Raw genomic sequence first — 279,664 nt, 5'->3', positions numbered from 1 at the left:
GCAAGGAAAGTGTGACCCCATGCACTGGAAAAATAGCAGGCAACAAAAACTGCCTGTGAGAGCAACCAGATGTCATATTTATCAGAAAAAGAATTTAAGGGAGCTTTATAAACATGTTCACAGAACTGAAGAAAAGCATGATTAGTGAAGTAAAGGAAGAAATGATAAGTCATGTCAAATAGAGAATATCAATAGATGTTCAGCTCTTAGAGCAGAGATGTGAGTCAGAAATTATAAAAATGAACCAAATAGGAATTCTGGAGTTGAAAAATACCATAACTGAAATAACTTTATTAGGGGCTCAAAGGTAGACTTGAACTGGCAGAAAAAAGAATTAGCTAACTTGAAGATAGATAGAGATTATGCAAGCCGAAGAACAGAAAAATTGAGAGTCGCAGAGAAATGTGAGACGCCAGTCAGCACACCAACAGGTACATACTGAGAGTACCAGAAGGAGCGGAGAGTGAAAAAAGGAGCAGAAAATACATTCAAAGAAATAATGGCTAAAAACTTCCCGAATTTGTTGAAAAACTATAACCTACACATCCAGGAAGCTCAACAAATTCCAAATAAGATAAATGCAAAGAGATATACAAACAAACACGTTAGAGTAAAGACACTGAAAGTCAAAAGACAAGGAAGAAATCTTGAAAATAGCAAGAGAAAAACAACTCATTGCTTAAAAATGAATACCAAGAAGATTAATAGCTGACTCCTCAGCAAAAACAATAGAGGCCAGAAGACAATGAGATAATCAAACTGCCTAGAGAAAAAGCCTTTCAACCAAGAATCCTACATCCAGCAAAATCATCTTATGAAAATAATATTGGTGAAATATTTCCCCAAATAAACAAAGTGAGAGAATTTGTGCTAGCAGATCTGCCTTACAAGAAATACTAGAAGAAGTTCTTCAGGCTGAAGGCAAGTGACTCCAGACAGTAGTTCAAATCCACACAAAAAAACAAAAGAGCATTAGAGAGGGTATTTATATAATTAAAAAAGACAGTGTAAATGAGTATTTTTTTCTCCTGCCCTTAACTGATTAAGAAGCAATTTCATAAAATAATGTAATGGATTGTTGTGCCTATAATATATAGAAATTAATATGTGTGAAATACATTTGCCAATAACAGCAAAAAGGAGTTGCATAGGAGCAAAGCTATATTGAGATAAGGAGATGGTTACAGATGATAAATTAATAATTATAACAATGTATTGTTGGATGTGTAACATTAATTGATGTAATATATATATAAAACAAAATACCACAAAGAGGGGGAGAAGGGAATACAGCTATGTAGGAGTAACACTTCTATATAGCATTGGAACTAGCTAGTATAAATCTGAAGCTGCTTCTGATAAGTTAAGATGTACATGGTTGGGGCCGGCCTGGTGGCGCAGCGGTTAAGTTCACACATTCCGATTCTCAGCAGCCTGGGGTTCGCTGGTTCAAATCCCGGGTATGGACATGGCACTGCTTGGCACGCCATGCTGTGGTAGGCGTCCCACATATAAAGTAGAGGAAGATGGGCACAGATGTTAGCTCAGGGCCAGGCTTCCTCAGCAAAAAAGAGGAGGACTGGCAGTAGTTAGCTCAGGGCTAATCTTCCTGAAAAAAAAAAGATGTACATGGTAAGCCCTAGAGCAACCACTTTAAAGATTGGTGCCTGAGCTAACAACTGTTGCCAATCTTCTTTTTTTCTTCTTTTTGTTCTTTCTTTTTCTCCCCAAACCCTGCCCAGTACATAGTTGTATGTTTCAGTTGTGGGTCCTTCTAGTTGTGGCATGTGGGACACCACCTCAACGTGGCCCGATGAGTGGTGCCATGTGTGCACCCAGGATCCAAACAAGTGAAACCCCAGAGCAACCACTAAAACAATAACTCAATAGTGAAAGATCATTAAAGAAATTAAGATGCCACATTAGAAAATATTCACTTGAGTCTGGCCCAGTGGTGTAGTGGTTAAGTTCAGCACACTCTGCTTTGGCAGCCTGGTTCACAGGTTGGGATCCTAGGTGCAGACCTACACCACTTGTCAGCCATGCTGTGGCAGCGACCCACATACAAAATAGAGGAAGATCGACACAGATGTTAGCTCAGGGTGAATCTTCCTCAGCAAAAAGAAAAAGGAAATATTCACTGAATGCAAAAGAAAGCAGTAAAGGAGAAATAGAGGAACAGAAAAGACCTGAGAGATACAGAAAACAAAAGTAAATGGCAAATGCAAATCCAGCTATGTCAATAATAACACTAACTGAAAATGTATTAAATAATCCAATCTAAAGGAAAACTTAGACTGGGTTTAAAAAAAAAAATCTATGATCAAGTGCACATGGAACATTCTCCGGGATATACCATGTGCTAGGCCATAAAACAAAGCTCAATAAATTCAAAGGGATAGAAACAATATAAAGTATGTTCTCTGACCACAATGCAATGAAATTAGAAGTTGATAACAGGTAAAATTGGTAAAACTCACAAATATGCAGATGTTAAACAACATACAGGGGCTGGCCCCGTGGCCGAGTGGTTAAGTTCACGTGCTCTGCTGCAGGCGGCCCAGTGTTTTGTTGGTTCGAATCCTGGGCGCGGACATGGCACTGCTCATCAAACCACGCTAAGGCAGCATCCCACATGCCACAACTAGAAGGACCCACAATAAAGAATATACAACTATGTACAAGGGGGCTTTGGGGAGAAAAAGGAAAAAAATAAAATCTTTAAAAAAAAAAAAAAATACAGCTAAGTAACCAGTGGGTCAAAGAAGAAATCAAAAGGAAAATCTGAAAATACTTTGAGATGAGTGAAAATCATGCACAACATGTCAAGACTTGTGGAATGCAACTAAAGCGTTGCTTAGAGGGAAATTTTTAACTATAAATGCCTATATTAAGCAAAAGGAAAGACCTCAAATTGGTAACCTAACCTTCCACCTTAAGACACTGGAAAGCACTGGCCCAGTGGTGCAGTGCTTAAGTGTGCACATTCCAGTTTGGTGGCCTGGAGTTTGCTGGTTTGGATCCCAGGTATAGACATGGCACCACTTGTCAAGCCATGCTGTGGCAGGCAGCCCCCATGTAAAGTGGAGGAAGATGGGCACAGATGTTAGCTCAGCGCCGATCTTCTTCTTCTTCAAAAAAAAAGGACACTGGAAAAAGAAGAGAAAACTGAACCTAAAACAGCCAGAAGGAAGGAAATAATAAATAATAAAGTGGAAATTAATGAAACCTAGGAGAAAAACAAGAGAAGATCGATTAAACCAAAAGCTAATTGTTTGAAAAGGTGAGCAAAATTGCAAATCTTTGGGTATATTAACCAAGAAAAAAAGAAGACTCAGGGGCTGGCCTGTGGGATAGCAGTTGGGTTTGCGCACTCCATTTCAATGGCCCAGGGTTCACCAGTTCAGATCCCAGGTGCAGACCTAGGCACCACTTATCAAGCCATGCTGTGGTGGCCCCTCACATATAAGGTGGAGGAAGATGGGCCCAGATGTTAGCTCAGGGCCAATCTTCCTCAAAAAAAAAAATTAAAAAAAAAAAGAAGACTCAGATTACCATGATCAGAAATGAAAGAGGGAACATTACTACTAACCCTACAGAAATAAAAAGGATTATAAAGGAACACTATGAATAATTGTACACCAAAAAATTAGATAACCTAGGTGAAATGGACAAATCCTTAGAAAGATAGAGGCTATTGAAACTGACTCAAGAAGAAATAGATAATATGAGTAGACCTATAAAAAGTGAAGAGATTGAATTAGTAATAAAAAATATACCCACACACACAAAAAAAAAGCCCAGGCTGAGATAGCTTCACTTGTAAATTCTACCAAACATTTAAGGAAGCATTAAATCTAGTTCCTCACAAATTCTTTCAAAAACAGAAGAGAAGTGTATTTGTTTGCTAGGGCTGCCATAACAAAATACCACAGACTAGGCGGCTTAAACCACAGGAATTTATTTCTCACAGTTCTGGAGGCTGAAAGTCCAAAATCAAGGCATCAGTAGGTTTGGTTTCTTCTGAGGCCTGTCTCCTTGGCTTTCAGATAACAAGATTCTCGCTGTGTCTTTCCATGGCCTTTCCTCTGTATGCACACATCCTTGGTGTCTTTCTGTGTGTCCAAATGTTCTCATCTAATAAGGACACCAGTCAGATTGGTTTAGGGCCCACCTTAATAATCTCATTTTAATTTCATCACCTGTTTAGAGACCATATCTATGAATACAGTAACATTCTGGGGTACTGGGAATTAGGACTCCAACATATGAATTTGGGAAGGATCACGATTCAACCCATAACAAGGAGGGAACACTTCCCAACTCAGTTTATGAAGCCATTATTGCTGTGATACCAAAACCAGACAAAGATGTCACAGGCAAAGAAAACTACAGGCCAATATCTCATGAATGTGGATACAAAAGTCCTCAACAAAATACTAGCAAACAAATCCAACAACATATGAAAATAAGTACACACCATAACCAAGTGGGATTTATCTCAGGAGTGCAAGATTGGTTTAACATCTGAAAATCAATTAATGTAGTATATCAAATAATAGAATAAAAAATCTAATTCACATGGTCATTGCAATAGACAAAGAAAAAGCGTCTGACAAATTCCAGCACCTTTTCATGATAAAAACACTCAAGAAACTAGGAATAGAAGGAGATTCCCCAATGTTATAAAGGGCATCTGTGAAAAACCAACTAACTACATACTTAATGGTGAAAGACTGGATGCCTTCCCCTTAACTTCAGGAACAAGGCAGGGGTGTCTTCTGCTGTCCCTGCTTCTATTCAACATTGTACTGGAGGTTCTAGCCACAGCAAAGAAACAAAAGTTATCCAAACAAGAAAAGGAGAAGTAAAAGTATCTCTATTTACAGATGACATGAGCTTGTATATAGAATATCCCTTAAAAAATCTATGAAAAAACTATTAGAATAAGTCCAGCCAGGTTGCAGGATGTAAGGTCAACATATAAAAACCAATTTTATTTTTATACGCTTGCGATGAACAGTCCCAAAATGAAGTTAAGAAAATAATTCCACTTACAATAGCATCAAAAAGAATAAAACAGTTAGGAATAAATTTAACAAAAGAAGTATAAAGTAGCATAGTACTGGCACAAGGATAGGTATATAGATCAATGAAATAGATTGGTTTTTTTGAGGAAGATTAGCCCTGAGCTAACTACTGCCAGTCCTCCTCTTTTTGCTGAGGAAGCCTGGCCCTGAGCTAACATCCGTGCCCATCTTCCTCTACTTTTATATGTGGGATGCCTACCACAGCATGGTGTGCCAAGCGGTGCCATGTCTGCACCCAGGATCGGAACCGGGGAACCCCAGGCCACTGAGAAGCAGAACGTGCGCACTTAACTGCTGTGTCACTGGGCCGGCCCCTGAAATAGAATTAAGGGTCCAGAAATAAGCGAATACATATATGGTCAACTGATTTTCAACAAGGGTGCTAAGATTATCCAATGAGGAAAGAATAGTCTTTTCAACAAATGGAACAACTGGATTTCCACATGACAAAGAATGAAGTTGGACCACTACCTCACAAAATATACAAAAGTCAACTGGAAAATGATCAAAGGCCTAACTGTAAGAGTTAAAACTACAAAATTCTTGGAAGAAAACATAGGAGTAAACCTTAATGATCTTGGATTTGGCAAAGGATTCTTAGAAATGACCCAAAGCATATAGATAAACAAAAGAAAAAATAGGTAAATTTAACTTCCTCAAAATGAAAACCTTTGGTGCTTCAAAGGACACAGTCAAGAAAGCAAAAAGACAACCTACAGAATGGGAGAAAATATTTTCAAATCCTGTATCTGATAAGGGACTTGTATCCAGGATATACAAAGAGCTCTTACAACTCAATAATAAAGAGACAAATAAAACAATATTTAAATGGGCAAAGAATCTGAATAGACTTTTCTAATAAAATATTTTCAATACATATCTCACAATGGAAATAAAGCCTAAATATATGAAGAGTTCTTACTCTCAATAATAAAACAAGTGACCAATTTTAAATATGGGCAAAAAATTTGAACAGACACTTCACGAAATAGGATACACAATGGCCAATAAATACATGAAAAGGTACTCAATATCATTAATTATCAGGGAAATGTTAAATAAAAGACCACTAGAATGGCTAAAATCAAAAGGACTGACAATACAAAGTATCAGTGAGAAGATGGAACGACTGCGCCCCTAATATATTGCTAGAGAATGTAAAATGGTACAACAACTTGGAAAAGAGTTTGGCTATATGTTATAAGGTATACTTACCATATCACCCAACAAAAGCACTCCTAAGTACTTACTCAAGAGTGTAAAAGCATATAACCATACAAAGACTTGTGTAAATGTTCGTAGCAGCTTTACTCATAATAACCCAAAACTGGGAATAACTTAAATATCCATCAACAGGCAAGTAGATAAACCATTTGTGGTATATCCATACGATGGAATACTACTCAGCAGTAAAAAGGAGCAAACAACTGCTTCATGCAATAACATGGATAATTATACCTAATATACATGCTAAAGTATTTGGGGAAATACACTGATGTCTTTAAAATACATCAAAAAATAAGATGGTTTGACAGATGGACAAATGGATGTGTTAAAGCAAGTGTAGCAGAATCTAATGGTATAATCTAGGGGTAGGTATATTGGTATTCATTGTAAAATTCTTTCAGGGGCAGCCCCGTGGCTTAGTGGTTAAGTTTGGTATGCTCCCCTTTGGCAGCCCGGGTTTGGCTCCCAGGCACAGACCTACACCACTCATCGACAGCCATGCTGTGGCAGGAACCTACATACAAAATAAAGGAAGATTGGTGCAGATGTTAGCTCAGGGCAAATCTTCCTCAAGCAAAATAAATAAATAAACAAACAAATATCAAATCATTTAATCTTTACAGGAAACATTGTAAAAATTATTTCAGCTTTGCTTTATGATTGAACATTTCTATAACAAAAGGTTTAGGAAGAAAACGTGCTAACGGAAAGAATCCAGACACACAAAAAATCCATACTGCATGGTTTGTTTATGCAAAATTCTAGAACAGACAAAGCAAATCTATAGTGACAGGAAGGACATCCGTGGTTGCCTGAGAGGGGACGTGCTGTTGGTAAAGTGGCAGGAGGAAACTCTTGGGATGATGGAAATATCTGTTCATTGATTGGATGGTAGTTACAAGGGAGTATACATTTGTCAAAGTCACTGAACTATACACTTAAAATGAGTGTGTTATTTATGTAAATTGTACATTGATAAAGTTGATTTTAAAACAAACAGGCAAACAGAAGTGGGTTGGAAGCTCGGAGCTCCTAAGTGGGTCTAATGCATTCTGAGCATCTCAGTGGATGATATGGCTGAGCTAGTTCCCTGGGGAACCTCCATGGTCAGTATTTTCAAAGTTTCCCTTTTAAGCCGGTCAGATTTTGCAGAGATGACTCTTCCAATCTCCTGCCTGTAGAGGAAATGTCTGGCTGCCAGAGCTCCCATGGTGGAGTGGGAAAAGATTGATGAGGTTTCCTAACCCGATAGGCATACAAGGCATACCTCATCTTAATTGGACAGTCTTGACCTTCCGCTCTTGTTGAAACCCTTTCTTCCTTTGCTTTTAGGGCCCAGCTCTCTCCAGATTTACCTCCCACCTCTCTGATCATTCCTTCTCAGTCTCTTTATGGACCTCTTTCCTTTGTTTGCCCCTTAAATATTGGCTCTGTCCTTGGCCCTCTTCTTTTTGTCAACCAGGATTTGATTATCTCTTGTTTTAGTGATCTACGTCCCTCTACTATGTTTCTCTAGCCTCCCTGTCCATCTGATTTATCCCATGGGCTGTTGGAGTTCTGTCTATCTGTTGTCTGCCTCATGAAGCAGTAAAAGAATGTGTTAAGCACAGAGGGTGATGGAGAGAGATAGTCAAGGTCAGAGGAGAGAAAAGTCATCAGAGCCCAAAGGCCACCAGCTGGTTCAGCAATGTCCCAGGCCTGAAGGGAGATGCTGACACAGATGGAAGCCAAGCCAAGGTACAGATGTGGCATTTCTGTGTCAGGTACTGCTGCTGTTCCTTACTCGTGATGACCGGCTTCCCTGCTTTCGCTCCACAGCGAGGAGCCCTTCCCCAACACAGAGTAAATGCTCAGGCACTCTGGTTTTCCTTTCTTTATGATTGAACATTTTATACTAAGACATTGGGGAAGAAAACACGGTGCTAAGTGCAAGAAGTCAGACACCAAAGAGTGTACATACTGCTACAGCGCCTAACGCTGAAGCTAGGCACTTCCCCCATAGCTCAGGGCACAGACTCCAGGGAGAATCTATCATGCACCTGTCCCCTCCTGGGACCTGCAAAGATACTTTGACAAGGGGAGTCACCAATTGAAAGTAAGGGTGCAGTAAATGGTAGCTATTTTATCCTGGGCATACTAACATACTCTTTATAAACAGCAACTCATATAATTCTCTGGAAGGGACCATTATCCCCATTTTACTAATGGGAAAACTGAGGCTTAGAGAGGCAGAATAATTAAGTAACTAGAATTTAAAGTCATACAGTTTATAATTGGCAGAGCTTGGGCTCAAAAGCAGAGAGTCTAACTCTAGAGCCCGGGCTATAAGAGAGGCCCATTACCTGTTGTTAGCCAAAGAGGTGGCCATGTCAGGAATAGAGATGCCGCCTACTCCCACCCCATGTAGGCATACTGCTACCACTGATCTTTTTACTGTCTCCATGGTTTTGCCTTTTCTACAGTGTCACCTAGTTGGAATCATATAGTAGGTAGCCTTTTCAGATTGGATTATGTCACTTAGTAATATGCATTTAAGGTTCCTCCATGTCTTTTCACGACTTGACAGCTCATTTCTTTTGAACGCTGAAGAATATTCCATTGTCTGGATGTGCCACAGTTTATTTATTCATTCACCTACTGAAGGACATCTTGATCGGTTCCAAGTTTTGGCAATTATGAATAAAGCTTCTATAAATATCCATGTGCAGGTTTTTGTGTGGACGGAAGTTTTCAGTTCCTTCGGATAAATACCAGGGAGCATGATTGCTGGATCATAGAGTAAGAGTATGTTTAGTTTTAACCACCAAACTGTTTCCCAAAGTGGCTGTACCATTTTGCATCCCCACAGCAATGAATCAGAGTTCCTGTTGGTCCACATCCTCACCGGCATTTGGTGTTGTCAGTGATCCAGGTTTTGGCCATTCTAATAAGCGTGTAGTGGTATCTCATTGTTATTTTAATTTGCCTTTCCCTGATGACATAGATGTGGAGCATCTTTTCATATGTTTATTTGACATCTGTATGTCTTCTTTGGTGAGATGTCTTTTAAGGTCTTTGGCCCAGTTTTTAATTGGGTTGTTTGTTTTCTTGTTAAGTATTAAGAGCTCTTCTTATGTTTCGAATAGTGGTCCTTTATCAGACATGTCTTTTGCAAATATTTTCTCACAGTCTGTAACTTCTCTTCTCATTCTCTTGATATTGCCTTTCACAGAGCAGAAATTTTTAATTTTAATGAAGTCCAGTTTATCAGTTATTTCTTTCATTGATCATGCCTTTGGTGTTGTATCTAAAAAGTGATTGCCAAACCCAAGGTCACTTAGGTTTTCTCTGATGTTATCTTCTAAAAGTTTCATAGTTCTACATTTTACATTTAAGTCTGCACTTCATTTTGAGTCAATTTTCATGAAAAGTGTGAGGATCTAGATTCAATTTTTTGCATGTATATGTCCAGTTGTTCTAGCACCATCTGTTGAAGAGACTGTCTTTGCTCCATTGTATTATCTTTGCTCCTTTGTTAAAGATCAGTTGACTATATTTATGGGGATCTATTTCTGGGCTCTCTATTCTGTTCCATTGTCTATTTGTCTACCTTTTTGCCAGTATCACACCATCTGGATTACTGTAGCTTTATAGTAAGTCTTGAAGTCAGGTAGAATCAGTTCCCCAAATTCGTTCTTCTTCAATACTATGTTGGCTGTTCTCGGTCCTTTACCTCTCCATATGAACTTTAGAATCAGTTTGTCAATGTTCATAAAATAATTTCCTGGGATTTTGATTGGGATTACATTGAATCTCTAGATCAAGTTGGGATTGGTTTAGTTTTGGAGAGGATCTATAACTATTGGGGGGTAGGAGGAAGAAGAATTATTTTGGGGACAAAGGGATAATAAGTTAATAAAATCAGTTATAGACAAATGGGAAGATTTTACCATAGACTATGCTTTAGATAATATTGTATATTAATGTTAAATTTCTTGGATGTGATAGTCATATTATGATCATGTAGGAAAATGTCCTTGGGGCCATCCCAGTGGCTCAGCAGTTAAGTTTGCACATTCCGCTTCGGTGGCCAGGGGTTCACTGGTTCAGATCCCAGGTGTGGATCTTTGCACTGCTCATCAAGCCATGCTGTGGCAGGCATCCCACATATAAAGTAGAGGAAGATGGGCACAGATGTTAGCTCAGGGCCAGTCTTCCTCAGCAAAAAGATGAGGATTGGCAGCAGATGTTAGCTCAGGGCTAATCTTCCCCCCAAGAAAAGAAAAGAAAAGAAAATGTCCTTCTTCATAGGAGATAAATACTGAAGAATTTAGGGGTAAAGTATCATCATGCCTGCAAGTTACTTTCAAATGGTTTAGCAAAGTAAGTGTGTGTCTAAAGAGAGAGAGAAAACAAATGTGGCTAAATGTTATCAACTGGTGACTCTAGGCGAGGCATATCTGTATATTCTTTAAACTTTTCTGTTTTTCGGATTTGAAATGCTTGAAAATAAAAAGTTGGAAAAATATCAGTATGTGATTCTGATATTCTGCCAATTGTGTTCGAAATGCAGTGCAAGATTTTTCATATACATCATTCTGTTTTAAAATGTTACATCGAGTTTGGGGAGAATATAAACATTTCCTGTACAAATATTAGTCAACAAAAATCCACTGCATCAATGGAAAAATATATTCTCTGAAGTTTTTGTATTAAAAAGCAAGATGCAGGGGCTGGCCCCGTGGCCGAGTGGTTAAGTTTGTGCGCTCCGCTTTGGCGGCCCAGGGTTTCGCCCATTCAGATCCTGGGCATGGACATGGCACCACTCATTAGGCCATGCTGAGGTGGCATCCCACATGCCACAGCTAGAAGGACCCACATCTAAAATCTACAACTACATACTGGGGTATTGGGGAGAAAAAAAAAAGCAGAAAAAAATTTTAAAAAACTAGATGCATTCTACTAGGAAGACATGAAGCTGGGAGGTGCTTGGCAGGGTGTGACTGCATATATCTATTTCTTTCCTTGTTTATTTTTATCCTTCTTAACTGATCTTTAAGATGCAGGAACAAGGGACCATGACTCTTTTGTTTCTCATTGAACATCCAGGACTTAGCACAGTACCTGGCCTAGAGGGGGTCCCTGTATTGGTTGGGTGACACTCAGTGCTTTAACAAAGTAACCCCCAAATGGCAGTAGCTTAACACACTGTAAATTTAGTCATCACCTAGCTAATCAGTGCAGGTGTTTCTGGCAGGCAGCTTCCCTCCATGCAGTGATTTCAGGGTCTGAGACTCCTTTCATATTTTGGCTTCCCAGGGGACTTCAGGATGTGGAGAAACTCAGATGCAGTCCATGCAGCCACTGGTGGTTCTATTGACTTTGCAAGTTCTTCTTTGGCAAGATGTAGTAACAAGGCCTGAAGTGCCCTCCTGCTCAAAACAACTAAAAAACTATATTGACAAAATGTATGAAACAAGTTTTCAGACATTGGACATCAAAGACTGTAGGACAATGATCCCTGAGAGAGGTGAGCCCTGTGATTACCCTAGCTTGCTGCCTGGAAAGAGTTTCCAGGCATGGCACAGGGAGGGAGAACTCAGGCAGAGCCTGGTAATCTCCTTCAATTGAGGATACAGAGTCCAGGGTGGCCAAAGTGTCTGGAATTTTCAGGGCAAAGTACCAGAGGCAAGAGACCTGCACAGAGAGACTCTCTAGGGATCTGAGAGAGTCCCCTCAAGTTTTCAGCTGGATAATAGTCAGTGCATATGAGGAAGGAAACCATCCAAGTCTGTGGAAGAACTACCTGAAAGGAGCAGAGGAAACAATTCTCAAAGCTCACATAGGGAAAAGAATAGTTCATGTTCGCCCTAGACAGAGGGGGAAAATTAGCCCTAGACTAAAGGCAACCCTAGTTCCATATAACAAAGCTTAAGGGCAAGCCTCCAAAAGATCAAACTATTTGTAAATGATTTAACTGCATCTCAGAAGAAAGCTCAAAAATATATGTATGAGTACAAAAACATCCAGTATCCAACAAGGTAAAGTTCACAATGTCTGGCATTTAATTTTTAAAAATTACAAAAATGCAAAGAACCAGGAAAATACAATCTATAATGAGGGCAACCGTAAATCAGTAGAATCAGACCCAGAAATGCCACAGATAATAGAATTACAAGACAAGGATATTAAAACAGGTGCTATAACTATATTCCATATGTTCAAGAAGATAGAGGAAAGATTGAGCACATTAAGTTGAGATATGGAAGATATAAAAAGACCCACAATGAAATACCAGATGCAAACTACAATGAGATGAAAAATACATTGCATGAGGTTAGCATCAGATTAGATACTGAAGAAGAAAAGATTAGTGAATCTGAAGACAGCCATAAAAACTAAAATCAAGCGAAAAAAGACTGAAAGAAAAAAATAAACAGTATAGGGGAGGCTGTCATATAACTTCAAGCAGCCTAATGTATGTATAATTGGAGTCCCTGAAGAAGGGTGTAGGGGACAGAAAAATTACTTGAAGAAATAATGGCTGAAAACTCCAAATTAGATAAAAATTATAAACCCGTAGATCAAAGAAGCTCAGTGAACCCCAAGAACAAGAAACATGAATAAACCTACACCAAATAACATGATAAATTACTTAAAACCAGTGATATGCCTCTAGATATGACTGACCTGTCAGTCTGTCCCAGAACTTTCCCTTTGGACAGGAACTGACTGAGCTAAGGACACAGTATCCCTGGAACTTTGACAGCATATGAAGTTTAGTGTCTGCTCCATTCCAAACTCTTTAAATGAATCAGATCTGCCCTAAAACATGAGATCCAGCCTCAGGCAATATCAGCTCTCACTGGGTTTCATCCAGACAGCCTGCCATTTTCTGTCCAGATTGTCCCATTTATTTTCTTGGCCTGCTTGGCTCGGCAATCCCCTTGCATTTTAATATATGCTCATGTCGTTTTTACTTGCACAATCCATTTGAGCAGGATTTTCTGGCTTTGGCCTTCAGCACTCTCTCCAGACCTGATTTAGTAAATGTCCTCTGCCCCAGTGCTCAGGACCTATGCCAGATAGGCTGACCATGATTCCTACCAGTTTTCCTGTGAAAAATTTTCAGGAAGTTTTAAGAGAGTAGATTTTAAAAGTTCTCATCACAAGAAAAAAAAATTGTAACTGTGAGTTGATGGAGGTTAACTAAACTCATCCTCGTAATCATTTTGCAATGTATACATAATCATTACGTTGTACATCTAAAATGAATACAATGTTATATGTCAATTATATCTCAATTAAAAAACTTTTCCAGAAATAACTTTAAACTTTCTGACCATGTGGTCAAACTCTAGGCAATGTTTGGATCCAGCTGGGTGCTATGAAAGTTTCAAGTTTCAAGTTGAGAATTTCAGTTGCATTTGCTATATGAATCTGGAGCCTGAATTGAAATATGCCCTCACATCAGCTATGCCTTGTGAGAAATACCAGTGTTCTGCTTCCTCAGTCAAAACTGAGTAATAACTACTAGCACTGTTGGCATGGATACTAACTCTATAACAAGGCACTTGTGTATAAATAAAGTTGAATAAAGTATTTTTGGATATCTTTTGTATTACTGCAAAAGTTAATTTTTTGGAATTGCTTGCTTCTGCATTAAAAAATTAGCCTTCCACATACATTGTTTCCTGATCATATTGCTCTTTGTCAAAAACACTTGTACACACTTCTGCTGTATAAATGATGCTTAAATGTCTATGTAGAGTCATATGTGGCCTATGTGTACAACCCTAAAATAAACCAGAAGTGGTGGTGCAGCTTTAGGATCCCAAAGGAGGCTAAGACCAAATAAGTTCTGGAACACAACTTTATTTTTATTTTGGTGAACATCTGGGCCCACAGTGGGGTGACAGGGAAGGAGTGAGAAAATAAAGATGAAAACACCTGGTCTTAGTCTTAAGGGTTCACAATTTACAGGCAAGACAACAGTCAGGCAAAGCAGAATGAGATAAATCATTAATTAAGTATAAGCTTCATGCTGAGGGCTTGAAGAGGTGGGACACATTACATTTGCGGCAGGAATTAGGTTCTAGTAAGTCAGACATGCAGTGAGAAGGAATATGGGAAATCAGAGAAAATAGCTGGGGCTTCAACCAGTTGCTAGACGTTGAGTTTTTAAACTCTTGTGGGACTGAAGCTAAATCTATGTGGTTTGTGGCTTAGTGAACAGATGTGTCAGTATCTTCTGTGGCCTACAGACACTGTAGGAACCTGAGCACAGAAGAGAATGCTTCCTGTTAGTCTACATGACGAGGTCAGCTCCACTCTATCATTAACATACTCAGGCCACCTCACACGTAGCCCGGACTGTCACACAAACCCACTACATATCTCAGCAAAGGTTGCATGTGCAAGCCACTTCGTTATTTTAGATTTTGCCACTTTTTGGAATTACACTTGTATGATTCTCTTTATTACCCTTAGTGAGAATAATTAATTAACCTTAAATGATAATGGAAAGGGGAAAGAAATGATGTAATAGATGAAGCAAGTATGGTAAATGCTTATAAGTAGATAAAAAGGAGAGGAGATCAGTGCATGAATTGGGTGAAATTATGTAGTTTGATCAAGATGGAGATTTCTTTTTGTTTTTTTTTAAAGATTGGCACCTGAGCTAACAACTGTTGCTAATCTTCCTTTTTTTTTTTTTCCTGCTTTGTCTCCCCAAATCTCTCCAATACATAGTTGTATATTTTTAATTGTGGTTCCTTTTGGTTGTGGCATGTGGGACGCTGCCTCAGCGTGGCCTGATGAGCGGTGCCATGTCTGCGCCTAGGATCCGAACCAGCGAAGCCCTGGGCCAGTGAAAGTGGAGTGCGAACTTAACCACTCTGCCATGGCCAGTCCCAAGAGGGAGATTTCTGATTTAAAAGAGAAGGGTGATAAGCATGGGATAGAAAACTGACATATTATGAAATTCTTTCAAAATCTGGTGGTTGTGCTTGGGTTACTCTTTTATTTCTTTCCTTTTTTAAAGGGATTGATTTTAGGTGGTCAAGCAAAAGGGGGATTTATAACCCTCATAAAAATTGATTAAAAAATCCAAAAAAGTCGGGGGCCAGCCCCGTGGCCAAGTGGTTAAGTTTGCATGCTCCGCTTTGGTGGCTGGGTGTTTCACCGGTTCAGATCCTGGGCTCGGACATGGTACCGCTCATCAGGCCGTGCTGAGGCGGCATCCCACATGCCACAACTAGAAGGACCCACAACTAAAAATACACAACTATGTACTGGGGGACTTTGGGGAGAAAAAGGAAAAATAAAATCATTAAAAGAAAATCCAAAAAAGTAAGTAAAATTCTTTTAAACATTTTCAATTAAATTCAACAAATATTTATTGATGATTTCCTTTCCACAAAACATTGGAAGAAAAATAGTGCAATTGTGTATAAATAGTTTAAATGATAATTTACACTCATTATAAGAATTGTGATGAAGTCTTCATTAAAAAACAGAATTAATTAATAGACATTTTTCCAACAAAGACATACACATGGCCAACAGGTAGATGAAAAGATGCTCAACATCACTAATCATGAGGGAAATGCAAAATCAAAACCACAATGAGATGCTCACCTCACACACGTCAGAATGACTATGATCAAAAAAACAAGAAATAAGTATTGGTGAGGATATAGAGAAAAGAGCAACCTTGGGCACCATTGGTTGGAGGGGAAATTGATGCAACCACTATGGAAAACAGTATGGAGATTCCTCAAAAAGTTAAAAATAGAATTACCATATGATCCAACAATTCCACTTCTGGGTATTTATCAGAAGAAAACGAAAACATTAACTCAAAAACATATCTTCACCCCCATGTTTATTACAGCATTATATACAATAGCCAAGATATAGAAACAACCTAAGTGTCCATCGATGGATGAATGGATAAAGAAAACCTAGTATATATACACAATGGAATATTATTCAGCCATGAAAAGAATGAAATCTTGCCATTTGTGACAACAGGATAGCCCTGAGGGCATTATGCTAAGTGAAACAAGTCAGACAGAGAAAGACAAACACTGTGTGATCTCACCTACATGTGGAATCTAAAACAAACAAAAACCAAGCTCATAGATCCAGAGAACAGATTGGTGGTTGCCAGAGGTAGGGTAGGGGTGGGTGAAATGGATGAAGGAGGTCAAATGGTACAAACTTCCAGTTATAAGATAAATAAGTCATGGGGATGGAATGTCCAGCATGGGGACCATAGTTAATAATACTGTATTATATATACATACATGTTTTTAAAGATTTTATTTTTTCCTTTTTCTCCCCAAAGCCCCCCGGTACATAGTTGTGTATTCTTAGTTGTGGGTCCTTCTAGTTATGGCATGTGGGATGCTGCCTCAGCATGGCCTGATGAGTGGTGCCACGTCCGCGCCCAGGATTCAAAGCAGCGAAACCCTGGGTTGCCGAAGCGGAGTGCGTGATCTTAATCACTTGGCCACGGAGCTGGCCCCGTATTGTATATTGGAAATTGCTAAGAGAGTAGATCTTAAAATTTGTCATCACAAGAAAAAAAATTCTGTAACTGTGTGGTGACAGATGCCAGCTAACTAGACTGTGGTGATCATTTTGCAATACATACAAACAGTGAATCATTGTGTTGTACACCTGAAACTAATATAATGTTGTATGCCAATTAAAAAGTTTTTTAAAAACCAGAATTAAATCCAAATTAAACATTTGTTGATCATTTACCATGTGTAAGGCACTGTGTGGAGATAAAAGGATAAAATAAGGCAAGATTTTCAAGAATTTATAACCTGCTGGAGAAGAATAAAGCAAGTATAAAGATACCTGAGTTACAAGATAAGGCAAGATATGTTTTACTGGGAGGGTACAAAGTTCTGTGCAATTTATTGGAAAGATCCTTATCAAGAATCAGACCTCACTGTTCCAAACCACAATTTCAGATTTATGTTCTAGAAAAAAAATATTTAGTTGGCAAAGTATACTGCATGTGGACAAAATGTCTCTGTTGCCTGCCAGGCAGTGAGAAGTCCTGCTATTAGTCAGCATCAGGAAAAAACAATAGCTGTTCTGCGTCAGTATGTAAGTGCCAAGAGGAGAGAAATTTGTCTGTTTTGTTCATTGATGTGTCCTTAGTGCCATAACGATCCCTGGTATGTAGGAGGTACTCACTAAATATTTGAGTGAAAGAATAGAATTTGAGGAAAAGGAGCTGAGATGTTTGCCTCTTGTCTATTTGCCACTCCACGGAGCTGCTCCTTGACTTGGCCCTTGGAAGAGAGCTGGATAAGTGCGCCCCATTATTTATACGCAGGGGTTCTCTCCATTCCTTGTAATTTTTGACAAAACAAAATGACCAATGTGTTATAAAGGAGTCATGTTTATTGCATGTGATGGCCACAGAGTAATTGATTGCATTTAGCAAAGATTGGTCTTGACCTCTGATGGTTAGTATTTTTGTCACCAACTCATCAACAAGTAGGGGGAGGTTGTTTGGCATATGTCAGAAAGCTCAGGCCTAGCTCAGTCCTAATGTCCTTGCCATGGGGTTGGGGAAGTGCCTTCCAATCCTGGAATATGTGCCCAGGTCACCATCACAGGTCTTTTGTAAATAATCTGGTTTTTGATAGGCAATTGGAACCCATGAAGCCTCTTAGACAGTGTAGTCTCCCCAATCCTTCGTTCTCACTAACCTTTATGGGTTCATAAATAAGATGTTCATCTGTGACAAATCATCTCTGTTACCTCAGTTGTATTTTTAGATCTCTAATTACGAATTCATTCATTCGATGGATACTTCCTAAACATCTGTTACACAGGTACAGTCCCTGTCTTTAAGGAGGGCGTGGTTTAATGAGGGAGTTAGACAAGCAAATGAATAATTATGATGCAGTATGACAAATGTTATAATAGAAATATGTATAGGGTTTAAGGCTGTAAAAATTTTCTTTCATTTACTTATAAATGTAGAAATTGATATATTAGAGTTATAATTGCTGATAATGCCAGGTCAAATATAGGGAAGCATTTATAGGTCAAGAATTTAGGAATTAAAACCTGGAGTTTAATCCCTATATTGTTAAATATATGAATTGTGACATGTTTCCCTGTTAGGACTTATTTAGCATCTACAGAGATAGTTTTAGTTTTTAATTGTCTCACTAGAAAGTCTGGTCTGAATGTAAGATCTAATTTTAAACCTTTATATCTGTATTAAACTCTCATGCTCTTATGCTATTCTGCTATCACGTGGGATTCCCACGGCCAGGTCACACCTCTGCCCGTGAACCTGGTTCTTTCTCAGTAAGATGATCCCATCTGTGCTGACACAGGCACTCTTTATCTTTAGGATAGTTATTGCCATGGTTACTGTGAACCACAGAGTTGGCCTTTAGTACCATGTCCCTGAAAGGTTAGTATTTCCCATGGAAATTTTGTAGCAAGAGAAGAAATGGAATAAAGCGTATCATAGAAATAGCACAAGAAAAGTTATAATCACAAAATATTCACTTAATTGTGTAGTTCATTTAAATGAAAAATGCAAAGATTTAAAAAAAATCTGTTCTTCTACAACAAGGTAAAAAAGTCTGACCAATGTATTTAAAATAAGTAAATTTAGAAAGATGTTTGGTTAATTACCAAATCAGCAGGAAAATGTAAGTTAAATGCTGTTATTGTTTCCAAATTCAGTTTGGGAATTGAGTAATTAAAACTAGAGTAGGTGGGACATTTGCAGGAGGACTAAATGCTTCAGTTGTAATGAGCTTTAACTGATCATTTACAAATACGAAAATTGATAAAAATCTAAAAGCAAAACACTTCTTTTTAGCCATAATTTGCTTTGAAGAGCACTGTTTGGAACATTATCAAGAACTATTCCTTCAGTTTTAAAAAACAAAATGAAAATATGTGACTTTTCCAAATGGCACAAAACCTTGTGATTTATATCTTAAGTGTACATAATGTTCTTATTTCATAATGGAGTCCCAGAAACATGCCTTTAGCAATAACCAAAATTCTTTTTAGTTAGTTTCGTAATTTGCAGACACATTTCAAAAGTTACTTCATTTTTTGGCATGTGAGATTAAACAGAAAAATATACAAACCTTGAGACAAAGGATTCTGTCTTTTTTTTAATGGCTAAAGCCATGATTTAAATTGTGTATATGTATCAAAGGTAATTCAATCTAATACAATATATGGCATTTAAAATTTTAATCTTTGAGTTCTCATTTTGAAAAATTATTATATGTATAATACTTATATAATGTAATACTATATAAAGGAAAATATATAGTATATATTTTTATATATAACATAATATATAAAATTAAAAGAAAACTCCTTTTGCAGTAGATCCTTTCTGATAGAATCATTGGCAGGTAAATGAACTTCCATTGGTGCTCTAGTCTCTGAGTTTCTGAAGCTGATTTTCTGACCCCAAACAAAAGCAAATCCTCCCCTCAACACACACAGACTGATATTGAGGTAGACTAGGACTCAACCGGGGGATCCCACTCTCATTAGCATAGCTATTTAATTTGAATACCTTGCAACTCTGGAGATTCTGAGGACCCACAATGATTATATCAAATTTTGAAATTCATGTTGCAACTGAGTAAGAGGCCATCATGAAATAACCTTTAATTATTGTTGCTAAATTACCTGGGGTTTATATAATAAACTATAAATTTAAAAAACACTTAAAAAATCTGAAGAGTTCTTTGAATACTATTTTTTAATGATAGCTGAATATGGTGAGGAGAAATGACATTAAGTCCCAATCTTTATCTTAACATTTTATATGTAATATGTAAATATTATCAGCTATGTACATTAAAAATACACAAATATAGAAATTAAAAGTAATGGGGTGGGCCCCGTGGCTGAGTAGTTAAGTTCAAGTGCTCTGCATGGGCAGCCCAGGGTTTTGCTGGTTTGGATCCTGGGCACTGACATGGCACTGCTCATTGGGCCACGCTGAGGTGGCATGCCACATGCCACAACTAGAGGGACCCACACCTAAAAATATGCAACTATGTACCCAGGGGCTTTGGGGAGAAAAAGGAAAAATAAAATTTTTAAAAAGAAGAAAAGAAATTAAAGGTAAGACAAAGATTAAGCATATTTTTAAATATTTTGCTAATCATGGCTACATGCCATCATTAGTTAATACATCAGATCAATATACTCTTAGGGCAGGGTTCATGGTACTGACAATGGGTCCAAGTCCATATTTCAGTCTTCTTGATCTCTTTTTTTGGTTGAGTTTTTTCGTGATTATATATTGCATTTACTTGGTATTGTAAAGTAGACTCTTGGTTGGAGAGTTTGAAACTCTTGAACTCTTGGTAATAAGAGTTCATAGCTCTGTTATTTTCTTCATTTGCTTGTTCTTGCATTATCAGTATTACCTTCAGTCAGCAGTTTCTTTGTAAAAATAAAAGCCACTTATCTACTTCATGAAGGTTAGTTAAAACTAGCAGATAATACATTCCACTGAACCAAGCACATATAAAGTACAATCTGTAGCAATTTGCTGAAAAGTCCCTTTGTTCTTCCCTTTGGAGGGCAGAACTCCCACCATCCCCTCAGGATAACTTAATTATCGTAAATTCTGAGACCACTTAGTATCCACCAAGTGAGGGAAAACCCTATCTGTACATTAAACATTAGCAAAATTGAGTTTATTTATTTTTTTTTGCTGGGAAAGAGTCACCCTGAGCTAACATCTCCCCAAAGCCCTAGCACATAGTTGTATATTCTAGTTGTAAGTCCTTCTGGTTCTTCCATGTGAGCCACCACCACAGCATGGCAACTGACACCCCCAGGAAGCAAACCAGGGCCACTGAAGCAGAGAGCCCTGAACTTCTAACCACTAGGCAATCAGGGCTGGCTCTGAATTTATTTTTAATAAACATGAAAATAAATAAATACACATATATATAAGTTTAAATATTTTTCTCTTTCACTCCAATGGATGGTGTTGCACATTCCCTGAGTTGTGTGTATCTCATTTGGGGGACCATCATGTTAGAAAATGAGTCTATTCTCTGATAACCAAATTTTTAAGAAGAAAATGGCAAATATGATTGGTAGTAGGGAGGAGAAAGAGAAGAATGAAGGGTAAGACACAGTTTATTTCTATTAGAATACTTCTATTCAGCCCCTAATTAAGCAGCCTTTGCCAATGTCCTCTCTGAAGTTAAACCAATTTACATTAATATGCAGACTGACAGTGCATTTCCTTTAAAACCCAATGTGAAGCATCTTCCTTTCCACAGTATCATTAAGGTCTGCATTTGATTGAAGCAGCAAGTGGATGACTGTTGCGTACCGTTCTACACATCTGTAGGCTTCCATCATGCTGGTATCCTGCAACATCTTCTTTTCCTTTTTCACTTTTTTCAAATTTGTATGGATAAATTCCTGTTCTTTCCATGTTTTTGTCTTCTTATACATTTTCTTCGCCACTTTGTCCCCTGAAGTCCTCAGGATACTTTCAAAAAAAGTCTGAATCTGTTCTGTTAGGTGTATCAAAACTGAGTTCCCGTCAAAGTACAAGTATACAGTAAAATTGCTGTATTCATTATTTCCTTTTTCCGTGAAATATTACATGCCACATTTTAGATTTTTTTAAATCTCTACTGTTTACTTCAGGCATAATTACAAAGTAGCTCTGAGAAAAGATCCAAAAGGATAATTTTATGGTGTCTTATGGTACTTATCACATAAAACATGACAGGTACTGCAATATAGTGGTTAGAGTGGGCTGTGGAGTCAGACCTAGATTCAAAATCTAACTCTGGAACTTACTAGCTGTGCCATCTTAGGCTTTGTCACTTTACTATGGCCTTGCCTGACATACAAAATGGGGCTAATAATACTTTCACATATAATCCTCTACAGTGCTTATTACGAGGCTAGTACACATGTAATTAGCATTATTTCCAATGGTACTTTGGCCGTACAGTTTAAGAACGGATATCACATTTACTTGGTTCTAGTCCAAGTAATGGCAACAGCTAAGATGACAAGTGGTTTGTACGCATTGCAGCTCCTAAGGAATTCAGGCAAATTTTCAAATTAACAAAATGTAAGGAAAACTTCACTCCTTACTTCCAGCAAAAATTATGATGGATAAGAAAAACCAGCTCTAAGATGAGAGAGCAAAACTATTGTTCTTCTTTACTATAAATGTATTAAACAATTTCCAAATATTTTTGCATTTTTCAGATGTTATTTTTAGTCTAATTTCTTTGTGGTCTGAGAATATACTTTGGGTGATTTCAATCCTCTTATAATTTTCTGGCCCAGAATAACCTGTTGTGGTCAACGTTCCATGTGCACTTGAAAAGAATGAGTGCTCCACTGTCTTTGGGTAGAGTGGTCTAGAAACATTTTATCAAGCTCGTGGGATGTCACTGAAGTCTTCTACAGCCTTACTAATCTTCTGTCAATTACCGAGAGGGGAGTGTGGAAATCTCCAACTGTTATTGTGGATTTACCTATTTCTCCTTTAAGTTCTATTTGCTTTTGCGTCATATATTTTGAAGCTCTGTGTATGTACATTTAAGATTTTTATGTCTTCTTAATGAACTAACTCCTCTACTAGGAAATGTCTCTTTATGATATTTTTTATTCTAAATTTTATTTTGCCTGATATTAAATAGCCACTTCAATATTCTTTTCATCAGTGTTTGCACAGTATATCTTTTTCCATTCTTTTACTTTTACCCTATGTCTTTAAAGGGGTTTTCATGTAAACAGCTTATAGTTTGGTCTTGCTTTTTTTGCCCAAGCTGAAAACCTGTCTTTTAATTGGGATGTTTTAGTTTAAATATGGGACGATTTACATTTAATTATTGATATTAAGTTTCAATCTACTATTTTGCTATTTATCCTATTGCTTTGTTTCTCGTTAAACTCTTTTCTTAGCTTCTTTTCCATGTAGCCCTTCTTATGCGTTAGTTCTACCACATTCCACTTACCATCAGCTTAGTAGGAATTCCTCTGTCTCATCTATTTAGTCATTTCTCAAGTTTATATTACAAAGAAATTTACAAAGCAAAAAAATCACCCGAGTTTTATATTAGCTTTGTATTCAAGCAAAAATGTTAACCCTCTTCAACAAGCTGAGTTTTAAGTCTCAACTTTAGAGATTTAACTAATTAAAATTTAAAAATTCAATGATGTAGGGAGAATGTCTAGTTTCTTGTTAGAACAGAAGAAAAAATGTCAAACTTTTCACAACATGGGAACAATGAGGACTAAGGCTAGAGTAGAAAATCTCACACTTAAGAAAAATGAGCTTGAAATGTGGACATGTCATCCAGAACTAGGCAGCAAGTATTTTACAGTATAACCCAGGTCCCTCTAAGCCACCTGGAGAGGATGATAAAAGCAGCAAGGCCAACTCCCATTTAAAAACCTGTTAAAGTATACCCATGTTCACAGCATCATTAGTCATAATAGCTAAAATGTGGAAGCAACGTAAGTGTCCACTGATGGATGAATGGATACGCAAAATGTGGTATGCACATACAGTGGAATATCGTTCAGCCTTAAAAAGAAAGGAAATTCTGACACATGCTACACTATGGATGAACCTTGAGGGCATAATGCTAAGTGACATAAGTCACTTATAAGTCAGTCATAAAAGACAAATTCTGTATGATTCCACTTGCATGAGGTACTCATATCAGTCAAAATCACAGAGACAGAAAGTAGAATGGTGGTTGCCAGGGGCTGGGGAGGGGGTCAAGATGAGTTACTGTTTAAGGGGCACAGACTTTCAATTTAAAAAAATGAAGACTTATGGAGATGGATGGCAGTGATGGTTGCACAACATTCTGAATGTATTTAATACCACTGACTGTACACTTAAAAACAGTTAAGATGGTAAATTTTATCACAATTTTGGGGAAAAAAACCACGCTATTAGAACATATCCGTTTGTTTAAATATATGCTGGCTGTCTGCTATATGCAGAATGCACTGCTGCTGGTGCTCAACCCCAGATGTATTCCAAACCAACTCTGATATGGTTTGAGACACGTTTTTTTTTAAAGAATGACAAAAACAGACTAGCACATGTTTTCTTACTTTAATAAATCTTACTAGTGTCCTTTAAGGGACAAATAGACAAGTAGGCTACAGTGAAGAAATCTTATTTTTATAAGAGCGTTAAGAAGCCACTAATATACTTCCAGGTATTATCTTCAGTGATGCTTCTTATCTTTATTCTGGGAGTCCAGGTAATATTCAGCTCCTACAGCTACCACAAATGCAGCAAATCCCCATTTGAATCCTTTCAATAATGCACCAACAAAGGAAACATTGTTTGCAAAGCCACCCATGTATCTCCAAGCTTCATTGCTGAGGAAAAAAAGGGAAAAATTATGATCACATGACTTATATACATTCATTGAGTAAAATATATTTAATATTCATCTTTCTAATAGACTTAGATGCAACCTTATATAAGATAATCTAAGTGGACCACAATGGAAATCTTTGTGTGGCATAAGATAATTAGGTCAATATGCCCACATTTCACATATAAAATACAAGAAAAAATACTTGATGATTTCACATCTTAGTCATAGTACTCAGGATTTTATAGAAATCTCAAATACAGGACTCACTCTGGCCTATCACATACTACTCATTACAGCATCATGAAATGAGGAAGTTAGAGACTTGGGTATTAACCTTTGCTCTGCCACTTATATTAGATTCACAACCTTTCAGGCTGGGCCGGTTACTTAACCTGTCAGGGATACTTCCTCTTCTACTCAATGATGATTACTATCTATGTTAGAGAGTTATTACAAGGATTAAACAGGGTAATGTATGATACACTTTGGCCTAGAGAGTATGTAACACTTGATACTATTATTACTATTCAAGAGGCTTATGGCTTTTCCCTGTTCTAGCAGCCTAAACTTTAGAAGACTGATTTCCTGCTCTGGCAATCTTTCTTCTGAACATCCTGAACAGAAGTCCAAGAACTCTAGTGAAAAAAGGCGTCTCTCACAGGAAAGGATAAGTGAGCGGAAAAAATCACGTCACAAAACAAAAATCACTTAACTCTAAAAATCCGATTAACTAGAAAATATGAGAGCTAATCAAATCTAATTTAGAAATCAAAACCAGACAAAGACTTTAGAAGAAAACTAGAGTAATATCCCTCATGAACATAGATGCAAATATTCTTTTTATTTTTTAAAGATTTTATTTTTTTCCTTTTTCTCCCCAAAGCCCCCCGGTATATAGTTGTATATTCTTCGTTGTGGGTCCTTCTAGTTGTGGCATGTGGGACGCTGCCTCAGCGTGGTTTGATGAGCAGTGCCATGTCCGCGGCCAGGATTCGAACCAACGAAACACTGGGCCGCCTGCAGCGGAGTGTGCGAACTTAACCACTCGGCCACGGGGCCAGCCCCTAGATGCAAATATTCTTAACAAAATTTTTAGAAAATTGAACCCAGTAATATATGAAAAGGATAATATATCATGAAAAAGGGTTTACCTCAGGAACGTAAGATTAGTTTAACATTTGAAAATCAATAAAAGTAATTTGCCACATTAACACAATTAAAAAAAAACTATCTGAACATCTCAGATGCAGAAACAGCATTTAACAAAATTCAATATCCATTAATAACAATACCAAAAATAGTAACTCATAGTAACCTAGGAATAGAAGAGAAACTCAACTTGACGAAGGGCCATCTATGACCACCCTACAATTAACATTATACTTAGTGGCAAAAGACTGAATGCTTTCCCTCAATTAGGGACAAAGCAAGAATATCCACTTATACCACTTTTATTCAACATTATACCAGCAGTATTAGCCAGTGAAATAATACAAGAAAAAGAAAGAAAAAGTTTATAGATTGAAAAGGAAGAAGTAACTGTCTTTGTAGACAAAATGATCATCTATGAAGTAAATTCTAAGAAATCTGTTAAAAAAAAAATCTGCTAGAACTAAAAAGTGAATTTAGCAAGAAAACGGGACACAAATTCAATATACAAAAATCAATTGTATTTTTATATATTAGTAAGAAAGAACTGAAAATTAAACTTTAAAACTACTATTTACAATAACATAAAAAATATGGAGTAATTCAGAATAAATTTAACAAAGTATGTACAAGACCTCTACATAAAGCAATGAAACACTGCTGAGAAAATTAAAGAGGATCTAAATTACCCATCGACCGGAAGACTCAATACTGTTAAAACATCAATTATCCTCAACTGAGCTACAGATTCGAGGCAATCCCAACTAAAATCCAACCAGGCTTCTTGTAGAAACCGAAAAGCTCATTCTAAAATTTAAACATAAATGCAAGTAACCTAGAATAACTAAAACAGTTTAAAAAAAAATTAGATATCTTGGGGCTGGCCCCGTGGCCGAGTGGTTAAGTTTGTGCGCTCTGCTGCAGGTGGCCCAGTGTTTCGTTGGTTCGAATCCTGGGCACGGACATGGCACTGCTCATCAAACCACGCTGAGGCAGCGTCCCACATGCCACAACTAGAAGGACCCACAACGAAGAAGATACAACTATGTACTGGGGGCTTTGGGGAGAAAAAGAAAAAAATAAAATCTTAAAAAAAAAAAAAGTTGGATATCTTATACTACCTGATTTGAAGACAATGTAGTATTGGCATAAGTGTAGACATACTGATCAGGGTAACAGAGTAGAATTCAGAAATAGACCACACAAATATCATCAATTGATTTTTGACAAAGGTATCAAGGTAAATCAATGGAGGACAGATAGTCTGTTAATATAATAAATGGTACTGGAACAACTGGATGTCCATATGCAAAAACAGTAACCTTTATCCTTACTGCACATGACATAAAAATTACCTCAGCATGGATCATATGCCTAAATGTAAGAAAGAACACTATAAAAGCTTCTAGAGGGGCCGGCCCCGTGGCCGAGTGGTTAAGTTCGCTTCTATCTAAATTATTTAATTATTCTTACCGGCCCCATGGATCCCTTAACCCTCGCGCAGCGAGCTTCTCCTGGACAGTTTCTAATGGTGTCCCTTCTATCTTCCATTGTTTATAATCTGGAAGTTCCATTTTACTATGACCATGTTCATGTCCATGTCCATGGGCCATGTCTATAAGAAAAGACTAACATAAAGGAAAAATATGCAGATGGTAGATATCAAAATCCAAGTTTACTATCTCTGTTTTAAGACAAAACATTTAAAGTTCATGTTTTAAAAAGAGAGCCAATATGAATACTTGAAAATTCTGAGTTAAGAGATTTTATAAAATAGTGTCTTCTTGCATAACTAGTATATGTTCACAGTTAGGAAATACACATCTACAAAACATAAAAAGAAAAATAATCAGTAACCCTACCACTATGAGACAGCCATTTACTGCTTGATTCCTTTCTTCATTATCATAATAGCAAACGTTGATTGTCCCCATGTGCCAGGCGCACTATGATAAAACACTTTATGTGTATTAACTCCATTACTCCTAAAACAACTGTTTGAACTTAAATTACAATTATTATCCCCACTTTACAGATGAAAACAATGAGGCTCCAAGCAGGTAGGTAACTTTCTGAAGGTAACAAAAATAATAAATGGTACAGTTGGTTTTGAACCTTGCAGAATGGTTGCAGAGCCCTCGTTCCTAACTTCTAAGCAATAGTTTCCTTCTTTTTAGTCCTCTCATAAGGCATAAATATGCATAACAAAAATGTTGTACGAACTGTTTTCTTACCTGCTTTTTCCAGATGATTCTTTTAAAATGCAGTATTATTGTGTTTAAACACATCTGACCACATGAACTTTTTTGGTAAAGAGCCAGATAGTAAACATTTTAGGTTTTGTGGGCCAAGAGGTAAAATCAAGGATATTATGTAGGTACTTACGTAACAAGAGAGAAAACAAATTTCCACAAATATTTTCTTGATAAAATCCAAAATATAATAATAACCGAATACAATTTTTTGTAATACAGGTCTACTGCTGAAAAAAAATGGAAGTCCCTTTTTTGGGAATAACATTTTGCTTAACTGAGGCTCAAAGTTTAGTGCTCCTTAATATCAAATTGATTGCAAACATTCACCTGTAAAAACCATTCTTAGCTCATGAGGGATACAAAAACTGGCAATGGGCTGGATTTGGTTAGCAGGATGTAGTTTGCTTACTTCTGAACTAGCTCACCAGAGACCTTAGGAACCCTTTTTAATCGATGTTTGCTTCCTTAAATAAAATATGCCCTCAATGGGTACATAAAGATAGCAGTTTTACTAGTGTTATTTTTATAGATAATGTAAAATAAGCTTGAGCTCAGTCCCCAGTTAAATTGCTATGAATTTTGCATTAAGGGGGTATCAATTAACAATCCTATACTGTAGTTTGTATAAGGTTAGCAGTAGCAATTCTATAATCACTGCTCTCCAGAAATAAAACCATACCAAATAATTATTATTATGTCTGCATTTATAAATATGAACAGGTCCAATAATAAGATAGGATTTTTATACTGCATTTTAGAAGATAGTGATAATTATTAGAAAGTGTATACCAAAGACACATTGTGTGAAATGTTCATTTCATTAAACAATAGTTCTCAGAATAGGGGGGAAAAATTGTACAGAGTAATTCTGATAAATTAACCAGCACTTAATATTTATACTTATAGACATGTTAAGATATCACAAAACATTATGTTGATCATTTTCACATTTAAAAGAGAATGAAAACCAATACCCACCAAACGCAAGTTAAAACTACAACATTCACAACTTTGAAGGAAACATTTAATCCATTATTTCATTATTATTTGGTGGATTCAATAATATAAAGGAAATAAATTACGGCTCCAGATATCAGTCCGAGTTTTGAGACAATACACTATTAAAACAGACTTTTAGAATGTTTAATTAGAATGATAATGTCTTGTTTTCTTCAAACTATGTTTTCCAAAAAAGTTTTTAAAATGTTTCATTCCAAAAATGTTTAAAGATTGTACGACAAACTCTTGTTTTGACAAATGTCAGTTCCAGAATATTAAACCTGAGTATCAATAAACTTGGAAGAGAATACAAAACAGAGGTCAACATTTTCTGATAAAAGTTTGATTTGGAAAATAAAAACTGAAGTACTACCATGGTATGAAGGCTATCTCAAAGTTACAATATTACTATGCTCCAAACATTAAGTAATTTGGAAGACAAATCTCTAAAAGAAAACATGAAAGTATAGACTCATTTCTCTTAAACAAATTTCCTTTAATAAATTCAATGTGTTTTCTCTTGTACTTAATTAAAATATTTCACAAAGGGTCACTTTATAGGCATTTACTAAATATAATATCCCAATGACTTTCCAAAAAAGAACAAAAAGTTGAACTACACTACTTCTAGGGAAACTTTCATTTTTTTAAAAAAATTATTCCTACTGCAGAATAACCATAAATCAAACAATGATATCCCGATTACTTGAAGGAAGAGTTTGGAACTCTACTTAAGTCCAGACTTTGGTGCCATTTGGATCTGGCATCAAACCCTGAATGCACCATAACAGCTGTAAAATCCTGGGCAAATCATTTAATCTCTGTGAACTTCAGCTTCTTCATACGATACGAGGTTAAAATCTACCTTGCAAGATTTTGAGAACTGGGGAAAACACATTGCGATGTACCTTCCACTTTTATACCCAGGTGGTGAGAATGTGACTAGGCACGACCATTCTGAAAAACTGACACGACCTAGAAAAGTTGAACACTGGAATACCTTAGGGCCTAGCAATTCCAGACCTAGGTATATATACTCTGCATCTGCACTGTCCAATACAATAGCCACCAGCACCTGAAATGCGGCTTATGCAACTGAGGAAGTGACGATTTTTATTTAATTTTAATTAATCTAAATTTCAAAACAGATTCTCAAATGAGTTATTGGAAAGTTTTACAGTGTTTTTGAAACAATTTGGGCACATAAATCTACTTTTTCAACTGCAAATTTTATGAAATATAAACACAGATCAAGTGTTTATATTTATGAAAACTTAGATACAAACATACTCTGTAAAAGTAAAATACATCAATTTTGAAGACAGTATGAAGAAAATGTAAAGTATTTCATTAATAACTTTTAATACTGATTACATCTTGAAATGATATTTTGAGTACACTAATTTAGATGAAATATATTATTAATTTCATATTTCTTTTTTACCTTTTTAATATGGTACTAGAGAAGTTTAAATTACACATGGGGCTTGCATTATACTTCCATTGGACAGCACTGCTCTAGAGAAACTCTTGCATGTGTATAATCAGATATATTTCACAAGAATCTTTTTAGCCACATTGTTTATGCCAGCCCCAAACTGTAAACAATCCAAATGTTCAACACAGAATCGATTAATCATGAGAGTCACACTACGGAATATCACACAATGAAAAACTACATGCAAAAGTATGAATGAACCTCACAAATAAAATAACGAGCAAGGGGTGAGTCAGAAAAAAACACACACTTTGATCCCATTTACATAAACTGAAAAACCTAACAAGTCTGGGGCCGGCCAGGTGGTGCACCGGTTAAGTTCGCACGTTCCACTTCGGCGGCCCAGGGTTCGCCGGTTTGAATCCGGGTGCGGTCATGGCCTGGCCTGCCATGTTGTGGTAGGCATCCCATGTATAAAGTAGAGGAAGATGGGCACAGATGTTAGTTCAGAGCCAGTCTTCCTCAGCAAAAAAGAGGAGGATTGGCAGCAGTTAGCTCAGGGCCATTCTTCCTCAAAAAAGTCAAAAACCAAAAACTAACAAGTCATTTATTAGGAATGCACCACTGAAGGAAAAATTCAAGTGAAACAAGTGAACGCTTATCAAAAGTCATGATAGTGGCTACCTCTTGGAGGAGATGGAATCACAGAAACTCACACAGGAAGCCTCTAAGGCAGTGTTTTTCAATCTATTTTTAATTATTGTACCCCAAAGGAGCTTTTTTACACCTTTTTCCCCCCAATCATGTTCTCACCCTCACCCCCCACCGTGGAATTTTAATAGCACAGATATAGGTGTATCGGTTTATGTACTACAGAGCTTTGTAGGGCACAGACCATTGCATTATCTAGGATGTTTTTTCGCCCTCGCCAAGAACCAATTTTCACTGCCTTGAAAGGTGATCACCTCTGTTGAGAATACACGTTCTATTATTGACAATGCTTTATTCCCTAACCTGAGGGGTGGTTTCACAAGTGTTTGCTTAATTATAATTCTTTAAAATGTACTTACGTTTTATACACCCTTCTGTTATGTATACTTCACGATAAAAACTAAAATTAGATAAAATGACAAATCGTGCCAAGGACTCAGCAACGGGCGATTATTTCAGTGTCTGAGCTGTTCACAGAACAGCAAGGAAATTAGTTCAAGGAAGAAAGAACACGTAACCACGAAATTTCAAAAGCTACCTCCCCATGTTACAGCGAACCTCTAAGTTTCACTAAAGGGGGATAGCTCTAGTACAGAAGGGCTGGCATATTTTCTCTAAGAAGGAAATAAAAAGGGTACCGCCACTTACACTAGATGTAATTTTACGGTTTACCGAAAACTTTGACGTATATATCTCAACCTCCTCTAATTTTTAAAATTGTGAATAAGAACATTAGAAACTAAAAGACAAATGAACTGTTATCACTTAGTGTCCTTTCCAGTCCCTGCACCTACGTATATGCAATTTAAAAATAGTAACCGCTCTAAAAATGGATGTGATTTTGCATCCTGCTTTTTTCACTTTAACACTGTCATTAACATTCATACCGGAAAAATCTTACTTAAAACTATACATGCTTGTGAGACAGACATTACAATTGTCCCTATTTTACAACTTCCGATTTGAGGGCTGTTCTGCCTTCATTCGCTCCAAAGGTAAACCAAAACACGGGGCAGAGGGTGTTGCGGATGGCGGAGGAGGAAAAAAGCATCTGGCCTTCACCGCCACCGGGATTCTCACTGCATCCTTCTACAACCACCCCTCTCTGCCCCAGAACTTCAGAGTTCTCTCCCGCTAGTTCTTCGAGCTCCTTCCTTCATCCTTCTCCATTTAGTCTCTCCCTTTCTACAACCCCCCAGAATAGAGTCTAATTCTTATTCCCCAAGGTCTCCCATCAGTTTTCTGATTTACCTGACAGCAATCTGACCTCTCAGGACACTCAACATTCAACCCCGCAGCCGGAGCCAACCGGAAACGGAAGCTGTCATCTCGAGTTCCTTACGGAGGAAAGCAGAGAAGCCATTTAACGTTCCGGGACTGGGTCACAGATTCCTGGACCACGTGGAGATGACACGAAGGAGGCTGGAAGTCGGCATTTTTTCCGCACATTTGTGCATCCGTAGTCTGACTGAGGGAAGAGAAGTTGTGGCGGACAGAAGGACGGGGAAGCGGCGATGTGATCCTTGCTCGGACACCGGAATCTTTAGGCCCTGCACAGAGGGGCGGGTCGCCGACGGGCTGCAGCCAATAGGCGAGGCTGTTGTTGGAGCGTGGACTCACCCAATGGAAGGGCGGGTTGTTGCGCTGCAGTTGGCAGGCTGCTGCGGGAGGTGGTGGCGGTAAGAAGCCGGAGGCAGCGGGGTGACAGGTAGGCGGCGGTGCTGTCTTGGGGGGACGCGGAGTGCTAGGTCAGGAGGGACTGTCTTCTTTCCCTGCTGCAGGAGCTCTAGACGGGCTCTGACGAGGGTGGGCTGCGAAGGCGGTAGCCGGGGTGTCTGTGGTTCCGGAACCTCTCGTCGATCAGGTAGCAGCTTCGGAGGGTCGTGATGAGGAGGCAGCTGGGGCGGGTGGAGGCTGAGCCCTGGGGGCCTGGGGGCTGCGGTGGCGCCGGCGGAGAGAGGAGAGACCGGCGAGCAAGACGACCCCGTGAGGGCTGGAGGAATTCCTTGGACGGAGCCCCGAGAGAGAAAAGGACGCGCGGCATTGCAGGCACCTGAGAGAAATGCTGGGGCTTGCTCCTTAGGGCCTTTTCTTGGGGCGAGAAGGGGCAGCGGAGAGGAAAGATATCTACGGGCGGTAGGATCCTTGAAAGTCTCTATAGCTAGCCATTATGTAATCCTCTGCTGTTATTTACCCAAACAACTGGGTTGTCCCCCCTGGAAGAGGAGGTCTTGCAACCAATGGATGTGTCAGAATAGTTTCTTCGTTGTTTTGAGTGGTTTCCAGCCCGGCAGGCTCCGTAGGCGAAGGAGCGTGAAGGGTAGAGTAGTCACGAAGAGCTCATCCCAAATATGGACTTGGGTTGAGAGAGATGTTCGTTGGAGATGAGCGTGGCCGGGTTCACGTTTGTAGTTCATGAATTTATTTGTTTTGAGGGTCAAGGCTGATTACAAATACGTTTTTTTTCTTTTGATCTTCAGGAAAATGGAGAGCCTCAGAAATGTATAGTAGGAGGTAAGTGCAAGTTGGAAAATGACTAGAAAATTAGTTGATTCCCCCCTCCCCTCAGCTATTGTGGATGTTAGAAACTGTGGAAATAACGTGGTGGTCTGAATTGGGGGGAAAAAAGTAATCTTTTAAGTAATGTGCTCTGTAAGTCTGAGACAGTAGTTATGAGTTATTTCTTAGGTTTAAAAAGTATGCTCTTTGAATCTCTACGACTGAGGTAAAATGTATTTACAGACATAACTAATTGTAAATCAACATTTTTTTTCTGAATTTTTATAATTCATTGTTTGCACAGTGAAATGTAGAATTAAAATAGGAATTCTGTTCAGTATGTGTTATGGAAGGACAAACTACAGTAAAAACTTGATGTTATAGCCCACTAGAAAACAGTTAAAAGAAGCGTTATAAATTGCTGAAACGTAAGCTGATTGAAATGTTGTCTTTAGCTTAGAAGATAAGGACTAATGTAGTATTAGCAAGTGTATGATTTTCCTGAGCTTATTTTAATACTGCATGTCAGAAAAACTTTCTAAGATGTGATTTTTTTTCTATTAATGATCGTTTATATTAGTATATCCCAGAACCTAAATCACAAATTCTTTTTTTTCTCTAAATATTATTTGGTAAAGAGAGGTGGATCATTACTGTTTGTTGGTTCTGAAATGTTTAGAGTACTGAGACAGTAACGCTGCAGATAAAAATTTTGGTACTTGGTGTTGTTTTCTTTCTATCTTTGTGCAAGAATGATACTATCTCAGTCACAAAGAATACTTCTGCTTCTATTTTATGTGCAGTTCTATAGTGTGAGTACCTGTGAACAAATCTCTGCTTTTATGCAGGGTGGTGTGTGTGTATGTCTGTCTTTCTGTCTGTCTGCCTGTTTCTATGTGTGTCTTTATGTGTTTCTTCTTATTATGTAACCAGCCTGCCAGAGCTGTCTTAGAGAACTAATGGCTGATATTGAATGGCCAGTAGGTGTCATTGTAGAATGCAATGAAGTCAAACATTGAGTAGGAAATTACCGAGTGATTTAAGAAACAGTAGTTCAAATTAGAATATAGTCGTAATTGGCTGATTATTTATACATCATTAGAAACCCTCTTGTCTGATACGTTTAGGTATTGGAGCTATTTATAAGGAATTTGAAACAATGACTGTAAAGAAGTATAATTGCTCTAAAATGGACTTTTTAAGCTTGTTTTTTAAGATTCTTAAGCTATCTTGACATGCAATATGGGTTTAGGTTGGTTTCATTATTTTTAATACACAGTTTTGGCATCTTATAGTAGTTTATTAAGTTCTAGAATCATTAAGATTTTCAGCTTGGCTGAGCTTTATAATAGAAAAAACAGTGCTACATAACGAAAAACTAAAATGATAAAATATGGGCAGAAGGTCTCCAAACAAGTTATCAGGTGCACAAAATAATACTTTGTTATTGTTCTTTTAATGCAAGAACAGAGGAATTTTTGTCTTTCTTTTTCTGTGGCTTCTTAGTTTTTTTCATGTCCAAAATAGCTTCTTTTTACATTTTTATCTGAGACTACGTGCTTTTCTCAGGATGATGAACTGAACATTTGTCATTGTCTGAGATGTAGTTTAATGGATTCTGGAGGGAGCTGGCACAGAAAGCTCTGAAGGTGGCTCACAGCCACTTACCCGCAGAGCCTTCTCTGAGCTCTTGTCACTCTGTCGCTCTGTTCCTTTTGCCTGCTATTGATACACTGTTAAAAAATAGAGTTGGACCTAATTCAGAAATTCTCCATGAAAGTGGAGAGTTACATATGTATCAGAATAATCTAGGAGTTTTTTAAAAACGGAGGCACATACATATCCATTAGATCATCTCCACTTCCCTTCAGAATCTTTGTAGTGGGGGAATATGAAGGGAAGTAGATAGATTTTGAAGAAAAAAAAAATCCCCTAGATGATATAGTTCACCACTGGCTTCCACCTTAGAATCATTGATCTAATGAAAGGCTCTCATATTTGTGATATGAACCAGTAACAGTAGTTTTAGCCTGAGGGAAGGGGCTGCCAACTCCACCAATATTTTTATAGCTCAATAAATTTTCATCATTTAATGTCATAGCTGGGATAGATTTTTCTAGCCAGCAGCTGAAGTTGCCAGAAATAAAAATTGTGCTGAATGTTTTGATTTGGATTAGTTTTTTTCTTGGCACTTAACTGCTTTCCATAAACCAGGCTAATTTCTTTCATGATTCAGACCTGCTTTGCACAGATATTTACTCATATCTTGTTCTCTTAATGTCTCTGAAAGCTATCTAGTTCTAGAATTGGAAAATAAGAATTGAAGGTTTTCTTGATAAGAGGTCTTTTTGTGATACTGCTGTGATACGATGAAGATGTACATTTGTCTGTGTAAACATTCACTCAGTAATACATATTAAAACTTGGAATTGTGATTGTGTTGACTTTGACATGGGTCCTATTTAGAAATGCTTGGTTCATCTTTATGAAGTGTAAACTTTCTGTTTGGTTATCTGTCTGCTATGGAGACAAGTACCAGAAAAAGTAAAGGACTAGACTTTAATTTTGGAGAAAGGAGTAAAATCTCAATTATGTAATATATTAAGAGGTGTGACTTTGATTATTTATAAAAGTATAGTTATTTCTAGGTTTGAAATATAACTGCTAAAAGGTAGTCATATGGTAAGTGGCACCTTTGTTGAGTGGCAAAGCATGGGTTACAAAATAGTTAATTTTGTTTTATTGTAAAACACTGAACTCCAGAAAATGTTAGAATCAAATTTATCTATCACCTTTGTCATTATGGATCCTTGACTTTTTTTAAATTGAGGTATAATTGACATAATCCTTGACTCTTGATAGTGCTTGATTCTTAATTAATGTAGACTTCTGTTAGCTACTAAGATTTGTCAGTTTATCTCTTTGAATTCATTTTCCTGTATATTTTTTGAAAAATGGGTGGAGGGAGTTGGGTGCTGAATGAGAAGTGAAACTTATGCTTTTTACATATGCTTTTGTATTGAGGCTTACATTTTTTTCTCTTTGTCTAGACTTTATTTTTAGAGCAGTTCTAGATTCACAGCAAAATTGAGTGGAAGATACAGAGATTTATCATCTATCCCCCCCATGCATAGCCTCCCCCATATCAATATTTCCCACAGAGTCGTGTATTTGTTACTTTTGATGAACTTACGTTGACACATCTGTATCACCCAAACTCTATAGTTTACATTAGGGTTCAGTCTTGGTGTTGTATATCATATGGGTTTGGATAAACGTATAATGACATGTATCTATCAGTATAGTACATACAGAGTAGTATTGAGGCTTTTTAATCAGCATGTATTCCTTTTTTAGATCTTTCTTTTTAAATGAAAAAGGGAGTCAGAAGGGGAGAGTATACTCCTGTCCTTTCTACTTTATAAGATGATTGTAAAACTCGTGTAGTAGACATGAAGTGCTTGTAAGATGTAAAGTTAATATCAATTTGCAGTCTGTCACAGTACATACTGTTTATTGTTTATGGGAAAAAACTAGAGGAAATGAATGTTTCTGTTCTTCAGGATTGTGTTGTCAAATCTCTTCGCATTCCATACTCTGTCCCTCTGATCTTATTTATTCAGTTACGTCTAAATGTGATGATTCTCAAATCTATTTCTCTAATCCAGAAATTTTTCTTGATTTCTAGCTCTTATTCTAGAAATCTAATTGCCTGCTAGATGAGGATGACCTGCAGATCCCTCAAATACAATATGTCTAAAAGTGAATTCATATTTTCTTTTATCATGTATCTGATGTGCTGAAGCTGGAAGCTGGTGTTCTCTTTGACACTTTATTCATATACCCCTTGTCTGAGCAATGCTAGGTTGTGACTCTACCTTCTTTAATTTCATTTCTTCTGTCAGTTTCTACAACCACTAGAAATAGTATGAAGAGTTAGGACCTAGAGGCAGGCTATCTAGATTAGAATCCCAGCTCCACCATTTATAGCCTCAGTTTCTTTATCTTTAAAACAGAATTTTACAACCTAGCAATTGCATTCATGGGCATTTATTCCAGAGAAATTGAAACATATGTTCACACAAGAACCTGTACATGAATATTTACAGCAGCTTTATTCCTAATAGCCCAAGACTGGGAAGAACCCAAACGTTCTTCAATAGGTGAATAGTTAAACAAGCTGTGGGTGGTTAAGTTTGCACGTTCTGCTTCTTGGTGGCCTGGGGTTCACTGGTTCGGATCCTGGGTGCAGACATGGGACCGCATGGCATGCCATGCTGTGGTAGGCATCCCACATATAAAGCAGAGGAAGATGGGCACAGATGTTAGCTCAGGGCCAGCCTTCCTCAGAAAAAAGAGGAGGATTGGCAGTAGTTAGCTGAGGGCTAATCTTCCTCAAAAAAAAAAAAACCAAGCTGTGGCATATTTATACCATGGACTGCTATACAGCAATAAAAAGGAATGAGCTATTGATACATGCAACAACTTGGATGGCTCTCAGGTGAAAAAAAGCCACTCTTAAAAGGTTACATACTGTATGATTCCATGTGTATAACATTCTTGAAACAACAAAATTATAGAGATGAAGAGCATATTAGTGGTTGCCAGGTGTTAGGGATCAGGGAGAGGGTAGTGGGTGACTACAAGGGGGCAGTTCTATATCTTGATTGTGGTAGTAGTTACACAAATCTACGTATGTTATAAAATTGTAATAGAAGTACACACACACACAAGTGAGTGCTTGTAAAACTGGTGATATCTGCATAACCTCTGTGGACTATACCAGTGTCAATTTCCTGGTCTTGGTATTTTACTATAGTTAAGCAAGATGTTACCATTGGGGAAAACTGGGCAAAGGGTACTTAGGACCTCCTGGTACATAGTTTGGGAATTTCCTGTGAATCTATAAGTATTCCAAAATAAAAAAATTTTTAAAACAGTTCTTGTAAGGATTAAATAAGGTTATTATTACAGTACTTGGTGCATCATAAATATATAAATAATGTAATAGTAGCAGCAGCAGCAACAGCGGTGATGGTTTGGGCCTCTAACCTCTTACCAGGCCTCTCACCAGGACCATTCCAACAATCTTCTTATTAGTCACCTTGCCCTCCAGTCCATTCTACAGTGCAACCAAAGTGCCTATCACGTATTACCCACTTCACACAAAATCCTTTAATGGCTGCCCATTATATTTTAATAAATTAATTTCTTTTTTTTAATCACAGTGGAATGAAGCATTGGAGTCAGCGTGACTTCCAAGATACTGTAATAGGTGAATTAAAGATAAAAACAGAAAATCTAAAGTGATTTTTCTCACATTCGAGAAACTGTTATTTTAAAGTTTGTTTGTTTGGTATTGCTGCCTCAAACACTACCCCAAAACTTAATGACTTAGGACAAAAAGATTTATTATTTTTTATGGTTCTGTAGGTTGGCGGAGCAGTTCCTCTGTTGGTTTCACTTGACTCTCTTATGCAGCTGAATCTACCTGGAGAGTTGACTGAGTTGGAAGGTCCAGGATGTCCTCATCCACATGTTTGCAGTTGGTGCTGGCTGTCCGTTAAAATGCTTCAGTTATTCTCAGTGTGGCTTCTCATTCCCTAGTAAGCTAGTGTGGCGTCCTTGCATGGCATTCTCAGGATAGTGTTCTAAAAAGGTGAAAGTGGAAGCTGCAAGGCCTCCTTGAGGTTTAGGCTTTGGAACTTAGATATCTAATGACCCTTCCACCATATTCTGTTGGTCAGAACAACTCAGCAAGCTAGCCCAAATTCAAGGGAGTGGAGAAATAGAAAAGGACTTCTGTTTCAGTCAGATTGGGCTGCTAAAACAAAGGACCAGTGTCTGGGTTGTTTAAACAGCAAGCAGTTGTTTCTCACAGTTCTGGCGATTGGGAAGTCCAAGATCAAGGTGCCAGCAAACTCTGTGTCTGCTGAGGGCCCACTTCCTGCTTCAGAGACGGCTGTCTTCTCACTATAGCATCATATGGCAAAGGGGATGAGAGAGCTCTCTGGGGTCTCTTTTATAAGGGCACTAATTGCATTCATGAGAGCTCCACTCTCATGACCTAATTACTTCCCAGAGGCCCATCACATTAGGGGTTAGTATTTCAGTATATGATTTTTGGAGAGACACAAAAATTCAGTCTCTAATAGTAGTCCATAGAGAGATCAGATTATTTTTCGTTTTCTTAATGTAAGGATGAATAACAGTCCAAAAAAATGACACAGTCACTCTAAGAATTTGTGCAAAGCTTTGCTGAGACTTAAAAAGTAGAAATAAAAATACATGTACAAAAGACATTAAATGGCAAGCCAGGAAGGACAGGTTCAAAATCTTTATGAAGTAGAACAGTGTACATAATATGTGGGAGAAGCAGCCTTATCTGATTGTTGTGCTATAGCACTGTTTGCTGAAAACCTGAAGGAAGCAAGAAGGTTGAAAAAGTCACTGGTTTATTTATTTGAACAGATTTTAAACACCTGTTTTAACATCTTCCATTAAAATGTTCATTTTTCCTAACCTCTTATTTTCATATGGTCTTGCTGGACCATAGATTTGTTGCTGGCTTCTCTTTCCTACTTTATCAGTTAGGAATTGTGTTTGGCTGCTAGAAACAGAGATAAGAGATAACCATGGCTTAAACAAGACAGTAGTTCATTTTTTTGTCTTGTGAAAAAAAATTCAGAAATAGGCAGTCTAGCACTGATATGGCAACTCCGTAGAGTTGTCTTGTCTTGTCCTTGTCTTCTTCCTTTGCCATCCTTAGGATGTGGATTCCATTCTCAAGATCACAGAATGGTTCCTGGAAATCCAGCCATCACATCAATGTTCTAGACAGAAGGAAGGAAGAAGAAAGGCAGAGGACAAAAGGGGCACACCACTCATCTTTAAGACTCTTTTCTAGAATTCCCTACACATTTTTTCCTCTCATCTCATTGTCCAGAACTTAGTCATTCGGCCACACTTAGCTATAAGTAAGATTCAGAAATGGCTTTTAGCTAAACATAGACTAGTTCAGTGAGGGTGGAGGTAAGGATCTATATTGGATAGGCACTGGTAGTCTTTCACACACCTGTCTTCTGTGCTGACTGCCCACTTGTTGCTGTGAAGCACTTAATTCAGCAGACACGAATTAAGTGCTAACTATGTGCCAGGCCCTGTTAGGAAGTGGAAATACAAACACAACTGAGACATACTCCCTGCCCTAGAGAAGTGATGGTTTCATAATAGGACTAATAGGTGCCGGCCCTGTAGCCGAGTGATTAAGTTAGTGTGCTCCACTTCGGTGGCTCAGGGTTTTGCCGGTTCTGATCCTGGGCACGGACATGGCACTGCTCATCAGGCCATGCTGAGGCAGTGTCCCACATACCACAACCAGAGGCACTCAGAATTAGAATATACAACTATGTACTGGGGGGATTTGGGGAGAAGAAGAAAAAAAAAAGACATTGGCAACAGGTGTTAACTCAGGTGCCAATCTTTAAAAAAAAAAAAATAGGACTAATAAACCTGTACATAGGTTTCTGAGAACAGAAGGTATTAAGTGCTGTGGGCTGTTGGGACTAGTTATCACTTTGATTCTGCCAACCCCATCAATTTATAAGAGGCTTAAGATGGAGAGGGAGAGGTGACCCTTTTGGAAGAGCATTGTCAATGGAAAGAAGTCAGCTGTTCTCTGCTTCCTAAAGGTAAGGAGTGAGGGCTGTTTCCCTTCCCTAAAGCCAAGAGAAAGAGGTCCTAAAAGAATCACTCTCAATGTTTTGTGTACCTTTTAGAAGAGAGACTGTTGTTGGAAACAACATTCTTATCCAGGATGGGGCAGAAGCTCTTTAACCAGAGAAACGTGGCATGAAGTAGTGATGAGCATAAGTGATATTTTGATGTCTGCAACAACTGTAATTTGATATGAAAATACCTGTGATATCTCTCCGTGACCAAGTGACAGAAAATACTGTGGTTTTTTGTTTTGTTGTTTTGCCTACGTTCATAATCAAATGAAATTATAAATTTTAGTTAGAGATTAGTAAAAATAGTATAATTTTCTTCCCAACAAAGTTTATAAATTTTATCTACAAATCCCTGGGGGTCTGTGGACTCTACATTGAGAACTTGTGAGTGACGGGGATCCCTTGAATGAATACAGAGTAGTACACTAAGAAAAGGCTTTATAGATGAGGGGGCTGGTTGGTCTGAGTCTTGAAAGAAGAGTAGGGTGGCTGGGCTAGAGGGTAGAGGAGAGGCATTCCAGGGAGGAGAGTAGCTTAAGAAAATGCGTGGAGGTGTGAGACAGCCTGGCATATAATGGAATTGTAGATTAGTATTGATGAGGGGAAGTCTGTGTAGAGACCAGGGTATAATTATTATTCCTACTGACAGGGCCATTTTGTTCATGAGCATCCTGAGCAAGTACTGGTGACAGAGCCTGTCTAGCCAAACCGTAGATCTGTACCTCTGGTCATCTCTCTTTTTATGCTTGGTGAACGACTGGTACAACTGCTTGAAAATCTGCCTACTGGGAGGATTTCCCTTTTCTTCTCTCCTGGAGGGCCACTTCTATGTAGGGGTAATGCCAGCATATCATATGGAACCATGTGTAAACCTGGCCTGAATTTTTCTTTCTTCTTTCTTTGGTCGTAGGGAACTCTGCAAGGCCATAGATTAAAGGAGAGTTGACATTCAGTAGAAGTACATGCTGTAAGTGTCTGAGCCATTTGTTTTTAAGGCTTATTTGTGCTTTTAGGGCCTCCTTTAACCTCATCATATATATAACCACTGTAGTCAAGATTAGCTACTTATGTAGTGGTGATAACCAATCTTCAAATAATGGCTTAAAATTTAACAAAAAGATTTTTTTATTGTCCTGTAAAATCTGCTGCAAGTCTGAGTTACTCCAGGGCAACTGTTCTCCATATGGCGGGTCAGCACTGCATTTCTGTATTTACCTCTGCTTCTGTTAGCGTAGTGGCAAGAGAAGAACAGGCTGGAGAGTGCGTACTGGCAATTAAATACTTCTGCAGGAATCATTTCTGCTTATTGGTCACAGCAAGTCATGAGGTCACATCTGACTTAAAGAAGGCAGAGAAGTATAATCTTCTCGTGTGCCCTGAAGGAGAGGCAAAGCTGATGTCTGACACACCGTATCACTTCCACTTAATGAAAGAATGCTGCTAGCACCTTCATCTTTATGGCTTGGTGGGTCAGAACACCCAGTTCTTAAGAGTAGATTACGTCATATGTTCATTTTGGTGCCACATAGTCAGTCTCTACCAGAGCCCAGAGGCCAAGCAAGGAGCTCTTTCTCAGAACTAGAATCATCTGCAGAAGAGGGCATGGCTTTATTCTAGAGCAGTGCTTTTCAGTCAGGGGCAATTTCGCTCCCCAGGGATATTTGGCAATGTTTGAAGACATTATGTTTGTCACAATTTGGGGAAGTCCTCCTGGCATCTAGTGGGCAGAGGCCAGGGATTCTGCTAATCATCCTCCCATGCCCAGGACAGTCCCCTCACAATGTCAGGAGTGACCAGAATGCCAGTAATGCCGAGGCTGAGAAATCCTCCAGCTTGGGCTCTATGCTTCGTGGTCTGTGTGGTGATTCTCCTTTTAGGGCCTGCTGGTAGCTTTTTGCAGCTACTTTATCATCTACCACAGACACTTGGCACACCACTGAGTTCGCTGGACCTTAAGGCCCAAATGGCAGAGTATCTTCCACTACTGCACTGATGTGCTACACTGCCTACTCATGTCTTGGGCCCCATTTAAAACTGGCAGCTTTATGGGTTATTCAGGAAATGGGGAAGAGCAGCACTCTGAAATATGGTTTATGTTATTTCCAGAGTTTAAAGAGACCCATCAAGCACCATGTTTCTTTCTAAGTGGTGGTGGCAGGCTGAGCAATGGCAGTTTGTCCTTCATTTTGAGGAGAATGTCTTGGCATACTCCAGACTGCTAGACCCTCTAGAGACTTCATTAAGGTGGCAGGCTTCTAAGTTTTTGTGTGATTCCTCCACCCTCTGGCATGCATGTATCTTTCTAAGGTATCGTACTGACCAGGTAAAATAAGCACGATGTTCTCAGTATAACGAACGTGTGTAATACCCTGTGGGTTGGGGAGTTGTTCAAAGTTCTTGTAGTCTAGGTTGACAGAGATCTGGCTTCACCACTTACTAGCCAAGTGCCCTTGAGCAAATGACTTAACCTATTAGTCCCTGTTTGTTTCTTCATCTATAAAATGGGGATGATAATAGTACCTACCTTATTGTTGTAATATTGTATTGTATTGTATTGTAAATTGTATTGTATTGTTGTAAATATTGGATGACTTGCGTAAAATGCTTAAAAAGTGCCTGGTATTTAATAAATGCTGTACAAGTATTAGCTAATAAAATAATACCTATAATAATACAAAATCTTTAAGGAGAAAGAACATACAGGTGAGTATGTTTATAACCTCAGCATTGGAAAGATGTTCATTAAAAACCAAAAAGCACAATACTGTAAAGAAAAAAAGATTGACAGATTTGGCTAGCTATTTTTTTAATTTGTAAATCTAAATTTTAAAGATAAGCTCCTTTATGTACATTTAATTGTATTTAAAATTAGAAACAATACTTCAGAACTTTTCTAGTGCTATTAAAAAAGTAAAAATGGTCACAATAAGGGAAAAGGAAGAGATATTTAGGCACTTAGATTCCTGCCCCTGCTCCATGTCCCTCTGTCTAGTTTCCTGCTTTCTCTTTTTATTGGTTGCAGTTCTGCATTATAGTTAAAAATGATTAACTTGGGGCTGGCCCCGTGGCCGAGTGGTTAAGTTCACGTGCTGCGCTTTGGTGGCTCAGGATTTCGCTGGTTCAGATCCTGGGCATGGACATGGCACCGCTCGTCAGGCCACGTTGAGGCAGCATCCCACATGCCACAACTAGAAGGACCCACAACTAAAATATACAACTATGTGCTGGGGGGATTTGGGGAGAAAAATCAGGAAAAATAAAAAGATTGGCAACAGTTGTTAGCTCAGGTGGCAATCTTTAAAAAAAAAAATGATCAACTCAAATATTTTTTGCCTTCAGGAAGAGCTTTTCCTGAACTCTGTCATTAACGAGGTAAGGAAGAGAAATTTTTTAGAGGTTAAAATGCCACCAAACCGAGACGCTACTGCCTTCCTTGACTCTTTGAATACTAACTAGTTTAAACATTTATTTGGTACTTGAACGATAGATTCTAAAATTCAGCATGTTTTTCTGGAATATGTTGTATTTAAAGCATGCCCATTCTTTAGCATCCAGAATACATTCTCCAAATATTATTTCCCACTGAAAGGAACCAGGGTTCCTTGGAGAAATATTTGATCTTGGGTGTAGGGCAGGAAATGTACAAGAGGAACCTGGACTTCTTGTTCTAGTAGGCAGCTGGGAGGCTATCATCATTTACAAGGTTTATGTCAGACGAACTTAGGAGCTGTGTTGGGTGTGCCCCAGACCACCCCCAGATTTCATGATTTGTTGGAATGACTCATAAGTCATTATAGTCGCAGTTATAGTTTGTTATAATGAAGTGATACAAATCAGCAAAGCAAAAGGCATATGGGATGCAGTCTGAAGGAAACCGGGTATAAACTTGCAAAAGTCCTCTCCCAGGGAGTTGAACAGGATGCACGTAATCCCTCCAGTAAAGAGTTATGACAACATGTGTAAAATGTTGTCTATAGGGAAGATCACTTGAGCCTGGATGTCCAGGTTTTTACTGGGAGTGAGTCATGCAGGCCACAGTTGCTGAAGGTTTAGACCTCTAAAAGGAAAGCAGATGTTTACCGTAATCCCACTGTTTGCACAAACTAACTAGACAAACTGCTACATGTGATTCAAGGCCCCAAGCATACAAAACACTTTTACCAAAACATTTCAGGAGTTCAGTTCCCAGGAGCCACCTGTTAGGGGTTGAATTGTGTCCCCCCAAAAGTTATGTTGCAGTCCTAACCCCCAGTATTTCAGAATGTGATCTTACTTGGAAATAGGGTGATTGCAATTGTAATTAGTTAAGATGAAGTCATACTGGAGTCTTTACTCCATTATGGCTGGTGTTCTCATAAGAAGAGAAGAAGAGACACAGTAAGAAGATAGCCCTGTGACAACAGAGGCAGAGATTGGAGTGATGCATCTACAAGTCAAGGATTGTTGGCAACTCCAGACTAGAGAAGGCAAGGAAGGATTCTCCCCAGGTTTCAGAGAAAGTATGGCCCTGCTGACCTCTTGGTTTCAGAATTCTAGCCTCCACCTGAACTGTGAGATGATAAATTTCTGTTGTTTTAAGCCATGCACTTTGTGCTACTTTGTTATGGCAGTCCTGGGAAACTGATACACTAGCCAGTGGCCGGGAAAACAGGCCCTTGTTAGGAATCTGCAAGGTTTGAACACCCAGGCTTGCTGAGTTAACTCTTTCCTGCAAAGGAGCCAAGCATGAAAAAGCTACCGCTGGGCAAATGTAGGACTTTTTTTTTAAGATTTTATTTTTTCCTTTTTCTCCCCAAAGCCTCCGGGTACATAGTTGTATATTCTTAGTTGTGGGTCCTTGTAGTTGTGGCATGTGGGATGCCGCCTCAGCATGGCTTGAGTGGTGCCATGTCCACGCCCAGGAGTTGAACCGGTGAAACACTGGGCTGCCGCAGCGGAGCGCACAAACTTAACCACTTGGCCATGGGGCCGGCTGCAAAGATAGGACTATTTGAGTATTACTAAGAATAATAATTGTGGTGGGTTGAAATATATCAAGTGTGTTTAGCTCATGAGTTTATAATGATACTTAGAGCAAAACTAATCAGTTATCAGTAAAGAATGCTAGTTAACTAACTCATTTTGAAAACTTGTAAATAAAGGGGAAGAAACTATGCATTTATCCAGAAACTATACATTTATCGCCTTTTCCTATAAAAATGCTACTGCTGAGTAATCAAATACTAGATAAAGAGAAGTTTCTCTTTATAGAAGTATTACAACTAATTATATGAAGAAGGAATGATAGAGTTAGATAATGAGATTATAACCATTTTGTAATCCCTAAAGATCCGTCAGCATTGATACCAGCAGCTGCTAAGATCACAAAAAGTTACAAGACATGAGCCTTCTGACTGAAGAACACAACACCAATGGTCTTCCTCCCCTAAAATGAGCCTGATCTGGTCAAACCGCTGTGTCCAACCACAATTTTGCAAGAACTACTAGGGACACAGGAATATATTAAATCACCATTAGGATGCAATTAGCAAAATCCAATCCAGACACGGGGAAATGGTAAATAACTATTTCTTCAATAAGCAGAATTTGTTTCAGGCTGACGTAAGTAACTCTGTTTCTTCAGCGAATAAATTACAACAAAACAAACACACACATCTATAGATTAAAAGAGATTTAAGAGACATATCATCCAATCCTGATATGTAAACCTCATTTGGATCCTGATTCAGTGTTTTTAAAAGATGACACGAGGGGCTGGCCCCTGGCCAAGTGGTTAAGTTTGTGCACTCTGCTTCGGCGGCCCAGGGTTTTGCCAACTCGAATCCTGGGCGTGGACATAGCACCACTCGTCGGGCCACACTGAGGCAGCATCCCACATGCCACAACTAGAAGGACCCACAACTAGAAATGCAGAACTATGTACTGGGGGTGGTTTGGGGAGAAAAAGGAAAAAAATTAAATCTTTAAAAAAAATAAAAATAAAAGATGACACGATTATAAATTTGAACCTTGACTGGATATTTGAGTATATTAAGGAATTGTTAAATTTCTGTAAATGTGACGATATTGTGGTTATGTTGGAAAAAAGCTCCTTATCTTTTATCAATATGTACTAAAATATTTACAGTTAAAATGGTATCCAGAATTTGCTTCAAAATAATTGGGGGGGGAGGGACTGGGGGAGTATAGTGAAAAAGGATTGGCCGTGAATTCATAATTATTGAAGCTCAATGATGGGTGCATGAGGGTTCATTTTTACTGTATTCTCTGTTTATGCATACGCTTAAGATTTTATCTGACAATTAAAAAGGAACATATTCACAAGCTACTCTAGTTGTGTAATCAGTAGAAGAACATGTTCATAGAGAAAATTCCTATGTGATGACATTACACCAGACTATTTCTCAGAAGGATTTAATGTTTTATTCTTCCTCCTTGGGAATAAATTACTTGCTCTTTTCTGGGAGTGGAAAAGTAAGGGAACTGGGAAAGAGATGTGAGGTAAACAAAAAGATTAGTTACTTGTACTTTGCCTTGATTATTATGCTCTACCTAAATAACTGAGTCAATATAAAGTCATCAGCTTCAGTTTTCATATTCTTTCTCCACTATGTTCTCTGTACTTATGCTTCTCATTCTTGAGACTGGGTCTCATATCATGAACCTCAGAAAAAACATACCTCCTTCCATGAAATCTGAAATTGTTTCTTGGAACCATCCAATAAGATTTAATTGAAAAAAATCCTAAACCAGCCAGACATTCAAACTATACAGCACATACTTAAATGACTTTCAGCAGTTTGATCATTATGTGTCTAGGTGTGGATCTCTTTGAGTCTATCCATACTAGAGTTTTTTAGCTTCTTGGATGTGTAGATTGTTTATCATCAAATTTGGTAAGTTTTTGGCGATTATTTACTCAAATATTATTTCTGTCCCTTTCTCTCTTTCCTCTCCTTCTGGGAGCCCCATTATGTTTGTGTTGGTATGATTGATGGTATCCCACAAGGTCTTTGAGGCTCTGTTCATTTTTCTCCATTCTTTTTTGTTTTGTTCTTCAGACTGGATAATCTCAATTGGCCTATCTCACGTTCACTGATTCTTTCTTTTGCCAGCTCAAATCTGCTTTTTTCTGTGATCAGCCCCTCTTGACAATGTTCTCTCTCTCTTCCATGTGGCCCCTATCTGATCCATGGTAAACATTTGTGCAGTCTTCAATGATGCACACTGGAAATGCTCATTTCAACATATCAGTAAGCTCTTTTTACTCTGACATGGAGTAAGTGCTAGCCAGTCTCTTGCCCTTTAGATTTCTTTGATGTGAGGCACACCACTCTAATGTATCCTTCAAGCTGCTGGTGACATGTGTCAAGATCTCTGAGTAATATCCCTGAAGTACCTTCTTACTAATGGGGTCAGAGCCAGCCCTGATGGCCTAGTGGTTAAAGTTTGGTGCTCTCACTGCTTCAGTGGCCTGGGTTCAGTCCCTGGGTGTGGAACCACACCACTCATTTGTCAGTTGCCATACTCTGGTGGTGGCTCACACAGAAGAATTAGAAGGACTTACAACTAATTTATATAACTGTGCACTGGGACTTTGAGGAGGAAAACGAAAAAAGAGAGGAAGATTGGCAACACATGTTAGCTCAGGGTGAGTGCTTCCCAGCAAAAAAAAAAAAAAAAAAAGACACGGGGTTAGGAGGTAATACCACTTATATTTGCTCCTTGGGGCAAGATGGGATTCATGGCATTTCAGTAACCTTTTCCAAAAAATCATCTCCTGTTCTCCAGTAACTTCTGACACTTCTGTATTTTCCCTAAAGGACTATCTCCTTTGCAAATACTGCATTGAGTCTTTCACATTTCATTATCTTTAGTTTTTAGATGTTTCATTATAACGTATCTAGGTGGTGTTTTGTTTTGATGGGAGAGTATTTATCCTGCTTGGAGTTCTCTGAGCTTCACGGATCTGTGGTTTGATATCTTTCATTGTTTTTAGAAAATTCCCAGCCATTTTGCCTTTGTGTTTCTTGTATCCTATGTTCTCTCTTTTCTTTCTGGGATTTCAGATAAAACTATGTTAGACAATTTGATATTGTCCCACAGGTCTTGGATGATCTGTAAATTTTTTTCCACTATTTTATTTCTCTTTGTGTTTCAGATTTGATAATTTCCTTTGACTTATCTTTAAGTTTAAAATCAGTTCTTTCCTGAAACTGTGTTGGAGTCCATTGATGAACCTAGAGAAGGAGTTGTTTTGTTTTTATTTCCAGCATTTCCTTTGATTCTTTCTTGTAGTTTTCATCTCTCTGTTGTAATTTCCCTTCTATTCATGTGTGTTATCTAACTTTTTCACTAGACCCTTAATTTATCATAGTTATTCTGAAGTCTCTGGCATTTCTAACACTGGGTTATTTCTTAGTCTAGTCTTGATTGCTTTATCTCTTGACTGGAGGTGGTTGTTATTGTGTCTTGAAATTCTTAATTGCGTGACATATATTGTGTGTAGAACAGTAGAGACTGAGGTGTATATTGTATTTATGCCTGAAAATGAGCACACTCTGTCTGGCCATTAGTGTGTGTGGGTTAGTCCAAGCTAATCAGGAGTTGAACTGGGTTTGGGTTTGTTGCGACTGTCATTACCTTCAGTGCACTTCAGACTTCAGATTTTTGTTATGGTAGATTGCTATTGCTTTGTGTTAGGGTAAGGATTTAGTTCTCAGAGGGTTTTCCTCAGCATTCATGCTTTACCCTCAACTTTCAGCCATTCTTGTCCACTTATGACACAGAAAGGGTCTCTTCACACTTTTTTTTGTGGGAAGGTTTTTTAACTACAAATTCCATTTTTAAAGTAGATACAGTACTGTTAGCATTATCTCTTTCTTCTTGAGTGAGGTTTGGTGATACGTTCCTTTTAAGAAATTTGTCCATGTGAACTAAGCTCTCGAATATATTAACATAAAGTGTTCATAAGGTTCTCTTATGTTCTCTTAATATCTGTAGAAAATAACAATAATAAAAAGTGAGGAAAAAATCACATATTTATCTTTGTAATTACCATTTCTGATTCTCTTCAATCCTTAGCATAAATCCATATTTCTATCTGATATCCTTTTCCTTCCCCTCAAAAGGATTTGTGTAACACTTCTGGTAGTGCAAGGCAGCTTTTGTATGTCTGAGAAAGTCTTTGTTTTGACTTTATTTGTGAGACATTTTTGCTTTATAGAATTGTACGTTGACAGATTTTTTCTTTTAGTACTTTAAAGATGCTGCTTCATTGTCTTCTCTCTGGCATCATTTTATCCTTTTCTTTGTGCCTTTGTACACAATGTGTTCCCCCCTGCCCCCGGCCAGCTGTTTTTAAGATGTTCTCTTTATCACTGATTTTGAGCAATTTAATTAAAACTACTTGATGTAGTTTTCTTCATGGTTCTTGTGCTTGGGGTTCATTGAACTTCTTAGAACTGTAGGTTAATAGTTTTCATCCAATTTGGACATTTTTTTGTCTCCTTCTCTTTACCCCCTACTTTGGGGAATCCAATTATACACATATTAGGCTCCTCAAAGTTGTCCCACAGCTCACTGATGCTGTTTGTTTTAATTTTTTTCACTGTGTTTCATTTTGACTAGTTTCTGTTGCTGTTTTCAAGTTCGCTAATCTTTTTTGTCCGCAATGTCTAATGTGCCATTATTCCCATCCAGTGTGTTTTTTACCTCATACATTATAATTGTTATTTCTGAAAGTTCGATTTTGGCTTTTTGTTTTTAACATCTTCTATGACTCTACTTAATGTTTTGAATATTATAGTTAGAATTACTGTTTTAAAGTCCTTGTCTGCTAATTCTAACATCTCTATTAATTTGGGGTCAGTTTTGATTAATCGATTTTTCTTTTCATTATCTTGTTTTTTCATGTATCTTTTTTCCCTGATTCTTTGCATTCCTGGTAAATTTTTTTATCTTGATATTTTGAGTTTTACCTTAGGGTGTTCTGGATATTTTTGAATTGCTATAAATATTTTTGAGCTCTGTGCTGGGATGCAGTTAACTTATTGGAAAACAGTGTGATCCTTTCAGGTTTTGATTACTGGATTTATTAGGCAGTACTGGAGCTGTGTTCACTATAGGGCAGATTATTCCCCATTGCTTAGAAAGGACTCTTCTCTACTTTACCCAATTCTCAATCTGGTTGGTGAGAATAGGCACTATTTGTGGCCCTCTCTGAATTCCAGACACTGTAACTTCTGATTCTTTTGGGGTTTCTTTCCCTGTCTTCTGGTAGTTTCCTCACACACATATGTGCTAATCAGTTATTGTCTGGCTGTTAGAGGGGAACCCTATACAGATCTTCAAAGTTCTTTCCCTGTATTACTCCTTTCCATTACTCTGTCCTGCGGCAGACCAACACTACCTGGACGCACAGCTGTACCTCCGTGTCTTGGGGAGTTGGCCAGGTTCTACCTGCTTTTCCCTTCTTCACTGCAGCCTGGAAGCCCTCAAGGAAGTTGCGCAACTTCAGTCTTCTTTGTTATCTGTGTCCGATATCTTGAAAACCTGTGTTTCATAATTTTTTTCCACTTTTTGATGATTTCAATCAAGAGACGAAATTCATTTTCTCTCACTCTGTCTTGTCCAGAAGTAGAAGGCCCTTCTCTTTTCATACTTTTTTTCCTTCCCCAGTATGAGGCTCATGATTGTGGGTAAGAATGTTGTCTTGGTCCAGTCTCAATCTTAGGCTACCCTTTTGTGTCAGGACCCCACAGCTTTCCTGCTCCAACCCCCACCTCAAGATCTCTCCCTAGGTATTGGGCATATGTATTGCTGATATTTTCTTTTAGTCTTTGACTTGCCTTTTCACTCTGTTATTGTCTTTTTTTTTTGAGGACGGTTAGCCCTGAGCTAACATCCACCGCCAATCCTCCTCTTTTTACTGAGGAAGACTGGCCCTGAGTTAACATCCGTGCTCATCTTTCTCTACTTTATATGCGGGACTCCTATCACAGCATGGCTTGACAAGCAGTGCATATGTCCACATGTGGGATTCAAACAGGCAAACCCCAGGCCACCGAAGCGGAACATGTGAACTTAACTGCTGCACCACTGGGCAGGACCCTTAATCTGTCTTTTCATGACATATTTAATACAGTCCAATTTATCTATCTTTTTTTGTTATGGTTACTGCTTCTTGTGTTTCTTTAAAAATGTTTGCTTGCGTCAAGGACACAAAGATATTTTGTTATTTTTTTTTTTCTTCCTTTCCCATTTAGATCTGCGTTCTATTTGGAATTTACTTTTGTGAATTGTGTAAGGTTAGAGATCATGATATATTATTTTTCACAGGGATATCCAGTTGACCCAGTATCTTTTATTTAAAAGACTGTCTTTTTCCCACTGCACTGCAGTTTGCCTTTGTCACAAATCAGGTAATCGTATTTGTGTGTGATTGTTTCTAGGCTTTATTTTTCTTTGTAAGTTTTAATTACTGTACTTGTACAGTTTTAATTATTATGGCTTTATAACAGGTCTTAATGTCTTGGAGTATAAGTCCTCCACTATTTGTTGTTTTTGACATTGCATTGGCTATTCTTGGCTCCTTGCATTTTCGTAGGGATTTCAGAATCAGCTTGTCAGTTTCTCTTTAAAAGGAGAGGAGTGGGATTTTGATTAAGATTGCTTTGAGAGAGAACTAGGAAATCTCTCCTGAATGTTTTCTCAGTGTTCATGTTTTCCTTTTCTGCTCCTTTGTCTGTTACCAACTTCACCTTCCTCATCTTTGTTTCACTGGCCCCAAACCAAGTACACACTCACACTCACTCACATCTCCTCCGCTCATTCCACTTCAGCTAGAGGAGCTTTCTCGACATTAACACCTCCCTTGCCTGGAACCCTTCATGTAAGCTAACTGATAGGCAATTCTCCTTGGGTTGTCCTCTCCTTCCCTTCCAAGGCTGAGGGAAGAAGGCAAAAAGCCTAGTGCTGGCAGAGGCAAGATGGGCCACCCCAGGGAAGAATGGGCTAATGTGACAGCCTCACTTTCACCTTGTGGACCCCAAGCAATGGGGAAGGCAATGATGTAAGGCCCCCCAAACAATCTATACCATGAAGACCCAGGGTCAATCGTTTTTATAAATAAAATCTGTAGGCATGGTGCAAGATGGGGACAATATATTTTACTTGGTAATCTTGCAGAGCAAATGACATTAACCACTAAGCTAACCTTGTTCTTCCTTGACATAGACCACCAAAAGTACAAGGTAAAACTTAAGTCTCTTACTTTAATAAATTCCAAGCATGCCCCGTCATATTTGATGTAAATATTTTAGGTACATTATTATTAAGAGGAGAGGAATATTTTGTTAATTAAAATTGCATTATTTTTTAAAACTTCATTGTTGAGAGGAGCAGAGCAAAATGGTGGGGTGAGCTGACCAGGGATTCTCTCCCCTCCAAAATACAACAAAAGATTGGAAGAACTGAATTTCAGAGAATAAACATAATGCCAGCTCGTTAGAGACCTACAATACCAAGAAGGCGGAGATCATAAACCCTACTTACAGCCTTGGAGGCGCTGGAACGGTAGGAGAGAACATCGCTCCCTCCCCTAGAGTCTGCGATCGCTGCGGCACGGGTTGGGAAGGAGCGGGGTAGGGGCTGCGCGACTGGGGGATCATCCAGGACTCCTGCCACTGATTCAGTGGAAACCCGCTGATGGGGGGAAAGCTTCCGTCCGCGGGGACCCCATAAACCAAGGGCCTTGGGAGACCAGAGAACAGAACTGATCTGAACCCAGACCGGCGTGTGTAACAGCCCCTCCCCCCAACAAAGCCAGTGGGCGCAGCCATCTTGCCCTAAGGCGGAGAGCTAAGGCCGCTCTCGACCCCCATCTAGTGGCGACAGGCTGTAACTGCAACTGAATTCTACCACCATGAGAAAAAAACGCTCCTCTACCATCCAGCAATTTATAAAAGCCCCAGACCAGAAGGAAAACAATAAAAACATAGAATTAAGTCCTGAGGACTTGGAATTAGGTGAACTAAGTGATGATGAATTCAGAGCAGCTATAATCAAAAAACTCAATGAGGTAGAGAGAAAGATCGAGAAACAAGCCGAGTTCTGAAGTTGCTTCACAAAAGAGTTTGAAATCATAAAGAAGAATCAAACAGAATTACTTGAGATGAAAAACACAATGGAGCAGATAAAACAGAATACAGATTCCCTGAATGCCCGTGTAGACACCATAGAAGAGCAAATTAACATAATTGAAGATAGACAGGCTGAATGGCTCCAGACAGAGGAAGAAAGAGAACTAAGAATTAAAAAAATGAGGAAAATCTCCGAGAGATAATGGATTCAATGAGGAGTAAGAACATAAGGATCATAGGAATTCCCAGAAATATGGAAAAGGAAAATGGAGCAGAAAGTGTGCTTAATGAAATTATTGAAGAGAACTTCCCAAATCTAGGGATCGATGGACAAATGTGTGTAGAGGAGGGTTTTACATCTCCTAGATTTGTCAATGTAAAAAGAGCTACCCCAAGGCACATAGTAGTAAAATTGGCAAAAAGGAAAGATAAGGAAAAAATACTCAGGAAAGTAAGAAAAAAAAAGAGAATAACCTATAAAGGAGCCCCTATCAGACTGTCAGCGGATTTCTCTACAGAAACCCTACAAGCTAGGAGAGAATGGAGTGACATATTCAAAGCTTTAAAGGATAAAAATCTTCAGCCAAGAATACTGTATCCAGCAAGAATTTCCTTCAGATATGAGGGAGAAATTAAATCTTTTCCAGACAAACAAAAGTTAAGGGAATTTGTAACCAAAAGCCCTCCACTACAAGAAATCCTCAAGAAGGCTCTCATACCTGAAAAAAGAAAAAAGGGAGAAAGGGGACACAATCCACAGACTAGGGAGACCGATGGATAGAACCAGAACAGGATAGCAAATATTCAATTATAGCATTAGGGTAAAGGTAAGGAAACTACCAAAACAAGGATGATCTTAGCACTCTAACTACAAATTAATAAGACGAGTTGGAATAAAAAATGAAAATAATTATTTAGGAGGGGAAGAGCAAAGGGTCTAAATCAGTATTGGTCAAGTAAGTAAGAGACCACCAGAGAATAGACTATTATACACGAGATTCTAAATACAAACTTCAAGGTAGACACTAAAATAAAGTACAGAACAGAGTCACAAATCATAAATAAGGAAAAATCTAAGAAACCCGGCATAAGAAATTGCAGTATTAAATGGGTAGTTTAAAGCACACAGGAAAAGAAACACAGGAAAACAAGATAATGAGTGACAGATTAACAGCATTAAGTCCACATGCATCAATAATCACTCTCAATGTAAACGGATTGAACTCTCCAATAAAAAGACACAGAGTGGCAAAATGGATTAAAGAACAAGATCCAACAATTTGTTGCCTCCAGGAAACACACCTCAGCCCCAAGGACAAACACAGACTCAGGGTGAAGGGGTGGAGGACAAAACTTCAATCAAATAGCAAGGAAAAAAAGGCAGGTGTTGCAATTCTCATATCAGACCAAGTGGATTTCAAAATAAGACAGGTAAAGAGAGACACAGAGGGACAATATATAATGATCAAAGGGACACTTCATCAAGAAGAAATAACGCTTATAAATATCTATGCACCCAACACAGGAGCACCAAGATTCATAAAGCGACTATTAACAGACCTAAAGGAAGATGTTAAAAACAACACAATAATAGTAGGGGACCTCAACACCCCACTCATATCAATGGACAGATCATCCAGACAGAAAATCAACAAGGAAACAGTGGAGGTAAATGAAAAACTAAAACAACTGGACTTAATAGACGTATATAGATCACTCCACCCTGAAAGAGCTGAATACACATTCTTCTCAAGTGCACATGGAACATTCTCAAGGGTAGACCATATGTTGGGAAACAAGGCAAACCTCTACAAATTTAAAAAAATTGAATTAATAGCAAGCATCTTCTCCGATCGTAGTGCTATAAGACTAGAAATTAATTACAAGAAAAATGCTGAGAAAGGCACAAAGATGTGGAGACTAAACAACACACTACTGAACAAGCAATGGATCATTGAAGAAATTAAAGAAGAAATAAAAAATACCTGGAAACAAATGAAAATGATAGCATGCCATACCAACTCATATGGGATACAGCAAAAGCTGTATTAAGAGGAAAATTCATCGCAATACAAGCACATCTTAACAAACAAGAAAAATCCCAAATAAGCAACCTTAAAGCACACCTAACTGAACTAGAGAAAAAAGAACAAATGAAGCCCAAAGTCAGCAGAAGGAGAGAAATAATAAAAATCAGAGCAGAAATAAATACTATTGAAATGAAAAAGGCAGTAGAAAGGATCAATGAGACAAAGAGCTGGTTTTTTGAGAAGATAAATAAAATTGACAAACCACTAGCCAGACTTACAAAGAAAAAAAAGGAGAAAGCTCAAATAAACAAAATCAGAAATGAGCGAGGAGAAATAACAACAGACTCTGCAGAAATACAACAGATTATAAGAGAATACTACGAAAAACTATATGCCAAGAGAATGGATAACCTAGAGGAAACGGATAAATGCTTGGACTCCTACAATCTCCCAAAGCTCACTCAAGAAGAGCTAGATAACATGAACAGACCAATCACAAGGAAAGAGATTGAAACAGCAATCAAAAACATCCCAAAGAATAAAACCCCAGGACCAGATGGCTTTCCTGGGGAATTCTACCAAACTTTCAGAAAGGATTTAATACCTATCCTTTTCAAGCTATTCCAAAAAATTAGGGAACACACATTCTATGAGGCCAACATCATGCTGATACCAAAACCTGACAAGGACACCACGAAAAAAGAGAACTACAGGCCAATATCACTGATGAATATAGATGCAAAAATTCTAAACAAAATTTTGGCAACCAGAATTCAGCAATTCATCAAAAGGATCATACATCATGATCAGGTGGGATTCATACCAGGGACACAGGGATGCTTCAACATCCGCAAATCAATCAACGTGATACACCACATCAACAAACTGAGGAATAAAAAACCACATGATCATCTCAATAGATGCAGAGAAGGCATTTGACAAGATCCAATAGCCATTTATGATAAAAACTCTGAAAAAAATGGGCATAGAAGGAAACTACTTCAACATAATAAAGGCCATATATGACAAACCCATAGCCAACATCATACTCAGTGGGCAAAAACTGAACGCCATCCCCCTGAAAACAGGAACGAGACAAGGATGCCCTCTATCACAACTCTTATTTAACATAGTACTGGAGGTCCTGGCCAGAGCAATCAGGCAAGAAAAAGGAGTAAAAGGAATCCAAATAGGGAGGGAAGAAGTGAAACTCTCGCTGTTTGCAGATGACATGATCTTATATATAGAAAACCCCAAAGAATCCATTGGAAAACTTTTAGAAGTAATCAACAACTACAGCAAAGTTGCAGGGTATAAAATAAATTTGCATAAATCAGTAGCATTTCTGTACTCCAGTAATGAACCAACAGAAAAAGAACTCAAGAACACAATACCATTCACAATCGCAACAAGAAGAATAAAATACCTTGGGGTAAATTTAACTAAGGAAGTGAAGGACCTATAGAATGAAAATTACAAGGCCTTTCTGAGAAAATTGGATGACGACATAAGGAGATGGAAAAACATTCCATGTACATGGATTGGAAGAATAAACATAGCTAAAATGTCTGTTCTACCTAAAGCAATCTACAGATTCAACGCAATCCCAATCAGAATCCCAATGACATTCTTTACAGAAATTGAACAAAGAATCCTAAGGTTCATATGGGGCAACAAAAGACCCCGAATTTCTAAAGCAATCCTGAGAAAAAAGAACACAGCTGGAGGCATCACAATCCCTGACTTCAAAACATACTACAAAGCTACAGTAATCAAAACAGCATGGTACTGGTACAAAAACAGGTGCACAGATCAATGGAACAGAATTGAAAGCCCAGAAATAAAACCACACATCTATGGACAGCTTATCTTTGACAAAGGAGCTGAGGGCATACAATGGAGAAGAGAAAGTCTTTTCAACAAATGGTGCTGGGAAAACTGGAAAGCCACATGTAAAAGAATGAAAATTGACCATTCTTTTTCACCATTCACCAAAATAAACTCAAAATGGATCAAAGACCTAAAGGTGAGACCTGAAACCATAAGGCTTCTGGAAGAAAACGTAGGCAGTACACTCTTTGACATCAGTATTAAAAGGATCTTTGCAGATACCATGCCTTCTCAGAGAAGGGAAACAATAGAAAGAATAAACAAATGGGACTTCATCAGACTAAAGAGCTTCTTCAAGGCAAATGAAAACAGGATTGAAACAAAAAAACAACCCACTAACGGGGAAACAATATTTGCAAGTCATATATCTGACAAAGGCTTAATGTCCATAATATATAAAGAACTCTCGCAACTCAACCACAAAACATCAAACAACCTGATCAAAAAATGGGCAGGAGACATGAACGGACATTTCTCCAAAGAAGATATACTGATGGCTAATAGGCACATGAAAAGATGCTCATCATCGCTGATCATCAGGGAAATGCAAATCAAAACTACACTAAGATGTCACCTTACACCCGTTAGAATGACAAAAATATCTAAAACTAATAGTAACAAATGTTGGAGAGGTTGTGGAGAAAAAGGAACCCTCATACACTTCTGGTGGGAATGCAAACTGGTGCAGCCACTATGGAAAACAATATGGAGATTCCTCAAAAAATTAAAAATAGAACTACCATACGATCCAGCCATCCCACTACTGGGTATTTATCCAAAGAGCTTGAAGTCAGCAATCCCAAAAGTCCTGTGCACCCCAATGTTTATTGCAGCATTATTTACAATAGCCAAGACATGGAAGCAACCTAAGTGCCCAGCAACAGACGAATGGATAAAGAAGATGTGGTACATATATACAATGGAATACTACTCAGCTGTAAAACAGAACAAAATCATTTCATTTGCGATAACATGGATGGACCTTGAGGGAATTATGTTAAGTGAAATAAGCCAGCGAGAGAAGGATAATCTGTGTATGACTCCACTCATATGAGGAATTTAAGAATATGGACTAAGAACAGTTTAGTGGATACCAGGGGAAAGGTGGGGTGGGGGGGGGGGCACAAAGGGTGAAGTGGTGCACCTACAACACGAATGACAAACATTAATGTACAACTGAAATTACACAAGATTCTAACTTATCATTAACTCAATTAAAAAAAGAAAACTTCATTGTTGAAAACTAATCTATTGGAGACTGGGGCAGCAATTAACTAGGAAGGAACATGAAGCAACTTTCTGAGATAAGGGTAATGTTTTATAACTTGATAAGGGTTTGGGTTACACAGGTGTCTGCATTTGTCAAAACTCAGTGCATGTAAATTGAAGATTTGCACATTTCATTATGTATAAATTTTATTTAAAAGGAAACAAAACATAAATATTGAACTCCAGTTAATGATACTCATTCTGAAGTATTTAGAGGGAAGTGTACTGATGCCTACAGTTTACTTTGAAATGCTTCAAAAAGATAAAATGAGGAATGGGTAAGAACTTGATATATGATAAGGAAAGTATAATATGTTAATTATAAAATGTGGATGGTGGGTAAATGTGTGTTCACTGTAAAATTTTTTAAACTTTGCTTTATGTTTGAAAATTTTAGTAATAAAATATTGGGGGGAAAAAGAGTGCTTTGAAACTAGAAATTAATTGGGGTGGAATTAACATCTTTACTTATGAATCTCCCAACCTTTGAACATGGTATAGCCTTCCATTTATTTAGACTTCCTTTAATTTCTCTCAAGATGTTTTCTAGTTTTCTGTATAGTTATCTTGCACATTTTCTGTTAGATTTATTCCTAGTTTTTAATTTACTTTTTATTTTTTATTTTTTTTGAGGCAGATTAGCCCTGAGCTAACATCTGCTGCCAATCCTCTTTTTGCTGAGGAAGACTGGCCCTGAGCTAACATCCGTGCCCATCTTCCTCTACTTTATATGTGGGACACCTGCCACAGCATGGCTTGACAAGCAGTGTGTAGGTCCACACCTGAGATCCAGACCGGGAAACCCTGGGCTGCCAAAGAGAAACGTGTGAACTTACCTGCTGGGCCACTGGGCCAGACCCTAGTTTTTAATTTTTTTAAAAAAATGCTATTGGAAGTTGTATTTTTTTTTTTTAAAGATTTTATTTTTTTCCTTTTTCTTCCCAAAGCCCCCCGGTACATAGTTGTATATTCTTAGTTGTGGGTCCTTCTAGTTTTGGCATGTGGGATGCTGCCTTAGCTTGGTTTGATGAGCAGTGCCATGTCTGCGCCCAGGATTCAAACCAATGAAACACTGGGCTGCCTGCAGCGGAGCACGTGAACTTAACCAGTCGGCCACAGGGCCAGCCCCTGGAAGTTGTATTTTTAAAAATTTGTGGCTGGTTTACAGAAATCTAATTGATTTTTGTATATTAGCCTTATATCTAGAAACCTAAATTCACTTACTCTGTCTCTTTTGAATTTTCATGGTATGTATTCATATTGTCTGTTAATAATCATATCATCTATAAATAACATTTCTTCCTTTCAGTCTTTACTCTTCTTATTTCCTTTTCTTGACTGACTTACTGTACTACCTAGGCCCTTCAGTACAGTGTTGAATAGAAATGGTGATAATGGTCATCTTTCTTGTTTACACCCTTAGAGGGTACATTTTCAGTATTTCACCTTTGACTGTGACACTTGCTGTAGGCTCTTTGTGGATATCCTTCATGAGTTTTCCAACAGGTTTAATCATGAATAGGTACTGAATTTTGCATACTTTTTCTGTACCTATTTGGATGATCGTATATTTTTCTCCTAGTTAAACTTTTGTTATATACCTGACATAAATTCTTTTCTTATATGGTCTTATACATAGTGCTAGGTTTTATTTGCTAATACATTAATATTTTTGTATCTGTGTTCGTGAGAAAGATCAGTCTATGATTTTCCTTCCTTGTAATGTCTGTGTGAATTTTTGACATCAAGGTTACACTGGTTCTTGAAAAGAGTTAGGAAGTCTGATTATTTTCTATTATCTGGAAGACTTTGCACACCCTTAATCTTTCTTTCTTAGTTGTTTGGAAGAATTCACTTATGAAACCATCTGTACTTGAGATTTTCTTTATGGAAAGATTTTTAATAACAGATTCCATTTTTTAATAGCTGTGGTGCTATTTGGATAATCTGTTTCTTTCAGTGTTGGTAATTTGTATTTTTCAAGAAATGTGTTCATTTCATGCTAAGTGTCACATTTATTGGCATAAAATTTATCTTATTATTCTGTTTTTGATGTCTAAAAATTCTGTAGTAATATGTGTTTTCTCTTTAATCAGTATTACCAGAAGTTTGTCAATTTTGTTAATCTTTCCAAAGAACCAACTTTTGGCTTTGTTGATTTTTTCTCTATTGTGTGCTTGTGTTCTGGTTCTTCATTTGCTGTTCTCTCTAGCTTCTTGAGATAGAAGCTTGAACCATTGATTTTTTTTCAGTGTCTCTGCGAATACAGGCAGTCTTAGCTTTGCATGGTACCCAGTACCGAAACTCCTATATGCATATAGGAACTGTGTCCTTGCTTTATACATGCAAAGTGAGAACTTCCTGCACATGCACGTAAGGGTGTAGCTACATCCCACAAGTTTTAATTTATCATCTCTTCCTTAACACTGAGTTCAACATATTTACTCATTTCAGTTTTCATTTCTTCTTTGACTCATAATTTAAAAGTATAATTTTAAATTTCCAGGTGGTTGGTATTTTTCTGGGTTTTTATTTATTAATTATTGTTCTTAATGATCTCTAGCTTTTGTTGTGGTTAGATAACATACTCTGAACGGCATTGTCACTTTTGAAGTGTGTTGAGGCTTTCCTTATGGCCCTGTGTGTGGTCACTTTTGATAAATGTTCCGTGCACCCTTGAAAAGAATGAGAATTTTTTTGTTGCTGGGTACAAAATTTCATATGGGTCCTTTGGGTCAAGTTTGTTAATTGTGTTGTTCAGATCTTACACATTTCTGGTTGCTTTTTCTATCGTCTACTGGGAGGCATTAAGGTCTCTGCTATGATTATGGATTTGTCTGTTCCTCCTTTTAGTTCTGTAAATTTTTGTTTCATTTATTATGAGGTTATTATTGGGTATGTACAAGTTTATGATTGTGCTATCTTTATGTTTGATACCCTTATCACTATGTGATAGTCCTTTTATCTGTAGTAATGATTCTTACCTTAAATTCTACTTTCTCTGATATTAGCAGAGTCTATCAGTTTTCTTTTATGAGTATACCAGTGTTGATTAGGTCAAGCGCATATCCACCGAATAGAAGTCATGAATGCGGGCATCCTTATCTTGTTCCTGATCTTAGAGGAAAATCTTTCAGTCTTTCACCATTGTGTTGGATGTTCTCTGGGTTTTCATATATAGCATTTATTATATTGAGGTAGTTTCCTCCATGCTTTCCTGGTTTTTGTTGTTTTTTTCTGTTTTTTCTTATGCCTTGTGATTTTTGTTATTGAGTGCTGGACATTTGAATCTAATAAGGTGGTAACTCTGGAAATCAGATTTTTGCCCTTCCCTAGCATTTGCTGTTTTTTTAATCTTTGCTTTTGTTTTTTGTTGTTGTTATTGTAGGCTCTCTCTGTGCGAAGGGTCAGCCTGAGATTTAGACTTGAGGTCTTCTCAGGTCTTTTCTGTGTGCATTCTAGACATAACGTGGTTACTGTCTATTTTTACCTGTGTATGCAGTTGTTTGTGTTTGAAGAAGATTAGCCCTGAGCTAACACCTGCCAATCCTCCTCTTTTTGCTGAGAAAGACTGGCCCTGAGCTAACATCCATGCCCATCTTCCTCTACTTTATACGTGGGACACCTACCACAATATGGCTTGCCAAGCAGTGCCGTGTCTGCACCCGGGATCCGAACCGGTGAACCCCGGGCTGCTGAAGCGGAATGTGCGCACTTAACTGCTGTGCCACTGGGCTGACCCTGCAATTTTTTTTTAATTTATTTTTGATTTTTTTTAACTTTTTATTAAGATTATGATAGTTAACAACCTTCTGAAATTTCAGTTGTGCATTATTGTTAGTCATGTTGTAGGTGCACCACTTCACCCTTTGTGCCCTCTCCCCACCCCCCCTTTCCCCTGAAATTGTTTTTTAATGTCCTAATCTTTAGTGTCTGGCTCCCAAAAGGGGAAAGAGAGAAAAATGAAGAGGAGTGAAATGGGCACAGACCCTTTAAATCCCCTGAAAGTCACTTCAGCAGGAGAGGTGGGGCTTGCAGCAATGAAGGGAGATGCAACAACAGTGGCTGCCTGCCTTTTTGTCTGTACCTTTGTGATCTGAATCAGCAATCAGCGATCAGAGCACCAGTCTCCAGTGTTTTTTGGACAGGGTTCTTTATGTCCACCCTGCCTCCTGTAAGCTGCTCCAGGAACATGTGCCAAGCTGCCTGCCACATGGCTGGGGATGGGGGATGGGTAGTTATTACAGTGCTCAAAGCTGAAATTGACTGAAATTAATCGCAATTAAAATTAAAAATCAGAAGTCTTCCCATGGAGGTTGCAAGCATTCAGTAGACTCCAGGATTCCAAAATAGTTACGTCAGACCGATTCTGTGAGTGCAGTTGATTTCTAGGTCTTCACAGATTCTTGGTGCTCTCTATCTGCCGTCTTTCCAGAATCCTCTCTTCCTCCTTAATTTTTGAAGGCTATTTTTACTGGTTATTGTATTCTAGATTGTCAGTTGTTTTCTTTTGTCCCTTAAACTATGTCATTCTGTTATATTCTTGGTTCTGTTTTTTTCTGTTGAGAAATCTCTCAGTCTTACTGTTTCTTTGAAGGTCAACCATATTTTTTTCTGTGTTGCTTTTATGAATTTTCTCTTCCTTTTTTAGTTTGATTATGATGTCTTAGGTATGGTTTTCTTTGAATATATTCCACTTGGAGTTGGCAGAATGTCTTGAATCTCTGGATTGATTTCTTTCATCAGTTTTGTAAAGCTCTGTCATTCTCTCTTTGAATGTTGCTTTTATCTCTTTCTCCTCTCATCTGGGACTTCAGTTATATGGATATTAGATATTTAAAGCATGTCTCACATTTCTCTTAAACCTCTCCTCCATCTTTCCCCTTCTCACTGTCTTCCCTTTCTTCTCTCTTCTACTCTTCTTTGTCTTCTTTCTCTACTTTTTTCTGTCAAGCTATAGTTGTGGTATTTTTTTTGACTTATCTTTTAATCCTATATCTGCTATGTCTAGTGTACTATAAAACAATGTCTTGAGTTCTTAATTTCACATGTTGTATTTATCAGTTCTAGAATGTCTATTGAATTATTATTTTTTTCTTTTTTTGCTTGAGGAAGATTAGCCCTGAGCTAACATCTGTGCCAGTTTTCCTCCACTTTATATGTGGGTCCATGTGTAGCACTGAACTCAAACACTACACCACGGGCCGGCCCCCTATTTAATTCTTTTTATAGGTCTTAATTCATTGGTGAAATTCTCCAACATTTATCAATTTTGTGCATTTTTCTCTCTATTTTCTTTTATATGTTAGAATTCTTTTAAATGATTGTCTTTGTATGTTAAGTCCATTACTGGATCATCTGTGGATCTGATTCTCTTGTCTAGTTTTCTCCTAATTATTGATCATATTTTTGTAACTTTGCATGTTTAGTAATTTTTTCTTGTGTGACAGGCTTTGTGTATGAAAGAACCTTAGAGGCTCCAGACAATGTTACCTTCCCAGTAGGGTTCCCATTTTTTTCTCTTGCTTAAATGAGTGAGGGGCTTATTGCCTCCAATTAATCCGAGATTGAGCTGCTTTAAAGCTGTGTTAAAGTTTAATAAAACTCAATTTTCCTATCATTTTCCATGTTGGATTTTTCTGTTTTGTTTTTTGTTTTTTTCTTAAATTGAGAGCCTCATGCGTATCTGTATTCTTAGCTCTGAGAGACTGTCAGAGACCTGGTTCTACAGGGGTTCCCAGTGTAGCTCTCAAGTTTGCCTGCCTGCACTGCTTCAAAATCTAGCAGTGTCTTGATTGTTCAGAATTCCCAAGGTACAAAAAGTGTCAGAGTCTCCTTGACATCAAGTGCCCCATTCTGAAGTGTTACCAGTTTCCTATGTATTTTTCCACAGATATCATTTTAGTCCTTTTCAAGTTATTTCCCCTGTTGCAGAAATTCTCATGAAATAAAAATTCTCATGTGATAGCCCAATATAAGAGATAAAAAGTCAGCTGTTATGGTTGGAGTAGGAGGTCCTGACACATCTTCAGTTTGAAAAACATTGGAGATTTTATAATGATAATGTAGTTTAACTCCAAGAGAATTTTATTGCAGTATTTTTTGTATTTAAAAATCCCCACATTTTAAATCCTCTCTGAAAGTTTGGTAGAATTCTCCAGGGAAGCTGTCTGGTCCTCAGCTTTTATTTTTTGGGATGCTTTTGATTACTTTTCAATCTCTTTACTTGTGATTGGTCTATTTGGATTATCTGTTTCGTCTTGATTCACCTTTGGGAGGTTATAAGAGTCTAAGAATTTATCCGTTTCCTATAGATTGTCCATTTTGTTGGCATGTAGCTTTTCATAGTATTCTCTTATAATCCATTGTGTTTCTGTGGTATCTGTTGTTATTTCTCCCTTTCATTTCTAATTCTATTTATCTGAACTTTCTCTCTTTTTTTTCTTTGTAAGTCTGGCTAGGGGTTTGTCAGTTTTGTTTATCTTCTCAAAGAACCAGCTCTTTGTTTCGTTGATCCTTTCTACTGCCTTTTTTGTTTCAATAGCATTTATTTCTGCTCGGATTTTGATTATTCTTCTCCTTCTGCTGACTTGGGCTTTGTTTGTTCTTCTTTTTCTAATTGAGTTAGGTGTAGTTTGGGATTGCTTATTTGGGCTTTTTCTTGTTTAAGGTGTGCCTGTATTGCGATGAATTTCCCTCTCATATGGCTTTTGCTGCATCCCGTATGAGTTGGCATGGTATGAAAAAGACCCCACATTTTGTCATGAACACTTTTTAAAATGTTAATTTTCTTTTGGTGTTTTAGATTCAACGTTGTGATACAGTTTTGAATCAAAGTGGTAGAATATAGTGTGATCAGCAACTACGTGATAACAGTTACTACTTTATGAGAAAGTATACTGTTAGCGATTTGAAAATGGTTCTCTCTGATCAAAAAGCTTTTATTATGGGGGCTGGCCCCATTGCCAAATGGTTAAAGTTCTGCATGCTCCACTCTGGGGGCCTGGGTTTGTGGATTTGGATCCTGGACCCAGACCTGCTCCACTCGTCAGCCATGCTGTGGAGGCATCTCACATACAGAATAGAGGAAGATTGGCACAGATGTTAGCCCAGGGCTAATCTTCCTTAAGCAAAGAAAGGAAGATTGGCAATGGATGTTAGCTCAGGGCAAATCTCTCCCACCAAAAAACAAAACAAAAAAACCTTTTATTATGTTTTTGTGCCCAAAATTCAAGTAATAGCATTTTCTGTGTTCTTTTTAAAAATGATAACATTTTCAGTTTTGTGAATCTTACCCAAAATGGTTTTGTAGCTGCTGATACTTATTATTTAAGCTTGGTTTTATACTGCAGATTAAAATTTTAATGATTGTTTGCACGTGTGTGTGTGTTCACTGTAATGTGTTTCAAAAGTTGGATTCATAGAATTTGGGGCTGGAAAGGACTTACTTTTATAGATTATTCAAGTGAGGCTCCAGAACATTTAAATAACCTAATCAAAGCCTTAGAATAATTAATGGCAAATTTGAAACTAAAACACAGACTTCCTGTCTCCAAATCTGTTTTTTTTAAATTAGGTTTGATAACAGTACACAAGTATATACTAGTTGTTATTGAAATTTTTTGAATCTCTATTTTTTAAATTAGATAAATTATATTATAAATGTCATCAGATTGTTTTTTCTCCTTTATATTAGATTCTTGAGAATAATTAGCTCAATATTTCACAGTTTTTCGTTTTCATTTTTTGTAGAGTTGAAAAATATTTGAGTCTCAACAAATGAATTCCACACTTGAACTGTGCTGCATTCCTGTGCCACCTCCTCCTTTAGAAAACTGATCTTAGAACAGAGGTAAAATTATAGAATTTAACTTTTTTAAAGGTAAAGAATGAGTTTCCCATACAGTTAGACATGTTAGAACTTTTGGTAATCTTTGGTGAGTAGCTTCTATTTATTAAGCAATTTTACTTAGGAGTCTTGAAATGACCATGTCTTAATTTTGCCTTTGATTTTTACTTTTGGGAGTGTTTCCTTTTTAATAGTTGTGTCTTTTAACCTTTTTGTTGCCTAAACTTTACAATTATTTTATTATCGAATTTATTCAGGATAATTGTATTATCTAGCTACATCTAGATCATTGCTGTCCAATAGAATTTCTCCAGTGGTGTCTGTGTTCTATATCTATGCTGTCCAGTATGGGAGACACCTAGTCACATGTGACTACTGAGCACTTGAAATGTGGCTAGTGCAACTAAGGAACTGAATCTTTAAATTTTATTTTATTTTAATTTAAGTAACCACACGTGGCTAGTGGCTACTATATTCTACAGTGCACCTCTAGGTTTTTCCTTAGGGAATTTAGTGTTTATAATAACAGCATGTCCTAGGTGCTTAAGTTTTATATTTCTGCCTTGAAATATCTTCATAGTTTTTTGCCTAGTTTGAAAATTTGCAGTAGCATAACTATTTTTTCCTATCTCATAGGTTGCCCTGATAATTGTATAGCTTTGTTTATCCAGTAATTTTGGTCCACTAGAAACCCATGAAAGTAGTTATCATAGTTAGTTTCGCTCATTGATGTGTTAACTTAGTTAATCTTTAAAAAAAAAATTGACATAGGTACTTCTATTATCCCCGTTTTATAAATGAGGGATTTGAGGCCACAGGTTGGTTAGGTAACTTTCCCAAGGACACATAGCTTGTAGGTCATGAAGCTGGAATTTGAACTCAGGCCGTCTGGAGCCAGAGCCCATACTCTTTAACCATTAGGCTGTGCTGCCTGTTATATTCTGATTCTCTACAAATTGACAATTCCTGAAAAAGATATATGCTCTCAACTAAGACACACTTTCTACCCACGTAGAATGGTGAGGTTATTGTGCTTGCACAAGTTCTCTGAGTTAGCTTCCTGGAGAATAGTTATTGACCTCCTTCAGATCATGTTCCAGCAGTTTATTATTTTGGTCATTATCTTTTAGTCAAAGCCTGCTAATAAAGGTTGTCATTACCATGGTCACCAAAAAGATAATCATTTTCTGTGATATCCTCTTTACTTTGTTAAATATACTCTGAAAGTGAGGTAGTATGGGCCTGAATCAAGCTGCATGCTAGAAAATATCATCTTGATTTTTGCTTTCAAGTAGAGTTTTTATATACCAGGTGATGGGATTGGTATAATATACAGTAGAAGAAATTATCTTCAGAATTCTATATTGTCTGCATAAATAAAAAGAAAACTCGCAGTGTGTTTATAACTGTGTTCATAGCTACCTCTAGATACTAAAAGATACTGAGTCTAGTTAGGAAATAAATATTTACAAAATTGCTCTGTAACCAGTGCTATTCTATTTTTTAAATGAAGCTACTAAAATATATATTTATAGGATTTTAGATTTAGAAAGTAATTTATCATTGTAGAAAACTGAAACCCAAAGGGTTTAAGTGATTTGTCCAGGGTCACATAAGCAGTGTGGTTCATGATTCAACAAATAGGGTTATGTGTCACTTCACAATGGGAATATGTTCTGAGAAATGCTTCATTAAGCAATTTCATCATTGTGCGAACATCATAGAGTGCACTTACACAAACCTAGATGGTATAGCCTGCTGCACACCTAACCTATATGGTGCTAGTCTCATGGGACTGTCATTGTGTATGTGGTTCATTGTTGACCAAAATGTCGTTATGCAGGGCCTGACGGTATACACTGAGTACAAACCTAGATGGTATAGCCTGCTGCACACCTAACCTATATGGTGCTAACCTCATGGGACTGTCATTGTGTATGTGGTTCATCGTTGACCAAAATGTCGTTATGCAGGGCCTGACGGTATACACTGAGTACAAACCTAGATGGCATAGCCTACTGCACACCTAACCTATATGGTGCTAGTCTCATGGGACTGTCATTGTGTATGTGGTTCATCGTTGACCAAAATGTCGTTATGCAGGGCCTGACGGTATACACTGAGTACAAACCTAGATGGTATAGCCTGCTGCACACCTAACCTATATGGTGCTAACCTCATGGGACTGTCATTGTGTATGTGGTTCATCGTTGACCAAAATGTCGTTATGCAGGACCTGACGGTATACATTGAGTACATACCATATGTCCAGATACAGTAGTATTCTTACTAGCTTTGAGTGCATACTGAGCACGCAAATGTGAGCAAAACAGGAATGGACCCTCCTCTCATGGAACTTAAACTCTGGTGGAGAAGATAGACTATCAATAAGTAATAAGGTCGAACAAACAAGGTAGAAAATCCAAAGCTCTAGGAAGGAAATGAACCATATTTGTTGGAATAGAAAATATTGGAGAAGGGAGAAAGGGCTGCTATTTAAATAAAGTGATCAAGAAAAGTCTGCTGAGACTACCATAATTGGGAAGAGCCAGGCATTTAAACATGAGGAGTAGGATAGCCTTCCAGGCTGGAACAGTCTACCCAGATGCCCTGGGGTGAAGGTGTGCACGAGGCTATAGAGAAACTGGAAGGAGAGGATGGCCAGGACATAGTAAGCTGTTGGAGGAGTAGCATGAGCTATACAAAAGGGGCTGGGTTACGTAGTGGCTTTTTCAACCATAGGTTTTAGAGTAGGCATTAACCTCAAATCCGAGTTCTGCCACTTAAACTGTGTTACCTGGTGTGGATCACTCAACCTCTTTACACTTTAATTTTTTTATCTAATAGATAGGACTAACAGAAGCTACTTTATGAAGTACATAGTATCATGAAGATTGTTTGTATACTTGTAGCAAACACTTATATAGTGTTTACCTTGAGGGAAGAACTCTTCTAAGCACACAATAACTCTATGAAGTAAGTACTGCTATTATCCCTCTGTTTGGAATGAGGCACAGAGGGTAAGTATAGCTAATAAGGGAGTAAGAGGGTTTAAACACAGCTACAGTAAATGACCTTAAACTTAGTTTGGCTCTGGAGTCCATGCTCAGAGTGTGTCATGGGAATTCTGGAAGTGGGTCTTTGGGGTCAAAACTATTTTTCATATTAATGCTAAGATAGTATTTGCCTTCTTCACTGTCATTCTCTGGTGACTATGCAATGAAGTTTTTCAGCAACAAGGTGAATGCAGAAGCAATTATGAGATTTGCAAAAAATGTAAAACAGTGCTACTCTTCTCACTAAATTTATTTTTGTTTTGAAAAATAAAGTTTTAATTTAAAAATGTTATTTATGTTGACATGTAATAGACTTATTATTTTTATAATGAATAGTGAACTTTTTAAATGTAGGAGTGAAAGGGGGTTCTGAGACAAAAAGTTGAGAGCTGCTGTTAGAAACCACTAGATTCTACTGCCTCTTAAATCAGAGAAAATCGAGAAAACAGCTGATACAGTGTTTGTACTTGATGGGCTCACTAATAACTTACTTTTCCCTCACTTTTAAGACACTTTCTTTTTTACATTTTAACATTTTTGAAGTCAGGATGTGTCTGTCCAAATAAACTTTTCAGCAGCCATGAAATAGCAGAAGTCATTGATATTTGGTATTTTGAGAATATATATTGATAATTAGTATCAATGAGTATTAGCACCACATGGGGTTGAACTTTTAAATGAATTTGCATTCCTAATTGTTGCTTAAAATGTCTACAAAATATTACAGTGTAAAACAGCTTTGCCGTGAACAATTGTCTCAGCAGAAGATTGCCCAATATGTGCCAGTTAATTCAAAGACAGCAAAATTGCCAAATCTGGGGCCGGTCCCCTGGCCAAGTGGTTAAGCTCATGCACTCCACTTCGGGCGCCCCATGGTTTCACCGGTTCAGATCCTGGGCGCAGCATGGCACTACTCATCAAGCCAGGCTGAGGTGACATCCCATATGCCACAACTAGAAGGACCCACAACTAAAAATATACAGCTGTGTACCAGGGGGCTTTGGGGAGAAAAAGGAAAAATAAAATCTTTAAAAAAAAAATTACTAAATCTCTCAGCATCTAACTTCAAACCTGGGTAAGACTGGTATGAATGATTCATGCGTCTTGGAAAATGTCTACCTGAAGAAAGTTTCTGGGTCACTTTTAAAGAAGCTATTAACTTCCATCTATGTTTAATTTTGAAAAATAAAATTATTAAACTTAAGTAGAAAATGCCGGCAGATGGGGCTGGCCCCGTGGCCGAGTGGTCAAGTTCGCGCACTCCGATGCAGGCGGCCCAGTGTTTCATCAGTTCGAATCCTGGGCACGGACATGGCACTGCTCATCAAGCCACGCTGAGGTGGCGTCCCACATGCCACAACTAGAAAGACCCACAACTAAGAATGTACAAGTATGTACTGGGGGGATTTGGGGAGAAAAAGGAAAAAAATAAAATCTTTAAAAAAAAATGCCAGCAGAAATCTCAGGTTTTGTTATAGCCAAAAATAAAACTGTCATTGCTAAAGGTGCTAAATAAATTGAGTTCATGAGCACAAGTAATTAAATCAACACGTGTTTGAGTGCCTGCTAAGTGCCCGGAGGTTGGGATACAGCACTTGTCCCTGTGAAGTACTGATTCTAGTGGGAAAGACAGACAATAGTAAGTAAACAAATAAACAGGATAATTACAGATTTTGCTGAATGCTATGAAGAAAATGGACAGAGTGATAAGGGTTGGAGGGAGGAGGAACTAGGGAGAGTCAGTTTAAGTAAACAGGAATGCTTCTCTGAGGAGGTGACATTTGAACTGAGTCTAGTACAGTCATAATCAGAGCGCCAAGTGGCTAGTATAAAGACCAAAGGAGGCCAGAAATGGAAACGATAATGTAAGATGATTATATGGATAAATTTATGCTCTTGTCCTTTAGTTAAACATCTTTTTTTTTGGTGAGGAAGATTGGTGCTAAGCTAACATGTGTTGCCAGTCTTCCTCTTTTTGCTTGAGGAAGATTGTCCCTGAGCTAACGTCTGTGGCAGTCTCCCTCTATTTTGTATGTGGGATGCTGCCACAGCATGGCTTGATGAGCGGTGTGTGGGTCCACGCCTGGGATCTGAACCCTCAAACCCTGGGCCACTGAGAAGCGGAACATGCAAACTTAACCACTGTGCCACCGGGCCAGCCCCAATTTGTAAATTTAATTCCCGTAAGGATGGAGTGTGGGAAAGAAACTTAACAATATAAGTCTTATATTCATCTGAAAGAAGGAAGCAGGCAATAATAATGAAATATTTTTAGGAAAAAGAATTAAGATAGGACTTGTACTGTTATATATTAAAGTGTATTATAAGGCCATGGTAATTAAAACATTGTAGTTCTGGTGCAAAATCAATGGGAAAAATAGCTCAGAAATGGTTCCAAATACAGAAAGACTTTTAGTAGATGATAAAAATAGCATTTCAAGTTAGGGAAAAAAAATGGATGTGCAAACAATGTATTTGAACAATTGAAAACTATGGAGAGAAAAACAGTGTTAGATCTTAATCTCATATCACATTCTAAAATAACTTCCAAATTGTTTAAAGAGCAAACTATAAAAGTAGTTTCTTTTTTTAACAAAAATATATGGATGATACTGCCTTTTTTTTTTTTCTTTCTGGGAAAGATTTGCCCTGAGCTAACATCTGTTGCCAATCTTCCTCTTTTTTTTCTTTTCCTCCCCAAACCCCCAGTACATAGTTGTATATTCTAGTTTTAGATCCTTTTCATTCTATGTGAGCTGCTGCCACAGCATGGCTACCGACAGACAAGTCATGTGGTTCCTCCACCAGGAACCGAATACGGGCTGCCGAAGTGGAGCATGCTGAACTTTACCCACTAGGCCATCAAGGCTAGCTCTAAATGTGATTTTTAGCCTCAGAAGATTCAAGCCTTAACTAAGCAAGCAAAGTGACTTTTAAAGTAAAATATGTTGTGATATGTTTTTGTCATGTCCCTTTCAAATACATTATAGCATTCTGTGTATTAAATATTTAGTGTTTTGGCAGTAGATATTCACTCAAATGTGCTGATACCTATTTTTATTGTCCTAGTTTGAAAAGTCATATATGTCATAGTAATATATATAGGAAAACTGAAGTTTTTATATTTAAATTTATTTAGATTTCTGTGCTATTAGCTTTATAAATAGAGCAGGAATCCATCAAAAAATCAGTCTTGTTCAACTTTCTCCAGTTGTGTCATGCTCTTGTTAATTATTTGAATCAGAGTCCAAATAGGATTCATACTTTGGCTATTGATTTTTTTTTTTAACATCTCTTTTAATCTGTAGGTTTCCCTGCTGTCTCTTTTTTCTCTTGCAATTTATTTCAATAAATCTGTCAGTATATCTTAAGTGCATTTGCTATTTGAAAACAAGGGGCATGTCTTACTCCTTTTTGTACTCCTTGCTTATGTAGTACTTGGTGTAGTGGATTATATAGGGATATTTAAAAATCCTTTTGGAATTGAGGGGAAAAATTAGAAAATCTGACTTCCTTTTTTTAGGTAGAAATTTAGTGTGAATTTTGACACACTCTTAGGAGATAGTCTTTTTTAATAAAAGAACTTTTAGTTACTTGGAAGACATTTCTCTTCCCCTCAAGAAGTTCTTTATTTCTTCTTGTTCTTACATTATAAGCTTTAAATTAAAAACCAAACCTTTTATTGTCTTTCTCACTTTAAAAATAATACATGCTTGGGGCCGGCCCGGTGGCGCAGCGGTGAAGTTTGCACGTTCCGCTTCTCGGCGGCCCGGGGTTCACTGGTTCGGATCCCGGGTGCGGACATGGCACTGCTTGGCAGCCATGCTGTGGTAGGCGTCCCACGTATAAACTAGAGGAAGATGGGCACGGATGTTAGCTCAGAGCCAGGCTTCCTCAGCAAAAAGAGGAGGACTGGCAGTAGTTAGCTGAGGGCTAATCTTCCTCCAAAACAAAAACAAAAACAAAAAATAATAATACATGCTTGTTATTATTTTTTTATAATTCAAAATGACATAATTATAATAATATAAATATCCTTATAAGTAATTCTTAGTGATCCTTCCCTCAGAGACAAACACTTAATAGTTTAGTGTGTATGTGCTTCCAGGCTCTTTTCACATTTTAAATAATTCTTTTAGTGGAATTATAGTTTGCATGCTATTGCATGCAATGTGTTTTTTACTTGGATGTTTTTCCATTTTAGAAGACGTAGAAATCTACCTTCTTCCAATGCCTTATTTTGTATAATATATATACGTTTATAATCTGTTTTCTGAATATATGACCCTTGATTTCTAGTTGTTGTCTTTGTCATTTATAATCTGTCACATGATTTGCTCTAAAATGTGTTACTTGTTCCAGCTGTATATCTGGTAAAGCTCAGGCATAGTGTGTGTGTTTGTCTTGGGTAACGAACGTACAGTTTGATTTCGCTCTGTAAACTTATTTTTGCCTCTTTGAAGTATAGTTGTTTGGGAAAATATAAAGGCATTAGGAAATAGGTTTCAAATGTATTATTAAAAAATAGAACTTATTGGGGCTGGCCCGCTGGTGCAGCGGTTAAGTGTGCATGTTCTGCTTCGGCGGCCTGGGGTTCCCCGGTTAGGATCCCGGGTGTGGACATGGCACTGCTTGGCACACCATGCTGTGGTAGGCATCCCACATATAAAGTAGAGGAAGATGGGCACGATGTTAGCTCAGGGCCAGTCTTCCTCAGCAAAAAGAGGAGGATTGGCAGCAGTTAGCTCAGGGCTAATCTTCCTCAAAAAAAAAAAAGAACTTATTTTTTAAAAACAATTTTGTTTTAATTGCATTCTAGACAAAAAGAAAGCCTCCCTATCTAAAATATATACTAGATGAGTTTCTCTTTTAGGGAAAGGCACACATCATTTTCCTTTGGTAGTTTCTGTAAGTAATACCGTCGTCAAGTTCAGTGCTTTTTTCCTTTCAGAGATAAAAGAGGAATAGAAGGTAGAAGAAGATGCTGGGATCAGAACGTGGTGTTGTAGAAGAATGGTTATCAGAATTCAAGGTAAATTCGACTGGAGATAAGAATGTGTCATTTGATTCTATGTGTCAGTAATTCAAACAGTGAGTATGTGTTCTGTGGAGAAACTGAAACAAATGTTATGATATGAAGTGGAAATCACAAAATCTGAAATAACATGTTTCTATAATTGCAACTCTTTAAAAAGGCGCTAATGTAAATAAGGGCTAGAAGATATATAAATATGAAAATAGTTAAGATTGATGAGAGGGTATGTAAATTTTAAAATGTATTGAATAAGAAGGGAAGCCTCCAAGCTTTAGTAAGGCACAGACATAGAATTGTGCCTTATGTTTTTATTTGCTGTAATTAAAAACCACTTACTGATTTGATTGAAAACTATATGATTTATTAACACTATAGAAATTAATGTTTTGTAAATGTAAAATGCAAGAATTAAAATATATCCTACACTATTTTTTTAGACCAGATTAGTTTAAGGTAACCCATTTCAACAAATCTCAGTATAATGTGTGATTTCTAATCATTTTTCATGGCTGAGTAGTGAGAAGAATTGTGTTACCTCCTAACTTAATTCGTTTTATTAACTCTCATGGTTATTTCTTGTATTAATTCTTTGTACTTTTGTTAGCTGACTCAATTATAAATCTTTTCGGGAGGAACTCATGTAAAATAAAGTTCCTGACTTCCCAGATATGAAGTTCACTTTTGTCTTCCTTTGATCTTTCTTTCAGGCATTACCTGACACTCAGATCACCAATTATGCAGCAACTTTACACCGGAAAAAAACACTGGTACCAGCTCTCTATAAAGTTATTCAAGATTTGAATAATGAGGTAGGAGAGTTTAAAAGAAAAATAATTTCAACACACTAAAATGAACTATGTGTACTAAAACACATATTTGTGAAGTGTTGTAGTTTTTCCTCTTTTTTTTTTTTTTTTTTTGTTTGATCCTTATGGGACTGGAAAACTTTCTTTCTGCTGCTTCTCATTCTGGTAGTTGCTTTGGCTTTCCCCCTGCCCTCCTTCTCCGTATTTTTTAAATGTTTTGATCAAATTTGTTCCTGTCGAGGACAATATGTTTTGATTCTTGATTTTGAGTGACTTTCTTTATTTAATTTGGACTTTTTCTCTGTTTCCTGTTCTGGAATGTTTCCTTTTCTGGAAGCCAAATTTTAACTATACACTGATTGAAATTTATTTATTTATTTTAAGTATTGTTTGAGTTATTTTACTGACAATATAGAACTATGTGTAATCACTCTAATGACTGAACTCAAACTAGTAACATGAAATGATGCTGCTAGTAAACTTAGCTTGAAAATGATCAGAGAAAGCACTTTTTGGTCTGAATAGTCAAGATCAGCAAACCTAGAGTAAGAGTTTCCGCACAACCAGGAGGACCTACGACTAGAATATACAGCTATGCACTGCGAGTCTTTGGGGAGAAGAAGAAGAAAACAAAAAGAAGATTGGTAACAGATGTTAGCTCAGATGCCAATCTTTAAAAAAAGAAAAAAGTTTCCTATTATTCAGCTTTGTCATAGAAGAAGGGAAAAATGTAGCTATTGAATCTATATGTTGATTTATGCAAAATACACACATCTTTCTGTTAACACAATAGTATGACACAGTTTTATCACCACTGGATTCATGTATGCTTTAAATGAAAATGAAAGGAACACACAGGAAAGTAGCTTCTTATCTTCCCAGATACAGCCTCCAAGAGTGCCTCTGCTGTGTACTGGAGTGAGTTTGAAGAAGTTCAGGTAATCATCTCCTAACCAGCAGCTTAACTTAAAATGCATCTCCATTTTTGTCCTATCACTAAAAGCTTGCTTACTGACCTCTTTCTTTCCTATCTCCTAAATTTGGATTGGCTCTCAGTCAGGCTTGCGTCTGTTGCTATTTGTAGCAGCAATTTCAGGATTCATTTGCTTCTTTTTCTCTTGCTGTGTATTTATGGATGTTTTATAACTTTAGGTGTGGTAATGTACATATATGCGTATCCTTCTTGGTCAGGAGTTTTCAAAATTCTGTTTGAATAATGAATGTGTGTGTTCCCTACTCCTTGTTTGGCATCATCTTAACATTTAAGCTTTGCTTATTAAGATTTATTTGTTTTATGCTTTCTCTTTAGATTGTAAGCTCTTCACGGGCGTTGGTCATATATTCTGTATTTGTTATTTCCCCAGAATCTAGTATTTTTGTCATATACGTAATGAACACTTAATAAATGTTGATTAGAAGAAGAATGAAATACAAAATGAGAATCTAAAATGCTATCATTTTCATTAGGACTCACAAGTGTGTAAAAGTATCAGTTTCATTTTTTCTTTTATACTTGGGAAGCTATGATATTAAAAAAAGTTATTCACATTACATTATATTGTCATACTTCATAATATTAACATGTGAGACTTCATAATGGCTAGAAATGGAAATCTTACAACTTGAGAGATTCAAGCTCAAGATCCAGCATTCATTATAATCAGCCAGGTGCCAGAGCAGGTCTGTCATTCCATCCTTTCTCCTGTCAGATCATAAATTTCTAACCATGTGTTCATGCTTCAGAAGAACAGAATGTTAAACTCTGTAGAGTCTCAAAGCTTGTCTGGACTTTAGTCCTAGAGGGAGGGCCCTTTCAGTCCTGATTTTATTATATTCTGAAACATAATCAAATGTATTATTTAGTTAACAAGAAAGTATTTCAGAAAATTTTCACATGCCATATATAATATTAATTGAAACTTATAACAATCTTACAAGCACTTTTGCTTTAAAGACTATAAAAGTTCTTAAGAAAGTATATTTTCTAGAAGTTTAATATTATGTATCATGGCCAACCTGTATTACAGCTTAAGTTTTAATCTCTAGACGAACATATTACTTTATTGTTCTCCTTTCTCTCCTTCCAGATCCCATAGTAGTCACTCTAGCATTCTTTCACTTCAGGGAGACCTCCATCCAACCGATTAACCCCATCACTTTTGCATGATTTGGTTGCCTTGCCTCCTCCTCTCAAATGTCTCACTTTTCTCTTTCCCAGCCAAATTTTCGTCGTCTATCATTACAGTCATTCCTGTGCTAACATTCTTAGCTCTTTTGCCTCTCGTTCCCTTAGTTCATATTCTTTGGGCATAATCTCAATACTGGATAAAACCCAACCATTTCCTATACTTCATGCCTGTACCTGAGTGGCTGGACATACCTGGAGAAAACATAGTTTTGTTGGCTTTCTCCACTTTAAATGCAGGACTGAAAATCTCAGATGGATGTGTAATACTGCCTTGCAGTCTTGCTTTACTTCCTTGGTACACTGTCCCACTGTTCATTTTACACCTTCTCTTTCCTTATACTCTTACCCTCCTTCCTCCTCGTTGTCAACTTGCTTTCTTTGTCACTAAAAAAGAGGAAAAAATAGGGGGCTGACCCCGTGGCCAAGTGGTTAAAGTTCCATGCACTCCACTTTGGCAGCCCGGGTTTGGATCCCAGGTGTGGACCTCCTCCACTCATCAGCCATGCTGTGGAGGCATCCCACATACAAAGTGGAGGAAGATTGGCAACAAATGTTAGCTCAGGGCCAATCTTCCTCTCCAAAGACAAACAAACAAACAAAAATAGAGGGAAAAAAAGATGGGAACTTCCTTGTTTTCCCATTCAAATCTACCACTCTACCAGCGTCTGTCTCTACCCACACTCTCCTGCTTTTGCTGCTGTTTGGTGGATGGAGTGTCCCAGGTTGTATCAAAGGCCTTCTTTTCCACATAGGCCTGGATCCCGTCTTCGCTAGCCTCCTCAAATGCCGCGTCTGCAGTTACCTCCTCTTTCCTCCATCATTGATTTCTTGCCTTCCCTGATGACTGGAATATGGAAAAGAACCATATTCTGCTTTTTAAAAAGCTTCTTTGGTTTGCCTTCTATTTTATCATCTACCCCATTTCTCTGTCCCTCTGCACAGAGGAACTTCATAAAGTATTGCTTATTTATAGCCTGCTTGTCCCCATTTCCTCACCTCACCTTCTCTCTTTAACCCACTCAAATTGGGCTTCAGTCTCCATTAGTCCACCCAAACTGCTTTCAGTGTGTTCATCAGAAAGCATGTCTCTTAGTAATTACTGTGTCAAAACTGGTTGCTAAATTTGGAAAAGGTGTCAGTTATTCTTAAGCTTTTTTTCTAACCAGAGAATAATGATTTTTAACACCTTTTGATGTGGTGATAGTGCCCTTTAGGGGAGGTCAGAGTCATTTATGACACTGAGAAAGTGAGAATATGATGGCATAATACATATGCTTTGAATTAACAGATATTAACAGCACTGGCAAGTTTTTAAGTCTTTTTTTGCAGCGGTATCTGATTAAAAATTCTTGGATTGCCAGTCACTCCTCCTCCCCACTTTTAAAGAGAAACAGAGTTATAATTTTGGCAACTCTGTATATCCTTGCTATGCTTAAGTAGAATATACATGCCAGTGTACTTCTGGGTACTGAGGAAGGGAAATTCAAGTCTTTATAACATAACAAATCGTATTTGTACCATGGCCAGTAAAATTTAGAGAAGCAATTTTGGAGTCTTTTGCTAAAGAAGAAAGTAGATTTGAAACATGGATGTAGATTTTTAGTAAATAAATTTATGAGAGCAATAATCTTTAACTCCCCAAAAGAGCTAAATATTGTTGTCTACTTTAAAAAGATGCCAGCAGTTGACTATTTTTGAAAGTTTATTACTTCATTATTGACATTACATGAAATATACTATTTGTAATTAAACAGCCCTTACCTGCTACTCCACCTCCATTCTAGTATAAGAAATGTGATATAGTTGGAATATCAAGTTGGTGTCAGAAGACCTGACTTCTAAGGTTTTCCTCCACCACTAACTACTGTGACCTTGGGCAAATTGTCTGACTGGTTTAGACATCAGTGTAAGGGGAGAGTTGAGGTGTTTTTTAATTTTAAATACTATGATAATGATATCACAAAAAAAGTTTAGTAGTTACTGACTAGAGTGTGTGTGTGTGTGAATTTTTTAGTTTCAGAGTTCTTCCTTAAGAGCTAAGCTTGGGGCAGCCTCGGTGGCCTAGTGATTAAGTTCAGTGCGCTCCGCCTCGGCAGGCGGGGCCTGGTTCCTGAGTGCAGACCTACGTCTCTTATCTGTTAGTGGCCATGCTGTGGTGGCAGCTCACATACAAGAGAGGAAGATTGGAAGTGGATGTTGGCTCAGGGTGAATCTTCCTCAGCAAGAACAACAAAAAAAAAGCTAAGCTTAACTCATCTAAATGTATTAACTATACAGTGGGATTTGCTGACTTTAATTTGCAATTGTGAAAGTAGTGAGTTATTCTAGAGTGTTAGATTATTATACACATATATAACTACATTCAAGATTTCCAAATGTATATGCATTATTTCAATCATTCAGAATAGAGATAAGCATATAAATTACTGAATTATTCATGTTTTTGAAAGCTAATGTTAATTTAAATATTATTTTATAGTTTCCTGTCAGTGTTTTATCTGCATTTTAAAATCACAGCCAGTTTAGTGTAGTCTGCAGTTATTCCAACAAAACCATTCTAAATTGGCAGTACACGTTTTGGGAAAAGGGGGGAGGTTTATTTAAACTTCTCATTTTCTTCCGTTTGCAAGGTCCTGAAGCTCCTCATAAGTTATACTGTGTGAAAAATGAAAAATTATCCAATTAAACATTGAGAAAGCTATTTCTGTGTACTTTCCTCCTTTTCAAAATCTTTCAAATAAGTATGATTAGTGAAATTTGTTAATCTTAAAGCCTAAAAATAATCGTTTTGGTTTACGTGTGTACTTAAAATATTAGGTAGCATTTTGGATGTCCAAATATTATGTATTGCAAAATCCCTATCTTTTCTGAGTGATATATAATTTGTTTAAATCATAGTCTAAATCATATATTTAAAGTTTATTTCCAACAAGATGATTTGAAATTATTTTTTTCCAATAGAAACTTCTAAAAATGGAGGATAGTAAGGGTTGGTGAGAACAAAAAAGGAAACTCACTAAATATAAATGTAGTCCATTGGTTGAAGATCTAATTATCTAATAAATTTAATGGTGCAGTGTATTGAAAGATATGTTGATATTGTATGGGCACAAAGTACTTCTTACAGTTAATGGATTAGTCAGTTTAATATGTTTGGTTACATTGGTTCAAAATATGCAAAAATTAATATTGAGAATTTATTTAAAAAATACTACACGAGTATATGTGCCTTTAAAAGAATACAGTTACACCAAAAGAATGGAAATGATTAATGCACTTTATTTTCCTTTTAGCTCCTGGAGCCTGTCTGCCACCAGCTATTTGAGCTCTATCGTAGCTCTGAAGTTCGACTTAAGAGGTTCACACTGCAGTTCTTGCCGGAATTGATGTGGGTTTATTTACGGCTTACAGTTAGCCGAGACAGACAGAGTAATGGTTGCATTGAAGCACTCCTTTTAGGAATTTATAATTTGGTAAGTTGAAGATGATAGTTTTGGAAATTTTAAGTTCTTTTTGTGTGTGTGTGAGGAAGATTGGCCCTGAGCTAACCACTGTGGTGGTCTTCCCCTATTTTGTATATGGGATGCTGCCACAGCATGGCTGGTGAGCAGCATGTAGATCCAAGCTCAGGATCTAAACCTGCAAACCCTGGGCCACCAAAGCGGAGCATGAGAGCTTAACTGCTATGCTACTGGGGCAGCCCCAAGTACTTTTTAAAGTCCTCTGAGAGGGGCTGGCCTGGTGGCGTGGCAGTTAAGTTCGCACGTTCTGCTTCTCGGCGGCCCGGGGTTTCACCGGTTTGGATCCCGGGTGTGGACGTGGCACTGCTTGGCAAAGCCATGCTGTGGCAGGCGTCCCACAGATAAAGTAGAGGAAGATGGGCATGGACGTTACCTCAGGGCCAGTCTTCCTCAGCAAAAAGAGGAAGATTGGCAGTAGTTAGCTCAGGGCTAATCTTCCTCAAAAAAAAAAAAAATAAAGTCCTCTGAGAGCCAGTCCTGGTGGCCTGTGGTTAAGTTCAGCACACTCCACTCTGGCAGGTCAGGTTCAGTTCCTGGGCACAGAACCACACTACTCGTCTGTCCATAGTGATGCTGTGGCAGTGGCTCATAGAAAAACTAGAAGGACTTACAACTAGAATATGCAACTAAGTACTGGGGCTTTGGGGAGCAAAAAAAAAAGAAAAGGAAGATAACACATTTTATAAAGTAGTTGAAACTATTATAATTGATAGCATTGCTACTATTTCATGACTTATTTCTTCAAATTATTTGACCAATATTTATCAGTGCCTTGCATTTAAAATTTATTTTTTGATAATATATTTGTATTTGGTACTTTTTTTTCTTTAAAGATTTTGTTTTTCCTATTTCTCCCAAAGACCCCTGGTACATAGTTGTATAATTTTAGCTGTGGGTCCTTCTAGTTGTGGCATGTGGGATGCCGCCTCAGCATGGCTTGATGAGTGGTGCCATGTCCACACCCAGGAATCGAACTGGTGAAACCCTGGGCTGCCAAATCAGAGCCCGTGAACTTAACCACTTGGCCACAGGGCCAGCCTGTGTTTGGTACTATATTGTTTATGAAACTCTTTTCTTCTAAGGAATTCTTGAGTACCTTCAACGTTATTCTGGTTTTTTTCTCATGGTGCCCAGTTTAAGACATTGGTATTGAAATTCCTGCCTTCTGAAATCTTATATTCTGTGTATTCAGTTCTCATCCTAATAAAGTTAAGTTTATACTCCACCTAAATAAAGTTTTGTAGTTGAGAGGTGATAAAGTACCTCACAAAACATTGAGTCTCAGAAAAGTAAATATTCTTCTGCACCAGTGCTCTTTCCTCTATTGTCCCTTAAAAAATAATTAGAAAACATTTCCATCACTAGAACACGTATCTGAAGGAAGGAGCATGGCCTTTGAAATCACTTGTATTTTGTTTAAAACCAGGCCCTGCCACTTACTGGCTGTTTTAAATATAGGCAAGCTACTTAATATCTTGACTTCAGTTGCCTCATCTGGAAAACAGAAATAAAACATTGTTATTAGGATTAAAACCAATTAGAAGAATCCAGCATGTTGCTTGAGGTGTTTAATAAATGTGTATCATTATTATTATTAATAGTAGTAGTATTATCATCATTAAAGATTAGTTTTTTTAAATGAAAAGCTGGTCTAGGTATAAGATTCTCTACTTTGCAAACTTGCCTGATTGTTTTTTCTTTTAAAGCAGAACATTTGTTTCATATATCACTGTCTCCTCTAGTGCTTAGCACATCTACTTAGTAAATGTTTGCTGATTTAATAATTGAATTTAGTGTTTCATATTATGTTTAACATTAAGCTGTCATTTTTGTTAATTAGTGTAATAAAATTTAGTAGCCTGGTGGCGCAGCGGTTAAGTTCGCACGTTCCGCTTTGGCGGCCCAGGGTTCGCCGGTTCGGATCCTGGGTGCGGACATGGCACCGCTTGGCAAGCTGTGCTGTGGTAGGTGTCCCACGTATAGAATAGAGGAAGATGGGAACGGATGTTAGCTCAGGGCTAATCTTCCTCAAAAAAAAAAAAAAATTCAGTGGGACAAATGAAGCAAACATGTTTTGTGTAGCAGAATGCTTGACAAGTTCTTGACAGTATTTGTTGGTGCTATGGTTTAATCATCTTTTGATATCTCAAAAATAGTGCCTAACCACTATTAAACCACTAAAAAGCCCTATAAAAAATGCTCGATTATATGTGAGAAATATAACCTTAGGCTTCTGTCTTTGACTTCCCTTGACACTTGTGTCCTTTCTTCTCTGTGGTTCTCAATTTTTCTTACCAACACGGGGTTTTTTTCATAGATTCATTTCTCTTCTTTTTTCTTTCCCTCCCCAGCACTTCTCTGTTCCTTAAAATAGCTCCAGGGAGAGTTTTCCATTGCCCTCAGCTTAAAGAAATTTCAGAACAGCCTTCTCCACAGATACACACAGAGATAAATCAGAAGTAGGTGGGAGAGTTTTATATTGCCCTTAGCTTAAAGAAATTTCAGGAACGCTCTTCTCCACAGATACACACAAATATAAATCAAAAGTATTTGGCTTAATTTGAAATTTAGGAATAAAAATTAAAATTTTTGCTTAAGTCAGGTCCATACATCTTAGCATAGACTTTCTCTGAGACACAATGGCCCAGATGTAGTGGTGACTAGTTTGACTACAAAGTAGTTTAAAAAAAACTCTAGGGACTTTTTAAACCCATTTTTCTGCCAAAATAGAGGTATAGCCATTGTTCACATATAATTGAAACTCTCCTGTGACATAGTAAACTCAGAAAGGAGCCCTAGAGAGAAGTTCTTTTGGGTTTGCGTTTTGGTAACAATAGTTGGCTTTGTTTTTGTTTCTTCCTTTTATGCTGTGTGACTACCCAAGTCTCTCTCTGACCACCTTCCTTCTAGGTCTGCTAAGGGCAGTCTTCTCTCTATGGATCTTGTAGTTAGTCATGTGTTATTATATGAGTTGTAAAAGAAATATAGAGTAAAATAAGGCACTAGAGAAAAGGAATGATACAGAAGGAACATTTCACCCCTTTCATTGCTGGCTTCTGTAGGCAGATTTTTTTTTTTAATTTGGTGGGTATAAAATGGCATCTCATTGTCATCTAAACTTGCATTTTCCTCCTTACTCATGAGCTGGAGCCTATTTATGGACCACTGGTCTTTTGCCTATTTTTCTTTCTTTCTTTCTTTTTTACTTTTTATTAAGATTATGATCGTTTACAACCGTGTGAAATTTCAGTTGTACATTATTGTTGGTCAGTCGTGTTGTAGGTGCACCCCTTCACCCTTTGTGCCCACCCCCCACCCCCTTTCCCCTGGTAACCACTAATCTGTTCTCTTTGTCTACATGTTTAACTTCCACATATGAGTGGAGTCATACAGAGATTGTCTTTCTCTATCTGGTGTATTTCACTTAACATAATACTCTCAAGGTCCATCCATGTTGTTGTGAATGGGACGATTTTACCCTTTTTATGGCTGAGTAATATTCCATTATATATGTATACACCATATCTTCTTTATCCAATCATCAGTTGATGGGCATTTAGGTTGCTTCCACTGTAGGCAGATTTTTATTGATACCTGTAGAAGATAGGAGCTATCAGAGACTGTAGAAATGAAGACACTGTTATCGGTGTGTTGGGCTCTTGTTGTCCCCCAGCATAGAAGTCAAGAGAGACAACAAACTGGAGTAGAGAAGTAAAAGTTTATTGGCTTGTGCATGGAAGAGGCACAAGGGAGCTGGTGCAGAAAGGAAAACAGCAGGTGACCGGCCTGTTAGGGAGCAGGATTGTGGGGCTTTTATTAGGCAAAGGCTGGGGAGGAGTGCCTTTTCACAGCATATAGGGGTGGAGTTGTGCTTGCTCCTGTGCCGTCACTACTACATGTGATGCATGTATTGTTAGCATGCCAGCTCTCCACCTGGGGGTGTGATTTTTAGTATGGTAATGGGGCTAGGGTCACCTTCAGACAACTCCTGGGTCCTGGGGTACATGCATAAGCCGGGGAGAGTCCCAGGGCTGCAGAATGTGGATCTTGATGGTCTCTATCTCATTCTCCCGGCTTGCGGATTGGTTTTGCGGATCGGTTAGGGACCTTATCTTGTTAGGCCAGGGGCCTTGCAGGTGGCCCTGTCTGCTTTGGCTGGTTCCTATCTCAATACTGTTGTTCTTTTCAAGGAAAGATAAAGTGCTTTTAAAAATCACAAGAATTGTCTTGCAGTTCAATAAAAATTACCTAAATATGAACTTACTTTTAATCACTTAGACTAATGTTAATTATGTTAATATGTAGCTTATCAGGTCATCAGTTTATTGTTGAATAATTATAAGTCTCTTTTAGTCAAGAATGATGTGTTTTTCTTATTTTAATGTGTGTGGATCTCTTGGCTACGACCTTTAATCTGTTTAACTCAGCCATGTTTCTACTGAAAAAGATCTAATCACTTGTAATCTTCCTGTCCTGTTTGTAAATTTAACGTGAAAATTGATTTATGTGCCTGCTTCATGTCTTTGCTGTCATGTTGTATTTGATGTAATGTCGTATTGTGCTCAATCAATATCACAGTATCACCTAAATGTACAAATTTGCTAATAGGTTAGAAAAGATACACTAGGGTAGTAATATTTTTTTACATATTAGTATTTCTAAAAATCTTCCTTAGTTGCCAATGATATATTTGGTAAATGAAGAAAGTAATTATTTCTTATAATGCAGTCCTGTGAATATTTCATTATCTTTGTATATTTTTTAACTACAGGAAATTGCTGATAAAGATGGAAACAATAAAGTTCTATCTTTTACTATCCCTTCCTTATCCAAGCCCTCAATATACCATGAGGTAAGTAAGATTGGAAAGGTGGAATTATTTAAAATTATATTGAATAAGAGATAAAAGTCAGTTTCTTACCAGAGATAAACAGTCCCAATGTGTCTTTACTGATTTGCATCTTAAAAGTAGATGTGTATTATTAGCAATATAAATCTGAGCTGTTGTCAAGAGAGGCAGAAGGTAGTTAATGGAAAGTTTTCCTCTGGTTCTTGTTTGTTTCTTTTTAATCCTTCCACTAATATAATTTTCAGTCTTTTTTATTAGACTTTTATCAATTTTCAAAAATATTCTTCAATTTTCTTAAATCTTTGCCTGTTAATTAGAAGTCATCTGTGTTAGATTAATTTGTTTTAATTGTTTTTAGGAAATTGACTACTTAGAAGAATAGTAACACTAATTATTTCTGTTTAGAGGAACCTAATTGATGCATTCCAGCTGTTCAGTAACATTACACTTCTGATTTTTGCTTATATTTATTTGAAGAATGTGAGAACACTGGTAATCACATAGGCAGATGATTCCTGTTGAGCTGAACTCATGCTGTCTGCTCTATTTAAGGGTATATCTTAGGAATCAAGCTTCTGGTCTGTAGTGGCTTTACTGCATAAAGTTGTCAGGAAAGCAATTAAAGAAACTTTACCAGTAGTCTAAAAATCATATTCCATTTTCTTATCAACAAACAGTATCCTGTTGTCTCACAGCTCTATGTAGCTATTGATTTTCTTAATTAATTCCCCTGGGACTTTGTTTTGTGTTGGAAATAGAATGCCTCCTATTTAGCCAGGACTCATGTTTAGCCAGCACAGATATTTCTGAGTAATAGAATTTAGTTCAGTTCTATGTGTCATGTTATGAAATAAAATAGAGGCTAGTGAGACATTTGTGAATGGATGGCTCTTCTAACTTTAGAGAGAAGAAATCAATTATGTCATTAAAAGACATTTGATCATAGTCTTCAGTATTGTTTGTGTTATATAATTATAACTCTCTATGCCTTGCTTTCTTCATTGTAGAATGGGATTAATAAGAGGACCTACCTACCTGAAGTTAGACAAACTGCCAAGTTTGAATGCACAGTTGCCAAGACTGCTCTGTGTTCTGGAACACAAACAGATTAAAATTGATGTATTTGTAACCTTTAGTCTTTTCAGCAACTTTTCTTATTCTGTAACCTAAATATAGACTTATTCCATAGTCTTTCAAAAAATAAAGCAGTATATTTTTAGTTCTATATATTATATATAATTTCCAAAGAGAGTTGTAAAACGTATATAATTGAAAAATGGGAAAGGTTTTGAAAGAGAAGAAGAAATAGTCTGAAACTGCCTTTTGTTGAAACAAACTTAAATATCCTTTCATGATAGAGATTTTTAGTTCATTTTAGAGGTGCAGTCAGTCTCATACTTTACCTTATCTTTGTAGCCGTCGACAATTGGATCCATGGCTTTGACCGAAGGGGCATTGTGTCAGCATGATCTCATCAGAGTTGTTTATAGTGATCTTCATCCTCAGAGGGAAACATTCACTGCACAAAACCGGTAATGGTCAAAACTGTAGACAGTAATAATTATTAATTTGTGCTTAACAGTCAACTATAGTTACTTTCACTTAAGTTTGGTATGAGAGGAGGCAAAAAGTTAAATATGTCATACTAGTGAAATACATCATACAGTGAAATACCCATCCATCTAATGGTTGGTACTATGTATGTTGTGGTCATCTTGTATAATAAAGCAATGTAAAAACTAGAAGTGTGGGCATGAAGTCAGCCAAACCAGGGTTTGTGCGCTAGCACTACACCTTAGAAGCTTACCCTCTCAGGCAGTTTATCTACTCTGTGCTCCTTGCTTTCTTCATTGTAGAATGGGTTAGTGAGAGTACCTGCCTACCTGAAGTTAGGCAAACTGCAAAGTTTGGACGCACAGTCCTTAAGACTACCTTCACTTTTGACACCAACTGCAGGTTTGGGGGGTTCCCATAATCACTCTTAGGTTTAGTAACTCACTGGCAGGACTCATAGAACTCATTGAACGAAAGCTGTTATATTCACACTTATTGTTTATTACAAGGAAAGGGCACAGATTAAAATCAGCTAAAAATAGAAATGCATGGGGTAGAGTCTGGGAGGGTTACAAATACAAAGCTTCCGTTGTCCTTGCCCCTGGAATCAGGATGCATTACACTCCCAGCATCACTGTGTGACAGTATGCATAGCATCAGGCTCAGGTGAGCATCAGTGTCCAGAGTTTTTATTGGGCTCCATTAGGTAGGCATGATTGATTAGATTGATTGTTCGCAAGGTTGATCTCAGCCTCCAGGTTGATTGATACTGTGACCCAAACCACAACTGTAAATCACATTGGTTCTTTCTGGTGTGGCCAGCCCCCAGCAAAGAATGTTGTATGTCACCACTTCCTCCCTGAGATCTGTTGTCACCAGTCCCCATCCCAAACAAAGACACTCCTATCAGATATGACATAGGTTACTTCTTAGCGGTGGGGAAGAGCCTAGACCCTTTTGGGCAAGGCCAAATTCTTTACTACACAGGCCATCCCCTGACCTTTGGCCAAGGATCTTTTAAACAAAAACAATCTTGTTTATCTGGGCATCTACTTTAGTATAGCATTTATATGACAGACACAGATGGCAATATGGTCATTGTGAATACGCCTAACATTTGAGTAGCCAGTGTAAGTTAGGGATATATTTGAAGAAACAACTAATTTGTTCTATAAAACTGCTACATACATTTACATATTTTTGTACCAATTTTTGATTATTCTTTCCCATTCTACCCCCATCTGCTGCTATTTGTACCTTACGATAAACTTGAGGAACTGTTTATCATAGAAATTAGCTGATGAGTAGCTAAATTCAGTTCTTCCTTCAGGCCAGTAATTTTCCATTAGTATTCATCATAAGGAGCCTTTAACTCAATTTACTAATACATTTGACTATCAGTATTAGTATTATAACCTTACCAACAGTGCCAGCATTACACTGTATCACGGAATGGCAGTAGATGTAACCTGAAAAATAAGAGTCAAAGATCCTAGCATATTACCAGAGTCTCACTTAGTCATTAACTGTTATTCCAGTTCGTCATCATAGATCTCGCCAGTGTGTCCCAGAACAATGCCACTCAAGTTTGCAGGCTTCCATTTGATTTTATCAGGTTCTAAAAGCAGGAGTGGTCTCACCAACATATGGCTTCACTCTTTCAGGAATCTGATATAATTGAGCCAAGAGACAATATTAGCTCTTGCTCTGAACCTTTCTCAAGGTAGCAGTGTAGTATTGAATTTCCCTCATTGCATAATCCATTTATTGATTCCCTTATCTCAGCTACCATTCCTCCCTCTCTCCATTTGTCCCCAAACTTTTCTACCTTTCGAAGGGACATTAGGTTGAGCCATTGTGCTGGTCTGGATTGCTGGCAGCAATACCAGTCTAGCATGTGCCTCTGCTACTCTTCTCCCATCCATATAGGGTAAGTTTACTCAAGCACAGAACTAGTGGGCTATCTCACCACTGGGCAATATGTCTGCATTCTCTTTCAACCCCAGTTTTACTGGATGGAGTGAAGGCACAACCCACCCCGTTGGGCCCTTAGGAATTCTGACATAATGGTTAAAAGATATAGTTACAGCTTCTTGCTTAGGAAGGTCTCTGCTTCTGACATCTGCAGTCACAGTGCTGGTCCTCAGACCACTGCTTTAGGTAGGAAAAAAAAAGTTGAGGTGATTTGGGGAAGAAAGTTATACGACCATCTTACCCCCATGGGAAGAGTTGCGTAGTCATACCACCATTGTCCCCTCCACTCATCTCTTTCCAAACCCCCAGAAAAGCAGAAGAATCTATCTAGTGGTGACCCTCCCTTGGTCTCCCTTTTGTTGAGTGCGAGTACTCAACATAGTAAGCTCATGAAGGCATTTAAGCCAACCCTTCGTGCTTTATCCCTCCCCGTACCGTCCCCATTTTAGGTAACAGATGTTTCACTTGTTTGTTCCACTTCTCTATCAAACCATTACCCTGAGGATATCTCCTTACCCATTGTTAGGCCTTATGGGCTGTAAAGTGTGTTCCTTGCTCTGAAGAAATGTGACTCAGTAATCCAAATAGGTGCAATATCTTATATTCTGGTCCCTTTGTAGTACTATGAACATTTGATCTGCCATCAGGTAAGCAAAGCTCAGTGCAGAGTAAGTGTCTATTCCTGTCAGGACCCATTTGTAGCCCTCGGGGCTACTGACATCAGTCCACTGTCAACTGTGTGCAGGCCTTTATTCCAGGGGAATCTTCCCTATGGCCATCTGCAGTCTGTCTCTGTTGTTGGTAGAACATTTCTTACTGGCATTTTGTGTCTCGCAGGTTACAAAAGGAATATGTCTAAATTCAGCCCATCTCTGCATTGCCACAGTACTGCCATGTCGACTATTTCATGGACCCAGAGGGCCACCTTAAGCAAGCACACTGGAATATCTACTCATTGAAACCAATCACCTTCCAACTCTGGAAGGGGTTTCTCCTGATGGACATAGACATATCCTACTTTAATGCACTCTTCAAATTCCCATAGTGATTTCCATAGGGCTGTTCCCTATACAGACACTTCTTTAAATAGGCCAGTTTTCTGTGGTTCTCCTGCCTGATCATATGGCCAGGCCATTGGCCACAGCCCATGAGTTGGTAAAAACCCAAACATAGTGCCAAACAGCATGCAATTAAGTCCACTCACCAAGGTGATTTGTTTTTACCTTCTTCAGTCAGAGTGGCAGCCTTCCAAACAGGATGTAGTCTATGCATGTTAGAACTGCCATCCATAAACCAAGCAGCTATTTGTTGGTCATTAGAGAGCACTTCATAGGATAGTGTCCAGGTGATGATAGAATCTGGCAGCCTGGCACATGGTGCCAAAGTTGGCCCTACGGAAAAAGAGGCTCCCTGCTTATGAGTACTCTGAGTATCTCTTTGCATTCCCCTAGTAGCATATTCCTGCACAAACCGTTTCCACTTTATGTTGGAACTCTTCTGGCACTGCCCATGTTTTTCTGACATCACCCAAGATATGGGAATTTTAGATTTCAGGATTATTTTGTTTCAGTCATAGGGGCAGTCTCAGTGCCTAATGGCAAGCTAGTTGTCTCTCAAATGGAAATTTCCTGGTCGCAAATCCCGGAAGACGTCACTAGGTGGCATCTACTGGGTTTTGCCATGAGCCTCAGTCTGTACTCCACACAGGGCTATTGTGCAGCAAATTAATGACCTTATAGGCTTGGCGATCTTACTGGTCCCCATTTAGCATGTCCAATTAATATTGGAGGAAGGGAGGATTTACATGCTTTCTATTTTACAATACTAGATAGGGGAGGTGTTCCCCAGGCAGACACAATGTCGTTCCCATAATATGTTCAGGTAAATGACACACGATCATTTCAAATAAAGTTCATCCAATTTATAATTTCAGTAAGTTAAGATGATGCCCAAAACATGCTTAGCATAGTGTCTGGCACATAATGTTAGTGATACTATTATTTGTTATGTAATATTTTATGTTCATAGTAAAATAGTACTCTTATCTTATTGGTTATAATATTAGAGTTATGTAGCAAACATAGGATCAAGTGAGTTTCCATAGTCATTGGCATTTTGATCAAGTGCTTCAATCTGGAATTCCAGTTCTCCTTATGGGTTTTTCCAATATTACACATATGGTAGAAAATGCAGTGGCTTCCCTTGTGTCCTAACACACTCTTGTGGAATTCAGCTCTAGTGATCATCTTTTGTTAGCCAGCAGGGTGCTGTGTAACACTTGGAGAAGGCCTTATCCCAACATGAAGTGACAACTTAATTTTTTTCTATACAGTTATGTTGGTTTACTCAAATCATTTCACAATATAAAATTTATGTTACAATAGTGGTTGATAAGTATAGTTTGCAGACTGGTTTGCATTAAAATAATCTGGTTACCAGGTTTCTTTTTTGTTTTCTACTTTTAATTTTTAAAGTATAACATTATATACATGTGGTAAATTTAAAATAGAACAGAGTATAAAGTGAAAATAGATGAAAGTACAAAGAACAAAGTATATGTGTCCTCTTCCCTCTAACCATTCATTTCTACTCTCATTAGTTAAAATGTTAGCAGTTTTTTATGTGTCGCTTCAGAAATTTTAGCGCATATAAAAGCACGTATTCAACCTTAAACACATGCAGGCCTATACACACTGAATTCACTTGCATATCTTGTTCTGCAACTTGCTTTTTTCATTTAAGAATAAATCTTGGGGGGCCAGCCCCATGGCCAAGTGGTTAAGTTTGCACGCTCCACTGCCGCCGCAGAGCTGCATAAAAATATACAACTATGTACTGGGGGGCTTTGGGGAGAAAAAGGAAAAATAAAATCTTTAACCAGAAAACAAAAAACAGTTTTAAAAAAACAAGAATAAATCTTGGACATATTTCTCTAGTATCATATAGAAGTCTCCTTGTTCTTTTTTAACGATTACTTGTTATTCCATTCTGTGTATGTACCATCAGTTTTTGTTTTTAGAAGATTGGCACCTGAGCTAACAACTGTTGCCAATCTTTTTGTTTTCCCCTGCTTTTTCTCCCCAATTCCCCCCAGTACATAGTTGTATATTTCAGTTGTGGGTCCTTGTAGTTGTGGCATGTGGGATGCCACCTCAGCATGGGCTAATAAGTGGCACCATGTCCGCGCCCAGGGTCCGAACCGGCAAAATCCTGGGCCGCCGAAGTGGAGCGCGTGAACTTAACCACTCGGCCACGGGGCCGGCCCTGTACTATCAGTTTTTAACCAGTCTCATCTTGACTAAAATTTAGATTGTTTTCAACTTTTTGCTACTATAAACAATATTGGAAGGAACACAATATTTTTTTGTATATATATATATTTGCATGAGATCACCAAAGTATCTGTACGATAAATTTCTAGCAGGGAAATTGCTACGCTAAAGAATGTCTGCTTTTTTCAGTTTGAATAGATACTGCTAAATTACCCTCCCCAAAACAAGCGTACCAATTGAATGTCCTAGTAGTAGTCTGACATACTACTAGTCTGTAGTATGCCTATTAGTACCAGTGCCTGTTTCCTCATACTAACCCCCAATACTGGGTATTTTCAAATTTTTTAATCTTTGCCAGTCTGATCATTAAAAATTGATGTCATATTGTTTTACTTGGCATTCCTTTAATTATGACTGGGCCTGAATGCTTTTAATATGTTAATTCATTAATTATTTTTCTTGACCTGTAAACTGCATTTGCATGTCCTATATCCATTTTTCTTATTGAACTGTGTATTTTTTCTCTAGTGATTTTTAAGTATTGAGGAAACTGCACTGTTTTACACCTTGCACATTTTCAGTTAATTATTGACCTTTTAATTTATTTATTTTTTTAAAGATTTTATTTTTTCCTTTTTCTCCCCAAAGCCCCCCGGTACATAGTTGTATTTTCTTTGTTGTGGGTCCTTCTAGTTGGCGGCATGCGGGATGCCGCCTCAGCGTGGCTTGATGAGCAGTGCCATGTCCGCGCCCAGGATTCGAACCAATGAAACACTGGGCCACCTGCAGCAGAGCGCGCAAACTTAACCACTCAGCCACGGGGCCAGCCCCCTTTTAATTTATTTTTAATTGAGGTATAATTCACATCGTAAAATTCACCCCATTAAAGTGTACAATTCAGTGATTTTTGGTGTAGTCACAAGATTGTGCAACCATTACCACTATCTAAGTCCAGGGCATTTTCATTGCACCAGAAAGAAGCTCCCGTTTCTTCCCCTCCAGCCCCTGTCCACCAGGTATCTTACTTCTCTGTGATTTTGTTTCTTCTAGATGTTTCATATGAATGGAATTATGCAATATGTGGCCTTTTGTGGCTGGCTTCTTTTACTTAGCATGTTTTCAAGGTTCATTCATGTGGTGGTGTGTATCAGCCCTTCCTCATTTAAATGACTGAGTAATATTCCATTATATTGATAGATATTTTATTTATCCATTCATCAGTTGATGGACATTTGGGTTATTTCCACTTTTTTTGGCTGTTTATGAATAATACTGCTAGGAACATTTGTTTATGAGTTTTGTGTGAACATCTGTTTTCATTTCTTTTGGGTATGTATCTAGGAGTCGAATTGCTGGATCATATGGTAATTCAATGCTTAACTTTCTGAGGAACTGTCATACCATTTTCCAGATTGAGTGTACCATTTTGCATTCCCACCAGCCGTGTGTGATATGCCAGTTTCTCAACATCCTCACCAGTGCTTATTTTCCATCTTTTTGGTTCTAGCCACCTTGGTGGGTGTGAAGGGTGATATCTCATTGTGCTATTGGCTGTTGTTTTGTTTTTGCTGTATGTTTTAGTTTTTTGTACAGTCAACTGTGTCAGGAATATACACACACACAGACACACACACATATATATATTTTGAAAGTTAAACACGTATGCATTAGCTCTATACAGTTTATTAAGAAAAACTGCAATTTCCGGTTCCCTCCCCCCCTTCCATTTCTCCTTTCCCAGGTGTAATGACTTTTAACCAGTGGTTCTCAGCCGGGGCAGTTTTGCCTTGTGGGGAACATTTGCTAATGTCTGGAGACTTACTTGATTGTCACAACTGGGTGAGAGAGCAGGCTGCTACAGGCATCTCATGAGTAGAGGTCAGGGGTGCTGCTCAACATCTGCAGTGCCCGGGCTAGCCCCCACAACAGAATGCCAACAGTGCTGAAGTTGAGAAATCTTGCTTTAACTGACTCTCTCCACATCTTTGAGTAACTTCCTGCTTCTTAGTTTTTCAGTTTGGGGCATTATCTAATAACTTGTCTCTGTGAAAGATAAAGATTTAGCTTGTTACCTCTCTCATTCTCCTATCTTCTGAATGTAGTAATGTTGCAATTGTGGGAACTCGTTACTCAGATTTCTCATTATTATGATTGACTGTGGTTCATTTGGAGCTATTCAGTACTGGGCTTTGTGATTAACTGATTACTTGTCCTTCATACCTTTTTGTTTTCCTTGGAGTTCATAATTTTCCTTTTTTTTTTTTCCTTTGTTTATTATGTGCTTTGTAATTCAACCCCTGCAAATTCTCTATCAGTTGTCTAAATCTCCTTTCAAGTCTTCATTCATATCCATTACTCTCTCAATTTCATCTTCCTGAAAAAGGAGCTCCTGGAGCCTTTGACTTACTCCAGTCTGGACTGTGTTGCCCTCTGTGGCTGGTGTACACTTATTATCTCAGGATCTCCTTTCACTCTCATCCTGGGAATTCCCTTTTCTTTTTCCTATGTGGATCTGTTTCCTCTGCCCTATATCCTCACTCTTTGTTCCTACTATTCTGAAATTCAACTGTGATATTTCTTGGTGTGGGTTTATTTCCTCCATTGTGCTGAGCACTAGGTAGACCCTTTTGGTTTGGAAACTCATGTCCTTCGAACTGGGAGATTTTCTTCAATAATTATTGTTAATTAATTGAGCTTCTCCATTTTATCTGGCCTTTTACCATCTGTCTTCTGGAGCTTTATTATTTGGATGTTGGAACTCCTGCAGTGGTCCTCTTTCCTCTCTCATTTGTCATATCTTTTTCCTTTTGCTTTACTTTCTGTGGTGTTTCCTCAACTTCAACCACCAATGCTTTTCTTGAGTTTTTAATTTCTGCAATGATATATCTAAAAGCTTTTCTTGTTTTCTGAATGGTTTTTCTTTTTCTTTTTCTTTTTTTTTTGTGGAGGAAGATTTGCCCTGAGCTAACATCTGTGCCAGTCTTCCTCCACTTTATATGTGGGTTGCTGCCACAGCATGGCTGACAAGTGGTGTAGGTCTGTGCCCGGGATCTGAATCCATGAACCTGGGCTGCTGAAGTGGAGTGCGCTGAACTTAACCACTATACCACAGGGCCGGCCCTCTGAATGGTCTTTTTAAATAGATCTTGTTTTTCTTTTTGTTTTTTTCAGAAACGTCTTCTCTCATATTTTTGAGAATAGTAATGATAATTTGCTTTATTGAAAGTTATTTTTTTTCTTTGTATATTCTCTGTTTCCTCCAAATTGTGCTTTTTTATTTTCCTATATATTTTGATCTTGTTTTCATGTTAGTGGAGTTCCTCAGATGTCTGGTAATCCTTTTTTTCCCCCTTATATTTAAGAGCAGGAGAATGAAAAATTAGAAGCTCTTTCCATATTAGTAGGGCTAGTTGACTATGAACTTCACAATTTCTAACTGGATCATTCAGTTGGGGAACTTCCCAAGTCCAAATCTCTAAGTGTTTCCTCTTAGGGTGGTCAAATTCCTTAGAGAAAGCTCTTCTAGTCTCTTAACTAGAGAGCTGGCTCCTAGCCTGCTGGTGGCCAAGTCAGGAGGGAGAGTTTGAGGTCTCAATATCCAGTAAGACATATTTCATCTAACTTTCCTATTTTCCGTCTGGTATTTTCCCCCTCCTCCCTGCTGCCCCAAACCACGATTGTACCTGGTGGTTCCCAGGTGGGAATTTCTCTTTTATCCTTTCAGAAAATAAATCTTTAATTTCATAAAATAAATGTTCAATAAATGTAGTGGCATAGAGAAAGAGAAAGGATCTGAAGATGTACCTACCTCCAAGTCAGACTTTCAACTCAATTTTTAACTTCATTTTGAAATAATTTCAAACTTATAAAAAAGGTTTCAAAAATAGTACAAAGAGTTACCAAATACTCTTCATCACCTATGGGCAGCTTTTTAGAAATACAACTTCCCTGGGTCCTGCCCTCAGAGATTCTAATTGGGTCAATCTGGGTTGAGACACAGGAATATGGTTATTTCACAGTTTCCTTAAATAACTGTAATGTGCATCCAGACTTAGGAGCCACTTTCTTAGAGATTGTAAAGATTAGGAAAGCATTCATTTATTCATTCAGTAAAAATTTATTGAGCAATTATAATGTGTTGGACACTGTGCTGGACACTAGAGACAGAGAAGAATAAATCCGGGTTTCATCCTAAAGTTGCTTATTATTAAATAGGTAAAACAGAGGTAGAGTCAGAGAATTATGATTCAATGGGATAAATGCTGTATTAGAGCTACACAGATAAAGGGAACAATTTCCTTTATCTGGGAGAATTAAGAATGGCTTTATGTCCAAGGTAAAAATTTGAGCCAGGACTTGAAACCTTAGCAGGAGTTTCCCAAGTGAAAAAGTATGTTCTAGGAAGAAAGGACAGCATCCATAAAAGCAAAGAGTTATGAACGATTATGCATATTCAAGGGGTTGTAAGAAGATTGATGTAGTGTCAGGTATGTGGTAGGCAGTGGAGGAAAGTGAGGTTGGAGAGGTAGGTTGAGCGTGAATTTTAAAGGACTTAGTAGAAATAACTGTAATCCTTTTCCCTTGTTTTTGTTGTTTCTAGGTTCGAAGTCCTGAGTTTTCTCATGTTGTGTTATAATTCTGCTATTGTGTATATGCCTGCTTCATCTTACCAGTCTCTTTGTCGGATGGGCTCCAGGTGAGAAGAGTAATTATCATTAACCTTCACATTTATTCATTTGATGGATGTTTATTGAGCACGTTCTCAGTCGCAGGCACTGTTATAACTTCTGGTGGTACAGCAGTAAACAAAACGCAGGGAGCTTTCATTCTTGTTGGGCTCCTTATCATCCCGCATGCATCATGACCTTGAAAATACTTCGGCATTAAAGAAGTGTTTTCTAGCTGAACATCAAGTTAAGCCAAGATGTCTTAAGTTTAGGGTGGTTTAGTGATACACCTAATCACTGCCTGGATGCCAATTTTTATAAATCACTTTGAGAGCTTTGAATACATAGACCTATATGTGGAGAAAGTCTTAAGAAATGTGAACTTTTTTCTGTATATCTTTCACAAATAACTGTCTCTGCTTTGGATAAGATTAGCAATAACACCAATTATCTGTATGTCTCATTTGTATTTATGTGTTCAAATCTTTACTAAATCAGAACTTCTAATAATTTGGACAGACTTGAGCTAAAATTTAAATGTCCACTACAGAAAAAAAAGCTTAAGTAATATAAATTAGTTTGGAGACAGGACATTTAGCTTCACAGAATTTCCGTTACGGAAGGAACCCTGAGTTCATCCTGTCCAACTGATTTTTACTTGAGGAAACTAAGCCCCAAAAAGAAGTTAAATGTGTATTAGTTTTCTGTCGCCTCATAATATACCACGAAATTAGCAGCTTAAAATAGCACACATTTATTATTTCACAGTTTTGTGGGTCAGGAGTTTAGGCATGAGTTAGTTGAGTCCTCTGCTTAGGATCATAAAAAGCTGCAGTTAAGATGTTGGCGGAAGTTGCAGTCTTCCCTAAGGCCCGATTGAGGAATTATACACGTTTGTTGGCAGGATTCAGTTCCTGTAGTTGTAAGACTGAGGGCTTCAGTTTCTTGTTGGCTGTCTGCTGAAGGCCAGCCTCAGTTCCTTGCCACGTGGACCTCCCAACATAAGCAGCCTACAACATAGCCGTGGCAGCTTGCTTCTTCAAAGCAGAGAAGAGATGAGAGAGACTCCAGCAAGACCTGCGCTACAATCTTATGTACCATAGGCACATATTCTTGTACACGGACTCAGGGAGATCCTGTTACCTTTGCCCAGCCACACTCAAGAGGAAGGGATGACATGGGGCATGAGTACCAAGAAGGAGGGGTCATAAGGATCGTGGTCCCCCAAGGGTCTGTCCACCACGATGCTCTGCTCAAGTTCATGCTGTTGTTGGGTTACTGGGAATGGAATGTGGCCCTGTTTATAACAAAATTCAGTTTTCATAATTGGGGGAAGGCCAATCTTAAATTAGCTGTAAGTTTGATTTTATAGATTATCCCCTAAAGAATTTTAAGAAACTATGTGGCCATTGCACATTTAAAAATAGCCTCACAAACATCACTATTTTGAAATACTCCTTTGTTTGTTTTTGAGATTTCTGTATCTCCCACTAATTCATCCTGATGCAATTTGCAATGTGTGAAATTATGCATTTCTCTCGTGAAGAGGGAGAAGAATGATTATGAAAGAGATAGTTAGCTATTTGAGAAAAGTTGTTGCTTTATTGATATAGTCCTCTAGAATGTATGCTTTTTGAGGGCACAGATTTTATTATCTTTTTGCCTTTTCACAACTGTATGCCTAGGCCCAAGACAGTGACTGGCACATAGTCACTAATTAAGGAACGAATAAATATTTGAGGAATGAATGATTGAATAAATGAATTTATGAAAGTAAAAATATTTAATGAATTGGGAAATCACACATCATAAATCCTGTATTTTCCTAGGGTTTGTGTAAGTGGGTTTCCACGGCAACACGAAAAACACTGGAAAGAACTCTGTGGTCGAATAGTATTGGATCCCGAATTTATGGTGCAACTTCTCACAGGGGTTTATTATGCCATGTAAGTAGGTGGACTGTGAAATTGGGTAGACTCTTCCTAATGTTTGGAAATTTAATATTTCTCTTTTCTCCTTATCAGTTGCACAACACTGAATCTGTTGTTCCATGATGGACACATTATCTTGTTTTTCTAATATGAATTCCTTTTAATACTTCTTTTTAGATGAATAATACACTTTCTATTTGAAAGCAATATAATAACAAAGACAACTTTTTAATTGAGATATAATTGACATATAAGATTGTATTAGTTTTAGGTACACAGCATAATGATTAGATATATTTTATATTGTGAAATGATTACTACAATGAGTTTAGTTAACATTCATCACCTCACATAGCTACATATTTTTTTTTCTTGTGATGAGAACTTTTAAGATTTCTTCTTTTAGCAACTTTCAAATGTACAATACAGTATTATTAACTATAGTCACCACGCTAACTGTAGTCCCAATACGCAGGACATATTTCTCTTGTAACTGGAAGTTTGTACCCTTTGAACACGTTCAACCTTTTTGCCCACCCACACTGCCTATGGCAACCACCAGTCTGTTTTGTGTATCTGTGAGTTTGGTTTTTGTTTTTTTTTTTTTTAAATTTCTCATGTAAGTGAGATTATACCATATTTGGTTTTTTTTGTGTGTTTTTGTTTTTTTTTTGAGGAAGATTAGCCCTCAGCTAACTACTGCCAATCCTCCTCTTTTTGCTGAGGAAGACTGGCCCTGAGCTAACATCTACGCCCATCTTCCTCTACTTTATACATGGGACACCTACCACAGCATGGCTTTTGGCACGCAATGCCATGTCCTCACCCGGGATCCGAACCAGCGAACCCCGGGCCACCAAGAAGCGGAACGTTCGAACTTAACTGCTCTGCCACTGGGCCGGCCCCAATACCATATTTGTTTTTCCCTGTCTGGCGTAATGCCCTCAAGGTCCATCCATGTTGTTGCAAATGGCAGGATTTCCTTCTCTTTTTAATAACTGAATAATATTCTGTTGTATATATATATACCATATTTTCTTTATCTATTCATCATCTGTCAGTGTATACTTAAGTTGTTTCCATGTCTTGACTATTGTAAGTAATGCTGTAATAAACATGAGGGTACAGATACCTTTTGAGATAGTGATTTCATTTCCTTCGGCTATATACCAGAAGTGGAATTGCTGGCTCATATGGTAGTTCTATTTTTAATTTTTTGAGGGTACTCCGTACTGTTTTCCATAGTGGCTACACCGAATTACATTCCCACCAGTAGTGTACAGGGTTTCCTTTTCTCCACATCCTCCCAACACTTGCTATTTCTTGTCTTTTTGATACTAGTCATTCTAACAGGTGTGAAATGGTATCTCATTGTGGTTTTGATTTGCATTTCCGTGATGATTAGTGCTGTTGAGCACCTTTTCATGTACCTGTTGGCCTTTTGTATGTATTCTTTGGGAAAAAGTCTATTTAGATCCTCTGCCCATTTTTAATTAGATTTTTTTTTTCTATTGACTTGTGTGAGTTCTTTATATATTTTGGATATTAACCCCTTATCAAATATGTGATTTGCAAATATTTTTTCCCATTCTTTAGGTTGCCTTTTCATTTTGTTGGTGGTTTCCTTTGCTGTGTGGAATCTTTTTAGTTTGATGTAGTTCCACTTGTTTATTTTGCTTTTGTTGCCTTTTCCTTTGGTGTCAAATCCAAAAAATCATTACCAAGACTGATGTCACGGAGCTTACCTCTTGTGTCTTCTTCTAAGAGTTTCATGGTTTCAGGTCTTAGGTTAAAATCTTTAGTCCATTTTGAGGTTTTTTTAAAATATGGTGTAAGATAAGTGGTCCAGTTTCATTCTTTTTTTTTTTTTTTAAGATTTTATTTTTTCCTTTTTCTCCCCAAACCCCCCCGGTACATAGTTGTGTATTCTTCGTTGTGGGTTCCTCTAGTTGTGGCATGCGGGACGCCGCCTCAGCGTGGTCTGACGAGCAGTGCCATGTCCGCGCCCAGGATTCGAACCGACGAAACACTGGGCCGCCTGCAGCGGAGCGCACGAACTTAACCACTCGGCCACGGGGCCAGCCCCTCCAGTTTCATTCTTTTGCATGTGGTTGTGCAGTTTTCCCAGCACCATCTACTGAAGAGACTGTCTTTTCTCTATTGTATATTTTGACTCTTTTGTTGTAAATTAATTGACCACGTATGTGTGGGTTTATTTCTCAGCTGTCTATTCTGTTGCATTGATCTGTGTGTTTTTATGCCAATACCATACTGTTTTGATTACTATGGCTTTGTAATATGAGTTTGAAATCAGGAAATGCGATGCCTCCTGCTTTATTCTTCTTTCTCAAGATTGTTTTGGCTATTCAGGCAGGATCTTTTGTGGTTCCATACAAGTTTTAGGATTGTTTGTTTTATTTCTGTGAAAAATCTTCTCAGAATTTTGATATGAATTGCGTTGAATCTATAGATTGCTTTGGGTGGTATGGACATTTTAACAATATTAATTCTCCTAATCCATGAGCATGGAATATTTTTCCATTTATTTGTCTGTTCTTCAGTTTCTTTTATCAGTGTCTTTTATGAAAACTATAAGTGTACAGTGTACAGGTCCTTTACCTCCTTGGTCAAATTTATTCCTAGGTATTTTTTAGGCAATTGTAAATGGGATTGTTTTCTTAATTCTCTTTCTGTTAGTTCATTATTAGTGTACAGAAATGCAAAAGATTTTTGTGTATAGTCGTGCATCATTTAACAATGAGGATATGTTCTGAGAAATGTGTCATTAGGTGATTTTGTTGTGTGAATGTCATAGAGTGTACTTACACAAACCTAGATGGTATAGACTAAAAGCTATACTGTCATACGACTGGCAGTGCAGTAGGTTTGTTTACATCAGCATCACTACAAACACGTGAGTAATACATTGCACTACGATGTTATGACGGCTACATTGTCACTGATAGGAATTTTTCACCTCTATTACGGTCTTATGGGACCATATTGTATATGCAGTTTGTTGTTGACAAAAACATTGTTAGGTGGCACATGACTGTATTGATTTTGTATCCTGGAACTTTACTGAATTTGTTTATTAGTTCTAATAGTTTTTTGGTGGAGTCTTTAGGGTTTTTTATGTATAATATCATGTCATCTGCAAATAGAGACAGTTTTACCTCTTCATTTCTGATTTGGATGACTTTTATTTCTTTTTCTTGCCTAATTGCTCTGGTTAGAACTTCCATTACTGTGTTGAATAAAAGTGGTGAGAGTAGGCATCCTTGTCTTGTCCTGATCTTAGAGGAAAAGCTTTCAGTTTTTTCACCATTGAGTATGATGTTAGCTGTGGGTTTGTCATATATGGCCTTTATTATGTTAAGGTATGACCCCTCTGTACCCACTTTGCTGAGAGTTTTTATCATGAATGGATGTTGAATTTTGTCAAATGCTTTTTTTGCATGTCTTGAGATGATCATATGATTTTTATCCTTCATTTTGTTAATGTGGTATGACATTGATTGAATATCAGATGTTGAACCGTCCTTGCATCCCAAGGGTAAATCCCACTTGATCATGATGTGTGATCCTTTTACTGTATTGTTGAATTTGATTTGCTAATATTCTGTTGAGGATTTTTGTCTAATATCTCACAGGGATATTGACCTGTAATTTTCTTTTCTTGTAGTATCCTTGTTTGGTTTTGGTATCAGGGTAATTCTGGCTTTGTAAAATGAGTATGAAAGTGTTCCTTCATCTTCTTTTTGTCAGAAGAGTTTGAGAAGGGTTGATGTTAATTCTGCTTTAAACGTTTGGTAGAATTCACCTGTGAAGCCATGTGCTCCTAGACTTTTGTTTGTTGGGAGATTTTTGATTACTGATTAAATCTCCATGCTAGTAATTTGGTCTGTTCAGATTTTCTATTTCTTCATGATTCTATCTTGGTAGGTAGTATGTTTCTAGGAATTTATCCATTTCTTCTAGATTGTCCAATTTGCTGGTGTATAATTGTTCATCGTACTTTTAGTACTCCTAAAATAGCTGAAATGTAACATAACTGATCATTAAATTGGAGTCTAGAAATTGCCATGTTTTCCTTATGGAAAACTATGTCTCTTTACATAGTTAATAACCCAGGTTTTCATGAATACATTAAATAGATTACCCTAAATATCAATACGTGATAAAAACCAATTTGTATGAAGAGATATCTGTAAACTATTATAAATGTTAGTATTTTAAATCTTCATTTTGTTTTATAACCAAAAGTGGGATAGTTTAGAAATGAAATGATGCAAAATTTGATGTGAAAATTTTGTTTCAGAACCAAAACAGTAGGACTTGGAACAATAAAAAGGTTGTTGTTGAAGATTAGAAATATTTGCTGAAGATAGTAAACGATCTGCTTTTCCATAGGTATAATGGACAGTGGGACCTTGGCCAAGAAGTCCTTGATGACATCATTTATAGAGCTCAACTAGAGCTCTTTTCTCAACCACTGTTGGTAAGTTATTACATTTACTCTTTATTAAACATACCTGTGTGTTGGCCCTGTGGCCTGGTGGTTAAGTTCGACGTGCTCCACTTTGGCGGCCTGGGTTCAGTTCCTGGGCCTGGACCTACACCGCTAGGCAGCAGCCATGCTGTGGCAGCACCCCACATACAAAACAGAGGAAGACTGGCACAGATGTTAGCTCAGGGTGAATCTTCCTCAGCAAAAAGAGCAAGATTGGCAGATGTTAGCTCAGGGTGAATCTTCCTCAGCAAAAAAATTAAAATTAAAATAAATTCATCTTTGGGGCCAGCGTGGTGGTGTAGTGGTTAAGTTTGTGCACTCCACTTCAGTGACCCAGGGGTCATGAGTTTGGATCCCAGGTATGGACCTACAAACTGCTTGTCAAGCCATGCTATGGCGCATCCCACGTACAAAGGGGAGGAGGATTGGCACAGATGTTAGCTCAGGGACAATCTTCCTCAAGCAAAAAGAGGAAGATTGGCAACAGATCTTATCTCAGGGCCAATCTTCCTCATCAAAAAACAAACAAACATACCAGTGCTTGAACAGGGCAGTAATGGGTAAAAAAAAAATTCAATATGTGATATATGAGGCAATCCAAATCATAGAGGGAAAAAGGTTTGTTCCACAATAACAATTGGTTAACTGTTGGAGAGAAGACAAATTGGTTTAGATCCTCTCCTTCTACCACATACCAAAATGGAGTTCAGATAAATTAAAGAATTAAATGGTTTAAAATCCTTTAAGAAAAGAAAGAGTTAGAAGTTATAAATATTTACTCAAATTTCTAGAGAAGGGAGGACTTTCTAAGCTTAAGTAATGGGACAAGTCACTAAAAAAGGTTGATCTTCTATTTTGACCACATAAACATCTAAATGTTAAACCATTAGTTTTTTAAAAACAAAATTAATATGCAATGCACAAACTGAGAAAAATATTCTCAACAGTCATGACAAGAAAGCCCATTAATATTTTGTTCTATATAAAAAGATTTCATACTCTTCCACAAAATGAATACACAGTTATGCACCACATAACCACGTTTCAGTCAACAACAGATGGCATATACGACAGTGGTCCCATGAGGTTAGTACCATATAGCCTAGGTGTGTAGTAGGCTACACCATCTAGGTTTGTGTAAGTGCACTCTATGATGCTCACACAACAGTGAAATTGCCTGATGACGCATCTCAGAACATATCCCCGTTGTTAAGTGATGAATGACTATATCTCTGAAAGGTAAATGATCAATCCAAAAACAAACGTACATCTCCAGTAGTGGACTAAGGAAGGCATTCTCGACGTTACCAGTAGCAGTACAGCACAACTCTGAACATCCCTTGCAGAAGCAGTTTGGTAATGTGTGTTTGTTTTCTGTGACCCACTATCCCATGTGTAGCAACGTATCCTAGGAAACTACTTAAAATTCTTTTTAAGTGTATTATAAGCATAATGTTCGTGTTATTTTTAATTGCAAAGAAATCAAAATAATCTAAGTGTTCCACAACAGAGAATGATTAAGTTATAATGATGTTTCCTTGATGAGATTATATGTTTCAGATTTTATATTAAAGAAAAATGCTAGCTTGTGATAAGCAGTAAAACAGTATAGAACTATTTTTTTAATCTGGACAGGACAGAGGAAACATACAAAATGCTAATAGCTGTCTAGGTGATTTGACTGGTGGTTTGTATTTCTTTGCAATTTTCTATGTCTTCCAAGCTTTTCGTAGTATTTCTATAATGGCATTTTAAATATATGATTTATGTATTTTTTACTTGCCATACTTTGAGTACAATTTTTTAAAGGTATTTTATTCATATAAATTTTTATTATATTTTAAGCTAAATATATATTTATTGAGGTAGCATTTACAGTAATTCTTTGATACTTGAATTCTCTTTTTTTCCCTCATGTCAGCATCCCTAATTTTACCCTAAGGATTACATTAAAACAAATGGATAATAAGATTTTTTAAATTACATCAGAATAATAATACCTTGCGTTTGACTCTTTAAATTCATACTTTTATCCTTGTCTTATAAATTAAGTAGAGGTGGCATTTCCAAGGCAATATAGGTAAAGAGATTAGTAATCTATAGCCCTAGAATAATCTTTTATTGCTGGGGATCTCTGAGGAGCCCAATGAATAACACTTCTTTTCTCTATTCAAATCTAGAGCCAGGAGATAAATAGATAAAAATGGTTGGCAGGGAGAGAAACTAGCATTGTCTTTATTACTGGTAAAGGCTAAATTGAAAGACTTAACTCCCCACTCCTCAGTCTAGACCTTGGAACAGGCCTCTGGAGAGAAGGTTTGAGTTGGCAGAGCAGGCAGTTTATCTAGGTTGCTACATTCCACTTGTCCTTGTCCAAGTGGAGAGGGAGGGAGAAAGACAATCCTTGAGCTCAAATCTTTGCTAGATTAGCACTACCCAGTTAAGAAACAAAGACCAATCAATGGCAGTTACTCTCCAACCTAATATTTCACTCTCCTCTCTGGAGGGCAGAAAGTGCCAGATGTGTTTAGGGGAAATTTCTCCTTATGGAAACAAAGGAGTGAACAAAAGACTACTGATTTTTTTTTAATCAGAGATTAAATTTTGCGTGTTATTTAGCATGTGAAGAATTGGAAACTTAGTCTAAATTTTCTTACATCAGGGTTCAAATGTCAAATAATTTTTCTTTCTTTGGAATACTTTTTCTCTTTGAAAGTCAGCAACTTCAAAGAATCCATAGGAGGTGTAACTCACTTTTTTTTTTTTTTTTTTACCCTGAGGAAGATTCGCCCTGAGCTAACATTTATGCCCATCTTCCTCAATTTTTTAATATGTGGGCTGCCAGCATAGCATGGCTGCTAACGGAGCAGTGTATTTCCGCACCTGGGAACCAAACCTGGGCTGCTGAAGCAGAGCACACTGAACTTAACCACTAGGCCACTGAGGCTGGCCTGTGACTCACATTTTTAAAAATAAATTCTCATTTAAAAAGCCTGCCTATTAGCATACAGGATAATGGAGATAGAAACATTTGTGACACATTGTACTTTTATAGTACAAGTTTTAAATACATATTCAAAAAGTTATGAAACTATGGGCTGGCCCCATGGCCAAGTTGTTAAGTTTACGTGCTCTGCTTTGGCGGCCCAGGGTTTCGCTGGTTCAGATCCTGGACATGGCACCGTTAATCAGGCCATGCTGAGGCAGTGTCCCACATAGCACAACCAGAGGCACTCACAACTAGAATATACAACTTTGTACTGGGGGGCTTTGGGGAAAAGAAGAAAAAAAAATTATGGAAATATGTAGAATAAGCATAAATTGCATATTAGGTGTAAATATGTACAGACTTACATTATCATTTTAGGTTGCCAATGCCATGAAAAACTCATTACCATTTGATGCTCCGGATTCTTCACAAGAAGGCCAGAAAGTCCTTAAAGTGGAAGTCACTCCAACAGTGCCGAGGATTTCTCGGACTGCAATTACAACAGCTTCAATCCGTCGCCATAGATGGAGGAGAGAAGGTGAGTACAAAACCCTTATAGCTCATTCATGGATTCAAGTAAATTTATTACTGTTTTTATAGACTATATTAACACATGATATTATACTACTCTGTATAATTAAAGTAAAATTGTTTAGATTTTTATAAATAGCACTAGAAATGTGGTTTAAATGCCTGAATGTATTTTATTATAAATATATGTATTTTTTATATAGTAGAAAGATGTTATTGATTGCTCTATGAATGTTAAAATGGAAAATAAAATCAAGTTAATTTCTGTCTTTTTTCGAACTAGTAATAACAATAGGAAAGAAATTTCTTTAAGCCTGTTACCATGCTGGGAACAAAAGGTGCATGTATGAGCATTGTGGGAGAAAATTATATAAATGGCCAAACTAATGGTATAATACAAGCTATATATAAAAGAATTGAGTATTCTAAAATTTTTATCTTTGCTTTTCCTTTTTTTCTAAGTGCTGAATCCAACAGTATTTCATAGGCATATGGTACTTGAATAGTCAGGCTGTCTTGCCTAAGAGATTAATTGCCATTTTGATGATCCTGATTTTTCTGTCCTATTCATTTGCAAACCTCACATTGTTCATCTGCCGCCTTATGTGTGTGCATACTCTGCACACACATGTAACTATATAAATAGTGTTTGTGTTTATATCATATCCATATATACATTCTCTTATCTGCCTGGGTCAAAATGCTCACAAAAGAATAGAGCAGCACAAAAGCACTAAAATTTTATATGTTGAATCCCAGATGGCTTTGACTTCTCAAACGAGGCTGACTCGAGTATTCCTGGCTCCCCGATCCAACACGGCTCCACTGACCTAGGGATCAAACGTGTGCAAGAGGGGGAGGTGCTGGTGCGCAGGACCCCTGAGCACGGCTCACCGGAGCCCAACTCAGCAGCAGCCACAACAGAGGGTAGGACAGAGATGAGGAGGCAGAAGTCAGTGAGGCAGTTGCTGGAGAAGGATCCTGGCTCTCTATCCCCAAGCAGAACATCTTTCCATTCTAGTGTGTGTTACTACTACCCCAGGGTGTATTAGCTCCTCTTTGGAAAGCACACTCCCCTGTCCCCCGCCCCCAATATGCCTAGCACCAGGTCAGGTACAATCTTTAGTTACCATTTGTGCTGGCCTGGAGTCTGCATCCCTGTGTAATCAAAGAACAGCTTGGCATGGCTACTAACAAGGCGGAGGCCTGTCTCCAAAAGGTCTGCAAATGCTTGGGATTTTTCATTACTGAGCATGTTTATTCTAACAGTAGGAAAGGAAAAATGCACCCAACGGACATGAGCCTTATTAACTAATATGAATTGACTTTATTTATATATTAATTTATTCTTTACAAATATGTGAGGGGAGTTTTAAAACTTTGATACATTATTTTTGAGAAATTGGACTAAAATGGAGCTGGTTAAAGTATGTCTAATCCTCGGGTGGTCAATTAACAAGAATTTCTTGTCTCTTTGACAGAGTAAACTGGTATTGATTGTCTTTTTATAATCTTTGGGTCAAGTTGCCTGCATCTAACTAGTGAGCTGCTGACATCATTCCTCTATAAATGCACTGTCCTGGTGCACACTGCATTTTATCATCTATTGTAAATAATGATTGTCTTATCTAGCTCCCAAACAGAATTGAAATGTATTATCTGGAGGTCAAGAATCCTAGTAGATCTTTGTTTCTACAATGCTGGTCTCTTAGGATGAGAATTTTGTTTTACACTCCCCCTCTCCCCCATAAAAGAAGACCTCTCTCTGATAGGAAGGTATTCATTTGCTATTTTACATGTGATGCCATAGGAGTTGACTTTGTGAAAGAGGGAACTGTAGCTTAATAGTTTTTTCATTATTTAATGTATTGCTACTGTGGAACCTTTATACTAATTTATGAAATTTAGCAAGTATTTTTAAAATAGGTTACATATTTTTACTTATTGTAAAGACCAAACATACAGGAAGCAGTTACCTTCCACTAAGGGAAGTCTCTTGCTCTTTGGTGCATTAGAAATTTGAGCATGCTCAGTAAGACTCTAAATCTGCCCTCTGTTCCCTTGCCCATTTGCCCAGATTGACCTGACTTTGTTTAGCAGTGTTGCATGTGCATGATCTAGGGACCCAGAGAAGGTGGTGCTGTTTTACAGACATCCTTGTGTAAGTGGCTGTGAAAGATGCAGCTCTCTCTTTGTTTTTCCCATATCTCTTTGTTATCCCTGGGAGTCAGTTTTATCTTGCATAAAGGCATAAAAATAAGTATATGAACAGTTGTGGAACCCAGAGTTGGCCTAACTTGAACAATAGCCTGTTTCTCAACATTCTTGGTGACTAAATGAGCCACTTGATGTGCACCTACTACCATTGTTAGAATGTTGGAGTATTTGTGCTGAATGTAATACTATGGTAACACTTGATGAAATTCTAGAAAATGTGGGGTTAGTGTGAAACATTTCTTCCATTCATTGAGTCATACACTTTGAAAAAAGAACCAAAACAGTTCCTTTTAAATATCCTATTAAATATTAAAATATCCTATTTAATATCTCCTATCACTGGTAAAAATTTCAGTGGGTGAGGGTGGGTTGTACCCATAAGGAAAGAGGAATGAGTTCCTTCAGTGTATTTGAAATTTCTCAGAAATTATTTTGCCTTTTAATTTAGATTAATTGTAGCTTTAAATCAATATTAGTAGAAGCTAAATTTATAAGGAGAGGCAGACATGAACAGAAAATTTCATTAAAAATCCTTTTTGGATGTCTCCTCTTTGGATCATGAATAGTATTATTATCACCCAGGGAGAAAATTAGATAGGAAAAAAGTAGTGAGACACAATTGCCTTTTTATTCCTTGAAATTTTTTAAAAGAAGGAAGGAAATTACCAAAACCCTGGAAAAGTTTGGTAATTCTGGGGGGCTGGCCCTGTGGCGTAGTGGTTCAGTTCACACGCTCCGTTTTGGCAGTCTGGATTCGCGAGTTCGAATCCTGGGTGTGGACCTACACCACTTGTCAGCCATGCTGTGGTGGCATCCCACGTACAAAGTAGAGGAAGAGTGGCACAGATATTGGCTCAGAGTGAATTTTCCTCAGGAAAAAAAAAAAAATGGGGCTGGTCCCATGGCCTAGTGGTTAAGTTTGTCACACTCCACTTTGGCGGCCTGGTTTCAGTTCCCAGGCACAGACCTACACCTGGTGGTGGCCATACTGTAGCAGTGACCCACATACAAAATAGAGGAAGATTGGCACAGATATTAGCTCAGGATGAATCTTCCTCAGCAAAAAACACTTGGTAATTCTGAAGTCTGCTGGAGCTTTTTGATTAACATTGATAATTGGCCTTTTTTAAAAAAAAAAACAATTTTCCAGTATGATGGTTTTTAATAGTTTTATAATTAAAATTATATTTATTATGTGTTGAAATTGAAGGAAGAATATGAGCCTATCACCTACCTTTATCCTGACTGTCAAGTAACGTTTTATTTGTAACTTTTAAAGCTGGATTTAAAATTATATGGAACTGAGGACAACACCTATAATGAAAGTATAGTCAGTGTTCCACTATACTTAAACAGCATTTCTTACTGTATAACTTGTATAACTTATCAGTGGATTCTCTTGCATGGTGACTTTTATGTTATCATCTTCTCTTTTGTGGCCATATTGCTTGGGCATCAGATCTGCATGTGGCAATATTCAGAAGCTAGCACTAAGTCTCTCAGTCTCCTTTCCTAATTATGTATGTCCCCAATGATACATTCTGTTCACTCCCAGTTTTATAGTACTGATATCAATTCTGAACCAATAACTATCTTTTCTTGGGCATTTTAGAGTTCTTTATACTAATCGTAAGTAAATTGCTAAGATGATATATGAATATAATTTAAAGTTTTTATTTTGAGATACATTGTATACTTTTCTTTTGAAGAAGAGGTTGAGAGAAATGGTGTCAGCTGTATTTTCATATGGCTTTGCATGATGATTAAAGGTTATTAAACTGCTGGATATAATAACAAGGTTCCTTTTGCTTTAAGGATAGCCTATTTCATTCTTCTTTTGAAGGAAGGAAATAACTAATCCATATGAGAAAATATGGCTAAGAAAATATTTTTATTTTTCCAGGAACTATGTTAAATAAAGATTGTGTTTAAATATTTCATATGTATTTTACTTAGGTAACCTGTTATCTCAAAATACTATTTGTTTAGAATTCTTTCCTAACATTTTACCTTAAGTATAATAGTGATATCTGTATGTAGATCCAGATTAAACTTTTTGCAGTCTGGTAAACATATTAATGAGGTAGCACACAACTATCAGGTTTTGAAAGAAGCAAACGTGTTACTTTCTAAAAGAATGTTGATCATACTTTCAGTAAGAGAATTGAGATTCCTAGAAACCCCCAACTAAATATATTGTGTATGCTTCTCCCCTTTTTACAGAATCCTAAGATAAGGGTTCTTGCATTAACTGCAGTTTCTGCATGAAACATAATGGGACACTATGGTATTTTATGACAATAATAAATCTTGATACTAAAAATCTAATATATTACAAAAATACATCATATAGAAAGAAGAAATCCTTCTTAAATATCCCTTCTGGTTCCCTACCCTTGCTCTCTGATAATTAAATATTTTCTTCACATTAATTGATCAAGAAAATATGGAAATCAGTGAGTAGATATGTCCATTTAGACAGCATACAATTATAAAGTTACTGGAAGCAATGTAGAGTTTTTTAGAGTTAGAAAATTTACTGTTTTCATGTTAAAGGTTTTAAAGCCATTTAGAAGCAGTTAGCTGTTGAATAAATATAAAATTTTATTGTAATTAAAGAGGGTTTAGCTTGTAGGGATAAATGTGTTTTTGGCGTTATTCTGGGTGGCTGAAATTAGAAGGGGGTCTCTTTTGCACAGTCTGTTTTATGATGGGTAAGGAAGACAGAAGGAAAAAAATTTGTTTTTTAAAATAGATAGATATGGTCACCTCAAATTGACAAGGGTGTATTATAAAGATTTATGATAACAAAATGTTGTATTTTACCTAAAGTTGTTTTATGTGCCTAAATATTGATAGTATACTAAGTTTGTTTGTGGATAGTTTTACAAAAGCTGAACTAATGAAAGCTAAATGAACAGAATGAATAACACATTGGAATTCTGTGTAGATTAGGGTTTCTTCTCCTAAATTATTTATGAGAAATGTTGATAGCGAGGCCGTTGCCAACCTCTAGCAAAAATTACCCAAGAGAGAAGGTCAGTTGAGTTGTTATTCACAGCTGCCTCTTATTTAATTTAGCTATTGCTGAGTCTGTCTGATTTGTTTTTTAGGTGCTGAGGGTCTAAATGGAGGAGAGGAGTTGGTAAACCTGAATGATGCAGATGAAGGATTTTCATCGGGGGCTTCCCTCAGCAGTCAGCCAATTGGGACCAAACCATCCTCCTCTTCTCAGAGGGGAAGCTTAAGGAAAGTAGCAGCTGGGCGTTCAGCCAAGGATAAAGAAACAGCTTCTGTCATCAAATCCAGTGAGATCCCTCGAGATTCAGTAGTTCGCAGGCAGTATGTACAGCAACCACCCGATCTTAGTGTAGATTCAATTGAGCTGACACCGATGAAGAAACACCTGAGCCTGCCCGCTGGCTCGGTGGTGCCAAAAACCAATAGCTTAAGTCTAATCCGGACAGCCAGTGCTTCTTCAAGTAAATCATTTGACTATGTAAATGGCAGTCAAGCAAGTACCAGCATTGGGGTTGGCACTGAGGCAGTTACTAATTTAGCAGCTAACAGTGCTAATCGATATTCAACCATCAGTCTACAGGAGGACCGGCTAGGTCAAGCTGGAGAAGGTAAAGAGCTCCTCAGCCCAGGAGCTCCCTTAACCAAGCAGTCTCGATCCCCAAGTTTCAATATGCAGCTAATATCCCAGGTGTAGTTTGACATCCTTTCTCATCTTTCTGCTTACCTTGTAAACTGAACATTTCATTGTGCAAGAAGACACTTCATCCCACATTGTGAAAATATTGGTCATCATAATCAGATTTGATTTAGTTTAGGTATCTTCATACTGTATTTTGTATGGAAACAGCAATAAGGTTTTCTTTTCCCTCCTTCCTATATCTTCTCTTCACCTATTCCTTGTAAATGTGTTTGTGAAGCAGTATAAAATGTTTGCATTTTCCATGCCTTCTCTTCTCCTTGGGTGATGTGCAATCTGTCGTAGGCTGATCGGTCCCATTTCAACACTGTGAGACTGAGGATACGTTAGAGGAAATGGTGTATATGATCCCTATGAAATGATTCTTTAGCTTTCTTTTAAAAAAACAAAAACGGGTTTGTTCTCATGATCTGTAGAACTATGAAGATTACTGGATCATATTTTTTTTCTCTTAACCAGGAGTGCCTCAGAGATTCTGCTATGACTTTGGACTTCTCTGAGTCTGTGCAATCATTTTCTTGAGAAGCGTGGGGAAAGGTGGTAGGCTGCTGCACTTTTCTATTGAAATAAGGGTGGCTCTTTTTCCCCCTGTCTCCTTTATCTCGAGGACACAAATGTTCAATTACTGAGGCATTTAAATCAAGTGGTGGCCACCTCCATCAGAGGGCAGGGCTCTAAGTTGATTGTGTAATTGATAATGCACTTTCTCGATGGCTCTGTAGTCATTATTAACATGTCTTCCCTCCTCCCCGCAAGGACATAAGGTCGTTTCTGTCCTTTAAGTTTGAACAACTAACAAATCAGAGAATCCAAGGGGCGTGTTCTATTTCCTAGGAATGAGTGACACTTTGGTGCTGGGGTTTTGTGGGCGGGAGGGGGCAGTTTTTGTTTATCTTGTATGGGATTGTGTGTGTGAGGGGAAGTTTTGATTGGTTTTTTTCTTTTCCTTTGTGAGCTGATGATGACTGAAGTAGAACAAGTACATCTTCAGGTAAAGAGAGGGATTTCTCAACCCACTTTCTGTGATGTCAGACTATTGGAGAAGCCCTTTCAGCTGCTTTCTAGATGTACCTAAATTCAGTCAGATATCTTGGATTAAGAAACCTGAAGTCCTGATAGATCATATACTCCAAGGAAATACATCAGGGACAGATAATTGGCTGAAAACACTGATGCTTCAATGTGACACATTTTTATAGAACATTTCTACCAGGGGGTACTGACTTGATTTCTCCTACAAGGACTACACTGCCTTTGTGTTTAATGTAATGCAATTGTGTACCTTATAATCATATATCTCCAAAAGTTTCTCATTTTTATAAAACTTTGGAATCATGCCAGTAAGCTAGATGTTGAATGTATGTAAGTAACATTTGGTAACTGAGCTAAGAGGCTACAAAAATGCATTATTGGTAAAAAATTTTTAGTTCTGATTTGATTGGATAAGATTTCATTATGACCTCTTCTGGGTCTCTGGCTCTACTGCTTGATTGAAGTAGAAGAGAATATATTGATTTTTGAAATCATTGTTATGACTTGAACTGCTATACATTATCCTTCCACAAAAGACATCAGAGCTATTAGTGCTTTGTACGTTGAGACATTTTTGTTTTATTATCGTGAAATAAAAATATACTGAATTTATAGAAAGCAAGTATTCTCCTAGTTAACAGTTTAAAATTTTCTCTCTCCAATAAAAATTACAATACATTTTGATAAATAAAATAACCAGAAAAATGCCTCTTTTTTTTCACACCTAAAAATCCTCTCCTCTTTTTTTTGATTGTAAGAGGTTTGTTTGTTTAGTGGACTTTCTGTTAGAATCTTTATAAAAACAATGAGTTGCTTGATTGAATTTGGTGATCTGTAACATTTTTCAGCTCATATGAAAATGGAAAACTAGAACCTGAACTAATATCTACAACATTGCCAAAGTCTGAGGTAAAGCTAAAAGTTGATAAATAGAGATTTATTGTTTTGTATATATGTGTGTGTGTATGTATGTATGTGTGTGTATATATATATGTATGGTATGTATATATCACAAAGACATATTTTAGATATCCCTTAGTTCTTTTAATTTAACTAAGGATGTCAGATAAATGAATTTAAAAAGCAGCCAAAATAAATGAGGTGTAAAGGTCTATAACATACTAAGGGAAACAGAGTTTCAGCTATGAGAGAAAAAGAGCATTGTACTTCCCAGGGAGTGAGATCTTGGCCATGGCTGGAGGTCAGTTTATGGCAGAAATACCTGGTTGATTTAGGAGGCTGAAGAGTTGTTTGTAATTTAACAAGTTGTGCATTTATTGACATGTAAAGATAGCATAATTTTATTTTAGTTAAAGCACAAAAAAAAAACCAAATAATACCAAATTACAGCAAAAGCTGTAATAAATGTAATAAGATCTCCCTTTGGTTTGTTAGCAACCTTGTTACACCTGAAAAGTTGGTTTTGAAAAACTTTCACTTTAGAAGATTTCTTTTATCTGTATGTGTATATGTTTATATTTTGTACGTATACATACCCATTAATGTTCCATGACTCTGTAACATTTGTGTTCTATTCTTTTAAGTGATATGATTTGGCCTCAATGAAGAAACATTTCATTTAGTTCAAACTTTGCATTCAGGGTCCTAGAACAGATTTCCTGTGCAAGATTTGGTTGAAATGGAATAAGTTTAGCAAACCTAAGTCATGTCTTCCAAGAGATTTTTGATATTCATTTGCATTATTTATTGGCATATAATTTAAACTACTCTTCAGTTATACAACAGCTGTTACAAATATATCCCAGCAATATTCATACTTTATCCTTCAGCAGCCTTTTGTTTTATACTTCCTAACTTAGATTAAAAAAAAAAGTCCTTCCATCTATGGAAAAGCTAGTTAGGGAGGAAATACTTGTTTTCTATAATAAAACAATTTGATTGGTGCCATCTTTGCCAGGTTGGATTAAGAAATACAAAGACATATCTGAAGGTTTGGGGAACTCTTCTCTGTGTCATTAATTTGAAATCATGTTACTAAAAAGCAAACTAAAATGTAAAGTGAAAAGCTAACTTAGAAGTAAGATTTTTAAATAGAAAAAATATTTTGAGAAGCTAGGGGGAATATTGTTGTACTTTGAAATCCTGACCTTTACCTCTACTCTCACCCTCCCGATTACTCCTCTGTGCCTATTTAATATAGAGTCAGGACTTTTGTGCTAGAAGAGACCCTAGAGATAATCTAGCTAGTCTCCCAACACCCACTCCCCCATATCCATCCTCAGGAAACTGAGGCTCAAAAAGGTTGTAAAGTGATCAAGGTCACATAACTAAGAAGCAGAGCCAGAATCAAACTCCTGTCTCCTTTCAAATGCATATTAACACCCCACTGCCTCCCTTTACTTCTACTGTGGTAGGTGTGGTATGTAACACACTCCATTTATGCAGTTTCTTTACAGTTCTGGTCTAGTAGTTGGTGAATACTGCACATTAAGAGAAGCATTAAATCCAGAAAAAATATAGAGTAATAAACATAGATGGGGAAGTGTTGGAAATGTAGGTATCTATACCACAGATGTAAGGATAGATATATTTTTCCTATTCTAATTTATGCCTTACTATTTTCTGCCACATAACAGTTGGATGCTGCCATTTTATAATTGATTATATTCTGGGGATTTATTTAGATGCAAAAATAAACCCAATGTAATGGCTTTGATCAGTGTTTCTAGCTATTTTAAAGTAATTTTTGAATCAGCCAACTTTCACAGTCACCTAGGTGGCAAGTTAATTGTGTTGCACAATGGAGTATCACAAAGTAGATTAAGTAAATTTGATTTCATTAATTTCTAATGTCGAAAGAGATTGAACCTTACTTGTGCTTAGAGCAGATAGATAAAAGCAATATTTCCTGATGTGACTGAAAAAGGTTCATAGTGTGAAACTTAGGATTCCATAATGGAATGGTGACCATGATGTCATTGAAAGTGTATATACCATATAAAATGTCTTAAACCCGGTAGTCTCAGCTATGTAAGCTCAATATTTCCCACCTGTATTCTCAAATTCCACTTAGTAGCTTTAAATTAATTATAATTATTTATTAGACACTGGAATACTGAGAATAACTTCTTTCAGACTGTTTTGTTTGCACTATTTTTGTGACTATTTTAATGAAGTGGGATGTTTTTCCTACCTCACTTTGTGAGGTTTGTATGGGTCCATTTTTGAGTACTTTAGTTGTTGACAATCAGTTGTCTCAGTTAATTTTCTGCATGTTCATTTGTAAATAAAATAATTAGTATCTGTTTTTAGGGGATAGTAGACTATACAAACACTGGCAAGGAGGCTGTATTTCTGATCTTGGATTACAAAGTAAGTTTTGTTTTATGTTGGTTTTTTTTTTAAATCAGTATTTAAGTTACATATTTGTTTTTCAATTTAAAAATGTTTAATAGGTCATGCCAGTGGTTAGAAAATCTATAAGAATTTTAGGGCAACTTTTCTATACTATGGCTATGTTAAACAATCTGAACATGAGACTTTTTATCTTTCAAGTTGAATGATTTTTGTCATGTTTCAAACCACTAGGTCGGTTGAGACACATATTTGTAATACTTTAATTTTTTTAAAGTGCGTTTTAGAAACAAGTTGTTTGAAAACCAACTAGAAATTATTGATAGCCTAAACTCTAAATATTAGAATATTTGCGAGATCAAGAAGATGGAGTGCAGTGTTAAATTGTTAACAGTGCTAATAAAATCATAATGAGTCACCAGATTGGTAACAGTTTTCCATTGCCAAGGTGGTCATGTTGATAACATAAGACATAAATTTTACTATTATCTGTGTTGTGTACCTAATGGGTCTATCATATTGGCATGGAACATACTAGGAAATACTACTCATAGAGTCGACCAGTGTGCACTTAAACTATATTAGACTTTTGGCAGTGCCAGAAATTTGTGTGGTGATCCCAAACCATTAGAATTAGAGGAGTCGTCATCACTCAGCCTTCCCTGCCCGTGTGGGCACACTCCTTCTCAGCCTGACCACACAGCCAGAAAATTGTGGTAACTTCAATTTCTTCAGTATGTTTATAGTTTTAGCCATTAGTCACATGAGAAATATATATGAGAGCAAACAGTTCAGGATAGAATAGAAGTTCGCAGAAAGATGTGAAATAACTGGCAGCATAGGACAGAAATCTAGGTTCTGTGTTTTGCTTCTGGATTTTGAGAAAATGTTTACAAATTAAGGCACATTCAGATGTCTGCTATTATCTTTAATATAGATTTTACCCAAAAAATTAGAATTAGATATAGCTTAAAGTATCACTGAGTCTTTTTTTAATAATTGTGTATCTGGAGGCAGGCTTAATAAAGAAATTCTTTTATTTTCAAAGAGAAAGGAACTTAATTGGACAATCCATCCCCAACTACAGAATTGATATCAGTCTGGTTTGCTGTATTTGAGTGTCAGCAGCTCAGTGTCATTTATGTATGAGGAAATTCTTTACATCTTCATTGGTTACAAAATTTACCAAAGAAAATGTATCAATCAAATATAATTTTTAAAGTACCCAACTGTTAAGGAATGAGGCTCCTTTAACATAAAGGATTGTTTTCTAGACCTAAGGGAAATGAGTATCAAAAGATTGATTAGAAACATAGATATATAGTACCTACAAGATTCCATGTGAGGTTTTCTTATCCTGTCAGCAAAATGCCAACATTTCACTTCCAGCAAAATACCAGTTAAAGGTTAAGTCCAAAAATTATTCCTTATGGCACATTTTCATGTCTCCTTAACTCAAATTGAGGATTCTGTTCATCAGTATTGAATAAAAAATGAGGGAAATTCTTAAAATTTGTATATTGTATGATATTGTGGCTTTTTCAAAATAAAAGGGGAAAATGATGGAAATAGACATTTTTAAATGGGCAATGGCAATTTCTAATAAGTATGATATTGGCTAAAATGGTATTTTACATAATTTATGTACATGATCATTCTGAGTGTTTTTTTCTTTGCAGAAAAACATGATTGGGTTAAGAAAAGCTGAAATACTCATTTTTTTTAATGTATAGACCAATAAGAACTAAAGGATTTACATAAACTATTAAATAATGATTTTTTTTGAAAACTTTAAATGTAATTGTATGTTAACTGATGTTCCAAACAGGTTCTATGTATTATTTTTTTTGTATCAGGTGGTAGTTAAAAATTAGTGAATGTCTTGGTCAGGTATCTTGGAAAGAGAACATTGGCTTTCTAACAATTACTAATGTAGATTTTGGGGCTTTTTAAAGTTTTATCATCCCCACTGATTTGAGAGAGATGCTCAGTGCTCTGTATGTTCTTTTAAAATATTTGTAATAAGTTCATCAACTGCTTAACAGTAAGTCTTTCTGATTCTTATTCTAAAAATTCTGTGGGCTTTAATTCAGTTTAACTGGTTAAGTGAAACAGTTTTTATGGTGCAAAGATTATTTTCCCACTATTTTTCTCATAATAATTTGGCTCTTCTGAGCTACAGTTTCTGAAGAGTTTTTACTACTTTAGCATTATATAGTCTGATCTCTATCACAATCGACAAACAGAAAATATCCCACTTTCCTGTGTTTGCTTCATAAAAGGATATGGAATGTATAGATCAGCTCTTTTTTTTTTTTTCTTATCAGCATCAACCTATAACTTGGTATAAACTTCTCAAGTATTCAGAGAAGAGTGGTGGTAAAAATTTAAATAAGATAGGCATGAAGAAAATATGATCTCTTTTGATTGTGTCCTTTCAACCTAGGACTAGTGAAGACTTTCACTTTTTCAGAGCTGAAGAAAAATACGCACATTTAAGATCATATTTATTGGTGCATGTAAGCCATTATCTTAATTGTCTTACAGAACTGGTTAATGCTGTTGATTGTTGAAATGTGAAATGTAGTCACTGTTGACCTTGTAAATATCTGCCAGAGATGAAAAAATATTTTAAGTTATTGTAAATAAAGATGTATAAATTCATTATAAGTCTGCAATGCAGAAACATATCTAAGATGTTAAATATTGTGTTTCTTGAGAGATGTGTAATTTTTCCCTAGATGTATCTAGTTACATTAAGAATGTAAATTTTCTTTTGTACAGTATAAAAATACAGCTTTATTTGGCTTTTGACTGGATTCTCCTGAATTAATCTCTTACCTAAATTACATTCCTTAAAATGATCCTTCATTGCATTTTTTCAAAGCATTCCATTTTATTTATGCATGTCTGAACTTTTTATTTAAATGACACTATTAAATTAAGGCAATTTATAAGATGAATTAAGGCAATATATAAAGTTACATATGGCACCATAAAATATGAGCATGAAGGCAGGAGAGAAATTAATACAAAAAATATGTGCCATACGTTTCTGTATGTTATTGTTGAGATACAAACATATCTCTGAACTTTAAAGCAGCCAAATGCAAAGAGAGAAGATGATTTACGTGATTTTCAGATACCTTTAAGATAAATCAGTTTGTCAGGTGAGGCACAACTGTTTCTAGTACTAGATGTTAGGAAATTTTCTTTCTTGGGTCCTCGTAAAGAGGAGCCATCATTATTACAGTACCATTTACACTGTCATCAACAATGTATGAAAGTGCCCGTTTCCTCACACTCTTAGAAGCATTACTTCTCTAATCATAAAGTTTTTGGTCTTTCTCTCATTGTGTTTTCTAAAGCTATACTTTAGTCTACCCTTGGGACATAGGTTTAATGAAGGGCTGAGCTCAAGGCCCTGTTTTCTTTTCCTGTTACATGCATTGCTAGCAAAATCTCTTCTGTGCCTTTTTTCCTTATGGCTATTATTCCTTACTTATGGATCAAAGCTTTGTTCTCCCTTTTATTTTAGATTGAAGCAATACAAAGCACATTTTTTTTCATATCCTGTTTAGTATGCCTTAATCCAAAATTTCTGATAATAGATTAGTAGTTCCAGAAGAGAATGACTTAATACAACTCATTAAGCCTGTTTTCTTTCCTCCTTGACTCGGTATCTATGTTAGTCAGGAAAGATGAGATTCACCAGTTGACAGTTTTAATTTTTTCCTTTTATTAAGAATGTAGTACTTGTTCGTTTTGAAAACCTTAGAAAATACAGAGGGGCCGGCACAGTGGTACAGTGGTTAAGTTTGGTGCTCTGCTTCGGCGGCCCAGGGTTCGCAGGTTTGGATCTGGGGTGCGGACCTAGCACTGGTCATCTAACCATGCTGTGGCGCCATCCCACATTAACTCGAGGAAGGTTGGAGCAGGTGACATCAGCGTCATGGCAGAGTGAGCTTGCCCGGGACTCTCTCCCCTCCAACATACAACAAAAAGGAGTAACCATAGTCAAACAAGAAATATCCTTAATAGCACAGGAATCCTTGGAGACTCACAGCAGCCAAACGACGGAGGGTGGAGAGGCTGGAGCCCACCTCGGAGGAGCTGGAACAGGGTAAGAGAGAACTTCATTCCCTCCCCTAAAGACTGGGATCACTGCTGTGGGAGGCTCTGTGAGGGAAGGAGTGGTGGGGGCGGGGTGTCGCGCATCCGCAGGATCACCCAGGACTCCCTAGTGCCCTTGCAGCCCAGAAGGAAGCCCTCTAATGGGGTGAAAGCTTTCGTGTGGGGTGACCTCATCAAGCCAATACCCCAGAAGACCAGATAGCAAGAGCTGATCGGAAAAACTCAGGTCGGCACAGAAGAGAAAGCTCCCCCTCCCCACCAACCCACGCTGTGCCATGCCATCTCAGCTGAAGGCGGAGGGCTCAGAATATGTGGCTCTTGACCCACATCTAGTGGCGATAGGCTGTAACTGCAACTGAATAATATCACAATGGGGAAAAAATCATACTTCCAGCATCCAGCAATTCATTAAGTCCCCAGACCAGAGGGAAAACAATAAATAGCCAGAATTATGTTCTGAAGACTCAGAAATAAGTAAACTAAACGACAATGAATTCAGAATAGCTATCGTCAAAAAACTCAATGAGGTAAAAGAAAATATACAGAAACAATTCAATGAGTTCTGGAGCTACTTCACGAAAGAGATTGAAACTATAAAGAAGAATCAATCAGAAATACTAGAGATGAAAAACAATGGAAGAGAGAAAACAAAATATGGATTCTCTGAGTGTTTCTGTGGACACCATAGAGGAGCGAATCAGCATAATTGAAGATAGACATGTTGAATGGCTCCAGACAGAGGAGGAGAGAGAACCAAGACTAAAAAGAAATGAAGATAATCTCCAAGAAATAGCTGACGCAATGAGGAAATGCAACATAAGAATTATAGGTATCCAAGAAGGTGAAAAGAAGGAGAATGGAGCAGAAAGCATGCTCAAAGAAATAATATCAGAAAACTTCCCAAATCTAGCGAATCAGAGAGAAATGTGTGTGGAGGAAGCTTTCAGATCTCCTAGATTTGTCAATGTAAAAAGATCTACTGCAAGGCATATAGTAGTAAAAATGGCAAAAATGAATGACAAAGAAAGAATACTCAAGGCAGTAAGGTAGAAGAAAATAACCTACAAAGGAACACCGTCAGACTTTCAGTGGATTTCTCTGCAGAAACCTTATAAGCTAGGAGAGACTGGGACAACATATTCAAAAAAAAATTTTTTTTTTAAAGATTGGCACCTGGGCTAACAACCGTTGCCATTCTTTTTTTTTTTTTCTGCTTTATCTCCCCAAACCCCCCCGTACACACTTGAATATCTTAGTTGCATGTCCTTCTAGTTGTGGGATGTGGGACACCGCCTCAACGTGGCCTGACGAGCGGTGCCATGTCCACGCCCAGGATCCAAACCCTGGGCCGCCGCAGCAGAGCATGCGAACTTAACCACTCGGCCACGGAGCCGGCCCCTCAAAATTTTAAAAGATAAAACTCTTCAGCCAAGAATACTCTATCCAGCAAAAATATCCTTCAGATATGAGGGAGAAATTAAATCTTTCCCAGACTAACAAAAGCTAAGGGACTTCGTAGCCACGAGACCCCCCACCCCCACAAGAAATCCTCAAGAAGGCCCTCACACCTGAAAAAAGAAAAAAAAGGAGAAAGAGGTCACAAAACACAGAGTAAGGAGACAAATAGAATCACAATAGGATAGCAAATATTCAACTATAGCATTAGGGTAAAGGGAAGGACAACACCAAAAACAAAGACAATCTTGTCACTTTAACTACAAACTGACAACACAACTTGGAATAAGATATGAAAATAATAGGAGGGGAGGAGGAAAGGGACGGAATCAGTTTAGACTAAGGAAACAGGAGGCCATCAGAAAATGGACTATGTTATGCACGAGATTCTGAATACAAACTTCAGGGTAGCCACTAAACTAAAAAGCAGAAGAGAGACAAAAAATAAATAAGGAAAAAACTAAGAAACACAGCATAAGAAACGGCAGAAGTCAATGGGTAGACCAGAACACAGGACAAGAAACAAAGGAAAAACGGGAAAACCAGAAAACGAGTGACAGAATGACAGCATTAAGCCTTCATACATCAATAATCACCCTCAATGTAAATGGATTGAACTCTCCAATAAAAACACACAGAGTGGCAAGATGGATTAAAGAACAAGATCCAACAATTTGTTGCCTCCAGGAAGCACAACTCAGCTCCAATAACAAATACAGACTCAGAGTGAAGGGGTGGAAGATGATACTCCAAGCTAACGGCAAACAAAAGAAAGCAGGTGTCGCAATACTTATATCAGACAAAGTAGACTTCAAGATAAGGCAGGTAAAGAGAGACAAAGAGGGGCAGTATATAGTGATCAAAGGGACACTCCATCATGAAGAAATAACGCTTATAAATATCTATGCACCCAACACAGGAGCATCAAAGTTCATAAAGCAACCATTAACAAACCTAAAAGAAGATATCAAAAGTAACACAATAATAGTAGGGGACCTCAACACCCCACTCACATCATTGGACAGATCATCCAGACAGAAAATCAACAAGGAAACAGTGGAATTAAATAAAAAGCTGAAACAGTTGGACTTAATAGACATATAAAGAACACGCCATCCAAAAACAGGAGAATACACATTTTTCTCAAGTGCGCACGGAACATTCTCAAGGATATACCATATGTTGGGAAACAAGGCAAGCCTCTATAAATTTTTAAAAATTGAAATAATAACAAGCATCTTCTCCAATCATGATCCTATAAAGCTAGAAATTAATTAAAAGAAAAAAGCTGAGAAAGGGACAAAGATGTGGAAACTAAACAATGTGCTATTGAACAAGCAATGGAACATTGAAGAAATTGAAGAAATCAAAAAATATCTAGAGACAAATGAAGACGATAACATGCCAACCCAACTTATAAGGGATACAGCAAAAGCTGTATTAAGAGGGAAATTCATCGCAATACAGGCACACCTTAACAAACAAGAAAAATCCCAAATAAGCAATCTCAAATTACACCTAACTCAATCAGAGAAAGAAGAACAAACAAAGCCCACAGTCAGCAGAAGGAGAGAAATAATAAAAATCAGAGCAGAAATAAATGCTATTGAAACAAAAAAGGCAGTAGAAAGGATCAATGAAACACAGAACTGGTTCTTTGAGAAGATAAGTAAAATTGACAACCCCCTAGCCAGATTTACAAAGAAAAAAGAGAGAGCTCAGATAAACAAAATCAGAAATGAAAAAGGAGAAATAACAACAGACTCCACAGAAATACAATGGATTATAAGAGAATACTATGAAAAACTATATGCCAACAAAATGTAACCTAGAGGAAATGGATAAATTCTTAGACTCTTACACTCTCCCAAAGCTAAATCAAGAAGAAGCAGACAATCTGAAGAGACCAATCTCAAGGAAAGAGATTGAAACAGCAATCAAAAGCATCCCAAAGAATAAAACTCCAGGACCAGAAGGCTTTCCTGGGGAATTCTACCAAACTTTCAGAGAATATTTAATACCTATCCTTCTCAAGCTATTCCAAAAAATTAGGGAGGATGGAAGACTTCCTAACACATTCTACGAGGCCAACATCAACCTGATACCAAAGCCTGACAAGTACAGCATGTAAAAGGAGAACTACAGGCCAATATCGCTGGTGAACATAGATGCAAAAATTCTCAACAAAATTTTGGCAACCCAAATTCAGCAATACATCAGAAGGATCATACATCACGATCAAGTGGGATTCATACCAGAGACACAGGAATGGTTCAACATCCGCAAATCAATCAACATGATAGACCACATCCAAAAATTGAGGAATAAAAGCCACATGATCATCTCAATAGATGCAGAGAAAGCATTTGACAAGATCCAACAGCCATTTATGATAAAAGCTCTGAACAAAATGGGGATAGAAGGAAATTATCTCAATATAATAAAGGCCATATATGAGAAACCCACAGCCAACATCATACTCAATGGGCAAAACTGAGCGCCATCCCCCTGAGAACAGGAACGAGACAAGGATGCCCTCTATCACCAGTCTTATTTAACATAGTACTGGAGGTTTTGGCCAGAGCAATTAGTCAAGAGAAAGGAATAAAAGGAATCCAAATAGGGAATGAAAAAGTGAAACTCTCGCTGTTTGCAGACAACATGATCTTATATATAGAAACCCCAAAGAACCCACTGGAAAACTTTTAGAAATAATCAACAACTACAGCAAAGTTGCAGGGTATAAAATCAACTTACATAAATCAGTAGCATTTCTATACTCTAATAATGAACTAACAGAAAAAGAACTCAAGGACACAATATCATTCACAATCGCAACAAAAAGAATAAAATACCTTGGGGTGAATTTAACTAAGGAAGTGAAAGACCTATACAATGAAAACTACAAGACTTTCCTGAAAGAAATTGAAGACGACTTAGAGAGATGGAAAGACATTCCATGCACATGGACTGGAAGAATAAACATAGTTAAATGTCCATACTACCTAAAGCAATCTACAGATTCAATGCAATCCCAATCAGAATCCCAATGATATTCTTTACAGAAATAGAACAAAGAATCCTAAAATTCATATGGGGCAACAAAAGAGCCCAAATTGCTAAAGCAATCCTGAGAAAAAAGAACACAGCTGGAGGCATCACAATCCCTGACTTCAAAACATACTACAAAGCTACAGTAATCAAAACAGCATGGTACTGGTACAAAAACAGGTGCACAGATCAATGGAACAGAATTGAAAGCCCAGAAATAAAACCACACATCTATGGACAGCTAATCTTCGACAAAGGAGCTGAGGGCATACAATGGAGAAAAGAAAGTCTTTTCAACAAATGGTGCTGGGAAAACTGGACAGCCACATCTAAAAGAATGAAAATTGACCGTTCTTTTTCACCATTCACTAAAATAAACTGCAAATGGATCAAAGACCAAAAGCTGACACCTGAAACCATAAGGCTTCTAGAAGAGAATATAGGCAGTACACTTTTTGACATCAGTATTAAAAGGATCTTTTTGGACACCATGTCTTCTCAGACAAGGGAAACAATAGAATAAACAAATGGGACTTCATCAAACTAAAGAGCTGCTTCACGGCAAGGGAAAACAGGATTGAAACAGAAAAACAACCCACTAATTGGGAAACAATATTTGCAAGTCATATATCTGACAAAGGGTTAATCTCCATAATATATAAAGAACTCACACAACTCAACAACAAAAAATCAAACAACACGATCAGAAAATGGGCAGGAGATATGAACAGACATTTCTCCAAAGAAGATATACAGATGGCCAATAGGCACATGAAAAGATGTTCATCATCACTGATCATCAGGGAAATGGAAATCAAAACTACGCTAAGATATCACCTTATACCCATTAGAATGGCAAAAATAACCAAAACAAAAAGTAACAAATGTTGGAAAGCTTGTGGAGAAAAAGGAACCCTCATACACAGCTGGTGAGAATGCAAACTGGTGCAGCCACTATGGAAAACAGTATGGAGATTTCTCATAAAATTAAAAATAGAAATACCATATGACCTAGCCATCCCACTACTGGTTATCTATCTGAAGAACTTGAAGTTAGCAGTTCCAAAAGTCCCATGCACCCCTATGTTCACTGCAGCATTATTTACAACAGCCAAGACGTGGAAGCAACCTAAGTGCCCATCAACTGATGACTGGACAAAGCAGATGTGGTATATATACACAATGGAATACTACTCAGCCATAAAAAAGAATAAAATTGTCCCATTCACAACAACATGGATGGATCTTGAGGGAATTATGTTAAGTGAAATAAGCCAGATAGAGAAAGACTATCTCTTTATGACTCCACTCACATGTGGAAATTAAACATGTAGACAAAGAGAACAGATTAGTGGCTACCAGGGGGAAGGGGGCGTAGGGGTGGGCACAAAGGGTGAAGTGGTGCACCTACAACACGACTGACAAACAATAATGTACAACTAAAATTTCAGAAGGTTGTAAACTATCATAAACTAAATAAAAGTTTTTTAAAAATAGAGCAAGATTCGCACAGATTTTAGCTCAGGGCCAATCTTCCTCACACACACAAAATAAATAAATAATAATAAATGAAAATACAGAGAAAGTACACAGGGAAAAGTCACTTTAAGGTAATGTAATAAAATAGTGAATATTAATAAGATAGTGGAGGTACTGTCCCTCCACGCACATACAACTCTGGTTCAGGTCACAGTATTTTATGGTCCGAAGATTCTTCCCACATGAATTAAACAATAACAACTAACTTTTATTGGATGCTAGGGTGTGCTATGCACCTTTCAAAACACTTTAAAGAAAATGCAGTAATTCAATACTCAATACAACAGTGCCAATAAGTACTATTATTCTCCTTTTATAAGAAAAAGAAAGTTCATCTGTCCAAGGTCAGAGAACTACTAAGTGGGAGAGCTAGGACTGAACCCAGACATTCAGGCTCATGAACTTGTGCACTTAACCATCGTGAGATACTGCTTCAAACAGTGTTGGTTGTTCTCAGCTATTAGTGCGCTTTCCCGCTCCCCACAAGGCCAGTGCGCCTGGGGGATGGGACGGCAAGGGAGGCTGGATCTCAGTTGAGCTGTTACTAATAGACAAACTAAATCCATGAAAGAATCAAACTCTAATATCCTAGGCGTCCATAGTTATAATTTCTGTGCTACGCATGTACAACTCTTCTAGTTGTGCACTATCCTTAATTATGTACCGTCCTCAGGAGAAATGAGAAAATAGTTTTTCTGTGGTTCCTATGAGGAGCCTCGGTTGAGAAATGCTGGTTTAGACCATAATAAAGCAGAGGAGCCTCTCAAAATATAAAACTTAATTATTGTTCCTTCTCCCCGGAAAAAAGCTGCCAGGTGGCTTGGGAGGAAATGAGAATTTTCTTGGACTTACTTGCAATTATTTTGTGATTCAATGTTATTTTAAACTACAGGAGAGAGAGTGGAAATAAAATCTTTGGGGTTTAGAGCCCCTAAAGGTCTAAATCTGGCCCTGGGTCGTAATTGAAATAAGATGGATATAATCCGTAGTAACGGCCCTAGTTTTGTTCAAGATGTTACATCAGAAAGGGGTGGAACTGACTTCTAAAACTCACTTTAAGGGCCGATCACTTTTGGCACTTTATCTTAGGGAACAATGTCTAATACACATTAGGAATGAAAATATTTTTTATGGCCAGGTCATGCTGACCAGTATAAACTTAAGTTCTGAATCATTGTACAAGTTAACTAAAAACACTTACATTCAAAAGTATTTTTATTATCTCTAGTATTCAGTAGGGAATTCCCCAAACCATAGGCTTTCCTCATTTCCTCAAAGTAAAATAATCACAGGATTTTAAGAAATCTATAGGGGCCGGCCCAGTGGTGCAGCAGTTAAGTGCGCACGTTCCGCTTTGGCAGCTTGGGGTCCGCTGGTTCGGATCCCAGCTGCCGACATGGCGCCGCTTGGCACACCATGCTGTGGTAGGCGTCCCACATATAAAGTGGAGGAAGATGGGCACGGATGTGAGCTCAGGGCCAGGCTTCCTCAGCAAAAAGAGAAGGATTGGCAAAAGTTAGCTCAGTGCTCATCTTCCTCAAAAATAAAAAATAAATAAAAATCTGTAGACATTTAATTTAACAACTGTTATAAATAATGGCTTTATGCACCCTGTAGACTCTTTCTGTATTGAAAATTATATTCTAAAGCTAGTTTCCCAGAATTTGAATTACTATGTGTACATTTTTTAAAGTGTATTCTGCCAAACTTTTCATTACTAATTTGTGTGTGCTTTATGAGAGAGCCTCATCGGCCCTGGTACAAGAAAACCCTGGAGATAAAGTAGGTTCTGGCTACCACATTCTCTAATTCCTAGATGCACAGATAGAAGGAATCACTTTTTCTCTTCTGAGCATGATTGAAATCAAATTGATACCTTAAGAAAATTTCTGGGTGGAAATTATTTGCTGAGGCATCTGCCTCTGACATCCTAGACCTACTATATCCTTATCAAGTGTGTATTTAATGCACAGCGTCTAGGTCATTTCATATCTGACAGATATTTTTATTGTGAGTTTTCCATTCTCCCTAGCTCAGTGGTTCTAACCCTAACTGCACATTAAAATCATCTGGGAAATTTTTTTTTAAATTCTGATGACCAGGTCACATTCAGACTCTCTGGGGTTGGGATCTGGCATTAGTAGTTTTAAAGGAACCCCAGGTAATTCTCTCATGCAATCAGCATTGGAAACTCTCTTTAATCCTCTAACAGTCTCTGGCATTCATACCTAGGCTTTCCTTCTTTTAGAACCACTGACTCAATAACAACTTTTCCTAGAGAAATATATAAAATAGTAACTGACAATATAAGAAAGAGATGTTAATCCATTCCATAAATATTTTTAAAAATAGACTCACTCATATCAATGCTGCAATCTGCCTTCTCTATTCCCATGCCCAGGCCACTGGGCACTATAGGCATCAATACAACTTCATTGGTCCCAACCTTAAGCCCTCAACACTTGGATGTCCTTGTACTTCTTGGCCTGCCCTGTTTATCATTCCCTTCAGTTTCTGTTCCAAAGCTTCATCACTCTAAGGACCACTTTCTCAGCAGCCTCAACTGTTACTTCTTCCATAAAATGGAGGCCATCACACTATAACATTCTTAATTTCCTGTTCTCCCCTACCACTTCGGAGAACAACTATATCTGCAACTATCCTCTCATCTCCTTGCTGCCTGTCTCTGAAGATGAGGTATCTCACTTCATTTATTATTTTACTCAACATCCCTGGGCAATTCTCATTTTCCCCCCTTTGGCTTTAATCTGTATGGTGATTACCCCTCGTTCTCTATCTGTAGGCCTTGACCTCTTAAATGAATTTCAAACTCATGTCCTACTGTTTGCAGGGTAATTGGATATCTCTCAGGCACTTCAAAGTCAAGATGCCCCAAGCTAAACTCAGTTTTTCTCCTACCCTTTCCCTCTCTGCAATCTCTCTTTCACTGCTCTCTTGGGACTGATACGCAGGCAACCAAGCCAGAAACCTGGGAATTATATCTTCCCTCTCCCTTACCTCTATATCCAGTCTCCAAATCCTGCTGACTTTGCCTTTTTTTTTTTTTTTGCATATCCATCCTTTCCACTTTTACTACTGCAGCTCAAACTCATGTCTTCATCTTCATATCCACACTGCTTCCATAGCCTCCTAACTAGATCCTTTGTTCCTCTCACATTTATCGTCCTTAAACATCTCTCAGTCCCCTGGTTACATTAGTCAGTGGTTCCATCATAGAGGATAAATTCTATGTTCCTTACCCTGAGACTTATTTCTCCCACCCCATCTCCTATCATTCTTGCTTTCACTTAAGGTTTAAGTAACACCAAGCTGCTTTGTACTACCACACCCAGTTTGTATTACCATACTCTCTTCCTGAAAGCCCTTCCCCACCTCCATTCTCTACCATTTTAAGTTGGATTGGCTTTTCCTCTGCTACCTGGCCCCTTTACATGCCCACCCATCAGGCTGAGCAAAGTGGTAGTTGTCCTAGTAGTTCTCAGTAGATTCTCTCTTTGCACTTAACAATGCCTTATTGTATTGAAATTATCTGATTCTTTGTACCCAAATAGAATCTAAGTTCCTTAAGGGTAAGGGACATGCAGGCACTATGTCCCTGCTACAGGTATGTGCTCAACGTTAATTAAATAAACTGAAGTGTTTAAAGAAAAAGACTCAGAGATAAAATGGATTTTGAAAGCAGCAATAGCATCTACATAAAGCTTTTCCTGACACTGGCAGTAAAGACAGAAGTTAATTTAGTTTCCCAAATTCAGCAACCAATGCAAATATCTCTTGTCCGTAAGACCTACCTGGTCCTGATTGTTTAATCTAGATTTCTTACTGACATCTATGCAGCTATTTAGATTACATTTCTTTTTTTTAAAGATTGGCACCTGAGCTAACATCTGTTGCCAATCTTTGTTTTCTTCTCCTACTTCTCCCCAAAGCACCCCCCTCCAGCCCCCCAGTATATAGTTGTATATTCTAGTTGTAGGTCCTTCTGGCTCTGCTGTGTGGGACACCACCTCAGCATGGTTTCATAAGCCATGCTAGGTCCATGCCCAGGATCCAAACTGGCAAAACCCCTGGCTGCTGAAGAGGAGCATACGAGCTTAACCACTTGGCCATGGGGCCAGTCCCTAGATTATATTTCAATTTGCAATATATAAACTGATATTCTTGAATTTGATCATATAAAATATGGTTTGGGTAAAAAAACCTTGTTTGATGATAAAAGCAATTAAACTTGAAAAAATGATTTCACATTTTTTAACTGAGTCATCTCCCTGAGGAAGAAATATATAAAATATCCTGATTTTCTTTGTTGTGCTGACAGATGAGATCACTGGTGAAGAAAAATACACAGCTGATATTTTGATCTTGCAATCTACAGTTTAAAAATTAATTAAAACTTTAAAACTTATTTTTCCTTTAAATTTGATGACATTTCTTTTTATATTCCTTGTTTTGTAGATATAGAATCTTTATCTCTGAGATTTTTTAAATTACAGTTTGGAATAAATTTTCTTCTGGGTTCTATATAGTCTTTTTGCTCCTGGTCTATTTGTTTTGTCTCTCTCAGACTTGAGGCTTTATTTAAAAGTTTGGTGATGCTAAAATAGATTGGAAACTCTGCCTGCAGGGGCAGAGCTTATCAGTTAGTAGGTTTGACTGTGGATCCACAGGTGAACTGGCTTTTTCAGTTGAGGCCTCCTAACTGTCTTCTGATTAGTCTGCCTGGAGAGGAAGTGTTTACATTTAACAACCAGGGGATATATGACTAGTTGGCAGTATTCTAGGAGCCAAACAGGAGAAGGTTCTCAGTCTCCCACATAATCTGCCCAATTGCACCACCCCTCCAATTTCAGTGTGACTTCTCATTCTTAGTCTGCTGTGTTGCCTAGAGCCTCTGGTTCACGTAAACTCCTGGTCTTCCACTAAGTAAGACAGGAGATCTGGGAGCTCATTGTTCCTTCTTTCAGACTGTAACCAGTCCTCCAGTTCTCAGCCCCGGGCTGCTCTTCTGACTTCAGAGGGTCCTGTAGACGACCCGGAGTTCTGTGACAGGAACAGGCTTCTTGTCGGCGTTCTCCTTTGTAGGCCTGGGTTTCAGCTTACTCTGTTTTGCCTAAATCACTGCACATCTTCCAAAATTTTGTTTACTTATCTCACCTCCTTTCCTGTTCTTTTAATTGTAGGTTTATACTTAAAAAATTCTTTTTGATACTGTTGTTTTAGTGGCATTTCAAGAGAGTGTTCAATTCACCATGTTTAATCAGATTATGTTAGAGAATTTTAAAGCCAGGCCCTCAATTTCAAATTGTAACCCTATCAGCTGCTGGTGTCTCTACCCCTGTAAGATGCATACAAAATGAACTTGGTCCTCTCTTTCCCTATGGAAAAGTCTAATGCTCTGCCCCAAATTTCTGTGAATACATGGGGGAGTTGCCATGTTATGGTTATCTCTAGCTTCAATTTCCTGCCACCCCTAAATTCCAGATCTCCATGCTGAATGGTATTGCTGTTCTCATCCATCCTGTCAATTTAAAAGGGAAACACAACTCCTTCCCTCTACTTTGCACACATATACCACAAAAACAAAATCAAAACCCACCACTCACACCAAGGCCTCTGAGTCTGTATAAGACTTTATGGAAGATTTTAGAGGGAAATGGAAGAGGGTTTACATCATAGAAACATATAGAACATATTAGTTGAGTATCTATTCGATATTCCTAGATCTTCAAATTTTTGAGAACTCTTCGAGCACTTCATTGTTAACTGTTGGCTATGCTCTTTCCTCTTATTCTCTCTACATACCCCCCCCCACACACACACACAAGTTCTTTTTTTATTTCCAATGTAGAGAAAATTATCTTTCTTTTTTGTTTTCTTAAACCCTGCTAACCAGAATGGAATATTGAGGCATCCAGGGCACTATCATTTCAGTTGCTCAATTGGATTTCCTAAACAGCCTCCAAAATGCTGTGACTCCATCTCTTCCTTCCCTCTGCTCCACCTCTTACCTCCTTTATCCACATAATCTTTCAGTACAAATCTGACTAGTGCCCTAAGGGTCACACTAGCCCTTCATGACAACAGACCCAACTTTGCACTTGCCTCTCAGCACTTTATGTACCTGTTATATTGATTTGGGCCTTCTACCTGGAAAATTTTACCCCTCCTCTGTGCCTGGCTTCAATCTACTCAGTCCTCAGGTTGCCCTTTAAGTATCTCTTCCTCCAAGAAAATTGTTCCTGACTCCTTTTGTCCTTTAATTAGATACTCCTGCCACATGGTCCAATAAACACTGGACTTCCATATGGTAGCATTTTTCTCAATATTGTCTGTTATCTTCCCCTCTAGTATCTACCGTGGGGGCAGAGATGGTGTTTGGCTCACTCAATAGTCTATCCTTATTATCTGGGCATTCTGTAGTTTTGTTTTGAATTGTTGACACAAATAACCCATAATAAATCTATAAATCAAAATTGGGGTGAATTTATTATGAGCCAGTTTGAGGACTTTAGCCCAGGAGGACTTTCCCACCGAGGAAAGCAGCTCTCTGCAGAGGTGGGGTGCACAGAGTGGTTATATACCTCTTGGAACAAAGAGCATACATCACATACGACACAAACGGCTCTTTTACTGCTGTCGTGAGATGCTTTGCCAACACAGCAGGTCAATGGTCACAAGGTGAGCACAGCAAGTCAGTGGTCAACAGGTCATGAGGGTGAGTTAAAGCAGGTCAGTAATTAATCCTTAGTTTCTGGGAAGAGATGCTTATTCTTTTTGTTTTGTTTTTGTTTTTTTCCTTTTACTCCCCAAAGCCCCATGGTACATAGTTGTGTATTTTCAGTTGTGGGTCCTTCCAGTTGTGGTATGTGGGTCACCGCCTCAACGTGGCCTGATGAGCGGTGCCATGTCTGCGCCCAGGATTCAAACTGGCAAAACACTGGGCCACCAAAGCAGAGCACGCAAACTTAACCACTCAGCCACGGGGCTGGCCCCAGAGATGCTTACTCTTAAAGAAATGCTGATATGGGGGAGGCAACACCCCCATCTTTAAGAGCATCATTCTTGTCTTTGGGACATAGTAAATGTTTAAAGCAGATGGACCATGCATGTTCAACAGGCCACATGAGGCCGAATTAGTTTTAAACCAAATGGCTTCCTCACATACTCCAATATAGCCTATGGCTTTTCATGTATTCATCAGAATGAATGAATCCAAATGAAACAGTATTCTGTTAGCGGGTAACACTAGATCCAGGCAGGTTCATTCACTTTCTTCCACATTCTCTCTCCCTACCTCTGTTAATTCTACTTTCCCAGTCTCTTCATCCTATTAGCAGCCTGATGCCATCTCCATATTCACTGGTCGGCTCTAATTCTCTTCTTTACAGAAGACTTCTCCCCTCCTCCCTTCCCCAAGCCCTTGAGATGCACAGGATCCTACCTTTCGCCCCAAATGAGGTAAAGTTTTTAAAAGACCAAGAATTCATTCCCATTAGCTTTTTCCTCAACAGAAGGTATCTAGACAAACCAATGCACACTTTTTAAGATTGCCTCAACAGAGAGAGACCGCTCAGATCGCTACACCTCTGCATATTTCCTCAGGTCTAATCAACACTTCCTTCTCCCGTCACCGGAAACGGAAAGAGGAAAGGAAAGGGCCGGAACCCAGCCCTTACGGATTCATTTACCTCGAGTTTTTTGGGGGGCGGGGCCGCCAGGCCGGCGCTGATAGGCCGGCAGGGCCGTCGCTCTCAGGCGACTCCGCTTCCCATTGGTGTCCCGGGGCTCCGCCCACTGGGCAGGGCGGGAGATTCGGTGTGCAGCAGGCAGGCCTCCCATCCCCCGCCGCCTCGGGGCTGCCCTGCTCGACCTTGTGACCCTGCGACCCTGCGACCCTGCTCCTGCGCCACTGTCTAGAATTTGGCTTTCCCGCCGGGGCCGAAGCCGCCTTCCCTGCGGCGGCCATTCAGCGAGGCGGCCGGGGGCCCCCGGACGGACACCTGGCGTGCGTGGCGGGATCACCGGGCCGCCCGCCTCCCTCTCCTGCTCCGCTCGGGCGTGCGAGGTGAGTCCAGGTGCACCCGGCCCGGCCTGCCCCGCGGCCTGCGGGCAGGGGCGCTGTGCCCACCTCGCGGCCCTCCCCCTGCTGACCCCGGCTCCGGAGCGCAGCCCACCGGTCAGCGGCGCGAGGCCCAGGCCGAAGCCCGTGACCACTTGTGGGGATGAGGGGCTCCCTCTGCAGGACCGTCCTTCCGTCTGTCCAGCAGTGATAGACTTTCTGTACTCGGGACGCCTGTTGCCAACATACCTGGTTCCCGGCGTTAGAGCCTTGTGCTTGGAAAGAGAGAACCGTCAAAGTCCGTAAGGACAGCGTCCCGGGAGAGGAGCAGGTCCCGTGGTCTCGTCCCAGAACCACCCCGAGCGAGGACCCGGCAATGTTGTCGTCCCAGCCTGGAGGCGCCAAAGGAATCCTGCCATCTGAGCGGTCACCCTGGGCCAGTTGCTTGATCGTAAAATGTTGACAAACCAGGCTCTTTTGGTAGAGCTTCTTAAATTAAAAGGATGTTGATGCGTTCCTTTTTGTTTTACAACTGAAATCCTAATAGAACAGTTACGTCTTCCTTAGTTAAATTGCCATCTGAAAAAAACCCAGCAGGGCCCTACACCTTTGTGTATTATAGGCACTGCATGTTAAATGGCCGTCATTCATTCATCGTTTATTGCGCGCTTCTGTGAGACGTTAGATGAGATATAGAGATGGGTAAGAGATCTGCATGGTTAAGTTGAAGTTTAAAGTAAAAATACCCGTAATAGGGAACATTTCATTAGCATTTTCACGTGCCAAGCACATGATCTCATGTAGTCGTCACAGCTTTGTCCAAAGTCACACAGTTATACGTGTGGAGTTAAGATCAGAACCCCCATTTATCTGGTATTAAAATTGGTGCTTGACCACTAATCTGGGCCACCTTCTTTTTTAAAGGATTGTATTTTTAAAAATTGCAGCAAATCCTTTATTTGCTTTCAAAGGAGAGTGTGATGCTCTTCAGACCCATTTGGTGCTGCTGTATTGCCTTGTTCGCTTCTTAAAGGGAGTCCACTTAAAAGTAAGCGCCCAAGACAGTGCCTTAAGGAGTAAATGGTCACTAACTGTTTGCATTTTGTTCTGTGTTTGTTGGGTAGGTTTTTTAAAGAAATTGTTAGAGAAGAAGGAAGGAAAGGTTCCTTTCAAGGTCTTTGCAGAAAAGACTTCAGTTTGGTGGTTCTGTACTATATGATAAGATGTCTGAAAATCTAGAAAAGGAAATTGTGTATAAATGCACTTGGCTACAAACAAGAGTGAGTAACACTGTCTCCCTCCAGGCAAGTCTTCTGTAAAATACCATAGGGAAATTGCCCAGGACAATATTGAGGTGTGAAAAGTATTTGTTTTTAAACTTTCTTTGAAAATATTTTTTCCCCCGAAGGATCTACTAGACTTGTGCTAGTGAGAATTATGTAACTGACCTTTATTCCTTTTTCACTTTGATTGCCAGGAGGCTCAGAGCCCAAATTCTTTGTATGATTTCATTTTCTTCTTTTTTTAAAATATTTTCCCTGATCCAGACTCCCTATCAGTATTTATAGTTTATCATTTGTTTTATTGCATTTGCTTATTGTCACTGCTTCAGATTCTTTGTGGAACACAGCAGTATATAATTTAAAATAATGTAGATTATGCTGAATCTGGCCATGCTCTCAAAAGTATGCTTGATAGAACTAGTGATGTTGAACTTAGTGAAGTGGAAACCTAGAGGAACTGTGGAAGTCTTGGATATTTGAACTGCCGTGTGGGAAACTGAGTAAACATATTATGAGTAGTTTCCAGAGGTAAAACAAACATTTAGGAAAACAGATTTATATGTAATGGCAGGAGAAGTGTGTGGTGTAATAGAATGATCAGGGACATCAGAATCAGGCAAACGTGGATTTCAGCCCTACCACATTTTCTACCTGTGTAAATTTAGGTCAGTAATTTAATATTAACCTCTGTTTACTCATCTGTAAATTGAGGGAATTATATGTATTTTAACTACCTCAAAGAACCTGAGGATTTAGGGGCCGGCCCTGTAGCCGAGTGGTTAAGTTCACGCGCTCCACTTCGGCGGCCCAGGGTTTCACTGGTTCAGATCCCGGGCACGGACATGGCACCTCTCATCAGTCCATGCTGAAGCAGCGTCCCACATGCCACAACTAGAAGGACCCGCAACTAAAAATACACAACTATGTATCTGGGGGCTTTGGGGAGAAAAAGGAAAAGTAAAATCTTAAAAAAAAAAAACAAAAACCTGAGGATTTAATGATCTGGTATACATAAAAATGCCTAATACAATGCCTGGCAAACAGCCCCTCAAAAAACTATTTTATACACATACAAAGAAATTGTCAGTTTTTTTATTTTATACAAATGTCTTGTAGATGCATTAAACTTCTTCTCTGATACACTCAAATTTCTTATAATAAGAATCAGTTCGTCACTAGAAAGATGGCCCAAAAGGGTCCATTCTCCTGGCAACGGTCAGATAAATTATAGATGAAGCATTATCCTTAGAACAAAGCATAAACCTAATAGCGTTGTTGTGAGAATTAAAGGAGAATACATACAGAATAGTCTAAATGTCTAGCACAAAGTAAGTGCTCACATTTTGGCCTCCTCCCTCCGCCTACCTGCCCCCCCATTCCAGATCTTCTCAGTTTGTAGGGCTTTGCTGCGCCATCATGATAACTCTGACTTTGTAAGAACTGCATTTATCCATTTATCTTGTTTGCTTAAACTCATGAACTTCTTTGGTGCTTTCGTTTTCCTATTAGCTGACCCTGACTGAGTTCTTTTTCCAATTGCAGGTGACTGTACCTGAATTTTCCAGCTGCAGAATATGTAGTACCTTTAAAGGTAAATGAACACTGAGACGAGTCATTTCAGTGTGCTAGTTACAAGAGAAAACTTGGCAACGTTTAGTAAGTTATCTGCATGCAAATAACTGACTCATGAGGGACACAGTCAGTAGTTCCTCTTGTCAGGAGAAAGTCAAAAATAGGGTTTATAAGAGAGAGAGAGGAGAAAAAACTTCATTTTTCAGGTAAACTGAGTAGCTGGCAGCTAGTTGGAATCATCATTAATTAGTTTCAGGCAGTTAGTATTATAAGTTTGAAACTAAATTTTGTCAGAGTACCCAGAGTTGATCAAGTTTTGCTTGCCTAACTCTGAAGTTTGTTCAGTGAAGAACTGTCTGTAAGATATGGGAAAGATTCATGCTTACTGTTTAGTTACCAAGAAACCCAGAAAGCCATATTCCTAATTGTAAAGTTGTTTGGTGAGCGGGCAGTAATAGTAAAGGGAGGTGCTTGAGGATCTTTGATTCAGACGTGGTCCATCAGTGAAGTATGTAGACGTCCCCCAGTGGACTGTGTGTTTCCAGTGGGCAGATACTAAAATCCACCGAGCCGTTATTCTGTGTTTGGCTGCCCCTTTTCTAGACTCTCCTGTATTAACCACCGCTTCCTGGTATGGCTGTTATTCTATAGATTGGTTAGAGCCTCTTTACAGACAGAATTGTTTTCCTGTTATTATGTTTTAGTTGGCTTGATTGGGTTTGGCTTTTTCCAACTCTCAGACACCTCTTCCATTTTTCAGATAAATAATTGTTACCTATTATCAAAAACATAACATTAATACAATACAGAGTCCCCCCTTATCCACAGGGGATACATTCCAAGACCCCCAGTGGATGTCTGAAACCGAAGATAGTACCCAAACCTGTATGTGCTGTTTTTTCCATACATACATACCCATGATGAAGTTTAATTTATAAATTAGGCATAGTAACGGATTAACAATAATAACTTCTCTTGGCATATCCAAATAGCCAGCAAAACTACTGTTACACCTTGGGGCTGTTGTTAAGTGAAATAAAGGTTACTTGAACACAAGCACTGCTGTACCATGACAGTCGATCTGATAACCAAGAGGGCTGCTAAGTGACTAACGAGCAATATGCTGGACAGAGGAATGATTCACGTCCTGGGCAGAATGAGTGGGGGGGGCGTGAGATTTCATGACACTGTTCAGAATGGTGTGCAGTTTAAAACTTATGAGTTGTTTATTTCTGGAATTTTCCATTTAATAATATTTTGGGGCCACAGTTGACCTCAGGTGACTGAAACCGTAGAAAGCAAAATGGTGGATAAGGAGGGACTACTGTAATGCATAATATATATTTCATACTTAAAAGACTTTTAAAATTGTTATACAAATACGTGTATTCATTACTGAATGTTTAATTTATTTGGCTGTTGATGTGAAATTTTCATCACTTTTGAGTGCTGTATTGCTTTTCTTTAGGTTGGCAGTGATGAGTAAACCTGAGTTAAAGGAAGACAAGATGCTGGAGGTTCAGTTTGTGGGAGACGATGATGTTCTTAACCACATTCTCGACAGAGAAGGAGGTACTGCGTGACTGTACGATTTGAGAGATGCTTATGTAGCGATTATGAATTATGTCACTTTTTACAGTATTTTAATCTTCTATTTTGAAAATATAGCACACAGTATTTCATCTGGTAAGATTGTAAATAAAAATTTAATTTTTAGTTCACTCCATTCAAACTTTATTGAAAATAATAAAGCTTCATCTGATATGAAATACTCAGTCATAGTGGTAAGTGATAAGTACCCACTTTAATTAAAATATGTAGTTATTTTGACCCCCAAAAATATAATAGTTTCAGGGTTGTTTTTTTTTTTTTAACTAAATTATATAAACTGTGGAAGAGTGGTCTTTACTTTAATCAAAGAGAAAACGCTAAATTTTTTTCCAGCTTTTAAGTAATGACAGTATAAGTAATACAGTTTGTTTACTTATTTAAATGTAATGTTTAGAGAGAATTTATGCCTGTCATGTTCTAATTCTTTGGATGTTCTTATAGGAGCTAAATTAAAAAAGGAGCGAGCTCAGCTTTTGGTCAATGCAAAAAAAATAATAAAGAAGCCAGAATATGATTTGGAGGAAGATGACCAGGAAGTCTTAAAAGATCAGAACTATGTGGAAGTTTTAGGACAAGACATTCAAGGTATCTGGCGGGGGGATAGAGGAGGAATGTACACGCATATTTTTGCTAGTAGCCAAAATTGCTTTGCAGGATGCATAAAATAGTCTGGTAGGTTAAGCAGTGGTGTGCTATATTATTTTTTTTCCAGTTTTTTTATTATAAAATTAACATAAAATTTACCGTCTTTACCGTTTTTAAATGTACAGTTTAATTGTATTAAATACATTCATAATATTGTGCTGCCGTCACCACCATCCTTCTCCAGAACTCTTTTCGTGTGCTGTGCTGTATTATTTCTCACCAGAGAAGCATTGCTTCAGCTTCTTCTCTATAGTTGGAAGGGTTGGAAGCACGAAGTTTCTACTGAGTTTTTTTTCTGTAGTTTTTTTTTATAAATGGCCAGTCCTGTATTTAATTATTTTTAGAAAGATGAATTCTACAGACCAACCACTCTAAAGTTATTTTTTAAGATATTTGTATTTTTAACTAATTTGAAATAATTTCATAAAGCAAGTCACTTCATTATTACCTTGCTCTACTTTACAGAGATAGTTAGAAGGAACGTTCCGAGAAGTAATGTTGTTCCAACCTAGGCATGCTAGTATTATGTTTTTTTAAACTTAAGCCAGCTTCTCCTGCCAGATAATACATAAAATATTTTAGACTTGAATTATATTATAGGGTGCAAGAGCACAGATATATATTAGAGTAGAAAGAACACAGATCTACTCAAGTTGACTTAAAAAAATAAAGACCAAAGAACGAAATCAGTATTGTTGGGCACTAGGGGCATTGGACTGGAACCACATTTGGCTTTCATGGCTCTCCTAATCTCCCTCATGTCTTCTCTGTGCATCCATTCTGTTCTCTCTATGCTTCCTATCTGCTCGTGTACATGTTTCTTACTCTCTTATGCTTGGCTTATTATTGGCCATCATGACTACTCCTGATGTCTTTCTCACTTCTTGAGTCATAATGTTTCTAGTTTAGTTCCCAGTGTTAAATGACATGATACCAAAAAATGACCATTGTTCCTTAATAGGCTTGTGGGCAGGGTGGATTCTCTTAAAAGAGTCCCCAGCTAGATAGTTGACAATTCTAGGGCATAGTCTGAATAGAACTTTGGATTTTTGACTGCCTGTTATGCTAGACCTAAGTAGAGAGATTGAAAATAATAATCAGGGGCCGGCCTGGTGGCGCAGTGGTTGGGTGTGCGCGTTCCGCTTCCGTGGCCTGGGGTTTGCAGGTTCGGATCCCGGGTGCAGACATGGCACCGCTTGGCAAGACATGCTACGGTAGACATCCCACATGTAAAGTGGAGGAAGATGGGCACAGATGTTAGCTTAGGGCTAGTCTTCCTCAGCAAGAAGAGGAGGATTGGCAGCAGATGTTAGCTCAGGGCTAATCTTCCTCAAACAAAAAAAAAGGAAAGAAAATAATATTCAAAAAAACCAAAAACGTATTCTCTTAAAAATCATTTCTTATTGTAAAAGTAATACATATTTGTGGTAGAAACTCATTGCTTCCACTGTTTTTCACATATTGGCACCCACACAAATGATATTTGGAGGCACACTAGAATAAATGGAGAATACTCCAAATCAGGGACAAATGCTGTAGGGCTTCTAATCCTTATTCCTACCCTGTCTGCAGGCCCTGACTGGCATCCTGAAAGGCCAAGAGGATCAATACTCAGCACACCTGTAACCCGTACCTTTAATTTCTGCACACCAGTTGGAAAACTTCGCCTTAGAGCAGTGTTTCTCAACTTTTTTTTCATGATTATATCCTAAGGAGCCTTTCTAGGCACTTTCTCCTAATCACCTCCACCCATGAAATTTTAATACTACATATGTACTATTTATCTGTTTATTTACTATGACGCTTTGGAGGGTCTAAGATGTTTTTCGTGCTCTCTCTCCTCCCACAAAGAGCCAGTTTTCATTCCATGAGGAGCAATATTGTTCCTGTTGAGAATGCGTGCTTTAGAGAACGTGGAACTGTTAACAGTTTGGTGTTTATCTTTTGTCTGTCTGTACATGCATGCAGACACATAAGCTTGTGTCTACACTCTGAGTCCAGGAAAGGAACTGCTCATTTGACTGTGGGCATGTACAACAGAGGAGCCGATAACCAGTCTTGCAGACATGACTTTCGGTTTTGATTTGTTTTTTCTTGTCTGCCAAAATATGTATAGGAGGGGCTAGCCTGCTGGCGTAGTGGTTAAGTTTGCGTGTTGTGCTTCAACAGCCTGGGATTCGTGGGTTTGGATCCTGGGCACGGACCTACACACCTCTTGTCAAGGCATGCTGTGGCAGCGTCCCACATAGAAAATTGAAGGTTGGTACAGATGTTATCTCAGTGCCAATCTTCCTCACCAAAAAACAAAAACAAAACACCAGAAAAAATGCAAAATGTGTATAGCAGTGGAGAGTGGTGTTCCAGATAAGATGGAGGAAGGAGAGCTTTTTAATGTTTTTTTCAGGGAAGAAATGTTGACATCTATCACAGACTTCTTTAACCTTGAGATACTGAACAATAAGCTTCTGCCTAATCTTTTATTAGAAACAGAAGAGAAATAAGCTTTATTTTTAAAACACAGAGGGATATTTGACAAAGAATCTTTAGGAATAGTTAAAAAAGAAAGCTTTTCAACAAGAACCTTTAAATACTTTATTAATTAATCCATTTACTTACTATTGAAGTGTAAGTTGCTTCTTATTCGCAGCACACATCTTGACATACCTGGCGTAGTTCTCATAGTCTATTAATGCATCCAGTCTGGAGAAAAATCATTGCATAGCAGTACTAGGTGATCTCAGGCATGAAATAGAAGATTTCCCAAAGGTCTCCCAAAATAATTAGATAGGTGTCCTCAAGAGGAATTTGTCTTGTTGATGCTTCTCTTGAACATTTGGTTTGTTTTTTAATCTTATGAACAGTGTGATTCTATAATTGATTCTTTAAAAGTTGGCTGCTAGAAAATTCTGAGACAAATATGTGGTCCATTTGTAGTATTTTTATTTTTTTTTTGGTGAGGAAGATTCACCCTGAGCTAACATCTCTTGCCGATCTTCCTCGTTTTTTTTTGCTTGAAGAAGCTTAGCTCTGAGCTAACATCTGTGCCAGTCTTCCTCTATTTTGTGTGTGGGATGCCTCCATAGCATGGCTTGACGAGTTGTGTGTAGGTCTGTGCACGGGATCCGAACCTGCAAACCCAGGCCACTGAAGCAGAGTGCACAGAACTTTAACCACTTGGCCACAGGGCCAGCCCCATATGAAACTTTTTAGTAGTTTTCAAATTACTCAAAATTCTCAATACCAAAAAATTGTGAATATATAATTCACAAAAGAAGTTAAAGTAGTTAATAAATATAAGAAAAAATGTTTAATGCTGATGAGGGATCTTAATATTAGTTGATATAAACTTCCTAGAAAGCAGTTTGGCAATATGTGTGTCTTATAAAATTCATATACTCTCACCAGTATTTCCACTTTTAGGACTCTCTTATGAAGAAATCAGAGATCTAAACAAAGATTTATATCCAAGGGTAATCACTACAGCACTAGTTAGAATCATAAAAAGTTAGAGACAATTCAAAAGTCTAATAGAGGAAACTGTATATTATTTATAGATTAGAATGCAATATTACTTGGTTATTAAAGTTCTTTTTCTCCAGAGAATAATCTTTAAGAATTTAACAATATGTAAAATTTAAAAAGAAATAACGCTATGACTTCACACCCATTAGGATGGATACTGTCAAAAAACTAGAAAACAACAGGTGTTGGTGAAGATGTGGAGAAATTGGAACCCTTCTATACTGTTGTTGGAAATGTAAATTGGTGTAGCTGCTATGGAAAATAGTATGGAGATTTCCTCAAAAAATTTAAAATAGAGTTACCTATGATCCAGCAATTCCACTCTGGGAACATATACAAAAGAATTCAAATCGAGGTCTCAGAAAGATATTTGTACACCCATGTTCATAGCAGCATTATTCACAGTAGCCAAAAGGTCGCAGCAGCCCAAATGTCCCTTGCCAGATGAATGGATGGTTGAAATGTGGTGTATACATACATGCAGTGCAGTATTATTCAGCCTCAAAAAGGAAGGAAATTCTGACACGTTACAGCATGGATGAACCTTGAGGACAGCTAAGTGAAATAAGGCAGACACAAAAAGACTAATAGTGTACAATTTCACTTACGTGAGTTACATGGAGGAGTCAAATTCCCAGAGAAAGAAAGTAGAAGGGAGGTTGCCAGGGGCTGTGGGGAGGAGGACTGGGGAGTTGTTTAATTAAATCCAGGATTTCAGTTTTGTAAGATGAAAAGAGTTCTAGAGATTGGTTGCAAAATAATGTGAGTGTTCTTAATACTGAACTATACACTTAAAAATGGTTAAGATGGTAAATTTTATGTATGTTTTATCACAATTTTAAAACATAATTTATTTAGCCATAATTAAAAACTTGACATGGTCCTTAAGTTCAAAAATGGAACTATGAATAAGGCTAAATTAAAAATACTGCAGGGCTTGGCCCCGTGACCAAGTGGTTAAAGTTCTGTGTGTTCTGCTTTGGCAGCCTGGATTTGAACACTTGATACAATCTGAGTGTGCTTTTTTGTTTTTTCCAATTTTTTTCTTAAATCGTTTATGGTTTGTCATCTACCTAATTTGAAACCAATTGTTTTAGTTAATAAGTTTTGTCAAGTCTTTCTAAAGCATTTAATTCAGTTTATATAGAAACTACTTAATATTTTTAAATTCCTATTTTGTCTGTATGCCAAACATTTAATTAAGTTATATAATTGCAGTAATAAGCTCTCCATAACAGACCCATGCATATGTAGAAACTAAATATATAACAGAGGTCGCATTGCACTTCACTAGGCTAAGGATGCACTGGTCAGTGAATGGTGTTGGGACAGTTGAGTATCCTCAGGGAAAAAGGAAATTGGATCCCTACCTCCCATCATAAACAACTTGATTACCTTAATTAAAGATTTACGTGTGAAAAGCAAATTATAAATGCTTTTACAAGAAAATGTAACAGAATATAGTTTTAATCTTGATTATGGAAGAATTTCTTCAAAAATGTATAATAGAAAGAAAAGATTAACAAATTCACCTAATTAAAATTTAGTGCTTCTCAAGAAGACAAACCACAGACTGGGAGAAAATATTTGCAAGAGACATATCTGTTAAAGAACTGTTATTCAGAATATGCAAAGAGCTCTTAAAACTCAGCAATAAGAAAATGAACAACCTGATTAAAAAATGGGCAAAGGACCTGGACATCTCACCAAAGAAGATACAGAGATGGCAAAAAAGCATATGAAAATATACTGAACATTATATGTTATTAGGGAATCACAAATTAAAACAACAGTGAGATACCACTACACACCTAGAGTGGCCTAAATTCAAAACACTGATAACATCAAATGCTGACACAGCTGTGGAGCAGTAGCGACTATCGTTTACTGCTGGTGGGAGTGCAAAGTGGGATAGCTCTTTGGAAGGCAGACTGGCAGTTTCTTACAAACTGAACATATTCTCACCCTGTGACCTAGCAGTTGTGCTCTTTGTGTTTGCTCAAATGAGTTGAAAACTTAATGTCCACCCAAAAACCTGCACATAGATGTTTATAGCAGCTTTGTTCATAATTGCCAAGGCTTGGAAACAACCAAGGATAAATAAACTGTGATACATCCAGACAACAGATTATTATTCAGTGCTAAAAAATAGTAAGCTATCAAGCCATGAAAAGACATGGAGAAGCCTTAAGTGCATGTTACTAACTGAAAGAAGCCAATCTGAAAAGGCTACATACTGTATGATTCTAACTATATGACATTCTGGAAAAGGCAAAACTATGGAGACAGTAAAAAGATCAGTGGTTGCCAAGGGTCAGGAGAAGAGAGGGGTGAATAGGTGGAGCACAGGATTTTTAGGGCCGTGAAACTATTCTGTATGATACTATAGTGGTAGATACATGTTATCATACTTTTGTCAAAACTTATAGAATGTACAACACCCAGAGTGAACCCTAACAGAAGCTCTGGACTTTGAGTGATAATGTTGGGTCAGTGTAGGTTCCTCAGTTGTAACAAATGTCCCACCCTGATGTGGGATGTTGATAGTGGGGGAGGTTGTGCATATGTGAGAGCAGGAGGTATATGGGAAATCTCCCTACCTTCCACTCAAGTTGGCTGTGAACCTAAAACTGCTCTAAAATATTAAGTCTATTAAAAAAATTGAGTACTTCTCTTCATAGGATAAAAAAGATATTTCTTCTTCTGGAAATAAGAAACATGTGAAAAGATGTCCAACATCATTAGTGATTAGGGAAAGGCAAATTAAAACACGTCACCCCGTGAGATTCATTTTATACCCACTAGATTGGCAAAGGTTAAGGAGTCTGGGTAATACTAAGTGTTTGTGCATATAGATCAACCAGAACTCTGAAACAGTAAGGAGAGCGAGCACCAGCTTTGGAAAAGTTGGGCACTGTTTTGTAATAACAGTAATAAACCCATTACATGTTAATGTAAATTACACATATTTAAATGAAAAACAACTATTTGAAAAGATACTAGTGAAGAGGCATTGTTTTACATCTTTGAAATCTCTTTTATGTTTGGCTTAATAGACGACAGCTGGATTTTCATGTCTGCTTTACACGTTCCATTAAGCAACAGAGTGGTAACGTCATCACACGTCGTGCAGTCTCTGGAATACCTCACTATACACTGATGATTGAGAGTCAGAGGGTCAAATAATGTCTTAGTGTTATTAGGAAATAATTTTGGCCTCAGGGACCTCAGAAACTCCCCAGGCCAAACTTTGAGAATTGCTGTGCTGGAGAGTAGGGGACTAGCCGTGAGGGTCCAGTATATTGTACACAGCAGTTGTTATTCAAAAGGAAGGCTGAAGAATGAAATTAAGTCAAGGTCTTAATTGAGAGTAAGAGAGCTTCTACCATGTAACAGCTGTTTAAATCTCAGCCTCAATTCACCATTGTACTTTGCATGTTTGCTTCCAGAAGGAAGCATGACTATAAATTCTCTTCTGTCCTCCCTCCGCAGGGGCAACTCCTGTCATGAGCTGAATGCGTACCCCTCTAGTCTGGAGGGCTTTGTTTAGGGGGCTTTTTTTTTAAATATATTTTTGTGTGTATTTGTGAATAATAATGTTTTCAGTGTTTTAAAATTTATATAAACAGTGACATAGTCTGTTGTATGTTTTAAAATATGTATACGTATGTATTGTTAAACCTGTATGCAAGACTGTGAGGGGTACAAATCTTAAGTTCTTAGTTAAAATTTTATCTTTTTTTTTCTTGCTAACTAACTTTGCCCATTTATCGTAGGTATGTGTTACATTTTCTCTTTCAGGATCCTTGAAAAATGGCTCTGCTACAGATGGTGGGAATAAAGTTTATTCTTTTCAGAATAGAAAACACTCTGAAAAGATGGCTAAACTAGGTATGTTTCTTTGCTGATTTCTGTAATCACTATTCACCTTTTCTAAGAAGGTGTATTTGGCCACATTCCCCACATTTATCATCCCCATGCTGGGGGGTGTCATTTTATATTATTTTATATTATCAAGCATACTTAAAGTCATTAGTTTTTTTTCCTGCTCACATGTCTTCTCATCTAGGTAATAAACTTCTCAGAGTAAGACCCCTATCTTCGTTTTCTTCCCACAGCATCTAGCATAGGTTCTTAACAAATTTTTGTTAAGTAAATGAGTCACTTCTGTCACACAGAGATATTCTGAGTTTATTGAATAAGGATTTTACACTGTATATAGAAAATGTTTGTATTATAGAGAATTATTTGTATAAAATTGTTAAGAATAGGCTATTTTAATGTTTTTCTTACCCAACTTAATAACCATGTAAGCCAATTACATGTGAATTACTGATTTTCAGAGAACCAGACTGTAATAAATTACATATAACATTAAAATTAAACTGTCAATTTTAATTCTTTTAAAAAATTCAGATGGCACTATATTTGGATTCTGTGGTGTGAGGGGTCATCAATTTTGAAAGCTTTGAGGAAAGGAAATAATATATGAAAGCACTTTGAAAATTAAGGAGGTCCATAAGTAGATGATGGTTTGATAATACCAAAAAGTCAAGAGCAAGGGAATAATAGTTAACTACCTGGTAAAATGTAATAGTTGTATAAAAGGGCTTCTAATCTATAATTATAAAACATCTAGATATTTTTAAATGGTATATCTTTATGCAATCATTCTTGCCAGGGACTGTGTAAATGTTCAAGGTCAAGTGGAAATCACTCTTGTTAACTGTTGGCACTGATGAGGGTCATATTAGAATTAATTATAAGACCTTCATTTCTGAATATACTATGATTTAATCATTTGCAAAGTTCAGTTTTTCTGACAGGTGTAATATTAAATTCATCACTAATTTTGAACTTAACATGGTACATACAATAATTTACATTAATTGATGTATTTCTTAGTGTTTATTATCTATATCAGCAAATTAAAAGTTTTTTGATATGTGAAAATGACTAAATTCTGTGTAGGATCTTTGAGAAACCAGAGAAATGTAATATTATATAATGTAATTATTAGAGAAAAGATCAGATAGACACCAAGACCAAAATGAAACCCTAGGACAGTGAAGCAGGACAAAGAACACTGGAGAAGAGGACAACTAATAGTGAAAAGAAAAGGGGAACCCCAGAGGAGTAATCAAGTAGTTCTCCAAGCTGATAATCAACATGTGTCACCACGATGATATGTCCTATATCTGTAAATATTGTCATGTTGTACATTTCTGTCATCTCATCTGAAAGAAATATACAGTCATGAAAGACAGTTTTTTGGATAATTTGAGACTGATCATATTTTCCAAAATCTGTGTTTAGTTAGGACTTGTGTTAGATTATAATGCTCTTTAAAGAGTTTCTTTGACTCATTAAGTATTATTGCTAATTGTGTTTACATATAAATATATTAGGAAAATTAAATTCCTTAATGTTTTTTAAGTAACTTAATGATCTGCCAGAAAGTCATATATTACTCTGAGTATAAATGATGATTAACTATAATTGGGCTAGGGGCCGGCCTGGTGGTGCAGCGGTTAAGTTCACGTGTTCCGCTTCTCGGCAGCCCGGGGTTTGCCGGTTCGGATCTTGGGTGCAGACATGGAACCGCTTGGCAAAAGCCATGCTGTGGTAGGCATCCCACGTATAAAGTAGAGGAAGATGGGCATGGACGTTAGCTCAGGGCCAGTCTTCCCCAGCAAAAAGAGAAAGATTGGCAGTAGTTAGCTCAGGGCTAATCTTCCTCAAAAAACAAAAAGAAAATTGGGCTAACCAAGATATAGGACTAGACATAGACTAAGGGTTAGAGTGGAAGGCTTTGTAAAATACAGAGAACATGTCCAGGATGAGTAAATAAATGCAAACAAAAGAAGAAAGGTGAAGTACCAAGTAGAAAGCACAGCAGGGGAGCCAGCTTGGAGAAATAGATGACACTAGGGAAGTTGAAAATAGATTGGTTAGATAGGATCAGATAATAGCCTGATGAGAAGCTATCATTAGGCAAAGGGGAATTTTATTTTCAAATTTCTAATATGTTGCAGATCAGTTGTATAATATAATAATGTATAATGTATAATATGTATAATAATAATAATAATGTATAATATTATATATATGATAATATAATATAACAATGTATAATATAATACAAATGAATTATTAGAAAAATCAAAATAAAAAAACAAAATATAAACCCCAATTTTTAATTATTAGTCAGTAGCCATACACAATGACTGTCTCTTGTTCTTTTCCTCTTCTTCCTTTTTCTTTGTTTCTCCTTTTGTAGTTTAATAGTCATTTAAAAGCAGATAGAGAATTTTTGTTTCAATATAAAACCAATATGATCTCAGGTAAGTTACTTTGTACTTACGTGGCTTTTTGTTGATGTGGAGTTTTTTCCTATCCTGTGGATCAGCAGCCTTTAATCCAAAAATGGTGTATTTTTCTGGTGTAAAGAGAAGGCCAAGGCCTGAGCCTTAGGCATACCCACAGGTAGAATGTTGAGGAGGATGAGGACAGGGAAGAAGAGGTGGATAACTACCAACAGTAGTCGGGGGCCAGGGTAATGTCATAGAACCCAAATGGAGGAATAATTTCAAAGAAAGATTTTTAAAAGACTAGTAGATGATACAGAGGACCAAAGAGGTTAAGAAAAAAGAAGCCAGTGCATTTGTGGGGACTGTCATGAATATGTCAGGTCAGTTTCAAGATTGGAGGATAAAACAATGTGAAATAGGTTAGAAAGAGTTTGAGTCAGTAAAGTGGGTTTAACTTACACAAATTCAACTCTATTGTCTCCTTTAAAAAAAAAAAAAGGAAGGAGATAATTTAAATAATGTATACCTTTTTTCTTAGTGAACAGTGTCCCTGAGTGTGTTAATTTGGGAAATGTAAATCTATTCCTTCAGTTAGGCTCATTTCCCACATGCCTATCATAGTGTGAGAATGTGAGCATCTTTAAAGATAAAGATTGTATTTTTCATTTAAAATGGCCCCTTCTATTTAGAAGCCAACTATTTCATCTGATGCTCAATTGAAGAAACGGCCATCTATTCAATGCTATATTATATTTTACACATTATTCATAGGTATTATACAGTTTTAGACACAAAATAAAATATACCACATTTTATGAGAGATTTAAGAGCTTTTAAAGTATAATTTTAAATATACACAGTTTCAATTTGATGTTATATCCCACTTTCTGGCCATTCTTTCTTACCTCCTAGCAAAGATGTGCCTCAAGTATATACTGTAAGGAAATAGAAGGAGTCTGATCTGATCAGAGGAGAGGAGGGAGGGAGTATGTTAATTAGGGAAAGCAGCAAGGTCAAAGTTAGTTCTCTATTTGTGTTTGTTTTAAGTCCTGTGGGTAATTGAAGGAAGAGTTAAAGATGCTTGGGACACAGCGAGTAGAGCTGAAAGCAGTAGTACTCAGTATGGGTAGGTTTGTTTGTCTTTCTGATAATAGTTGCAGGCATGTTTTTTTCTTTCTTTTTAGAGAGTTTATGTGAGTGGAATAAGGCTGTTGCTCCTCTTCAGCTGCTGTTGCCCATTAAAGGGTCTTTTATATATTTCTTTTGTCTGTTTATAGCTTCCGAACTAGCAAAAACACCAAGAAAAAGTGTTTCGTTCAATTTGAAGAATGATCCTGAAATTATGATAAACATTCCTCAATGTAGCAAGGGTAAGATTTTACCTCCGTTCTTTGAAGAGACTTTTCATAGTTGCTTCAAGTTACAGTATGTTACTTTTTTTTTGTCAAAGTGCATTTTTGTATATTTTTTACTTTTCTATTCTGAAAATTGATTCAACAGCGTGCAGTTAGTACTCCAACCTGTGTGCCTTAGTATACCTGTATTTAGCTATCAATAAAAGGGTAAAATATCTGTGCTGGTAGAAGTCACGCAAATTGACAGGGCCAACTAGAAACAGTCTTAAAACCCTGTTGTCATTTGTTTGAGTTAGCCAAATGTTCATGGAAGATTTGCTTTGGCAAATACTATTTGAAATAAGGTTTTGGGGGTTTGGAAGTCTTATAGTTTGTAGAGAATTGTGGAGCAGTTGTTTTTGAGTGACCCATTCCAACTAGGTTAAGCAGTATACTTTTTAAATAATGAACAATGAAAATGGATCCGTTTTTTCTTGTTAGATGAGTACTACAGAAATTCAGGATGTAGCTGTCACTAATGGGAGTAATCATGACATTAATAATGACAATTCAGCCTCTGGTGGAGATGCAGTTAGTTGAGAATTCATTAGTATGTCATGGCTTCTAGGTAGAAACGGCAACTTTGCTTTTAATGTAACTAGACTATGATAAAAAGTGAAGTATTTGTAGTAAGTAGTGGCTTTTTGTTTCATTCTTTAGGGCATCCTGCTTCAGACAAAGTTCAGTTGAAGGTAAGCAATTGAGTAAAAACCGGCAAAAACCTTGGTGTTACAAAGTAAGACATGATGAAAAATACCCATTTTGTCTCTTAATTTGTATAGTGCTTTATAATTGACAGGTATCTGCCAATTAAATACCTAACTTATGATGACGAATGTGAGATTCAGAGAGCTGAAGTGATGTGTCCCAGTTCATTCACCTAACTAGGAAGGAGAAAAGCTGGGAAATGAAGCCAGGTCTTCTGGACTCAACTGTCGTGACTCTTCTGTCAGAACTATCCCTGAGTATTTTCAGCTTAGAAGAGCTGACCTGGGAATTTTAGGGTTTTGGTTTTGTTTTGTTTCACTTTTGTATATAGTGTTCTGTTGTTTCTTGGGAGATTGATCCCAAGGTCCATTAAATCCATTAATCTATCCTGTTATAATTTACATTTGAAAACTAAATTGGATTTGGTAAATTCATTCCAGGGTAGCTGAAAGGAACTGACTATTTTTATCCTCTCCTTTGTGTTTTTGTGGGTTTGTTTTTTCATTATGCCTTGTCAAGTGGCCCTTCCTGGATGTGGGCAAGCCCAGATGGGCATGATGAATCCAGGACGATGAGTATGTGAGTGGTGAGTTGTCTGCGCCCGGGCAGCTGTAGATTTAGACATGCCTGGACTTGTGCACAGGCTAAGTTCGGGGAGCTCCTTGGGTCAGAATGTGAGTGCAGATGTTCAGGGCCATGGTTCTGGCCTGTGCGGGAATGTGCCATTTAGGCAAGTCGGGGTGTGGGATTGGACATGTCAGAGCCTCCTTTGTCTTTATAATGCTTTTTTCCTGTATCATATCTTGTATATTACTTCACTATGAAAGAATAAACCTCATTCCCTTAATCCAGTGAAGAATGTAGATATACTAGCGTAATTTTTCAAGTTGTGGCTCGTAACACATTAGTGGATCCTGTCAGTCCCCAAGAGACCATCAGAAAACCTGTTAGTCAAAGGTTCTATCTACCACAATAAGAGACAACATCACTATAACTGAATCTAAGTGCACTGTCTTAGAAGGGGACTTCAGGAGAGAATCTGTGTGCTGCGGTTAGGGCTTGGGGATCTGGACTCGAGGGGTTTAAGGCACGTCTGTCAAGATGGGGAACTGATGTGTGTTAGACAGATTTATGACATGGCATTTTAGGAGTGGTGGACACAGCAAGGAGAGGGCCTTGAACTGAGTCTTTCTAAGCAAACTCTTGTTTGATCAGCAAGCTGTTCGCCTGGTGAGTAACCTGTTGTCCTGATGGGAGAACAGGTTGCCCAAATGAGCAAACTGTGGAGGTAAATTAGTTTGCAGAAATTTCTGTAGCAAAGTGGAGTTATTTATTAGTTCATGGCCTTATCTTTTTGAGCAAGAATTTTCTGAAATGGTTATTTTGACACAGGTGTTCTCAGACCTGATAATTAAGCCATATGGATGCAGGTTGTCACAACTGTCAAACTTGAAATCAGATTAATGGACATGACCTACAGTTTAAAAAATGAAATAGAATAAATAGAAAATTTCTTTTTGTAAGTATTATTTCAACAGAATTTGTTTCAGTTATATATGTACAAGAGTAATAGATCAAGATGGCAAAATGTAAAAAACATTTTTGAAGATCTGGATCAAAAAAATTTGAAATATACTGTAATATACTTTATAAACCCATTGGGATTGGCTGAATTATTATGACACTATTCTTAATATCCCAATCAAAATTTATTAACATCTATAACTGGCACAAACAACTGATCACAAGACAACAGACTTAACTTTTTTGTCATTTTTCATATTGCCAAAAAAATACAGGATACTTTATCTTTTTATTAATACCATAAAAAGTTAACATGTGTATAGCAGTGGATATTTTAATGAGGTTGAAATTTAATGGTGTTAAAATATATTATGTAAGGGAAGGAAAAACATACTATACTTCTGTAAAATGTTTAAAAATACAGAAGTAAAAGTTATAAATGTGTTTCTCTCTTCTTCATAGAATGTAATGCTTTAACACCAGTTAGTTTCCCTTTTTTTGGTGAGGAAGATTAGCCCTGAGCTAACATCTGTTGCCAACCTTCCTCTTTTTTTTTGAGGAAGATTAGCCCTGAGCTAACATCTGCTGCCAATCCTCCTCTTTTTGCTGAGGAAGACTGGCCTTGAGCTCACATCTGTGCCCGTCTTCTTCTACTTTATATGTGGGACGCCTACCAGAGCATGGTTTGCCAAGCAGTGCCGTGTCCACACCCAGGATCCGAACCAGCGAACCCTAGGCCGCCAAAGTGGGCTGTGCGAACTTAACCGCTGTGACACTGGACCAGCCCCAACCTTCCTCTTTTTGCTTGAGGAATATTGTTGCTGAGCTAACACCTGTTCCAATCTTCCTCTATTTTAAATGTGGGATGCCTCCACAGCATGGCTTGATGAGTGATGTGTAGGTCTGCACCCGGGATCCAAACCTGCGAACCCTGGGCCACTGAAGCAGAGTACGTGAGCCTAACTGCTACACCACCAGCCCAGTCCCGAACACCAGTAAATTTCTCGTGCATTAAAAGTCGTGTTGCGGTGTTTGTAGGAGTACCTCTTTACTTGCTTCCTTGTCATCACTGCATATTATTACCTTTTTTTAAGAAAAAATTCTGCTAATCTGAGTGAAAAGTGGTTCAAAGGCTGATGTCTTTATGTGATGAAAGTACATACATACTTTACCGCCATCTGGAATACAGCTTCTAGAATCACTCTCAGGATCCTTTGGAAGTTGTTACATGGTTTTTGTTGTTATACTCTTTTTATTTCTTTTTCCCCAACAAATTGCTTTGTCATTGTCTTCTAGTTCTAGGAACTTGGCTCATCTGGTTCTAATGTAGTTTATTGAAAACAAGATATTTTTCTTCTTTTCTAGCCTCTTTCAGATCCATCATTAATTTCCATGTCATCATTATTACTTGACTATTTAACCTATATTGCTATTTTATTTTTAAACAGAACAATGATAAAGGTGAATTTCTGTCAACAACGCCTCGTGGTCTAAGGAAAAGATTAATGGGTATGTAGTTCTTTTTACACTGAGTTTTTATAAGAAGAATCCTCTGAACAAGGGGCAATAATGGTTAAATATACAGATTCTAGTCTTAGACTGCTTGCTGCTTGTCTTCGGCCTGCCACTTCCAGGGACTTCTCTGTGCCTCAATGTTGTGATTTGCAAAAAGGGATAATGATACTAGCCTCGAAGTTTCTTGTTATTTTTTTTTCTAGGAAGATTGGCCCTGAGCTAATATCTGTTGCCAATCTTTCTCCTTTTTTTTCTTTTTTTCTCCCCAAAGCGCCAGTACATAGTTGTATATCCTAGCTGTAGGTCATTCTAGTTCCTCTACGTGGGACGCCACCACAGCATGGCTTGACAAGTGGTGCTAGGTCCGCACCCAGGATTTGAACTGGGGAACCCTGGGCTGCCAAAGTGTAGCGCGCGAATTTAAACACTCAGCCACAAGGCCAGCCCTCCCAGAGTTGTATTGAGATTAATTGAAAGAAAGAGTGTCAAAAGTGCTTCGTTTAGTGAGTGACTGTGATATGTGCTTAACAAAGGTGGGCTGTTATTATCTTTTATTATTATGACTACTTATTGCTATTTCTTGTCATGGAAGAAAGGATATGTTCATGTCCTCCATTAAACCATAGGTTCCATAAGGTCAAGGATTATATATTTTTAACTCCAATGCTTAGCACTATGTCTTTTACATTATAATCAATGGATGTTGAGGTTGCTTGAAATGTCTCTCCAATAAAATAACATGCCTTTTAGTTTATTTGTTTTGAGATGGTTTTAGTAGTTCTATTGATTTATTTAGAAATTTTATAATGAAATAATTTTGAATATTCATAATTGTACTGATTGCTATACAAAGCCAAGTAAACAGACTTGGGTCCTGCCTTCTGGGAAATTAAAAATGGTTTTAGATTTTTAAATATTTAACTTTGGGGCAAATGACTTGTTGACTTTTATATTTCAGACAGATGTCAGCTCCTTTCTTGGGGTTGACCACTTGACAATAATATTAGCTAAGATTCTCAAATCCATACTGTAGTCTTTTCAAGGTATATATTTCATAGAGCTGTTCATACTACATTTTTAATCAACTTTAAAATGATAATACTAAATGACCAGATATCTGAAGCAATAAAAGCTGATGTATATAATTATGATTATTATTATTTTATGTCAAATACATCCCATATGCTATGTTTCGTCCTTACCCCAAAGAAGAATCCTTTTCAGAGAAAGGTAAAACTTCCTCTTCTTTCTCACCAGCAAACATGGATACCTACATGTGTGATATGTACATATAAATAAGGAGGAGACTTTTTCTGGTACCTCCTACCACTTCTGACCTGTGCACTGCCGTGGGCAGCATTCACTGCAAATCTAAATCTGCTAAGTTATATCTGCCCACAAAACCAAGCTTTCTTTTTTCTTTTTTCTTGAGTTCATAATAGTTTACATCAATGTGAAATTTCAGTTGTACATTATTTCTTGACTCTCACCATGTAAGTGCTCCCCTTCACCCCCTGGGCCCACCCCCCTCCCCACTTCTGGTAACCACTGAACTGCTTCTTTGTCTGTGTATTTGTTTATATTCCACATATGAGTGGAATCATCTGGTGTTTGTCCTTCTCAGACTGGCTATTTCACTTAGCATAATTCCCTCTAGGTCCTTCCATATTCTTGCAAATAGGATGAATTTGTCTTTTTTTCTGGCTGAGTAGTATTCCATTGTATATGTACACCACATCTTCTTTATCCAATCATCGGTCTGTGGGCACTTGGGTTGCTTCCATGTCTTGGCTATTGTGAATAGTGCTGCAGTGAACATAGATGTGCATATGTTACTGTGGGTTGTTGATTTCAAATTGTTTGGGTAGATAACCAGGTCACATGGTAGTAGTATTTTTAGTTTTTTGAGGAATCTCCATACTGTTTTCCATAGTGGCTGCACCAGTTTGCATTCCCACCAGCAGTGTATGAAGGTTCCCTTCTCTCCACACCCTCTCCAATATTTCTTATTTTCAGTCTTAGTGATTATAGCCATTTTAACAGGTGTAAGGTGGTATCATAGTGTAGTTTTGATTTGCATTTCCCTGATGATCAGTGATGTTGAACATCTTTTTATGTGTTTGTTGGGCATCTATATATCTTCTTTGGAAAAATGTTCATCTCCTCTGCCCATTTTTTGATCGGGTTGTTTGTCTTTTTATTGTTCAGTTGTGTGAGTTCCTTGTATATTATGGAGATTAACCCTTTGTCATATATATGATTTGCAAATATTTTCTCCCAATCGGTGGGTTGTCTGTTTTGATTCTAGTTTCTTTTGCCTTGCAGAAGCTCTTTAGTCTGATGAATTCCTGCTTGGTTATTTTTTCTTTTGTTTCCCTTGTCTGAGAGGACATGATATTTGAAAAGATCCTTTTTAGTTTGATGTCAAAGAGTGTACTACCAATATTATCTTCCAGGAGTTTTATAGTTTCAGGATATATCTTCAAGTTTTGATCCATTTTGAGTTTGTTTTTGTGTATGGCATGAGATAGTGATCTACCTTCATTCTTTTACATGTGGCTGTCCAGTTTTCCCAACACCATTTATTGAAGAGACTATCTTTTCTCCATTGTATGTTCTTGGCACCTTTGTCAAAGATTAGCTGTCTGTAGATGTGTGGTTTTATTTCTGGGCTTTCAGTTCTGTTCCATTGATCTGTGTGCCTGTTTTTGTACCACTACCATGCCGTTTTGATCCTATGGCTTTGCAGTACATTTTAAAGTCAGGGATTGTGATACCTCCAGCTTTGTTCTTTTTTCTCAGGATTACCTTAGCAATTCGGGGTCTTTGGTTGCTCCATATGAATTTTAGGATTCTTTACTCTGTTTCTGTGAGGAATGTCATTGGGATTCTGATTGGGATTGCATCTAATCTGTAGATTGCTTTGGGTAGTATGGACATTTTAACTATGTTTATTCTTCCAATCCATGAGCAAGGAATCTCTTTCCATCTCCTTATGTCATTATCAGTTTCTTTCAGTAATGTCTTACAGTTTTCATCATATAAGTCCTCCACCTCCTTGGTTAAATTTATTCCTAGGTACTTTATTCTTTTAGTTGCGATTGCAAATGGAATTGTATTCTTGAGTTCTCTTTCTGTAAATTCATTATTGGAGTATAGAAAAGCAACAGATCTTTGTAAGTTGATTTTATACCCTGCAACTTTACTGTAGTTGTTAATTATTTCTATTAGTTTTCTGATGGATCTTTTGGGGTTTTCTATATATAATATCACGCCGTCTGCAAACAGCTATAGTTTCACTTCTTCACTCCCTATTTGGATTCCTTTTGTTCCTTTCTCTTGACTAATTGCTCCGGCCAAAACCTCCAGTACTATGTTAAATAAGAGTGGTGATAGTGGGCATCCTTGTCTCGTTCCTGTTCTCAGGGGGATGGCGCTCAGTTTTGCCCATTGAGTATGATGTTGGCTGTGGGTTTCTCATATATGGCCTTTATTATATTGAGATAATTTCCTTCTATCCCCATTTTGTTCAGAGCTTTTATCATAAATGGCTGTTGGTTCTTGTCAAATGCTTTCTCTGCATCTATTGAGATGATCATGTGGTTTTTATTCCTCAATTTTTGGATGTGGTCTATCATGTTGATTGATTTGCGGATGTTGAACCATCCCTGTGTCTCTGGTATGAATCCCGCTTGATCGTGATGTATGATCCTTCTGATGTATTGCTGAATTTGGGTTGCCAAAATTTTGTTGAGAATTTTTGCATCTATGTTCACCAGCGATATTGGCCTGTAGTTCTCCTTTTACATGCTGTACTTGTCAGGCTTTGGTATCAGGTTGATGTTGGCCTCGTAGAATGTGTTAGGAAGTCTTCCATCCTCCCTAATTTTTTGGAATAGCTTGAGAAGGATAGGTATTAAATATTCTCTGAAAGTTTGGTAGAATTCCTCAGGAAAGCCTTCTGGTCCTAGAGTTTTATTCTTTCGGATGCTTTTGATTGCTGTTTCAATCTCTTTCCTTGAGATTGGTCTCTTCAGATTGTCTGCTTCTTCTTGATTTAGCTTTGGGAGAGTGTAAGAGTCTAAGAATTTATCCATTTCCTCTAGGTTACATTTTGTTGGCATATAGTTTTTCATAGTATTCTCTTATAATCCATTGTATTTCTGTGGAGTCTGTTGTTATTTCTCCTTTTTCATTTCTGATTTTGTTTATCTGAGCTTTCTCTCTTTTTTTCTTTTTAAGTCTGGCTAGGGGTTTGTCAGTTTTTACTTGTCTTCTCAAAGAACCAGCTCTGTGTTTCATTGATCCTTTCTACTGCCTTTTTTGTTTCAATAGAATTTCTGCTCTGATTTTTATTATTTCTCTCCTTCTGCTGACTTCGGGCTTTGTTCTTCTTTGAATTAGGTGTAATTTGAGATTGCTTATTTGGGATTTTTCTTGTTTGTTAAGGTGTGTCTGTATTGCGATGAATTTCCCTCTTAATAGGCTTTTGCTGCATTCCGTATGAGTTGATATGGTATGTTATTATTTTCATTTGTTTCCAGATATTTTTTGATTTCTCATTTAATTTCTTCAATGGTCCATTGCTTGTTCAATAGCATGTTGTTTAGTGTCCACATCTTTGTTCCTTTCTCAGGTTTTTTCTTTTAATTAACTTCTGGCTTTATAGTATTATGATTGAAAAAGATGCTGGTTATTATTTGAATTTACTTTTTAAAGATTGACACCTGAGCTAACAACTGTTGCCAATCTTTTTTTTTTTTTTTCCTACTTTTTCTCCCCAAATCCCCCAAGTACATAATTGTGTATTTTTTTAGTTGTGGGTCCTTCTAGTTTTGGCATGTGGGACACCACCTCAGCATGGCCTGATGAGTGGTGCCGTGTCTGCACCCAGGACTCGAACCAGCGAAACCGTAGGCCCCTGAAGCAGAGCATGTGAGCTAACCACTTTGCCACAGGGCTGGCCCCTATTTCAATTTTTTAAAATTTGTTGAGGCTTGCCTTGTTTCCCAATATATGGTCTATCCTTGAGAATGTTCCGTGTGTATTTGAGAAGAATGTGTAATCTGCTGTTTTTGGATGGAGTGTTCTATATATATCTATTAAGTCCAGCTGGTTTAGTTTTTTGTTTAATTCCACTGTTTCCTTGTTGATTTTCTGTCTGGATGATCTGTCCAATGATGTGAGTGGGGTGTTGAGGTCCCCTACTATTATTGTGTTATTTTTAATGTCTTCTTTTATGTTTGTTAATGGTTGCTTTATGAACTTTGATGCTCCTGTGTTGGGTGCATAGATATTTATAAGCGTTTTTTCTTCTTGATGGAGTGTCCCTTTGATCATTATATACTGCCCCTTTTTGTCTCTCTTTACCTGTCTTATCTTGAAGTCACCTTTGTCTGATATAAGTTTGGCAACACCTGTTTTCTTTTGTTTGCCGTTAGCTTGGAGTATCGTCTTCCACCCCTTTACTCTGACCCTGTGTTTGTCATTGGAGCTGAAATATGTTTCCTTGAGGCAGCAAATTGTTGGGTCTTGTTCTTTAATCTATACCACCGTTCTGTGTCTTTTTATTGGAAAATTCGATCCATTTACGTTTAGGGTGATTATTGACATATGAGGGCTTACTGCTGTCATTTTATCAGTCGTTTTCCAGTTTTCCTGCATTTCCTTTGTTTCTTGGCCTGTGCATTTTGGTCTACCCATTGAATTATGTAGTTTTTTATGATATGTTTCTTTGTTTTTTCCTTATTTATTTTTTGTGTCTCTGTTCTGCTTTTTAGTTTAGTGGCTACCCTGAAGTTTGTATTCAGAATCTTGTGTATAATATAGTCCATTTTCTTTCTTTCTTTTTTTTTTTTTGTGGAAGATTAGCCCTGAGCTAACATCCACTCGCAATCCTCCTCTTTTTGCTGAGGAAGTTTGGCCCTGAGCTAACATCCATGCCCATCTTCCTCTAATTTACATGTGGGACGCCTGTCACAGCATGGCTTGCCAAGTGGTGCCATGTCCACACCCAGTATCCGAACCAGCATACCCTGGGCTGCCGAAGCAGAATGTGAAAACTTAACCACTGTGCCACCAGGCTGGCCCCAGGATAGTCCATTTTCTGATGGCCTCTTATTTCCTTAGTCTGAACCGATTCAGTCCCTTCCCTCCTCCCCTCCTAAGTTGTTTTTCTCATATCTTATTCTAAGTTGTGTTGTGAGTTTGTAGTTAAAGTGACAAGATTGTCGTGGTTTTTCGTGTTTTCCTTCCCTTTATCCTAATGCTATAGTTGAATATTTGCTATCCTATTGTGATTCTATGTGTCTCCTTACTCTGTGTTTTGTGACCCCTTTCTCCTTTTTCTCTTTTCAGGTGTGAGGGCCTTCTTGAGGATTTCTTCTAGGGGTCATCTTGTGGCTACGAAGTCCCTTAGCTTTTGTTTGTCTGGGAAAGATTTAATTTCTCCCTCATATCTGAAGGATATTTTTGCTGGATAGAGTATTCTTGGCTGAAGATTTTTATCTTTTAAAGTTTTGAATATGTCGTTCCAATCTGTCCTAGCTTGTAAGGTTTCTGCAGAGAAATCCGCTGAAAGTCTGATAGGCGTTCCTTTGTAGGTTATTTTCTTCTGCCTTGCTGCCCTGAGTATTCTTTCTGTGTCATTCATTTTTGCCAGTTTTACTACTATATGCCTTGCAGTAGATCTTTTTACAGTGGCAAATCTAGGAGATCTGGAAGCTTCTTCCACACATATTTCCCTGTCTTTCCCTAGATTTGGGAAAAATCTAGATTTGGGAAGTTCTCTGCTATTATTTCTTTGACCACACTTTCTGCTCCATTCTCCTCTTCACCTTCTTGAACACCTATGTTCTTATGTTGCATTTCCTCACTGAGTCAGATATTTCTTGGAGACTTTCTTATTTCTTTTTAGTCTTAGTTCTCTTTCCTCCTGTGTCTGGAGCATTTCAACATGTCTATCTTCGATTTTTCTGATTTGATCCTCTGTGATGTCCACTCGAGCATTCAGGGAATCCATATTTTGTTTTCTCTCTTCCATTGTGTCTTGCATCTCTAGTATTTCTGATTGATTCTTCTTTGTAGGTTGAATCTCTTTTGTGAAGTAGCTCATGGACTCGTTGAATTGTTTCTCTACATTCTCTTTTACCTCATTGACTTTTTTGATGATAGCTATTTTGAATTCGTTGTCATTTAGCTTACACATTTCTGTGTCCCCAGGACTGAGTTCTGGGTGCTTGTTGTTTTCTCTCTGGTGTGGAGATTTGATGCAGTCTCTGATGTTGGAAGGTCAGCTCTTTCTCATTCTGATATTATTCGGTTGCAGTTACAGCCTATCGCCACTGGATGGGGGTTGAGAGCCACGTATTCTGAGTGCTGCGCCCCCCCCCCCCACCTTCAGCTGAGATGGCGCAGTGCAGGTCGGGGGAGGGGCTCTTTCTCCTGCATGCACTCCAGGATTTCTTGATCACATCTTGCTATCTGGTCTCCTGGGGTCATGGCTTGATGAGGTAACCCTGTGTGAAAGCTTTCACCCTGTTAGAGGGCTTCCCTCTAGGCTGCACGGGCCATGGAAGTCCTGGGTGATCCAGTGAACGCACGGCCCCTCCCACACTCCTTCCCTCATGGAACCTCCCACGGCAGTGACCGCAGTCTTTAGGGGAGGAAATGAAGTTCTCTCTTACCCTCTTCCAACTCCTCCCAGGGGACTGCAGCCTCTCCACCCACTGTCATGTGGCTGCATGTCTCTCTGAGGTTTTTGTGTTGTTAGAATGTGTTCTGTTGGAGTATGTTGCCCCTTTTTGTTGTGTGTTGGAGGGGAGAGAGTCACAGGCAAGTTCACTCCACCATGATGTTGATGTCACTCCCAAGCTTTCTTTTTTTCTCTTTTAGTATCTATATTTGTTATATGCTAACTCTGGATATTCTGAAATATATCTATTAGTCAAAATAAATATACTGATTTAGTTAAGTTATTTCACTCATATTTTGGAAGTTAATTTTTTATAATAGTTTTATACTTATTTCTTTAAGTGTAAAACTACTTTTATCTTTATGAGTGTAAAACTAGCATTATTATTTCTGCGGAGTGGTGGAAGTGGCTATGGTTTGTTTAAAAATAGAATTCTTGTATCAACTCTGGGATGGAGTGTGCCTGTAGACTAGTGGTACTTGTGACACTGGTTACCGTTTACTGAGCACCGTCTCAGTTAGGACTGCACTTTGTGGACTAGTGGTACTTGTGACAGCGGTTACCATTTACTGAGTGCCGTCTCAGTTAGGACTGCGCTTTGTGGACTAGTGATACTTGTGACACTGGTTACCATTTACTGAGCGCCGTCTCAGTTAGGACTGCACTTTGTGGACTAGTGGTACTTGTGACACTGGTTACCATTTACTGAGTGCCATCTCAGTTAGGACTGCACTTTGTGGACTAGTGGTACTTGTGACACTGGTTACCATTTACTGAGTGCCATCTCAGTTAGGACTGAGCTTTGTGGACTAGTGGTACTTGTGACAGTGGTTACCGTTTACTGAGCGCCGTCTCAGTTAGGACTGTGCTTTGTGGACTAGTGGTACTTGTGACACTGGTTACCATTTACTGAGTGCCGTCTCAGTTAGGACTGTGCTTTGTGGATTAGTGGTACTTGTGACAGTGGTTGCCATTTACTGAGCACCATCTCAGTTAGAAATGCGCTTTGTGGACTAGTGGTACTTGTGACAGTGGTTGCCATTTACTGAGCGCTGTTATCAGTTAGGACTGCACTTTCAGTAAGCAGCAATAGGAAATTCTACCACATGGCTTAAGCCGTAACCATTTCTCACACCATAAGATGTTGAGGGATACACAGTTCCATGGTTGATGTAGTGACTCAACAGTGTCATGAAGGACCCATGTTCTTATCTTTTTGCTTTGCCACCAGCATTTTTCATCTTTAGATTTGATACTTCACATTGCAGAATGGCTTCCATGGCTTTAAGCTATGGGTATAAATAAGGGGCTTTCCTTCTTCAATGAGGAAAATCTTTCCCAGAAGCTTTCAGCAAATTTCACCTCAAGTTTCATTGGTGAAAGGGTTATATAGCCAACCCTAGTTGCTAAGGAGACTGGGAAAGCAAGTATCTGGCAAAGAAAAAGATGATTACCATGATTATCTATCCCTTAGGGTGGAGCACATTGCCACATTTTACAACATTGGAGTTCTGTTTCAAGGAAGAAAGAGAATAGTGTTAGGTGTGATAGTGTCTGCCACAGTTCCTGTGTGTCGGGCATTGTTGGTTCCTTTCCATACATATCAATGTAATCTTCACAATGGTTTATTAAATTAGGCACTGTTAGCCTCATTTGATAAAGTGAGGAAACTGGTGGTCAGAAAAGTCTCATAACTAGCTCTGGTGAAAGTGAAATCATCAGCAATCATGAGAAAACCATCAGTCAAGCTCTCTTACTTCACAGCCCACACTCTTCCTGTCACTCCGCAGTGCCTCTCTTGTCAAATTGGAAATTTTCTTCCTTGCTTTACCCCCACAGTTCCAAGGTCTCATTCTGACAGTGAAAGTGAATATTCTGCTTCCAACTCAGAGGATGATGAAGGAGTGGCACAAGAATGTGAAGAGGACGCTAATGAAGTCATACTGCGCCCAAAGAGTCAAGCTCAGAATAGAGTAGTTTCAGCTCCTGTTTGCAAAGAAACGCCTTCTAAGAAAATGAAAAGAGATAAAACAGTAAGTGAAGAGACTTTAGCCTTAAAGAAAAGTTGTGTAACGTCTTAAGATAAGCTACCCTAAGAAAAGAGATCCAAATGGGGGGATGACCATAATTTTTTCTTCACTTTTCTATATTTTCTCAGCCTTTCACATAAATTCTCATGTATATTTGTGTCTATTTCTGGACTGTCTATCCTGGAGTGTCTGCATCCATATTCATGTATCAACACCACAGTGTGTGCTAACGGTGACATCTCAATTCAGTTGTATAAAAATAAGCTTTTACATAAATAAATAGTGATTGGATCATTGGAAGCAGGACCTCTCAGTTTATACCTTTTTATATCGTTTTGTTGTTGTAACGTGGTTGATGTAGTCAGCTCAGTGTAAGCAATAAATGATCTGGCTGTGGATCCACAGTGAGTTGTTTGGAAGGACATTGCAGACACCATGGTTGGAAAAAAGGCTGATTATCCTGGTGTTCTGTGTAAATATTCAGAGCAGTCTAGGAAGCCTGCTGTTTCAAGGGCTTCCCCTCTCTTCCTTACCACCGTGGAGGTTAGTCCTGCGCCAGGTCAGTAGAACAAAGAGTGAGCCAGTAGTGTCTACTGGAATAGTACACAAAGCTGTTTTTACCTTGCTGGTGATGTCTTCCTCATTTTCACAGTTTTTCAACTGTACTAATATTAAGGGATTTGTTAGGACTGTGTGAGGCAAAAAAAAGGTCCTGATAGGTAAAACCCTTTTCTTTTCCAAAATCTAAATGGAAATTATCTGTTGGAACTTAGGAATCATTTTTGGGAACAGATTACTTCAATCTAGTCATTTCTTTAACTTTTATGATCTTAAGAGTTACTCAGTTTTATTACTAGAATTAAATTTGCTTGGTCCTTAATCTGTGGTGTTGCTTCAAAAAGAAAATATTGACTGCCAAATGAAGACTTTCACATATCCTAATTTACACTAATATTACTGTCTGGTTTTGATAGAAAACAAATATCTGAAAGTAAGAAGTGACTTTGCTCTGTCCGCTTTCAGAGTGACTTAGTAGAAGAGTATTTTGAAGCTCATAGCAGTTCAAAAGTTTTAACCTCTGATAGAACGCTGCAGAAACTAAAGAGACCTAAGCTGGATCAGGTATGTTGTAAGAAATGTTACTTCTAAATTTTTCTTACTGTGAACTGAAAAATATACTACATAAAGCAGCAATTTTGAAGAGTAAGTGTACGCAAGCAGAATTACTGTCCTGATCAAACGAAACACAAATTACTGTGATGTAACTATTACGTATTTTGTTATGTAAATGGTAGGTGCTTCACTGGATTAGAATTCTGTTTGACATACTATAATTATACATTTTTTTCTCTTATCATTTCTTCAGGATTTGTAATAATCATTTGGGTCATGCTTTCTTTGCTATCCATGTACCATTAATCTTTGCTATTCATTTAACACATATGTTCACTGAACCTCACACTGGTCATAAAACAAAGGCTGTGACCAGCCTCTTTCAGTTACAAACCTTACAAAAAACTGAGAGTGTTCTGCTTCTTGATATCATGGAAAACCTGCCGAGCACAGTAGGGTAGCAAGGTTACTATATACTGTGATTTCAGTATCTCATTTTATACAGAATACCGTACAGTTACACTTGTTGGGGTTTTGACTTATATCTCCCTAAGAGAGGAGACAGAACCATCTGAGTAATAAAATCTTTCAGTAGAAAGTGGAGTTGATAATCTAAGTCAAGAAGAGATTGTTATTGGCTCAAAGAGTATCAAGATTTCATTATTCTCTGCAAATTAGAATTTAGTCCAATTTTCTAAGGTGTACAGGGCTTTTGACAGAGTTTTCAAGGTATGGAAAAGTGGTGGGAGAATATAGGGTATGCTTCTGAGACCTGGATGACATGGTACTATGTGGTGGGTTTTTTTTTTGCTCACCTAGCTCGTTGGCACTCAGACTAAGCCCAGAAACTAGCTGAAAGTGTGAGTCAAGGAGCCCAGGTGTTCCAGGGACGAGATGGCACCAGCATCTGTTTAGTGCATATATTTTTATATAAGCAACATGGGAGAAGGATAAATGGATCTGGGTCAGAGGAGGACTTCATGGGACCTGGAGACAAACAGACCTCTGGGAGGATGAAAGAAAATGCCTGTAGCAGATAATGAGGACAGGGGAAGTCTCATTGATGTGGCCATGGCTTACCAATGCAGGCTCAGCAGCATGTGTCAATAAGCAGTTATTTCCCGTGTCAGCGGGTCAGCTGGGTGTTGGCTCATCTAGGATTTGCTCCGTTTGTCTCTCTCCCTCCTTGGACTAGCAGGCTAGCTGAGCCACGTTCTTCTCATGTTAATGTCAGAGATGTGAGAACAGAAGTGGAAAAACATAAGACCTCTTAAAGCCTGGTCTCAAAACTGGCTCAGTGTCACTTCTGCCTCATCGTAATGGCCACAGCAAGTCACAGGGCTGAAAACAACGTCAAAGAGCAGGCAACGAGATTCAACCCGGACTGCAAAGTCACATGGCAACGGGTATAGATATGGGGAGAGGGGAAGTCCTGGGGCCAATAGTGTGCTTTTCCACAGAGGCTATATTGTGGTTCCCCGCAGGCGCTATAGTGTGCTTCTCCACAGACACTAAAGTTTGCCATGAAAGTTCATAGGTGAGATAACATTCCAGAGTCCACACTCAGGTGTGAGTATGCTCTGATAACCCAGTATAAATGACTACTGGAAATGATGCTAGCGTTTCTCTGCTTTTTCAGGTCTCTAAACTTCAGAAGGAATGAGAGAAATTTTTTTAAAACTACTCAACAGTTTTACTTAGAACTTCTCCTGTTTTTCTTTAAGTTTGTAGATAAATAAAAACTGTGCAGGCCACAGTGCCTGGAATGATGATTGCAACTCTAGTCTTCAATATTAAAAGAATATTTTATTTAAGGGTAGAATCATGAAAGCATGGTAGTGCCAGGGTAAAAATGCATATACAGCTTTTGCTAGAGATTTCATTTCAAAAAGTGAGCTATGTTTGGTTCACCAGCATGAATTTCCAAGTTTTGAGTATAGGGCAGTGTACTTTACTCAGTTTGTTTACATTATTGTTTTAAACTCTTTGCCATACTTATCAAAGATAAAGCATTTGTTAGAAATAGCTTTTGGAAGAGGAGCAGTGATGCAAGTTTATTTTACTAATGATAATGGTAAATTATAAAGAACCTTTGATTTTTTTCTGAGAATTAACATTAAACTATTACCTTAAGCTTTTACATTTTTTTCAAATCCGTAGGTTTTTAAAAGTCTGTCTGGGGGCCAACCCTGTGGCATAGTGGTTGAGTTTGGCACGCTCTGCTTCAGCAGCCTGGGTTCGTAGGTTCACATCCCAGGCGCAGGCCTGCACCACTTGTCAGCCATGCCATGGCGGCGACCCACATATAAAAGAGAGGAAGATCGGCATAGGTGTTAGCTCAGGGCTAATTTTCCTCACCAAAAAAACGTCTGTCTGGATTTATTGTCAAAGCTGGGAGGCAGGTTTAGTCATCTCCTTATGGTAATGATCTTTTTAGAAATTAAAGCCTTATATGTGGAATTTATGATCATGTAAATGGTTCTAGTTAAAACTTAGTAAAAAATTCTCTAGTGCTATTAAATATTTGTACTAAAAAGAAAGTTTAAAAAAATTTTTTTTTTTTTTTAAAGATTTTATTTTTTCCTTTTTCTCCCCAAAGCCCCTGGGTACATAGTTGTGTATTCTTCGTTGTGGGTTCTTCTAGTTGTGGCATGTGGGACGCTGCCTCAGTGTGGTCTGATGAGCAGTGCCATGTCCGCGCCCAGAATTCGAACTAACGAAACAATGGGCCGCCTGCAGCGGAGCGCGCGAACTTAACCACTCGGCCACGGGGCCAGCCCCCATAGTTGTATATTCTTAGTTGTGGGTCCTTCTAGTTGTGGCATGTGGGACGCCGCCTCAGCGTGGTTTGATGAGCAGTGCCACGTCCGCGCCCAGGATTCGAACTGACAAAACACTGGACCGCCTGCAGCGGAGCGCACGAACTTAACCACTCGGCCACGGGGCCGGCCCCAAGTTTTAAAAATTTTAAGTCAACAAATATTTAAATCACATTTGAAATATTTTGTGTATTTTGTTGATGCACTCATTACCAAACCTGATTAAAGTCCTATTTCCACTGAGGGCTTCTCCTAACCTCTACCTCTAAGGCAATATCTTTAGTTTGGATTGAGTTGATGTATGCAGTTTGAGAATGATTTTCTTTCCTCTCTCCCTTTTTTTCAAGCAAACTTTGCGTAACTTATTGAGCAAGGTTGCTCCTTCCTTTTCTGCTGAACTTAAACAACTAAATCAACAGTATGAACAATTATTTCATAAATGGATGTTGCAGTTACAGTAAGTACTATTATCGTTGATACCCTTGTAAAACAAAGAATAATATAATATTTATGTGTCTATGTTAAAAATCAAAGCAATTTCACATTTAATCTTCTTGCAATGAACTTGATATAAATTTTTATTTATGTATAAAAATTTGAAAAAATAGATGTTTTCCCAATTTTATGACTCAAATACGGAAATGTCGTATTATTGTGTGACTCTTCTCAGAGATTCTACAGTTTTCAAGAAATTTATCTTTTCTAAGTTGATCACATGTGAAAATCATTTGTAAAATAGCCTTTCTTAGAATTATATGCTATTACTCATAAAATATTTGAATACTTAATTTTTCAAGGTTGACAAATATATCAATTAGATTTTAATCCAGTTTTCCACAGCAAAGTTCCTCAAATGAAAGAATGTATATTTCTTCTAATCTCATTCTGTATACATGTGCTATAGACCATGAGAATTTCGTGAGATCAGTCCTATAAACATTTTACAATTTTAAAATTATTTCGTAGAATAGTTCTTCAACTTTATCATTTTTCAGATACCTCAGGTTAAATTTTAAATCTCCGTTAAAATACCTAAAAGAATGATTAAAATTAAAACATAGTGGCTGGCCCCGTGGCCGAGTGGTTAAGTTCACGTTCTTTGCTTTGGCAGCCCAGGGTTTGCCAGTTCAGATCCTAGGCAAGGACCTACACACCACTCATCTGGCCATCCTGTGGTGGCATACCACATAGAAGAACTAAAATGACTTACAATTAGGCTATACAACTATGCTCTGGAGCTTTGAGGAGGAAAAAAAAAGGAGGAAGAGTGGTAAGAGATGAACAGATGTTAGCTCAGGGCCAATCTTCAAAAAAAAATAGTTTTTTCTATAATTACTTTTATACTTGTATTTTAAAAAATGGCCTTAGTGTAAGGAAATGCTTACAATGTATGCTAATGTTAATAGACATACACATTCACAGTTACATAGTCACTGGGGTAAGTTAGAAGGCAGGTCCACAAAGTAGTAAGAGCATAGAAATGGCCACAGTTTTCCCCAATTGATCCTGATGTTCGTTTGCCAATAATACATCAAAGGGTTATGCTAGTAAGAGAATGATTATCTTCCCTGCTAGGACCTCAGCTTCTCTCAATAACTACTTATGCACCTGTTCATTAGGAATTATAAAGCAGGTCTTCGCTCTACTCCCGTGCCCCATCCAGCAATTCTTCCTTCTTCTAGTGTGTCGGCTCCCCTGGCTCGAGTTGCTTTGCTCTGCAGCCTACACCTCAGTCAACTGCTCCAGTAGACTTGCTAGCTCTCTGAATTCCCTTGCTTCTTTTTTCTGCTGCTTCTGCCTTGCTAATCTCTACCTTTGGGGGTTCTCTCTTTTCTCTTCTTCTATTTCCAGGCTATCCTGCATGGCTACAGCACATTGCATAAATACTGTTTCTGCTTGGCCTCCCTAAACAATCACGGAGTTGAACTTTAGCTTGACCCCTAGTGCTCGGTTTACTGGGTCGTCTCCTTCAGTCTCTTGGCTTCTGTTGTTTTCTTTATGTGAATGACTCCCATAATTGAATCTCCAGCTCAGCCCAGATCCTACTCCTCGGCAGCAGACATGGATATCTGAATGTATATTGGAGGTTTCCAAGTAGATGTCCCATAAATAATTTAATATGCATAAAATTTAACTCATCTTAAACCTGGCATTCCCACCTGCCCCTGCTCCCTAGCACAGTGAATGTCACCCCATTCATGTTGCCTGTGCCTGTGCCAAAAACTGAGTTATTCTTAAAAATTCCCTTTCTCTCACCTTCTACATCTAATCACTCTCCAAATCCTGTTGATCTGACCTACAAAGCTCTTGACATCTTACATTTTTCCCCATGACATCTAATTCAAGTCCATAGTCTTTGGCAGTTTTGTTTTGTTTGTTTTGAGGAAGATTAGCCCTGAGCTAACATTTACTGCCAATCCTCCTCTTTTTTTGCTGACGAAGATTGGCCCTGAGCTAACATCCATGCCCATCTCTCTCTACTTTATATGTGGGATGCCTGCCACAGCATGGCTCCATAAGTGATGCCTGTCTGCACCTGGGATCCGAACCAGTGAACCCCAGGCCACCAAAGCAGAGTGTGCGAACTTAACTGCTGCGCTGCTGGGCCAGCCCTTCTTTGGCAGTTTTGTCCCTCCTTTCTATCCATTCCCCCTACTCAGCCAGTGTGATCTGTCTGAAGAGACCATGTTACTTTTCAGATAACATCTGACTAGTCACTTTTTTTTTTTGAGGAAGATTAGCCCTGAGCTAACTACTGCCAATCCTCCTCTTTTTGCTGAGGAAGACTGGCCCTGAGCTAACATCCGTGCCCATCTTCCTCCACTTTATATGTGGGACACCTACCACAGCATGGGTTGCCAAACGGTGCTTTGTCTGTACCTGGGATCCGAACCGGCGAACCCTGGGCCGCTGAAGTGGAACGTGTGCACTTAACTGCTGCGCCACCGGGCCAGCCCCTGACTAGTTACTTTTAAATGCTCATTGTCCTTGGAACAAAATCTAGTTAATGTCTCAGTTGACTTAACAAGACCTTCGTGACCTGGCCCCTGCTTACCTTTCCAGTTTAATCTGTCAGTTAGAACTCTGCCCCAGCCTGTAAGGCTCTCTAGTGCCTTGTACCTACCGTATTCTCCCTGGCCTCCAGGCACCTGTCTGGAAGGGAACAGGAGCTGGAGAGAAGGCTGCTGGAGTTGAAGCTGCAGGCTTGGTGTATGATAATAAAATGGTGCTTTTAGCTCCTGTAAGTTGGGAATTGGTATAGTTGCTTAGCCATCCCAGTTCTTCCTGTATTCTTCATGAGCTTAAATTAAGGAAACTGGTTGTTGATAAAATTGGCAGTAAGAGGTACTGAACTTTAATTTCATGAATGCTGTCTTTCCTAACAGCCTGGGGTTCAACATTGTCCTTTATGGTTTGGGTTCTAAGAGAGATTTACTAGAAAGGTTTCGAACCTCCATGCTGCAAGATTCCGTTCATGTTGTCATCAATGGCTTCTTTCCTGGAATCAGTGTGAAATCAGTAAGTTTCAAAAATGTTAAAAGGAACAACATTGTATCCCCTGCCCTCCATACCCCCACGTTAATGAGGATGCTACTTCTCGTTCTGGAGCGTTGAGTTTGGTTTGTAGCCTTCACACTAGTAGGATTGCACAGTGCTTAATGTAAGATCGTTGTTTGCACTGAGAGGGCTCTAGCTTTGAATCCCAGTCTCTGAATTTCCTGTTCTGTAACTGATAATGTATTAAATCTTAGGGAGCTGTTAGCTTTGTTCGCTACACCTGATACCAGCCGCGCTTCTCTGAAGGACAGGATTAGTACATTCAATTTTATTATGCTTTTATGTCACTTTGGTACTCTAAAAATAACAAAAATATAAGTAATAGTTTGTAGTTTTATATTTATTATAGATCATTTTTACTCCAAATGCTTATATCTCTTCACCATTCAAAAATTACTTTAAACCTTTTGGGTGCTGGATATTAACCAATGTCATATTCCTTTTTAAAACTGTCCTTAATGTTTATGTCCTGTTTCCTGTGATCAATCTGCAGTTTTCTAATGTTTCTCATATTGTTGGGGTATTTTTGTTTTTTCTGCCCTCTTATATTATCTTTACATCTTTGCTATTCATCCCTTTTTCCTTTTAGTCATAACTTATCCAAAAAATGAATTTTAGATATATTTAAGTACCGGTAGAATTTTTTAAAGTGATTTTTCAGACTTGATGGGAAATCCAAATTCATTTTTAATTTATAAAGAAGGATTGATTTGCTAGTTGTATATATCTCCCATGAATATATTATAAGAATAAGTTGTAATTGATGTCCCTCTTCCACTTGTGTGCTATAGATCCTGAATTCTATAACACAAGAAGTCCTTGATCACACGGGTACCTTCCGCAGTGTACTGGACCAGCTGGACTGGATAACAAACAAATTTAAAGAAGGTAATAGGAAGTAAATTTGTCTATTTTTAGGGTGAAGCTAGGCATACACTTCTACTTCTTCATTTATTAGTTTATACAAAATTGAGGATTACTTTAATAATGGCAACTCTCTCAGTGCTGATTTGGATTTCTCCAAAATAATTTGTCCTTTCTTTTTCTATGAGCTTTTTCTGTGAACCTCACTTACCTAGCAGGAATTACTCCTACTGCCTTGAATTTGTGTAGCCAAAAGCCTCTTATTTCAGAATAATTTCAGGTTTTGTGCGGTCAGTGTGAAGTGCCTCTGGTTGATTGATAGATCTTTGTCTGATATTTTTATATTGTTTAATATTTTTATAAAACGTTCTTATTTCTTTATTCTGAGTAGAGATCACTGTATGTGAATAATTTCATATACTAAAATCTGTGGAGTGGGAAAAAAACATTTTTGTTATTGTTTAATGTGATTGTTTTGGTTATGTGAGCATTTCAGAAAATTAGAAATAAAATTATTTAGGTTCTAACAGTTGTCATTTAGTCATTGCTTAAGAATTAAAGGGAGTAACTGGTTATGCTTAACTGATTTGATGGATAATTTCAAATTTTTTTGTATACTCATTAAAATAGATGTCTACGTGGTTATATATATATTTATATATACTATATATAATATACTTATATACATTATATGCAGGCATACCTCGAAGTTATTGTGGGTTTGGTTCCAGAGTACCACAATAAAGCAAATATCACAATAAAATTAGTCATACGAATTTTTTGGTTTCCCAGTGCATATAAATGTTATGTTTACACTATACTGTAGTCTATTAAGTGTACAATAGCACTATGTCTAAAAAAAAACAATGTATATCCCTTAGTTGAAAAATACTTTATTTGTTGAAAAAGAAATGCTAAGCATCATCTGAGCCTTCGGTGAGTTGTAATCTTTTTGCTGGTGGAGAGTCCTGCCTCGGTGTTGGTGGCTGCTGACTGATCATGATCAGGGTGGTGCTTGCTGAAGGCTGGGGTGGCTGTGGCAATTTCTTAATATAAGACAGTGAAGTTTGCTGTGTCATTGACTCTTCCTTTCACAAACAATTTCTCTGTAGCCTGCGATGCTGTCTGACAACATTTTACCCACAGTGGAGCTTCTTTCAAAATTGGGAGTCAGTCCTCTCAAACCCTGCCGCTGCTTTATCAACTAAGTTTATGTAACATTCTAAATCCTTCGTTGTCATTCAACAGTCGTCACAGCATCTTCACCAGGAGTAGATTCCATCTCAAGAAACCACTTTCTTTGCTCACCCATAAGAAGCAACTCCTCATTCATTAAAGTTTTATCATGAGATTTCAGCAATTCAGTCATATCTTCAGGCTCCACTTCTAATTTTATTTATTTATTTATTTATTTTAAAGATTGGCACCTGAGCTAAAACTGTTGCCAATCTTCCTTTTTTTTTTTCCTGCTTTTTTCTCCCCCAATTCCCCCAGTACATAGTTGTATATTTTACTTGTGGGTCCTTCTAGTTGTGGCATGTGGGACATTGCCTCAACATAGCCTTGTAAGCAGTGCCATGTCCACACCCAGGATCCAAACCAGCGAAACTCTGGGCCACTGAAGCGGAGCGTGTGAACTTAACCACTCGGCCACGGGGCCAGCCCCTCCATTTCTAATTTTAGTTCACTTGCTGTTTCTACCACATCTGCACTTACTTCCTCCACTGAAGTCGTGAACCCCTTAAAGTCATCCATGAGGGTTGGAATCAGCTTCTTCCAAATTCCTGGTAATGTTGATATTTTGACCTCTTCCCATGAATCACGCATTTTCTTAATGGCGTCTAGAATGGTGAATCCTTTCCAGAAGGTTTTCAGTTTACTTTGCCCAGACCCACCGGAGGAATCACTATCTGTGGCGGCTATAGCGTCTGTGTTCCTCGGGTGGTAAGACTTGAAAGTCAGAATGACTCCTCGATCCATCCATGCAGAATGGATGTTGTGTTAGCAGGCAGGAAAACATTAGTCTCATTGCACAACTCCATCAGAGCTCCTGGGTGACCAGGTACATTGTCAATGAGCAGTTATATTTTGAAAGGAATCCTTTTTTCTGAGCAGTGGGTCTCAACAATGGCCTTAAACTATTAAGTAAACCAGGTTATAAACAGATGAGCTGTCATCCAGGCTTTGTTGTTCCATTCATAGAGCACATGCAGAGTAGATTTAGCATAGTTCTTAAGGGCCCTAGGATTTTTGGAATGGTGAATGAGCATTGGCTTCAACTTAAGGAAACCAGCTGCATTAGCCCCTTGTTAGGGGCTCCTTTGAAGCTTTGAAGCCAGCCATCGACTTCTCCTTTCTAGCTGTGAAAGTCCTAGATGGCGTCTTGCAGTCTAAAGCTGTTTCGTCTACATTGAAAATCTGCTGTTTGGTGTGGCCCCTTCATTACTGATCTCAGCTAGATCTCCTGGATAATGTGCTGCAGCGTCTACGTCAGCACCTGCTGCGTCCCCTGCGCTTTTATGTTATGGACACAGCTTCTTTCCTTAAACCTCATGAACCAGCCTCTGCTGGCTTCAGACTCTTCTGCGGCTTCCTCCGCTCTCTCAGCCTTCAGAGAATGGAGGAGAGTTAGGGCCTCGCTCCGGATTAGGCTTTGGCTTAAGGGATTGTTGTGGCTGGTTTGATCTTCTGTCCAGACGACTAAAACTTTCTCCGTATCAGCAATAAGGCTGTTTCACTTTCTTATCATTCGTTTGTCCACTGGAGTAGCACTTTTAATTTCCTTCAAGAACGTTTCCTTTGCATCCACAGCTTGGCTAACTGGTTCAAGAGGCCTAGCTTTCAGCCTGTCTTGGCTTTCGACTTGCCTTCCTTAATAAGCTGAATTGTTTCCAGCTTTTGATTCACACTGAGAGGTGTGCAGCTTTCCTTTTCACTGGAACACTCGGAGGCCGTGTAGGGTTACTAACTGGCCTAGTTTCAGTGTTGTGTCTCAGGGAAGAGGGAGGCCGCGGGAGGGAGCGAGATGGGGAATGGCAGGTCCAGCCGGCTGGTGGGGCAGTAACACACAGCGTTTATCGATTAAGTCTGCCATCTTGTATGGGCATGGTTCGTGGTGCCCAAAAACAGTTACAATAGTAACATCAAAGATCACTGATCACAGATTACCATAGCAAATATAATAACAGTGAAAAAGTTTGACATATTGTGAGAATTACCAAAATGTGACACAGACACAAAGTGAGCAAATGCTCTTGGAAAAATGGTGCTGATAGACTTGCTCAGCATGGGGTTGCCACAGACCTTCAATTTGTAAAAAAAAAAGCAAAACAGTATCTGTGAAGCACAATAAAGTGAGCTATGCCTGTATATAGTATATATTATACATATTATATATAATATTGTAATAGAATATATTTATACAAAATTTATAGTTATATAAGAATATTTTATGTAGACATAGATAATATAAATATATAATTATGAACTATAACTATAATTTTATATTTTTATAATTAAATGTAAATAATATAAATAAAACATGAAATAATGTAAAATATGTATATATTTATAATATAAAACATATATTTATATGTCATTTAAATTTTTATATATAATTTAAATACTGTTGGCTGTGATAGCTTCTAGAATTGAAGGAACCTTGAACTTGCAAAATGCGTCATCTCAGAATCTTTGTCACTTTATTATCGTTCTGCTTCTACCCTCCAGTGGAAGAGCAATATAATTGTTCTCTCTACAAGGCTCATCCTCGATCATAGATTCCAAAGGTCCCCTTTCTTACCAACTCCTGAGAGACTACCAATGGCTTTTTAACACGTATAGGACTTCTTCCATCTTAAGAAAAAAAACTTACCTGATTCCACTGCCTTTCCACACTGTTTTATTTTCCTGTTTCAATGTGATTTCAGAGTTTTTGAAGACATGTCCTGCCTTCTACTTTTTACCTATTTCCTTCTTAATTTCTTGCTTTTGTGCTTTCTGAACTGCGTGCTTGAGGATCACCTGTAATTTCCTTTTTACTAATAACCTCATTGACCTTGGCTTATCCTTTATCTTGATCTCTGCAGTATTTGATGGTGTTGATAACTCCATCCTCCAAATTCTTTCTTCATTGACTTTTATGATATTTTACTTCTCTGACCTTCCTGATGCCTTGAGCAATATCCCAAACACCTCCACTCCCTTTTTTTTTGTCTACTTTAGCTTTGTGATAATCAGGGTTTTCTATATTATTTCTTAATTTGAGCTCTTTTGTTTTGTTTTTGTGTCCTCCCCCCTTTCCTCCCTCCTTGTAATTCAACATGCACAGATTCACCTCCAGTCCAATATGCATCTTGGCTTATTTTCTATGCCTTATTAAAACTACTTTCTTGGGGCTGGCCCAGTGGCACAGTGGTTAAGTTTGCACGTTCCGCTTCAGCAGCCCGGGGTTTGCTGGTTCAGATCCCAGGTACAGACATGTCACCGCTTGTCAGGCCATGCTGAGGCGGTGTCCCACATATAAAGTAGAGGAAGATGGGCACGGATGTTAGCTCAGGGCCAGTCTTCCTCAGCAAAGAGAGGAGGATTGACAGCAGATGTTAACTCAGGGCTCATCTTCCTTAAAAAAAACAAAAACTGCTTTCTTTGTGATCTGATTCAAGTGCTAACCATTCCAGTTAAGTCTCTAGCCATGGTCTCTAGTGCCTGCTGATTCCAGTGAAGTTCTTTTATTTTAGGACTTTAATAGTGTCTTACTTATTTTGTGAATGACTGCGTTATCTTCTTAGATAAACTGCATTCCTCTAAGCAATGGTTGTTTTGTCCTATAATACTTTGACATATTCTTTAATACTTAGCATTGTGTGTGCTAGGGACTTCACAAATACTGAAAATAATAATTGAATTCTCTTTCTTTTTAGATTCTTCATTAGAACTCTTCCTTCTCATCCACAATTTGGATAGTCAAATGTTGAGAGGAGACAAAAGCCAGCAAATTATCGGCCAGTTGTCATCTTTACATAACGTATACCTCATAGCATCTATTGATCACCTCAATGCTCCTCTCAGTGAGTTAAATGTTACTATTTTTCTTTCTCAAGATATCAGTCTTACAAAATTAATTTTCTTAATGTTGTAAGTCACATTTTTATTCTTTTTCAGTACACTTTTCCTTTGTTTCATGTTTGAGGACACAGGTTACCAAAAATATAGGTGTCCTCAATCTGATTTAGAACATAAATAACAATTCAGGTTGTAAAGGGAGTGTTTTACACCTGAAGTTTCATGAAGGAGAGGAGACTCCTGATTTTGGTCTCTTTCTACTCTTCGTGCTATTGCAGCAGTTTTTTTATTCATTTAATTCAGAGACATTGGATAATCTTATAAAACAAAATGTTAAATTATTAAATTTTTTTAAAAGAGACTTGGTAGCACTAATATATTTTAATTTGTATTTAATATACACGTAAAGATTCAGATGTTGATTGACAGTGAAATTAGATTGTGAGGTACTGATTTGGATGGGGATATGGCAAAAATGAACAATTTCAGAATTCATTTTTTATTTAATGCTTTCTGATTCTTTCCTAAAGTGGAATGTAGTAACATGACAACAATTGGTAATTCTTGGTTTTGTTTGATCCTGTGCTCTAGTGTGGGACCACGCAAAGCAGAGTCTTTATAACTGGCTCTGGTATGAAACTACTACATATAGTCCTTATACTGAAGAAACCTCCTATGAGAATTCGCTTCTGGTTAAACAGTCGGGATCACTACCACTTAGTTCCCTAACTCATGTCTTACGAAGCCTTACCCCTAACGCAAGGTAAGAGGGAAACTGTAGTTTCTGTCTTCAAAAACTCTGTACATTTTAAGATATGCACTCTCAGGTTTTAATGGCAATACTAAAGTGCCTACTTAGTTTGAAAGATTAGGAGAAATAGTAGTAATAATGTTGCAGTACTGGGTATACAGTAGGCAGACTAGTAAGTTGCCCAGTAATAAAGCAGGAGTACTAGCATTCTTTTTCTTAATAGATTTTTATATTTCTGAATAAGAACAACTCGGGGATCATTGTGGAGGAAAAAGCAGAATTTTGATGAATTTTGCTTAAATTCGATGGTTATTTTTTTCTTTTTTTATACCTTTATTGAGGTATAGTTAAGAGACAAAGAACTGCACATATTTAATGTGCACAATTTGATGAGTTTGGACATATGCAAACATCCATGATGTATTTGATGATTATTTTTAATTAATATTGAACATTTTGATTCAAACATGGGATGCTTTACATGAAATAGCTCGTTTGATACTCATAACCACTCTAAGGTAGATGGAAAAAGGCATAGAGATGTTGGTCCAAATCTACCTGGCTCGAAAGCGCACGCTCCTAAACATCTTTGTCTGATGTCTCCAGGGAAGCCCTTTCAGCAGCCTAACCAGGAGGCATGTCTGAATTAATAAAAGCTCTGAAAAGCTGAATATAGCATAGGCCTGAAAAAAATAAATTTTGCGTGATAATTAACCTGTTGAAAGAGGCTTTTAGTAGCAAACTTCCCCTCCCCCAAAGCATAGAATGCTAGAACTATTTTTAGCAAGACGATGTGTTAGAAAACAACAAACCGGGCACTGGCCCCATGGCTGAGTTGGTTAAGTCTGCGCGCTCCGCTGCGGCAGCCCAGGGTTTCGCCAGTTCGGATCCCAGGCGTGGACATGGCACCACTCATCAAGCCATGCTGAGGTGGCATCCCACATGCCACAACTAGAAGGACCCACAACTAAAAGTATACAACTATCTACTGAGGGGATTTGGGGAGAAAAAGAAAAAAAAAAAAAGATTGGCAAGTTATTATCTCAGCTGCCAATCTTTAAAAAAACAAACAAAAAAAACACAACAAACCTTGTTGAGAATAGATAAGATTCCAGTAGATGAAGAGAAATATTGTGTTCTTGCATGAGTGAGCTGAATGTTATAAAGATAGCAATTTCTCCCAAGTTAGAAATGTATTAGACCTATAAATTAATCAAAACATAAACGATATTTTTACGTTATAAATTTGACAGAAAATTCAAAGTTTCTTAAAGAATAAACAGGTGAGACTAGCAAAGACTTTTTTTTCTTTAAAGCGCAATGAGAGGACACTTCTGGTCAAGATGGCATAGTACTTTCACACTTTAATTCATCCTTTTTTGTTCCAAACATCCAGCATAAAAGATAAAATGTGAAACAACAAAAAATAAAAAGATATAGCCTGGCTCCAAAATATGAACATCTCGGTGGAACAGACTCATAAAGCAGTGAGAGAGTTGAAACCACAGCCCCGCTGTGTTCTGGATCTAGAAGCAGCATTGGCAGCCACGAGTGTGACTTATGTGGGGTAACAGCAGTGTGACAACATCACTTAGTGTCCAAAACAGGGCAAATGCTAAACCAGACAGGATGGTAGATGGAAAAACAAAAAGCATGTAAAACAATACTATATAGTGTTGAAATTTTATTATTTTATTATTTTTTTCCCCTTTTTTTGGTGAGGAAGATTCGCTCTGAGCTAACATCTGTTGCTAGTCTTCCTCTTTTTTTGCTTAAGGAAGGCTAGCCCTGAGCGAACCTCTGTGCCAGTCTTCCTCTATTTTTGTATGTGGGATACTGCCACAGCATGGCTGATGAGTGGTGTAGGCCCACACGCAGGATCTGATCACATGAACCTGGGCCGCCAAAGCAGAGCCTGCTGGACTTAACCACTAAGCCACGAGCCCAGCCCCTGAATAAAATTTTTAAATGTACATGGAAACAAAAAGTACCTAATTCAGGATAGTACTGACCCTGGAAAAGAAGGGAAGGGAGGGCCAGCCCTGGTGGCCTAGTGGTTAAGTTCAGCACGTTCCTCTTTGGCATCCTGGGTTTGGCTTCCTGGCTCGGACCTGCACCGCTCTGTTAGCAGCTGTGCTGTGCTGGCGGCCCACATACTAAAGAATAGAGGAAGATTGACACAGATTTAAGCTCAGGAGGAATCTTCCTCAGCAAAAGAAGAAGAAGGGAGGGGAATAGGTGGAGGACGGGGTACACAGGAACTTTCAAATAGATCTTTCTCTTTTCTTTTGCTAGCACTTTCTTTTCCATTTAGTTACTTTTATTTTATGTGTATCTGGTTTTTTAAAACCTTTTTGTTTTGAAATAATTACAGATTCACAGGAGGTTACAAAGAAACGCGCAAGGAGGTCCTGGGCACCCCTCTCCCAGCCGGCCTCCGTGCCAGCGTCTCCCGCCAAGCGCAGTCCTGAAGCAGGCAGCCGGCGCTGGCACAGTCGCAGGGCCCAGTCAGGTCCCGCTGTGGGTACCTGCACTCACTCGTGTGAGCGTGAGCGCTAGCTCTGCGCACTTCTGTCACGTGCAGCCTTGTGTAACTACCACCACAGTCGAGATGCTCAGTTGTATCATGATAAGACTCCCTCGTGTTAACCCCCAGATGTTCACTTTAATGAGTCTTGTCACTCTATAAAGTTGTTTTTGTACACTTTAAGCTAAGCATTGCATTAAACTGAAATATGCATCAAATAGGTATCTAATCAGAATTTTTGATGGAACTGGGAACAGAAAAAGTCTTCGTTCAATTTTACTGTTACACTTACTGCTAATGGACCGTCGCAGGTCGTTACATGTGAAGCTGGGCATCCACGCAGTAGAAGCACTCACGGCGTTGAATGTGACGCTGACTGCTCTAACGCAGGTGTTTCTCAGTTTGGCATACCTGTGTGTCTGCGTGGTAGCCTCCAATGCTTTTTGTTTTTTAATTTAAACTACTTTGAAATTTTTCTTCGTTTTGCAACGTTCAGTATCGTTTAGTCTTTACTTGGTGTGAATGTGACTGATCAAAAATCTCTTTTTTTTGAGGAAGATTAGCCCTGAGCTAACATCTGCCAATCCTCCTCTTTCTATTGAGGAAGACTGGCCCTAAGCTAACATCCGTGCCGATCTTCCTCTGCTTTCTATGTGGGATGCCTACCACAGCAAGGCGTGCCAAGCAGTGCCATGTCCGCACCCGGGATCCTAACCGGTGAACCCCGGGCCGCCAAAGCAGAACGTGCGCACTTAACCGCTGCACCACCGGGCCGGCCCCTGATCAAAAATCTTAACCGAAATGTAGCTGTAGATTCAGAGGGAGTACTTAATTATAAAGTGGTCGTTCAGATGATCTGAAATGTTTACAGTAATTATTCTAGATGATTGTAAAAATGAAAATGCAAAGGTTTAAAATTTTTGCCACACCCAGGGATTCCTGGGAATCTTAGTTTGTGTAACACTGCTTCCAACCCCATAATGCCACTTAGCGCACTCCCCTACAGAAATAATTCCAGACATGAAAGGATATTTGTGTGCAGTTTTCTTTAATGTGGAGTTATTTTTAATAGTTAAAATTGGCAGTACTGTAAGCATCAAAGCCAGTAGGGAAATGGGAAGTTTACGATACAGTAGATGAGCAGCCATTAAAAATGATATGGGAAGAGTTTTTAAAGACATGGAGAAATCAGTAAGTGAAAGGGTGAGGTGTACACGGTGTGAACCATATAGAAATGCATGAACTCGTGTGTCTCCACCTGCCTCCGAGAGAGCGGCACAGGCGGATAGAATCTCCACGTCAGATGTTAGTGGCTGTTATTTTAGGGTTATGGGATTGATATTTTCCTCTTTAGATTTTATTATGTATTCCAAGTTTCCTATAGTAAACTAACCTTAATTAAATTTAACTTAATTGAAAAAAGTACTAGATTTTCCTTAAAAGGAAATTAAAAAGCTTCTTTTTAAGAAGGCCAGGATATGATGTTCCTTGGAGAAAGGAACAGAAGATAATGCAGACAGGCCAAGTATTTCACACTCTTTTTGTGTGTCTTTTGATGTTAGCAATTTGGATTTGAATTCCTGTTTGTTTTTTTCCTTAGGGGAATTTTTAGGCTCCTAAGCAAGTATCAGCTGGACAACCAGGAGAGCCCGTCTTACGCTGGTACCCAATCTTTGTGATGTTCAGTTGTCTGACTTTTGTTTTACCCCACAGATTGCTTTTTCTGGAATCTAGTAACAGCACTGCAGTTTTTCATAGTAGCGAATAGAAGGTTTGCTCTGTGCTCACTGTGTCTGCCACGTGGCACATCTCCTGGCGGCCCTGTAGAGACACTGCTGAGCAGGCTGTTTGCCAATGTGAATCGAAAGGCAAACCCAGCTTACCTTTTAACTTTCCTATGCCAACTATGGATGGGTCTACCAATTACATATATTTCATATGGGCATCTTAGGAGATTTCCTTCCCCTTGAGTAAAAATAGTGTGTTAATTTAAACAAACATTTTAATAATCATTCAGTTCTCATGACTTACTAGTTCCCTCTTTAAAAGTCAACTTTATTCGCACTGTTTAAAACTGCCCACAGGATTATGTTATACTTGGTCACAGTTGACTACTTTGAACCAGTCAGTTCTCTTTAAAAAATATAAGCCACAGGGTATAACACCTAAGTATTCTTCCAGAGGTATCTCCTTTTTTAGACCGATGCTTACTGTCTGCCTTGACATACTATGGCAACAGCATTTTTTTCTGTGTTGCTTGGTGTGGGTATCCATATACTGGGGTCATGTCTTAAATGGTGACTTATGTTCACTTAAATGAAATTCTGTCTCCTTTTGAACTCTCCAGGACTGTCTTTTCAAGATTTTTATCAGCAGTGTCGGGAGGCCTTCCTTGTCAATAGTGATCTGACACTTCGGGCCCAGTTAACTGAATTTAGGGACCACAAGCTTATAAGAACAAAGAAGGTGAGACTTTGCTGTTGTGGCAAAGGTATAGTGTATTGCATTTACTCAGGGACAAGTATGCCTTTGACCCAGATCTGATTATGAAACTGAAGTTCCGTGATGGGTCACAGGCATCTCCTTAGGCAGTGTGCCGCTTGAGTTCTGTAGAAACAGAGAGGGTGGAAGTGCTCTGCCGCGGAGCCGAGCAGGAAACTTAAAGTTCTCGTCCAGAGTCCTAGGCCATTAGAAGTCTGTTGTGAGTTAAATAGTTCTGTTCCCCTCTCCCTCTCTTCCTTCCACCCCATTCATTAATCTGATCTATGCTTATTGAGCACTAACTATGTCAGATATCACACTAAGTATTAGGATACAGTAGTAAGCAAAAACCTAAGTCCTTTTCTCAGAGAGCTTAAAGTCTAATGGAGGAGATGCACATTGGTTGAATAATCACACACACGTAAAATTTTAACTGTCGTAAGTCCTATGATTGGAAGATACATGGTTCTGAAAGAGCACATTAAGGTAAGTAGATTTGACCTCGTTATGGTTATCACAAGAGACCACTGAACTGAGATCTAAAGGAAGACTGGGAGATAACTAGTTAGAGAGGGAAGGGAAGAGCGTTCCCAGCAGAAACAGCAGGGAAAGAGACCCTGGAGCACAAAGAGGACCAGCATGGCGCACGATGAGGCTGAAAGAGTAGTGATGTAAGGGCTAGACCATGCGCGACTTTTAGGCCAAGGAAAGGACTTTAATCTTTGTTCTAAAATAATGGCAAGCATTAGAAAAATTGTTCTGACTCTGGCATGGAGAGTGGAATGGGGTGGAGTGGGATGTGGATTGTCAACACTCGATGCAGAGAGACCAGCTAGGAAGGCGTTAGTAGTCTGGGTGAGATGATGGTAACCTGGACTAGGGTGAAGAGAGGAAAGGGTTGGATTCAAGAGGTACTTGAGGCTAAACTGACAGCAATTGTTGATGGTTTGGATATGGGAACCAAGGGAAAGGAAAGTGTCGAGTAATTCCTGGTTCGTGGCTTGCACAACCAGAGAGATGTGGGATCATTGGATGAGAAACTGGAAGAGAAACATTTTTGGGGAGACAGATCATGAGTTCATGATCTCAATGTGTTTGGATTTATCATGAACTCACTCTGAGCTTCCTTTGAGATTCCTCAGAGATGTCAACGAGGCGGTTGGATTCCTGGACGAGAAACCAGAGCAAAGATCTGGGCTAGAGATACAAGAGTTTTGATTCCTACGTATTTAGCTTGCAACTGAAACCAGGCATTGGTGCGACTACCTAGAGAGGACATATATTGAGATTAGTGGGCCGGGAACTAAGTGTAACATTTACTGGCCAAGTAGAAGATAAGGCTCCAGAGGTGAGAGAAATAGCCAGAGCCAAGAAGAAATGCTGTGATGTCAGCCAGGGTATGATGTCATAGAAGCTAAGAGAAGCATGTTTTAAGAAAAAGTCAGGTGCTGCCAAGAGACCAAAAAAGATGAAGACTGAAAATACCTATTGGATTTAGGAACGTGAAATTCCTCGGTGGTCTAAGCAGAGTCTCTTTTGGTGACATGATAATGGTGGCAGTGGCTAGGTTGGACTGGGTTGAGTGAAAAGTGAGGAAAAGGAGACCACCCTTTACAGACAGCTCCCCTGGGAAGGTGAAGAGGTTGCGTGACAGTTGGAGAGGAATGAGGAGCCTGGTGAGGCTTACTTTAAAATGGGAGGTACGTGAAAGGACTTAAAAGCCAATGGGAACGATCCAGTCGAAAGGGGGATAAAAGAACCAAGAGATCAATCGTGTAAGATTCTAGGAAGAGCAGGCAGGGTGAAGAAAGTAAATACCCACCCACTCACCCTCTAGTCTCCTTTTCCACGATAAAGTGGTTTAACTGTAAGCTCAGTGTATTTAAGTAGATATATATGCCTGTGTGCCCTTTTGCCTTTTTATACTTGTGTATTTATATAACATACTGAGGAAACCAAATCCATTTTTTGTTTGAACCTACAAGAGGATTCACATATCTCTCTTCCAGATGACTAACACCCAGGGTCTCCTTGCATCTTTCAGGGAGCTGATGGAGTGGAATATTTATTAATTCCTGTTGACAGTGGAACGTTGACTGATTTCCTGGAAAAGGAGGAAGAGGAGTCTTGAAGCTGTCCTTCCTCTTGAGTCTTCTGCGAAGGGTCGATGTACTCCAGCTGCCACTCCTCTCGTCTGAAGTGTTGTGTTGCCATCCAATGTTGCTTTTTCCAGTGTACAAGATTGAAAATTGGGAGGGGGAGTGTCCTTGGTTAGAACCTTGGTTAGCCTGGCTGCTGTACTATCGCTAGTACTATGCACGGTCCTCAAGTTGGAGAAAATGTGCCTTTCATTCATTACCTCTCTGGAGACATCTTGCTGGAATGAACAGTATGCTCAGGGACTATTTGGAACTGGATGTTTTTGAATTCTTTTATACTAGAGATTATATTATTCCTAATTTTTTGAGGGCCTTTTAACACTTCTGGAGCTGGTTGTTTGCAAGTGTGCTTGTTCCAGAGTGTGGAAGTACAAAGACGTTGGCATCACGTCAGTCTGCTTTATTTGCTGTTGTGTGTCAGGACTGACGAGTGTCATGGAGAGGGCAGACCATCTCTTGGTGTTCCTGAAATGGCTTAACGAAAGGTGGAAGACTGGGAAGACGCAGGTGACTCGGCTTTCTCCTTTGGGGTTTAGGCTACATACTGGGGCGGGGAGAGGGAGCTTGACACCATTCAGTTGGGATGGTGGGAAAAGCCTAACGAGTGTACACGGTGTGCACCCAGCGTAGCAAGCACATGAACAGTCACAGACCATGGTGTTGGCACAGTTCAGGTCTGTGCCGTCACCTTTTGATACAAGTGAGAAGCCAGGCTAGAAAAAGACAATCCTGAATTACATTTTAGTCATTGTTTTCAAGACAACAGAAAATAAAAATTTAATTATTCTTGTATATCAACATATTTTTGTTTTAACATGCAAGCGAGTAGCATATTAATGGCTGGCTTTAAATTTATCTTGATTTTTCTATGAAGAAGACCTAAAACTCACTGTAAGACATTTCAGTTTTTTTCTTTATTTACAGAAGCCTTTTTTCTTAGGAAAGGAAAATTGGCTAGCCTTGGCCAGTGTGTCCGCTCAGTCTTCACATACTCCCTGATCGGTTTCCAAGTGTGAAACTCTTTGTTTAAACATCACTGTAATAAAGTATGTACTGCATCAGCATTTTTCACTCATCTCTTCTCTTATAAAGCTCTTTCATGAAAATATTTCCCAAAATGCTCAGAATTTTTTAAATAATTTATTTGTGGCATATAATTTTGTTAAATCCATATACTAAGTCTTTAGTCTTAAATATAATTACTAATCAAAATATGTAATCAAACTGTACACAAATATGATTCTAAAAAATTTTAATTGTATCAAAGGATATTCAGTGAAGCATGAGTCAGCTTCCTTCCCCTGCTCGAGTGCCCGGGCAACCCTGCTGGCGGTTAGTGCTCCTGCAGAGGCAGCCTGTGCTCGAGTAAGGCACCTGTCTCTCCTTTCAAAACACAAGTGGCAGCACATGATACTTGCTGGTTTGCACCTTGCTTTTTTTGCTTAATATATCTAGTTTATAATAATTTACAGTATAAAAGAGTATACAAAATCTTTAATGACATAATTTGCAAACTGCATTTGCCCTTAAGTATCTGGTTTATTTTTATAATTTTTGTGTCTATACTATACTATTTGCAGGCAGTGTCAATAGTCTTTACTACTAAATAAAAAGCCAATTTAGATAAAATCACTTTTTTTTAAATTATAGTACTGGTTTTTTACTAAAAATATCTTGAAGTGTTTCCAAACTTTCCTGAGTACGTCTTCCAGACCTGAGGCAGCCCTTGCCGCGTTGTGAGCTGCTCCTCACTGGCCTGCTGCAGCGTCGGTGTGCGCTCTGTCAGTGAGACTCGGCTGCTGAGGCTGCATCTTCCGCTGCTCCTCCCTTCTGGCAAGATGGAACAGACCTGAAACCTTGAAAGATTTCTCTGGCTGCTCTTTTAATAAAATGGCTAAATAAATAAATAGGCCCCAAAAAGGCACTGGGTATGCAGACAGACGTTTGCAGACTCGGCACAGTGCTGAATCCTCGTGCAGCGAGTGCTGCGTCAGTTCTCGACACTCCGGAAACTGCACTTTCTCAGCATCACGGTTGTCACTCTAATGTACGGACACTTCATTCTTATACAAGATCAGTGAGTTCGGGGGATTGGTAAGAGATTTTGCTTAACTTTTTAAAACAACACAACTTTAGAAGTCTTTTTTTCCCCAGCTAACTCAAATGCGGAGCCAGGAGCATGGTTCAGAATGTATTTTCCTACATTCTAGGAGGTGAGAGGACTCGTGCAGCCTAGTCCTGAGAAGCCATCAGCGATGACCGTGAGTCATGAGGGTCTGCCCTGTCACAGACTCTGGCTCCAAAAACCCAAGGGACGAATAAACTGTCACATAAATGGCTCTGTCCTCAGGCTTTCACACTGCTGTTAAGCCATTTTAATTCATGTTTATTGAGCTCTTATTAGAAGGCTCTGTGCCATACAGGAGTTGTGTGGATATGAAGATGAAATCTGAAATATCTATTTAAAGGTTTTAATAGCATTAATTGTCACAGTATCCTTAATGTGCTGAATAAAGTAAATTTGAAATAACTGATGCTATGGAAAATACAATTTTAAATGTGAGTATAACAAAGCTCATTAGCGAATTTTCTTAGCAATTTTGGCATATATCACCTTGGGCCCAAGCATTCCCAAGTATTTAGGTCACCATCTTTACTTTTGCTACTCAAAATGTGGTCCTCAAAATGGCAGCATCTCTTGGGAGCTTAGAAATGCTTAGGCCCTACTGGAGCATCTGAATCAATCCGCATCTTAACTACAGCTCCAGATGTTCTTGTGCACGTTGAAGTTTGAAAGCAGTGATATATACAACTAAGCAACACCTTAAAGTTAACAGTTCAGAGAACTTGACAAGTGCAAGTAAAGAATAATCTTCAGCAATACTTTAAGAAACTACAAAGGATGTGTTTGGGGGTATTTTTAGTTATTTAGAAATGCTAGCGTGCCAGTAAAGAAACTTTAAAAATTTATTATAGGGCTGGCCCGGCAGCACAGCGATTAAGTGCACACGTTCCGCTTCGGTGGCCCGGGGTTTGCCAGTTCAGATCCCGGGTGCAGACATGGCACCGCTTGGCACGCCATGCCATGGTAGGCATATAAAGTGGAGGAAGATGGGCACGGATGTTAGCTCAGGGCCAGTCTTCCTCAGCAAAAAGAGGAGGATTGGCAGCAGATGTTAGCTCAGGGCTAATCTTCCTCAAAAAAGTAAATAAAAATAAACATTTATTATAGAAACAATGTCATCCTTTAAAAGAACACAAAACCTCGACAATAAGTAAGTTTGTAAAAAAAATCCTTTAATCCATTAGCCCTTCTGGACCTCTATCCAAAGGAATTAATCTACAACCTTCAACTCCACAAGCTCCTTGCTGCCATCGTCACTGTTACAGATGAAATCACCTCACACCTTAAGTGACCTAAAGAAAAGGTTTGAGAGTCACTGGCCCCAGGCTCGCTCTTCAGCATCATTTCTGATCACATCTTTCCTGCTTCCTGCCTTCCACCCTGACAATAAAGAATTAATTCCTTCAATGTATTATGCTGTTTCTTTACTTAGTGCATTTGTTCAAGCTGTCCCTGTTGGCTGAGTTCTACCCCCTTTTCCTAGAAAACTTTCCCCGTAAACCCTATGCCTATTCTTAGCGTAGTTATTTAAGAGTTTATTGTAATTATCATCCACATTTCTGTCCTATTCTCCCATCTCTATGGGCCCCACATACAGAAAGCGAACGATAAATGACTGAAGCAATTGCCATTACGATGGTCTCTAGAGCTGTCTGCTAGCTCATTCTCTACTTGACGCTGCTGGCCACCGTCATCACAACTTTCTACTTCTTGGCTTCTGACACTTTGCTGATTCTCCTCCCCTTTCCTTCCTTGGCTCCTCCTCCAACTACCTGGGGGCCTTTCATAAGGCTCAGTCCTACTGGTTATTTCTGTAGTGAAGCAATATTACAGGTGAACCACCAAAAATAATTTGAAAGTTGGGATCCCAAATCCTCCAGGAGGTAAGATTGATAGAACAGCATCCTACAAAAGAAATGTAAAATTCTGTGCTTTCTCATACTAGTATTTTACCAAAGTAACAAGCTCAGAAGAGAAATTGGAAATATGTATTAAAAGTATTTAAAAGCATAACCTCCCATCACATCACCCAGAGAAGATCACGGTTAAAATGGGTTTCTTTTCCTTCAGGATTTCTTCCATCAGTTTTATCAATGTATTTGATTAAGAAGTAGGTAAGCACAAGGCCTGGAGCCAGACTGCCTCGAGCTGTGTCCTAACTCCAGCACGTCTTAGCTATGTGGCCTGGGGCCAGCTCCTAAACCTGTTTCAGTTTGCTGTCTGTAAAATGGGAAAGGACTCGCGGTGTTCCTAACGCACCTAGCAGGGTGCCTGGCACAAAACTAATACTGTGTAAGTAATCACTAGTATTTTGAAGGCTAACCATCTTTACATATTACTAGTAAGATTACAGGCGAGCTACCTAAAAAGCAATAAAACAATAGTTGTATGAATAACGATCATGCATACTAAAAAAAGAAAAACCTCATCCTGAAAAATCTCATCCTGATTCTGAAATGTAGGTGGGACATTAGTGACCCAGGAACAGGACAGACAGACCTTATCACTGCTGGAGGCTACCACCCAGAAAGAAGTGCTCTAATCCCAAGTTTTTAAAGTGTGTGTTTAAACTAATCCAGGGCATGGAGCTCGAGAATGGCACATCCCATCTATAATTAAACTAAGGAGAGGATTATAAGCATGTTAAGTAAAAAGATTTTAGTCGATCTTTCCTCGAGTTTATAATGAATATATACTTCATACATCAATATTATTCTTGAGTTTGTCCTTTATAATGAACACTTGTTCTTTAATGGTAGTTATGGTGCAGTTTTCATCTTATGAGCTATAGAACATTTGGTGAAGCAGGTTAACAGACCAGAAATGATAATGTACATTCTTTTTTTTTTTTTAAGATTTTATTTTTCCTTTTTCTCCCAAAGCCCCCCTGGTACATAGTTGTCTATTTTCAGTTGTGGATCATTCTAGATGTGGCGTGTGGGATGCTGCCTCAGCATGGCTTGATGAGCAGTGCCATTTCCGCGCCCAGGACTCGAACCAGTGAAACCCTGGGCCGCCGAAGCAGAACGTGCAAACTTGACCACTCGGCCATGGGGCCGGCCCTGATAATGTACATTCTAAGACATTCTTCCGAAGGACACCAAACCAACTCCACTGATTCATATTATGCATTCGAGCTGGGTGCCAATCAATTTGCGGACTGTGTCATCCTGTTGTTCCTGTATGCATTATACCACATGAAGAGGGTCCCTGTCTGTCTCTGACAGGATAATATTAATCTTCTTCTCCAAGTGAGCACCCAGCATATCTCGAAGATCAGAAAGAAAGCCTCGTTCAGTGTTGCTGTGTTCACAGAGGATGACATTTATTCCCTGGGAAGCAGCATCCAGAATATCGTGATGGGACATCTCACCTGCCAACACAGGAAAGAGCAAATACATGTTAGAGTCTGTGGAATGCTGAACTGTAACAGGAGAAATACCAAGTTTGCATTCTGTATGAAGCAAATAGAATACAGCAGAACTTTTCATATAAATCTAGTCATTCTAGACTTAGTAGACATCTAACATGTCCTCCAATTTAAAAAGGACAGAGGCCATCCTACTGAAAATCCTTCTCTTTGGGAGACCCCACTATCCAAACTCCCACATCCAACAGTATCTAACACTGCAAACAGACCTGTAAAAAACACCCATTCAAAATGTTTCCGTAACAAAATGACCACTGCTAAGTAAAATGGGGCTTTCAGCAAGTTTCCTTCTTACTTAAGTATTAAATAACAAATATATCAAGAAAATCCTCGGTATACGTCCCAGAAGACTCCTTCATGCTTTGTGAACACCAAAACTTTCAGCACCAACCCTAGACTGATTCATAAGGGTGAAATGAACTTAAAGTTCTTTCTAAATTAAAAACAAGGTATTTTCCTTTGACTTAGGCAAAATTCCTAGACATTCTGAAGTTACTGGTAGAAGAGGATCTCATCTTTTGGGAAAAGATTTTGGGAAAACTCAAATGTTTTCAATTTTTAAAATCTGATGACTTCTAATTTAAGAGCAAAAATATATTGTGCACAATTTGGCTTATTCATAATGAAGCATAATTTTGAGATATATTTAGAGACATAAGGCATAAAAACTAAGGGAAAAAATGTTTCTAGGAACAAAAGGGTTTCCCCCCCCAAAATTTTCAGGTCCCCCTCCCCACAATATGTGCCACTTCATCGCCATCTGTAACAGTAAGGGAAAGTAAAGGAGACACTAAGGTGGCCTGGCTGGAAGCCACGCCTTAGGAGAGCGCCACGCACTGGCGGGGAAAGGCATGACAGTGGGGAAACCCAGGAAGACCCCGCAGTAAGAGCCGAAGGCAAAGGAAAGAAGGCTCGCTCACGATGGCGGCTGTGGGAAAGAAAAGGCAAATGAAAGAGAATTTATATCTGCAAGGAGCAAGCTCCCTGTCTGCTGATCTTTCGAGACATGACCTTTAACGACCTAATACCATGCCAAGCTCCAAGGAATGAGGGCAAACGTCAGCAGAGGCCTGTACTTGGTCTTTCGGCTGTTGCTTCCCATCCCTGAAGTTATATTCAAAATGATGCCTCACTGATCAGAGACATCTAAAGTTAGCCAGATAAAAAGGTATTTTTGGGGCTAGCCTCATGGCGTAGTGGTTAAGTTTGGCACTCCACTTTGGCAGCCCAGGTTTGCACGTTCAGATCCCAGGCGCAGACTTGCACCACTTGTCAGCCACGCTGTGGCAGCATCCCACATATAAAGTGGAGGAAGACTGGCACAGATGTTAGCTCAGGGCTAATCTTCCTCAGCAAAAAAAAAGAAACAAAAAACGAAAGATATTTCCTGTTTCCCCAAGTAACCAGATTGGAAGGACATTTTAACATTTTGGAATTGTGTGAATTTAATTATGCACATATTGCTTTATAATTAAAAAAAAGGTAAAAAAAACTCATTATTTATGAGGAAACAATCTGACACTCCAAACTGAGAGATATACTACAAAGCAAATGGCCTATACTCTTCAAAAATGTCAATGCTCTGAACACAAAGCTGAGGAACAACTCCAGGTGCAGTGTGTGATCACAGATTGGATATCGATCAGAAAAAGAAATACTACAAACTTTGACCAATTGGCAAAAGTTGAATACAGACTGTGTACTAAATAAGTGTTTTAACAATATTAAATTCCTGAATTTGATCACTGTTCCCATGGTCATATAAGAGAATGGCCTTGTTCTTAGGAGATATATGCTGATGTATTTTGGGGTAAAAGGTCATCATGTCTGCAAGTTATTACAAAATGGTTTTGGGAGTTAATACATAAATATTGATATTTATATACACACATATATAATATGAACAGAGAGAGAGAGAATGTACAAATGTGGCAAAATAGAACCATCAGTAATCTGGGTGAAGGGCATCCAGGAGTTCACTGTACTGTTCTTGCAACTTTTCTATAGGCCTGAAATTCCTTCAAAGTAAAATGCTAATTAGGTTTAAAATAGTCACGCACCACGCTGTAAGATATTCCCTCAAATTGCCTACACATTGAAAGTTTATTTCAATCTGGTACAAGTTTGAGGGCTTATAAAAATCCTACATCTTCAGAAGGATAGAAAAGAAAGAGGTAACAGTCACGTACATTTTCGGTTGGTCAGAGCAAGGACTCCGGCTTGCTCAGACGCTGCACCAATCCTTCAGGATGTGACAATGTTTCAAGTGCAGCAGCCTTTCTAAGAGTGTGCGCTAGACAACGAGGCACAGGTGTGGGGGCAGGAGAGGCACAGAAGTAGCCAAGGAAACGGCCAGAGGGTTAAGACCCCTGCACCTGGTCCTAGAAGTGAGAAAGCAATCTTCAAGTCCCTCTCTCCCAAACCTGGGGAGGAGCAGGGGTGGAAGTGCAGCTGGTGGCAAGTGTACACAGGGTCTCCAGCTCCTATGTAGGAATGATGGGCCATGTACCTATCAGGTACTGTCCTTGGGGACACAGTTACTGTGCCCAGCCTGGAAGCCAGTTACTGTCCAGTGGAAAGGCCTACAGGAGGGTAAGGACGCAGTGACAGGGTTGGAGGAAGGCACGTCCATTGGGGCAGGCCGGCCAGTGTCAGCAAACGCTTCTTGGTAGAGAGATGTTTGAGCTCATCAGGAGAAGCACAAAGGGGCCAGGAAAAGGCATTCTAGCCAGAGGGTCAGCATCCGCAGAGGCTGCAAGACAGGGTGAAGTCTGGGCTCCTCCAGGACAGATAAGGGACTCACTAAAGGCTTTTAGCCAGAATAATATTATACACCATCAATCTGTACTTGCGAAAGTTAGTTTGGGGAGAGTGTGTGGAAGATTAAGATGAGAGGCTGATAAAGTACTTCAAGTAGAAGATGATGCTGGATGGGCATAAGGGAGAAGGTTCTAGAAAGATTTTAGAGCTAGAACTGATAGGAACTGATGAAGTTTAGGGCTGAGTAAAAGGAACCATCTTTTAGCTAAGGTGACCAGGTAGAGAGTGTTCCATAAGTGACATATGAAATCTGAGGAGTCATGTTTAGGAAGAAGGCAGGTTAAATAAATGCTGAACATCAGTTTTTCAGATACGCTAATAACAAATTGTTAAATGATTTTTTTTCCTCCACAAAGAATATGGTTTGTCCCCAATTTTGGTGTAGTTCCTGTTTAGTTCAGTTCAAAACACATTTGGGTGGCAAAGAGATCGCAAGGCTGTCCTACCTGTGAGGTAAAGGTCGGCCTCCGCCCCCTGCAGGACTCTGCTCCCAGAACCAGCGCACAGGGCCACGACTTTGACCTGGGACTCTTCAAGACAAGGAAACAGGAGACCAACTCATTCCAATTCCCCTTCATTTTAACATTGTAATTTGTACCAAGAAGCCTAAATGTAATGCAGATTTCACTCCAGGTTTCAGAACCAGTGTATGAATTCTGCTTACCAAATTTTTAAAAATAACAAAACGTGTCCTCATATAGACAGATTATCCCTTGGTACTGCACAGCTAACTCAAGGCAGGGCTATGACTCCTTCGGGCGTACGTGGCTGCACAAGCCCACGTAAGGCACACCAGAGAGTGCAGACAGCGCAGCTCTGCGCCTCCCTCGACGCTGCCAGGGAAGCGACCGCACCAGGGCTCCAGGCAACAGGGAGAGGCAGGCAGCTACCACCTGTGTTCTCAGGTAAGGAAGCTGTGGAACTAAAAGGGCTAGTCAGAGGAGGGCTGCAAATGGATCTGACACACACTTTTAATACTGTATTTATCCTAACAGCGCATCTTCTGCAGAGTGAAATAGAAACTTTCAAGCCAAAATCCAACAAGTACTTGGCAACTAGTTTCTCGAATGGATGCTCCATGAGTGGTCACTCCATTACCGGCATTTCAAAAGGGGGGCTCTGAAGTCGGATCAGAAGCCACTTCTCATCTCTGCCATCCATTTTCTTTGGATGCTAACTCCCATGAGTTGTTTGATCCAACTGTGGACTTTGGGAAAGTTACTTATCTCTCTGAACCTCAATTTCTTACCTGTACAATGGGAATAATAACTCCAACCACAGAGCTAACAACAGCTCGCATTTACTGCACGTGAGGTGTGCTAGTCACTGGGCCCCGTCATGTGGATTATACCACCACCTTGATGACTCAGGTTTTATTATTCCCACAGTTTTTACACATGAGGCTACCAGGACGCAGAGGGGTTAAATAACTTGTCAAAGTCATGCAGCAAATGGGACTGAAAGATTTGAACCCAAGGCATTTAGAATCCACACTCATAACAACTGCATTCCACTCCCGCCTTTGCAGTGAGAACTCATGTACTCAGGACACTCAATATAGCGCTGGGCTCACCGCAGGGGTCCAACGAATGTTCCCGTCATCCCTTTTGTCCCGAAAGTATGGGGGAAAAGCTACAAGACTCAGAAACTGCAGTGCATCGCTTCACTTAGTAGCACCTCATGTAAAATATCACCAGTATTGTAAAATGCAAGACCACATTGTAATCGGAGCCATGATAATTTCCAGCTTTCTTCCTGGCACATGGTAGGACTGCACGTCGTGCCCTCCCTGGGTCGTGTTGGGCAATGTGACTAATTCTGGACAATAAGTTGAACAGAAGTAATAGACGTCATTTCTAGGCTAGAATGTCTAACTGATGGCTGAAGACCCTCCAAAACTCTGCCTCTGCAACAGCAACGAGTCTACAATGGGCAGCCTTCCCCTGCTGACTCAAGATGAACGCGGACAGTGACTGAGAAGTAAACCTCGTTTAAGCCAGTGAGGTTAGAGCATGGCATAAGCTAGCCCACCCAGACTGATGGAAGCTGCTAACGCGATTCCCATCACTTACAGTAACACAACCAAGAGTTTCAACTTTTGCCCAACATTATCCGTAGGTAGACCGGACAAATAAAGGAGACACATTTACCTAAGGTTCTCCCCACACCAAGAGCAAGGCGGACATGAGACAGTTTTAGGTGCCTTTTGATTCGCTCAACCATGGTGGCCAAGGAGACAGATTCTTCCAGTGTGCATAACCGTCCCATTCCAGTATGCAGAAGCAGAGGCTGAAGAGAAACAGAAGTTAGAAAACTACCTCTGAAATTAGAAAATTATTTCTGAAATAATGTGCTTTTTTTTTCACTGTTTATATTAATACCCACTAATATGGGGTATTAGGAAGGAAAAAAAAAAAAAAAGCATTCTGAGCCTGAGCCAGAAAGTAAAGATAAAGGGACCATCAACAGAATGGCTATCAAGCTAAAAGAAGTGAATAAAATGGTCCAAGCAGAGAGTATATAAAATAAGAGACAGACCCTGTAACCCTATAACCGAGTCTCTAACCCTCAAGTACTGGTAAGTTTGAACGTTTGTGTCCCCCAAATTCATATGTTGAAATCTTAACCCCTAAAGGTGACGGGATCAGGAGGCGGAGCTTAAGTCACAGGGAGGAGCCCACGTGAACAGGATCGGCGCTCTATAAAAGGCTCCAGAGAGCCCTCGTCCTTCCAGTGGGAACACAGGCAGGGGCACTGTCTGTGTGCCCACCCAGGAAGCGGGCTCTCACCAAACACCACCCCAAATTTGGCAGTGCCATGATCTTGGAATTCCCAGGCTCCAAAACCGTGAAAACTACATTTCTGTTGTTGATAAGCTACCCAGACTGTGGTACAGCAGTCTAAATGGACTAGGACAAGTGCATTTCCTTCTTCCTGGAATAGCTCCCTTTCTCAATATACTTCCCAAGGCATATTATGGTCTCATCACCGCCTTGTGCTTCTTTAGGTAGCAGTTAATAGATTGCTGATCTAAGAATTTACAAATGAATTTGCCAAACAAAAATGCACAATATACGACATTTTGATTACCTTCTCCAGTGACACAATTTCAGTCTTCTGATAAAGCTGTGTGTTCTGAGACAGAAAAGCCACAACCTCCATCAAAGCCTGCTGAGTACAATTCAGACTGATCCGTGTCTGGTCTTCATCCTCAGTCCTAGAAGCAAAGTCACTTGTTGGTTTAGGATAAATATAAACAAAATGTATTTTAATAATCCACAGTTTACAACCTCCTATCATAGATTAGATTTATATGGAATTTAGGATTTAACCTAAACCAATCTATTTTCTAAAATAATGTTTCTCAGACTTTAGTATGCCTCAAAATCACCTCATGGACTTAGTGAAACAGATTGCTGGGCCCCCCCCTAGGGTTTCTGATCAGCAGGTCTCAGCAGGGTCTGAGAAGTTGGCTGGTCCAGGGATTTCTCTTTGAAACTGCTGTTTTGGAACTGTTCTTAATCCAGTTGTGCACAAGAAATCTCCTACTAGCTTCTTAAAATGACAGCTGCTGGACCCTTCTACAGATCCAGTGAAAGTGAAGATCTATGAAGGGGGCTGGGGCAAAGTGAATTTTCTTAAAACCCAGAGAAGTTAATTTTCAAACATCATTGAATACAAGAATCTCCCAAACAGATTCTCAGACAAACCCCATTCTAATTACATAGATCCTGGATGAAGCCAAAACTCTGCATTTTTCATAAGCACCCCATTAACAATGATGCAGAGAGTCCTCAAATCACCCTTTGAGAAGCAATGCCCTGGAGCCTCTCCAAAGACTGGCAGCAAGAAAGTTTTGTATTTAACTATAAACTCTATTTATAATCATAGAATTCTAGAACTAAAAGACACCTTAAAAGATAATCTGGAAGTGTAGGTGTCAACATTGGGATCATCTGCGTGGCTCTGAAAAGAAAAAACAACGCCTGGACCCCAATCTAATGGTAAATCCCACACATTATCTGGAAAAACTGGAACCAAACTAACTGCGCATGAGTTGAAACAAAAAAGTCCGTCAGTGAGGAAGAGGAGCGCTCGAAGGGGCTGCAGTGCGTCCTCCCACTGCGGAGAGGCCTGGCACACCACAGCTCTGGAAGGCCCCTGAGACACTCTAGCTGAAAAGGCAAATACAGCACACCATTTAATTAAGAAAACAAGTAATAAAACAAAACTAGACATTTCTTCGTGTGCCTGTATGTTTGGAAAGATATCCACTTCTCTGAAAACAAAGGAAACGATGACTTGACTTGAGGACACTGGGACTGAGGAGAGGGGACGAGGAGGACTTGTGCACTGTTTGAATTTTTCATGCTTTATTTGTGTAATTTTCTTTTAATTTCAGTTTGTACAAAGTATTTCAGTATGGTAAAAGACATCCATGACTGGAATCTACGCCAAGTGCTATAAATAATTTTTCTTGAGATTCTTGAAATTCCCCAATACTATTAAAGGACATTTGCAATGACTTTACGGTCTCTATAATCCTTACTTTAGAATCACTCATCAAAGAGCCACTCTTTGGCGTAGGCTGACATAGATTTCCATTTTATTAAAAAATCATTATATTTATGCTTGTTTTTAAAATAATTATTAAATCCCAGCTTTGTATAACTTGTCGTTTATGATGCTTCAACAGGTATTAGGACAAATTAGCCTAAAAGAAAATCTCCAATGAGGCAACATTTTGGTACCTCTGCCCTAAATAAATAAATGACCTCCTAAGAGGCACTTTCATGTATTTTTCCTTTAAAGTGCTTGGGACTCACCGCCTTGCTGGGAACTCATCAGTGTAAACCCATGTTCTCTGTGTATCACTAGGGTTTATCTATATGCCCTAAAGTAAAACAACGCCCTGTCAACACTGCCAGAGGATTAGGAACACTGCATGTAAAACGTGTGGCATCATCCCTCCCACACGGAAAATAGTCAATAAATGTTACTTATCATTTTTACTGTTTTGAAAATATCCCATAGTTCTCCTTCTTGAGGACCCACATGCAAATGAGAGGCGTGCTGCTTTGCAAACTCGCCCCGGGAAAACAATTTGTTTCAAACCTGAAGACCAGGCTTACAGAATTTGTAAGATCCTTACAATAAATACACACAAAAAAGAGAAAGATATACTGTACCTAACAGAAAAAGAAGTGACAGAAACACCTGCAATTCCTTTCACTGCAGAAATGACTTTGCCCAGGTCTTGGGTGTGGCTAACACTGAATTCTACTCTGTGCGTTCCCTCCGTGAGGCAGCTGGCAGCTTTGGAAGGATGTATGGGCCTGGAGGTGCAAGCTCCTGGAAAAAAAATTGTGGGGAAATGGAGATTTTGTGGTGGTTGCTTTTTTTTTTTTAAATTAAAAAGACAAACTATTATGGGCAAAACTTAAATCAGTATTTTTTTAAAAATTAATTCTCGGATGCTTATATAATATACACACATATACATCCAACAGTTTCCATAATGTAGGGATTTATTATGGACATACAAAATCAAAATTATTTTCAGAATTATAAAGTAGAGGAAGATGGGCACGGATGTTAGCTCAGGCCCAAGCTTCCTCAGCAAAAAGAGGAGGATTGGTGGTGGATGTTAGTTCAGGGCTAATCTTCCTCAAAGTAAAAAAAACAACCACATACAATGAATTCCCTCATTGTGCTGGGCATAAGTAAGCTTTCAATAAAACTCTGATGTCTATTTGACTGACATGTGAAGCATATTCTGGAGAGGCCTGGGCTTTCGATTCAATTTAACAAGCATTTCTGGAGTGCCTGGGTGCTAGGCACTGTGCCACATGAGAGAGGAACCACAAAGCTCAGTCCAGCAATGAGGATTTCCTATGTTCTCCTCATTCATTATGGATAAAAATGTCATTTTTAAAATGCAATTTAACTGCCAGATTTCAGCAACATGATTTTTTTTTTTTTGGTAAGGAAGACTGTCCCTGAGCTAACATCTGTGCCAATCTTCCTCTATTTTGTATGTGGGATGCTGCCACAGCATGCCTTGATGAGCGGTGTGTAGGTCTGCGCCCAGGATCTGAACCCACGAACCCCAGGCCACGAAAGACAGCGTGTGAACTTAACCATTACGCCACTGGGCCAGCCCCAACATTTTTTTTGTTGTTGAGAAAGATTCACCCTGAGCTATCATCTGCTGTCCATCTTTTTTTTGTTTCCTTTTGCTTGAGGAAGATTAGCCCTGAGCTAATATCTGTGCCAATCTTCCTCCACTTTGTATGTGGGACACCTGCTACAGCATGGCTGACAAGTGGTGTAGGTCTGCGCCTGGGATGCAAACCCATGAACCCAGGCTGTGGAAGCAGAGCGCACCAAACTTAAGCACTACACCAAGAGGCTGGCCCCCCAATGTTATTTTTAAATAAATAAAAATAGAATAATGGTCCCCTCCCCCACAGCAGTTCAAGCTCTATTGGAAAGACATTCTAAAATTTCAAAGCATCTGTAGGGAAAATATTAAACATGAAAGAAGAGTCTTCTCACCGAGCCCTTTTGCCAACCAGCTGTTGACTCCCTGGGGTGCAGCATCATAGGCTGTGTGAGGAGAGTAAATACCAACTCTGTTCTCCAGAGCCTTGATCACCAGGCGCTCCTTCCAGGTTTTCCAGGTTATGCGCTTCATGGGTCGGAAAACAGGGGGATGGTAAGAGAGAATGAGATCCGCCTTCTTTTGCAGCGCCTCCTCCATCACTTCCTCGGTCAAGTCATTGGTCAGGAAGAGGGTGTTTACAGTGTGTGGTGGGCTTGGTTCCACCAGTAATCCAACATTGTCCCAACTCTCAGCAAATGAGAGGGACGCAAAGTCATTCAAGGAGGAAAGGAGAGCCTTCAAATCCATGAAGGAACGGGAAGAAGTGCTGATCAGGGAACGGACCAGCTGAACCGTTGTGGGGAGCAGGTGTACACGAGATGACAACATACAGAAATGAGGTAAAACTGAGTATCTGGAGTCAAAACACAGAAAATGGTACACATGTACACCTCAGGCCTGGACCTTTGAGGTAGCAAAGCAAATGGGCAAAAGAGCTATAGTCATACATACCTGGGCTCAAATACTGGCTCTGCCACTTACCAGCAAATGGTATCTTAGGTAAGTAATTTAATCTCTCTGAGCTTGTTTTCTCATCTACAGAATGGAGATAGCATAACCTACCTCACAGGCCATCAGAGGAGCAAATGGATTAATATACGTAAGTCACCGAGCACAAGCCTGGTACATAACACACAAGTTCATCCCCGCCTCCCCAGCCCCACCCTTGCTTCAACCACCCTCCTCCCGTCTCCATTTCTCTAAATATTACCCTTATTCCAAGTCCCCTTCAACCTCCTAAATAAAGCTTTTCTTGACAAACCTTCCTTTCCAGTGTCTCCCACTCCAGGCCTCCCCGGTCTCTGCCCTGATGTTCTCAGAACGTTACACTCCTGTGTGTCTATGCCACGGCTGCCAGAGAACAGGAACTATCTTTCATACATCTCAGTATCACCAACAGAGGATAGCACTACTCGCTTACTAAACAGACTGACACAGTCCCCTCCGCCCACCACAGCAGACTTTGGAGCTGGGGTGGCATATACTGGCATTAAAGTGTTTTACAAAAAAAATAATAAAATATTTTTAAAAAGTTAAGTGCTTTACCAGCAGCCAGAGTCATGGGATGTACTGATGAGTCATGCTACGGATGGGCAGCAGGGCAGGAAAAGGCAGGAGCTGCTGCCCCCGGAACCAACACCTGCTACACAAAGGCCAGGCTCAGTAGGTGGGAGAGGGGGCGGTCCGGTGGAGGGCACTCTGCCCACACAGTCTGTAACCTCTGAGAGAGCCATACCCAACACAAAAAATAACACTGTCAATGCCATTCTCACGTTTACTATCCATGAGCATTTCTGTTTTTGAAGAAAAGCATTTCACAGTATGCACGATAACTAGCAACAAAGCATAGCCAATTGTAAATTTAATGAAATATTCATAACCCAATGATTTCAAAAGCAGATTTTTTTCAACAGTTCTACAGCAAAAATACTTAATACGAGGTGTAAGTACTTATTCAACACATGATTTGTGATGTGGTGCCTCCAAAAACCACTGGAGCCCGGGGCCTGGAAGGTCTTCTAAGGGTCCTTATAACACGTCTACTCTCCAGATTCCACGCCCTGATACTACTCTACTCTCCAGAGTCTTCTAAATCTGGCAAGCGCGAAAATGAAGCTCCAGTGGGTACCACGCCAGTTCTGAGTTATCTAGTGTCCTATCTGAAAGGGCACTTGGCGACAACAGAACACCCACCATTTCAGAGATTAGGAACCCGGGACGCCGCGTAGCTTGAAGCCAGAATTAACAACAGGAGGCGGCACAGCCTGGCGGGTAAGAGCACCGACTCCCAAACCAGACTGCCGCCCAGGGCCCCAGCTGCGCAGCCAATCACTTAAGCTCCGCGGTTTCCGCCGCTTCAGAATGGAGAGCCCAGCCCACAGCACCGTCGGGGGAGCGTCCCTACGGCTGCGAACGATGCCTGGCCTGGCGACGGCACTGATGGTTACTGTTAAGTAACGTTAGCGGGGCCCACTTTACAGCCTGAGAACTGCACCCTCTTACCTCATCCACTTTCACTGCAGTCCCACTTCAGGCCTCTTCCAGGACAATGAAGAGCCCGACTCAGGACCCCTGCCCCACCGTGCCCTACGCTCTCGCGCGGGGGCCAGTTTTCCTCCCCTGTCTCCTCTCCTGCCTCCTGTCGTTGCAGCACCCCCATGACAGCCGCAACCTGCACGGACCACGCCGGCCGCGAAGGCCTCACCTTCCCACGCGGGAACTTAGATCGCCTAACACTCACCAGTCCCAGGCGCGCTCCTTGGCGCCACTTCCGGTGCTGCGCGGAACCTCCTGGCGTTGTGGCAACGGACCGGGCGGAAGTGGTCCTTCCCATTTCACATCTGAACCCCGAGGCACTTGTAGAGGTTGCCCAGAATAGTTCCGGGTTACTCTTGTTGTCCTAGTGTAATTATTAAAAGAATTCCCTTTCACGGTCAAAAGTGTTCCAGGTGGGGTTAAATGACACTTCTCTCTACTTCTAGTCCTTTTGGTTTGAGAGAGGGAGGCGGGGGGAGGTAGAAGGAGGCGAGCAGGTGAGGGGCGTTCTCTCTAATGGGTGCCGTATTTGACTTCCGGTGGCCCGAAGAAACTAATTTCAAACCTACAGACCCGTGGGCGCACCTGCGATTGCATCTTTTCTGTTTTAACAATTGTGCTGATCGAAGTGGCTAAGTAAGTACGCGGTAACGTCACTCATTCTTCCATTCACTTATTCAAATACTTGCTGAGCGCTGTGTGTTTTAGTTCTTGGGCTGCTTTGAGTGAGCATTCTGGGCGGGGAGGGTATTGTTGAAACAAGAGACTTAATAAATTAGTCAAGGATATAGTATATTAGTGGCAAGTGCTAGGGTAAAGGGAAATAGGGCAGGTACTAGGTTGAAGGCAATTTTGAATAGAGTTATCAGGTCAATGAGACCTGACTCCTGAGCAGACTTGGAGGTGAGGAAAGCAGCGGTAGAGCTGTCTGCGTGTCAAGGTTCCCGGCAAAGGGAACGCCCAGCGCCCAGACCAGGGCGGGCATGTACCTGACTTGTGGGGATCCAAGGAGGACCTGAAGAAGAGTAAGCAGGAGCAGTAGGAGATTGAGGGGCGTGAGTCTGGTAGCATCTCCTCATCACTTCCATAACCGTATTTTTATTACTTTGGGGGGTTCTCTTTGAGACTTTTTCTTTTTAACATGTAGTGAAGTTGTGCACATGTGAGTTAAGAGAGGAAAATGAAAATTCTTCTTCTTTTGGGAATAGACTCATTTTTGAACTTCTCTTGATAAGACTGAGAAATTAAGAGTACTTCCTGAAACCATCAAAAAGAAAAATGGTAAGTTTTATAGAATTCTTATGAATGTCTTTCATTATAAGTAATTTTTAGAAATTTAGTCAAAAGAAATAAAACTGCATGGAAATTTCAATGACAAGACAGAAAAATGATAAGCTGTAGAAGCATCCAGTGTAAAATGATTCTAAACAACACAAATAAGCAAAATTACTTTTTGTTTTAAAGATTGACACCCGAGCTAACAAGTATTGCCAATCTTCTTTTTTCCCCCCTGCTTTTTCTCCCCAAATCCCCCCAGTACATAGTTGTATATTTTAGTTGTGGGTCCTTCTAGTTGTGGCAAAATTACTTTTAAATTCTTTGTTTTCACCTAAAACACACAGAATTTACCTTTTATGGAAAAAGACATTACAAGATAGAGATGGAAAGGGCGAGTTGGAAGAGGAAGAGTATAGCCAGGCATGATCATTTTAATTGAATCCTTTTGGTCTGGATGTAAGGTGGGCAACTAGAGCTTACAGTAGAAGAAAAGCAATGAGAATAATGCCCTACTCCCACCCCCAACACACACACACTCCTGTCCTCTGCCTGGCCATACTCTCTGTTAGATATTACTGTAAGAAGAAAAGAAATGACAAAGGAAGCCTCAGAATGGCTTTTCCCCCTCTGTGAAATGGGGAAACAAAAGGAGTAGTTAAGCTACCAAAACAATAGATTAAAAAAAAAAAAGCAGGCAAGAAAGAGTACTCTGGTTACCGCTGTACATTTAGGATCTAGAAGCACTGATGCTTTTTATGTCTCTTGTCTTTAGTCAAGAAAGGAACTGTTTCTTAACCGTGTCTCACACAATTAAGTTACATAAAGGGGGCCAGCCCCAGTGGCCTAGTAGTTAAGTTTGGCACCCTCCACTTTGGTGGCCAGGGTTCAGTTCCTGGGCCTGGACCTGCACCCCTCATTTATCAGTGGCCATGCTGTGACAGTGGCTCACATACAAAATAGAGGAAGACTGGCAACACATGTTAGCTCAGGGCAAATCTTCCTCAGCCAAAAAAAAAAAAAAAGTTACATAAGGGAAATGGTGGAAACTATGTTTTGAAAAATCATTGTCTTATTTTTCAATAAAAATGATGTTGGTGAATTGCCATTTAATCAATAATACTAACATAATTTTTATTTTTATTGATGAAAAATTCAAACTTAAAATAATTATTTCCATCACAATGTTTGCTCCCAAATTTTTAGCAGAAATACCATTGTACCTTAATATTTATATTTGTCTTCTGGCGTTTTTTTCTACTGCTGATATAAATTTTGAAGAAGTACAACTTATCTCTCAGAGCTGCTATGTGGGTGGGTCATCTCTGAAATGGTGTTTCTTCCTGTCTGTTTTTATTCAGTTTGTCATCTTTAATATCTAGTTAGGGAAATAATACAGTGCATAAAGTCACCTGAGGAAATTTCATTTGTTCTCTCATCTTCTCTCTCTAGTCTGTGACACTGCATACAGATGTAGGTGATATTAAAATAGAAGTCTTCTGTGAAAGGACACCTAAAACATGTGAAGTGAGTACCATTATGTACATTAAAAAGTGAGTTAATATAACAGGATGACCATTTGAAATTGAATCATCTAACCTAAAAAAACAATATCAAAAAAAACTTTTCTATAAAACCATCGTCAGGAAAAACCAGCCATCTTAATTTCTGGCCTAATTTCCACTTACCTTCCTGATGTCAAAGGTGGATCAAAGAAAGGGTAGATAATTTTTCTCTAACCATAGAGTGACTGGTATCTTTCTTTTGGCTCATTTTCCTCAGGAAACCTAAATAATCATTAGGTATTACATAAGAGAACTATTCCATCCATTATTTCACTTGTTTAAATCAGCTACAGTCATTCCCTCAACAATTGTAGGTTATAGGCCAGCATCTGGGAATATAGTGATGAACAAGAGACATCATGGAGTTTGGACATTGTGAGCATTGCCTTCATGTAGCTAATATTTTGGCTGAGAAAACAGGTAGGGGGGAAAATTCATTATAGAAAAAAAGTAATTCTAGAGGGTGATAATGCCTTGAAGGAAATAAAGTGTTGAGATCAAGAATAATGGGAAAGGAATTATTTAAAAGCAGGTGAGGGCAGGCCTAGCCAAGAAAGTGATACTTAAACCTAGTGTGAAAGGTAATGCAGGCATCTCCGTGGAAAAAGATATAAAAAGAACATTCCAGATATAGAGATGGCAGGTGCAACGGCCTCCAGGTGGGGAAGCCTGCCTATTTGGGTGAATTTTCAGAAGGCTGGTGGGGTTAGCATGGTTAGCAACAGGGAAGGGGTTATCCCAGGAGATGCAGAGCTGGATCAGGTCATGCGGGGCTTGTTAGGATCTGCTGAGGATTTTGTGTTTTATGCCAAGAACAGAAGGAAGCCATTCAAGTGTTTTAGGAGGGGAGTGACATCATCCAAAGTAATGTCTAAAAGACATAGTTTAAATATGCTATTATAGTGTTTTCAGTAAAGTCAATTGGTTCTTTATCTTAAATGCATTTCTGTTATATCATTTCTCAATGATTATTTTTACTCTCTTCAGAATTTCTTGGCTCTTTGTGCCAGTAACTACTACAATGGCTGTATATTTCATAGAAATATCAAGGGTTTCATGGTTCAAACAGGAGATCCAACAGGTAAGTTATTCCATTCATATCTAGGGAATTGGGTATATAGTGTGAAAAAGAAGGTAGACAAAGAATAGAAAAATAAAAGCATGCGGAGTTTTTATAACTGGGCTACCTTACCACAGCAAGAAACTTTTAAGCAGAAGCTACTGGCACCTAGCCCGAAAATATGACAGCTATTGATAAGGAGGGTTTTTGGTTTCTGTAGAGATATTTTATTTTTTTGGCCTGTAAAGTAAAATTTTGGGAAGGAAGAGAGGCCATATCAAATTTTATTTGTATATAAAGAGTTATACTATAAACTAGCCCTTAAGTTTTAGAAAATGAACACTTTTCAACTTTAATTAGAGACTTCTTTTGTTTGTCTTGTAATATAGGGACTGGAAGAGGAGGTAACAGTATCTGGGGCAAGAAATTTGAGGATGAATACAGTGAATATCTTAAGGTATAACCCTAGTGCTTCAAAATCGATTTTCTCATGCCTTATTTACATTTGGAAACTTTGATACATGTATTGTAGTAACACAAGTTAATGTCATCAGTAAACAAATATACTTTTTTGTAGTTTTTGCACACTTGATAAATGATGTCAGGGAGAAAATACAAATTATCAGTTCTAGCCTAAAATATATAATGGAATCTCACCATTACATGGATCTTCATATTACGTGAGCTAATCTTTGGGTCCAACCTGAAATGTTTAATCAGTAATGCATCAGAGGAGCTTAATGTCTCACATAAAATTCATGTTTTATATGAATCATTGGCCTTTTCTGAGAGTGGGGAGGAAAGACTGTCAGACCTTCTGGTTGCAGTATTGTCCATTATCAGTTTCCAACTTTTATCATCTTCTGTTAGATGTTTGAATATTCCTCTATTAACTTTACCTAATGCCTGTGGTACATCTCAACTAGGTGAAAGAGATGTGTGTATAAATAAATCTTCAGCATGGTAAAATTAGGGATTTTTATTTCCTTTTCATATTTTTTCTGTATTTTTCAAACTTTCTAAACAATCTTCTTTTTGTCTAAAATTGAAAAACTAATGCATGCCAGTTTAAAAAGAAAATCAGTTCCACTTCCCAGAGATGACATCAGTTAATTTATCATATGGTCTTTTAAATTTTCTATCTGCATAGAATGATAACTTTATAATTAGAAAAAAAGAGAGAAATTCTCCTCAATCAGAATATGTAATTTAGTATATTGTATTTCAGTTACGTTAAAATATACCCAGCAGGGCCGGCCCTGGTGCCTAGTGGTTCAGTTCAGTGTGCTCCGTTTTGGTGGTCCAGATTCAGTTCCCAGGTGCAGACCTACACCACTCGTCTGTCAGTGGCTGTGTTGTGGTGGCAGCTCACATACAAAAACAGGAAGATTGGCAGCAGATGTTAGCTCAGGGCAAATCTTCCTCAGCAAATAAATAAATAAATAATAAAATATACCCAGCAAAAGTTCTGAAAAAAATTCATTACAGTGTTTATCTCTGGATGGTGGGACTAGGAGTAATTTATCTTCTTTTTGCTTTTCTATCATAAAGCGATATTACTTTTGTTATATTGAAGTGTCCTTTTCCTGAATTAGAAAAGAAATAATTTCTTAGGCATTAATTAATGACTGCCTCCATAACACTAATCTGTCATCCTATACCAGTGGTTTTCAATCTTGGCTGTTACAGACTCATCTGTGGAAGTTTTAAAAATACAAAAGATTAGAGCCTTACCCCACTAAATCTAGAGAAAAAGAGTCAGTAGGACTGATTAGAACCTTCATTATATTCTAAGGTTCCCTGGTGATTCCTACACAGCCAGGAACCATTATTTTACATACCAGAGTTGAGAATGTATGTTGAATATTCACGTACTCTGACCCAATGTTACATTCGCAAATGCTTAGCCTAGAGAAACTCTTGTACATGTGTACCAGGAGACATGTACAAGAGTGTTCCTAGAGTACTACTTGTAATAGCAAACATCTAAATCAACCCAAATGTCCATTGATCATAGAGTGGACAAATTGTAGTATATTCAGTAGTAGAATATTATACAGCAGTAAACAATCAGAACCACAGCTACATATACATGTGTGAATCTAAGAAACATAATGTTAAGTGTAGAAAGCATTTCTCAGAAGACTATAGATAGTATGATACTATTTTATAGACCTCAGAAACAAGCAAAAGGAAACAATATATTGTTTAAGCATGTATAAAGATATTAGAACAGTGGTTACCTCTTGGAGAGGCTGAGGTAATAGCTGAGAGGAGCACACAGGCTTATGCAACAATTCGTAAATTTTCAGTCTTAAAGTTTGGAAATTGGTTAATGGGTGCTTATTTTATTAATCATAAGTAGTACATATATTCTTATCTATGTATGAAATACTCTTTTTGATGGAGGTCACCTTTTAGGCACACAATAAAGCAGTAATATCTTGATGTGACTGCATCTCTATGGATTGTCTCATTGGTGGTGTCCCCTGATGAATAGCTAAGATAGTAATCATTGGAGTTACTTGTAGTGTATTTTATATCTGGGCACCTCCCTATACTATGGTTGTGTCACGTCTTCAAGCTTATCAGTAAAGTCCTTTTAATTCCTGTACACAGTCCCTTACATAACAAATAGAATCATGAACATTAGAGCTAGACAAGACCTGCCTTAGATCATCCAGTCATGGGGTTATAAACTGACCACTCGTGGGTGGAAGACCTACGCATGCATTCTCTGTGGCCACTGGTTAAAAAAATTTGTAGGGGCTGGCCCCGTGGCCGAGTGGTTAAGTTTGCGCGCTCCGCTGCAGGCGGCCCAGTGTTTCGTCGGTTCGAATCCTGGGCGCGGACATGGCACTGCTCGTCAGACCACGCTGAGGCAGCGTCCCACATGCCACAACTAGAGGAACCCACAACGAAGAATACACAACTATGTACCGGGGGGCTTTGGGGAGAAAAAGGAAAAAATAAAATCTGTAAAAAAAAAAAAAAAAAAAAAAAATTTGTAAAGGTCAGGAGGCAAGAGATACACTATTCCTTTTGCCAGACTCCACCACTCCGTGATGTTTACATTCTCCCCAAGTGTCAATTTATTATCTGCTGACCCTTGTGAGCATTTGGATTACAAATAAACCCCTGAACTAGTCCAACCTCCCTTGTTTTACAGATAAAGAAACTAGCCAGAGTCCAGTGTATGTGTGATGAGATTATGCGGATTTTGGTTTTGTTATCTGCCTGATCGTTTCATGCCAGCACACTGTTCCTTAATATAAATGTAAGGATTATTTCCATTACACATTGGTATTGCTAAAAGTGTTGGTGGCTGTACTTCTCGCAAAATGAAAATGAAATTAATTGGGGAATATGATTTGATGTATAAACCATTTATATACAGAGATACAGATAATACAGAAACTGAACATTTGGGTTAGCCCTAATAGAGAGAAGCTGATGAAATGTTTCCTTGCTTCCTCAAATAGTGGGAAGGTAAAGAGCGCATGTCTTGTGTCAGTCCTATATTTGGAATATTTATATAAAAAGTTAAATTAATACTTTGGTCTGTCTTTTTCAGCACAATGTTAGAGGTGTTGTATCCATGGCTAATAATGGCCCAAACACCAATGGATCTCAGTTCTTCATCACCTATGGCAAGCAGCCACATTTGGACATGAAATACACAGTATTTGGGAAGTGAGTATTCTGGTTAAGGTTTTCTTCCTTGGAATTTCAATGCAAAGGATGTATATGAGTGGCTGTGATAGTAGCATAACTAATATTGAAAGAGCAGTATGAGAGCTAAAAATATCTGGAATTTAAGTCCACCACTCACCAGCACTGTGACCTTGGGAAACTTACAGCCTCTCTGAGCCTCAGTTTCCTTATTTTGTAAAAGAAGGGCATGTACTGTTTTTTCAGGATTGTTATGCAAGTTAATAGTAACATATCTGTTTTCATTAAGAAGAGCATCTTGCAATAACATCTGAAAAACAGTGGCTTAAACAAGATGGACTGGGATGGTGGTTCCATTATGTCACCAATGTTCCAGGTGCCTTTGTCTTTCTTCTTGATCATCTTTAGCTTCCATCCTCAGGCTCACCTCATGGTAATAATGTGGGCGGCACAGCTCCAGTTGGAACATCTGTGTTCCAGGCAGAAAGGAGGAGGAAAGGCAGAAGGTCCTTGCCAGCTGAGTCAGCCACTTTCTAAAGAGCTTTCCTGGAAGACCCAGAAGTTAGCAGTGTGGCTTCCTCTTACCTCCAAGGGAGGGCAGGAGATGTTTTCCAGCTGGATGTACTGGCCCTCTCCATAAAATCAGGTTTCTGTGAGAAACGGGGGAGACTGGATCCTAGGGAGCATTTAGCGTCTCTGCCAGAATATCCATTACAAGCACTATACCTGGGAATTGCTTTTATAAACCAAGAGGAGATCAGTTTGTCAACAAATATTTACTATGCTCAGTAAACCAAGGCACAGTTCTTGAGTTTTATTTAACAGTTTGGATGCCAAGTTAGGTTAATTAAAAATAGAAGATGCCACAATTTTTTTCATTCGATATACTTATGTCTAATTTATAGAATAATCATCAATGACATTAATGAAATAGTACAGCCTTTATGTGAATAATCCTGGTTCTCTTCCTTTTATTTTCTTCCTTAACCCACCATTCAGAATTATCAATCAGTAATTACTAGGACTTATTTTATAGGATCTGTAACAAAACTGTAGCGTTTAGAACAAGGATTCTTAACCTTAGGTCCATTAACTCCCTGAAATTGTGTGTTTTTTGTATATGCACACACATTTTTCTAGGAAGATGGTACATAGCTTTCCACTGGTTCTCACAGGGGCCTGTGTCCCAGATGCCTGGCTAGACTGACTTGCCTCAGTTCTACATGCCCTTTTTTGCCTGAGATCTGTTTCCTGTATCCTCTGTTTCTTGCCCTTACTGACCCAGATGGTGAGAAAGTCTTTAAAACTTAGAATTTAAAGACCTTAACTGTCCTACATTTAGGAGTAAAATCAAAAGGTTTTGACTGTAGTGCCATTTTAGTGGAAATGCTAAATAAAATGTAAATCTGTTATCTTTTTTTTTTAAGTGCATACGATAAGTCTTGGGAATTGATTTGAGTTGCACTAAGAGGTATAATCTAAAAAGCCACCTTTTCTTAGCAAATGTTTTAGACTAACTTTCCAGAACATATTTAAAGAATAGCTCTCAATGTGGTTTTCCTTGGTGGAAACATGAAGTGGGCTTGCTGGAAGGAGGCTTAACTGTCTATCTTCTCTTCTCCTATTTTTATTATTATCGCTTTTCGATGTCATCCAGAAGCAAAAAGTCAAAACACCATATTTAAACAATAAAGTACAAAGTGGCCACCCTCTTCAAGACGTTCCGTGTAGGGCAGTACTGATAATAGTGTCATCCTTACACACTTTCTCTGGGTATTTCCTATAGCAATGAAAATCTTACTACTGGTTGTATTGGCCCCATTTGTAGCTATGCTGTGTGAATGGGGCAGAACACAACCTTTAGATACTTAGGTGGAATATTCCTATCTATTGCTACGGTTGTCTAAAGGCATAAAAATGAATTTTTGTTTCTGAATTTTGGCCCATATCTATGGCAGAAAATCAAATCGGTAGTTTATTGTACACTCACTTAGGCAATTCAAAGAACTATGAAACATGGTCCTTTTCTCTTAAGGGGACTATCATTGATATAGACATTTGGATATTATGTTTCAATCTGAGGAAATTTTCATACATTCTGTCATTTCTCTTTCAGGGTAATAGATGGTCTGGAGACTCTAGATGAACTGGAGAAGTTACCAGTAAATGAGAAGACATATCGACCTCTTAATGATGTACACATTAAGGACATAACTATTCACGCCAACCCATTTGCTCAATAGCTATAATAGACCTGGACAAATATTTGGCAAACTATTCAAGCAACACACCCATTGTGGTTTACCCAGTTTTAATTATGTCACAGATTGCATCATCTTTCTGCTTGTTTACAACAAAGATCTTCTATGAGTTGGTCATACCAAGGGGAGCCAAACAACTTTTACTCCCATTCTTAGAGCATATTTTTTACTATAACTATTATCCAATGTATTTCCTTAAGTTAAAAAAAAAACCCTCCTGTTTAATTTTTATTACATGTAAACATTTATTTTTAAATGCTGAACCTCAAATCCAGGCATTTTTGAACACCTTAATTACATACTCCTACCATATCTAGTCCACATCCTGGAAGTATTATTTTCCATTAATTATTCACTTTCTGCAGGTGGAAAGAGGAAGGAAAAGATAAAGAAATGATCTAGAAAGGCCAGCTACTCCATTTGTTATTTTCTCTGGTCTTTAGATTTACAGTAAAGGCCGAGAGAAGTCCTGGATTACAGTAAACACTCAACTTTCCATGGAACATTTTTCTAAAGCATATCTTTTAAAATATTGCAGGACAGAGTTCTAAAGATGATCCATTTGAAAAATGCAAGGAGTTGGTTAAGAGCAGAAGTTGTAGGGTCCTGGTCTGTGTTTGAATTATAGTTCTGCCCCCTACTAGTAACTTTAGACAAGTTAACATCTCCAAGCTTTATTTTTCTCATCTATAAATAATATTCCCGGGGCCCGCCTGGTGGCACAGTGGTTAAGTTCGCATGTTCCACTTCTGGGCAGCCCGGGGTTCGCTGGTTCGGATCCCGGGTGTGGACATGGCACCACTTGGCACGCCATGCTGTGGTAGGCGTCCCACATATAAAAGTAGAGGAAGATGGGCATGGATGTTGGCTAGGGCCAGGTTTCCTCAGCAAAAAAGAGGAGGACTGGCAGTAGTTAGCTCAGGGCTAATCTTCCTCAAAAATAAAAATAATAATAATAATATTCCCTCATGACACTATTGTGAGGATTAAATGAAATCATGTGTAAAGCTTCTGGATGTAGTAAGGGATCTGTAGTGAGTAAATGGAAGCTGCTCTCCTGCATTATTTCTACTATAGGGCTCTCACCTAATCAGGCCATTTATCAGACCCTACCATTGATTTCATCAAGAACCATGTTCTTCTCACTGCCTAGATCACCTTGATTAGATTTAGGGTATTCCTAAAACTGATAACATTTCTTGGTTTGTCTCATTTCTGCAGATGGCTGGTCTAATTAATGTTTTGATTCTTAACTGTAGTTTGGGAGTTAGCTTGCAGCTGTCCTCTTGTTACAAGCATCTATACCTCCCACTAAACTGAAGTGCTAGTTCTACTAATGCCCTCATGCTTTGTTTCACCCTTTTAACTTAATCATTTAGTTTCTAGAAATATTAAAGCCTCTTTTTTGGCCAGTTTGTTTTGCCACTTGTTATACCTGATCTCTTCCTTCTCCAAACATTGAATTTTTTTGTCATCACTCTTGAGAGGCTTTTACTGATGGTCAAGATGTTTTTGTACTGATGGGCGTTCTCTCAACTTTTATTCTAAACTTGGCCATTTTTTTTTCAGTGGTGCCAATATGGTGACTTTTTGGTTCTTAGAGCTCATTCTAATAATGTGTGCTCAGTTATAGCCATAAAGATCTCATAGATAGGGAGGTATACTGGCTGCCCACCTTGGGCCTATGGTAGGCACTAGGAGAATCAAGATCCAAACACTGATTTCTGTCCACTCCCAGTGGGTTGACTGGTTCACATTAATCACATCAGCAGTTGGGTGACTGATGTTCTGTTCCATGTATTAATTGGCAGTAAGTATAAACCACTAAGACTGGAATATTGCGGATCAACCCAAATTCTCTTTACAAAGAAAGCAATGTGGTTTCCCATCTAGACCCAAGGTTGGCAATATACAGCCCTCAGACTGGCCACCTATTTTTGTAAATAACATCTTGGAACTCAGCCATTCCATTTATTTGTGTATTGTCTCTGGCCGTTTTGTGCTAAAACAGCAGTATTAATTATCTGTGATAGAGACCAAATGGCCAACAAGCCTAAAATATTTACTGTCTGGCCTTTTAAGAAAAAGTTTGCCAACCCTTGATCCAGAAGTTGCCAGATAATCATGATTTCACAGCAAAGGAAGGTGGATGAGCTTAAGGGACAGTATAGTCAAACGATGCCTGAAACCTCCTTCACCAGTCTAGAATTGTACCTGCACTTAGGCATTAGAATATTTGGATCCTGTTAGACCTTGGTTTGGAGCTCTCTGTTGCGTAGACGGCTTGAAGACTTTTTGGTTAATGGCAAATTGAACAGTTAACAATTTATACCCTGGTTGAACTTGGGAATTTCCAAATCCACTTAGCAACACATTTATAAGCTCTCTCTGCTGGGTATTTCTGAAGACATGTATTCTCATCTATTTTTGAACAGCTAAAACTAGTCCAGGCATACCTTGCTTTATTGTGCTTTGCAGATAGTAATTAATTTATTGAGGTTCTTCCAGGCTTGGATACAAAGGTGCTTTGGACACTGCCTGCTCTGCAGGAGCGCAGTCTAAGGAAATAACAGACATGTAATTAGATAAATTAGAATACACAGAACTTTTCATCAGTTCAGCAAAGTGGTTAGATTAGTTACTGTTTCACTAGTGAATTGAAAAGAAAACTGATCATTCTTTTCCATTAAATCCTATTTCCAATTGTGGTAGTAGAGGTAGGGATGAGACTTGATATAATACTTCTAAAGCAAATCTAGAAGAATAAATGATAATGGTAACCATGAAAAAGGGATTAGCCCCAATCTTTATAATGCTGCAAATATTAAAACTATGATGGGGTGGGGGATAAGGCTAGAATAATAGAACAAGAGTATAAACAGTATTATTTATATAGGAGGTTAATATATAATTAAAGCAGTATCCAAAAACATTAAAAAATAGAAGGATTACTCCATAAATTGTGTTAGGGTAAGTGATAAATGATATGGAGAAAAATAGCAAAAGAATTTCACTTCACACATCACAAAATTCCAGATAAGTTTCCTTTTTAAAGAAAACAGGAAAACTTAAAAACATTTTAGAGAATTCCTCTGAAAAGAATTTCTCAGTTTACAAACATGACAGAAGTAAAGATGGAACAGCTTTAACTACATGAAAATTGAAAACTTTACAATTAAAAAACAAAAGGACAAAGAACTGTACATTCAAAAAAGTAATGAGGTGTGAATGTGTCAAGTCACAAGAGAAGAGGAAATGTTCAAATTCATTAATTAGAAAATAAAGTTTCAAGTTTCGTTTCCACCACAACTTTTTTTTAGCGTTATACACTATATTTGTCAGGGCTGTAATAACAGTACCAGACACTGGGTGGTTTATACAACAGGAAATTCCTTCACACTTCTCGAGACCGGAAGCTGGGAAATCAAGGTGTGCGCAGGGTTGTTTACTTAGAGACCTCGCTCCTTGGCTTGCGGATGACCATCTTCTGTCTTTAAATGGTCTTTGCTCTGTACATGTCTGTATCTTAATCCCTTTTTATAAAGAAACACCAGTTACTGGATTAGGGCCCACCCTAATTACCACATTTAATCTAATTCTCTCTGTTAAGGCCCTATTTACAAAGTCACATTCTGAGCTAGTGGGAGTTAGTACTTACACATGAATTTGGGGGGTTATAGCCCTCCAAACAGCCCATAACACACACAGAAGGACACACTAAAATAGTTGATTTCATAAATGAGACTTTGGGTATATCCCAAGTTAACGATTGGCTGGATTTGGGCTTTGCTAATTTTAAAACCAGTCTGGAAAGCAATTTTGGCAATATGTACAACGTTTTTTTCAACGTTCATTGTCGCTCATCCTGTAATTTTAGTGTAGGGATCTCTCCTAAAGAAATTATTTAAACCCCCTAAATTGCTCTGCACACAGTCGTCCACCGCGGCCTTTACCTGTAACAGCAGAATACGCGCGATGCCCATCTCGTGCACCGTAGTTAGGGTCTGTGAGAACCTATGCACAGGGCTGCGCGGTGACGGTCAGTAGCTTCGTCCTCCTGAGACCGGGATTCCGTAGGTTTGCTTAATTAAACGTGCTGCTACCTGCATCCTGAACAGCTATCCATTTCCCGGGTTACTGTGACGAATTTCTCCCTTTTTACCTTATATTTAGTGGTCCTGGCCTCGATGTAAGGATTTAGGTATTAATGGTTTCAAGCACTTTCAAATCCTTTAAGGGGCTTAAGAAATGCAAACCACCATAGGAATTTTGGGAACGTGTTTTCCTCATCACGTTACCCCACAATCGTTGTGCATCTGTACAGGGCAGGTTATCTGCGTTGTTCTCCTGTGCAAACATGACCAGTAAAATTATGCTTTATCGTAATAGGTGATAATTTTATGTGCTTCCGACTAAGTCTGGAACGAGTGAGGATGTTTTTCAAGTGACAAAACGGAGGCGGGCGGGGCGCGGGGGTCGGGATCGGCACCTCGTTCCGTCAAACCGCAGGCGGACGACTGTCGTCGTTCAGAGGCTGTTCCCCGACGCTCGTCTTGTCCTCGCGCCCTCCGCGCCTCCGGGCGCAGTTATTCGGCCTGAACACTCAGGCCCCCCAGGGAGGGAACGTCGTCTGACTTCCTGAGTCCAGCTCCTGCTCACTCATTAAACTTTTAATTCAAACTTTCGGAAAATCTTTCCAAACCAACGTCAGTGCGTGTGGGTCCCAGCCAAGAATGACTTAACTAGGTTTAAATACGTCTCAGACCCTTAGCGAACGCCCAAATCAAGACAACTACTACGTGGGGCTATTTGACGCAGGTAATTTTTTTAAGCATCCTTTTAGTAGTTACAATCCGGGCGCAGGCTATTTTGCACCCTGCTTCCCTCGCTGTTCTTGTTTCTGGCGTTCACAAATACGGCTTTTAATGGGCAGAGACGAGGCTGCCCCCCACTACCTGACGTGTTTTCTCAGAGCGAGCCAACATGGCCGCCGTGAGGCCCTTCCTCGGTCCTCCTCCCCGCCGCCAGCTCCCGACCCGGCGCCTGCGCACGAGGCCGCCGCTCAGGCTCCCGACGCGGCGCCTGCGCACTCGGCGCCCACACGCGCCGTCCCAGCCCCTCCCGCGGGGACGCGCTGTTCGCCCCGCCCCTCGGCGGAGACGCGCTCGCAGCGTCACCGGTGTTTTCGAGCAGAGTCTCGACGCTGCGGCTGTCAGCTCCATTTTGTTGTCGGAGCTCGTCGCGGGCGGCCACGTCTTCTCCGTGGTCGCGTTGCAAATTTTGTCGCTTTCGGCTTGGGCTCTCTAGCCAAGACGGTAAGACGCAGGAGGAAGCCGGCTAGGTGCCGGGGCCGTCTTTCTGTGGCTCGAGAGCGCACGGAGATGCCCGTCTCCGGGCTTGTTTGCCCCCCGCTGTCTCCGGCCTGACGGCGCCTTCCCCGTTCCCCCGGGCTGCACGGAGGCGGCCGGCTGGTCCTCCCTGCTCCGCTATGCCTTCGCCGCGGCGCCCTGGCGGAGGACGGTGGCAGTGCTGGCTGGGCGGGGAGCTTCCCGACCTTCGCCTGCCTGGGGGCGGGGAGGCCCGCGCCAGTCTGCGGGCGCCATGTTGTCGGCGGCGGCCTCGGCCGCGCTGTAAGATGGCGGCGGGGGGCGGAGCCGCGGGCGGCGGAGGCGGTGTTTGCTTGGGTTCTGGAATGTGCGTGAGTCACGCTCGTGAGGAACGGTGTTCGCAGCAGAGAGAGAGGAGGGCGGAGCGCGTTGGTCGGGTGGAGGGCCGTGTCGTCTGTCGGGTGGTGGAGCCTCAGGAGTGGAGGGAAATTGGCGGTGTCTCCCCTGGTGGTGCTGAGCGGGCGCGCGGGCGGGGTCGGGCGGCCGGCGGTTGTGTGCAGGAGCTGCGCGCCCGGGGTGGGGCGGCCGGGGAGCCGGTGGAACGCTTTGATTCCTCCGAGTGTGGGCGCGGGCGGCGAGGCGCTGCGTCTGTGTAACGTCCTTCCCAAGTTGGGCGTTTGTGTTCGAAGCCTTTCTGAGAGGAAGGTGGCTCGCCCTCCCCCGAACTGCGTCAGCTTGCCCTTAGCGGGGCTCGGTGTCCCGAGGTCCGCGCTGGGGCCTGGTACGCAAAGGCCGGGGTGCCATAGTTGTGTTTCTGTTGCTTCGTCGCTTGCTGTGTGCAGTGGAAGGCTCTGGCAGTTGGATCGATTGACCTCCTTTACAGAAATGTAGTGTTGGTTGTGTTGCGGAGAACATCTGTGATTGCTTATGAGTTGGAGGCCAGTTTCTGAGACACATTTAAATGGGGAGAGTTACGGGGACCTATAGTAAATTTGTGCTGCTGGCAGGAAAGGAGTAAGATTTTGCCAAAATTGATAAATTGGGATTTCCACCCCCACTCCTTTTTTACTTTTCCCGAGTTCTTGCAATAAATCCGAGCATGACGTGGAAAGTGTGGAATGTCTGTGACGAAAGGTCAGGCTCAAGTTATGGGACAACCCAATCCTGGGTTTATCAGTGACTTCAGATTGGGTACCATTGACTTTTGGACTTCGATTTGAAAGAAGAATTTAAAACTTCACAACTAGAGTGAATTTGCAAAGAGTGTAATTAGGCTGTTCAGTGTTGACACGTGGGGCAGCATTTAACTGAGAAAAATTTGTCTTTTGTGTAGATGAGACACTCGAAAAGAACTTATTGTCCTGATTGGGATGAAAAAGATTGGGATTGTGGAAAATGGAGGAGCAGTAGCAGTCATAAAAGAAGGAAGAGATCACACAGCAGTGCCCGGGAGAACAAGCGCTGCAAATATAATCACTCTAAAACATCTGATAGGTAAGGAGCATAAAGTGTCTCACTATAAAAATAGGTTTTCTCTCCAATGCTTTGTGTCGATTATATCTCAGTAAAACTAGGGAACAATACATTTTCATGATTAAAACTAGTATTAAAATTTAGCCTGATCACCATTCCCTTTTCCAGTGATGGCTTGTAATGGTTGATAAAATCGTGTGGGGTTTGTTTGTGTTTTGGTGGAGAAAGCATAAAATGTTACTAGGGTTACTGTCTTAAGAGGTTTACTGAGAATTTGAGGCTATTTGGTATTAACATAGAGCATTGAGAAAATATTTAATTTTTCTAGCTATTATTTGGAAAGCAGATCCTTAAATGAGAAAGATTATCACAGTCGACGCTACATTGATGAATACAGAAATGACTACAATCAAGGATGTGAACCTGTACATCGCCATAGAGACCATGAAAGCAGATATCAGAATCATAGTAGCAAGTCCTCTGGTAGAAGTGGAAGAAGTAGTTATAAAAGCAAACACAGGATTCACCACAGTACTTCACGTCATCATTCACATGGGGTATGAGCTCTTTTAAAACATCTTGAAAATTTTATTTCCCATGTGGAACAGGAAAACTGTTGAATTTGTGCTTGATCATTTGAGAAAGTTTTGTTTAAGATGAAGTCATGCTAATTTTAACTTGCAGGATTTTTCAGTGTTTGTGCATTTGATAGGAAATTCCTGAAATAGAATACATGTTTAGCTATGTAATAACAGATTTTATTACTAGTTGGCAGCTAATTGTCATTCCAGTGAAAGAGTGAAAGTAATTAATTTAGGTTAGTTTAGAGCAGTGATTACAAAATATTCTGAAAGATTTTTTTGTGGTACTTCCAGAGTTCTGATTTGTTTTGATAAATTGAAGCTCTTATCACAAAAATAGAATAGACATTTTATTTTTGTATGATTGAGGATTAGGCATGCCTGTGTTCTCGCAAAGCATGCTCTAATCCTTTTTTCACTAAACAAACCACTTAACATATTTGAACATTATGGGTTATGTGTTAATTTGCAGATCAGCTCAGATGACATTTAAAATGCCACAGTGTTATTAAATGCCGAAACTTTTTCTCCCTAAAATTAGGACTTTAATTTTATTTACTGTTTTGATAATTTGTTTTCGTAGATTAGCTAGGAAATCTTAATTTGGCCACTTTGACAAGTAAATACTACATCCTACAATTTTGCAACATTAAATTAGGACACTAGAAACTTAAAATTATGTTTCAGTGAATACAACTAAGCATTTTTTTAAAAAAGAAAAACAATTGTATTATGTTTTGTTGCCTTGCCACTTTGAGTATCTTATCTGAAAATCTGTTCCTTGCCATGTTTTTCTCCTGTTAACATAAACTATGTGCCCTGTGAATTTCTGGGGACTGAATTTGAAATTGCTCCTGCCAACCGTTTGTGGCCTGGCGTGTATCTGAATGCCTGAATATCTCCCCGCTGAATGAATTTCGTATTCTGCCCTGAATTCACTCGGGTATATTGATTGGCTGGATGATCTTGGTGCCGCCCACTTGACGTTTCCAGAAGAGTCACCGAAGGAAAAGAACCAGGAGTGTAGAGGATGATGAGGAGGGTCACCTGATCTGTCAGAGTGGAGACGTACTAAGTGCAAGATGTATAGAATATTTTTCAACACTTATTAACTTTTCAGATAACATAATCTATATATAGATTAAGATTTCAGGGATTTGGAAATCTTTTTCTTTCTCTGTTTTTTCTGTTCTGTTTTATTTTGTTTTTTCCATTTCTTTTGGTGGGGGGGGATTGTGTTTTTGCTTTCTTTAGAAGTTTAATGTTTGTTATGCAAAACTTCCAAAACAGTAAATCAAGTTAATGAAATTAGCTTAAGAATGAAATTAGACCTAAACATAGTTATATATGTTTTTTGATGGTGTTCACCGATAAAATATCTAGTGATAAAGAAATTTGTAGCATCAAATAGAATAATCTGCATTGATAGCATTTATTATGATAAGTAAACTGTTTCCACTTCTTGGTATGACTGAGATTTATTTCTCTCTTTTAGATGAAATTGTTGATACTTTAGGTGAAGGAGCTTTTGGAAAAGTCGTGGAGTGCATTGATCATAAAGCGTAAGTTTTCTGGCGCAGGATTGCACTTGGGAGGTCAACAATATAGAAAATTTATTTAGCTTTAGATTACGTTCTGACTATGAGTTAGATAAATTGTTATACAGTCATGTGTCACTTACCAACGAGGATATGTTCCGAGAAATGCGTTAAGCGATTTTATCATTGTGTGAACTTTATATAGTGTACTGACACAAAGCTAGATGATGTAGCCTTCTACGCACACAGGCTACGTGGTACTAATCTTATGGGGCCACCATCATATATACTGTCCATCATTGACCAAATCGTCATTATGCAATGCATGACCATACCATTTTAGCTTGAGATTTTCACTTTGATGTAGGAAACTCCCAGTAAAAGGTACTAGCCCTTTGTATTTTTAAGCAGTAGCTATTAATAGTGTGTGTAGCCTGTCATACCAGTTTTCAGCTGAGAACGAATTATCTTGTTTCAGAAGGTATTCTTTCGTTGTCCTACTGGGCAGGAGCTGTGGCCATCAATTTTTTCCTAGTTCAGTGATTCTCAGCCTTGGTTTTATATTAGGAGTCTTTGGAGTTTTGCTTATCCCAGACATATTGAAGCAGTCTTCACGGTAGTTTATGTGTGACCTTCAAACTACTGATTGAAATTTAAAATAGTACAAGAAATTTTGCCTTTCCCTTTTTTGCCCTGTTGAATTTTTTTTTCCTTTGTAATGGCAAAGCTTTTCTAAATGACTTATTAGAGAGTGCTTCCTACTCTTGATTGATAAAGTTCTGAGAGCTTGAGTTCTTTATTATGACCCCATCATATGCCAACTTTCCTGGTAACCTGGACCAAAGGAAGATTTGGTAGAATATTTGCTAGTGACAGGAAGAAACTGCTTTACGTACATTTGTCTTGCATCTTACTTGGAATGCAAATTGGGGTGGTAATATCCCAGTATTCTTTTTAAGTTAGAACGGTTGATACGTAGTTTACTTGAAGGACCAAAAAATAATACATGTGAGTGGTGGTCTGATGAAAGAAATTTGTGTCATTCAATGTGTATGTGTATTACCAACCCTTACCATGTGCCCAAAGGTCATTCTAGTTGCTTACATAGAGTTGCATTTAGAAGAGAGTACTTCTATGTGATCAAACTGAGTACTAGACTGTAAATTCAAGAAAACAACCATGATGGGTCAATGTAGAAGTAGTACATTTTGAAGAGTGCTAGAAAAGTGGAATTGGATGTCTTTTTTTTTTCTTTTTAACTTGGATTTATTCTCTGTAACAGGGGAGGTAGACATGTAGCAGTAAAAATAGTTAAAAATGTGGATAGATATTGTGAAGCTGCTCGCTCAGAAATACAAGTTCTGGAACACTTAAATACTACAGACCCCAGCAGTACATTGTAAGTATCACAATAGAGCTTAGAAAATGGCCTCAGGTAGATTTGAATTGTGAAAAGCTGTACTCAGTTACTTTTCATATGTTTCTAGCCGCTGTGTCCAGATGTTGGAGTGGTTTGAGCATCATGGTCACATTTGCATTGTGTTTGAACTGCTAGGACTTAGTACCTATGATTTCATTAAAGAAAATGGTTTTCTGCCATTTCGACTGGACCATATTAGGAAGATGGCATATCAGATATGCAAGTCTGTGAATTGTAAGTACTTAGCCTATCTTTCAGAAATTTCAGTTTAAGGCTAATTTTTTTCCCCCTCTTCCCAAAGCCCCTCAGTACCTAGTTGTATATTTTAGTTTTGGGTCCTTCTAGTTGTGCATGTGGGATGCCGCCTCAGCATTGCTCAAAGAGCAGTGCTATGTCCACGCCCAGGATCCAGACTGGTGAAACCCTGGGCCGCCAAAGCAGAGTGTGCAAACTTAACCACAGCCACAGGGCTGGCCCCCTATTGAGACTAAGTGAACGCCATACTGACTGGGATCTTTCAGGAAAAGAAGGAATCTAAAATAATAGGACTTGGAAGCCTGACTTAAGAGTAGGCATGAGGAAGATGTAGCTGATTACAGGCTATTGGTCAGTTTACTGCATTTTATTAAGTAAATAATATGTTGTCCAGCATATAATAATATATTGTCATGTGGAAGACCTATAGCCTTTTTTTTGTTTGTTTGTTTGTTTTTTTGGAGGAAGATTAGCCCTGAGCTAACTGCCACCAATCCTCCTCTTTTTGCTGAGGAAGACTGGCCCTGAGCTAAAATCCGGGCCTCTACTTTGTATGTGGGACGCCTGCCACAGCATGGCTTGCTAAGTGGTGCCATGTCCAAACCCGGGAACCGAACTGGCGAACCCTGGGCTGCGAAGCAGAACGTGCACACTTAACTGCTGCGCCACCGGGCTGGCCCCAACTATAGCCTTTCTGATTCCTAAAATTATTAACCCAGAACCACTGGGTTAAAATTAAGGAATGGCAAATTTTAGCTTCATAAGAGAAAGGTATTTCTTTCTTCAGTTTTTAAGCAATAGCTGTCATTGGACTAATTTTTTTAAGGAGGGTATTCGATTTTAGTACGTGGTGGTTTTCTAGCAGGCTATTTGAATGTTGACCACTTACTTGGACATGTGGAAAAGGCATCAGAGAGGCTTTTTATTATAGGGCTTTTGGGTTTGGCTAAGTTTTTGGCTTTTGATTTTCAGATTACAGCAATTTTTTCTGTTTCATTCTCAGTTCTGCACAGTAATAAGTTGACTCACACAGACTTAAAGCCTGAAAACATCTTATTTGTGCAATCTGATTACACAGAGGCTTATAATCCCAAAATGGTATGTCTTCGATGTATTATCTTCATAATTTCAAATGAATATTTTATATCATCTTAATATTATGCCTAATTAACCATCATTTATAATTTTCAGAAACGTGATGAACGTACCTTAATAAATCCAGATATTAAAGTTGTAGATTTTGGCAGTGCAACATATGATGATGAACATCACAGTACCTTGGTCTCTACAAGACATTATAGGGCACCTGAAGTTATTTTAGGTAAGTATTTCTTAATTGTGCTTTGGAAACCTGTATATCTTTATTGAAGCTGACTTGAAAATTTATTTGTAGTTTTAAGTCTTATTTGTGGGACCTTTTGTCTTTTTCCTCTTAATGGGTTAGTGTAAAACACATTAAAGATTTTAAGCTTTTATTCCAAATATCTCTGGGACTTTGAGTAGGTAGTAGCTTGACTTTTCTGGGGGTTTTTTTGTTTGTTTTTGGTTTTTGTTTTTGTTTTTTTGAGGAAGATTAGCCCTGAGCTAACTGCTGCCAATCCTCCTCTTTTTGCTGAGGAAGACTGGTCCTGAGCTAACATCCATGCCAATTTCCTCTGCTTTATATGTGGGATGCTTACCACAGCATGGCTTTTGCCAAGCAGTGCCATGTCCGCACCTGGGATCCAAACCGGCACACCCTGGGCCGCCAAGAAGCAGAATGTGCGAGCTTAACCGCTGCGCCACCAGGCCGGCCCAACCTCTCTGGAATTCAGTTTGCACGTTTGTAATATGTAGTGGGGTTTTAAAGATTTTATTTTTCCTTTTTCTCCCCAAAGCCCCCTCGTATATAGTTGTGTATTTTTAGTTGTGGGTCCTTCTAGTTGTGGCGTGTGGGACACCGCCTCAGCATGGGTTGATGAGCAGTGTCATGTCTGTGCCCAGGATCTGAACCAGCGAAACCCTGGGCCACCAAAGCAGAGCATGCAAACTTAACCACTTGGCCACAGGGCCGGCCCCTCTGGTGGGGTGTTAAAACAAATGTTTAGTGCTTTTTATATCCCAGACACTTTCCATGTCAGTCAGTCCTTGCATGGTCTAGATAGCTCCCGTTTTGCAGGTTAGAAAATTGAGGCTCATGAAAAACAAATGTTTTTGCCCAAATCATTAGTGAGGAAAGAGGTGAGCCAGAATTGGAACTCTAAACCAGATGTCATCAGAGCCCTAACTGTTACATACTCTGCTATTATATTACTTTTAATCTTGGATTGAGTGATTCCTTCAGGATCTTCCCAGCTCGAACTTCAAATTATATATGTTTTTTTAAATGTCTTTAAGAAATATTGAGGATTTTTTTCCCCTAACAGTTTGTTTTGTTTTGCAGCCCTAGGATGGTCCCAACCATGTGATGTCTGGAGTATTGGATGTATTCTTATAGAATACTACCTTGGGTTTACAGTATTTCCAGTAAGTGACAGTGATCTGTTTCAGTGGTGTTATGACTGCTTTTAATGCAAAGTGTCCGCATTTGGGTAGCTTCGCCCCCTTCCCCCCATGATAGACTGTTAGTTGTAGATAAGTCTAAAGCAATAAGTATATTATCCTTGTTCATTCAAGAAAATCATTAGTGAGCTTCTGTAGGCCTTAGCATTCTTCATTGTAGCTGTAGTGTGCTGAAAGTATGCCTTTTTTTGTGATCATTTTCCTTGTGACCTCTCATCATCTATGGACTAGAAATCTAGCAGCTATGTTACATGAGAACAAAGCATAATGTGCAAGTAAAGTTGGTTAACAAGTTTTCTTTATTATTTTAGACACATGATAGTAAGGAGCACTTAGCAATGATGGAAAGGATTCTTGGACCTTTACCAAAACATATGATACAGAAAACCAGGTATGTTTTATTTAAGAATAAGTGCCATCCTTAGTACCACTTGATCACGTCTTCTGATTAGAACTTTATAAAATGAAGTCAGTCAGGCTAAGCTTAAGTAGCAGATTACCTTGCTGGGAACCCAGTAACTGTCTCTAGGCTGCCTTTTAAATCTCTAAAAACGTGTTTATCTTTGAGCTTTAAAAGTATAATTGGTGAAGCCATTCACCTTTGCTAGATGTTTAAGTTTGTGTTGTCAACATTATAAACATGAGTGGATATTGACTTACTCTTAGGAAACGTAAATATTTCCATCATGACCGATTGGACTGGGATGAACATAGTTCTGCTGGGAGATATGTTTCAAGGCGCTGTAAGCCTCTGAAGGTAAGCCTGGGTCATTGCTTAAATGATCAAAACTTTGAGCTACCCGTCTTTTCATGGTGGAGAAATAGAATTATAATTGTGGTAGTAGAAAAGGCTGATGACTATTTCTTTTCTTTTCAGGAATTTATGCTTTCTCAAGATGCTGAACATGAGCTGCTCTTTGACCTCATTGAGCAAATGTTGGAATATGATCCAGCTAAAAGGATTACTCTCAAAGAAGCCTTAAAGCATCCTTTCTTTTACCCTCTAAAAAAAACTATATAGATGTATAATTGTACAGCTCTTGAAGAGATCTTATAGACTGTATCAGTCTAGTTTTTAAGTATTAAGTTATTTTGTACAGCTTTTGTAAATTTAACATTTTTGTATTGCCGTGTTTATTTTGCTTAAATCATTTGATTTGTTAAGTAAATAGCTAAGTAAAGTAATGAACATTTTTCAGTAATTAATGTATAAAATGATTTCTTCAGAATAAATTTTTTGTGTTTATGAAATTAACATGAATCTGCAGTTTGATTTTAGCACCATTTTTCTTTGTACCTCGGTCACTTTAAAAAATGAAAATATATTTCTCCTCTTGGAGGTTTCCTTATGGCTTTGGAAATACTGTGGCATTTCCATTTTAGGGATTGCCAACTTTGGGACTTAGGCCTTCCTTCTCTAAACCAAGTCTAATGAAACTAATTTACAGGATACAAAGAAGTAGAGATAAGTCAAGATGATTTCGTTCTCCCTGTATTCCTGTTCATAGTTAATACTGCTGCTTTCTTGTCTCCACCCTGAATGGGATTCGGCATATGGCTTAAGGTCCTGTGTTCCTTCAGGACTGATAGTGACAGAGAAGCTTCTAGAATCCTCTGCAGCCAAGTCTGAATTATTAAGTAGTATAGTAAGTCAGTTTTTTGTCTATGGTTTCATCTATAGGTTGATCCATTTATGACTATATAGTCTGGTTTTTGTTTTTTTTTAAGATTTTGCTTAGTTGTAAGTTCCCTGCAAAATTGAGAGGAAGGTGCAGAGATTTCTGATAGGCAGTCATATGCTGCATAATGACATTTTGGTCAACGATAGACCGTGTATACAGTGGTGGTCCGAGAGATTTAAAGTCATGCTATCTAGATGGCATAGCCTACTACACAACTAGGCTATATAGTATTGATCTTCTGGGACCACCGTTGTGTATGTGGTTCTTCGTTGAGTGAAATGTCCTTACATGTGACACATGACTAACACCATAAAGCCTAGGTGTGTAGTACACTGTACCATCTAGGTTTGTCAAAGTACGCTCTGATGTTTGCATGATGACAAAATTGCCTAGCAATGCATTTCTCAGAATGTGTCCTCATTGTGAGGCATGACTCTTTCTTGCCCTGACACATGCATAGCCTTTCCCATTATTAATATTCCTTACCAGAGGGTACATTTGTTAAAATTGATGAACCTGAACCTGCGTTGACGTAATTACCCCAAGTCCCTAGACTACGTTCGGCTTCACTTTTGGTGTTTTGTATTCAATGGGTTTGGATAAGTGAATAATGACATGAATCCATCATTCTAGAATACTGAGTATTTTCAATGCCCCCAAAAAACTCTGCTTTACGTATTCATCCTTCTGCCCCCAACTTCTGGCAACTGCTGTGACTTTCTTTGGCCAATGGAATGTTAGCAAATTGGCTCTAGGACACCACTTAAGAGGATAAGCCTCAAAGCCTAGAACACAGTTTTGTTTTGTTTTTTTTTTTAAAAGATTTTATTTTTTCCTTTTTTTCCTCCCCAAAGCCCCCCCGGTACATAGTTGTATATTCTTCGTTGTGGGTCCTTCTAGTTGTGGCATGTGGGACGCTGTCTCAGCGTGGTCTGATGAGCAGTGCCACGTCGGCACCCAGGATTCAAACCAACGAAACACTGGGCCGCCTGCAGCGGAGCGTGCGAACTTAACCACTCAGCCACGGGGCCAGGCCCTGGAACAGTCTCTTTTAAGTCTAAGAAAATACAGGCCCTTTAAGGTTTATGTAATCCAATCTAATGCCTTGTCCAGAATGTCGTATAATTGGAATCATACCCTGTGTATCCTGTTCAGATTGGCTTATTAAATAATGTGTGTTTAAGGTTTCTCCGTGTCTTCGTAGCTTTCTAGCTCATTTCTCATAGTGGTGAGTCACTATTGCGTTGTCTGGATATCCCACAGTTTATCCACTCACCTACTAAAGGATGACTTGATTGCTTCCAAGTTTTGACAATTAGGAATAAAGCTGCTGTAAACATCCATGTGCAGGTTTTTGTGTGGACATGTTTCTGGTTCCTTTGGGTAGATGCTGAGACGCCTGATTGCCGCACCGAGAGGTAAGAGTATGTTGACTTTCGTGAGAGACTATGAAGCTGCCTTTTGAAGTGGTTGTACCATTTTGCGTTTCCACCAGCAGTAAGTGATGGTTCCTGTTCCACACACCACCAGCATTTGATTGGGTGGTTTTCTTGTTGAGTTCTAAGAATTATTTGTATATTTTGGATAACAGTCGTTTGTCAGATGTATCTTTCTTAAGTATTTTCTTCCAGTCTGAAGCTTGCCTTCTCAATATTGTCTTTTACAGAGCAAAAGTTAACTTTTAGGAAATCCAGTTTATTGCTGCTTTCATGGATTATGCCCTTGGTGTTAATAAAAGTCATCACCATGCCCAGGATCATCCAGGTTTTCTCCTGTGTTATTTTCTGGGAGACATATAACGTATAGTTTCGTGTTTTATATTTAAGTCTATGATCCATTTTCAGTTAATTTTTGTGAAGGATACATGGTCTTTCTAGACATATGGACATCTAGTTCCTGAACCATTTGTTGAAATGAGGGTTTTTGTGTTGCAGTTCTTTTTTTTATTGTAAGTTTAAAAGTACAATTAAAGCTGAGAGATTTTAAGCAGATTTGTAGCCTATACTATAAATTCTTCCTTGTTGGCAGGATAAGGATCCCAACTCCAGAGCCAGACTTCCTAGGTTCATATCTATCCCTTACTAACTGCGTGACCTTGGAATGTCACTAAATCTTTGTGCTTACCTGTATTATGTGTAAAACTAAGGAAGATTATAGTATTTACCTCAGAGTTATGAGTACCAATTAGTTGAATATATGAAAAGGACAATTGGAATAGTGGTCTAGATTCTATGTTAGCTGTTCTGGTAGAAGGGGCATGTGTGTCCTGACGTATTTTGCGTGTTCCTTTGGTTCCATGCGTTAGTCATTTGAATTTAATTAACTTCCCACTCAAAAATTATGTAAAGATTCTCTGTGCAGAGGATTTCTCTGAATCTTTTTCTCAAGAGTAAATTGTTAGATTTTAAATGACTTAACCTTAGATGTCTTAAATTATGTACTATATTGTAGTCCTAAGTTTTGAGTTATGTAAATTTTGCCATTGCAGATGGTGACATGGACATTCAGTTGTACTAATTCCTAGGCTAAGATCTCAAAGTCAACTGCATTGGTTACATGTTTGATTGAAAGTAGCATGCATTAGATTGGATTACATAAACCTTAAAGGCCTGTATTTTCTTACATTTAAAAGAGAGGTAGTTCCAGGCATTGAGGCTTATCCTGCCTCTTTAGAAGTGGTGTCCAAGAGCCAATTTGCTAACATCCCATTGGTCAAAGAAAGTCACGTGGTTGGGCCAGACTCTACATGGAAGGGCATTACAAAGTTACAGGGCAAAAGGTGTGGACAAAGGCAGAAGTGGAGAATTTCGGACCATCGGTGGAATTAGTCACCCCCCCTGTCTACCCCCAGACTAAACAGAAGCCAGAGTGAGCCTGTTAAAACTAAGTATCAAGTCACTCATCTCAAAATCCTCTATCAGTATTATCAAAGTCCTTATAATCACCTTTGTAATGTATCTGCTGTGGCATTCCATCTTTCTGACTACACTGCCAGCTACTTTCTCCTCTAATGCAGTGTTCTGGCCTCACTGGCCACCTTATTCCTCAAGCATACTGAGTACAGTCCTTCTAGATATGCACATCTCTTTGTCCTCCTTCAGGTGTTTATCTCAGGGAGGCCTTCCCTGACCACATTACTTAAAATTGCCACAACCCTTATCAACACCATCCACATGTCCCTTTTTCTGCTTTATTTTTCTCTATAGGAGTTTATTTTTACACCTCTGAAAGGTAAGCTCCATGACGTCAGAGAGATTTTAATTTGTTCTCTGCATATTCCAAGAACCTATAACAATGTCAGGTAGATAGAAGGTGCTCAATAAATATTTGTTGAATGAATGGATGATGATTTTTGGGGAGAGCAGTTCTTAGGAGGTTAGGAAGAGATCCAGGTAAATAACCCAGGAAAGATTGTGCAGGCGGAGGAAACAGTAACTGTCCCTGAGGCAGAAGCATCCTTGGTATGTTTAGTGAACAGCAAGGAGACCAGTGTGTTGAAGCTGAACGGGTGTTGGAAGGAGTGTTAGGAGATTAGATTAGAGAGAGATCCAGGGCATCAGATCACATAGGGCTTTGCAGATGATTGTAAAGAGTAGATTTTGTTCTGCATGAGATAGGAAGTCACTAGAAGGTTCCACATGGCTACAAGAATGATTATGTGCAGCCCCTGGCTTATATTCTCCCAGTAGAGGAGAGAAAATTGCCTCCCTTTCAATAGTCAGAAAAGGATTCCCAGAAGAGTTATAGTTTCTTGATTTTGTGTCACAGAAATCCAGGTGGGTTGGTGGATGCAGATGGGGGCAAAATAAGATTGCCCATGAGATAATCATAGTTGAAACTGGATGATGGATCAACGAGTGTTCGCTGTATTTTTTTTCTTGTATATTTTTTTGTTCTCCATGAAAAAATTTTTAAAAAGCTTTCCTTGGAACTGGACCCTATTAGCTAGAAGGCATATGTATTCATTATACATTGATTGGCATTCTTATTGATGCAGCCATATTGTGCAGACTAAATCAGGTTTTTGAACCTGAAGAGGTCAGACTGGATCAGAGGTTAGCAAATTTTTCTGTAAAGGGATGGATAGTGAATACCCTGGTCACTGCAGGCTGTACTCAACTTTGCTGTTGTAGTGAGAAAGCAGCTGTAGGTAATACATAAATGAATGGGTGTCACTATATTCCAATGACTTGATTTACAAAAATAGGCAATGGCGGCTGGATTCACAAGTTTGGCTGTGATGTGTCTTCTTGTGTTTCTTTGGGTGTTAGCCTTTTTGGAGGTGCATTCAGATTTTTGAATCTTTACGTTTTATCTTTTACCAAATTTAGGAAGTTTTCAGCCATATTTCTTTGAATACTTTTTCAGCCCTGTTCTCTTTCTCTTTACTTTCTGGGACTCCAATGACATGGATACTAGGTCTTTTGTTGTAATTCCACAGGTGCCTGACCTCTGGTCTTTTTTTTTTTTTTTCATTCTTATTTTCTCTATTACTCAGATAATTTCTGTTATTCAAGAGTATTAATTCTTTCCTCAGTTCCTTCCTTTCTGCTGTCTAGCCCCTCCATTGAGGACTTTTTACCTCCAGTTATGTTTTTCAGTTATAAAATTTCCATCTGCTTCCTCCTTATGTCTCCTGTTTATTTGGTGAGACTTTCTAGTTTTCCATTTGTTTCGAGTGTTTGTAATTGCTCATTGCAGTGTTTTTATGATGACTGCTTTAAAATCATTGTTGGGTAATTCCAATATCTATGTTATCTTGGCATCTGTTGTTTACCTTTCCTTACTCAGGTGGAGGTTATCCTGGTTCTTGGTATGACAAGTGATTTTTTAAATTGAAACTTGGACATTTTTAGGGGCTGCCCTGGTGGCATAGAGTGGTTAAGTTTGTGCACTCTGCTTCGGTGGCTCAGATCTTGAGTGTGGACCTACACACTGCTCATCAAGCCATGTTGTGGTGGCATCCCATATACAAAATAGAGGAAGATTGGCACAAATGTTAGCTCAGGGACAATCTTCCTCACCGAAAAAAAGAAAAAAGAAAGTTGGACATTTTTGGCATTTTATGTTACGAGACTCTGGGTCTTATTTAAATATTCTGTTTTACCAGGCCTCTTCTGACACGACCCTCATGGGAAAAGAGGGGGCACACCTTGTGACTGCCAGGTGGGGGTGAAAGTCCAGGATCTCCACTCAGCTTCTGTTAACACCCAGGGTCAGGGAGTGCTTCCTCATCACTGCTGGGCAGAGTTGGGAGTTCTGGCTCCCCGCTAGGCCTCTGCCATCACCCCGGCTGGGAGGGGTGGGATTGCATCTCTATTACCTCATAGGGCCTCCACTGACACTGGGTGGAGTGGTGTCACTCCATGTTATCCCTGGACAGTGGTGAAACTTCTGACTCTCCACCTGGCCTCCTCAAATGCCACACCAGCAGGGAGAGAGAGGGCTAGCTTGTTAGCACTGATGGGAATGGAAGTCCAGGCTCTCCAAGTGGACACCACAGTGAATAGGGAGGAGAGTTATAACTCAGCAGGGATAAGCCCCAGCTCCCTACTCAGCCTTCTCTGACACCACCGAGTCAGGGGTTGAGGAGTCTTCTTAGAACCTGACGAAGGTGGAAATCTGGAATCCTCTCTCAGTGTTTACTGGCAGGGGTGGACGCTGGGCCGTGGTTTTCCTTGTGGTATTTGACTGAGTAGAGCAATCATTGTCTAAAAGTATTCTGTCTTGATAGGCTGCGCTCTTCCTGGACCTTTGGCTAGAGAGAGCAGACTTTTATTGAGGCTTTTTCTTCTGTACTTGGTATTTCCAGGTTGCCAGCTTCTCCAGCATCAAGTCTGGGATAGATGAGCAAAAAGAGAACCCAGGGAGAACTCACCACCATGTCATTCCTCAGATCCAGCCAGGTCCCCAGCTGTTCTGTGTACTCTGCTTCTCTCAGACCCTCCTTTTATTTTTATTTGATATATAATGCTCAGGGATTTTAACTGTATTTAGTGGGAGGAGTGGGGAAAAGTCCTTCATTTCTGTCTTTCTGGAAGTGTCTCTCATGTTCTTTTTATATTTCCCATCTTCTCCATGTTTCCAGTTTGTGGATTTTCTTATTGTCCATTTTCCCGTTCACCAATCCTGTTTTGTTTGTCCACTCTGCTGTTAAATTCATCTGTTGAAGTCTTAAATTCAGATATATTTTGGCTCTATGGGTGTGTGTGTGTGTGTGTGTGTGTGTGTGTGTTTTCTTTTTGAGGAAGATTAGCCCTGAGCTAACATCTGCCGCCAATCCTCCTCGTTTTGCTGAGGAAGACTGGCCCTGAGCTAACATCCGTGCCCAGCTTCCTCTACTTTATATGTGGGATGCCTACCACAGCATGGCTTGCCAAGTGGTGCCATGTCCACACCTGGGATCCGAACTGGTGAACCCCAGGCCACTGAAGTGGAACGTGCGCACTTAACTGCCACACCACTGGGCCGACCCCTCGGCTCTGTGGTTTTTATAATGATTCTAGTTTATAGCTTCTAGTTTTCTGCTGAAGTCCTTCATTGTTAGTATCTTGAACATATTAGTTATAGTTATTTGAAAATCCATGTCTGATAATAGTAAAATCTGGATTGCCTGTGAGTCTGTTCCTCTTGTCTATTTTGCCTCTTGATTTTCAGTCGTTTTTGTCTTTTTGTTTGCCTAGCTATTTTTATTTAAATGCCAGGCATCCTGTATGAAATTGTAAAGATAATTTGCAGCCCAGGATGATATCTTTCTCCAGGGAGGATTTCCAAATGTAAATAGAGGAAAGGCAAATTATCCTCATCCACTCAGGGACTGAGCTGAATTGAAACTGGGCTTCAGTCTCTTCCAGGGCTAGTCTATTTCCAATCTGCTCTTACTCCTAAGTTATGTACTCAGGTCGTCTCTGTTAGTTTGGGTTCCCCTAAGGGCGGACCCTAAGACAAAAATTTGACTGCAAGTAGTTTATTTGAGAGATGGTCCCATGAAATATCAATTGAGTGAGACACGGAAGGAAGAGCAGCTAATAGAGGATACACTATCAAGCCAGATCCTACTGTGGGTGGAGTGTAACACCACCGAGGAAGTCTAGGAACCAGTGGACTTAAAGTTACGTGTCTTGAAGTTATCCCACCTGAGGGGCAGAGACAGAGATATTTATACACCAACTCCTGTCAGTCGCTGATTTAGGCTGCTCTGAATAAACACCACAGGGTGTTAATTCTTGGCACTTCTGGACTCTGCATTCAGGCAGAGTGGGCTCTGGCTCAGGCAAAGCCCTTAGGCAAAAAGAAGCAAGTGTTGGTAGGAGAGGTGGGACCTGTCTGTACTGTCCTGGTAAGGCCTGAGGGGGTAAGGGAGGACAGCAACAATATCTACAGATCAGACCGTACATTTATTCAGGCCATACATTAAGTTTACTCTGTCCTGTCACTGCTTCCTCCAGGTGTTGGTTGGTCATATTTTTTTTTTTTTTAAAAAAGGAACTTAGAAGGTTGATTAGAAGAGGCTATAAAGTCCACACTGCTACAGCATTGGTGCTGAGACCAATACTGATATTTATTGCCTCTCTCCTCTACCATACCTTCTAGGTTTGCACTCTGCCGGTCTACAATGGGCTGCCCAGACCTTCATCCCTTCTGAGGCACTGAGTCCCTGCCTACCTTGCCCTTGTAAGGCCATGGTTGCTGCAATTGCCCTCCTGTCATTACCAAGTCAGAGATGTACCAAGAGCAAGTCCTTTAAGTTCCAGACATGTTCTGCTCTGCCCCTGTAGCAGCGACCTTATCTTTCTTAATAATCAGGCCAATTTCCCTGCCAGTGTACTAACGCCTTTATTTGGCTGATGGTCAACCAGCATAAAAAGCTCCAAATAACTAGACAGCACTTGGTGTCCCTTTGTGGAAGTTTCCTCCTATCCTTGAACAGAACCTCTAGTTGAGGAGTGTTCCCAAGCGGGTTGCTGGAGTGAGAGAAGCCACTGTCCTTCCCCTTACTGTTTTCTAGACCCGTGCATTCTATCCAGTGGGGACACAGTGGTGGTCATTGTTTCAAAGTATTACCCACGTGTTGAAGGACAGTGCTCCAGTCTCCTAGATTGTTACCCCTAAGTTGGTGTCCTGGCCGCACTTTCAAGAGGCTCGTCCAGTATTCTGTCTGATCAGCAGCTTGTGAGTGAGGTGGTGTAGGAAGACTGGTGAATCCCGCAGCCATGCGCCCACTGTAGCACCTCCTCTGTCAAAGTGTTTCCAGTGCGATTTTGAAGCAAGATCCCATTATGATAAAGCAGACATTCTGTAAATCCTTGGATAGGACAAGGAAGGCAAACCCATATTTGGAATATGTGTCAAATTCCACTTAGGAGGAATTGCTGTCCCCTCCGGAGTGGGAGCAGTCTGATATAATTAATTTGCCACCAAATGGCTGGCTGGTATTCTCAAGGCAAAGTACCATATTGAGAGGCTGTACCGTCACAGTACCATCAATTTCTGCTGCTGACAGGTCAGACATATAGCAATGGAGAAGATGTATCAGTCTTAATGAGGGGAAGCCCATAATCTTGGGCTCATTTATAGTCTCCATCCCTCTCATCATAGTTTCCAGGGCCCATTGTGCAGGAGATGGGGTGGCTGACCTTTAATAGATGGATCATCCTAACCACCTGGTTGTTCCATGCCTGTTCTCCCTTCCAGCCCACTCCCATAGGTCTCTCCACATGCTTTTTCTCCAGACCTTTTTGTCTGCCATCTTTCAATTTTATTCTTTTCAGGCCTGTGACTTACAACACTAATTTATTTGCCCCTGATGCTCAGGAGTCCATATATATTCTTACATCAGGCCACTTTTCCCTAAAACGTGTTAATGACCAGGCATACTGCTCAAAGCTCTGCCCACTAGGAGATTTTTCCCTCACCACTATCAGAGCCACCCCTGAGTGGGACTATAATGCAAAAGCAGTCCATTTTCAGCTACACCAACCCACTGAGCTGACCCATCCACAAAAGGTCTGGGACACCCACTTGCCCCCCTCCCTCCACGGCACCAAGGCCAAAGTTTTGCGATGAAGCAGAAGAGCTGGTGCAACACAAGTCCACGATGTGAGCTACTTGTGCCCTCTGGACCTGCTTGAAATGGATCCCCTCGATAGACTGTGTTGGAAGACAATGCTGCATGGGTACTTTCATGTTTCTGCACAGTCAGAGCTTCCTGAGCAAAAACGACTGTCATTCTAGGTTAAAGAATGATTGAGTGACAAACATATCTTGGAAATTAGAGATAGTGAATTACTCCAAAAGTTGTTAAGGCTCATCTGCCCTGGAGCCATTTGCTTATATTGTAAGAGTAATAAAAACCTAAGGACCTTCTCTTCTTCTTCTCGGAGCAAAGGTCGAGAGAGATACAGAGAAGGCACAGGTGTGCCAGCCCCCCTGTATCGCTCTGAGTCGCATAGTTTCAGGGTTCCTCTCCTGTGGGTGCAGTCCTGGCATGTGGATATACATCTGGCCCTTACTGCATCGCTGTATGGGGAATTGGCACTGCCGGGATGCTCTCTGAGTAAATGTTCTCCTCTCTGATTCAGAGGTGGGGTGTGTGTGTGTATGAAACTGTGACAGGGTGGGAGGCTCACTAGATTATCCAGGAAGGATAATATCTTAGACCCTTCACAGTTCCAGACTTAACAGATGGCTGTTGCCCACCTGACCTCATGGCTGTGTGTGTGTCTGAGAATACCCAGCCCAGGGTGGGCAGCTCTGGTGTTCCATGGTCAGACACTCACTCTCTGTTGGAGCTCAGTTGCATGCCAGAAGCTACTTTTCAGGTGGTGAACAGTTCTCTGCTACAGACGGCAGAGCCTTGCTGCAGAGCCTGAGAGATCTGTGCTGCGACACTCCTGTGGAGGCTTTGCCACAACAGCCTTCTCTACGTGGAAACTTCCAGTACCATGCCATATGCCCTGGCCCAGGAGACAGGGCTGCTCATACTGCTCATACCACAGCCTGACTTCCTGCAAAGCCCTGTCTTGCTCTGGGCCCCACTCATAACTGACAGCCTTCTCAGTCACCTGATAAACAATTTACAGCAGTATTCCTCAGTGGGATACATGCTATCTCCAAAAACATGAAGGGGTCTACCGGGCACTGCTCCTCGCTTTTAGTGGTAGAGAGGGCAGTGTGTCCTTTACTTTGCAGACAATGTGCTGGCATGCCCTAGACTACTATTTTCCTGAAAACTTCACTGATGGGGCAGACCCTGAATCTTTGCAGGATTTATTTTCCACCCTCTGACCTGCGTGTCTTTCCAGAGCATCCAGAGTCCTTGCTACCATCCCAGGTTTGGTTTAAATGATGTCATTGATAAAGCGGGCTGGTGTGTTGTCCCCTGGCATGTGCAGATACTGTGGCAGAGAGCAGGAGCACTAATATTGCCCTAGGACAAGACCATGGACAGGTATTGTTGGCCGTTCAAGTGAATGTGACTTGCTTCTGATCCTCTATCTTTATGGGATTAGAAAGACTGAGCTTGCCAGATCAATAGCTGCATACTATGCCAGAGGCTGTGTTGATCTGTTCTAATAAAGATACTAAACCTGATATAGCAGCTAAAATTGAGGCTACCACTTGGTTAAATTTAGAGTAACCCACTGTTATCCACCATGATCCTTTTGCAGATGCCAAATGGGAGATAAAACCATCCCCACATTTTTAAAGACTTTGAGGGTATCGTTGATCTTTGGTATTCTACCTGAGATGCAGTCTTGCTTCTGAGTCACTCTCTTGGCTGGGGTGGGGAAGCAGTTTCAGAGGCTTCCACTCGGCCTTTTCTACTTCAGTATCTCATACTGCAGCTGAGGGATCAATGTGAAGATTCTGTGACCTGTTAAATGTGTCCATCCTTATTTCAAAGAATGGGGAAGTGACTGCAGAGCACGATCTTGGGACCCATTGGACTCACTGTGAGATAGACCTGGGCCAGGACTCCATTTATCACCTACCTGGCCTCCGCCTGCCTTCACTCACTCTAACAGGAAAGCCATGATGGTATTTTGGTTTCCCTAGGACCAGTATCAGCCCAGACCCTGTCTTCGCCAGTTTGGGCTGTTGTAACAAATATACCATTGACTGGGTGGCTTAAACAACAGAAATTTATTCCTCGAAGTTCTGAAGGTTGGGAAGTCCAAAATCAAGGTGCCGATCAGTTCGCTTCCTGGTGAGAGCCCTTTGCCTGCTTGGCAGATACCTTCTTGCTGTATCCTCACATGGCAGAGAGAAAGAGAGATCTTCTTACAAGGGCACTAATCCCATCATGCAGGCTCCACCCTCATGACCTAATTACCTCCCAAAGGCCCCGTCTCTAAATGCCATCACATTGGGATTAAACATGAATTTGGGGGGATCCAAGCTTTCACTCTATAGCAGACCCTGACTCAAAAGGCCCTCGAAAGTGCTAGGGATTCCAGTTTCCCCAGTTTACATTTACTTTGGTAAAGGCCTTTGAGGGAAGAATAGAGAAATTGGCAGAGTTTACACTTGCTGAGATGTTGCAGGGTTCTTCCTCAAGGGACCCCAGCCTTCCCTTCGATCTGTGGGCTCTTGGTGTGAGAGCCAGCTCAGATCTGGCAGCTGAGGAGGGGTTGTGATTTTCCGTCATGGTGGCTGACATCAGCCTTCTGCTCATTTGTCTTGAACGTTTTTGGTTATGATATACATCAAGCAACACCCTCACTGTTGTCTCAGCTCTCAGGAGGGTGAGATAGTTGTCACAGATCCCCACAGGTCAGGGCTCCCCTAGCTGCCAAAGTGAATTTGCTGCCTGTTACAGTAATTACATGCGCTTTGCCTTTGATGGTGACATATTGCATCCTGCCCTCTGCTATTCTAGAACCCGTTCGTTCCAATTGACGCTAAAAAAACCAGTGCCATACTAGCATCTCCTACTGATAATCCTGGCCACAGAGGAGAGCCATCTCTTAAGCTTCTCAGAGATGCTGGGTCTCATGTTCCTTATTAATTTAGTGAAGAGTGTCCTGTGGCCCTCCTGTGGAGCATGGCCAGCAGATGGGTTCTCTCATCTAACATAAATTCATTTTAGCATGCCTGTTATCACTCTGAGACTTTTGGCCCTTTTCTCAATATTCTGCCAAGGCAGTTCCAGCATCTCCCCCTCATTTTACGGTAGGCCATCAGTTTTTCAAAGTTTCAAGGTATCATCCTAGCAGCATATTAGGACAAGCTACAGATGCCCTTGGAGTTAAGTCCTGAGCCAAGAGAAAATTCCCCCATATCAAAAACTCTCCCTTATCCGTCTTGTGTTCCCCCCCTCCCCAACCCCTGGTCCAACACCTTCAAGTTCAGTTCCAGCCATTCTTTCCCAGCTCCTCCTGTATGTATTAGCCAGGTCCTGCAGGGCTTTTGGTAAATACCTTTCTTCCCAAAGCAGAAATAATACTTCTCCAAATAGGCCATGCTAAAAATCCTGGTTTTGGTCTAGAAGCAGTGAGGAAAGGCAAGGACAGATCTTCAGGAGGAAGTAAATCATGTCGTGAGGCATCTGCTTTAAGTGAGGCCTTTTAATGGTCATCAGGAAAATCGGAGGCACTATCCGAGCAAGGGGGAGTGGGCCACTGCTGCTATGTCAGAAGGTTCAGGGAATCTAGGGATTCAGGGTTCTCAAGCACACCCCATCTTAGGTCACAGTCCCACTCTCCTACAAGGGTCCAGATTTTAGCATTGAAGGGCTGTAAATGTAGCTGTCTTTAGAATTTTGTTACTCTCACAATTGAGTACTGGTCCTGATTTCTAGCACAGTCACTGGCTGCAAGAGATGAAGTTCTCTTTAAATGCTGCCATGGGTACCTTTCTGGTTTTTCTACTTCTGGCAATGAATTGATAGAAGCTGACCCAAACCTGTAATTTTCTTCCTTCGGTTCATCTATGGCACTTAACAACAACAGAACAAACCTCAGTCCTTATAATTACCGTTGTTGCCATCTCTGAAATGTCAGTGATGGTGTATAAGCACATCGTCCTTCCACTCGCATGCTATCCCAGTTCACCACAGGTGAGAGCTAATGGAGGTGCTATGGTATTTAGGGATTATCAGCATCCCATATATGATCCTTGTTACCATCTGGTCAGTGAGTGACCCAATCAGGCATCCCATCTTGAGGACCCCATCTTGGAGGACCATTTCTTTGCTCAACTGCTTTAGTTTGGGATTTTCCCCGAAGCAGAAACTCTGAAACATAAATTCAAATGCAAGTAGTTTATTTGGGAGGTGATTCCAGAAACCTCCGGTAAGAGAGTGAAGAGGTGAGACAAGGAAGGGAAGGCAGCCAGAATAGGATGCATTATCAAGCAAGTGCTTATTGTGGGTACCTGGAGGTTAATCCCTTCATGGAACTCTGGGAACCAGTGTAGAACATGGACCTCAGAATATTCTACCCAAGGGGCAATGTTGAGGACTGCTGGGGTGGGGAGAAGAAGCTCTTGGCACTTCAGTCTGCCAAACACAGTCAGAGTGGGCTCTGACAGCCAAAAGAAGCCCTCAGACAAAGAAATGCAAATGAGATACTGGGGGCTGAAAGTTAACCTCCATTCGCTATAATGGGAAGACCCAAGGGGGATGGGCAAGGGCACCAGTGGCGTATGCTACAAGGTCCCAAGTGAAAAATCTAGGGTCCTCTTTGACAGGCCTTCAACATCTATTTTCCCCCCAGTCCCATGCAACTACCTAAAATCCTGCTCAACCTCTCAGCCACCGTTGGTGAATTCCCTAATACTCGGAGGGGTTACCTCTTTGGACTTCGCTTTTCTTCTTTCAAGGAAGTTAGCTCCTCAAGTCATCACTGCCTTGGTAACGCCCCAATGTTTTCAAACTGACGTATTTTACATTTTGCTCAGGGTTTCTCATTACTTTTAGAAAGAGATTTTGTTTGGAATAAGTTATCCTGCCATTGCCAGAAGCAGAAATCCCAACTACACAATATTGAAGGAGAGAAAAATGAGTGTGGGAAGGGTCCCTCAGACTTTGTTTAGATAACCAACAAACAAAAACCTTTGTGCCTTATCCTAAATGGCAAAACTTGGGAGTTTCATTTTGCCTGTGGATTAGCAACCAAAACATTTGTAAATCTATATTGCCCTCCATAAATTCTTAGTTTTCCTGCATCTTGTGAAATTTACTCTACGGCTAGATTTATAAATTTGGTAAGTGCCAAGTATGGAATAATTCCCGTTGTTCTGCCTTCACAAAGAACTTTGAATTGTAGGTTCTAAAAAATCTCCCCTCAAAAGTCTCACGTCTCTCTGAAAATCCCTGTGTTTCTAATCCCTGAGGCTTACTCAGTGGCATTATGTTGTGTCATATACATGTTGTCTTAAATTAGTCTTTTGTCCCGTAAATTGAAGGCATCTGTAGATTATATCATTTATTAAAAAATATTTTCAACATTTACATTATATTACTCAAGTAATTAATAGTTCTCATTGTAAAAGATTCCAACAATACAAAATAAGGTAGAGCAAAATATATGAAAGTCCTGTTTCATCCATCTTCGCCATTCCCCTCCCAGAGATAGACGTCCCGTTCCCTTCTAGTTCTCTCTCTATGCATTTGCATCTGTACATACGTACGCATTTTTAAACTTTATAGATAACATCCTGCCTCTTGCTATTTTCACTTAAGAAATGCAAGTATTTCTGTAAGATAGGTGTGGCATATTTTTTCCAAAAATATCTACATCTCCCACCTCGCATACTCTTTGGAATTGATAACTGCTTCAAGTAAGAGATGACAGCGGAAAGCACGTTAGGTTATAAAAGCTCATGCAGCTTCCATCTTGTTTTCTTTGAACGCCTGCTCTCGGCTGCTCTCTCGGGGGACTACCTTTGGAATCCAGCTACCATGTTTTGCGAAGCCCAATTCACAGAGAGGGGTCACATGGAAGTGCTCCCCCTGGTCTCCAAGTCATCCCAGACCAGCCCCCAGATGTTTCCAGGCTACTGTCATTTGAGTTACTTACCTCTCCAACTGTTTGAATTTCCCAGATTAGGCCCCAGACATTATGCAACAGAGGCAATCCATCTTCACTCTGTTCTACCCGAATTACTGAACCACAGAATCTGTGAGCAGAATAAAATGGTGGTTGTTTTATGCCACTAAATTTTGGACGGATTGTTATATAGCAATATATAATGGAAATAAATTCCTGGGATTGGATTACTAAATCAAAAGATATGCTCATTTAGGGGCAGGCCCCGTGGTGTAGTGATTAAGTTCGGTGCACTCCATTTCAACGCCCCAGGTTCACAGGTTCAGATCCCAGGTGCAGACCTACACCACTTGTCAGCCATGCTGAGGCAGTGACCCACTTATAAAATAGAGGAAGACTGGCACAGATGTTAGCTCAGGGCTAATCTTCCTCAAGCAAAAAAAAGAGGAAGGTTGGGAATGGATGTTAGCCCAGGGTGAATCTTCCTCAGTAAAAAAAAATAAAAGATATGCTCATTTAAAATTTTGACTCATAATGCCAAATTGCCTTTCAAATTTGCCAAATTGAGTCAACTGATTCAAGAAGAAATACAGAATCTGGATAGACTTATAACAAGAGATTGAATTAGTAATCAAAAAACTTTGCACGAAGAAAAGCCCAGTTATAGATAGCTTCACTGGTGAATGCTACTGAATGTTTAAAGGAGAATTACCATCAATCCTTCACAAACTCTTTGCAAACACAGAAGGGGAACACATCCCAGCTCATTTTGTGAGGCCAATATTAACCTCGTACCCAAACCAGACAAAGATGTTACAAGAAAAGAAAACTAAACACCAATATCCTTTTTGAATACAGATGAAAAAACTCTCAACAAAATACTAGAAAACCAAAGAGAGCAACATAGAAGGATTGTACACCATGACTAAGTGGGGTTTATTCCAGGAATGCAAGGAATATGGTTCAACATATGAAAATCAATCAACGTAATGCACCAAATTAATAAAATAAAGGACAAAAACCAAATGATAATCTCAATAGTTTCAGAAAAGTCATTTGACAAAATTCAACATGCTTTCATGATAGAAACAATAATTTGGAATAGAAGGGAAATTCCTATAATATTATTCAACCAGATAAAAGAAAGTAATACTGCCATTTGCGGCAACATGGATGAAGTTGGAGGATGTTATGTTAAGTGAGATAAGCCAGACACAGAAAGACAAATACTGTAGATCTCACTTATATGTGGAATGTAAGAGTTGAATTCATAGAACAAGAGAGTAGAATGGTAGTTGCCAGGGGATGGGGGAAATGGGAGATGTTGGTTACGGGATACAAACTTTCAGTCATAAGATGGATAAGTTCTGGGGATCTAATATACAGCATGGTGACTATACTTAATATCACATATTGAATACTTGAAATTTGCTAAGAGAGTAAATCTTAAGTATTCTTACCACACACAAACACACACACACACACAAATGGTAATTATGTGAGGTGATGGATGTGTTAATTAACTTGATTATGGTAATTATTTCACAATGTATACATATATTAAATTATCGCTTTGTACACCCTGAACATGTACAATTTTATTTGTCAATTATATCTCAATAAAGCTAAACCAAAAACAAAGGAAAAATTCTCAATATGATAAAGGGCATCTATGGAAAAACCCACAGCTAACATCATCCTGAATGATAAAAAGACTGAAAACTTCCCCCTTAAGGTCAGGAAAAAGAAAAGGATGTCTGATGTTGGCACTTTCATTCAGTAATGCACTGCAGATTCTTTTTTTTTTTCAAGGAAGCTTGGCCCTGAGCTAACCTCTGCTGCCAATCTTCCTCTTTTTGCTGAAGAAGGCTGGCCCTGAGCTAACATCTGTGGCCATCTTCCTCTACTTTATATGTGGGACGCCTGCCACAGCCTGGCTTGCCAAGCGGTGCCATCTCTGCACCCAGGATCCAAACCAGTGAACCCCGGGCTGCCAAAGCAGAACGTGCGCACTTAACCACTGCGCCACCAGGCCGGCCCCTGGAAATTCTATCCAAGGCAAATAGGCAAGACTTCCTTGGAAAGAAGTAAAATTCTCTATTCGCAAATGATGTGAATTTAGTAAGTGTCAAGAAATATCTTAAGGAATCCACTAACAAAAAAAGGTCTTAGAACTAATAAATGAGTTCAGGAAGGTTGTAGGATACAAGACCAAAAAGCAAAAATCAATTCTATTTCTATACACTAGCAATGAACAATTTGAAACTGAATTAAAACAATTTCATTTACGATAGCCTCAAGAAAAATAAAATATTTAGGAATAAAGTTAACCAAAAGGAGGCAAGACTTGTATACTGCAAACTACTAAACATCACTGAAAGAAATTTTAAAAGACCTGAATAAGTGGAAAGACATCTCATGTTCATGGGTTGGAAGACTGAATATTGTTAGCATGGCAATTCTTGCAAATTGGTCTAAGATATAAAAATTCTTATCAAAATCTCCGCCTCCTTTTTTGCAGAAATGGATATGCTAATCCTAAAATTCATATAGAAATATAAAGAACCCAAAATAGCCAAGATGATCTTAGAACAAAGTCGGAGGATTCACACTTCTCAATTTCAAAACTTACTACAAAGCTACAGTGATAATCCAGACTGTGTGGGACTGTCATGAGGATAGACATATAGATCAATAGAGCAGAAATGAGCATCCAGAAATTGGGCAATTGAGTTTTGACAAGGGTGCCAAGACAATTCAAAGGGGAAAGAAATGTCTTAGCAAGAAATGTTGCTAAGACAACTGGATATCCACATGCACAGGTTGAATCTTTACTTCACACCATATATAAAAACTAACTCAAAATGGATCATATACCTAAATTTCAGAGCTAAAACTATAATACTCCTACAAGTAAACATAGGAGTAAATCTTCAAGAACTTAGATTAGGCAATGGTTCCTTGGTATGACAACAAAAGCACAAGGGATAAAAGAAAAAAATAGATAAATGGGACTTCATACAAATTTAAAACTTTTTTGCTTCAAAGGACAGCATCAAAGAGATGAAAAGAGGAGCCAGCCCCCTAGCCTAGTGGTTAAGTTTGGCGTGATCCACTTTGGTGGCCCAGGTTTGGTTCCCAGGCACAGAACTTCACCACTTGTTGGTGCCCATGCTGTAGTGGCTACCCACATACAAAACAGAGGAAGATTGGCATGGATGTTAGCTCATGGCAAATCTTCTGCAAGCAAAAAGAGGAAGATTGGTAACAGATGTTAGCTCAGGGCAAATCCTCCTCAGCAAAAAAAAAAAAAAAGAAAGAAAGAAAGAAAGAAAAGAAAAGAAAACCCACAGACTAAAATAAAATATTTATAAGCCATATATCTGACAAGGGAATCATGTCCTTGTGCCCAGAATATGTAAAGAAACCTTATAACTCAATGATAAAAAGACAAACAACTCAATTTAAGAATGGGCAGAAGATTTGAACAGACATATCTCCAAGGAAGATATACAAATGTCCAATAAGCACATGAAAAGATAAGCAACATCACCACTGATTAGGGAAATACAAATAAAAACTGAAATGAGATAACACTTCAGATCCACTAGGATGGCTATAATCAAATAGGCAGACAATAATAAGTGTTGATGAGGATGTGGAGAAATATGCTAGTGGGTATGTAAAAATGGTGCAGCCACTCTGGAAAACAGGTCCTTCCTCAAAAAGTTAAATGTAGAGTTACCATATGACCCAGCAATTTCATTCTAGGTGCATTCTTAATAGAAGTGAAAACGTATGTTCACACAAAACATTGGACACAGATGTTCATAGCATTATTATTCATAATAGCCAAACAGTGGCATCATCCCAAATGTCCATCAACGGAAGAATGGATAAATAAAATGTGTTGTAGCCATACAATGGAATATTTGGCCTTTTATATAAAGGAATGAAGTACTGATGCATGGTACAACATGGATGAACCTTGAAAATTTTATGCTAAGTAAAGGAAACCAGACACAAAAGGCCACATACTGTATGATTCTATTTATTTATTTTTAAAGATTGGCACCTGAGCTAACAACTGTTGCCAATCTTTTTTTTTCTTCTGCTTTTTCTCCCCAAATTCCCCCAGTACACAGTTGTATATTTTAGCTGTGGGTCCTTCTAGTTGTGGCATGTGGGACACCACCTCAGTGTGGTCTGATGAGTGGTGCCATGTCCACACCCAGGATCCAAACCGGTGAAACCCTGGGCCACCAAAGCAGAGCACGAGAACTTAAACACTCGGCCAGGGGGCTGGCCCCCTGTATGATTCTATTTATATGAAATGTCCAGAATAGGAAAATCCATAGAGATAGAAAGTAGCTTAGTGGTTAGGAGAGGCTGATGGGAAGAGGAGTTGGGGAGTGACTACTAATGGGTATGGGGTTTCTTTTGGGGAGGATGAAATGTTTTGGAGTTAGGTACTGGTGATGGTTGCACAATTTTGTGAATAAACTAAAACCAATGAATTGTATACTTAAAAAATACACTAGGTCTAAAAAAATTAAATAAGTTTTTCCCCCCAGCCATTTGCACATGCTGTTCCCTCTTTCAGGAATAATCTCCATATCTTTCCCTATCCCCAATCCTATGTTTAAAAATTGTCTTTCTTTGTCTCCACTAACAATATTTGTCTTAAAGCTACTTTTCTGCTGTTGATATAGTCCCCCATGTTTTGGTTACTATTTGCATAGTATATCTTTTTCCATCTTTTCACTTTCAATCTATTGGTGTCTTTGAATCTAAAGCATATTTCTTGTAAATTGTTTTAAAAAATCTTTTCTGCCAATCTCTGCCTTTTGTTTGGAGTGTTTAAAGCATTTACACTTAATGTAATTACTGACAAGGTGGGATTTATGTCTGCCATTTTGCTACTTGTTTTCTATACAGCTTTTGTCTTTTTTTTGCTTCACTACTGCCTTCTTTCATGTTAGAGATTGTCTGTGGTATCATTTTAATTCTATAATTTTGAAATTATTTTCTTAGTGGCTGCCTTGGCATTATCATTAGCATCTTAATTTATAATCTAGTTTGGAATAACACCAACCTAATCTCAATAGCATGCAAAAACTTTGCTCCTACATAGCTCTGCTCTGTCCCTCCTTCTTTGTGCTATTATTGTCACACAAATTACATCATTATACATTATGTGCATTAACACAGTTTTATTGTTATTGCTTTATGTACTTGTATTTTAAATCGGAAGAGAAAAAAGAATTACAAACAAAAGAATGTGTTTACACTATCTTTTATATTCACCTATGTAGTGGCCTTTACCAGTGCTTTTTATTTCTTCATGTGGGTTTGAGTTACTGTCTAGTGTCCTTTCACTTCAGCCTGAAGCATTCTCTTTAGTGTTTCTTGTAGAGTAGATCTGCTAGTGACAAATTTTCTCAGCTTTTTTTTTCTGGGAATGTCTTAATTTTTCCTTCATTTTTGAAGATAGATTTGCTGGATGCAGAATTCTTAGTTGGCATTCTGTTTGTTGTTTTTTTTTTAAAACACTTTGTATCATCTCATTGCCTCTGGCCTTCATGGTGTCTCATGCCTTCAAACTCAACCATTCTAAGCCACTGTCCTTGCAGTAATCATTACTGCAGTAGTGGCCAAAATGCAGCAGCCACTTGGCCTCCCAAACACTTAATTCATTTATTAGGCACTTTATCAATAATTTGATTAACTATTTGATGCTATTCTTTCCCATGCATTTCTAGAATTCCACTTCCCACTGGCAAAAAGCTCAGCGGTGTATCCAAGTACAAACCAAACCCCAGATACCCTCTTTCAGAGACTGTGTTTTCTACCACCACTCCTGGTACCAATTCTTTCCAGTTAGGAGATAAGAAAATTCTAATTGTTTTAACAGAGAGATTTAATATAAAAGTATTTTAAAGCAGGAACTAGAGAATTGAAAAGGCAAAGAGGGGATTCTGCTTTATCACAGAGGTAGTAAATGCAAGAAGTGGCAACCAGCTCTACGGCTGGGAGTAAAAAGGGAGGATGTTAGGATTATTAAAATGTAAAGGTTTGGGAGAGAGCCCAAAGAGCTGGAATTTAGCTTGGAGAGGGGCCCTTACTTGGCTGGTATTTCAGCCTTGGACTCAGAGAATGAACCTCACAGAGCTAGGGGCAAACCTTTGAGAGGGAAATGCCAGCTGGCTGGTGCTGCTGTTTCTGAGAATGACTGTAACAAGCTTGATTCTAGTTGTGTGGGAAAACTGCGAACTGGAACCAAGTGCCACTGCCAGGGTGAAGGACCGTTGCTGTGGTGACACTGACAGGAACAGGAAGCAGACAGGAAGGAGCAAGTCCTTCTTCCTCCATCATTCTAGTCTTCCTCTAGAACCTCCTGTGAGCAAAGCCTAACTGGGAACCAGCTGACATATAAGAACTGTAGCCTGCAGAGTTGCAGCCCCAGCACTGCATAGGGCAAAAGGGTGTGTTTGAAGCTGAGAGATAACAGCTTACTAGCCAGCACACTACCACTTGATGTTTCCTATGATGATTGAGCGATTCAGATTTTCTCCTTCAGTCTATTTTGGCTGTTTCTTTTGCTATTTCTCTTTATAGTTTCTAAATAACCATTCGGTATTACATCAGCTGCATGCAAGGAGACCTAAAATAAAAACAACTTAAACAAGATATTTTCTTTCTTTATCATCTGAAAGAAGTCCAGATGTAGGTTGCCTAGGGATCAAATGCTGAATGTTTGTGTCAGGAAATCAGGCTTTCTATTTTGTTGCTCTGCAATTCTCAGCAAAACGTTCTTCATCGTCATGGTTCAAGAACCCTGTTTGAACTCCAGTCGTCACGCCCATTTTCCAGCTAGCAGGAAGGAGAACGGGAAGGAAGAAGACGTGGTCCTCCTTTAAGGGCACCAGAAATAGCCCATCCCACCATCTAGAGCTTACTCTATGCCCACACTTGCTTACAAGGGAGGCTGGGAGATGTTTTTTGAGCAGTCATGTGTCCAGTTAAAAGTTGGGGACTCTAAGAAAAAAAGGAATAAATATTGGGGATCACTGTTAGCATTTGCCACACAGGCATACAGTGCTAGGGATCTGCCCGTATTATTAATTTTTGTTTTGCTTTGAATTTTAATTTGGTGTTCTTACTCTCAGCTGTGTCTGGTCTCCACCAGTCGATAGCCCTCACATTTTCCCCAAACTTCTCCAGACGGTAAACTTTGTTTTCTGCTGAATTCCTGGAAGGGCAGTCACCTGGTGGTAGAGGTTAAGGGGAGAGGATAAGGAAGGTGCCTACTCCTCTTAAAAGACTCCAATAAACTCATCTGTTTTCAGCTGCACTCCTTACCCTCACCCTTAGAAGAAATTAGTGCCCCCAACTCCTGAGACTTTCCTGGGTCCTGCAGTATCAGGATTTGTTGTTAGCTCTCTGCTGTACCACAGGGGCTTAGCAGAACAGAGAAAGCTAAAACCAAGCCAGCTGGTCATCTATTGCTTTCCTTCCAACAGCTGGATATTGTTCATCTGCCATTAACTCCTCTCGTTGTCTTTGTGGGTTTATAACTTTTGTTATTAGCATGGCGTCGTGGGAGGACACTGACTCTAAATACTTGACCACACTCCCACAAAACACGATTTTCATTCTTACTACTGGGCCATGAGGATTTCAGTTATCTTACATCTCTTTCTACAATTGCTAAAGCAGGCATCATGATGGTTGTTGGGACTTCCATTACCTTCAACCAGTTCAAATCAAACAAGAAACCTGTGTCCAGGGCTTATGGCAGTCAGTAGCTCTTTGCTCTCCCATGAACATATCCTTGGCAAACGTAACAGCCACTGTTCATTGAGTGATTATTATCTAACAGGTATTGTGTTAAGTACCTTTAAGTAGATCATTTCATTGTAAATTTCTCAACCACTCCGTGAGGCAGGCATCATTTGATATTCTAATTATTATTTTACAGATGCAGAAAACAAGGCTCAGAGGTTGAATTATTTGCCCAATCACACAGCTAGTAGATGGATGAGACATCTTTCTCCAAGACTATGTTTCAGGTAGGCACGCACTGTTTATTTTGTTCAACGTCAGGGGCTTGCAAACCATATTTTAAGTATAATTTGTCTCTCGTGGTTTTTTTTTTTTTTTGAGGAAGATTAATCCCGAGCTAACATCTGCTGCCAATCTTTTTTTTTTAACTGAGGAAGACTGGCCCTGAGCTAACATCCGTGCCCATCTTCCTCTACTTTCTATGTGGGACGCCTGCCACCGCATGGCTTGATAAGCAGTGCTAGGTCCACACCCAGGATCCCAAGTGGTGAACCCTGGGGCCCCAAAGTGGAACATGTGAACTTAACCACTGTGCCACCGGGCCGGCCCCTCATGGTTTTTTAAAGATTTACAATATAGCCCTTGAACCTGGACTCTCTAACTTGCCAGTACCTACCATGTCCTGAGTTTGCACTCAGGTCCCTCTGATTACCTTCCTCCTCCTGGAGGCCTGAATTTTGGCGTCTAGTTCTGTTTACCACCATAGCCCTAAAGCTCAGCAGACCGCCTGACAACATGCATTTACTATTTGTGGACTGACAGCTTCTCATTCCATCTTGGTCCCATCAGTTTGAGCAACCCTACCAAAAGCACAGAAATCTTGGATTTAATCTTGTCTAAGAAAAGCTGCTTCTATTGAAGTATTTGTAATTCACCAGAGCTTTCATTCTACTTGTAATCATCTCTCCCAGCTCATTTTCACATCCTCTACTTCAGTATTCTGACTAATCCAGGAGATGGTATCAACGTGCCTATTCTCACTTCTTCACTTACTCAACTAATACTTAATCCTTACTACCTAAGTACTACTGGATACTGCGCATATAGTGGAGAGGGAAAGGCAGATTAAGCTAAAGAATCATGCAGGGCCCTCCAAGCAAAGGTAAAGGTCTTGAACTGTTCAATTACACTTGCATTTAAAAACACTACCTTAGCTGTTGGAAGATGGCAGCCTGAATTAGGGTGGTGGCAGTGGAGAGAACTTATTTTGGAGTTGGGATGGACAGGACTTGATCATTACATGTGAGGACTGAAAGGCAAGGGACCTGAAGTTTTCTGGAGGGTGGAAGCGAAACACTGACATTTTTTGGACACGTACATGTTGGGATATGAGATTGAAGTACATGTAAACGAAAGAAAAGCAAAAGTGGTCTGGAGAAAAAAGAAATTCTGGAGGCACAGGCCTTAAAACAGAGGCAAAATGGAAAGGACCAGGCCAAGGACTGAGCCTTAACCAACTCCAGCACTTAAAAGGTTATTATCATACAACAGTCATTGCTTTTCTCTTTACATTAACAAGGAGTCTCATGAAATTTTATTAAATTTCAAGGGTACAGACAAGAAGCAAATTTCACAGTTAAACACAGAAAAATGCAGCAATGTAATTACTGGCTGGGATGGCTGTACTTGAGGTTGTTCAGAGTACCAAGAACTATCTGTATTGTCAGCTACCCACTTTTCTCCGTTCTTCAACTGTGTGCCATGCTGGGATCCATTACTCCTAACTAGAATGGAAATGAGGTGTATTTACAGAGGAAATACTTTATTCTTAAGATGCCAGAGAATGCAGAACATCTCTTTGAAGTAATGGCTGCTTCAGTCTATAAATGGGTCACTTATTTCCCCAATACGTTTACCTCTAAGTCAACTTTTAAGCACAGCCTTCAGGGATTTCAGCTTTAGAAAATGGTTTAAACTATTTTTGTCCTTAGATATTTTAAAATGGTTACACTGACTGGGAATTCCCTGAAATGGAGCAGCTCAATTATATTTGATAATTTGGTAGCACCCCAAATTCATTACACACATTTAATGCATTGTTCCCAACCTGCATGAATACAACCATCAACATCCTCAACATAACATCATACGTAACAAGACATTGGTCCCTCTGCATGAAGTCTATAAAGCAAAGGATTCGTCCGATTTTGATCCCTGTCTCCTCCAGAGTACCCTAGGAGGCCCCACAAGCAGTCACGCTTTTAACTACAGTTCTTTATTAAGAGTTACTAAACAGACAGTGAGTAAGTATATTTGTAATACATCCTCATCCTCTTTTCAATTCATTGAGAGGTGCGACTATAATCCTAGAATAAGGATAAAAGGATTATAAATGCATTAAAATGATTAGAACTGATAAAGCTGCTAATTGCCCATAGTTAAATAGGGGGGAAAAGTGGCGAAGGGAGGAGAGTTGACAAGCCTTTCTAACCCACACCAAGTTCCATACAATTATGTGTAAGATTGTGTTTAGGTACAAACCCACTGCGATTCAGGTATTTAGACAGACGCCAATTATAAATTCATTATTTTGAAGTTAAAAGCACTTATCTTGTAGATTCCACTTAAATAAAGCCTACTGAAAAACTTTATTTCTTAATAGTTATATTTTAAACCTTCAGGCCTCAGTAGGCTGGTGAATAGAAATACTTTATAGCAATACTAGAGGACTAATACTTTACATGAAAAATCACAGCAAGGCAATCTACCATAATTCTCACAGAAATCCTCATTAAACTATTTTACACGGCACCTGTAAATAGCATCCAAGGAAAATTTTTGCAAAGGTAATTCAGTAGTCTAAGCAATAATGTACTCTAAAACTTTGGCATCTGTTACATTTGAAGCCAACCAATAGTTCTGTCAGTTCCTCCAAGCAGCCTACTTGAGTATGACAGTAGACATTTGTCAGTAAAATTTCAATACCATTTATCAAAACCCAACAACTTTAAAATAAATCATTCACCTAAGCTTTTAATTGATTTTTATAGATTATGCATGAAGATATGACTGCTGATGCAAATGTCTGTCACTAGGTCCATTCCTCTTTAAAAAAAGATATATTAGGGCATGCATTCTCAACAGGGGTGCTATCGCCCCCAATAAAAAAAACCTTACTCTTTCCACGTATAATGTAGATACTATATATATATGTGTATATATATATATATATATATGTATACACACACACACAGCATATCTGTGATATTAAAATTTATCGGGGTGCTATTAAAAAAAAAGTCTATGAATGAGCTAGCCCTGATGGCCTAGTGGTTAAAGCTTGGCATGTTCCGCTTCGGTGACCCACGTTTGGTACCTGGGCATGCAACCACAACACTTGTCTGTCAGTAGCCATGCTGTGGTGGCAGCTCACACAGAAGAACCAGAAGAACTTACAACTAAATACAACTATGTACTGGGGCTTTTGGGGGAAAAGGGAGAAAAAAGGAGGAAGACTGGTAACAGACGTTAGCTTAGGGAGAATCTTCCCCTGCAAAAAAAAAAAAAGATAAAAAGTCTAAAAAGCCTTCTTGGGAGGGTTGATAACGAGGAAGAGTTTTGAGAAACACTGAATTAGAAGTAAATCTCTCAGTCACATGCATTTCCTCTCACCACCATCATTATGCTATGTCAAAATATCCTGTGGCATTTTTGATATTTGGAGTTTTCATAAGAACACAACAATAAATATCTCTAGGACAATACTCCCAGAATAATTAAGATTAAGAAACTTATGATCAGCTCTATACACACATTTAATTATGGCATCTAAGAGAAGACTTATCCTTAGAAACTGACAGCAAGTTGGGGAAAATCAATTAACATTTATCCAATCATAATTACAAGTACAATTTTAACATATTAAGAATTACATATTTGAGGCCATAGGTTGGCACTGGCAGCTGAGTTTCATAATTACCACTTAAAATTCAAAAGGAAAATCTGCAAAGTCTTTTTAGAGCATTCTCTTTCTTTATACTGTACTGTCACAGGTGACTTTTCCATTTACTATAACATTGTAGTAAGTAAACACTACTTTCTCATTATGAAGAAAAAAAACTCTATGATCAGACAAAGATCATAATGTAGTTCTGGAAGACTACACACTCTTTCACTATACACAGTATATAATAATACAGGGTAGACTTTGTACGGCAGTAACATGCAATGATTTGGTTGTAGAAATGTTAATGTAGTTACCACTACATCAGAATTCTGTGTAGGTGTTTACAGTTTGGGAGTCATAAGGATGAAAAGAGCAATTATTTAATGATTACACAGTAGAGACATCTGAATGTGTAACATACAGTTACCACTTGGTATTAATATGGAATTTACAAAGAATAAAAAATTAAAAAAGAAGACTGACCTATGTAACCTAAGTGTAAGGATGGACTTTATTTTTTAAAAAAAGTCTTTTGAGGACTACAAATTACAAAGTAAAAGCAGATCACTATGTAGAAACCTAGTGAATACATTTTGTCTGTGCATGAAAACTTTATCAAAAGTTATTCATTTAACAATTTCACCCCATTCACAATGATATCAGTTATAATGCTCTTCTTCATAAGGATACTATACCTTTATTTCAAATTATATTACACATCATTCCCACAAGATGAATTTTTAAACACCAATTTCTTCGCTCACAAGAATGGCACCTTTGAAACGGGCAATTTCCACTCAGTCTTCAGTGGCATTATTCCAAGCTAATTTCTTTCACTCATCAAAGAAACTTTCAAAATGTTCACTTTTAACATGAAGTCTTTCCACCAAAAAGTGTGGCCACGTTTCGTTTTCTAATGACTACGTCTATACGATGGGTAGCAGCAAGAAAAGAAAGATAGAAATGAAAATGCAGCCATTAAAATAAATGGGCCAACCGTATAGAAGAGATATTTGGCTCATGGCAATTTAAAAAAAGGGCAACTAGGTTTATGTTAGCAGCCAGATGCTTGTGTTCTAAGTGAATGTGTTAAGAGAATGAAGCTGGTCCAGTATGACCAAGTGGGAATATATCATTATCGTTGCACTTCATTCTTTACAACAAATACTCCATGCCAATAGGAAGTATGAGTTATATTTAGAGTCCCAATTAGAACATGCTGACCACTTTACTTTCTCAACAATTTACTGGGTTTAGTACAGTCATTTCCTTTACTCACACTATTTCGTGAGTCCTTTCCTATCAGTCTAAGTGTATGACAAGTGTAAAATACTTTAAATGACAAGACTTTCCTAATGTACATTTGAAACGGTTATATGAAAAGAATACCCATTTGTTTTGCCTAGAAAGATTCAAACTGAATGCAGAAGTTTCTCAATGGGAAAAAGCTCAACTTTCTTTTTCCCACCACCTCTGCCACATACAATTTCCCAAAGACCTACTTTCAAGCTTGTTCTCCATGGCTTCACTAAGGAATGAAAATCAGAGAGCAAAAATTGAGCTCAAGGACATCTGGGGCTAAAAATGCAACAAAATATTAACATGCAAGCAATGGTCCAAATATTCAAGATTCACGTTAATGAATTCAATTACTGTATATGAGATTTTTCATTGATGAGCAGGGTTCTGGGCATACCAAATTATCACACAAATCATTGGTTTTTGAGACTTTGGATACTTTTACAGTTTAATTTGCAAACAGAATTTTTATAACAAATTATTTTTAACCAAATCATATCTTGAAAACTATTTATATAGAAAACCCAGGGAATAAAGTGAACTGTTCATTGTGGAAGGCCTTAAATTACATTATTACAGTAGAAAATACAGGAGGTAGAAGATAACTGAAAAGACTAATGCAACATTAGATTCAAATCTATAGCTCCTGTAGCTACTTAAAACATGGTTTTAGAAACTAAACCCAACATTTCCAGTAACCATAGAAACAGTTAAAATAAAATTTGCCATGAAAGCCCTTATATCATGCTTGATATAGGGAGGTAGGAAGATGTAAGAACCAGGACACATGAGACATGACATTTTATCTACAACTCCTGTTTGCTTTACTGAGGGTGTAGTTTCAAAATTCAGTCACCTTCTTCAGCTTCAGACTCAGATTCTAGAAAAGGAGAAAAACGTAGTCAACCATTATAACATCAGAAAGCAAAAGTTTCCAATTATAACTTTGAAAGCATTTTATTATACTTAAGGAATTTTATTAATAATGTCCTACTTAAATGAAGGGGATATTCAAAAGTATTCATTTGTAATTCTCAAAGTTCATAAATATTTATTAGGTATTCTCAAAAATTCTGATTTTCTTCCTAAGAATGTTTAGGATTATGGCTGAGCCATCAAAATACTTCAATAATTAAATTCTAGTTCTCCCTTGCCTTAAAGTAAATAAGTATTTTCAGGTCTGTCATAAATAAAAATCTGTACTTCAGGTACAAAATGGTATCTGAACGAAAGAAGGCAGCATGTGTGGACACATTCTATGACCACATTAAAATCAGTTCTCAGGCTTTACCAAACAAACGGCACAAAGGCAAAGACTTACCTTCTTCAGCATTTTTGAGCCACTCTACAAACTTTTTCATTTGCTCAAGGAAGACACTTTTCCCCTTTGCAACATGTGCATCTTTATACCACTTCAGAATGGGCTCTTCACTCAGGACTTCAGCTATATATAAAGAAGAGAGCAGGCATTACATTCAGGGAGTTTGCATCTACTTCTCTAACTCAGGCAGAGTTAGAACTCACCTAAGGTACAAAGACCTACATGGCAGAAAAGAGCCCACTGAAAGGTTAAGTGAAAACAATCATTATTTTCGTTGCTTACAAAATCAATCTGTATTCAAAACACTCCCTTAACTAGTTTACTCAACAAATTAATTTTTAAAGAAAAACAGAAAAGATGAAAGAAGAGCCCTACATTAAGAAATTTTTATCAATTTACTGCCAATGTTTGAACCTACAGCTAGGAAAAAAACTGCTTAAACCAGTGATTCTCTCAACTGAAGGCAAATTTCCCCCGTCTGACCTTTAGAGACATTCTTGGTGTTACAGTGGGGAGAGGTGCTACTGGCATCTATTGGGCAGATGTCAGGGATGCTGTTAACCACTCTACAACGCACAGGATAGTCAACTACAAAAAGAGTTCTCTGGCCCAAAATATCAGTAGTACCAAGGCTGAGAAACCTTGTGATAAATGATCAAGGATATTTGATGGATAATTTGTTAATTTTTTTAGTTGTGAAAATGGTACCATGATTTTATTAAAAAGGAAAAAATGTCCATGTACTTTACAGATCCATACTGGAAAAATTAAGAATTAAATGAAGATTTCTAGGATTTGTTTCTAAAGAATCTGAGTGGGAGGAAGTAAGTGGCAGTATACATACTTTCAAAAAACCTAACTAAAAATTGATAATCTTGAAGCATGGGCACTTAAAGAGTTCACTACCATATACTTAAAAAAATGCTGAGGATGGGGGTAACCTCTAACTGTGGAATACAGGAATCAATAAAATCATTCACAAAAACTAGGGGACAGAAGTTACACATGTGCACACAAACTACACTCACTAGGATTAAGGCTGGTCTGATTTATGCAGAATTAAAAAAACCCTTTATCACAAATGATAGTAAATTAAATACTGCAATGGGCTCTCTTCCAACAGAGGCCTTGTTTGTTAACCACTTTGGATCAATTTTCTGAAATTGGGACCACAGAAAAGGTAACAATAACTGAAACAGGGAGTTCTACAGAAGCACTGTGAACTGGTCTCGAAAGACAAGTGCAAGCCACATTGCGTAGTGGGGCAGGCTGAAGGGATGTCAACTTCTCACAGGCCAAAGACTACAGAGGTGTGACAAGTGTGGCTGGGGAAGAGAGGGTGAATACAGGAGGTGAAGTCTGAGGCTACATCACAAGGCATTAAGTTTTAACTTAGGCTTTAGAGATGTTTTGATATCAATGCACAAAAAAGCACCCAATTAAAACAGAGACAACTCAGTCCTGTGATCACAGTAAAACATTTTAGGGGGCTGATATTCTGACAACTACTCATTGCAATTATTTTGAGTGTTCTAGGACTTTTATTAAATGTATTCACAAAATTCAAATTACCTTTATAAAAGAGCACCACTATTTTCTGGAAGGCTTTCATGAAATGAATGTTGTCATAGCAGTACTCCTGAATCTTCAGTAACAGAGTCAGCTCAGACTGACCTTGAGTAGTAAAGGCAGCAAGTAGAGGGCTGTATTGCTTTTACAGGGAAGGGAGAAAAGTTTCAGTCACTCATTGCAATGACCACCCACTACAGTATTCCTAAAATTCAGAACAGAACTCATTTTGTATAACCACTGTACATTATATTCTATTTAATGGAAATTGAGGGGGAAAAAAGTAATGCAGAAAAATCTACTAAGCCTCTAAGTCAAAAAAGCAATACTGCACCAAGGATTTCAGATAACTGTCAATACAACGTTAATATTTTAGAGAAAAGAAGGAAAAAAGAAAGAAAAAATGCTTGTATTTTCCAATATTCCCTCAAAAGCAAACACCAAATTGTAGGCTTAAGCTACTTTTAAACATGTATTTGTTTTTAATCTGTGAAACAAAGAAAGCCCAAGTCAGACTTTTTAAAAGGTTACCATCAATAGTTAACCAGCTACCCGTTTACTTACTGGTGGGTTATCCCTCGGAACCACAGGATGTCATAAATCCTCTCAGAAAAGCATACTGACAGTTCACTTATCCCCACTTAAAAGAACGTTTTGCCAAGGCACAGTTCTAATACCTTCAAGTGCTTGATGGCTTGCTCTGCTACAAGCTCCTCTTTTTTGTTCCATTCCACTGTGCTCATTACACTGGACCAGACTATTCCGATGACAACAGGTTCTGGGATGTTGTTTTTTTTCATCTCCTCCTTGACATACAAAATTATCTGCAAAAGAATCCAAACTTAGTTACAGAAATCAGTTTTGATATGTACATACTCCACACATCAAACGTAGACCTTTTACAAAAGCATACGAACACCTTTTCAGGCAACTGGCAACGACCACCTGTGTACTACATTATGATCAGAGAACTCTGAGAATGGGAAGGGATGGATCTCTAGTTCAAACCTTATTTACACATAGGCAAACTAGCTAGGAGAGGATTGAGATGGAAACGGAGGGTCGGTCCACTGGCTTGCACCCTATGAAATCCCCAAGTGTTATAATTTCTGGGCACCAGTAAGTCACTGAGTATAAAAAACAGTGAGGCAAAGTCCCAGCATAACATTCTACAGCTACTAATTAAAAAACACTCTGATGAAACACTTAAGTTTCCCAAATGAGTAAAAATTTTCTTTGCCAGAAACTCAGTCATATAAAGATGGTTTAAACAAAAATATCTTACATCCTTAAATGGATCACCACGGGACATCTGTTCCTGCAGTTCTTTCTGGAGTTCCTTACGAGCTCCTATGGTTTGCTGATTCCGAACATATTCTGAAAGCTCTTTCAAGCCTGCCTCAGTAAAATACTTTGTGAAGTGTTCCACGCTTTGTTTATTGGCAGGAAAAAGTTCCTGAAAGGAGAATTTAATCTAGTTAAATGGTCTTTCAATCAGATTAAGAAAAACACTCTTCTTCCTTTCACAGATTAAAAATGAGAAAGCTCTCTTATTACACTTTCCTCCAGTATTGGCAAGAATGGCAAGGAAAAATGAAGAATGTTACAAACCATCAGTCTGTTATCCATGCTGACTTTCCGCAGACTTGCAGCTACTGCATTGATGTCTTTTTCATTTATCCAGGATTTAAAGAGCTTCACAGCAAAAGCTGCTGAAACCCCTGGAGAACGAAAGAGCTTACTTAACAGAAGTACCTTCCGGGATTTCAACCACATCTCCCCACTTCCTCCCTCCACAGCTCAAGCACACAGGATTACTCTCTTTCTTAACCCTAAACTTCCCTCAGCCATTGCTTACCATTTCACTCCCATTTTTCTTTTCTACCATTTACTACTTGTATATTCTTAGTCAAGTTACTTAAACTGTTTTCTAATGTGTAAAATGAGGGTAACAGTTCTTACTCTTGACAGGCTTTGTTGTCAGAATTTAAAAAAAAAATTCTTACTCTACATAATAAATTAACTATGGAAATTAGAAAAGGGAATTTATTTTCCTTTTCAGCTTGACGTTTTCCCCAATGTCACTTTCTCTACTAAAGATGTTCCCAAGTCTCCCAACTGGAACTGATGTCTTTCTGGGTTTCCACAGCATTTCTCTTTTTACTTCATAATCACATTTTGTCTGGACCCTGGATATTTGCTGTATGCCTAAAGAAAGGCATTAACCCTGGATGCCAAAGGTATACATTAAATGTCTAGTGAATTTGAATCAACCTATTAAATTTAATAGTAAAAAAACGAACACTATTATACAAGTCAAATCTACATAATCTATACCCTTTAATATCAGATCATCTTTCATGCTCTTCTCTACTCCACCCTCAGCCAATTAGAGACCATCCTTTACTAAAGGTTGATTACCTTCTTTGACCAAATTCTCATTATAAAGGCTATTAAGAATGGATGCATTAAGTGTTCCATTAGCCAGAAGTACACCAGTCAACATAGCCAGCTTGTTCCTCTCCGACTCTGAAAAACCTTTTAAGAACAGCAGCAGCTATAAAAGTAAATAGTTAAGGGTTAAAAGAGCAACTGTATTATATAAAGAGTAGCAGCAAAACATACTACATTGGTTAAAAGTGGGGGCTCTGGGGTCTAACCATCCAAGCTTGTATCTCAGTTATAATATTCACTAGCTGAGTGCTCTTGGGCAAATTACTTAACCTCTGTGCCTCATTTCCTCATATGTAACTGTGGATAATAAAACTTGCCTCACAGGGTTTTTGTGAATATTAAATGAGTTAATAATTAGAACAGTGTCTGGTACTTGATAAATGTTGCCATTAACATTACCAGATTTCCTATGCACTATATGTAGAATAACCAAGACTCAAATAGCAAACAATAACTTTCTTTTTCTCAATGTGTTTAGCCCTGATCCTCTACCCTCTATCTTTTGAACAAACTCCACTTTGATTCTTAGCCTTCTGCCACTTGTCTGGACAAGGAGCTAAGAAACACTGTACAGCAAATTATATTAAATGATATACCCCAAAGCCATATTTCAAAGACAGCCTACCTAAATATCCAAAATTATCTCAAATCTGTGGCAGAATGAGGACTTGGCATTGCCCTCTTTGACCCCAACTTTTGCTTTCCACAAACCATACTGCTCCTCATACCTTTTTAACTTCATCTTCAAACCCTTTCTCCAGGTATTTGTAGCGCCTGATTAACTTGTTAAAAACCTATAAAGAATAGTAAAGGAATTTAATAAAGACTTCTTATGTACAAATGCCAGATTCCTAATAAATTTAGGTCCGGGCCATTGAGGTCTCTGCCACAGTATCTCTAGAACAGCAAAGTGAACCTTCCACTGGATAAAACAGTTTTCAAGCCATTTACACCAGCGTGGGAAGAGTCTGTCGACTCCCAAACCCTATAATATACCAATGTTGTCAGCACTTTAATAGACACCCTGCAACAGATTTTTATTGCCAAATACTAAAGCAAGGACGAACTACTGCTTAAATACAAGTCATTTACCCATTTATAGGATATTAACCTAAGATCCCAGAATACAGTTTCACTTTCCTAATGACATAGGTAACATTCTCTAGGTTGGATGCACTTGAATTCTTTGCTTAGAGTAATACAAACATAACTGTGATGAAACCTTCAAATGAGATTGTGATCGATAAGCTAATCTTTAAAAAGTTGTATGTTAGTTCACCTTCACAAAGTTATATAAAGAGTAATTTAATGATGGAAATCACAACAGGGAACTGATCTTCCTTTTCAATTTAATGTTTCTCTTGAAAATGGGTTAATCCCAGAGGGTTAAATATGAAAAGGAGAGCTAATTCAATCTTTTTTTACTTTGTTTTCCTCAACACACCTGAAGTTTCCAATTCATCATATTGCACCAAGAACAGTATCTCAGAATTCTGAGAACATTAAACTGAACAATATTGAACCTTCAGTTCAAATTCCTTCTCTTTTCTACCTGCAACCTCTTAAAAGTACACTTATTCCTTAAACATGAATCAGATGGATAACTGTTAGTAACTGAAATAATTATGCAAAGTTTCACTCACCTGAGCAAATGCTTGCATGGTCTCTAGGTCCTCCTGTGCTGCGAACACACAGACATCTGTACGCATCATGTCATCTGCCAGTGTACCACCTGGGGCTAAGGTATATTTACAAAAAATCTGCAGTGACTTTCATTTACAGTTAGTAATTGTTTCAACCGCACTTTCTATAAGGATTCTCATTATGAAATAAAGTGATAAAAATTCTAAGAGAAGATTTGAAAGCAAAGTCAATTTCTCAGGAGGAACACATGGCTAGTTGGTTCAATGTGTGTGAATAAAGTGAAACAATTTACAGGAATAAAGAAAATAACTCACTTTAGCAACCCAATGAAACTCACTGCATTAACTATTCAATAGCGCCAAATCTGTCACTCAAGTGGAGATGTTCACAGCTTGTTTTTGATGTGTAACTTTCCATACAGAAAACAACCCTTCAAGCTTCCAAAGAAGCTGGGCTATAAAAACCCCCAAATTGTAGTCTTCATCTTTTAGATACATTTGTAAGCATTTATGGACAAAATGATATGAGGTATATTTTAAAATTTGGGGGGGGGGGGTAAAGTCAGTGGGGGCGTAGAGTAAGATTGTTAACAATTGTTGAAGTTGGTAACATCATAAGTTTGTTCTACTTACTATTCTCTGAAAATTTTTAAAAAAATTTCCTTAGTAATAAAAATAGGCTTATTGATAGCAGTACTATAAGTAGAAAACAGGTATCTTTCACATTTCTTACTACAAACTGGTAACAGAATGAAAGAAACACTCATTTGACTAGGCATTAGAATGTAGGAACGGAAGTTCCTGGTTCCACTACTGAGCAATTGTTTGCATGCAAATCACTGAAGCCTTTCTAAGCCTCCATTCTGCATGTATACAAATGCAGCTCTGATTCTACCAGGTTGGCTGTGAGGGTCAATACACTATCGCTGTGAAAACTTCTGAAATACTGTAAAGAGCTATGGATATTATATAACCATCATCATTTAAAGATCTATAACTAAGTAGCACATTCTGTTAAGTTGCTAAGAGTGGAAGCAGAACAGCACTGTGCAACAGAAATATAATGTGAGCCACACAATGTAATTTCAAATCTTCTAGTAGCCATATTAAAAATAAAGGGTGAAATTAATTTTAACATACTTTAACCCAACACATCAGAAATACTATGATTTTAACATTTCAGTATTCAAAATATTATTGAGATGTCTTACATTCTTTTTTTATATTAAGTCTTTAAAACCCAAAGTGTATTTTACATTTACAGCACATCTCAATTAGGACTAGCCACATTCTTAGTGACTGACAGCCACATGTGGCTAGCGGCTAATATGTTGAAGAGCGCAGGACTAGAGTTTTCAGGTATACAGAAGTATTTCATAAAAGACAACAACAGGTAGGGGTTTCTTCATTAACTGGGAGTGTTCGAACACAGGTTGGAAAAATCTCTGATTGATGATATTGTAGAGACTTAGGTATCAGAAAGAAAAGTCACCCCCAAATGTTATGGTTTTCTAATAGATTACCAATATAAAGCTAAGCAAAGCAAGGCAATCTGTTAAGTTACTAGAATAACATGGAAAATCCGAAGGTGGTAAAAAACACAAAAATAAAGCCACCCCAATTTGACAAGTTTGTCAGAGAGTTCATATTCTGGATTCTCTATAATCTCCATATATCACACTTCCCACAAAACCCAGACACTTACCCAGCATTCCGCCGGCCACCAGAATGTCAAAGAGTGTTTCTGCATATCGGCGGTAATCAAGTTTTGCTCCAGAAGCATCAAGAAACTTTGCTACTGCTTCCAAATCAGTACCAGTCTCAGTTAAACCTTGAATAATACAGTCTTGAAACTGAGTAGGGTCAAACCTCTCTTTTTCATCTGGGAGGAAAACCCCAAAGCATTTAGTTTTAAAAGGCTCACCAAATTGCCACAAAACCACCACCTTATGAAGCTTTAACTACCAAGTAAGTTAACCAAATTCATCACAATTTCATTTATTTCAACAGCTGGAAAAAACAAAGACAAGCTAGATTACTCAAGACCTGCAACACAAGCAAACACAACAGGAGACTAAACACGCATCCTTTGGAAGTTTCCCCTCTGCCAAGGGCAAGGCAGGACTGCCTAGTCACAAGGATTGTGTGGCTTTCCTCCCACTATTTTTTCATGGAAGTCTCATAAGTGAGCTAACTGAGCTGCTGTGTTCCTACTGCCAGGAGACAATTTCTACCTGGAATGCCCTCCTGTTGCCTCTGCACTTTCCTGGAATTTAAGACATCCTCTGAACCTCAGGTAAATTTTATTCCCAACTGAAATTTTATCCAAACACTGAAAGCTCTTGATTCTTTTCTTTATGTTGTTGTTGTTTTCCGAGGAAGACTGCCCTGAGCTAAAATCTGTGGCCAATCTTCCTCGTTTTTGTATGTGGGTCACCACCACAGATGGTGGACAAGTGGTGTAGGTCTGCACCCAGGATCTGAACCTGCAAACCTGGGCTGCTGCACACCAAACTTAACCATTACACCACGGGGCCAGCTGATCTATGGGTTTGTTGTTTTTTTGGGGGTGGGGGGGTGGTGAGGAAGATTGGCCCTGAGCTCTGTTGCCAGTCTTCCTCTTTTTTGCTTGAGGAAGACTGGGCCTGAGCTAATATCTGTGACCATCTTCCTCTATTTTCTATGTGGGACACCAGCACAGCATGGCTTGATGAGCAGTGTGTAGGTCCACGCCCAGGATCTGGACCCAGGAACCCTGGGCCACCAAAGCAGAGCATGTGAACTTAACCACTGCACCACCAGGCTGGCCCCTCTGTGGTTTTTTTTTTTTTAATCACATACTTGGCACTTATTAAGGTAATCTTTAGAAAGTACATTTACTGCATATCCAATATTTGGCAGTATCTGTAATAGACGCCTTGCTTTAATTAATCCTTACAACAACCTTGTGAGGTAGATCTTTTTGTTCCCATAATTCAAAAGAGAAATCAAAGGTCAGAGGATTACGTAATCAAGACTATACTGTGTAGTAATTAAGACCAAGGGCTCTGGCATCAGGCTGCCTGATCCAAATCCTGATCGCCACTTCCTAAACTGTCTGAATTTGAGCAACTAGCCTCATTCTTCATGCCTGAATTTCCCTACTGTAAAACAGTGATTAAAAGCAATATCTATCTCATAAAGTTGCTGTGAGTATTAAGTGATACAAATAAAATAGAAAGCACTGAGAACAGTGCCCTGGCTAAGTACCTAGTCTTTACTGAGTTGCTATCACACACAGCATGATGGGGTTTGATTTCTCTACGTAGGTTACATGCTGTTTTAATTTTCGCACAGCACTAGGGTGACCAACTCCTCCCTGTTTGTCCAGGATTTTCTTGGTTTTAACAATGAAAGCTCTATGTCCTGGGAACTCTCTTCAGTCCCAGGCCAATTGGGATGGCTGTTCACCCTACCCAGGACCTAATCATCCAGAACCAGAAGGCCCGAGTGACTTCAATCTGGAATGGGGAAGTGACATCTCTTCCTGATGCTAACAGCAATTAACAAAATTACGCGATACCGTGTTTACTCAAAGGCAATACCAGTAATCCACATACTCAAGACAATCCAGACTTCCCCCCACTACTGCTGAATCGCTCTGGTTTCTAACTTCTGTTCCTCCTCTTGAGAAGATCTGCTGGCTTAAATCTAGACGAATCTGCACACACTAGTCAAGTCACTCTTGGGTCTCCTCACTGCAAGGGGACAGGCTATGGTGAGATTACAAAAGACAGCAGAATCTTATCCCGAAGTGCCTGCTACTCAGGGTAGAAAAAGAGTCTATAACCAGTAGCTGCCCCAGCTCTGTATTTCCTCAAAATCTTCTGGAAAATAAGGTCAAAATGTGCTTTTGAGCAGTAACATTGAAAAGTTGTTTTTCAGAAAATATTAAGCTCAATACAAAATATATGTGAAACTACATCTCATTTAACTGCGTATGACTAGTGCAGCGCCTTCTTCAACATTTCTCTAAGTCCCCGCACATAGAGAAGTAGTTAATTCTACTACTTTTCTCATTAATCTGTGGGAAACACTTAATTTCAAAAGACATTACAATGTGAACTCTGTTCCATAATTAACTTCCATAAGGAAAGTCGTCTTTTTCTCACGAACCTTCAAAGTTCGGGTGAAATTAGTGATTACATTAGGAACTCTCCTGTAATTAACCTTTCCCCTCAAGCAAAAGTTTGCTTAAATGAAATTTAGCCAGTGAAGGTGAAGCCCGTGCTTTTTGAAAAGTACTTTATCATCACAGTAAAAAGACCATCCACAAACCTGTTTACAGATATGTGTTGATACTAAAAAACTACAAGTCTGGAAAAGCGGCAGAAAATCTAAGGGTCCATCTGAAATGGCAAGTTCCTTTGTGGCCCTTCCCCTGAGGTGTGAGTACTCGGCAACCGCCCGCCAGCGGAACCGAGATCCACAAGGCGCTCTGGAGACTTGGAGAGAGGGTACGAAAACATAAACATTTACCTCTTTTTCTGGTTTTAAAACGCTGGCCTGATAGCGTTGGCTTTTGCTGCTTTTGATTATTCATAAAAGACACCCTATGAAAATAAAAACAAGGTCTTAAAAATATCAGCGCCATAGCACTCCCTTCAAAACCAAACCATCGAGCCGGCCCGCCGCACAGAAGTCGGGGCGGGCGCGCAGAGCCACCACCTTCGCGCGAATCAAATGGAGCTTCAGACCCTGCATTTCTCCCTCACAAGACCCTCCAGAGACGTCCACAGTACACTTCTAAGTGGCTTTACAGCGCGACAGTGACCGGCGCAAGTCGCCCGGCACCAGCAGAGTTGTCTGGGCCGTTCCTCTTTAAATCCGCCCGCCTCCTCCACTATTTCTCCGCCCCAGCGGCGGCCGCGCAGACGACCAGCACCTCCGGGAGGGAGCCGGGCCGCGCGCGCCGCTAAGGCGCCGGCCAAAGGCGCCCCCCTCCTCCCCGCCCTCGGGTCGCGCCCCGAGGCGGCGGCCTCCTCCGCGGGCAAGTGCCTCCCGCCCTCGCCCAGGACCCCTCGGCCGCGGCGGGGCGCCGTCGGGGCCGCTCCGCTTCTCCACCGACCCGCTGGCCGGCGGCCGCCGCGACGAGCGGACCACAGGCGCCGAGGCGCTCCGCGCCGGGGGCCCCGCCGCCCCGTACATCCGCCCGCCCTCAGCGAAAGGAGCGGCGGAGGCGGCGGCGCGGCGGTGGTGGCGACTGCCCGCCCCGCCCGCCGGAACCCCCCACGCGTACATCACCCAACAGAGGCGGCGGCCGCTTTGTTACCCAGGCCGGCAGCGCGGCCGGGCCGCCTCCGTCCCGCCCCCGGCGCCCACCGGCCACGGCCCGCCCGGCCCCTGCCCCGGCCTCCCCGCTCAGGCGGCCCGGCCCTCGAGTCCAGGCGCCGAGGCGGCCCGGCCTCATGCGGGCCTCCGCCCGGGCCCACCCGAGCCCGGCCGCCCGGGCCTGCCGCCGCCCTCGCCCTCTGCCCGGTGACGACGGGCCGCGCCCTCGGGCCGGGGCGAGCGGGCGTCGCGCCTCACCGAATTTAAGGCGAAGAGAAGAGAGCCAGAAAAGCCCGAGGTGGCGGCAACTGCGGCGGTGTCTCCTCTGCGACCGGAACTAACGCGAGGAGGAGGAGAAGGGGAGAGGTGTCACCCCGCCCCGCCGGCCTCCTCTCGCGAGATTTCTTCTCTGGGCCCTCCCCGCTCGCAGCCTGGAGCCTCGGCCCCTTCCACTCCTGGGGTTCGGGGTGGGGAAGGGGGAAAAGGGACGGAGGGGGATTTTCAAGGCTTCCCATTCCCTCTTTGGGCCCCAGTTTCTCGGCCACTCATCCTAGACTTGCCTGCCTTTCTCCCACTCCCCGCGCCATCCGGCCTCTCAGCTCACGGAGGGCTTGGAAGGACGAGTATCCCCCCCCGCCGGTGTCGAGGAAGGTGGACACGTCCGCCCAAGTCCCTTCCCCCGCGACCCCCGCCTCTGGCGCCGGAAGTCGAAGCCCGCTGCTGGGAGCTGGGCCCTGGGTGGCGGGGCCTGGGGCTGGAGAGCGGTCCACGCCCGGCGTTCTCGCTGGCCGGGCGAGTCCGCGCAGGCCAAGTCCGCGGCGCGGCGACGTTGCCCTGCGCTGCTGGCTGGCTGGCGCCGTGCGCTGCCCTCAGGGAGCAGGTCCAGGCAGAGGGTTCAGAAGGAAGTTCTGCCCTCCGACTGCGGCCTCCCCTCCTCGCGGTGGTCTCTCTTTTCCCTCCTGAGTGTGGTGGTTGTGGGGACTTGAAGAGCTTCGGAACCCCTTAGAGGACTTGTTAAAACACGGATTGCTGGGCCTCCCCCGCAGAGACGATGGAGGTCTGGTGGGCTCAAGAATGTGCGTTTCGGGGCTGGCCCCGTGGCCGAGTGGTTAAGTTCGCGCGCTCCGCTGCAGGCGGCCTGGTGTTTCGTTGGTTCGAGTCCTGGGCGCGGACATGGCGCTGCTCATTGGGCCACGTGCCGCGGCTAGAAGGACCCACAATGAAGAATATACAACTATGTACGGGGGGCTTTGGGGAGAAAAAGGAAAAAATAAAATCTTAAAAAAAAAAAAAAAGAATGTGCGTTTCGAACAAGTCCAGGGGCCACACTTGGGGAACCACGGAGTTAGAGGGTGTATCATCGGAGAACTGGGGGAGGATAACGGAATGCATGCGGAAAACACTGTGGACATCGTAAAACTGTACGAATGGAGATGCACGGTGTCGCCAGGATCTACTTTCATGTTTTTATCCCCCGTTTGTACCTTAGTTGTTACCTCTCCATCTGCTTCCTTACTCTCCTATCAGAGAAACCCTAAAAACAGGGTTTGTCCCTAAAATCACTTTCCCTGGACCCTACTTCTGTTTCTTATCAAACACTGGCAAATTCGTCTATTCTAGTTGACTTGTTTTTGCTAACAATCTGACCTCTGCCCTGCCCTTCCCAACTTCATGGAAAATTATTTTCTCAGAATTCTTTCCCAAATTATTGCCAAATCCAGTGATTCTTTCAGCCTTCGTCCTTCTTGCCGCCTCTGAGCATTTCAGGCGTTCCCCGTCTCCTTAAGGCTTGCCCCGACCCGTCCTAGTTCCTTCTCCGATACTCCTGCCGATCCGCCGGTTCCTCTTTGCTGTACTCACACATTTTATCTTCTTTCCTCATACTTTCTTACATGGCAGTCCCATACATTGCCAGGGATTTAACTTTTATCTCCATTTAAAAGAGTTCCAGGTTCATCTGTTGAATCATTAAACAAGTATTTGTTGCGTCCGGGCTCCGTGCTCTTCCAGGCTGAGGGGGCAGCAGGGGGAAGGTCCTGGGAAAGGAACTCTTCCTTCCCCACCCTCCTGTTGGAGGGACTGAGAGAGGCTGGTGTCACTGGAGCCTGGTGGGAGATGAGAGGGCAGTGGGGAACACAGGGAAGAGGTAAGAGTCAGATCTCTAGGTCCAGTTCTCTCCTTTCTGTCAGGCCCCTAACCCACACTGTCTGGTTCCTCTATTGGAACGCGAAACGAAACACTTAGTACTATGGATCATTCTTCCCCCAAAACTGCTTTTCTCTCTTCTGAGGTTCTGTAAAACTTATGTTTCACTAATAAAAATAATAGCTGCTTTAATATAGCAGGTATATGTGTCATCCATTTTTCTAAACACTCTATATTAACCTCATTTAACCCTCAAAACTACCCTACAAGCTAGAAACTATTAGACCCATTTCGTAGATGGGAAAACTGAGGCATAGAGAGGTCAAGTAATTTACCCAAGGTCATAGAGCTGGTAAATGGAAGAGCTCCAATCAAACTCAAGCAGTCTGGCTCCACCACGGTAATGTCCTGCCTTGCCACCAAGATCTTGTTTATTTATTCATCCAGTCAACAAATATTTATTGAACTAGAGGTCATTAGAGATACAGAGGTGACAAGTTAGACCTGTGCCCTCACAAAGTTTATCTTCTACGTTTGTCACATTTCTCAATTCCATTGTCTTTTTCCAGTACCATCTTGATTTAGGCCTCTATTACCCCTAATTAACTGAGACTTTTGCAATAACTTCCTCACTGTGCTATCCCATTCTCCACACTTCCAGAGTAATCTTCTCAAATGCACCTAAATCATTTCTCTTCGCTGTTTAAATGCCTTGGTTGGTACTCGAGACCACCCAGGGGTAGCTCTGACAAATGTTTTTCACCTTCCCGTTACATGGTGGTTCTTAACCTGTTATTACCATCTGTTGTAGGCTGTGTAGTAAGCAGTTTTTGGCTAAAAACTGCATTAAAGTTAGCAAGTTATTTTCCTTAAAAGTTAAAGCAGATTGGAGGTTATTCTAAGATCATTGTCGCTCATTTGCATTCTGATATATGTTCTTGGAAGAGAGAGGGAGTGGGGTTACTGGCAACGTACATGGCAGCAGCCCATCTTATCTATGCTTTCGGGAGTGCCCAATGGACTAGAGGCTGTGGGGAATGCGTGTAAACTATACCATGGCAGAAAACGGTTCCTAACAACTGAACTCTGTGCTTTAGTCAGACTGGACACAATGTGCTTTCCCTCTTCTTGGGATGTCCTTCCTTCACTTTCTGTTGTCGAAGTCCTACTTACTGTTTCAAGCCTTATCTCAAATACTGCCCTCTGCTTTCAGCCTTACTAGTCACTGCAGCTGACGTGAACACATTCCTTTTTGGGACTTCCTTTGCACTTTGTACTTTCTTTCTGTTTGATTTACTTTTGTATTTGCAGTTGTCTTATCTTTTCTCCTAAACTGAAATTCTTGATGGCAGGGGCAATTCCGTACTCATTCTGGTACTGCCTCAATCTGTGGCAAGGAACATGCTTTAATAAATATGGAACGAATTTGATAAAGCCAGTACTTTTATCACAGTCATGGACTTGACCCTGCGGGGGAAGGGTGAGACAAGGAAGTTCCTATAAGTTTCCTTACAGAAATGCTGGAAGATAGACATTTAAAGGAGGATCTAGTCCCTGGCTGTTTTTGTGATTTCACGAGTCATTTAACCTCTGTGTGAAATGTGAGGGACGATGCTTTACATGATAGTTAAGACTCTTCTAACTCTCATAATTTGGGTTCCATATCTTTTTGTGGCATCCTTGAGCTGACTGGAGTTCCCAGCAATATACTCTACCTCTTCTTGCTCAATTCTGTACTAGTGTAACTGATGAGTAAGGACAGGAGGGGTAAACCAGATCTTGGAGGAAATATCTTAGACAAGGCTGAAGGCTGCCTCAAATTGGCTTTTGTTTTGCTAGTGCTGTGCAAGACTTTGTTATTCAGACTTTCAGTGCTCAGTTAAGAATTCTGCAGTGGCTAACCTTGCAACCTTCAGCATGTAAATAATAGACTTTTTGGTAAAATATTAGCAACATTCATGACAATGTCTTATGATAAATGTGTTTCAGAACTTTTCTTCATTATCGATAGGCCAGATTGGCTTCCCTACTTTGAATCAAGATTTATTTCACGAATGAAAATATTTTGTAATCACTCCTGGCAGTCTTCGTAACATTTGTGTAGGGTTGGTATTATTTCTTTTTGAAATATTTGATAGAATTCAGCAGTGGAGCTGTCAGAGTCTGGGCTTTCTTTTGTGGGAAGGTTTTTCATTAATAATTCATTCCTTTACTTCTTATAGAGCTGTTCAGATTTTCTGTTTCTTTGTGAGTCAGCTTTGGTAATTTATGTCTTTCTAGGAATTTTTCGTTTTGTCTAAGTTGCCTAATTTGTTGGCATGAAGTTGTTCATAATATTCTCTTATAATCCTCTTAATATCTGTAGGGTTAGGAGTGATACCCCTTGTTTCATTCCTGATTTTGGTAATTTGTGTCTTTTTTTTCTTGGCCAGTATAGCTAAAGGTTTATCAGTTTTGTTGAGTTTTCAAATAAACAAAATCTTTTGGTTTCATTGATTTTTCTCTATTTTTTGTTTTTGTTTTTTATTTTATTGATTTCCTCTCTGATCTTTCTTACTTCCTTCCAGGCAAGAATGCCACAGACCCCTGTTCTTACTGAAATTTGGCAGTTTTTCATGAATAAATGCTTTTCAATTCATTGTTGGCCTTTGGTTGATTTCCAGAGTCCTGAAATGGTAGTTTTGGGCAATTTTGCCCAGTTTTCTAGTTGTTTTTAGCTCTGGTGGTCTAGTGGTTAAGATCCAGCGCTCTCACCGCCACCCCCCTGGTTCGTTTGCGGTCAGGGAACCACACCACCCGTCTGTCAGGTGTCATACTGTGGTGGCTGTGTGTTGCTGTATGCTGAAAGCTGTGCCACTGGTGTTTCAGATACCAGCAGGGTCACCCATGGTGGGCAGTTTTCAGCGGAGCCTCAGGCTCAGACAGGCCAGCAGGAAGGACTTGGCTTCTCACTTCTGAGAAAACTGGCCCTGCAAACCCTGTGACTAGCAGGGAGCACTGTCTGATAGAGCGCCAGAAGGGGAGAGGATGGCGCAGAAAGACGGAGCAGGGTTTCAGTCTGCTGTCCCCAGGGGTGCTAGGAGTCAGAATCCACTTGAGGACAGTAACAACAAAAAAATAGCTGTTTTTTGAGAGAGGATTTGCTGACCTCTTATTCCCGCTAGTGCTGCAGGTTCCCCATAGTGCTTTGATTTAAAATTTCCACCTACTTACGTGAAAGGTGCTTGGTGCAACATGTGAACTTGATATTGCTTTTAACTTTGCGGGTGGAAATAGATAAATGTTTCTTTTTCAAGGGCTAGTGACAATAAGTCTTTATTCCATCAACTAGGAAGATGCGAAGGGCCTGTTTCAAAAAGCACATTGCTTCCCTTGGAAAATGATCTGAGAAAAGTATTTTTTTTTTTTACAGATGTTATTTTTCCTTTTTCTCCCAAAGTCCCCCCCCCCGGTACATAGTTGTGTATTTTTAGTTGTGGGTCCTTCTAGTTGTGGCATGTGGGTGCCACCTCAGCGTGGCCTGATGAGCGATGCCATGTCCGCACCCGGGATTCGAACCAGTGAAACCCTGGGCCGTTGCAGCGGAACGTGCAAACTTAACCACTCAGCCACGGGGCCAGCCCCCCTGAGAAAGGTACTTATACTCTTGTGCTTCGATAGAAGATTGTAGAACACTTGATGAACCTGGCTTAAAAACTGTGTCATATATATGTAAGCCACACACGCACGTATGTATGTATGCGTGCGTGTGTGGCTAGAAGTATTTCCATAGTCTCTCCAAGGTTATTACAATGAAAAACCTTTGAGATACAGTGAGCTTTCAAATAATTTCATTTTAGGTGAAAATGTGTTAAATAGTTGCTACATATCTCATATATACCATTTCTTTCAGTGGCTGCATAGAATGATTTAAATAGTTGACTATTAATGATATTTACTGTTTATAACGTTTGTTATAATCAAGATAACGAAAAATAAAAAATAAACATTGCTAATTACCCGAACATTTTAGTAAAATTTTGCAGTAAGTTATTTTTTTAAGAGTCTTATTCTTCCTCTTTTAAACAAACGTACTCTATTATTTAGACTTTTGAGGCTTAGGGAGTCAAGAAACCTGGCATTCACTCCCTCTCTCTTTCTCCACATAGGAATGATGGTAGGTTAAGGTGAAAACTCTTTGCTCCTGTAAAGTGTTGATTCAGAAAATAGTTTGAGGTCACTTGCCTTGTAATATTTGGATGAGTATAATATCTACATTCTAAGTCATGTAACATTCAAGGCATCCATTAATAAAATCCCAAGAAGGTTAACTGTGACGGCATATGGCATAATTTTTGGCTATGGGATTATTTAGGAGGAACTTTTAATTGCTTCTTAATTCATATCTCTTAATATATTAAAATGCAGGAAAAGAACAAGAAATCTTCTTGATGACCCAGATCTAAACATCTCTGTTTAGAAAATTATTTCAGGGGCCGGCCTCGTGCCTGAGTGGTTAAGTTCTCATGCTCCGCTTTGGTAGCCCAGGGTTTCGCTGGTTCGAATCTCGGGCGCGGACATGTCACCGCTCGTCACTCCATGCTGAGGTGGCGTCCCACATGCCACAACTAGAAGGACCCACAACTAGAAATATACAACTATGTACCGCGGGGCTTTGGGGAGTTAAAGGAAAAATAAAATGTAAAAAAAAAAAAAAGAAAGGAAATTATCTCAATCCTATGTTGCTTGGCATATTTGGATGGCCATCTATCTTGGATGTCTTTTATAAACCCAAATTTCACTTTTTGGGGGCCTCTGTGTGGTATAAAGTGATTTACCCCAAATGGAAAAGCAACTAAACTCAATAGAACTTAGTCACTGCTTTATTATTATTATTACTGTAGTAGTAGTAGTAGTAGTAATAGTAGCAGCAGCAGCAATACTACTACTAGTAAGTACTACCGCTACTACCTGGTTTATACTATTACTGCTTGTAGTAATAGAACGGTCATAGAACACCTTACATTTATATAGGATGTTACTGTTTGCGGAATATTTTCGCGTGCATTTCATATGTGAGTAAGCAGGGCTGTTTTGCTTTTAAAGTCAGCTAAGTATAATATAAGTGATGATTATTCTTCCAAAAGAAGGCCATGGACTACCATTAAGTAAATTTAATGTCAATCTATCTGATGAGACAAAGTAGAACCCTTTAAGTTATTATGCATTTCAAGTTCTTCTCTTAAAATGCAGTATTAAAACGGCCTTGGGGCCAGCCCAGTGGTGCAGAAGTTAAGTGTGCAAGTTCTGCTTTGGCGGCCCGGGGTTCGCCGGTTCAGATCCCAGGTGTGGACATGGCGCCGCTTGGCAAACCACGCTGTGGCAGGCATCCCACATAGAAAGTAGAGGAAGATGGGCATGGATGTTAGCTCAGGGCCAGTCTTCCTCAGCAAAAAGAGGAGGATTGGCAGCAGATGTTAGCTCAGGGCTAATCTTCCTCAAAAAAAAGAAAAAAAACTGTCTTGGAGGATTTCCCATGTCTTTCTGGGATAAGAATAGTTTTCTTTTAAATCGCGGCTTCATTTTTTGGACCCTGACCAGGGCAAAAGGCCGTAGCCTCAGAGGGCATTCTGCAGTAAGGCTGGCCCACAGTGGAGCTCCTCAGCAGAGGCGACTTGCTGCAGGAAGTGTGACAGGGAGAGTCTCCGTCAGGTCTCTACACCTCTTACTGTGAATGCAAGTCACTTTTTTTTTTTTTAAAGATTTTATTTTTGCCTTTTTCTTCCCAAAGCCCCCCAGTACATAGTTGTATATGCTTCGCTGTGGGTCCTTCTAGTTGTGGCATGTGGGACGCTGCCTCAGCGTGGTTTGATGAACAGTGCCATGTCCGTGCCCAGGATCCGGACCAGCGAAACCCTGGGCTGCCGAAGCAGAGCGTATGAAGTTAACCACTTGGCAACGGGGCCAGCCCCTCAAGTCACATTTTTAAATACATAAGTTCCATGAGGAGTTTTTAGAACCCAGGCAAAAATGGCTATGAAATAACATTAAGAACTTTGGTGTTTTGTGCCATTTTGAAAATCAGTTGCCTAGAAAGAACAATCTACAAGCAACAGATTTGTATTTGAGAAATGCATTTGCTGGGAACACGTTAGGAAGGTGTCTGCTTTTCCTAGGCAGAAAAGAGGTAACAGTGAAATGTTCTAGGACCTTCACTTTTATTTCCTTTATTCAATAAGTATCTACTAAATACCTACTGTGTGCCTGGTGTGCTGTGATGGCGGTGCAAAGACAGTAAATCATGGTGCTTATGATATGCGCTGTCCACTGAGGGACAGGCAGTAACAATAAGCGTATCACCACTGTGAATGTGCAGATGTGGAGGTTTGTACGAGATGCCATTAGAATGTGGGTGAGGGGGTACCAAATCCATGGGGCTGGGAAGGAAGGGGTGCCCAAAGATCCTGTGTGGGAGATATTGGAGGTGGGTCTCGAAGGAAGAGAAGAGGTTGGTCAGATGGAGAAGTGGGGGCAAGAAGTAGCATGTGGAAAGGCTGGAACTGTGATGATGGCTGCCAAATTCTAAGAGCAGGGAGCAGCTTGGTGTGTCTAGTGTAGGGTGTGTGTATATATGTCCATGCATGTTGGGGGAGGGAAGGCAGAGATGAAGCGGGGGTTAGTTTGAGAAGGACCTAGGGGGCTATGCTAAAGAGTTTGGTCTTAATCTGTGTTCTGTTTTCTGTGTGATAATTTATTTTAAAATACTTTAAAAGTTTAGTATAAATGATGTGATGTATTTAGGCATAAATTAACTTTTATCTATACCCTAGATGTAATAAGTTTGCACCCTAGGTGTACTAGTTTGCTTTTGAAGAATCCATATCATGAATCTACACTTCAAAATTGGTCCCCAACCATTTCAAATAATTTTCCAAAACTTTATCTTAAGATTTCATCAACTGGTATAGGGGATGTTAGAAATAAGATGCATGGTTGGCTAGAAAGATTATACTCGCCCTATGAACCCGCTCTGAAGAAGGTGGAGGAATCCCACAGGCCGTGCTGGGAACAGTGCTCCAGCTCTGGGATGCTATTGGTTCTGAGTGCCTTCTTCCTGGAAGACGCTGTCACTTGCCCAACTAGAAGGTTAGATGATTCTGTCATCAGAGTGTAGTGTCCACTCAAAGTGAACCTACCAGGCAAGATGCTGGACCTAGCTAGTGGAGACTGCCAGTACTTAC

The 279,664-nt window shown here is 39.1% G+C and overlaps 7 protein-coding genes and 2 long non-coding RNA genes across 96 annotated transcripts; 5 read left to right on the top strand and 4 right to left on the bottom strand.

Moving 5' to 3' along the window:
- Nucleotides 1-24,433: 24,433 nt before the first annotated feature.
- NDUFB3 (NADH:ubiquinone oxidoreductase subunit B3) lies at nucleotides 24,434-32,661 on the bottom strand. The gene is made up of 3 exons (XM_008542205.2): nucleotides 32,525-32,661; nucleotides 27,344-27,498; nucleotides 24,434-24,719 (listed from the first exon to the last, which is right to left on the bottom strand). The coding sequence occupies exons 2-3, from the start codon at nucleotides 27,481-27,483 to the stop codon at nucleotides 24,563-24,565; spliced, it is 297 nt and encodes a 98-aa protein (XP_008540427.1). The 5' UTR covers nucleotides 27,484-27,498; nucleotides 32,525-32,661; the 3' UTR covers nucleotides 24,434-24,562.
- Nucleotides 32,628-121,664, top strand: HYCC2 (hyccin PI4KA lipid kinase complex subunit 2). Of its 34 annotated transcripts, XM_070580585.1 has the most exons (16): nucleotides 32,907-32,981; nucleotides 33,754-33,787; nucleotides 42,413-42,469; nucleotides 67,586-67,685; nucleotides 75,690-75,770; nucleotides 76,481-76,582; nucleotides 77,462-77,517; nucleotides 82,061-82,240; nucleotides 87,060-87,140; nucleotides 88,554-88,669; nucleotides 98,538-98,633; nucleotides 100,434-100,550; nucleotides 104,949-105,036; nucleotides 108,416-108,575; nucleotides 109,328-109,495; nucleotides 113,899-121,664. In XM_070580585.1, exons 8-16 carry the CDS (start codon nucleotides 82,154-82,156, stop codon nucleotides 114,498-114,500), a joined length of 1,515 nt encoding a protein of 504 aa, XP_070436686.1. In that variant the 5' UTR covers nucleotides 32,907-32,981; nucleotides 33,754-33,787; nucleotides 42,413-42,469; nucleotides 67,586-67,685; nucleotides 75,690-75,770; nucleotides 76,481-76,582; nucleotides 77,462-77,517; nucleotides 82,061-82,153; the 3' UTR covers nucleotides 114,501-121,664. The 34 variants fall into 34 exon arrangements, with proteins under 34 accessions (XP_070436678.1, XP_070436676.1, XP_070436682.1 ...); XM_070580581.1 differs by lacking the exon at nucleotides 42,413-42,469 and having other exon boundaries at nucleotides 32,871-32,981; XM_070580582.1 differs by lacking the exon at nucleotides 42,413-42,469 and having other exon boundaries at nucleotides 32,871-32,981; nucleotides 80,910-82,240.
- Nucleotides 121,665-136,652: 14,988 nt separating this feature from the next.
- ORC2 (origin recognition complex subunit 2) lies at nucleotides 136,653-189,314 on the top strand. 10 transcript variants are annotated; one of them, XM_070580609.1, is made up of 19 exons: nucleotides 136,845-137,125; nucleotides 139,935-139,983; nucleotides 141,433-141,536; nucleotides 142,017-142,160; nucleotides 143,793-144,479; nucleotides 149,544-149,633; nucleotides 153,331-153,423; nucleotides 154,108-154,139; nucleotides 157,128-157,188; nucleotides 166,727-166,920; nucleotides 167,941-168,039; nucleotides 171,197-171,306; nucleotides 174,236-174,368; nucleotides 175,199-175,295; nucleotides 180,194-180,340; nucleotides 180,927-181,098; nucleotides 185,214-185,275; nucleotides 185,961-186,079; nucleotides 188,139-189,314. In XM_070580609.1, exons 6-19 carry the CDS (start codon nucleotides 149,621-149,623, stop codon nucleotides 188,223-188,225), a joined length of 1,419 nt encoding a protein of 472 aa, XP_070436710.1. In that variant the 5' UTR covers nucleotides 136,845-137,125; nucleotides 139,935-139,983; nucleotides 141,433-141,536; nucleotides 142,017-142,160; nucleotides 143,793-144,479; nucleotides 149,544-149,620; the 3' UTR covers nucleotides 188,226-189,314. The 10 variants fall into 10 exon arrangements, 7 of the variants coding, with proteins under 7 accessions (XP_070436705.1, XP_070436704.1, XP_070436707.1 ...); XM_070580608.1 differs by having other exon boundaries at nucleotides 136,967-137,115; XM_070580604.1 differs by lacking the exon at nucleotides 143,793-144,479 and having other exon boundaries at nucleotides 136,653-137,125.
- A 3,903-nt stretch (nucleotides 189,315-193,217) lies between these two features.
- Nucleotides 193,218-205,693, bottom strand: NIF3L1 (NGG1 interacting factor 3 like 1). 40 transcript variants are annotated; one of them, XM_070580638.1, is made up of 10 exons: nucleotides 205,535-205,597; nucleotides 204,340-204,433; nucleotides 204,056-204,144; nucleotides 203,746-203,829; nucleotides 203,187-203,647; nucleotides 201,818-201,980; nucleotides 199,719-199,845; nucleotides 198,779-198,917; nucleotides 197,075-197,158; nucleotides 193,218-193,751 (listed from the first exon to the last, which is right to left on the bottom strand). In XM_070580638.1, the coding sequence occupies exons 5-10, from the start codon at nucleotides 203,620-203,622 to the stop codon at nucleotides 193,567-193,569; spliced, it is 1,134 nt and encodes a 377-aa protein (XP_070436739.1). In that variant the 5' UTR covers nucleotides 203,623-203,647; nucleotides 203,746-203,829; nucleotides 204,056-204,144; nucleotides 204,340-204,433; nucleotides 205,535-205,597; the 3' UTR covers nucleotides 193,218-193,566. The 40 variants fall into 40 exon arrangements, with proteins under 40 accessions (XP_070436739.1, XP_070436738.1, XP_070436734.1 ...); XM_070580637.1 differs by having other exon boundaries at nucleotides 204,340-204,436; nucleotides 205,535-205,595; XM_070580633.1 differs by having other exon boundaries at nucleotides 203,746-203,852; nucleotides 205,535-205,594.
- PPIL3 (peptidylprolyl isomerase like 3) lies at nucleotides 205,561-218,471 on the top strand. 4 transcript variants are annotated; one of them, XM_008506488.2, is made up of 7 exons: nucleotides 205,561-205,965; nucleotides 206,538-206,610; nucleotides 208,057-208,131; nucleotides 209,157-209,250; nucleotides 209,619-209,686; nucleotides 212,804-212,922; nucleotides 215,018-218,471. In XM_008506488.2, exons 2-7 carry the CDS (start codon nucleotides 206,608-206,610, stop codon nucleotides 215,142-215,144), a joined length of 486 nt encoding a protein of 161 aa, XP_008504710.1. In that variant the 5' UTR covers nucleotides 205,561-205,965; nucleotides 206,538-206,607; the 3' UTR covers nucleotides 215,145-218,471. The 4 variants fall into 4 exon arrangements, with proteins under 4 accessions (XP_008504710.1, XP_070436756.1, XP_008504711.1 ...); XM_070580655.1 differs by having other exon boundaries at nucleotides 205,626-205,742; XM_008506489.2 differs by having other exon boundaries at nucleotides 205,631-205,965; nucleotides 206,477-206,610.
- A 1,064-nt stretch (nucleotides 218,472-219,535) lies between these two features.
- On the top strand, nucleotides 219,536-229,552 carry CLK1 (CDC like kinase 1). Of its 2 annotated transcripts, XM_008506475.2 has the most exons (13): nucleotides 219,536-220,477; nucleotides 221,823-221,983; nucleotides 222,291-222,519; nucleotides 223,537-223,627; nucleotides 224,039-224,105; nucleotides 225,364-225,480; nucleotides 225,569-225,735; nucleotides 226,760-226,854; nucleotides 226,948-227,077; nucleotides 228,179-228,261; nucleotides 228,609-228,688; nucleotides 228,964-229,054; nucleotides 229,175-229,552. In XM_008506475.2, exons 1-13 carry the CDS (start codon nucleotides 220,088-220,090, stop codon nucleotides 229,316-229,318), a joined length of 1,845 nt encoding a protein of 614 aa, XP_008504697.2. In that variant the 5' UTR covers nucleotides 219,536-220,087; the 3' UTR covers nucleotides 229,319-229,552. The 2 variants fall into 2 exon arrangements, with proteins under 2 accessions (XP_008504697.2, XP_070436669.1); XM_070580568.1 differs by lacking the exon at nucleotides 223,537-223,627 and having other exon boundaries at nucleotides 219,755-220,477.
- An 11,549-nt stretch (nucleotides 229,553-241,101) lies between these two features.
- Nucleotides 241,102-253,288, bottom strand: LOC139076675 (uncharacterized). 2 transcript variants are annotated; one of them, XR_011528516.1, is made up of 3 exons: nucleotides 252,136-252,275; nucleotides 245,003-245,102; nucleotides 241,102-241,232 (listed from the first exon to the last, which is right to left on the bottom strand). It is a non-coding gene; the product is annotated as an uncharacterized lncRNA (long non-coding RNA). The 2 variants fall into 2 exon arrangements; XR_011528515.1 differs by lacking the exon at nucleotides 241,102-241,232 and having other exon boundaries at nucleotides 244,383-245,102; nucleotides 252,136-253,288.
- Nucleotides 252,950-267,790, top strand: LOC139076676 (uncharacterized). Its single transcript, XR_011528517.1, has 2 exons — nucleotides 252,950-253,044; nucleotides 267,000-267,790. It is a non-coding gene; the product is annotated as an uncharacterized lncRNA (long non-coding RNA).
- On the bottom strand, nucleotides 256,555-271,341 carry BZW1 (basic leucine zipper and W2 domains 1). 2 transcript variants are annotated; one of them, XM_008506474.2, is made up of 12 exons: nucleotides 270,558-271,341; nucleotides 269,508-269,581; nucleotides 266,695-266,871; nucleotides 264,990-265,084; nucleotides 264,075-264,140; nucleotides 263,314-263,449; nucleotides 262,504-262,613; nucleotides 262,178-262,348; nucleotides 261,570-261,716; nucleotides 260,896-261,034; nucleotides 259,324-259,446; nucleotides 256,555-258,882 (listed from the first exon to the last, which is right to left on the bottom strand). In XM_008506474.2, exons 2-12 carry the CDS (start codon nucleotides 269,569-269,571, stop codon nucleotides 258,851-258,853), a joined length of 1,260 nt encoding a protein of 419 aa, XP_008504696.1. In that variant the 5' UTR covers nucleotides 269,572-269,581; nucleotides 270,558-271,341; the 3' UTR covers nucleotides 256,555-258,850. The 2 variants fall into 2 exon arrangements, with proteins under 2 accessions (XP_008504696.1, XP_070436668.1); XM_070580567.1 differs by lacking the exon at nucleotides 270,558-271,341 and adding an exon at nucleotides 270,097-270,272.
- Nucleotides 271,342-279,664: the final 8,323 nt, after the last annotated feature.

Source organism: Equus przewalskii, chromosome 17, assembly GCF_037783145.1.
Source record: "Equus przewalskii isolate Varuska chromosome 17, EquPr2, whole genome shotgun sequence".
NCBI lineage: Eukaryota > Metazoa > Chordata > Mammalia > Perissodactyla > Equidae > Equus > Equus przewalskii.
This window is presented reverse-complemented; position numbering and strand designations above follow the sequence as displayed.

Bases quoted from the DNA above. Each gene is read 5' to 3' on its own strand.
- ORC2 (XM_070580604.1), top strand. From the start codon at position 141,443: ATGAGTAAACCTGAGTTAAAGGAAGACAAGATGCTGGAGGTTCAGTTT. The intron at 142,161-149,543 runs GTATCTGGCGGG...TTTCTCTTTCAG, and splicing joins TTTAGGACAAGACATTCAAG to GATCCTTGAAAAATGGCTCT. The intron at 153,424-154,107 runs GTAAGATTTTAC...TTCATTCTTTAG, and splicing joins CATTCCTCAATGTAGCAAGG to GGCATCCTGCTTCAGACAAA.
- CLK1 (XM_008506475.2), top strand. From the start codon at position 220,088: ATGGGCAGAGACGAGGCTGCCCCCCACTACCTGACGTGTTTTCTCAGA. The intron at 223,628-224,038 runs GTATAGAATATT...TCTCTCTTTTAG, and splicing joins AGACGTACTAAGTGCAAGAT to ATGAAATTGTTGATACTTTA. The intron at 226,855-226,947 runs GTATGTCTTCGA...TATAATTTTCAG, and splicing joins AGGCTTATAATCCCAAAATG to AAACGTGATGAACGTACCTT.
- BZW1 (XM_070580567.1), bottom strand. From the start codon at position 270,269: ATGTACGCGTGGGGGGTTCCGGCGGGCGGGGCGGGCAGTCGCCACCAC. The intron at 263,450-264,074 runs GTATGAGGAGCA...TTACTTTTATAG, and splicing joins TTGAAGATGAAGTTAAAAAG to CTGCTGCTGTTCTTAAAAGG. The intron at 261,035-261,569 runs GTATTAGAACTG...TCCCTGTAAAAG, and splicing joins AAGCCATCAAGCACTTGAAG to CAATACAGCCCTCTACTTGC.
- HYCC2 (XM_070580569.1), top strand. From the start codon at position 75,720: ATGCTGGGATCAGAACGTGGTGTTGTAGAAGAATGGTTATCAGAATTC. The intron at 88,670-98,537 runs GTAATGGTCAAA...TGTTGTTTCTAG, and splicing joins ACATTCACTGCACAAAACCG to GTTCGAAGTCCTGAGTTTTC. The intron at 98,634-100,433 runs GTGAGAAGAGTA...GTATTTTCCTAG, and splicing joins CTTTGTCGGATGGGCTCCAG to GGTTTGTGTAAGTGGGTTTC.
- NIF3L1 (XM_008506477.2), bottom strand. The intron at 197,159-198,778 runs GTAAATGTGTCT...CTTGTCTTGAAG, and splicing joins TGGTGTGGGGAGAACCTTAG to AGTCCCAGGTCAAAGTCGTG. The intron at 193,752-197,074 runs GTAGGACAGCCT...CTGTGTTGGCAG, and splicing joins GGCCGACCTTTACCTCACAG to GTGAGATGTCCCATCACGAT.
- PPIL3 (XM_008506488.2), top strand. The intron at 208,132-209,156 runs GTGAGTACCATT...TACTCTCTTCAG, and splicing joins GGACACCTAAAACATGTGAA to AATTTCTTGGCTCTTTGTGC. The intron at 212,923-215,017 runs GTGAGTATTCTG...TTTCTCTTTCAG, and splicing joins AAATACACAGTATTTGGGAA to GGTAATAGATGGTCTGGAGA.
- NDUFB3 (XM_008542205.2), bottom strand. From the start codon at position 27,483: ATGGCCCATGGACATGGACATGAACATGGTCATAGTAAAATGGAACTT. The intron at 24,720-27,343 runs GTAAGAATAATT...TTTTTTCCTCAG, and splicing joins TTAAGGGATCCATGGGGCCG to CAATGAAGCTTGGAGATACA.